Here is a 250,992-nt window from a genome sequence, read left to right on the forward strand (position 1 = left end):
AGAGAGAGATGATAGATAATGATGATAGATAGAGATAAATAGATAATGAGATGATAGATGAATAGATAGATAGATAGATAGATAGATAGATAGATAGATAGATAGATAATTAGATGATAGATAAATGATAGCGAGATAGATAGATAGATGATAGATAATAGATAGATAGATAGATAGATAGATAGATAGATAGATAGATAGATAGATAGATAGATAGATAGATAGATAGATAGAACCATAGATAGATAGATAAATAGATAGATAGATAGAGATAGATAGATAGATGATAGATAGATGATAGATAGATAGATAGATAGATAGATAGATAGATAGATAGATAGATGATAGATAATGATGATAGAGAGATAGATAGATTAGATGATGGTAGGTAGGATAGAGATAAATAGAAAGGTGATAGATAATGATAGATGATAGGTAATGATAGATGATGATAGATAGATAGATAGATAGATAGATAGATAGATAGATAGATAGATAGATAAAATTAGCCAGAAATATACATCCCTAAAGACAAGCAGAAGTGGGCAAGCCTGCATGTGAATATTTTTGTTTGAAAATCTTTCTGGAAATTCTAGTATGACAATAATACAAAATTCCTTCTCTCTGGGGTGACAAAAAGGAATAGAAAATGGGTTATTTGAAGCCAACTTTCATTGCCCTCAATTTATAGCCACTATTGAACCTGAAATTTCTGTTGCTTAGCGAAACATTTATGAAGTGAATTTTGCTCCGTCCTTTCTCCCACAATTGTTAAGGGAATCACCATCATTGTTAAGTGAATCACAGGGTCATTAAGTGAATCTGGCCTCCCCGTTCTGACTTTGCTCATCAGAAGATTGCAGAAGGGGATGGCATGACACCACCACCAACCCCAGGAGACTGAAACCGTCATAAGTATGAGTCAGTTATCAAGCCTCTGAATGTTGACCACATGACTGTGGGGAGGCTGCAGAGGTTGTAAGCGTGGAAAATGGTCAGAATCATGAACTGTTGTAAGTCGAGAGCTACCTGTACTACCCTCCGTTGAGAGCCAGTCGTGGGCTCCTCCCTCAATGACGGGGCAGTGAGAGGCTAAAGAGTAAAGCCATTAAGGAAGGGAAACAAACACACAATTCCCAAGGTGAAGGCTGTGTAGCTCCGGGTGTCCTTTAATGAATTTCTGCCTCGTTTGGAGTAGCTGGTATTTACTCTTAAGCAGGTTCATTTATCAGAATGAAATGTCTTGTTTGCTGGATGTATCACTTCTGTCTTGTGGAAATAGCAGAAGAGGGAAACCATTTTATAGCCCTAGACCCGGAGTTTCCTTTTTCCTTTTCTCCAGCCAAGCAAAGCAGAATGGCTGGAACTGGATGAGGTCTGTTAATTGGGAAGAGGAGGATGGGAAGAAGGTCTTCACATGTCAATAGATTTCTAGCCTCCCTTTCCTCTCCAGGTGATCTACGCAGAGCTTTTTCTCCCTTGTCTCATTGGATCACTGGGGAATTGAAGGAAGAGACACCAATTTGTCCAGAGCTACCTGGGAAATCCATGGTCAAGTAGGATAGGACACCAGATCACCCCCAACTTCTCAGCACTGTCCCACGAGCCAAAAAAAATGAACATTTTGCTTCAAAAGTGAGCCAGTTTGCAAAGGGATTACACAGGAAGTGTTGTTTTTAAGTACAACTCTGAGTATTTCTAGTCAGGTGGGAGACATTCCCTGGTTGGTATATTTAGGATTACAGCCTTAAAGTACTTTATGAATTCTGTCATCATGAGTGCCAGATTTTATCAGGGACTGATGAGGAGAGCAGAGTCTGATTAGTGCATGGCTCCCTTTTCATGTGAACATTCATAGAGTCAATGATGGAGGCACTCTAAACTAAACTAAATGCTCAAGGTTTCCTCTTTGCTTCCACCCACGTTCCAGTGCTCATCTAGAGTTCGCTTCTAGGAAAGGGACAGATAATAATTTGGTAATAAACAAACAAACAAGCAAGCCAATGGTTAAAGAACTACACAGGTTCAGTTCCATTCCAGGGGGAACGAAGGAAGGAAGGAAGGAAAGAAGGAAGGAAGGAAGGAAGGAAGGAAGGAAGGAAGGAAGGAAGGAAGGAAGGAAAGAAAGAAAGAAAGATAAGAGAAGGAGGAAGGAAGGAAATGGAAATGGAAGTGAGAGGAAGAAAAGGGAAGGAACAAGGGAAGGAAAGAAATGGAAATGCAAGGGTGAGAAAGAAAAAAAGAGAATAAAGAACAGGGAGGGGGAGGAAGGAAGGAAGGAAGGAAAGAAGGAAGGAAGGAAGGAAGGAAGGAAGGAAGGAAGGGATCTTTTTTACATGAATCCTTCTGATAACCGGAATGAATGCAAAGTGGACAACAATGCAAACGATCTTATATGCATTTCAAAACCCATCTTACAAAGCCCCACTCTAAAAACAGTGTACCAACATTTTACAATTTGTTGTCACTGTTTTTTTTTTTGCTCAATAGGCTCAATAAATGTTAAGTGTTATGAAGTGTTCATTACCCATAATGCAGTAGGTTATAATATGATCGGGGCAACTATTCCTCTTTGAGATAAGAGGAAAGAGAAAAGAACTGCAGTTGAGGCAGACTATAAGTTTCCTCAAATAAATTTTCTTTTTTTTCTTTTTCTTTTTTCTTTTTGCCTTCAATTTTGTTTGAAGGTTGGGAAGAGAAAATAATTAATTATGGCTTTTCTGGAAAGAAGTGATAGTGGCTTTTTAACATGCATATAATTATGCATTTTCTAAGCACAGACTATGGCTTCCAGATATAAGCGGTCTACTTTATATAAGTGGGGAAAAAACAAGCAAAAAGTTTGTTCCACCGAGACATTTTTTTAAAAATTAAACAGCACCCTCCTGGAAGCTATAGGAGTGTCACACTCACAGACAGCAGAGTGATATTACAAAAAACTTAACAAAGTATGAAGTGAAGACTCACCAGAAGAGATTTTACTTGATGGGATCCTAATCTGAGCAAAGTTTCTAATAATTTCTTCTGGGGGTCCTTAGACCAGAGGCCTCCAAACTTGGCTACTTTAAGACTTATGGACTTCAACTGGGAGTTGAAGTCCACAAGTCTTGAAGTGGCCAAGTTTGGAGACTTCTGCCTTAGACATAAAAAGGAGCAGCCATCTTCTGTTGGATTGAGGGCCTCGACAGGCTTTGCGTGAAATGTTGAGGACAAAAATAGGCAGGGACAGGACTTCTTTGTATGACATTTTCTGGGGATATTAGGGACAAAACTGATGCCCTAAGGTCCTGCAAGACATAAAGCACTGATTCACCTTGACTCCTTCATAAAGAACTGAAAAATTCCAAACACCCTTTAGTGGAGTCGGGAGAGGATATCTCTGGGCCTGAAAAGTAGTGTTGGTAGACCATATAGAAGAAGTTCATGGACCTCTGCTATTGAGGAATTCAGTGAAAGATTTCTTGCTCAGGTAAAAAGAAAAATAAGCTGCACTCACAAGAGAAACGTACAAGGCATTAAATATCTTCAAGTAATTTGTAGATCAAGAAGATTGCCTCCTCAGAACGCAAGGTGTTTTTTAATTATTATTTTACTATGTCATTTGGAGACTGTGAAGCTGCCTTGGAAGCTTAATGAGATGTATTGCTCCAGTCTGCTGCTAAGATGCCACCACCACCAACAAGGGAAAGTTCAGCAGGATTGTTCTTGGTTCAGTGTTCGGTGTTAAGAAAATAGAAAGTTGTGCTTTTGAACTGGAAAATGCTATTTCCTGAAATGAGGAAGAACTAAAGGTAGAACATAGGCCTGCATTCAAAAAGTGCTAGATTTCAACCAGAGTCCCAAAGATGTTTTGGTCAAAAGGCAACTGGACTTTCTTGGTTTTGCTTGAAGACATTTCACTCCTCATCCAAGAAGCTTCTTCAGTTCTGAGTTCAGTTCTGTCAGAATTGAAGACGCTTTTTGGAAGAGAAGCAAAACGTCTTCAAGGAAAACCAAGAAAGTCCAGTTGCCTTTTGACAAAAACACCATTGGGACAACCAAGACCTGGATGGTGGTGAAACTCCATAGACATTTCAACCAGAGCATTTCCAGGTACAAATGGAAAAAGGTGCTCCCCAAAACCATGGCCAATGAAGCAAAGCTTTTAAGGCAACATGTACCAAGAATAGGATTCAGGACAATTTCTGTACCATTTGTACCTGGCATCTAGAAATGTTATACTTCCAGTTTCTCTTCCGTCTTCTTTATTTTTGCATCAGACATTCAAATGCTAATACCCAGTTGGAACCGATACTCCTTCAGGGGAGTCTTCACACTGCTGTGTGCATTCCTTTGACACTTTTTTAGCGAACTGTGTCATCAAGAAGGAAAACACTTTAACAACACCTTATCTTTTGCAGAAGGAAGAAAATGTGTCAATGTAAAGACAGAAGGAGAGAATACAGGAGCTGTTCATAAGTACATAGGTGTTGTTAGTTTACTGTTGTTGATTCCCTGCCTGGAACATCGACAAGGAAAATAGCTCATTCCTTTCCAAGACTGAAGCCTTCCAGTTAAGTAGTTTGAGAACAACCACAGTTGGGTAAATCAGGGGTCTCCAACCTTGGCTACTTTAAGACCTGTGGACGTCAACTTCCAGAATTCCTCAACCAGCTTTGCAGAGTTGAAGTCCACTAGGCTTAAAGTCGCCAAGGTTGGAGACCCCTGGGCTAAATGCTGTCTTCGCTTTCTCCTCATGCAAAAGGACTAAGGCAGGCGTCTCCAACCTTGGCAACTTTAAGACCTGTGGACTTCAACTCTGCAAAGCTGGTTGAGGAATTCTGGAAGTTGAAGTCCACAGGTCCTAAAGTTGCCAAGGTTGGTCTAAGGCAATGTTTCTCAACTGTGGCGACTTTCAGATTTGTAGACTTCAACTCCCAGAATTCCCCAGCCACCATGCTGAACTGACACTCAGGCTACTGAGAATAGCAATTTTCCCAGTTGCTATGGGGTGGTTTCACTCAACTTCTGGGTAGAACTTGAGTTGCAAGTGTTGCGAAAATCAGGCCCAAAGTTTCTCTTGACTCTTCCTGGTTTTGTGAATACATCCAGGTAGATCACGTGAAATGTTAGTGCTGCTTTATAGGGCCTTGGTAAGACCACATTTGGAACACTGCAACCAGTTTTGGTTACCCCGATGTAAAAAAAAAAGGATGTTGAGACTCTAGAAAGAGTGAAGAGAAGAGCAAGAAAGATGATTAGGGGACTGGAGGATTACACTGGTTGCTGGCATTTGGTAGGTCTAGTCTAATGAAAAGAAGGACTAGGGGAGACATGAAAGCCATGCTCCACTATCTCAGGGACTGCCCCAAAGAAGAAGAGGGGCTCAAGCTATTCTCCCAAGTACCTAAAGACAGGAGAAGAAGCCATGGGTGGAAACTAATCAAGGAGAGAAGCAACTTAGAACTAAGGAGACATTTCCTGACAGTTAGAACAATTAATCAGTGGAACAACTTGCCTCCAGAAGTTGTGGCTGCTCCAACACTGGAAGTTTTAAAGAAGAGATTGGACAACCACTTGTCTGAAATGGTATAGGGTTTCCTACCTGAACAGGGGGTTGGACTAGAAGACCTCCAAGGTCCCTTCCAACTCTGTTATTCTGTTATTTCTGCAGAACAATACAGAAAAGGGCTCATAAGGATTTTTTTTTTAACTTCCAATTTAACCTGCAATGCTTGCATTCCCTAGAAATCTTTCGTGGGATTTGCATGAAATACAATGCATGCTATTCTTGCAAAGGATTACACCTTCTTCAAGTATTCAGGCTAATATCTTTATTTTCTATTTATCTTTTGGAATATGGATGCCTGACTGCATGTGTAAAATATGGATGCTGTTAGGACGAGATCGGCCTTTCGTTAATCAAGCAACTGACTGACCATTCATTTTTTTTCCCCCTCTATGTAGATTTCATATTTTTTCCAATTCTGTCTTAGGTTATTATGGATAGAAGTGCAAGAAAATCTCTTTACATATCCATCAGCATAATTCAGTCTGAAATTATTCCTTCTATTCACTTCTAATTGGAGTTAATGTATTCAAATATATTCAAGGGAGGATAGCACCCTCTGGAGAAGCTTAACACACCATTGAAAAAAAAGCACAGAAAATTCAAATATTGCCTACTTGGAATGCTACAAATAGCAACAAGTTTATTGCATTTCCCCCTTCAGAATATGCTACACATATTTTAGAATATAACTGTAAGGTTTTTAATTTGTTTCAGAAAAGAGTATGTTATTAATGAATGTCCAAAATTCAGTGGAATCTGTTACCTTCTCTTTCCATTTAACAAAATAGAATGCATTTTATTGTGGAAGCATTCAAACAAAGCAAAGTTCATTATATTCATTGAAGAAGTGCTATTTACCACGGGAAATATTTCTAACATGTGGCTTTTCCTTACAGGACAAAGAGGAAGAAGGCCCTTAAAAACCTGAACCAAGTCATCCAAAGTATTTCTTGTGTTCTAATGTTTGTGGAACAACCTTTATGATCTGAATTCACAAGGAAGATCCTCCCTAAAACCTCACAATGTTTATCTAGCAGTTATGCCAAATGCGGGCTTTAGTCTGGCAAGATTCCTGCCTGCAGTCAAGCAACAATGAGCATACCCTTCTGAACAGCTCATTGCGTCGCTCACGCTTCCTTTCTCCTGACATCTGGCACATTGGCAGCTGCATAAAACTAGTCATCGCCCTTTCCAAGCAAAGACTCTCAGGTTTTTCTTTAGCAAGGTTTATTGAATTGGAGGAGATGGAGTTACATGCATTCCAGCTGTCGGAAAAACTTCTTGGACGAGAAATGTCTTCAAGGAAAAGAAAAACAAAAAGTCCAGTTGCCTCTTGAAAAAGCAAGAGGGGATAGATAACCTTTGGGATAACCCTGACCTGGATGATTGAGAATCTCCATAGCTATTTTTTTAAATTTAGAATCAATATATTCTTATAAACGTTAGGGCAAAGACTTTCAGAGCAAAATTAGGATTTCAACTTGAAGAGCCAGAGTGATTTCCTCAGTACAAAAAGAAGATATCACTGAACAGAAATCCATCGCCAATCTGAAGGACTGAGGTTCAGGCTGCTGAGGTGCTGGATTTACTTACAACATTACTCTCTGATTGTTCCTCCAAAGTGCTAGTAGATTTTATATGTTCCATGGTTTTATGAAGCTTTGTGAAGCTTCGTCACAGGTTGGGTTCCTCTGACACATGGAGTCTTGACTCTGAACTCTGCTACTTAAAGATCAAATTCAACAGTAAGCAAAGTCAGATAAAGTTTTTGCAAGGTTTGCTATGCTCGTTTTAACTTCTAAAGAAACCAAAGTATCCAAAAAGGAAAAGGATGCATGTGAAAAATGTTGGTCATGCATACTGAAGCTCCAGGAGGAAGAGTAACAAAGCTTCCCTTTGTTGACACTAGATTAGTAAAATCTAAAGAGGATGGAGGGAAAAGCTTTTATGGCAGAGGTCAGAAGTGTTATTCAGCAGGTTCTGACCAGTTCTGGAGAACCGATAGTGGAAATTTTGAGTAGTTCAGAGGCAAATAATACCACCTCTGACTGGAGATTTTACAGTATCCTTCCCCTGCCACACCCACCAGGCCACGCCCACAGAACCTATAGTAAAAAAAATTGAATCCCACTACTAGTAGAGCTGTTACCATAGGTGGTGTGACTAGACCTAGGAAACTAACTTTCTTCTCTTTTTTCTTTTAGTTCTTGGTTGCATCATTCCTCCTCCTCCTCCTCCTCCTCCTCCTCCTCCTCCTCCCCTCCTCCTCCTCCTCCTCCTCCTCCTCCTCCTCCTCCTCCTCCTCCTCCTCCTCCTCCTCCCTCCTCCTCTTCTTCTTCTCTTCTTCTTCTTCTTCTTCTTCTTCTTCTTCTTCTTCTTCTTCTTCTTCTTCTTCTTCTTCTTCTAATGGATAAAATTGCCCCCCCCCCCCCCAGATATCAGGAGGATCCCTCTACTATTGCCATCCCAAAGGTTCGTGACCAGCCCCCAAGCTGTTTCCAACATCACCTATAAAAGCCTTATGTAGAATAAGGCCAGGTCTTTTGAGGGAGATCTTCCCAGTTCCACATACAGGTCATCCTTGACTTACAACAGTTCAAAGTTATAACATCACTGGGAAAAAGTGACTTATGACCGTTTTGCGCATGATCATTGCAGCATCCCCAAGGTCATGTGATCAAAAGCTTGCTAAGTGGCACATATTGTGATGTGTGTGTGTGATGTGTGTGACTTTGCAACTTTCTAAGAAGGAAAGTCAACGGGGAAGCCAGATTTGCTTAACAGTCACGTTGCTAACTTCACAATGGCAGTGGTTCACCTAACAACGGTGGCAAGAAAGGTTGTAAAACAGGTGTCAAGCCTGAAGCTGGCCTGGCCGAAGCCATCTGGGAGCTTCAGTGCTGTCACACTGGAGTTGAGGGAGTGGGGGGCATTAGAGAGAGTTGGGGCTGTGTAGTCAAAGCAAAATACTTTCTCTTGAGAACCAAGGACATTCTCACACCTGGCCGGAGGAAGGAGGAGCGAGGTCACCAGGCAACCAGGCAACACTTTGATTGGACCATGTGGCTGATTGTTGTGGGTTGAGAGGAAAACTTTCACTTTTAATTAGTTGCAAACCACCGGAGTCTTCAGAGTCGGTTTTCACCAGATCCGTGCCAGTATGATCTTTCCAATAAAGCTCCTCTTTGAGGAATCTACTTGCCTCAAAGAGTTGCTTGAAATGGACGTGTTACTTGGAACCCTGACAAAGGGGTGAAACTCACTGAACAAACATCTCACTTAGCCACAGAAATGTTGGGTTCAGTGGTAGGATTCAAAAATTTTTACTACCGGTTCTGTGGGCGTGGCTTGGTGGGCGTGGCATGGCTTGGTGGGCATAGCTTGGTGGGCATGGGAGGGGAAGGGTATACTGCAAAATCCCCCATTCTCTCCCCACCCCACTAACCTGCTTTCCAGCTCCGTTCTCCTGTGCAGGGCAACCAAAGGAGACCCAGCCGATCAGCTGGGACTCGATGGGAGGCAGAGAAGAGATGGGGTTGGCGGGGCCAGTCAGAGGTGGGATTGGCCGGTTCTCCAAACTACTCAAGAGTTCCTCTACCGGTTCTCCAAAATTGGTCAGAACTGGCTGAATGCCACCTCCGATTGGGCTCAACTTGTCGTAAGTACCTGTACTGTATCCTTCTCGTCAAGGACATCCTTCCTTTTGTGACTGAAATTCCCACAACTATCTCTTTCATTTCTGGAAATCTTAAAGGTGATTCTACGAGAACCTCACTGGGAAGCATTACTTTTGTACAAGGCAGCTAAGCTGATGCCAAACGGTGTGTGTGTGTGTGTGTGTGTGTGTGTGTGTGTGTGTGAGAGAGAGAGAGAGAGAGAGAGAGATTGCAGATTGTAGGTGAGAATCCCAACTCCCGTAAGACTCCAGGTATTGTCATGTGAGATCTTAGCTCTTACAAGCATGCATACTTACAGAAAAAGGATGCCCAACACCTGAAAACGTTCCCTAAACTCTTAGGCTACCATTTGATTTCATCCGGGAGCCATATTTTCCCCTTAATTTCTTGCAAAACGTGTGGGTGTGACCCGGCCATTTAAAGTAACTTTGGGCTGAGCATTCCAGCTGGCTGGGTATGCTTTGACGTATATTTGTAGCTCACGGAAACCTTTGAGGAGCGCCTCCCTCTACCCGAGGTTACATTCCCCACCTCCAAATAAACTTAGTTCCATTGACTTGAATGTGTTTTTCATTGTCTTGGTTTGTGTTTTCAAAAAAAAAAAAAAATCCTTTCAGACTCTCAATCCTCTGCTCCACTTTTTCAAGTTTCCGGGGTGCCAACATGTATTACTGACCTCATTTTTATTTTTATTTTTGGGGGCCATTTCTTCCTGTTATTTCATTAGCTGGTGGAGAAAAGAAAAAAGAAAATCATTAGAGTTTTAAGCATCTTCATCCCAGGGTCCCCCCACCCAATACCCCACCCCGCAGAGGCAAGGCAGTGTTACATTAGCCTGGTTACCATAGTAACCGGATTCTTATGCTCAGTCTGTGTTGTACGCATTTTATCCCTCCTGGTTTTTTTTTTTTTTTTTTACCCGTTTGCATCCAGTCGGTTTAGAAAGTAGCTTCATTTTATGGCTCCTGATATATGACTTTTTTTTTTTTTAAATGAATCTCTAAGGAAGTTTGCCCTGAAACATAAAACCTTGCAAGTTCTCCTTTGTAAGCAAAGCATTCTTGGTTCCTAAAATATTTCATTTGCTGGATTCTATCCGGGTCCAAAATTCCTTCAATTTCAACAGGGGTGAATTTAGGAATTCAGACCAAAAGTAAACTGGTTTCGGTCCTTGCCAGCAAAACCACTGCCCTTTCTGTGTCTTAGACAGCCATTAGACATTAAAGGGACATTAAAAATTAAAAGTTAAGGACCAGAGTGCATAGTCTGCATTAGCAAACAATTTTGTGTCCACAAGTTTTTATCAATTTTAGCATAACCCTGTGAGTCACGGTAAATATTATGCTATGTGGACTGTTCAACATGATTAGTTTAAACTTTTGCAACATTTATCCTATTCCCAGCTGACAAAAAATGCCTTTCTGCGGTTTTTCCTCACTGCTCACGTGTCTTTTGAAATATATCGTATTTTTAAATCGGATTTTCCTTTGCAAAATTCTTCAGTTGTTGCTTTCACATTTATATATCGAGGATTGGACTGTTGTGGAAATATTTTCTGAGTAGCAGGAATATGTGCCTGCTTTTTTTCTTTCCTTCATGAGTTGTTAATCTTAATTCTTCTGCAGTCTGCTGTGTTGGGCATGCAAATATACTTTGGAATGCTAGCGAGCAAATTGTTTTTTTAATGCGTCGATAAGGAATTTGAGGCATTAATATTTACCATCCAAGGCAAAGATGCCCATAAAATTAAACGGCATACAGTACCAGAAAAAGTCCTCAGCTTCTGCCATCCGTTTTCCTGCTTATTTCCACTTTAATCTAAACATATAAGTACGTAAAGCTTCATTATCAGCCGCCGCTTTGTACCCCCTGGTGGTTTGCTCTGACGCAGCAGCTCTTCAAGGCAAACATAATTCCTAAAATTACTTTCTAAAGTCATTTAATGGCAGATGCTAGAATTTGAGGCACTCCTGCTTAGGAAGATGGGATGGCTTCTGTCCTCAAGGGAAAGAAAGGGAACCTGGCTCCCAAACAGCGTGAGGTTTTCCTGGACGTGTCACTCCTTTGATTTAAAAAGAAAAAGAAGATATTTTTCAGGACTGATGGTGGGGAACCTTTGCATACAAGTTTGCAAAGGGGGAGACGGGGCAGTTGACAGGCATAAACCTGCATGTAAATAAAACCTGGACACACAAGAATTTCTGGTCGACATTTTCTAGCCTCAGAAGTTAAGCAGAGTTGGGCCTGCCTGGTTCATATATGGGTAGCTGATGTCCATGAAGTTTAAAAAGTCAACCCAAAACAAGACAATGGCAAATTTCTGCTGAACTGCTGTGATGAATCTTTCACATTCATCTCATCTCAGATTCTATACTTTAGAGATGGATGTCTATGGAGATTCTGATCCTATTCTATTCTATTCTATTCTATCCTATCCTATCCTATTTTATTCCATTCCATTCCATTCTGAGCCTATCCTATCCTATCCTATCCTATCCTATCCTATTTTATTCCATTCCGCTCCATTCCGATCCTATTCTATTCTATTCTATTCTATTCTATTCTATTCTATTCTATTCTATTCTATTCTATTCTATTCTATTCTATTCTATTCTATTCCATTCCATTCCATTCCATTCTGATTCTATTCTATTCTATTCTACCCTATCCTATTCTATTTTATTCCATTCCATTCCATTCTGATCCTATTCTATTCTATTCCATTCTATTCTGATCCTATTCTATTCCATTCTATTCCATTCCATTCTGATCCTATTCTATTCTATTCTATTCTATTCTATTCTATTCTATTCTATTCTATTCTATTCTGGCTGAATGGTGGGGAATGGAAGGATTTATATTCCTTGCCGTTCATCTGGTCAATAGGGATCACTTCCTAATGAGGTGAGGCCACCTGGTGGTTTATCTGTGCCCTCAGGGTCACCTGAATGGAGATAGATGTGATCAGGATAGCCCTTGCCAAGTTATTTGATGGGATAACAGGGGAAAAGGGATGCTGATATCTGTTCAATGGAGAATGAACCCCAAAGCCAAAAGGGCATCAGATGCAAGATTAGCTGCCAGCCAAAACATCTTGAAAAGCTAGGCTGGCGGAGCCTTGAAAGAAAAAAAAAAACCAGGATAGCGTAGGAAAGATTTTTAAAAATATAAAAGATCAAGGAGGAATTGAGGACAAACTATCTAGAATTTTTTGACCAAACACTCATGGATCTGCTAACAAAGTCATTAGGAATGATGGTGGCATATAAATGCTCCTGTGGCTTATAAATGTTCGAACAAAGGAGGAAATAAAATATAAGTTTTACTTTACAAACCTGAGAAAGAAATTGAAACTGTCGTTCCATCCTTTTAGAGAGTAATGTCAAGAGAGAAGACATAGTGAGATCTAAAAATGAATACCAATTCCGCCTAGCAACTCTGAATATTTTGACTGCAGTCTTTAATAGAGGAATTTGTGCAAACCATCAAGTGAATCATTCATCATAAATTAAAATATCCTTACCAATTAATCTCTCTCTATTCATTCAAATTTGCCAGTATGCAAAACGGATGGATATTCGTTAGTTTCAATTATTCCAGCCTTTGGGCTTGAAGCAATAAATCTCCCATGTTTCCAGGGAAGATTTTTCTAAAAAAATAGGCCAGCTTATATGCAATTTCTAGACATGCTTCATTTTTTTTCCCTTGACAAAACAGATTTAAAAAATAAGATTAATAGCTCCATGTATTTCTATTTCTTTCTCTTATCATGCACTAATTTATTCCAATGTAATCAAATATCAATCAGTGGGTCATATTTCAACGAGTGTTTGGCAACATTGATAGCATTTGTTGAAGAAAATCAAAGCAGTCAGAAATTAGAAATTCCCCAGAAGATAAATAGTCTCCTGAGCCTTTAGGAACAGAGCGATATCTAAGCATTCTTTTGCTTTAAAAAGTCACATTTGATCTGCCTCCCCCCCTAGGAAAAACAAAATGCACACCTGGCTTGACATAAAAGAAATCTGGGGGACCTTTTTGACCACAAGTCAAAATCCATCAATCATCAATCATGTCTTGTGCCTGAATACAGCTGCTAAAAAGGCAAAAGCTACCTTGGGTATATTAAGAGTCCAGATTACAGGAAGTTTTCTTCCATTCTTGAATTAAGTTACCCTGGTGAAGGATGCAATATTAGAAGACCAGAGAAACCAAGTTAGAGACATATTGCTATAGAGAATATCTATACACATGGTCACAAAGAGTTAACCCTATCTTAGGGCTGCAGCCAACTCATCACGGCCAACTCACCATGGCCAACTTTCCATGGCCAACTCATCACAGCCAACTCGCCATGGCCAACTTTCCAGCCAACTCATCACGGCCAACTCACCATGGCCAACTTTCCATGGCCAACTCATCACAGCCAACTCGCCATGGACAATTTTCCACGGCCAACTCATCACAGCCAACTTGCCACAAGACAATTCATTGCAGAACAAGAGTTACACTAATATCAAAGAAATGGTGGAATGGAATCATTAAAGAAAGGATGCAAAATGAGAGACAGAATAAAATGTGTGTGGCAAACATTAAAATATGTTTTTATTTATTTTAAATAATTAAATAGAATTGTTAAATTGTCTCGTAATGGGTTGTCCCATGGTGAATTGGCTGTAACAAGTTGGCTATGGCAAGTTGTCCCATTCTCCTAACTTGATGGCACATAACCAATTACTCAGTCAAATTAATTGTTCCATACCTATCCCTGTTTTAGTCAGCTCCCACCTGGAGACCTCTGTCAAGATCTGGGCATCACCATTGAAGAAGGACGGGGGCAAACTGGAGCACATTCAGAGAAGGGCCATGAAGATGCTTCAGGTTCTCTCGACTAAACTCTCTGAGCAACAGTTAAAAGAATCTGGATATATTTAGCTTGCCAATATATTTTGACTAGCAGTCTTCAAATATAGCTGAAGCATTGTCATGGAGAAGGAGAAATGGATTTATTCTCTATTGTTCCAGAGGTTAGAAGGAGAATTGGTGAGTTACAATAAAATGGAAGGACATTTGAGCTAGAGATCAGGAAGAATGTCTTGGCTGTATGAGCTGTCAGCCAATGGAACAGGCTGCCACTTGACATGCTGAGTTCTTCTTTGCCAGAGGCCGGATGGTCGTCTATTAGAGGTGGCCCAGCCAACCTCGCATTAAGGCTAGCACTGGATTAGCAACTCTTCCAGCTCTACATTTCTGTCACGCCAGGAGTTTCGTCTGGGCTCCAACTATCACATGCATATAATTGGTAGGCAAAATTACAGAATTGTTTATTGACCTTTTGTGCGAATTGTTATAAATGGCCAACTTTAGTTTCAAAAAGCCCTAGCATTGCAACGGCTTCAAACCATTACATTCCAGAATGATGGATGAGGAATGGGTGGAATAAATATTTGTCTTCCTTAATTTTATAAATGTGATTCCTAAAGCCACCAGGTGGCTTTAGTTGGTCCCTAACGTCTGGAGGTGTCTGCACTTTCCAAAAGCAGAAAACATGTGAGAAACAGATCTCGCACCTAGAAATGTGGTGCCATGGCTTATTGCTCCAAGCAGTTATGGTTGTGCCATTTGTTTCCTGTGTAGATCATAGAATTTTCCCTAAGATGCATAAATGCACCAAAAAATCATGCACACACATATCAAACACACCCAGTTCCATGTAGGAGGGGGACAAAAACGCACAGCTGACATTTCCTGAGGAAAACATTTGTGTCCAGCCTCCTATCATTTTTCCTGCAGTGGATGAAATGGGATTAATTGCTTCTTACTTCATTCCCTCGTCCTTCGGCCTCAGCTGATCGGCTGAAGTGGTGGAGCTCAAGAAATGACGGATGGCAAATGCAGCGTTGAAGGAATTTGGTGGGAAAGCTGAACAAAAGGGCAAGAATTGTGGAATTAGATCATTTAACAAGATTGCAAGACTCATGGGTCTGTGGAGTCAGGTGATCTAGCCCAGCCCAAGAAGAATGCTTTGGGCGTTAATCAAAGCTGTGGCTTTCAAATGGGGATGATATCAACTGTGAAATAGCCTTTTTGTCTTTTAATATAGAGGAAGGAAGGAAGGAAGGAAGGAAGGAAGGAAGGAAGGAAGGAAGGAAGGAAGGAAGGAAGGAAGGAAGGAAGGAAGGAAGGAAGGAAGGAAGGAAGGAAGGGCTAACCCTTTGTTAGCCATATTGTTACAGATCTGTAGCCAATTGTTGCTCTCTAGTGATTCCCAATGGGCATTTTATTCACTATTAAATATGCATCCCCATTCTTCCCAAGGAGCTCTATTGAGGTTTCTCCTTCTTTTCATCCCTAACCACAATCCTGTGATCTAGGTTGGACTGACCAAGAGGGGTTGGCCAAAACCACCCAGGAAAGCTTCTTCAGTTGAAGGACTGAATGACCAAGTTTGAGTCCAACTTCCGATTCGTTACATCCCATCAGTCTCAAAATGCTGCAATTCGTCTACTACTAATTTGAAAGTCCATAAAACATCCACGCAAAATGAACAAATCTTCTCATAAAACATCGAATCTCAGAAAAACATGATAAAACCCAGGTTTCTGAAGGTTTTTTAATAATTTTTTTAACATGGAGAGCTTCTATAAATGGAACAGACGTTTGTTCCTTGTTTATTGAACACATTTCTGTGACCTGACATGTAATCTGAGACGTAATTGTGTGACATGTAATCTGAGCACAACCAACTCATTATTCAGCCCATCAAAATCAGAAAGAACTAAACAGAAATAACTAAACTTCATAGAATAATGAGATGCATTGCATCATGTTAAATAATTGACAGAGTTATAAACAATGTGAAAGTCAAAGTTGGACTCAAAGTCATAACAGAAGATAAAGAATGCCTAGATAAAATATAGAAACTGCCATTGACATGAAATCAAGATAGTTAAGTTAAAAGAGCCCCTTGGAGGGAAAAGCTAAAGTGTTAAATGAGGGGTCCCCAAACTTGGCAACTTTAAGACTTGTGGACTTCAACTCCCAGAATTCTCCAGCCAGCTCTGGCCACAAGTCTTAAAGTTGCCAAGTTTGGGGACCTCTGTGTTAAACACACACACACACACACACACACACACACACACACTTGTTAGAAAGAATTTCATAAACCCTGTCATAGAGGCACTAAGAAAAGAAATGCTGAACTGCAGGAACTGAAAATATATTCCCCACCAAACCAAGAATACAAGTAGAATTTTCCCACTGCAATGAATAATGTAGAAAGAGAATGATTGTCTTCCAATTGTCTAGATGTTAGGACAGGAACACAAATAACAATAAATACATTTTCATAAATATTATCCACAGTTTAGCCTCAGCAGACTGAGCCAGATGTTGCCCACACTGAAAAAGTTCAGCAAGGTTGGATCTGAGTCATCTAGAAGACAACCAGGGGAATTCAGTTTCATAGGCTAGACCCAAAAATGTACAAAATCCCAGAAGACGATAGCAGGAAATCACTTCCATATTCCATTTTTTTTAGCAAGAAATCTCCATGGATGTGTCTAGCAGAAGCCGACCATCTCTTGAGGGAGTCTGGCTTTTTTATGTGTCTCCAAAGTCAACAGAGAGACTACAGATGGCACCTCCTTTCTTGATGGCACCTCCTCCTTGTGGAAACACGGTTGAACTAAATAACAAATTTTTCTTCAGGACCCAGAGAACTTCAGGTTTGTTTGTGATTAATCCTAATTGAACCAAATAAGCCCCTTTGTCCAACTGTCATCAATTGCAATGCCACAATAACAGTTACACATGGAGCACCATTTATCGCTCATTCAGAAGGTGAGGAAGACTGAAGCTTAGCTTCTCTGGTTTTCAGAGTAGACCATTTCAATTTGCTTCTCAAACTCTTCACTTCTTGGATCATTCCTGGACTGTTGGTGAGGAGGATGAAGGAGCTTCCCCAAATATTGGTGGTCACACACCGCAGGTGCCATTTTGCACACACCTACCTGCCAGCCGTGGTGTCCTTCAAATTAGCTGTTCTTCCTTAAGGAAAACACACAGTGGAAGATGTAGAGAAGCAGAGGGGGGAAAGGAGAAATAAATGAATGTGAATTAAACTAATTAATAATGAATCAATTCTAATATTCACTGCCAATAATGAGGCCAGGGAAGAAATCCTGCATTGCTTCAGTGAACTGCACTCCCATTTTTTACTCCGCCCCCCCATAATTAAAAGTTAACAGGGGAGAATAGTTTAGCCCAGATTTATTTTCATGGCAGTATTTCTTGTTTAATCCAAAAAAACATTTACAAATTATTATTTGGGAGCCGGGAGCATAAGCTGACAGGAACAATCTACTGCCTCAAAAGTCTGCTGCAGAAATGTGCGTGTTGACTTTGTTTGATTGTTTTCACCACTGTTGTCTACTGTTCCAGTTTTGGTGCATGGATGGGCAAGGCCACCCAACCTCTTGATAGAAGCCACCATTCTGGGCCGGCCAAGGACACAAATGATCCAAGGGAACCAGAACAAAACATGTCCAAAATGCAACGAGATACAAAAACACATATTATCCTCCCTAGTTGAGCACTGACAAATCTATTCCAACAATAATAACTTCCCCTCCTATAAGCTTCTGCGTGTCTTTGCAACCCAATTGATCTGTCATATGTTACGTAGATGAGAGAGAAAATAGTTAACAGCTTAAACAACAATGAAGTTAAAATCAACCGTCTGTTATTGTAAGTTTACAACTGTTTCTTATTTATCACAAATCACCCCAATCATCATCTCTGATTTGTTCAGGATTAAATAATCTCATTTTGCTCTTAATAATGAAACCTTTCCTGAGGTTTTTAATTGGGAACTTTCTCTACAGTTGCATTTCATTTCCAAAGTTCATAAATCTCTGTTGCAAATAACTGCATCTCTGCAACATCCATTACTGAAAAATTCTTCACAACAAGACCATCTTTTGGAATTTGTATTTTAATCTTCTGAATATTTTTTTTTAAATGATATAAAATGCAACCAGATATGTGGCTGTAGGCAATGCTGTTATTCCAGGCAACATTGTGGAAAGGTTTTTTTTAAAAGAAATATTGTTATTGTAGGGCTACACAAGCATTCACTGGGTTGTTTGTGTGTGTGTTTATAAAATGAATATAGTAATATTGATGGAATTGATGTCTCATCCTTTTTCAATATCTATCTATCTATCTATCTATCTATCTATCTATCTATCTATCTATCTATCTATCTATCTATCTATCCATCCATCCATCTATCTATCTATCTATCTATCTATCTATCTATCTATCTATCTATCTATCTATCTATCTATCTAGATAGCAATCACCCTGAGACTTATACACCACTGGTGCTTTTACAGCCCTCTCTAAGTGGTTTACAGAGTCAGCCTATCGCCCCCCAAAATATGGGTCCTCGTTTTACCGACCACAGGACGGAAGGCTGAGTCAACCTTGAGCTGGTCAGCTGATAGTGGGCAGAATTAGTCTGCAATACTGCCTTCTAACCACTGCACTACCATGGCTTCTTATATACAACACATTATTTATGTTATTTGTATAAGAAAGAGGTTGTTGTCTTGGACTGCACATTAGACCGATGAACTATTGGGACCCTTATATAAAAACAAAATATTTAATGTGCAGTCACAACTCTAAAAGTCACATATAATACAGCCCTTTATTTGAATAAAATAGTTCAGTTGAAATCAACATATGTGGGTCTGATCATAATAAATTGTAGAGATGACACAGAAACAGGATGTCATATTCCTTATTTTATTTATTTCATTTAATCTGTTTCTTGTATTCTACTTTTATGTCTGATTTTATTATGAGATGTTTTATGTTTTATTCTGTATTTTTATATGGCCTATGGGCTAATCAATTCTAAAGCACTCACTTCCAGATTAATTGTGCTGAACAGATTCGTCTGAGGAACTATAAAAAGCCATTGAACCATTAAAAAAAGAGAAGATCTTATACAGCAACTTTCTTTCATTTTATCTGAAAAGGAGTTCATTTTAAAGGGTTTCACTTCAATGTGATGTTTACATTTTAATAAGTCTTAAGTTGTCGATGAAAAAAAGCCAAGGTGCAGTTTTAATTAATATTAAACTTGTGATCCTCCTACGTATGCCTTCTAGCTACAAACAACGTCTCAATTTATTCTTACATTTTCATCTTTTACATATAATTTTGTGTTTTTTAAAAGTTGGTTGAAAACACACACAAACTAATAGGGAGTGAAAAGAAAAAATAAAAAAAATAAAGAGAGTTAAAAGTACAAGAAACAAAAACAGAAAAGAAAAAGAAAGATACAAGGAAGAAGCCTTTGATCTTCTTCACAACAGTCATAAGTACAATTATAAATTTACTCTCTGGTTACAACATAACTATCATCTTTCTGGAACCTCTTCTCTTTAATCAGCAGGACTGTAATTTATTCTTACATGTTCAGATAGGCAAAACTGAAAAAAAATTGTCCTTATCTACTTGCTGTGTTTAATGAGCTTGCATATTTTATTTTATTTTTTTGTGGAAGGTACTTGGAAAAAAACGGCACAGATGAATGGCCAACAAAAATTTTCACAGTGAATGATCACCATGGAATCCGTAGAGCTTAGTTTCGGATGCACCTAATTCAGTGGTGTGTTTCAAAAAGAAATTTCCTACCGTTTCAGAGCTTGCTTCGGAGCTCACATGCACAGTGCTCAAACTCCACCCTCTGAATCAAGGCTGGTGAGCTGTGGAGATGTGCCTATTGCATGTGAGACGGCTCAAGGACGGCCCTTCCCTGGTGAGCTGTGCTGTTTTTTAGCTCAGCTGAGGTGCGTCAATCCACTCTCCGCATGAATCAGCTGAGCTAATAAACAGCAGAATATAGGCGAGGTGAGAGGTAAGAGGTAAGAGCAGGGGCCGGTGGGCGGGGTCAGTCAAAATTTTCCCTGAAGATTACAGTAAAGAATAAACATATTTAATCATACATGTATTAATAGCAGCTAGAATTGTATTTGCTCAGAATTAGAAAAGTGACAGTATACCAATAGAGGGAAAAGTAATTGAGAAAATATTTGAATGTGCAAAAATGAATAGATTGACATTGGAAATTAAAGAAAAAGAAGCATTTAAATATTACATGACATGGGATTTATTTTACCAATAGTTAGAAAATAAAACAAAATGGACTAGATATATATATAAAGCAATACTCATAGGGAAATGTGATTATTGTTATATTGATAAGAAGAGTGTTAATTATAAACTGTAAGCACATGAAGTATGTACCTAATTGGCACATGCTTGAAATGGAATGGATTTATTGTATAATTTTTTTAAAAAAAATCCCTACCAATTCTCTGAACCAGTCAAAATTTTCCCTACCAGTCTGCCAGGACTGGTCAGAACCAGCTGAACACCACCTCTGACCTAATTCCTCTTGAGAGCATCCAAGACCTACCAGGTGCTGCTATTGTTGTGGCATGTATATCTCCCTATAAATGACCAGATTTTAAACAAACAATATGTCAGAACAATGAGCGTGGCCTACATCCCACTTTCCAAAAGAGACTTTCAGTATGGAAACTCTGTGCATTGTTCAGGAAATTGACTTTAGTTGTGTGTTCTTTAAAGAAAAACATCAAAGTCCCACTGGTACTTTTCTGGTTTCAGAACTAATCCATCATTCTTTGCGACAACAGGAGCAAAGCCAATAAATATAACATGGATGAGTAATTTTTGGTTCAAGAGTCACATTCAGACTTGGGTGGAATGCTAAATTCCATGTCTGGATACTGACTTGGAGCGGGGGGGAAAAAAAGTGGTTGTAGCTGAGAAGGATAATAATAAAATAGAGGAGAAAAAACCCAAATCAACATGTATTGCCTCTGGTAAAAAAAAAAAAAATCACCAAAATACTTGAAAGAGGTCTGGAAGTTTGGGAATAAAATTCTTAGGGAACGGGCCAATGAATCCTTGTGTACATTTGTTACCGCCAATACTCAGAAGAAGAAGGAGGAGGAAAAGATGAAGATGTCTCAGATACAATGCCATCAAGGAAGAATCTCAGAAGAGAAAGAATGATCCAATTAAAACCCATTCACCTGTTCTGGAAGGGTTTGGTACATATCATCCTTATGTTGTTGGTTTGAGCTCTGAGCTTGGCAATTGGGTTGCAAACGTTTCGTCCCCATTGGAGTGGACATCTTCAGTGGCTTTGGATTGCGCCAACCAAAAGGGCACTGAAGATGTCTCCTCCAATGGGGATGAAATGTTTGCAACCAAATCACCAAGCTCAGAGCTCAAACCAACAACATAACTACCAGTGGTGGGATTCAAAAAAATTTACTACCGGTTCTGCGGGCGTGGCTTGGTGAGTGTGGCAGGGGAAGGATACTGTAAAATCTCCAACCAGAGGTGATATTTTCTGGTTCTCTGAACTATTCAAAACGTCCACTACCAGTTCCCCAGAACTGGTCAGAACCTTCTGAATACCATCTCTGATAACTACCAACCTGAGCTAGTAATATTCAAAGACATTTTCACATATCATCCTTTTTTTTTTCTTTCCCTTAATTTGTTAGCACCTTCTCCTACAGTCTACTCAACCAGAGACATTTTTTAAGGGGTTTGCAGTTACATCCTACTGGCAAATGACACTGTGGAAAGTCAGCAGCCCAGAAGAACCCTGAAGGCCACAACAAAACTGTCCCAGAGCCAGGAATGTACCTACGGTGGTCTCACCTGGTCAACAGCACTTGATTTGGGGCTTGATAAAACCCCACCAAGCTGAAGCAGGAGAGTAGACATCCACATTGACAATGCTATAAAATCCAAATAGCCTTCCCTCCCAGAATTGTGCCCAGGTACATTTTCAATATTCCATACACACCTACTTATCCTCACCTGGATTGGGGTGTTATCATAGCAGTAACCACAGGTAGATAGATAAGTCTCCCATATGAAGGTAGAAACTGCCTCACATGGGCTGTTAAATGGTACCTCCAACAATGATCAAACTTAATTCTTGCAGTGGTTAACAACTCTAATGGCCGCCACAACCTAGCAATCCTTCTCTTTCTCCTGATGACCATTCTTCAAAATACACTTAAGATAATTGCAAGGTTTTTATCAACAGGTAGTTAGAAGTGGCTCCTCCCTTAGCAATATTGAGGCAGTTATTAGCGGTTAACTGTAATTAGGATTTTCACACAATTTTTAAACTTCCATTTCATAGTTATTGTGTCAAATTGCTTTTGTTGCATCTTATTTTGGGCCATAAATACATTTTTTTACTGATTGATTGATCATTTGATTCCCTACGGTATTTTTCTAAAGCTGCGCAAATTCTTCTTCTTAAGGCACCTCCTTGAGTTGTTTTCTTCTTTATCATCTGGATTTCTTCTTTGGTTTCTGTTGGTGGCTATAAAGGAGCATTCCAGAGACACCCCACAGAGCACAACAGAAGGTGATAAGTGAATAAGTTATTATTCATAACCAAGAATGGGTTATTCTAAAGAAGCTCAGAACACAGGGCTCTTTAAGAAACAAGAAACAGGATTAGAATGGAGAACAATGCAGCTAGTTGCTGTAAGTGAATAACTTTTAACACATACAAAAACTACACAGTGTCACAAAGTTATTAGTCTCAACATAGCTGCCAGGCGAGGAGGCCGTAAACCACTACAAAAACGTTTCCTAAGGAGAAATATTCTGAAATTCTGCTAAGACAGCCAGATTGTGGCCAAGCTTGATTCTAATCTTCCCTACCTGGGTGAATTTGTCTTCCTCAATTTGATTTTGTCGGGGAGGAATAAGGTAATTTCCCACAGCAGACAACATCTAATTGTCTACCAGTGTCAACAGACAGGGAGAAAGGAGGTACTACATCACTGAGACATAGTACAGCTAAAGATCTGAAGAATAACACATTTCAAGATGTCAGTGAATTATGGTACTCGAGGGAAGGAAGGACTGAAGGAAGGAAGGAAGGAAGGAAGGAAGGAAGGAAGGAAGGAAGGAAGGAAGGCCAAATGCTATATTTTGTAAGTGAGCTCTGAGTTACATATAGACGTGACAAATGCAATAGAAAATATCTGACATAGCTGGTTAGATATTAGATGATATAGATAGATAGATAGATAGATAGATAGATAGATAGATAGATAGATAGATAGAAGATAGATAGATAGATAGATAGATAGATAGATAGATAGATAGATAGATAGATAGATAGATGATAGATAGTAGAGGATAGGATCAATATCAATATCAAAGATCCAAAATTCAAGATTTCCAGAGGTTTTTGCTGATGTCCTTGTAAGATAAAAACCTTCTATCCCTGACATATAATAGGCTTATCATTTAGAACCATTTTCAATTAAACATATCCACCCAACCAAGTTATTAATTCTAGCAACTTTTTCATCTATAACCCCCCCACGGATTTCTGATGTGTTTTCTTTGTTTGAAAAACAGAATCAGGGGCCATTGTGAACTTAAAAGTGAAATAAGAACCAGAATGAAGGAGAGACTGAAAGAAAAGGACTTGCTTGAGACTGACTGGGCATTATGTTGGGGTTTTGAAAAACCCACAAGATCGAACTGGAAAGCTGCAGCCTTCTGCACACTCTCCCTGTTTGCCTTCTCACCATTACTGGACTTTGAAAAGGTCTTCGCTGCCTCCTCTTGCTGTCTCTTCCATCCGGCTCCATCCAGATGCATATTGGCAACGCCTTGAGCATTTTCCTATCCCTGCGGTGATCACGTACATTATTGCTTACTCTGACCGACGTTTTGTTCTCCTTGGATTCATCCCCAGAGTTCTTCTTGCATCCATCAGGTCCAGAAAAGTCCCAAGCTGGAGCAGGTGAATTGACACCCAATCTTTTTTTTATAAGAAAAAGAGGATATACAACTTTTTTTAAAAGGAAGATCAACTGCCTTACCATCTGCTGGAATGAAGAATATCCTCTCTGGCCTTCCTCTCAAACATTTTTTTTAAAATTAGATTATTTTACTTCCTATGAAAGGGGCAAAAATAAAGCTGTTTGCGGAAGGAGGAAAAACAACTCCCAAGAAAATAAGACATGGTTCCACTTCCTGTGAGACTATTTGACCCTCATCATACAACGGGAGACGTCTTATATCACGATAACCTTCAAGGATTCAAGTATTTGAGAGCCACCTGCAATTCTCCCTTGATACACTGAACAGGTAATTTCCTTTGAGATGACCTTTGGCTCAGGTTGAAGTCCCGTGACTTGATGGGCCTGTCCATATAATTGTCTTGGCAACGTTACAGATGTGTTTAGAAAAGGGAAAGGGCAGCGTGTAGCAGAGTTTAATGTGTGGCTAAAGGAGTGGTGTCAAAGGGAAGGCTTTGGTTTTTATTAGCCATGATGTCTGCAGCTGGTCCAATGAAAATCTGTACAAAAGAGATGGCTTGCATCCATCAAAGAAAGGGACTGAGTTACTTGGCATTACATTCACAGATTTCCTGGATAAACATTTAAACTGAACAGCGGGGACAGAGAATTAATGGATTCAGAACACCTCTGTCCCCAGCAACCTAAAACTCATAAGGATACCAGTGCATGCAAAATAGATGTTTGTGCAGGTAAGATTATCGACCTTGATGCCAACCAAAACCAAGCATTTAATAGTGAGTGCCATACCATGTGCACTAATCAAACAGGTGGCAAGAAAGTAGGGGCAGGCAGGCACAACAGGTTATGGAGACAGTAAGCACAGTGTCAAACATAAAGATCTCAAGGGCCTATATACAAATGCACAAAGTCTGGGGAATAAACAGGGTGAACTCGAATTACGAATACATGTTATAGTTGGAATAACAGAAACTTGGTGGCATGAAACCCATGACTGGAACATATTGGTAGAAGGATGCAAACTATTAAAAAAAAAACAGACCCCATAAAAGAGGAGGTACAATTGCACTGTATGTAAAGGACCACTTTATTGCTACAGAAATGCATGATACCAAAGATGAAAATCTCCTAGAATGCATATGGGTCAAGATAAAAGAAAAAAAGAATGACATGGCCATAGGCATATATTATAGGCCACCCAATCAAGCGGGAAAAAATAGATGTCCTTTTTACCAGCCAACTAACAAACATATGCAGGAAACATACAACAAAAGTAATGGGAGACTTCAATTATCCTGATATCAATTGGAAAACTAATTCTGCACCAAGTGAGAAATCAAATAAGTTCCTAACCAACCTAGCTGACAACTTTGTTGTCCAAAAAGTAGAGGGTCAAACTAGAGGGACAGCCATACTGGACTTAATTCTTACAAACAGAGAAGAAGTGATCGAGGGAGTTGAAACTGCAGGAACCTTGGGTGAGAGTGACCATGTCATACTAGAATTCAACATAACACAAACACAAGCAACAGAACATAATGACACCAGAGTCTTGGATTTTAAAAGAGCTGATTTCAATAAACTCAGAGAGAACTTGGGGAAAGATTCCCTGGATGAAAATCCTAAAGGGGAAAATAACTCAAGAATCTTGGGAAACTCTAAAAAGTATGATCATAGAAGACCAGACCAGCACAATAACACTGAGAAAGAAAAACAAGAAATGCAAGAAGAAACCAGCATGGCTGCACAAAGATCTCTTTGGCAAAGTGAAAGAAAAAAAGGCCAAAAATGGAAGGAAGGACATACAACTAAAGCAGAATATCAGCAGATAGCCAGAATCTGCAAAGATGAAGTCAGGATAGAAAAGGCTCAGAACGAACAAAGACTTGCAACAAAAGTCAAAGATAATAAAAACAAGTTTTTTCCAACATATAAATAACAAGAAAAAAATCAAGGAAACAGTCAGTTCACTAAAGAGAGAAGATGGCAAGGAAGTAACAGGCAACAGAGAGAAAGCAGAACTGCTTAACGCATTCTTTCATCGGTCTTCACGCAAAGAGAAACTATAGCTCAACCCACCAAAACCATAACTGTAAAAGACAGACCAGAAATAAAAGTTTTAAAGGAGCTGACAGAGGTCATCTCAGAACCACTGCACCATATCTTTCAAAAATCCTGGAGAACCGGGGAACTACCAGAGAACTGGAAAAGAGCTGATGTGGTTCCCATCTTCAAAAAAGGGGAAAAAAAACAGACCCAGGAAACTATAGACCAATCAGCCTAACTTCAATACCCGGGAAGATACTGGAAAAGATAATGAAAAAAACAGATCTGCCAACATCTAGAAACAAATAAACTAATAACTAGCAGTCAGCACGGGTTTGTTAAAAACAGATCATGCCAAACCAATCTTATTTTGTTCTTCAACACAGTGACTAAATTAGTAGACCAGCAAAATACTGTGGACATAATATATTTAGATTTCAGCAAGACATTCAACAAAGTAGACCACAACCTACTTCTTAGTAAGCTAGAAATAAGTGGAATAGATAGCACTACCACTAGATGGACTCGCAACTGGCTGGTAAACCGTACTCAATGAGTAGTTCTTAATGGGTCTAAATCTACATGGAGGGAAGTAAGCAGTGGGGTGCCACAAGGTTCCGTCTTAGGACCAGTAGTCTTGAATATCTTCATTAATGACTTAGATGAGGGAATAGAAGGGAAACTTACCAAATTTGCAGATGATACTAAGTTGGCAGGAATAGCCAACACCCAAGAAGATAGGCTCAAGATCCAGATGGATCTTGACAGACTAGAACACTGGGCTGTATCCAACAAAATGAAATTCAATATAGAGAAAAGTAAAGTCCTACACTTAGGCAAGAAAAATCAAAAGTACGCATATAGACTGGGTGAAACCAGGCTGAATAGCAGCAACTATGAGAGGGATCTTGGAGTCCTAGTGGACAACCAGCTAAATATGAGCCAGCCCTGTGCAGCAGCCGCCAAAAAAAGCCAATGCAATCCTAAGTTGTATTAACAGAGGGATACAATCAAGATCAAGGGAAGTACTAATACCACTCTATAAAGCCTTAGTAAGACCACACCTAGAGTACTGCATCCAATTTTGTTCACCACACTATAAAAAAGAGGTTGAGAGTCTAGAAAAAGTGCAGAGAAGAGCAACCAGGATGATTAGGGGACTGGAGGCTAAAACATACAACAAACGGCTGCAGGAACCGGGCCTGGCTACTCTAGGGAAGAGAAGGACCAGGGGAGACATGATAGCAGCCTTCCAATATTTGAGGGGCTGCCACAGGGAGGAGGAAAGGGTCAAACTATTTTCTAAAGCACCTGAAGGCCAGACAAGGAATAATGGATGGAAACTAAACAAGGAGAGATTCAACCTGGAAATAAGGAGAAACTTTCTGACAGTGAGAACAATCAACCCATGGAACAGAAGTTGCCCTCGGAAGTTGTGGGAGCTTCATCACTTGAGACTTTCAAGACGAGATTGGACTGCCATTTGTCAGAAATGGTGTAGGATCTCCCGCTTAGGCAGGGGGTTGGACTAGATGACTTACAAGGCCCTTCCAACTCTGACTATCTGTTATCTGTTATTGTCATCTTCCCAAGTGATCATAAACCAGTTTAGCTTTTTTCAAGATACACCAAGGTTGGTTCAATACTAGATCGATATGAAAGCACGCTGCTTCATGTTGAAGAATTAATTCACACGGTGAAGATTTTCCAAATCCAGTTCTGGACTGGATTAAGATAGGTTCTCCTGCTTGAGCAGGGGGCTGGATTAGAAGACCTCCAAAGTCCCTTCCAGCTCATTCTATTCTATTCTATTGAAGATTACCCACACCAAGGGTACCAGCAGAAGTGCCCCCTTCCCAAAGTTTAGAGAATCCTTCCACAGAGAGTCAACCCTCAATTGTCTATCAGTGTTGTGGCCTGTCGACCACTGCCCTCTCCAGCAGCTGAATCAGAAGAGGAGGAAGCCAGCATCAAGGCAACCTGGGAGCTCTGAGGGGGACGAGGGAATGGAGCTGGCAGAGAGAGAGAGAGAGAGAGAGAGAGAGAGGCAGGGAGGCAGAGTCTGGGCCATCCATCATCCCTCCAATGGAGAGTCAACGGCCCCCAGGTCTGGAGGTGGCTGATGAGGAAGAGGAGGAACAGCTGGGACTAGTGCCTGATACATGGATGCACAGAAGGCAGAGGAAAGGAGAGCAGCGGAAATCTATGAGCTGGTCCTTGGGACAGAAGAGCTACCACTGCTAGCAAGCCCCACCCTAGCTCTGGGGATAAAAGGCAGGAGGCGGAGATGAATAGATGAACTATTCCTCTTCTAGCCAGAGAGACTTGTTAGCCTGCAGTGAGAGAGAAACTTTTTGCTGGGGCTGCCGGCACTCTTAATAAAGGAATCTTTTGAGTTCACGTCAGAGGGTTTGCCGTGTTTGGGGAGCTGGGTCACGGTCAACTCCCCTGCTTCCCCTAACTTGAGTGAAACATGAGAAGATATTTCTCATTATAAATAAGACAGGGCACAGCTAATTTCACCAAAGCTCCGTGGTTAATTAAGCAGCGGGAACTTGGTAGTCGAGCCTTCTAATATCGGCTTGCAGTTGATTAACCAGACCTCAGGTTGACCTTCGTTTTATTTCCAGATTGAAATATCAGAGTCCAGCTTACCCACTTCCCTCTGGGCAATTGCAGTTTTTCCTCTGGAAACGTGTCATTTGGAAATCAGATTTGCACGGAAAGCTGCAGACTTAAGCACAGATCAAGGCAGCAAGGCAGCCAGCAAGATTTTAGGAGTTTGGTAGATCTAATCTGTTGAGGCTGGTCATGATTCTCTGTTACTCCCAAGCTTATCTTCCCCTTCCAGAGACAATAATCTGTTTTTTAAATAGGCAGTTTATATTTGTGGTTGTGACTAAGTCTGGATGTTCCTGCTGATCCCAGTACTGTGGGATTTTCAGACACAATCCGGCCAAAGGCAGGTACCACAAGCAGCAAGAGGCTTCCAAAAAAAAGAAGAAGAAGAACTAATAAGACATTTACACTTAAAACATGTTTAAAAACCTTGTTGAATGCTCTAGATCTTACCAACAAGTGAGTATATTATGTGGTCAGTTTTTTCTACTAAATCAATGTGGTTGCACCAACAAAAGAAAATATTTGTAGCTCAGGGTTGACATGAAGGGTCCTGGGTGCTCTCTGAGTTCGTTTGTTTTTTTTTCTTGCAGACATTTCATTACCCAACTAGGGAACAGCATCAGTGCTAGAAGGGAATGGGGTTTGCAGAAGGAGGAGGAAGAGGAGGAAGGGTGGACTGTGGGGTCCTTGGTGCTCTCTGAGTTTGATGGTTTCTTGCACATATTTCATAGCCCAAACTAGTTTAGCATTGATGATGTTACCTAGTTTGGATAATGAAACATCTGCAAGAAAACCATCAAATTACTCTCCCTCCTCTTCCTCCTCCTTTCCTAGCACTGATGATGTTCCATAGTTGGGTAATGAAATGTCTGCAAGAAAACTGAAGCTCAGAGAGCACCAAGGACCCCCTCCTCCTCCTCCCTGCAAACACACTCCCTTCTAGCACTGATGGTGTTTCCTAGTTGGGTCATGAAACGTCTGCAAGAAAACCACCAAGCTCAGAGAGCACCAAGGACCCCTCAGTATGATTGTGGCCAGTTATGGGTCTTTATTCTGAATGAGAAATGTGAGGATGGTAATCAAGTACTTTCAGGTTATTCAAATTGAGGCATCTGTGAATGGAGCAACATAATGGTACAATCGTCTATATGGCCTCTGGGTGCAGTGAGCACCATGACTATTCATTCCCTAAGCCAGAAAGTAAAATCACTTTTTTTACGAAAAGCCTGAATTTACAAAAAGTCTGCATTTTTTGAAGAAGTGGTAAATGATGTAAGTGATGTAACCTCACACTCAGACCTCTGTGAAAATGGAACCCAATTTAATAACCTTCTTTAATAAAGAACTTTAGTGGAAAAATAGAGAAAAGGCACACCATGGACTGAGTAATTAAATGGTTTCGATTCTGCTAGTCCTGCCACAATTGCAGGGCAGCGTAGAATATTAAAATGCCGCTTATATTGTTTAAAATGCAATAAAACCTATCAAGCAATAAGAGATTTTTAAAAATGAAGTACATAAAGTCATGTCCATGTCTAGAATAGTACCCACTGTAAAACAACTGTTTTTGAAATATTGTAAGCCACCCAAAGTAACCTATGTGTGAATTGGGCAACTACATAAATTTGTTTAATAAATACATAGAATAAATACATAAACTTGCTAGGCCAGGAAAGATTGGGATTTACATTTAACTAATAACAACTCCCTCTACCAGCAAGATTATGGAAAAGCCTTCAACATTCTGTAGTAACATTTTGGCTTCTCTATCATGTATTTTCAATGGCATCATTTAGGAGGGAGGGAGGGAGGGAGGGAAGGAAGGAAGGAAGGAAGGAAGGAAGGAAGGAAGGAAGGAAGGAAGGAAGAAGGAGATGAGTAAGGGGGAAGGGGGAGGGAAGGAGAGGAGGGAAGAAGCAAGGAGAGAGGGAGGGAGGGAAGGAAGGAAGGAGAGGAGGGAAGAAGGAAGGAGATGAGGGAGGGAGGGAGGGAGGAGTTGATGGGTGAGGAGGGAGGGAGGGTGTCAGGAAGGAAAGAAGGAGAGGAGAGAAGAAGGAAGGAGATGAGGGAGGGAGGGAGGAAGAGGGAGGAAGTGAGGGAGGGTGTCAGGAAGGAAGGAAGGAAGGAAGGAAGGAAGGAAGGAAGAAGGAGATGAGTAAGGGGGAAGGAGGGAGGGAAGGAGAGGAGGAAGAAGCAAGGAGAGAGGGAGGGAGGGAAGGAAGGAAGGAGAGGAGGGAAGAAGGAAGGAGATGAGGGAGGGAGGGAGGGAGGAGTTGATGGGTGAGGAGGGAGGGAGGGTGTCAGGAAGGAAAGAAGGAGAGGAGAGAAGAAGGAAGGAGATGAGGGAGGGAGGGAGGTAAGAGGGAGGAAGGGAGGGAGGGTGTCAGGAAGGAAGGAAGGAAGGAAGGAAGGAAGGAAGGAAGGAAGGAAGGAAGGAAGGAAGGAAGGAAGGAAGGACGATGCACTGCAATGCTGGATTCAGTGGCTGGCTGTTAAAGCAAGGCCAGCTAGCTTTCCCGAAAATTATTAATGTTTATCATCCTTCAGGATAAACTGATAAATGATTTTGCAGTGGTTTCCCATAGAGAGTCGTGGCTCCACTAAGAGCATGGTGACTCTTTGGAATGGATAGATGGATGGATGAATAATAGCCCTCAATTCCAAAACGGATGTGTTCTCCCTCGCCTTATATTTATATTCCTGGAACTGAAACTCTTCTGTAGCTGCTGTCAAAGAAATTTCCTTGCAAATAGAAATAGGGCTTATTTTCTTATTGCATGTCTAATTTTGATGCTTCACTCATAGATTTGAAACTGGATTTGCTCTCTTCTGTCAACCCTGGGTTTGGACTTGACTAAAGGTGATTGCAATCCTACCCACATTTACTTGGAAGGAGGTAGCCTTAACTCAATGAAACTTTTCCTTTCTGTAAATAAAAATAGCAACTGGTGGTTACTAGATTAAATTTGTGCTTCAGATGGATCTCGATTTACTGTAGATGTGAAAAAGAATTGAGAAATTAGATTAACCTTATTATGTGCTTATTTCAAAGTATATCACAGTTCAATCAGATTTACTCCTAAAGAAGAATTCATTAGACTGCAGCCTTATTTCACACAAGGTTTTCTGAATTTAGCACATGGTAAACCAACACTCCACAGCATAAACCACAGCAAAATTAACTGTGAATTAAATTCACACCAAGAGTCTATTGTACCCAATGAGCTAGGATCAAGAATGGTCGATCATTGGATGAGGGACCTCTAAGGACCAGCAGGGTTAAAAGTCATGGAAACAAAGTTATCAAAGTCATCAAAACTAGAGCTTAACTTGAGAAGAGATTTGTGTGTATGAATATTTTGCTCCGAGATGCTAAGACTCAGCTGGATGATCACTGCTCTACAAACACAAAAATCGAGCCTGTTGGTAATACCAGACCTGTGATGCAAGCATCCAGACAATCACTAGATGGCAGCAAAGCAGTAACACAAACTCTTCGTTGCCATCTAGTGGCATCAGCCCGTTTACACAGTAGTACTCCCAAAGCCCACAGATAGACTTTATTAGGCAGGGATAATGTTTCGTTGCCAAGACCATTATTTATTGACAACTGGAGGTGGCTCCAAGCTATTTAACTCAAATAATCTGTTTTATCAGGCATCCACTAGAGAATTCTCCCAGGGACTTGAATGAGGCTATGGAAGTGTTTCTCTGCTGCTTAGGGATAGGATAGAGAGCATCTCTACTCCAAGCAAGGAGCCTGCAAATGGAACTTGAACACTTCTGATAATTACAGACATTGCAACAGGCAACGATGGGATGTGTGTGATTTTCACTTAGCCCATCGTGTGAATCCAACCAATTTATTAAACAAGCTATAGCTTGGTGCCGTGGGTGAACACAGTAATTGAGTTCATCCTAGAGAATCACAATTCTGGGATTTCGTTCAGAGCACAGCCTAGGACTTCCTCCACTGATATCCACGCTCATTGCTTTGGTAAGTGAATTAGATGGTCACAGACTTTCAAATTCACGCAGAGGAACCCAGAGAAGGAAGAATTAGCCAAACAACAATTGAACGTTCCTCTCCTTTATTAGGCTTGCTACTCCATACTAGAGGACGCAATGGCTCAGTGGTTACTCTGCACTTGCCAGCTGGAGAGCTGACAGCCCAGGTTTGAGACCCGAGAGATGCGCAATGGAGTGAGCACCCTGTTCCTTACTGCAGCTCCTGCCCACTTAGCAGTTCAAAAGCATGCAAATGCAAGTAGATAAATAGATACCACTTTGGTAGGAAGGTGACAGAGTTCCATGCACCTTTGATGTATAGCCATTCTGGCCACATGACCCAAAGAAATTGTCTTCAGATGAGGCTGGCTCCCTTGGCCAAGGAACAGAGATGGGCACTGCCCCCTGATTGGACAGGGAAGCCTTCACCTTCTACTCCGTGCTCAGTGGCCATCCTTGATAGGAAGATTGTTTGCATTTCATAAAGAAGGCAGTTCAGTTCCTGCTGGATGTGTTTTACAAGTTGACCTTGTGTAGCCAAGAGTGAGCACCACATTACTATGCATAGATTGCAGTCCTGTCAGATTTTATTAATGATTTTGTTTGGATACCTGTGTTTTATGATGGACAGCTTAACTAGCACGCCCCTTAGCTGGTTGAATTTAAACCTTTGGTATGATTGATCTATCCCGTGCAGCTTCTGAGTGGGAGAGGAAGAGAGGGAAGGAGGGAGGGAGGAAAGAAGGAAGGAAGGAAGACTACCAAAAAATAGATGAAAAATATATGTCCCCTAATTTCGGACTATGGCCATACCAAAAGCTTTGAATTGTCTTTCAACACTTACACTGACATCCCCTCAACTCCTCTTAAAAATTTGGAAACCGACCCACAAGCTCCACCCTCGGAGTTTTTTTTTTTTACCATTCTAGGTTTCTCCAAGTTAGAATCCGCCAGAGATGGAGGCTGTCTATGGAAATGGAAGAGGGGATCAAAAACTGGATCCATCCCTCTGAAAACTTGAGAAAGATGTAAAACCCATGGAATTTAGGGGCCACTTGGACAAATAAATAGTTCCAATTTCATGGACACCTAAAGGGAGAATGGACATGTTTTTGTGAAATGAATAATAAAAGAAACATTGGTCTGTTTGTTCTTATCAGAATTTCCCTTTTTTACTATCTTGTTTGGATCATGTAAATTCCATTTGGATAGCCAGATTTGCTTCTCTTACAATGCATCATAAAACTAATGATGTACTGTAATTTTATGAGCCGCTCCATGGGCAATAAAGCTAATGATATAAAGAAGTGTTTTGAAAGGTCATCTTTTCCACATCAAACTCTGAAGGACAATCGAATCGTAAATCTGCTGCATTACAGCCTTTTTTGTAAAATCATTTCCTCATTTCTAATCTGTTAGCATAGGAAGTGGGGTTGCATAACAATGCCCACATCAGAGAAGATTCCTTTCCAGGGCTGACATGTCACCAGGCAACATCATATTTTTCTGCAAGCTAACACATGCAGGACAAGCCAAGAGTCATGTTGCCATGTCGGTCAGCTGGATTTTACATTCTCCTAAGGAGTAAATCGCTCATCAGCGTTGGCGAGAACTCGTTTACATTTGCAAAATATGAAGCAGTGGATTTTAAAATTGCAACATTTACCAGATCAGATCAGAAGATCAAGTCAGAAGATGGGTGTCTCCAGAAGAGAGTTGAGATGGATGGTCATGATGGTGTGGTAGAAACTCCATTTTTTTTTTCATCTTAACTTTTGGGACTACCTCTAGAGGATTTCATTTTCAATAAAATAAAATAAGGTTTCATTTTTTAAAAAAGGTGTTGAACTGTTTAAAGAATTGCTCAGAGGTCTTGTTTACTCCCTTGAGCTCCTAAAGGCTGGTGTAAACCTCAGGTGGAACAAAATTTCCTCTCACCTTGGGTAACTCAAGGTTAACCACACCAAACTTGACTGCAGAAAATATGACTTCAGCAACAGAGTGGTCAATGTCTGGAATACTCTACCTGACTCTGGGGTTTCTTCCCCAAACCCCCAAAACTTTAACCTTAGACTGTCTACTATTGACCTCACCGCTTTAATAAGAGGTCTGTAGGGGGTGGTGCATAAGCTCACCAATGTGCCTACTGTCCCTGTCCTATTATTTCTTTTATTTTTCTTATAAGTATCTATCTCATGTATTCAAAACTATATTTATTCTTATACCTGTATCTTGTAAGCGATTGACAAATCAAATAAATACTAAATATTAATACTTTCAGATCCCTTCAGATCCCTCAGCAGAAATTGCTTGCAGACTCTGGATGGCGGATGGACCAGGTCATCCTGAAGACACCCAGGCCCAAGCCATGTACAGCTGGAGAGTAATTTGGAAACCAACTACCAATAAATGCAGTTCCTCTAGGTTACATACAGAACTATAACTCTGCCATACCAGTTCACACAAGGTGGGCATTCTGGGTATGTTGGTCACAACAGATAGAGAAGGTGCTTCTGAAGATGTCAACCTGTGATGAGGGATTATCTAGATCAGACTTTCACAAATAAGAGAAGCTTTGTAGCTATGAGAAGGTTCCACATCTCTTTTATTCAGCAGAGAGTAAAAAAAAAACAAGCAGGTTTAGCTCAGAATGATTTTTTTTAGATTTTTCATAATATGGGCAAGAAATCAAAATATCTCAGTGAACGCCTCATAATAACAATGGTCTTCTGCATTACCACTTCAGCATTGCCACCATCCCTGAAAAACATCAAAAATCGGAAGAGAAGGATATTAGGAAACATCTTTAGACCAGAGGTGGGCTGCAGCCGGTTCGCACTGGTTCACACGACCTGGTTGTTAAGATTCTGCACCAGTTCAGCAAATTCCATAAGGTCTACCAGGTGGGTTAAACTGTTTTGCATTTACTCTAAAGAAATTAACAGTCAAGGAAACTACACACAGTGTATTTAGTAACCAAAAATCTTCCACTGTATACATTCCAATGTATTTAATAAACAAAATTATTCTTATACGGGGTTGATCTATCAAAGAATACACAGCAAGAGACCTCAACAACCCTTTCTCAAAATTGTCAGCATTAGAAGGCATTCCACATGATCTGAAGCACCAGAGGAATCCTGAGATTTCACCAAGATCTTAATCGATCTTTTGTCACTTTGTGGTAGAGCTTCCTGATCTGGGTTGTAAAATTCTGGTTTCCTACAGAGCCATAGGAAAGAAGGACTTAAATCTCTAACTCAGTGGATTGAGCTCTGGAGAACAAAGGGAGGCTCAGCCAATCTCATTGTACACATGTTGTACTCTGACAATAAAGGTTGATTTGAGAACTGACAACCAGGAATCAATCTGTCTGGTTAGCCCCTTTGCTTGGGCTTTCTTGCTAAAAAATTTAAGGAAGAAGTTGCCTTGACAACAAAAGACTTTGCATGACTACCAGGTATATAGTTCTCCAGATGTTTCTCTCTTACATTTCAGAGTTGCCTTCCTAATTAGGAAGGAAGAGCCAGAGATGCCTACTCTCTTCTCCTTGGTTCAACATGAACTTGGATATCGGCGTTATTTGAAATTCTTTCCAGAGTGCCATCAATCTGTGAGCTACTATGTTTACGTGTTACAAAATGAGGTCTTGTGTAGCTTATCCTACTTTTCTGTTAAGATCTTTTACTCGTCGTTATGGTGTGTTGATTTTTGTAGCCAATCCAACACAGGAAAAAAATAAACACACCTGGTTTTATATATCCTCCACATTCTACAAGACTGAGGATAACAGCTCAGGAAGGAACAAGGAGAACCATTCCAAAAACTTTTGAAGAGCTGGCTCAAAGGCCTTTTTTTGTCCCATGTTGCCAAAAAAATAAAAATAAAAAAGATTCTCGGCACATCATTGTAAGACTTAAAGTTAAGAGAACAATTGGTAGAGACATTTCTGATGGCAATTGTGCATGAAAACTCAGTTCAATTTAACTGTTGTGCTTTTCTGCAAAACTTTTAAAGGTGGTCTTCTTTGCAGAGGGGGAAGGAAAGAAAGTGGATGGATTAGGGTTCACATGGAAAAAAGAGAAATCCAGATAAAACCATTTTTAAGTACAAACCAAAAGAGCCAAACTGGTGTAAAGATTGCAAACCCAGAGACTGTGAGTTCTAGTCTCACTTTGGGTACAAAGGCAACTGGGTGTCCTTTGGCCAGTCACTTTCTCTCAGACCTGGGAAGAAGAAGGCAATGGCAAATCCTTCTGGAAAACCTTTCCAAGAAAACTGCAGGAAGCCTCCAAAAACGAGACACGACAGAACAGAAGAAGAAAAATGCATCAAAGGTCACTTCGAAATCTGTTCTCTTTTTAAAAAGAAATAGCTAAGAATAAATATTGCCCCAGAAGTGGTACCCAATACGTTCCTTTTTGCAACAGCTCTTTTAAGTATTAGGATTCTACAGCATGATTTAGTCAAAGAAGATTGAAGAAGAACCTCTTTTTATTAAGTTTCCAAGAATCTCTTTTGAAAGAATTGAAGTTGGACTGTTTATGGTTTAAAGATACTGTCTTATCTCCTTGGTCTTTTCAGAAACTACAGTGTGCTTTGCTACCTTTCATTTCGTTTAATCACTTAACTTTCTGCAACGGTTGCTTGCTTGTCTCCAAGTTTGCATTTCCACAGCAGATCTAATTCCAGATCAATGTTGATGTTCTTTGTTCTGCTGCTTGGTTTACAAGTCCCGTCAAGCACAGGTATGAGGAGTGCACTGCCTCCATCAATCTCTTTACTTCCACTGAATCACAAGAAAAGATTGAAGACTATGCCCCGTATTTATTCATCCTGAATATTTAGGAATTGGAGATCAATATATAACCGCTTTCATTTATTTTTTTTGAAAAAGAAAACCTTACTGCAGTTTGCAACAATAACAATTGAAAACATCAAATATTGTAAGATATTTATATTGTTAACTGTTGCAGGTGTGTGTGTGTGCATTCCACCTATATCAGTCTAGGGAGCCATTTTGGTCTAGTTAGTATTTAAGGCATCAGGCTAGGAACCAGCAGACTGTGAGTTAATCCTTAGGCCTGACTGCCAGCTGGGTGTCTTTGGGCCAATCACCAGGAGAAGGTGAGTTCTAGTCCTACCTTAGGCATGAAGCCAGCTGAATGGCCTTGAGTCATCCTTTCTCTTCTCTAGGAAGCTAGCAGTGGAAAACTACTTTTGAAGAACCTTGTCAAGAAAATTGCAGGAAGTAATTCAGGTGGCCATCACAAGACAACTTTGACTTGAAGATATATATATATATAAAAATAAGTCCACTACTGGATGAGCAATCTTCACTCAAGTTTATGGACAGTAATCTACCATACCGGTCCAGCATGGCTTACAGATGGATAGAGGTTTTTTTTTACTTAGTTTAGTACTGAGAGAAAGTTTTAATGCCTAAAAGAGAACTAAAAACTTAATCTTAACACTGTAACACCTTAACACCAGACTGGCTTTCATGTATCCATGCTCATATTTAGAAGGAAAAAAGAAAAAAGCAGCAATAGACTATATCAATGTAAAATGACAGCCTTGGAGTTTTAAGATTATTCAAAGTTTCTTTTCTTTCTTCCTTTCTTTCTTTTTTTCTTTCCTCCCTCCCTCTTTTTTTCTTTCCCCTACTTTCCTCCTTCCTTCAGCAAAGAAGACCTTCCTTCCTTCGTTCCTTCCTTCCTTCCTTCCTTCCTTCCTTCCTTCCTTCTTTTTCTTTCTTTCCCCCTCCCTCCCCCTCCCTCCCTCTTTCTTTCTTTCTTTCTTTCATTAAGTGAGCCCATAGAATGGCTTCTCCTATGCCAAGGTAGGATGCCCTCTCCAAGATGAGGAACTTCTAGGGCAAACTGTTTCTGGAATGTTCATCATACACAATGTAATTGCATTAACCTCATTTGAAAATGATGGGTTTTGCAAGGGCAGGATATTTAAGCGCTTTATTACAAAGGCAGCATAAATTGCTAATGTTGGTTGCATCTATTTCCTTAAAAAAAAATATAATTGTCTTTGGAACATTAATCATCCCAGAACCTCCCACCTGTATGAAGCTTGAGAAGTAGCAATGGTACCTGGAGGCCTGTCAGGCCACGTTTCCCACATTCCATAACATCTCTATCAGATTTCAGATTTCCAGTCCATTTTTTTAATGAAATCAATTCTAAATAGGCTGCTCCCGCTTTTAGTCTCTGAATGAAAGAAACTAAAGAAGAGCATGTTGTGATTTATAACAAATTCCAGGGATCAAAGAGGTATTTATGTTTTCTTCTATGCTGAACAAATTGTCACGTCTCTTTGTGTGTCGCCTTTTAGACTATAAAGCATAAGTCTTTCCGTTTGCATGTCGCGTGGTGAGCCATCTCATGAAGCATTCATAGGAGCTATTTTAAATCATGAAATATATGTTGGTGGCTTATAAGGCATTCTCCAACTAAGCTTAACTGATTCAGATGGCTACATAGACATCTCATTGTTTGGGCGACAGAACAAAAAGGGAAATGATCTGCTACCTCGCTACCTAGGCCAAACTCTGGGATTTTCAGATGGTCTCCATGCAAGCATGAACCGTTCTGCTTAGCTTTTTGAGATCGGTCAGGATCTTCTAGGCATTGTTCAAGACACAGTCATCGTTATCATAAAGGAAGGGCATCTTGTCTATGGAATTGTGCCTTTCTTCTCATATGATTTGAGTCCAGAAAAGCAGAAGTCTATTCTTCTTGGTATCGTTCTTGTTAAGATCACTCTTTCCTTTGCAAGATCCAATCTGGGTCTGTCACCGGCACCAGAGATTTAGTTTTCCAAGTTTTTGGACTCATGCTGGAGCCCATCCCCAGGGAATTTCTCTCTACTGCAATAGGTGCGTTGGGCTATTCTGGGAACCATATTTTTGTGATGCCTTCCCATTGGTCGATAGGTATGTTCGTGGCTATTGTTTTTTTGTGCTGCCAAGTCCTTGGTTCGACAGTAAGTACCTGAGAAGCCGGTGGTAATTCAACACTCCTGTTGACTGAGAAGGGTCCCGCTTCCCAGGCTGCAATCATTTCCTTGGCTATTTTTGTACCTGCTCAGCCAACAATCTTAGTAACTGCAAAATTGAATGTATGTCCTTGTTCATTGCAATGTGTGGGTGCCAATGCATTCGGCTTTCCTCATCTGACTGCTCACTTGTGTTCTTGCAATCTGGTGCTTAACTTCCTCCCCATCCACCCTATGTAGTCCCGGGGCAACCCATGCAGGGGATCCGGTAGATTTCATTTGATTAGATTACTCTTTCCTTTCTCCTTCATTCAACCTTCATCTTCATCTTGCTGACTTCTGAGAACATGTAGAAAATCCAGCAGGGGTTACTTGACAAGTCTGAAGCTCAAGAGTAAATCTCCTAGGAAGCCTAAATAGCCTTCATATTTATGGAGCTATAAATTCTACATTTGGGAAGCCAAGCGGAACCAAAAAGAATATTGAAATGAGTCGGAATTCATGAGGATTAAATGCAAATTATCCCACACAGCTTTATTGGTTAAAAATGTCCTGTGAGTAAGGGATGGGAAAACCACATTAATTTTTTTTTTTTTGATCCAAGTAGAACTTTTCTTTGTAGGATCCAAGCCAAATTTTAAAATGATTTCTGAAATTGAATTATTCATTATTTCATAAAATATCAAATTTGTAAAGCAGCCGTACAACGAAAGGATGGGGGGAAATATATTTCTCTAATATCCTCATTTAACTCCATCTTTTTCCCAACGACTATGCAAGTTTGAATCCCTCCTGAAAATGTTTGGCAGATCCGTGTCTCCATCAAAGCCGCCTGGCACAGAAATGCTCACGGAAGTCAAAAGTGGTGAGTGTTGATCTGAACTGACCTGATTCACATCTCCTGCCTAACGTGCAAACTTATCTCCCTTCTCTCTTGCATTCCTGGAAATTTTCCAGTTCAGTTCTCTCCTCAAAAACAGATTTTTCCAAATACATTTTGACAGAAGAGCGAAGAGCATGTATGTGCGAGGGGAACCTTTACCTTTACCTTTTATAGATGCCTATCTGAGTCACTACCCAGGATTCTACCCAGAATTAAGAGATTACAGGGTCTTAAAGGGGGAATTCTCCCCACTCTGTGCTCCTTCTTGCTGTTATGTGTCCTCTCTTCCCATTCCCAAGGTCTTGGGGGCACAGAGCTTTCACCTTGGTTCACTTTTGACAACATGATGGATGGTGCACTAACAACGGTAAAGACCACAACAACAAAGCAGTTGGAAGAGGGAAGCCCACATGCTCTCATGAAGTTTCAGCACAAAGGCCTTATGCACAGAAGCTTGCTTTAATGTGCTTCTTAGTAAACCATTTAGTTATGGACAAAAACAGAAGGATGGCAGTGTAAAATGTATTCATTGCCCCAAGGCACACTCAGGGAGTTTTGGACTGAAACGGCTCACTGTAGATGCCATTTGTTTTGGAAAATATGACTCTTTACCCTTACTTACCAACTTTCAAATCCTCCAAGTAGTATGGCAGGGATACCGATAAGGCTGAAAAGGACAGGTTTATTTAAAACTTGTGAAAAATGGGGGGAAATCTTCCTGCCTCATTACGGAAGACCGCAATCGAAAAATGCAGGCTCCGAAAATAAAACTCCTCTTTCATCTTTTAAAACACATTTGGAAGCAGGAACAATCAGTTTCTGGCTGATTATAATCTGTTTAACAAGGGGTTATTGCTTCTCTTCTCCACCATCCTAAGTAATTAAAAGTGAATTGCATTGGAGGGGTAACCTCTAGAGTCTGAAGAATATTTTTTTTTCTCCATAAAACTTAAAGAGTGAATGGCGGAAGATTGAAGGGAAACCTTCCTGCATGTGGGCTTTAAATTCTGTTGTTCCCTGGTCTAAATGAAACGTCTCCATCTAATTGGTACTTGTTGAGTGATGATTCAAATGGGATGCAAATCCTGTGGAGCAAGAACCCATCAAGGAATATTTGTGTTAGTAGAGTAAGTCCCAGTTGGGCATCATTCGTGAATGGAGCCTGCCAGATTCATAAGCAGATGGTCTCGGATACAGACCATCTTGCCTGGGCAAAACACAATAAATTTTCTCAATCCAACTCAGCCTGGATTATGGTCCTGACAGAGTTATGATGAAAAGCAGGCACAAAACTTAAGAGGGATACCTGCATTTCCATGCCAACAGGGCAGTAAATGGAAGCGGCTATCTTCATTATTTTGCTGGTTGGAAGATATTTCTTGTATGAAGAGAGCCAGCAATGAAGACAAAGGGGTTATCTTATGCTTCCGATTGGCAAATTCTTTTGGGGAGAAAATGCCAAGATTGTAGGCCTTCTCTGGAGTCCTTTTCATCAACAAAAAGAATCATCTTGCATTGCATCGGGTTTTTAGTGGACTCAAATGCAGGTCCACGTGAATCCCAAAGATGCTTTCCAAAGGCAGCTGGATTTTCTTGGGTTTTTTTTCCTTAAAATTGTTTTGCTTCTCATCCAAGAAACTTCTTCAGTTCTGACTGACCCTTCTTGGATGAGAAGCGAAATGTTTACAAGGCAAGGAAAAAGCCAAGGAAATCCAGTTGCCTTTTGAAAAGCACCTTTGGGACAACCATGACTTGGATGACTGAGAATCTCCATGGACAGTTCCATGTGTAAATGGTCTCGAAGCCAATCCTCCTCCTCCTCCTCCTCTTCCTCTTTTAATGACCCCATAATCCCTTGCAGGGTGCCACTCTGGGCAACTGAGTGTAGCTGGGTGTTTACTGACGGGATGCTCTTCCTGTCACCAGTGCGGAGTTTTGTTCAGCAGATATCTTCTCATTGTGCCTAGAGAGAGCAGTACCTGCCTCTACCGAGGATCGAACTCACAGCCTCCTGACTGTGAGGCAAGAGCTCCACCTCTAGGCCACAGTATCACTCAAAAGTTCTTGAAGCCAATACTACCATTAAGCCTCATAGATATGGTCACCCTGTGAATGCAGGATCCCATCTGGGTTGGTCACCAGGACCAGCGGTTTAGTCTTCTGAGCTTTCGACTTAAGCTGGATCTCATCCTGAGGGAAGGCCTCTCTCTCCAGAATGTGCTTCGATGGTTCAAATCGTAGACACTATGTGAACTGCTCACAGGACACTTCAGTAGACCAAAACAGGTCACGGCAGTCAGTGGGCGTCCTTCAAAGGAGAAAGAGCTTCTCCCTGCTTCACAAAATGCAAACTTTTTGCAAGAAGAGGCGATCTTGCCAACTCAGTTTCCCAACTTTCCTTTACCTATGGAGTAGCAGGTGCGGTTTGGTTGAACTGGTTGCCTAAACTCTTAATTGTGTATTTTTTTAACTTTACAGCCCTGTCTCACATCATTCCTGTAATTAATGTCTTTTATATCAACCCGGAGACTGTGTAATTCAGTCACACGGGTAGGTTTTTGCCATAAACCATGATGACATCCTGGTATCATGGCACAAGTGATGATATCATGTAACAGTTGTTCTTCTGTGACCGGTTGGGCAGAAGAGGGTCATTTCCCACGAGGAGAAAAAAATCTGTAAGAATCTGTAAGCTTAGCAAATCATTTGTTCTTTTGAATGACCAATCTAGAGCACCAACCTTTACGACCGGTAGACTTCAACTCCCAGAAGTCTTCAGGAATGTGAGAAATTCTTGGAGTTAAAGTCCACAAGTCTTAAAGCTGGCAGAGTTGCCCCTGATCTGGAGAGGGAGGCCTTGCACACAGAATCACCTTGCTCTTCTATTTGTGGGTCGAGGATTGATCCGTCCCATCACGTGTTGTGTTGCCTGAAGATTGTTAACGCTGATCAGGATTAACTCTGCCAATTGGAACAAAAACAGGTTGTTCCATTTTCTCCTTCTACACTCTTCTGTAAGAAATATAGAAATTAATCCTTTGCCATCTGGCCCTCGACAATAAATAGAAAGAGAGAAGCCTAATGAAGTTGGATTAGGAAGCCAGGTTTATTTATATACATTTTATTGTTCCCGGGTTATGAAAATAGTCTCCATGTGGTTCTGTTCTAGCACAATCTTCTCCCAACGTTGAAAAATAGCCCCTTAATGGGCAATGCAGGTATCCTTCTGTCACAACTGATGAATTGAAATGGGAAATTGGAATGCAAGCCGAACGTGCCAAAGTTTGCAAATTTATCTTCATTATTGCATGCACAGAAGGCACCCAAAAGTATGGCTTCTGTCACCCGATTTGGAAGACGATTATTAATTTTGCATGCAAAACCTTACACAACACTTTTTTTTTCCGCTCACTGAACTGGTTGTCACACTGGTTGAATCCCACCACTGGGTGTAGCTGATGTCCAAAGGAGCTCTGGGAATATGGCCACAAGCTTCCCCTGCTCACTCTTTACCCTGACACCCCACTAGCTTCTCGGTTGGGATGTATCGACAGAAGCTTCCAGAAGACCAAGAGAGCCACAGTCACTTCTGATGGATAGATCCTCTGACTCTGGCAAATACCTGCATTTGTTTCATGGAGGGTTGATTTCATCGCAATGGCCTAGAGATGATAGACAGACGGGCAGACAAATAGATGACAGGTAGGTAAATAGATTATGTATGTATGTATGCATGTATGTATGCATAGTTAGATAGATAGATAGATAGATAGATAGATAGATAGATAGATAGATAGATAGATGATAGATAGATAGATAGATAGATAGATAGATAGATAGATAGATAGATAGATAGATAGATAGATAGATAGATGTAATAGAATGGATCTGCTTTCCCTGCCAACAGGTGTCCTACCATCACTCTCCTAAAACTGACTTGCATTAACTGTGTAAGGGCACAGCACTACTCGCCCAGCCCCACTGCTGAGTACAATAAAGCTAAACCAAAGGCTGAGCACAATTTATACTGAGGTAACTTTCTGTCAACTCAAGGTTGAGAGGAAGGCATGTTAATGTAGCTTTGAGAAAGTGCCAAAACTGTAAACTCAAGAAAACCAAGGATACCAGTGTTTAATTTCTTGCCAACAAAAGAGCCTCAGGAATCTGGCCAAGTCCTGGATTCATGGGGGTGGGGGATCATGATTTAGCCGTCTAAAACTTGATCAAAACAAGATGTAAGCTTCTGGTAATCCACACAGTTAAGTAACCTGTCATAGTTTGATGATAATTAGGATAACACTTCAATTTTCCGAGTCCAAGAACAACATTTACCTGTCTTCAGCCTTTTGGTTTTCAATTGTTCACCAGAATGTTTCTCAAAATTCTCAAATAATTGCTCTGGAATAATACCCGTCATGTCTTTCAGGTTTCACCTGGTAGATTTCTGTCTAAATTTAGTTCATGTTTCACTGCAGACATGCAGAGTACCAGCAATGCTTGGCAATTTGATGAAAGAATCATACGCACCTCGGGTCCTTTCAAAGGTCAATGCTTCAAAATCAATAGTTATTTTATTGAACGTGCATAGATAAATATTCCAAAATCGAAGCAGCCAAAGGATTTCATTTTGGAACAATTAGAAAATTTAGTCTCAAAGGGAATCAATACATAGAATTCAAGTCAAAAGGAAAATATGCTTAATGAATTGGTTAGTTATACAGGGCTGTGTGCCTCTGCTCTGCCCTGTTGTGAAATTGGACAAATGGCAAAGATTTCTTGTTAATTTCATTGGTTTCTCCATTCCAAAATCTGGAGGAGATCCCCAAATTTAGCCAAGAAAGAAATATATTTGCAGGATCGTGCCCTCTTTCCGGATTAGATTTCAATGACTATTTGAACTGCTAAGCAGTTTCATATGATCATTATTATTTTTTAAATGAGGTTGTTATGGAATTATGCCTAAATTTATTTCTAAGTCAATTTAGAAATGAAAGGTTTGCTTTGGGGGGAGAAAAAGGAAGGAAAAGTTTTCAGGGAAGTTAATGGAAAGGCCATCCTTTGTCTATCTCTTTACTAAGTGAAAGTTGAAGCAAACCAGGATCAAAGAAACGGAAGACATTTTTAAAATCGAAAAGAACCAGCTATTTATTTTGTGAGGTTCTTCATAAAAACATTGTTTAAAAGCTGCCCACTCTCTGATCTCCCAGCAGCTGAGAAACACAGTATTTCCAATTATGTCACCTTTTAAATGTATAAAGCTTCATCCCCTTATTAATGGGCTCTAGATGGAGATATCTCCAGACGCTTCGTTTTAGCAAGATGCCAAATGAAAAAGCTAATTTCCCATCAACGACCAGAAATAGAACATCAAAAGCCTGCCATCAAAACAAAAGCATGTTTTAGTTTTCTTATGCTAAAAAGAAATACTTTGTGTTGCTTATCAAACAGTCTCAAATATCATACATAAACATGACATCAAAGAAGATGCTGAAATTAGGATACTACACAGTAAACTAATGGTTGACTCTTGTTCTAATGAGGCAGCAGTCAATAAATGTTGGACATCAAAGTGCATAAAAGAAATCTGTTGGAAATTTAAGGTTAACCATTATGCAAATTCATCACAGTGATTCTGGTGGGTATCACTAAATATCTGAGGGGCTGCCACAAAGAAGAGTGGATCAACTTATTTTCCAAAGCACCTGAAGGAAGGAGAAGAAGGAACGGATGGAAAATAATCAAGAAGAGAAGCAACTTAGAACTAAGGAACTTCCTGACAGTGAGAACAATTAACCAGTAGAACAGTTTGTCTTGGAAAATTGTGGTTGCTCCATCCCTGGTGGCTTTTAAGAAGAGACTGGACAACCATTTCTCCAAAATGGCATAGGATCTTGGACTCGAGCAGGGGTTGCACTAGAAGACCTCCAAGGTTGTTTCCAACTCTGTTATTCTTGTAAATCTTTCATCAATAGTTATCAGAAACTATTAGTACTCCTCAATTTAGGTTTCTTAGAAACCATTTGAAGTGACAACAGACCTTCCCAGAGCTACTTATATCCCAGGTTTGATATTTTGATGGACAGCCCTCACCCTGTGGTCATGGGGTTGCTTTTGGGCCCTTGACAACTCCTGGCTATGGGCAGAGTCAGCCTGCAATACTGCATTCCAACCACTGCACCACCACGGCTCTTCAACAAACTTATTTAATCATCAAAACCCAAAATTTTGATTCCCCAATCAAACTTCGGAAGTTGATGACAGTAAGACTGGATCAGGCAAAGATTCTCTCAGATCTTAGGAATCCAAGTTACGAATTTTACAGAAGAACCGGATTTCGAAATAAAAGCCTCCCGATGCAATAATTGGTTTTGTGGAACAAACAGTAGCATTGGCATATGCACAGCCTTTGGGTTAAACGTCACACAAACAATGTTAAGTGACTTTTCAAAGGGATGTAGGTATGAGAGTTGGCTGGCTGTCAGGATTCCAGCGATCACTCTAATTAAATCAGGAGCCTCGAGCCAAACTTCAAAAATCTTCAAAGGATTTATTAGGAGCAACGTACTGGCATGACCTGTATGAAGCCAACTCTGGCATATGTAATTTACAGTCACCCGTGACCTGGTTTCCCCCCTGGGTGTGTCATAAATCAGATTCTCCAATTAAGGAATTTCGTGGTCAAAAGCTCCAGTAGCCTAGCTACAATCTTTTTAAGATAAGGTTGGAATGGTTTTCTGAATTCATTTGCTCCTTCAGGTTCCCCTCCCCTTTTTCTCATGGCAACTTGGAAACAAGCGTAGGAATGTTTTACAAGCTGACATTAGGCAGCTCTGGGATGTGCAGTGCAACCGGGGATTCAAATGAATGAGACAGGACCAAGGTTAAGTTCACCTTGAGACCCCCAATAACTTCCATCCAACATCAAAGGCTGATGGTGTGTGGGACATTAACCAAATGTATTTTTTTGCCCAAATGCAACAGACAGACGTTCCAGCTGCAGCTTGCTCAGTCTGATCTGTTGTGTTTCCTTTGATCAACTCACCCTGTTTGAATCCTGGGGTGACGTCTATGAGGGACATCCAAAGAAGAGCTCCTCTCTTTCTCCTCTTCCAGCCTTCAGAGCTGGTAAGCCAATCAGGGCTTTTATCATCGGCCTAAAATGATCTGCTATTGTGCAGACATTCTCCGCATTCAGTCTCTCTACAAATCCGAGCCTCACAGCTCTCAGTAGGGTGCTCTGGTTAAGCATATATGTTTCTGTGATTTGTGGAGAGAACCATCTCTCTATATGAAAGAGTCTATCAGCTTCTTCTTCTTCTTCTTCTTCTTCTTCTTCTTCTTCTTCTTCTTCTTCTTCTTCTTCTTCTTCTTCTTCTTCTTCTTCTTCTTCTTCTTCTTCTTCTTCTTCTTCTTCTTCTTCTTCTTTTAAAGAGAGAAGTTAGCCTTAAAGGCACAACAAAAAAAGCTTCTTTCAGTAAAGCTCTTTTCACCTTGAACAGACCTGTGGAGCAGATAAAGTGAGCCAGAGCCTCATTAGCATAATACTAAGCCAACCCCATTGAATTCTGTCAATTGTGGGAATCATTTCCATTTGTCTACAGATTACTCTGAACAGATTACTCTGAATTGAAAGAATGAAGGCAGACTAAATTAAACAATAGCCCAATGCTGCAAAAGAAAATACAATTGTTGACTTTAAAAAGCAAAATGATCAGTGGGAATCAGTCTGGCAGTGAATTAAAAGGGTGGATTCCTTCCATGTTCAGCAAAGCTCAGGTTCAAAGAGATAAGGAATACACCTCCAAATCATTTTGGGTAAGTAATAATTACAGTGCCATTCTCCAACACACATGTCATTTGTTGGATGTAGTCTGTGAAACTCACTGTCCATAAGGAATTTTAGCAGGGGTTCAAGGAAGTTTTGAAGGCAGAGAACTACCTACAACTGCACTGGAAACAGAGAATATTTGCTACCTAGCCTGTATAGAAGGAAGGGAAATTGTCAATTTATCTGGTATTAATATTTCAAATAGGGCCGAGGTACAGGAAAACTACAGTAGGCTTCAAAAATGAAAGGAAATGAAATGTCAAATCATGGTTATGATGGTCAAAGACTGGCATAAGGAGGATGAGATATGAGAAATTGAAAAACATACTGCAAAATTAAATTACACATTAGAAGCTAAATGTATCTGTAAAGTCTCAAAAAGTTTTAAAAGGCATCTAAAGGAGGGTAGGAGCAATAGATGGACGTAGGTGGCAAACTGAATCTATCATAATACAGAATCAAAAACAGAGTAGAGTAGAGTAGAGTAGAACAGAACAGAACAGAACAGAACAAACAGAGTTGGAAGGGACCTTGGAGGTCTTCTACCCCGCTCAAGCAGGAGGCCTTCTACCATTTCAGACAAATGGTTGTCCAATCTCTTCTTAAACACCTCCAGTGTTGTAGCATCCACAACTTCTGGAGGGAAACTGTTCCACTGATCAATTGTTCTGTCAGGAAATTTCTCCTTCATTCTAGGCTGCTTCTTTCCTTCATTAGTTTCCATCCATGGTTTCTTATCCTGCCTTCTGGTGCTTTGAAGAATAAGGTTGACCCTTCCTCTTCTTTGTGGCAGCCCCTCAAATATTGGAAGGCTGATATCATGTCACCCCTAGTTATTCTTTTCACTAGACTAGACCTACCCAATTTCTGCAACCGATCCATACATAATGCCCTGTTGTTTCTTCATACATAGAGTCACAGGAGCTTCGTCTCTCCAGATAGGGCCTCTTCCTGCATGGCCTTCAAGGAGAGCTGAGGGGAGAGCTTGACATGGTGCTGAAGTAAAGTTTAACATTCCGCAGTCTTAGCTGTAGTTTGGAGGTGAGACAAAGGCAACATCACGAGAAGATAATATTCAAAAATGGATACCAGGACATGTTCATGGTGTGGCTAGAGGAACATGAGAAGAAGCCCAGAACTTGGGAAGGTCTTTCTGCTGGTGTGGTGCTTCAAGAACCAGCTTTCATTTCAAGTATGCAGAGTTGTTTTTTTTTTAAAAAAAGATGGGATTATATATTTAAAGCTTCAGAATAGAGAGTTAAGAATGGCCTTTTGTGCATTCCCCGCAGGGAGAATACGTAGAAGTTTTAATATATCAAAGAGCTTTGATATGTTGAACGTAGAAGAGGGATGGAAAGAAAAATGGGAGGGGGGAAATAGATGGATTTGGAAGAAGAAATAGAGTGAATGATTGATGAGGAGGAAGCATTTGCATGTTGCTGACTAGGGTCAAAAATGGCCAAATAAATCTCTCATTAACTTTTCTCCCTCATAAGATATTCCTGGGAGAACTTACTACTCCAAGCCTTGCTGTCTGTCATGGAAAACTGCCTCACAGAATCTATTAGAATACTTCTTGTCATTACTAAGGACTTCTGAAACTAATAATATTTCCATCTAATATTTCTGCTTTGACCTTGACCTGAATATTCAGCAAGTTTTAAAAAATGGTGCATAAGTTTCATTGCAACCTCCCATCTCGTGGCTTCCTTTTATACCATAGATCTTAAACGTTGCCCCCCAGGTTTTGAAAAGTGGTGGTACCTTCTTACCCCTGAAACCCCAATATTGCACCCTATCAGGTTCATATGATGGAAAAGACTTCCTACGTTGGCAGGTATTGAAGGTTCGATAGGTTAACCTTCCTGAGAAATCCCCCTTCCCTTACTCCATCTTAAACGTGACCTTTTGGTTAGCTTTAATTCTAGGTTAGCCACAGAAATTACTACCAGAAAGGTAAGATGGATTAAAAGTCTAGGACCCTCTGCTGAGATACACCTTTAATGTGTGGGATTTGATTGTTCCTGTCAATCTTTAACTATTTATGGTCTCTGATTCTGAGGCAACAGATTTGAGCAGATTCCAATAAATGAGACATGTTTTTAATGTCATAAGACAAGAACCAGTTGCAATTGTAGGAATGACTTAGAGTGCTTCCCACTCCTTCATATCCACAAAGCATTCTGGGGGATGGGCAACTTGGAGTTCAAAGAATAATGCAGAATAAGGGTTTCCCAACAGCATATCTGGTCATTTTGTCTAGATCTTTTCAACTTTTAATGCAATGGTGCTCCATATTTGTTGGACAATTCACATTTAGCAAAGGTGATGTCTCCAACATTAGCAATTAAAGGAGGAAATGGATATAAAGACATCCTAGAGAAATGGCTGCCTTTCCTCAGGGAACATGAAATCATAGGGCTAGAAGCGACCTTGAAGCAGGACTTCAAGTCCAACCTCCTATTCAAGACCTTACAACATCACGGTCAAATGGTTGTCCAGTCGGTTTTTGAAAGCCTCAAGTGATTTATAAGATCTTGGAGGCAAGCTATTCCATTGATTTACTGTACTTGTCAGGGTTCCGGCAGTTACTCCAATTAAATCATGAGCCTCGAGCCGCACTCCCAAAACTAAAGAGGATTTATTTGAAGGTAACATTCTACATCCAGCACTAACCTGGACATAGCCAACTCTGAGATATGTAATTCACTGTCACCCTTGATCCTGCTTCCCCATCCCACCCCTCTGAGTGTATCATCCAATGAAACACGTCCATAGCCAAGAGTCATCAATCATGCTCTCCAATTAGATTGTTGGGTGGCAGAAGCTTCAGTCTTCTTCAGGCATCTAATCAGTCTTTGAAGAAAATATGAATGGAATGTCCTTTTGATTCCACACTGCTGCCTGCTCTTTGAAACTCCCCCCTTCTTTCTGTTGTCAACTATAAAACGTGTATGCAAAATGTTTTATGAGTTGGCATTTCTCACTGTCATTGATTAATTGTTCTCACTGTCTCCATGTAAACATATCTGAACAATACATTTACGGCTCTCTGGACTAAGGGCTGCATTGTCCAATGGCTATGTAGGAGGAACAGAAGCTGCCTTCAGAAGTTGTGGGAGCTTCATCCCTGGAAGCTTTCAAGAAGAGACCGGACTGCCACCTGTCAGAAACGGTGTAGGGTCTCCTGCTTGGACAGGGAGGGGTTGGATTAGATGCCTTACAAGGTCCCTTCCAACTCCGTTAAATCTGCTAGAGTGTTTCTTCTTCTTCTTCTTCTTCTTCTTCTTCTTCTTCTTCTTCTTCTTCTTCTTCTTCTTCTTCTTCTTCTTCTTCTTCTTCTTCTTCTTCTTCTTCTTCTTCTTCTTCTTCTTCTTCTTCTTCTTCTTCTTCTTCTTCTTCTTCTTCTTCTTCTTCTTCTAAGATTCCTCAGGAATTCCCCTTTTTAATTCCATTATTCTGTGCCCTGAACTGGAATGAAGACAGTAAAGTCTCAACCTTAAACTCTGGGACCTTCCCTTCAGGCATTTAAAGACTCCCAGCATCGTGGTCTTCTCTTAAAGCTAAACCTGTTTGGCAATTTACTTTCTAATTCTCAGGTGATCTTTGTTGCCTTCCTTTGAACCTCTTCCAATTCATCTGAATATTCTTTAAGGGCAGCCGTAGTACTTAAGTACTGTGCATATGACAAAATTAGGATCTTTGGGGCTGGAAAGCGGTGATATGACTTCTATCCAATTTTAATTAAAAGAAAAAAGAAACATGTACCTCTATAGAGAGGTCTAGAGTGACTCAGAAAAACGGTTTGAAGGGGAAATATAAACGCTGTGTATCTTAGAAGAAAGGTAATGAGTTTTGACTTCAAATAATTTAAGGGTTTGATAAGTCTTAAGAAAGAGTCAGGCAGAAAAAGGAAGTGTTCCCACTTGAGTTTTATGCTGGCTGATTTTACACTGAAAGAGGGAGGGAAATGGAAAGAAACCTCTAGTAACTTTGGAAGAAGATATTTCATTAGAGTAATATTGTAAAGAAGTATGAGAATAAGAATATTCCAAAAGGCCTTTAAACAATGTGCTTAAGAAGCTATTTTTTTCTGAAGGTAGGAAGTTACTATAATTATATTTGTTTCTGTCTCTTACATGATATGAAACATTTTGAAAAGCTATGCTTCAACAAGATTGATTCATAAGCTCAAACCTGTTTAAGTAGCTAAAATGTGTAGGCAGATAGTGAGTAGTCCCAGCCACGGAGCTAAATCTGGGTGTAGTAATTTGGGTACCTAAAAAAACACCATCAGTCTAAACATCTTTATGAAAATATGATCAAAATATGCAATAAATCTTGGATTGTGGCTTATTTAACAAAAGGTAATCTTTCAGACTCCTACATATGGCTGGAAATGCTATGAGAACAGCACTTCATTGAATCACATTTTTACAATATGAATTAATATTAATTCATATTCATATTAGACATTAATATGAATTTATAAAGTACATGTACTGATGGGTGTGCATGTGTTTGCACAGGGATATTTTACGTATGCGGGTTGCAATATTAAATCATATTTTCATAAAAAAAATAAATTGTATTTCATGAAAAGGTCATTACACGTATTAATTTAATTTTGAGGGAAAGGTTGATATTTCCGTCCCAATATAATTTGGAATTATATTCCTCTTTAGGCAGAAACTGATGGCTGGACAAACAAGTTCTCCATGCTTGTCTTACCACTAAGAAAGCAGTTGGGGGGATAAAAGGCCCCCATTTAGCAGATGGAAGACATGTTACTTGTGAGCATTGATGGTGGTGATGATGAACAAGAAGAGGAACAAGAAGAGGAGGAGGGGAGGAGGAAGGGGAGGAGGAAGAGGAAGAGGAAGAAAAGGATGATTCTTGGCAATTCCAGGAGCCAGGTCTCTCCACAACTTCCGATCTTGCACTATTTCCTTGAGTTGTTCTGTGCTCTGGTCAGTGTTCAGCGTTCATTGGTGTCCAGCCACAGTGTTCCTTTTACTGCTAGCTCTTCCCAACGCCATGACTTCCTCCAGTGAATTCCCCTGCATGGCGTGGCCAAAGTAAGTGAGGGGCAGTTTTGTGGTTTTTGTTTACCCTCTTGTGACGCGTCTGGTGTTATCCCCACCAGACTTCTTTGGCTTTGTAATGGAGATGAGCATCGAAGCTGAAAACGATTAACATGTACGTGTGAGGGGGAACCTTTACCTTTTATACATAGATACATACATACATAGAGCCAAATCCTCCCCTTCCTCACCGTCTAAGTCTTCGTCCTCTAGCAAAGCAGGCTCAAACCTCAGAGCCAAATCCTCCTCTTCCTCATTGTCCAAGTCCTTGACCTCTGACAAAGCAGGCTCAAACCTCCGAGCCACAACACATACGCCTGCATAAACGCATGTACAGGTTATGACCACAATGAAGCCCAAAATGTATGTTGCTAAAAGAGAAATGTGTTAACTGGGTTTTGCCCTGTTTTACGACCTTTCTTGCCATGGTTGGTAAGTGAATCACTGCAGCAGCTAAGTCAGTACCATGGTTATTAAGTGAATCTGGCTTCCACATGGATTTTGCTTCTCAGAAGGTCTCAAAAGAGGGGTCACGTGACATTTCAGCCTCCTTAAATACAAGTCAGTTGGCAACCTTCCAAATTCTGATGACCCTGGGGAAACAGCAGTGAGGAAGACGGTTGTAAGTCACTTTGTTTGGTGTTGCCATAACTTTGAACAGTCGCTAAATTCACTGTGGGGAGTCAAAGTCTACTGTTTGTTGTCATTTTGCTACGCAAGCCAAAGGCACAAGAGGCTCCAGGCACTCATCCTTCCGACAGCCTTGTTAACAACAGAGATGAAAGGAAGCCTCCAACGGATCGTTTTAATTGCACAATACGTGGTTATTTGTTTCCAGGGAATCAATATCGTCTCCTAGGAGAAGGCTGATATAATAAGTCTCATTCTGACATTACCCAGCCAAAAATAATAATTCAAGAAGCAGATGCCACATTTGTTGAAAATGTGATGTTTCTGTTTCCAGAGGGAGCATCAGCAATCCTAAAATGCCTGGTGGAAAATCCCAACTTTTCGTGCCTTCACTTACCACTCCCTGATATATAAAGAATATTTTAGGAGTAGATTGGTAGATAATCAAGGAGAGAGAATTGGTGTCAGAGGAAAATGAAAACACAGGAAAGGACAAAGCCATTATTAACGCTAACATGAACTACCAAAATGTCTGTCCCCCCAAAATATGTTCTTTGCAGACTTATCCTGACTCTGGAGTACTACAAGATCCTGCCCTCTTCACAATCTTTCCACCGATGCTCGTTCCTGTTCTCACCCTTAGTATCCTTAGCATCACATCTCTGTGGTACCAACAACTGCACTACAGTTGTGCGATGGCTGTGCCCGTACCAATTCTTCAAGGGACCCATTCTGTATTGCTTGGGCCAATGTTTCTCAACTCTGGCACTTTTCAGAGGAGTGGGCTTCCAACTCCTAGGATTCTCTAGCTGGGAGTCCACGTGTTTTAATGTTGCCTAGGTGGAGAAACCCAGATTTGCCCCACATGCCTGGTATGAGCTCAATATTTCGTTCCAAGCCTTGCCTTCAAAATGGTGAGAAAAATTTTTCTTCTTGGGAGAAAAATGGAAGGAAATCGGATAGACAATGCTGGAAGATAATGAAAAAGAAAGAAGTAAGCTAGCACAGCATAGAACAAAATGGGCTGCAAATTATATTCTTGAAGTGGTGGCATTTTTTTCTTCTTTATTGGCTCTTTCTTACATTGGGAAACTTTATGAAAGTTTAGAAATCGGTCCAGGGTCCAAGGTAGTACAAGTTGCTCTAGTACCTCCTGATTTTGAAGCAAGTATCAACTGGGCTCAGGGGCTTCATCCTGCAGAGGATTCCTTGGTGGCCTCTGAGCTCGGTGCTTTCCTTGCAGACCTTTCACTACCCATGCTAGGTAACATCATCAGCACTAGGTAACACTGGTAATGTGATAACTAATAGTACCTGATAACGTTACACGGGTGGATAATATAACATCTACCAAGAAGCTCAGATAATACCCCCAGTTCTTCTTCTTCTTCTCCTCCTCCTCTTCCCCCTCTACTCCACAAACCCTACTCCCTTCTAGCACTGAAGATGTTCCCTAGTTGGGTCATGAAACATCTACAAGAAAACCACCAAACTCAGAGAGCACCAAGGACCCCACAGTCCTCCTCCTCCCCCATACAAGCCCCCTCCTTCCTGTCGCTGAGGATACTCCCTAGTTGGATCATGAAATATCTGCAAAAAAAAAAAACAACCCCAAGCTCAGAGAGCACCAAGGACCCTTTATTTCCTCCCCGAGCTATAAATAGTCTCCTCCATCAGTATTCATCCTGAGGAATACAAATCTGGCATTCTACCAGCTCAGTCTTATCTTGGCTTCTTCTGCCAAGGAGAAGAAATACGAGGAAGTGCAATTTGCAGGTTCAAATCACCATGAAAATGAAATAGGTTCCGAGACAAACCCCAGATCCACTCCTGACTTGGTCACTTCTGCATCCCCAGAGAAATGAAATCAAGGTGGTCCTTCCTCCCACATTTCTTTCCTTATCAGAAAAGACACATTGAAGCTCGCTGGGCTATTTTTACGTTAATCACCTCCCCATATTGCACTCTAAATGCATGGCTGGGGGTGTTTTTACCACTCTTCCCATTCAAAGTCTGCATACCTTGCAGGAGAAGAAGGGCGATAGAGAGGCCACAAATAATCCCGCTTTGCTCCGTATCCGTCTTGTGAGCTCTTGGCCGGAAGATTATTACTGCCGCCATGTTGCTCCTTTGGCAATTGCTCGGCAAGAAAGTGATACTAGAGACTTCTTGTTTTCTCCGGGTATAAAAGGAAAGCCAGCAGAACTGGCTGCTGAAGAAGCTTCCTGGATGAGAAGCGAAATGTCTTCAAGGAAAAACGAAGTCCAGTTGCCTTTTGAAAAAAATACCTCTGGGATGAACTGAAATGATTCCTAGATCTTCAGGATTGTGTTCAGAAAGAATTCCTCAGGCTCTGCTTGGTATCTCTTTGGGAATTTTGCTGTCCTGATTCCAGGAGAGATTAAACGCCAACTGGAAGAAAGTCCAACTCTGTTCAGTGAGTGAGAGAAATCATGGATCCCTCCAATCTCCCCTTATTAAACTTCTTAAAAGTCTGGCGTGCATCACCTTGGAAGAGTAAAAATTTCTTCCCTTCTATTTCTTCCCTTCCCAATTCTTTCCCCCAAATCAAGCAGCTCTAGACATGGAATATAGGAAGATAAATGCATTGTGCAATGATTGTGGAGTTTAAAACATGATAAAGAAATAACCAAGATGCCTTGAAAAAAGGTAAAGTTGAGAAAATAAATACAACTTCCATTTGTCTCCAGCTTTTAAACTGAAAAACCTGGATGTAAATAACAGACTAACAGAGTTGGAAGGGATCTTGGGGACCTTCTAGTCCAACTCCATTTTGTGATTAGTAAACCACAAGATTTCAATGGAAACTATAACCTTTAAAGATGATTGGGGAAGCTTCTCTACGGAAGCTTCTGGGGTGTTACATAGCAACCGGTGCTCCACCTTCATGGTTTGCATCCAAAAAAATGTAAAGATACAAACAACGCCATCAAATCCCTTGTAAATAAGGTGTAGTCTGTTCCACAACTAATTCCTATTGTTGAAATCCTCCTCAAATTTGGAAGATGTTTTAATTTGTTTACTGCTTATTGGCAAGTCAGGAGGGCCTGTCAAGCTTTCTCTGGCAAAGGCAAGGAAATAGTTGAACTGTTCAGCAGGATTCCCCAAGAGCTGAATTTGCAATTAAAGGGGACTATTTTGAAGCAGAAAATATTTAGCCTTGTACGTTCTTTGTCCCTGGGAATATTAATAATGGGACTACGCTGGCAGGGTGAGCCAAGTAAGACCAGTAGCCTATAACATGCAGCAACTGGTTCTTTGTTTAAACCAGTTTCTATGAACACCAAACCCACCAAAACCATTGAAAACATATAAAGAGGGATGTCTATGGAGATTCTCAGCCATCCAGGCCAAGCTTGTCCCAAAGGTGGAATTTTCCAAAAGGCAACTGGACTTTCTTCATTTTTCCTTGAAGATGTTTTGCTTCTCATCCAAGAAGCTTCTTCAGCTCTGGCTGAATGGTGGGATTCTTGGATGACAAGTGAAACATCTTCAAGGAAAAACAAGGAAGTCCAGTTGCGTTTTAGGGGAAAAACACCTTTGGGATAAAGAGCCATGCAAACCTCAGTACTATAAGCAGTTCCATTTGTCCAGCATTTATCTAGATTTTTTTTAAGGGGGGGGAATAGCATTTTTGAGGTTTTTTGGTAATGTTTATTTTAGTGTCCTGTTATTCAGGAATATTTGCAGTTATTCCAAAAGGATTCAGGCTGCACATAGGTGAGAACAGACTTCCAGAGAAAACTCCTATCTTAAGACTAAACTGGATAGGTAAAATATATATTATGCTCTTCTGTTTTTTGTTTATTTTAATGATAAAGTGCCAATGGAGGGTTAAAAAAAAGCCCAAATATGTGGGTGCATGAAGTTTAATCTTTTCAAAGCAAAGAAGCTGGGAGGAGGGATATTTTTTAACAGAATAGAAGGGAAGGGACCTTAGAGATCTTCTAATCCAACCCCCTGTTCTAGATTAAGACTATATATCATTCTGGACAAATGGGTTATTTATTTATTTATTCATATATTTATTTATTTTTGTCAAGCAATTATAAGATAACAGGTATAAGTATAAACATAGTTATGGATACATGCAATGGATACATATAAGAAAAATAAAAGAAATAAGAAACAATAGGACAGGGACGGTAGGCACATTGGTATGCACGCCCCCTACAGACCTCTTAGGAATGGGGTGAGGTCAATAGGAGACAGTCTAAGGTTAAAGCTTTTGGGGTTTGGGGAAGAAACCAGAGTCAGGTAGAGTATTCCAGACATTGATCACCCTGTTGTTGAAGTCGTATTTCCTGCAATCAAGTTTGGTGCAATTAACTTTGAGTTTGTATCTATTGTTTGCTCTTGTATTGTTATGGTTGAAGCTGAAGTATTCGTTGATAGGTAGGACATTGCAACGTATGATTTTATATGCTATAGTTAGATCGGACCAAAGGAAGCGTAGTTCTAGCTTTTCTAGGTCTAGAATTTCGAGTCTGGTGGCATAAGGTATTCTGCAACGAGTAAAGGAGTGGAGAACTCTTCTTGTGAAATATTTCTGGACTCTCTCAACTCTGTTAATATCAGATACGTAATGTGGGTTCCAGAGTGATGAGCTGTATTCAAGTATTGGTCTAGCAAATGTTTTGTATGCTCTAGTTAATAGTGTGATATTACCAGAGAAAAAGCTACGTAGGATTAGGTTAACAACTCTTAATGCCTTTTTGGCTATGTAGTTACAGTGGGCTCTAGCCCAATCTCTTCTTGAAAACCTCCACTTCTGGAGGCAAGTTGCTCCACAGATTGTTTTCACGGCCAGGAAATTTCTCCTTAATATTCCAGACTGCTTCTCTCCTTGATTAATTTCCACCCACTGTTTTTTGTCCTGCCTTCTGGGGCTTTGGAAAATAGCTTGACCCCACCACCCCTTCTTTGCTGATTGATCAAGTTGTCCTTGGGCTTTCAGTTGTCCTGGGTAATGGATGCCCGTAACCACAAAAATATAAACTGCAGTTAAGGATCCCAATGAAACCCCACACGAGAAATCGCAAACTTGTCACAGTTGAAGGCTTCCAAGAAAATAGAGCTGTGTCAGACTTTTTCCCAAGTTTAGGAATGATTGTTTGTGCTGGCAGGATGCATGTAACCCCATCAGCAATAGAAGGCAAACCGGTCCTTTTGGTAAATAGTCAGCAATTCTCTCATTTCTGGGCCTCTTCAAGCTAATGATGAAGTTTATAAAAGCTGGTCTTCAGACCATGGATTACTGGTTACAGTTTGCTTTGTCATCGTCTTCTCAAGAGCAAGCAAACCTACTTTCTGGCCGACAATGAAGCATAGCCGATGTCAGATTCGTGTATCTGTCATTTCTTCAGTGGAAGAAGAAAAGTGGGGGGGAGAGACTGATAAAGAAATCCTTTCTTGATGTAACCTGAATATATTTAATCTTATATCGAATTTGTATAACCCACACATGATACGAGGGAGGGAGAAAAGCCAGATGGCCAGAACTATCATCTCTGAGAGGCACAGCCAGGAGATGAGAAGATCATAAAAATTCCCCAGTGAGATGTGTCCTGGGAATCTCTGGAAAAGTCCATTCTAAAAAGGAGGTGGGGGGAATTAGGTATGCCCTGGGAAACTGGGGAAAAGATCGTTCCTTACAAAAGGGGTGGGGAGGAATTAACATACTGGCTTTTGTTTCACTAAATACCCATCGAGATAAGGGGAGGGGTTCTAAACTCCCTTATCTATCCCTGTATGCCTGAGAGACCTCAGACGCTGCTTTGAACTCCTAGAGGAATGGTCTCATCTCAATAAAGAATTCCTTTGTGATATGTTTGGATATGTTTTCAGAAGTTCATTCTAGTTGAGTGAATGGGAAAAGTTCTGTAGCCTGACAGCCGATCAAAAGAATAATCTGAGAAAGCTTTCATCCAGATTGTGATCCAATCGGGAATTTTGGTTTATACATTTCTCAGGCACAGGAGACCTGAATCCTGCATTATTTCCTGCATTTTCCTCCTGATACTGGTCCAATTTTCTTCTTTATTCTGATACCATCCAAGAATAACTTCGGGTGTGTAAAATGTGTTACCGTTGTCCCCATAGCCATCATTAAGGAATATTGCTCCATCTAGTAAACAAGTTTAGAAGCCATGGCAGACGTCAACACAACCACTTTGTCTAAAACAGTTCTTCTGAAGAATCTGTTCCTCTCTCATTTATTTTACAGTCTTTATTTTTTAATCGCCTCCATCCATTGACTCTGGGTTGATGGGTCAGACAGCATGTCACCATAAGTAACAACTTCCCGGAACCCACAATACAGCAACAAAAGCTACAAAACTAGATAATTACTACTGTGGCTTATTCTGGACCAAGGTCCAGCTGGGGAAAAGGGTCAAGCAGGGAAAAAACCTTTTGTAATTGGAGGTACTACTAGTAGTAGCTTCCTAGCTTGTTGCCTGGAGGCTTTTAAGAAAAGATTGGACAACCATTTGTCTGAAGCGGCATACAGTCTACTGCTTGAGTGGGAGGTTGGACTAGAAGACTTTCAAGGTCCCTTCCAACTCTGCTATTATGTTATTCTTATTCTGGTTTCTAGCTAAATGGTTGTAGATTTCAAATCAATGTAAAGGTAGTGTTTTCTTTCAGATTCTGCTTCTCTGTGGAGGTTGTGGCCAATTGGTTTCCCCACTTGCAAGAATTGTCTTACCGCACCTCCCATTTCTTCCAGTGCCTTGGTGGTTTTGCTACTTCTCCTCATGAGAACCCATAGAAACTGTTGTGGCCCACGGGCGGTTGAGGGAGCTGGCAGCAGACTCAGACAGTGAGGAGGTTGGGGAGGAAACTGGGCTGGGTCTGGAGGCTGGAAAAGGCTCAGGCGAGGGCTCTGCATCGGAGGCCGGGATGGGGCCAGGGCAGGCTGGCAGTCAGCAGGTGCCTTTGGGTTTGGACAGCAGTGATGCAAGGGAGCTTCTGGAGCCAGTTCCCAACCTGGGTATGCGCAGGGCTACCAGAAGACAAGAACCACTGAGAAAACAGGGTCAACTGAGGAGTAAGGCCACACCTCAGAGATGATTGGCCCCTCCCATAAAGACACAAAAGAGTAGCGAAGGGGATGTGAACTTTTGCAGGAAGCAATTAGTTCATCTGGTCGGTTCAAGCTTTGAAAAGTTCTGTTTGGGACTTCCGGTTTGAGCTTCTTCAGCGACAGACCAAAACCTCGTCTCTGCGAGGCTTCAATCCATGCTCACTGCTGGAGCACCCGAGCCGGCTGGTTTCGGGGCTAGCCACCCCATAGAGGTGGTGAAGAGGGGGGAGACTGCCAGCAGGGTTGAGGAGAGCCGCATCTCTCCTCCCCAGCTGGCCATTTCTCCCTTTCCCAAAGGCGGTTGCAGCGGTGGTCAGAAATGGCCACCACAAAGAAGAACTCAATCGGAAAAGAATGTGCAGGAGAAAGATAAGAAGAGAAAGTTTGGGTTGACGGGAAAAACAGCAAAAGCAACAAATAAGGTACCCTGGAATTGAAACTATTAAAAAACAATAACATTGTTCCCTGAGAAGATTTTTAAGCTGCGAAGGAGAGAGAAAAGGGAAAAGATTTGGTTTCCTCCTTTTCCTATACTGACAGCTAAGAGACTTAAGCAAGAAATTGGAAAAAAATCCACTTTGACATCAATAGGCATTTAATGCTGAAAATAAAAAGTCAAAGGGATAATAAAGATTTCTGGATAATTAAAAGCTTTTGGAAACAGGAAAGGAGAGAGGAAGAATAAAAGGACAGGATCTGGAAGGGAGGAGACTGCCTGGAATTAAAAAAGAACTTACAGCAAAATCTCAACAAGACTTCCAAAAGATACTTTCTAACTGAAATATCGCAACAGAAACCCCAGGAAGAGAAAGTCAAAAAAGAAATAACTCAGGACTATCGGGATTACTTGATGCTTTCTGGATTCTTGGTTATTGTTTTGAATGACTAAAATCAATCGGATGGTGGTTTAAAACTTTAAAATGGCTCCACTTTTAGAAGAACTGAAAATGGAACTTAAAAAGTACAAAGAAGATGCACAAGAAGGGAGAGGTTCTTTTGGCTTTGTATTTCAGTTTTTAGAAATGGAGATTTGGAATTATGAGAAACAACAAGAAATGCCTGCAGAACAAGAAGATTGTGACAAAGAAGAAGGCATCTTTAATGAACAAGTAATCTTAGATGGGGTGGGGAAGGAAAGGGAAAGAGAATGGAAAATTTACGATTGGGAAAAACAACTCCTCCCCAAAATAGAGTGAAAAATAAGTATAAAATCAGAAAGCAACAGAAGAGGGAAATGCAGAAGAGAGAATTAGAACTAGAGAGACAAGGGGATAAAAAGGGAAGGGAGAAGATGAGAGGGAAGAAAGAAAGGAAAAGAAGTTATAAAGGACAGAAGCAAAATATAGAGAAACAAGGCCTATTTAGAGATAATGGGTGAAAACTTAATGGAAAAGGGATTCTGCAAAGGTACATAAGATAGTATGGTTATATTAGAAGCAGAAATATTTTAGAAAATATGAAAATGTATGATTAAAATGTCTGATAAAATAGCTATCGTAATTCAGTGGAATGCTTGTCAATAAATAAATGTGACAAAAGGTATATTTAATGATTTATAAAACATATGTGGAACGTCTCTGGAGTTTTTTCCCCCTCCTTTGCTGGTACTTTGCTTATGTGGAGTGACCATTCAAAGTTACAATGGCACTGAAAAAAGTGACTTATGACCATTTTTCACACTTACGACTCTTGCAGCATCCCCACAATCATGAGAGGCCAGGCGAGGAGATACGTGCCTCGATGTGAGTGATATTGAGTTGGCCATGCCCAGCCAGTCACATGACCATCAAACCACGCCCACCAATTAAGCCACACCCACAGAACCGGTTGTTAAAAAAATTGAATCCCACCCCTGGCCGCATCCCAAGCGCGATAAGGTGGGTGTTTATCAACATTCCCCTGAAAGACTGTATGTGAAGCCTTGTGAATGAACATAATTCACAGCCGTGGAATAAAAGAGGTTTTGCCGGGACAGAGATTGTGTTTTATGCTTGCTAAGGAAGCCTTGGTCGGAACCAGGACTTTTGTAAACAACCGGGCCATGCACATGAAGTAAAATAATGGGGTACGGAAGTGAAGGAGCAGCAAACACTACATTCGCTTCTGTATTGTGTGGAAGCAATAAAAATGTACGTTGGTTTTTTGGGGGGTGAGAAATTTGCAACAAACGTCCACCATTTAAAGATTCCACCCATGAATCTAAATGTTATGGATGAACAGAATTATTGCATCTTGTGGCACTTTGTGTGAAAGACTCTTTTCTATCTCCTTTTTACATTTCTCTCTCGCTTCTTTCTTTTGCCCCTTTTTCCTGTCCTATTTCCACTCCTTCATTTTCAGCTCCCCAATTTCATTTTTTTAATTTCACGCAGAAGGAGCTGATGTTATCGTTGCTCATGAAGGGTTCTGTTTTTTCCTCCTCCTCCAGAGCAAAATATCGCAAAGAAAAAGTGGCATTCCATGACACAACTCCAACCCAGATCCCCCAGAATGGCTGTAGCTGTCATTCTACGCTCCATACATCGCAAAGGGTTTGTTGCTGTTGGCTGCAACACACAGGCTGACAGTGAATAGGAAAGCAATTGTTCTTTGATTGCAGAAATGTGCATCTATTGTCTGGCATTCAGTTGCAGCAAACAACTCTAATTCCTTTTGTGGGTTTTGTGTGTGTGTGTGTGTGTGTGTGTGTGTGTGTGTGTGTATTATTTTGACAGGCTGGCCAAAGACCCTTTCAATAATTTTATGTGGACTTTCAGTCATGATGTCTGTTTTATTCCATTTTACTTCCACGGCTAATTTTGATGATGCCACGAAGTGCTGACAAACAAACGGAGAGGCCCATTTTCTCTAGCAATTATGCCTTCACACTCTTAAACCCGGATTCTTTAAACGTCAGCATGTTTGAAAGTAAGATAAGAAATGTTCCGTTTTACAAAATAATGCTAAAGACGCTCTCAAATTCAGCTCAGCTACTGGACTCCATGGACCTGGAATATCCAAGCAATTTTCATAACAGGGAAAGTTGTTTTTCGATGCTTTTTTTTTCTTGGATATTTTTTTTTGTATTTTTTATGAATAATTTTTATTATAAAGATGTTACAACTGCAAAAATGAGAAAGAAGAAACAGGAAGATTATAAAAGAGTAAAAGAAAAATTGTATAACATTTTTTAAATTTCCTTGTCTTACTATCAGCCTTAGAATTCCCACATGGTTCCTCTCTAAATATTAACCTGGGCTGACCCTGCTTAGCTTCCAAGATCAGCCAAGATCAATCTCACTTCAGTTTTTTTTTAAAAAAAACAGATTCACAGAATGAGACCTACCTTTAAAATCAGCTTAAAATAGTACTAACATCTCTTTATAGACCAGTGCATAGTTTAATTAATGTGAAACAATTGCCTTATTATTTCCTTTAAGCAATATAAAACTATGCACCTACATCAGTGCACACCTCAATCCAAATGTGATTCAGTCAGCCATAAATTAATGTAGATGTATTGTTGATAGATGATACCAGAGAAATTATCCAAACATATAAAGGTATTTTAAACTGATACTGGAAATGTGAAAAAACATAAGGGAACATTTTATCATGCATGGTGGGACTTGTATAAGGAAGCTGAGAAATTTTGGAGGCAAATTCATACAAGGAAGCAAAGGGTTTTAAAGGTAAATAGAATATTGTGATGGAACCAGAATTCTTTTTATGGACAATGAACTAGAAAAGATCGATTTTGTGGGTAGAAAAAACAGCAAGACTGTTGGGTGCACAACAATTTAAGAACAACAAAATTCCCATAATAGATGAGTAGGTTGTTGTAAAAATGTCAGGATTTGCTGAGATGGCAAAACTTTTCAAAAAGACTGGGGAATTCTGGGAAATGAAGTACACACAACTTCAAATTATCAAGTTTAAAGAACCATTGATTTTAGACGAAGAAGGGGGTCACCCATTTCTCTCTCAGTGTCTTTCGAACTGAGATTGATTCCTGAGGTCAACACAGATGCATCCATGGTTTGGTTTGTTTTTTTCCACAGCAAAATTGTTCATGGGGTATGTTGTATATAGACATTTGCATACTCGTAATACTACATTCCGATTGGACAACCACTGCCACCTAGCGATTGGTGGTTAACAGGTTATGATTGGCCGCCTAAACGGTGGGAGGTTTAAAATGATGCCATTGGTTGCGAGCCGTGAGCAGCCGCTATAAAAGAGGCTGCCGCGGCTCAAGTTTAGTTGAATTTACTGAGAGTAAATTAAGGGCTGATTTCAACTCCGGTCTCAAGCCTATTTTGTTCTGGCGATAGAAAAGGGCATTGTCAAAACAGATCAAGATGACAAGATCAAGTCATGATCAAAGCATGTGATATACAGAAGTGAAGGGTCCTTGGACCTCTCTGAGCTTGGTGGTTTTCTTGCAGATGGTTCATTACCCAGACTAGGTTATCTCATCACTGCTAGTGTGATTTGGGTAATGAAACGTCTGCAAGAAAACCACCAAGCTCAGAGAGCACCAAGGACCAGAGGTTGGATTCCGCCAGTTCTGACTGGTTCTGGAGAACCGGTAGTGTTATGTACTTGTTTTGCATACTTGTAATACTGCATTCCTATTGGACAGATACTGCCACCTAGCGATTGGTAGATAACAACAAGTTCTGATTGGCCACCTAAGCTGCGGAAGTTTTAAATAAATGCCATTGGTTGCGAGCCGCAAGCAGCCACTATAAAAAGGGCTGCTGCAGCTCGATTTTAGTTGAAGTTACTAACAGTTAATAAAGAGCTGGATTCAGCTCCGGTCTCGAGTCTGCTTTGTTCTGCCGATAGAACAGGTAGCGTAAGTTTTGAGTAGTTCAGAGAATCGGCCAACCCCATCTATGCTCTGCCTCCCATTGAGTCCCAGCTGATCGGCTGGGTCTTCTTTAGTTGCCCTGCACAGGAGAACAGAGCTGGAAAGCAGGTTAGCGGGGTGGGAAGGGAAGAAGGATTTTGCAGTATATCCTTCCCCTGTCACACTCCCCAAGCCATGTCCACAGAACAGGCAGTAAAATAAATTGAATCCCACCACTGCCAAAGACACCCCATTTCAACCCTGAGCTACAAAATTATCTCTTTTTTTGGTACGCAGATGTGATTTGCCACTGCTACCTTTCAGAATTTTCCCTCCCCCACGTCTCTTAGTTTAGCCTACAGGTTTGGTGGTCTCCCTTGCAAGTACTAACCAGGTTTGACACTACTTAGCTTTTTAAAGATTTGCCAAGGTCAGCAGGATTACTTCTTGTGGCCTTGTTGTCTGAGAGTACAGTATTTTTAGCAGGCAAACCATTATTCTGTGCTGCAGAAACCAATTTTATATCCCTCAATGCCAATCAGAATCTTATTGCTGGAGTTGCCTGGCCATAAATGTTCCTTCTGTATGATGATGACGATGATAATGATGATGATGATCATCATAATAATATGTCCTTAAATATAAGAGCTCTCTCTATTTCAAAGAATACATTTCTCTGGCTGGCAATTGGATTTTACTGAGAGTAATCAAAGAAAGTGTGTTTTCTAAATTGGATAAAGGCTCTCTTTGTATATGATGTTTACTGGTGGGTTTGTTAACCACAGCTGATTGAATAAACTGCAATTTCCCTGATTTACTCATTGCATTAAGTCCAGAACCATGCTCCCTAAATTAAAATAACTGGCTTCACACAACATGGTCAGCTATAACCAAGCGATATTACAGCTTATTGTAATGGATAAACACAATCAGTGATAGATGGGATTGCCCTGGCTCACAATCTGGGGGGAAAGGAAGAGAAATAAAGAGAAAAGGTGAAACTTTTGATCTGTAAATGTGGCCCTCCAAGGGCCACATGACAAGTCTGCTGAATAATTGAAAGATGTTCCAGGGAAGAAACAACAACTCACCCGTATTGCACAATAATAAAATAAACTTAGAAACAACGGCAAAAGAAAAAAATGCATGGACAATAAAGTGGCAGTAGAGAATACAGAGACCTTTGCCAAGCAAAATAATACCGTTCAAGTTTAATTATGATTTGTCACACAGCCAGCCTGACGTTCAGATTAGATTTGGCCTTTTTAGCCACCTATCAAGTCCTTCCCAAGGATCTGGGCTGGGCAGAAATGATTGCTTGATGGTATTAAAAAATATTGTTGCCGGATGTAAGCCATTCTGAGTAAAACTGCCTTTTTACTTGACTGAAAGTGAATTTGTCAATTCTGATGGTGTTCAAGTTTTGCTGCAGATGTTTTGGGATTACAATCGGTGGTGGGATTCAAAAAATTTTTACTACTGGTTCTGTGGGCGTGGCCTGGTGGGCGTGGCAGGGGAAGGTTACTACAAAATCCCCCTTCCCTCCCCACTCCACTAACCTGCTTTCCTGCTCCGTTCTCCTGTGCAGGGCAACCAAAGGAGGCCCAGATGATCAGCTGGGACTCAACGGGAGGCAGAGAATAGATGGGGTTGGCGGGGCCAGTCAGAGGTGGGATTGGCCGGTTCTTCGAACGACTCAAAATTTCCGCTACTGGTTCTCCAGAACTGGTCAGAACTGGCTGAATCCCACCTCTGATTGCAACCAAGGTGCCTATGACTCTTGGTGCCATTTTTGCTTTCTTCTGCCACAGTCGTTCTATTTCCATTTTTATTTTGCGATTTTCTTTCATTCTTTCTCTTCTTTTCTGCTGTCTCCAGGTACTGCCACATCTATTAACCAGACTTTTTTTGCCCTTCTTATTGACAGCTGTTACATCTGACGAGACAGTATTATTATTATCTTTATTATTATTATTCCAAATACATATCACAGTCTAATCAGTTAAATGCTGATCCTAGTGATTCATCCTGGCCTAAGAATCATGGAAGCCTCATCGTAAAATCTTTGCTGCCCCAGAAAAATCAGTGCTGTAGTATCAAGTCTAGTCAATCTAACATGTCTTAATATTTGTGAATTATATCCCCAAGAGAGCCAATTATAATTGATACAACAATTGATTTTTTTCCCTTTCCATAATCTTTCAACCTCTGTTTGTAAATCATAATATTGTGGTGTTTTGTTCAGCTATTTTTGATGAATTCAACTGTCTCCAGGTATTGCCTCATCAATAAACATCACCTGCTTTTTCATAACAGCGACAGTTGGGTGCATTTTCTAAATTCGAATTTTGAAAACCCTTTCATTTTGCAAAGCTATTTCAAGCAAACAATAAAGCTTGAAGCCCCTCCTCCTCCTCTTCCTCTTCCACCTCTTCTTCTACCTCTTCTTCCTTCTTTTACTCTCTTCCTCCTCCTCCTCCTCTTCTTCCACCTCTTCCTCTTCCTCCTCCTCCTCCCTCTTGATGCATGTTATGGTAAGCCAACTTGCATTTTTTTAAAAAAACTCAGAATGCTTGCTCACATGGTTGTTTCATAGAAACTCTGAAGTCCTATAAATTCAAGTCCCTTCCTACAATACAGGTGAGATGCCTGATCATCTTTTGGGAAGAGCCAGAAAATTCAAATCACCACAACTGTTCAAACTGCCTGAATTAAGTCTTAACTCCTTGGCCATCATGTTTTTTTAAAAAATATTTTTATTGACGGTTTTTACATGAGTGAGTTATAAACCTGAAAACATGAAGGAAAATTAAGAAAAAGATCAAAGTAGGAGAATTAAAAGAAAATCAAAGAAGTGACTCCTGATCTTCTTCACAGCCGTTATAAACAAGCTTATAATACCTCTTTAGTTCCACTAAGATTACACCATGTCCTTCCCCTCTGTCTTGCATTCAACCCCTTTGAATCAGCCTATCCAGAAAGTGTCATTTCCTTTTGTTTTTCTTGTTGTCAGCAAAAAGTCCATAAAAGCTTCGTCCTTGTCCATTATTTGGCAGCCTCTATTTCTTGGGCCAAGGACAGCCAGAGAGATGATGCCCTTGAACAAGACCTCTGTCCTTCCCGTACGAGCGTCATCGCCCTGTTGCCCCCAGAAAGCTACCCTGTCTCTCTGCTTCCAAGATGGAAGAAGACAAGGTCACCCTGGGGGTTGCTGTAGATGCTGGATGTGATGTGCCTCCCCTTCCTCTTTTTGAGCCAGAGGAAAATAATTTGAGTACATTGGTAACATTTGCTAGAGGGAGGGAGGGAGGGAGGGAGGGAGGAAGGAAGGAAGGAAGGAAGGAAGGAAGGAAGGAAGGAAGGAAGGAAGGAAGGAAGGAAGGAAGGAAGGAAGGAAGGAAGGAGTATGGGGGAAGATGGAAGGAAGGAAGAAGAAGTAATGGAGAAGGAGGGAAGGAAGGACAAGGAATGAGGTCAAGGAAGGAGAAAGGAGTGTTGAGGAAGGGGAAAGAAGGAAGGAAGGAAGAATGGAAGGAAGAAAGTAGGATGGGGGAAGATGGAAGGAGTAGGAAGATGGAAGGAAGGAGAAAAAACGGGAAGGAGGGAAGAAAGGACAAGGAAGGAGAGGTCAAGGAAGGAGAAAGGAGTAGGAGAAAAAGGGAAGGAAGGAAGGATGGAAGGAACGAAGGAAGGGAGGGAGGGAGGGAAAAGTATTGGGGAAGGGAGAAGGGAAGGAAGGAGTATGGGGATGGAGGGAAGGAAGGAAAAAGAAGGAAGGTCAAAGAAGGAGGTCAAGAAATGAAGGAAGGAAAATGAAGGAAAGGAGGGAGGGAGGGAGGGAGGGAGGGAGGGAGGGAGGGAGGGAAAGGGAAAGGTTTAGGAAGGAAGGGATGATGGGAAGGGTCATCCTTTGGTTTCCATAATGATACCCGATAGTCACTTTCTTAAAAATGAACTATAATACCTCTGAAGGTTGAAGGCACTTGTTTGTTCCCCCCACCCCATCTTATTCCAGCTGATTATGGGATGGCAACAACACGCCCCCCTCTTGCCTTATGCACCAGCATAACGATCAGTAGAGAGTTCCTGTAACAATGAACATCTCGCCTCTGGTTCTACAGCTGATCCGTGGGAGCAGCTGTTCATTGTTTGGCGTCTTGCAAGGCAACGGAGTTGATCACTTAAATAGACAATAAAACTGATGGGGGGATTATGGCAATGTTGAAAAGCAGCCTTGTTCCCTCTCTTAAAAAGGAAAAAAAAAAAGAACATGGGTATTTTTCTGGGGAAATCAGCTACTTTCTAATTCAAAGTTGTCACAAAAGTAACAGCATCCCATTCTTTCTTTCTTTCTTTCCTTCTTCCCTCCTTTCCCTCTTTCCAATTCCTTCCTTCCAACTTTCTTTCTCTTACCTTCTTTCTCTTTCCTTCCTTCCATCTTTCTTCATTCCCCACTTTCCTTCCAACTTTCTCTCATCTCCCTTCCTTCCTTCCTTCCTTCCTTCCTATTCTAGCAAGGGGCAAGAACTATGAACCTTCTAGGCCTGGCATGCAGCTAATTTTGGGTGATAAAAAAGAGATGTGGATTCTTTTCCATGTTGCCACAAAACATATGACTAAATTGTGTCCATAGTTGACAGATATTATGCTCCTCAACCATTTAAGGAGAGGTAGCATGAGTTCTCTGAGGATGGATTCAGAAATAGAAGGTGCCACTCAATATTTTTATAAAGTTGAGTGTTGTGCTTGCAATGAATAGTAATATATACTTGAGCTGGTGCCCTACTATAGCTGGTTGAGCTAATAAAGGAGCCTATTGGAGATGGAGGCTCAGAATTTGATTAAATCTCTCTGAGACACCATCAGTCCTGCCGGGAAATTATTATTTTAGCCAAGGGAGAAGTCAGGCTCAATCAAATCCTGAGGCTCACCTCATGCATAAGAAGCTGGACTTGTCTGGCTTTTGTGCCCCTCCTAACCTTTGGTCCTGCAGGAGCTAAATCAATGGAGCACATGAAACCAAATGCAAACAAACTGCATGGTGGGTTGGAGAGGGAGAAAGTGGGGTTTTCTTTTGAACTTCTAGGCATGTGGTGGCACCACGGAAGAGATGAAAGACGGTTTTTTGTTTGGGGGCGATAAAAGCTTGACAGGCAACAGAAAGTCTTGGGATATATCGTCCCCAATTCCATATTCCCGCTTTCCTCAGAAATGGGTGCAATTGCCATGCCAGATGAATCCTGATGGTGATTCTGTGGCCACAACCCCTCTTTGAGCAAAACCTGGAGGATTCTTTAAGTCTAGATCAGCTCTGTCTGGGAGAGGGCAGCCATATCTAGAACTTAATTAAGAAAATTCCCACACTAGAAGAACCAGGAACATTCTACGTTATTCTGAGCCTGCATCTCTCCATCCAAACCACAGCAGCCTCTAAGCAGTGAGAGAAGACAATTGGTTGACCAGAGCTGAGGGGCAGAGTTGTAGGGTAGGGTAGAGAGAGAGAGAGAATAAGAACAAATGAATTTTGGGTGATGTATCTGCCTGTCCATGAAAATGGTGGTTGTGTGACAATGTTCTTTCAATGAAATTCTGTCCAGTCAATACATAATTCAAGACCCAATGAGCAACAGGACATAAATAAATATAGCTGCACAAGGGATCAGCTCATAGCATTTGTGTCCACTTCATATTTCTGGAACTGCTAGTTGTAAAACATTAAAAATTCACACTGTGGTTGAGCAACCTTCCTTACCTTCATTTTTAAAAGTCAGCATCCATTTCTGGGTTAATATTATAAAGATGCTGCTTTTACTCATGAGAGGATGGTCAATGAAAATTATAAATTCTCCAGGAAGGGTTATTTTTTAAAAAAAAATGGTGGGCTTTTTTTTCTTAAGCTGATAATATGTCCTTGAATAGATTTTCACACTGCAGTTCTTTCCTGAGCCATTTCATTAACATTTCTGCTACAGGATGAATTTTCCCCATGCCATAAGACTAGCACTGCAAAAAGTGGAACTAATTGCATATACGAGTCTGAGGTGCAGTGAATGAAAAAAGCATTTGTTTATTTCCCCTGTCTGAGCCTGAGAATTGCACTTTCATTTGGAGTAAATGCTTGCTACGTATGAGAAATATTTTCTGAATACAGGAAACAAAACTGAGTTAACAAACCAACAAATCACTAACAGAAATAACCCAGTTAGAACAGACCCAACTGTACTTCTACTCTGCAATTCCTTAAAGGTAGCTTGAAGACAGTTCATGTCCGTCTTCACTTCTACCAAACCTTGAAATGCTGAGAACACCAAAAACTAATCAATGTTCCTTCCAAATCATCAGAGGGAGAATGTAAAAACTGACATTCCATCCCTGGTCCCTTCAACCTTGTTTTGATTTTCTGTTCTCAATATCATTTCCCCCAAGGGGTTGTTACAAAGTTGAGTGTCAAACTGCCACCGTGCTTTCTGCTTTGTTGAACACCTGGGAAATAATAAGTAGAGGAGTGCTTGGAGGGAGGAAAAAGCTGTGTTGAGCCCAAAAATTCATAGGGACAAGGAGCCAAACCGGACCACCTTCTGAACTTCTGTGTTTCAAAACGAAGGTAATTTAAAGTGCAACTTGAGATCCCTCTCAGCCAGCCAACTGCAAGCTTCCCATTATGAGAAGAGACCTGCATCTGAACCAGATCATAAGGAGGTTACACAGTTTCCACCCCTGAAGTACATGAAATAATTGGGTTTGTTGACTGGAAGACATACAACCTGGCTTGTTGCAGAGAAGAGCAACAATTATGATGAGGAAGCCTGGAGGTTAAAGCTTGTGAAGAACAATTGCAAGAATTGGGGGTATGCCTAGTTTAATGAAGTACTAAGGGAGACTTGATAGAAGTCTTCCAATATTTGAGGGGGTCAAGTTATTCTCCAAAGCCCCTGAAGAGGCAGGATATGAAGAAATGGATGGAAACTCATCAAGGAGACAACCAACTTACCTTATTTCCACCTCTGTTATTTCTGTCATTGACTCCTGGCAACCACCAAAACAAGTTCCTGCAACTCTATCACATCCATTCCCTTCCCGTCTTGATGTTCAGTGATGGAGTGGTTACCTTCCACCTTTCTGTGTACGAGAATCTCCTTGCATCGACAAACATGCAAAGTCTGTCCTTCCCCTGACAGTTGACTTGGTCTTCTTCTAGCTTCTTTGGTGCATGATTGTATTGGGCCCTAGGAGAACAGGGAATAGCTTCCCTTAGGTGCCTTCAAGAATTCCACTTGAGGGAAAAGCACCATGTGTTCTTTCTGTGCATTGTTGTGGCCTTCCACAACCTATCCATCATGTATACTATTGCCAAGTATCACAGATATACTTGGACCAGAGATTTATATAATCTTCTGGCTTAGAGTGCTTGTAAAGCACTCTAAGTAAAGTCAGAGCAGATCCTTTAAGAAATACTTCTATATCACGAAATAAGTGAAGTATTGCACATTTCCAGAAGATCCCTTTGGCAAGAATCTAAAATTACCTTCCTTCCACTGCTGAGCTAAAATCTGGAGTTTTGAAGGAATGAAGCCAAAAGGACAGCTCCACTGAAGAAAAAGATGCTGTCCGATATTTCCAGGTTGAAGAAGAAGAGATGTTCTAAAGCTTGAAAATATTTATATGCTAATACTTATAATATGCTTCAGATTGAATTTAGATTATAAATGCTTAACTGGTTTAATTCAGTTAATCGAGCTGATACATTTACACAGATTTGCCTCTGAATGAGTATGATATGTTTGCAGCCATCATTTTTGTGCGTTACATTTAAATGGCACATACACTCTATAACCCACGGATCCTGTAGAAAAAAGTCATTCCCACCAAATGAAAGAGCAAAATGAAAGAATTCTTCTTTTAGGATTCTGCTGGATTCCCTCAATTAAATAGTTAATAGGATTATTCAGCGAGTCATCTCTCAGAAGGACATTCCACCAAATCTGGGCAGTTTTCTTGCCCGCTTACCTGGCCAACTGGTTCTAAACTTGGAAGATAAACAAGGTTAAGTCTAGTTGGTGCATGGATAAGCAAGAGGCAGTGCCCTCCAAGGTGGGTGACCAGATCATGAACCCATAAAACAACCCAACAGAAAGAAGTGTCAAATCATTTCTGTATTGTTGTCATGAGAACTGCCTAGAGATGTCCATGTTGTCACCAGGAGTTAAGCTCAACTGAAGGAAGGGCATCCATACATTTTTAAGAAGACAATCAGATCTTAGCCTCTCTCAGTGTCTCTCTCTCTCTCCATCCCTCTCCCTCTCCCCCTCCCCCTTTCTCTCTCCCTCTCCCTCTCTCCATCTATCCATGCATCCCTTTATATTTATCTATCATTTATTTGTTGTATACACCTCTCATCTTGCCTATGTGACTCTGGATGATTTACAAATAACACCATGAAATAGTACAAAAATGGGACTAAAAAGTACAATTAAAAGCAGTTAAAAACAAGTTTAACTAAATAAATCAGTGTTAAGGGAGTGGGGTTTGGGGGCCTTGAAGATTCTAATGTGATGATGTTCCCTACTTGGGTCATCCAGAAGAAAACCGCCATGCTCAGAGAACACCAGAGGGTATTATCTGCTTGGTTCTGAGCATCGCTACCCAGGAAGGATTCAGAGAAACTATAACAGATTCAGAGAAGAGAAACAAGGATCATCAAGGAAAATGGAAATAGATTGTTAAGCAGGGGAAACTCAGAAGTTCAGGCAGTTCAAATGAATATTTTTGGAAGCTTAACCTTCTTATGGGAATCTCAACTACTAACAGTCAAAGCAAATTGGTGGTAGATAAGAGTTAGTGGAATTCAAGGTGAGCTGAACGTAGATCTCTTGTGGGAGTGAAGGGACTTGAGATGCTGATGGGTTTGACTCCTCCCTCAGGCTCAGCCTGGTCATCTCCCACATAAATCCTATGAAGAGAGATGGAACAACCAGGGAACAGCATGTGGGAGGATAGAATAGCTCCAAATCCAGGGAAGGATGCCCAACAGAAGATCAAGATCTGTCCTCTGTCATTCTCAAGAGCAAAACCTGGAAAGATGGAGTTAAATTAGGGAAAAGCAAATTCCAATTGGACACTAGAAGGAAGTTTCTGACTGTAAGAACAAGTACAATAGACTCAATTACTGTAGAAATGTTGGCTTCCTTGACCAAGCTGGAGAGTTCATCTGCCAGAGATGCCAGCATTCTGGATTCCTGCAGGGAGTCAGAACTGATGGCCTAGAACGTTCCTTCCAATTCTTTGATCCTACGGATAGGCGATTCTATAAATCCACCCAAACCCCCACATTGGATTGAAATGGCCCTAAACGTAATGTAAGGAGGAGACGGAAGGATGACATTATCAAATGTAACTCTTGGTGCAGCTCTCACTAAACAGCCAATGACACTATAGCACTTAACTTTCCTAGATCCCTATCCAATGTCTAGGATGCCGTCTACCGGTGTGCGTTGACCAAGGGCAATAACAGAATAACAAAATAACACAGCTGGAAAAGACCTTGGAGGTCTTGGAGATTGGACTGCCATCTGTCAGAAATGGTGTAGGGTCTCCCGCTTGGGTGGGGGGCTTGGACTAGATGACCTACTAGGTCCTTTCCAACTCTGATTATCTGTTAAATCTGTTAAAACCGCCCCCTGCTCAAGCAGGAACCCGATATCTTTTCAGACAAATGTCTGTCCAGTCTCTTCCTAAAAAACTCCAGTGTTGGAGCACCCACAACTTCTGGAGTTGAGTCATTCTATTGAATAATTGTCCTCCCTGTTAGGAAATTTCTCCTGAGTTCTAGGTCACTTCTCTCCTTGATGAGTTTCCATCCGTTGCTTCTTGTCCTGCCTTCAGGTGCGTTGGGGAATAGCTTGACCCCCCTCTTCATGATATTTGATGATGACTTGGTCATGTGAACAGCTTGGGAATAGGTTTCTGTGGGGAGTGATTGGCAGGCTATTTCCTTCAAGGCTTCAGAAAAAGGTAGGAGATACCACAAAGTGCATCTTTCTTCCTGGCAGGACCTGGAACTCTTTGGTCCCCTTCGGTTTACTTCAGCACCAGAATATCTTAGCAACTGCAACTGGGCCTCTTGGGAGGGAGTGGTCTCCTCCTGCTCACCTCTGGAGCCAGGCTTCCACTGCCTCACAGAAATATTTCAGGTTTCAGGAAAAAATAATAATAAGTTTCCTACCACAGGGCACACATTTTGTCATCCACCCAGCACAGGAGCCAAAATCACCGCAGTCGATTGCTTTTACAGCATGTTGTTCTAGCAATGAAGCGAGAACCGATTTACATGAGCCGTGCTGATGGGAAAAGGGCACCTGTATCCTCTGCACAGAAAAAATAGCAACCCAGAAAACAATGTCTGGACTTCAGAGCTGAAGAAGCTTCTTGGATGAGAAGCGAAACATCTTCAAAGAAAAAAAACAGAAAGTCCAGTTTCCTCTTGAAAAAAAAAAAACAACAACTTTGGGACTATGTTTGGACTCAATAAAACTAAGACTTGTAAGAATAAGAATAAGCCGCTGAGCTTGTTGATTGAAAGGTCGGCAGTTTGGTGGTTCGAATCCCTAGCGCCATGTCACGGAGGGAGCTCCCATTCCTTGTCCCAGCAGCTTCTGCCAACCTAGCAGTTCGAAAGCAGGTAAAAAACGCAAGTAGAAAAATAGGGAGCCCTTTGGTGGGAAGGGAAGAGCGTTCCTCTGTGCGCCTTTGAAGGAGTTTAGTCCTGCCATCCGCAGGACCACAGAGCATCTTCGGACAGTGCTGGCTCTTTGGCTTTGTAACGGGGGATGAGTACACGGCCCCCTAGAGCCGGAAACGAGTAGCACGGATGTGCAAGAGGAACGTTTACTTGGACTCAATAAATATCTGAAGCTGCTTTCTTGTGTGGCATCAAGTACTTCTGCCAAAGTTTTGTTTGTCTCTTTGTTAAAAAAAAAAAAAAGTTTGAGGGACGCAGCCTAAATTCTTCCTGCGTTCTCCATTCAAAAGCAGCCAGGCCTGAACAAGCACTGAGACCCTTAGATCCACCTCCCGCCCACCCCATATGCAGAGAGGCTGGTGCCAGAGGGTGTCACATGCTAATATAGGTGCTTCTGTAGAACAAGATTGCGCTCTTCGTGAAGTGCATTCATTAGATATTGGCTGTCAGGCACTCCACTCAGGAACTCGGCTGCTGAATTTGATCAGCCAGTCAAGGCACAGCCAGGGCGAAGCTTTTTGCAAGCAGATTAGTGGCCAATTAAAGGGAATTGAACAGTGCTGACTAACGGAGAAGAGAAGAGAGGAGAGAAAAAAACCAAACAGATTCAAACTAATTTCCTATCCCTTTTCTCGGGTTTCCTCCATCCAGTCTGATACAGGTTATCTGTTTCTCTCCCTTCTGGCTTTGCAAACGTTTATTTATTTAAACTTTATTAAAGTGCAAGACTCTCCTTTTACCCTTTAAATTTGCTTTGGAGAGGTGTGTCCTATAAATTCAATATATAAATAACAGATATAACAGAATAACAGAGTTAAAAGGAACTTTGGAATCCAATTCCCTGCTAAGGCAGGAAACCCGTTACTGTTTCAGACAAATGGCTGTCCAATCTCTTCTTAAAAATCTCCAGGGTTGGAGCACTTACAACATCTGGTGGCGAGCTGTTCCACTGATTAATTGTTCTCACTGTCAGGAAATGTCACCTTAATTCCAGGTTGTTTCTCTCCTTTTTCTTTTTGTAAATTTTTTATTGATTTTTAAAGACAAACATAAACAAACAAAACATAAAAACATTAACCTTTCTTCCATGAGTATACAAACAGTGTGCTGGTTGGTTTACTATTTTTGTGTGCATCCATTTCATAATCATCAATTACAGTTACATTGCATAATAACTCATATTCTCAATCAGAAATTAAGTACCCTAGTATCATTATTAATCAATCACTTGACAATAATTTTATTCATTCATATTTTGCAAGATAACTATAATTTACTTAGTATCATTTTGTAGCAATTCATATAATCTTTCCGAATCTATCCTAAAAGTTTTTTATAGATATAATAAAAAAGAAAAAAATACATCTTTATATATTTATTATTTTCTAAGATTCTACATATTTCATTATTGTATTTGATTATCTAACCATTGATAGAAAAGGTCCCAAATTTTATAAAATTGTTTATCCTCTTGCTCTCTAATTTCAAATGTCAATCTACTCATTTCAGCACATTCCAATATTTTCTTAATGATTTCCTCCTGCGATGGTATTTTCTCATTTTTCCAGTTTTTAGCAAATACAATCCTAGCCGCTGTTAATACATTTAACAATCAGATATTTCAAATCTTTGCTATATGTATCAAGTAAAATTGCCAATAAAAATATCTCTGGTTTCAAATCTATATTTTTTTTGTCATTTTTTCCAACCACATGTGGATTCTGGTCCAGTATTTTCTAGCATCCGCACAAGTCCACCACATATGGTAATATGAGCCAGGTATCTGATGGCATTTCCAACATTTTTCAGATTTGTTCTTGAACGTTCTTGCTATTCTTGTCGGGGGGAAATGCCACCTGTAAAACATCTTATACAAATTTTCTTTATATGCTGTTGACATTGTCATTTTATAATTTTGAGACCACAATTTTTGCCATTTCTCTAAATCAATCCCATATCCAAAATTCTTCCCCCAAGCAATCATAGTTTCTTTAACGTGTTCCTCCTCTAATTTAATTTCTAGCAAATAACTATATAATTTTTTAATCACTTTTTCATCAGTACCTGTCAAAATCTTATCTAAGTCAGTCAATTTGTCATAGAATCCTTCTGTTTTGAGATCTTTATCATACCTTGAATGTATTTGCGCATATGAAAACCAATTCATCTTTATACCTTGTTCCTCTAGTTTTTGTATAGATTTAAGTTCACCCTTTTCATTCAATATTTCCCCATATCTAACTGTTTGTTCCTTCTTATATATTATAGGATAAGAAAATGCTTCTATAGTCAATAACCAGACTGGAATTTTCAAATAACATTGTCTTTTAGTCTTCTCCCAATTTAATCACAAAGACTCCCATATATGGTGTCTTCTAAAATATCCCTGTATTTTAGTTCCCTTGTACCATAAAAAAGCGTGCCACCCCAACAACAAGTCATGTGCTTTTAATGTCAACAATCTAGTATTTCTTAATGTTATCCATTCCTTAATCCACATCAAATTTGTAGCTTGGTAATACAACTCCCAATTAGGCAATCCAAATCCTCCTCTAATTCTAGCGTCTTGCAAAAGTTTTAATTTTATTCTCGCTTTCTTACCTTGCCATATATATTTCAAGACAATTTTATTTAAATCTTCAAAATAGTCTTTTCCAAGCCTAATTGGAATTGTTTGAAACAAATATAGAATTCTGGGTAATATATTCATCTTGATTGTTGAAATTCTCCCTATTAATGACAGTTGTAGATTTTCCCATTTCGCCAAGTCAAGAGCTATCTGCTGCTTAAGTTTAATGTAATTGTTCTCTTTTAATGTACTACATCTTGCTGTGAGATGTATCCCCAAATACTTAATCTTATTCGTGACTTGAATTTTCAATAGATCTGCCAATTCTTCCTTTTGTCTTGACAACATATTCTTTGTCAAAATCTTTGTCTTATCTTTGTTAATTTTCAAACCAGCCACCTTGCCATATGCCTCTATCTTTTCCAGTAATTTTGGTGCTGTTTCTAAAGGGTCTTCTAAGATAAAAACCAAGTCATCCACAAAGACTTGCAATTTAAATTCTTCCTTTTAAAGTTTCATTCCTTTTATACTCTTTTTGTCTCTAATATTTCTATTTAGCACTTCCAAAGTTAACACAAATAGCAAAGGTGATAGTGGGCACCCTTGTCTTGTTCCTTTTCTTATTTTAATAGAGTCTGTCAATTCTCCCTCTATCATTACCTTTGCCGTTTGCTTGTAGTATATGGCTTCTATTGCTTGAATAAATTTTTTGGCAAACCCCATCTGTTCCAACAATAACAACATGAATCGCCAATTCACATTATCAAATGCTTTTTGTGCATCCAGAAATATCAAAGCCATTTGCTTTTCAGGGTGTGCCTCATAGTATTCCAAAGTATCCAAAATTACTCTCATATTATCTTTGATTTGTCTCTTTGGCAAAAATCCATTTTGATCAGAATGAATAAAGTTATTTAAATATTTTTTAAGTCTTTCTGCCAATATTGAAGCAAAAATTTTATAATCTGCATTTAGTAGGGAAATAGGTCTATAGTTCTTAATCTGCAATGGATCAGTCTCTTCTTTTGGGATAAGTGTGATATAGGCTTCTGACCATGATTGGGGTATCTTCTTCTTTAACATAACTTCATTCATAACTTCTAGCAATGGAAGATTCAATGCTTCTTGTAATGTTTTATAAAATTCTGCCGGAAGTCCATCTGGGCCTGGTGCTTTACCATTATTTTGCTTCTTAAGTGCTTCAGTTAACTCCATCATTGTTATATTGCTTCGTAGCATTTTTTCAGTCTCTTTAGGTATCTTGGGTAAATTAGCATTCTGTAAATACTGCTTAACTTTTTCCTCATCAATATCCTCTTGCTTATATAATTTTCCATAAAAGTCTCAGATAATTTCCTTCTTTTCTTTGTTGCCATGGCAAACTTGACCTTGGTCATCTATTAACTGCAATATTTTCCTTGATTCTTTCTCTTTTCTCAACTTATATGCTAACCATCTACCTGGTTTATTTGCATCCTCAAAGTAGTTCTGTTTAGCATCTCTAATTTTCTGTGCTAATTCTTCTTTCTCTATTTGACCCATTTTGTGTTTAATTATATCCATTTTTAGCTTAATGTCCTTTTTCTGTGGCGTTTTCTGTAACTCTTTTTCAAGCATTTTATGCTCATCTTCTAAAACCTTAGTGGCTTGCTTTTTCCTAATATTCCTTTTCCTTGTATAATCTATTATCAAGCCTCTAGCATATGCCTTCATTGTATCCCATATATTCTGAATTGATGTATCTTCCCTTTTGTTTTCTCTAAAGAAAAAGGCCAGTTCTTTCTCCATCCTCTGTGTAAAGTCTTTTTCCTTTAAAATAGTATTATTTAGCGTCCATCTCGATCTTCTTTTTTGTCCTTTCCATTTGATTGTCATTGGATTGTCGTCTGCCCAGGTACTTGTTTCAATATTTACATCTTGAATATTAGATAGTAATTCTGTTGACATCCATATCATATCTATTCTGGACCATGATAAATGTCTATTTGAATAAAAAGTGTATTGTTTAGTTTTGGCATTTCTTTCTCTCCATGTGTCTTTTAGGTTTAATTCAACAGCCATTTTGAAAAAGGATTTTGGGAGAGTTTTTCTGTTTTGCTTTATTGTGGCTGTGTAGTCCAGTTTATTGTCTATAATTCCATTAAAATCTCCCATCATAACTATATTAGCATAGTCCAGTTCAATTATTTTCATATGTAGTTTTTTATAACATTCTTCTTGCTTATCATTCGGGGCATAAATTGCAATCAGGCGTGTTTTCATATTATTGTCCATTATTTCCACCATTAATACTCCTCCATCTCACCATTATAAATCAGTTTTGCTGGAATGGTCTCTTTAATATATAAGACCACTCCTCTTTTCTTACATTGGGTCAGAGAAGTAAATATTTTCCCTAATTTTGGCTCTACCAACAGTTGTTCATGTTGTTTTTTAATATGTACTTCTTGTAGACAAATTATATCAAATTTTGATTTCTCTAATTTATGAAAAGTTTTCCTTCTTTTAACAGCTGAATTAAGTTCATTTATATTAATTGTGATCAATTTTTTTTCTTCCATGATTATATTTTATAGTTGGGTTTGGCAGCTCTTGTAGATCTTGGTTCACGCTGTTCTTTGGTTTCCACCTGTCCACCTACTGCACCTTCTTCTTTTTCAGTCCCCATTTGGTCATCTTGGAATTCAATTAGTGAAATCTCTTTTTCTTCCTCTTCCTCTTTCCTTCCAAAAAATTCTGAGTAAAATAATTCTGCTTTCTCAAGTGAATCAATTCTGTGTCTCTGTTCTTGCCATGTGAACATTAACCCTTCTGGGATCAGCCATCTATAATTCACCTCTTTTTTCAGTAACATTTTAGTCAGGAATCGATATTCTCTTCTCATCTCTCTCACCCCAGGTTGCTTCTCTCCTTGACAAGTTTCCATTCATTGCTTCCAGGTGCTTTGGAGAACAGATACTGGAAGGTGCTATCGTGTCACCCCATGTCCTTCTTTTCTTCAAACTAGACAAACCCAATTCCTGAAATTCTGTTCTCACCTCCAGTCCCCTAATCATCTTTCTTGTTCTTCTCTGCCCTCTTTCCAGAGTTTCAACCTCTTCTTCTTTTTTTTTTACATTTTGGCGACCAAAACTAGATGCAATATTCCAAGTGTGGAATTAAAATAATAAATACATAAAACTGCTGTATCACCATCACCCATGGATCTACCTGAGGTGATATGGCCTCTCCACTCCCCTCAGAAAGCATGGTGTGCCCCCACATAGCCAATGCCTAAGATTTTGTGTACAGTTGTCAAACGTGTACAGTATTGTGTAGCCTTCTGGTGGAGGATCTCCATAGATCCATAAATGCTTTGTCTTAAAAGTGATAGGTTTGAAGTTTTGGGATCCAAGCAGACAAAATCACTTGGATCTGCAAAGTCAGCCCTGCATCATGAATGGTATCCAGTCAATATCCCCTGTCTTGATGTCTGACTCAGAATCAATCAGGTCTGTTGAGTTGGAATGATGGTTGAGGATCTGCACCTGAGAGGCATGTCGAGAGCCCAGTCTGGCAGGGTGAGAGAGAGCCTTGAAATGCTGGTTCACATTGGGCTCTTGTTTCTCTCTTGTCATGGCTGTCTCCCTCCAGCAGGAAGCAGGACTCACTTTGGGTGGTTTCTGCATGTAACGAAGTTTCCTCTCCTCCTTTGATGGAAGTTGGGTACTGATTATTCTCCACCATATTTAGAGAACGGTCTACCTAGGGTCTCCTGCTTGAGCAGGGGGTTGGACTAGAAGACCTCCAAGGTCTCTTCCGACTCTATGTGGATTGAGATCGGTTGACAATTGCAGTTGAGACACACAATTTCAGTTGTGACAGCTGATGAAAGGAAATTGAAACACTAAAAATATTTCGTTTAGTTTATTGTCCTTGCACCTCGTACAACAAAATCAAACACCACCTTCAGTACACATCATGACCATGAAAATAAACACAAACACTCATTAATCTATTGAAAACATGGTTTAAACCCTCAGAAACACCACTATCTCTAGTATAGGTGTAAACAAACCTGATATATCTGCCATCTATTCATTTCTGCCAGAGTATGTTTCATTAAACCGAACAGGGATTACTTCCCCTCTTTTTTCCTTTGTGGTTTACATGAAATAGAAAATATAATTGATTATACAAAGTATATGAGAAAATAGAAAATATAATGAACTAGAAGGGATTACGTGGGAATGTAAAATATTTATAATGAATGAATTATATTATAATCAAAAGCAGGGGAATGAAAATTTATTAAAATTATATAGGTAAATTTTGGAAACAAAGAAAAAATATGAAATTATTATATGAATATCTCTGGAATAGATATAAGATATATTGTAGATGGGGGGCGGGATATATCATGTGGATCCTAAATGTATTAATCTTACTTTACTTGTACTCGTTCTTTCTTTCATTGACTGCCTAATTATATATCGGTCTTGAGAAAGTTATAGATGATAACAATACATAAGGTATATAAAATAGGTATTAAGCTGAAAATGGAAATAATAGGGGATAAAGAATTGAAAATATATGTGAGGATGAAATGATTTTGATATTGAATTAATGAATTGAAATATGAAAGGGAAAATTATCTAAAGATTAGTCGAATGGATAATAATTTGAAGTGATATTAATTAAGAAAGTTGAAAATGTAACTATGACTATGTATAAATATTGTAATCTGGAATCAGGTTGCTCACATGAAGAGATGTGTAAAAAATAAAAATAAAAATAAAAATACTTTGAATTTTTTAAAAAAGGGAATTGCATCCTCTTTGTAGATAGGTTTACCGTTGTACTGTAGGGCTGAATTTACATGTCTTCCAGAAACCCTTTCAACAAAACTTCCTTCAGTGTATCCCAGGCTGCTCACCTCAAGCTCAGATTGTAAGCCTGCTTAAAATATAGTTTCTTCTAAGAGGGAATATTGAGGGACCTAACTGAATTTGAAAACGTTACTGGTGAAATTTGGATTGTTTGCTGGGTCTCTCCTATAAATTGTTGATGAGGTATGACTCAGAATCCAAACACTGCATTATTAAAAAGGTACAAAATCTGAATGTAGTAACGGAAATGCAGCAGGGGGAATTTCGGTGGAAGGAAAACATTTGATCCCATTTACAACGGTACAGTTTTACAATACCAGAAAACGGTTGTGTTTTATTGTTGATAGATGACTGCAATTCTGGCTGCCAAAGTTGACTCTTCGCTTTCTAAAACTTGCTGAAACGTAATGAGCAGTGGCAAGCTACAAAGCTCAATACTTATGGAAAATTGTCGCTATTAGAATGAAATCGAATAATGAAAGTTGAATTCCCATTTCAACCTGCAATATTCATATTAAAACTTCTAAATCACATATCCCTTCAAAATATACTGAATATTTTTTTCCTTTATGCTAACTGCTGCTTTTCACTGAAAATGTTTCAATGCCCTCCATGGTGGCATGGATAACTTAAGTTGTGGGAGCATGCTTAGAATAACTACGTACTTTAAAAATAAATCTGACACAGAATTAAGTTCAAATCATTCCAAGACTCCAATTGAAAACTTGGATTTGTACCAAAATAAATAAATAACCTTCTATTTCTTGAGCAGCCATACAACTCTAGATTATATTTTATTTCAGTAGTCAATAGCAAATGGTGACACATTGGATAACAGCATACAAAATATTTCACTGTAGTCTTTGACAGATGACATTCAAAGGAGTTGCGTATTTAAATATTTTCAGACAATACTAATTAGCTGATATTAGTTTGCTACCCTCCCTCATAACACTCGCAAAAACTGCTTTAAGTATTTTTTAAAAAAATGAATTGTTATGCTTGGCTGCCTAATCAGCCAGGTGTTTAGACCAAATTTGTCATTTTTATCCACCTATCCAATCCCTCTAATTTTCATGGTTCGCGAAAGCAATTAAAAATGTTAATTTTCTATTGTAGTCAACAAAACAGGGAACAAAATTAATACATGTGACACAAAGACAACACAGTCAGATAATCAGTAGGAGTCCCTTTATTAGCTCCAACTTTGCCCCCAATGTCCTGGTTGCCTTCTGGCTGGATTAAAAACTCTCCCAGGAACAGCCTTGGGCTGCAGGGAATCAAGTCCAAAACGTGGTCAACAAAAGCTGTAACTAAAAGTCCAATCAAAGCAAGAGGAGGTCATTAATTAGTCCAGCAGGGCAGGAGAAGGAATTCCAGACATGGAGGAACAGCAGTAATTCAACCTGGTTGGGAGGATGCCAGGAATGAAGATAACCACAGTCAACCCAAGGTAAGCTCATGTTTGTTCCCAGCAGATGCAGCACTTAGCTTGCATCTCTTTTAAACTCTCTTTCCAGGTGTGGCTAATGAAGGAAATCAGGGCCCTTTCCTCTCCCGTAAGGCATGCAACCCATGTTGCTCCCTTCTCTGTTCCTCCCTGCGTGCCCTAGGATGAAGAGGGGGTGGGCCTGGGTCTTCCTCTGAACTCCCTCTGCCTTGTTCTACCTCTCTCCTGCTCTGCCCAGCCATACTTTGCCCTTCCCCAGTTTCCTCCACAGCCAACGGAGCCACACTCCCACTCCCTGTCAGCTGTTTGTCTTCCTCCTCGGATTCAGACTCCGACAGGGGCATGACGCATACTTGGGTGACATGTTTGTTGGGAAATTCCCATCCAGAGGATTCAGGTAGGGCATTAGCCTTGAATCCTTGTGCAGCCACAAGAGATCCAGGACTGACCATCCTCCCTGAAGCTCCATGGGACTTTATCTACCTGTCCCCAAGGGAAGGAAAGCCGTCTGGGGAAGAATCCTGTAGTATAGGCAAATACAATAAAACAGTCAGTTTGAATTCTACATATCTGGATCTAGTTTATTCAGCCTGACAATCTTGGTTTGACTCAGATGCTGGATGCAGAGTATGCTACCCATCATGGCAAGTGCAAGAAATTTTGAACAGGTACCCTTCCTTGTTTATTTCATGGTTTGAGTTGGTTCAGGTGCAAAGATGAAGGAGTATGAGCTAATTCCTGCCTACCGACTGAGCATTGTTGACTGACACTTTTCTGTGCTTGGCTATTGGCCTAAAAGAAACAAATGCTAATTGACCAGGTTGGGGTCCCCAGCTTCTACTTTCATAATTTCCCATGTCTTAAATAATTTGGAATGATGGGAGCGATGCAAAACAGCCTTATGTGGATTAGGAGGGGAAGGATTGAGGGGCAGGAGGACTGAAAATCTATCGCACCAAAAGATCCTGAGCTGTAACCAGACTGATAGATGGTGCGTAATGTTAATATTGGACAACAGTTGGCTGCTTATGAAATGTCATATTTGGTGGAGGCCAAAACAATCAAGGGAAGCAATAAATGCGACATGGCATTCAAAATCCAATTTTGAATTTGAAAAACCTTAAACGTTTATAGCTGCTTGGCAGGAGCAAAAATTTGTTATAAATGGGCTGCTCGTGAATATTCATTTCAGCTTCAGCTTAGGAGGATATTTACCTTGTAGATCAACAGCAGCATCTCCACAGACGTGCAAATGTGGATTAAGACACAGAGCAGGGTAATTTTAATCCATGCACCTAACGCTTCATAATGTGACGAGGAAGAACAGCGTGAGTTCTGGTGGGAAAGTTGTTTTTATTTATCTACAAGAACCCTGAGATCCAATGAATAAAATGTGAGCCATCAGAAATACTCTTAAAAGATTTACAGGGTTTTTCAGTCCAGGAATTGCTTTGACTCCTAAACCCTCAAAGTCTCTCCACTCCATCTTTCCAAAAGTCCTCCAACTCTCTTCTCGAACATCCAATCTGGGACACCTTTTAGTGCTCTCATAGCTAAGAAAGCTAGAGCAAGCGATCCTTACCGATCTTGTTCCAAATCATGGAAAGATCCACAAGTAATTTTGCCTGATTCTGTATGTCATCCAGTGGTGGGATTCATTTTTTTTACCACCGGTTCTGTGGGCGAGGCTTGGGGGCCTGGCAGGGGAAGGACACTGTAAAATCTCCAGTCGGAGGTGGGATTTGCCGGGTCTCTGAACTACTCAAAATTTCCGCTACCGGTTCTCCAGAACTGGTCAGAACCTGCTGAACGCCACCTCTGGAATTCAGTCTGGTATGTTGTGGGGCTTAACTTTTATAATGGCTTCCATCAAATCAAAGAGAGATGATCAAGAGAAACACACAACAGAAATTAAACCTACAACTTCATCAGAAGCTCAAGAACACTTTTGAAGTCAGAATCGCGGGGATCTATAATATCATACATGAACCAAGAGTCTATTCATGGCTGCATGTTCTTTCAAGCATTAAATTTAGGTTGATCAATTTGAATTTAAAGTTGATTAATCAAAATGGTTGTATCCGAAAGGCAGATGAAAGGGCAGGCAACAAATTTCCTGGGCTGGAGATACAAAAACATTGAAGATGTACTGACCTATTTGATATGGTCTTGTGAATTTTCGAAACTTTTCTAGAATAGTATTTCGGTGCATATTTGTGGATTTAGGTATATATACATATTTAGACGTTCAAGACATTAACATGATGTTATTGCTGTAATCAGGGCTATTGTTTATCCTTGGATGCCCAGAATTATTTATTGAGGGTTTTTCTGTATTTTAAGCCTTGTAAACCACCCAAAGTCTCTTGTATGAGTTGAGCAGCTATATAAATCAACAAATGAGTAAATGTTGAATTACGTAACTAAGTTTGTCAATCTGCGAAGAATTATGGTGGCACTTTCCTTCCAGGTGGCAAACAAACCTGAGAAATTAGAAAAATGGCATTATATCAGAATTTACAGAGCAGCTTTTGAAACCATGTATTTTTATCTGTCCTAAAAAAGGCAACATTTTCTACTAATCAAAGAATGACCCAATATGCTCTTCTTTGGCCTGGCTTTATAAGGTTTCGCACCTGATTCGAATATGGCATTGTATGGTACATTTTTGTAAACCAGCCGTTACCTATAAATTTAAAACAAAAAGTAAAGTTTTTCCCTTTCTTTTATTATCGCTTTTCATTTAGGGGACTGTTTCATATAATTTTGTTCTTGTTGCATGTCTTGGTATTCTGTTTATGTTTGCCATCTTTTAAAATTGGCAAAAATTGGCAAAAAAAAACCCAGAACATAAAATACAAGCTGGACAGACATGACCTTGCAGATGACCCTCACTCTGTCAAGGACCTTGGAGTTCTCATCTCTGATGATCTAAGTGCCAGAGCCCACTGTAACAACGTAGACAAAAAGGCATTAGGAGTTGTTAACCTAATCCTTCTTCTCCAGTAATATTGTACTACTAACTAGAGCATACAAAACGTTTGCTAGCTAGACCAATTCTCGAATCCAGCTCATCTGTCTGGAATCCGCACTGCATATCAGACATTAATACAGTCGAGAGAGTCCGGAGGTGTTTCACGAGAGGAGTCCTCCACTCCTCTATTCCTCCAGTCTCTTCTTAAAAGCCTCCAGTGATGGATCACCCATCACCCACAACTTCTGGTGGCAAGTAGTTCCATTGCCTGATTGTCCTCACCATTAGGAAGTTTCTCCTAATTTCCAGGTTGCTTCTCTCCTTGGTTAGCTTCCAACCGTTCCATTTCCTCCTCCAATTTACCACATGGGGACTTCTGTCCTAGATAAATAAATAAATGAAATAACCCAAAACCTCCCATGGAAAATAAAATAAAAGGTTCTGATATTGACGTGAACCTCTCTCAAATAAGATGAGCAGTAGTAGACAACCGGGGTTTCCCCTCTCCTTTCTTGGAAGCTGGGTTGCTCATAGTTCTCACGCTCATTCCAGAGTGGAACTGATTTGATAATCCCGGATGAAACCTACTTTCTACTCGCTTCACGTGTTATATAAAGCATTACAGCTGTAAAGAACCGAATCCTATTTTCCTCCAAGTCCATCAACATGTGATGGAAAGTTTGCAAGGATCTTTCCCTTTTTTAACATGCTGTAGAGAACATCCAATGAGCCTCATCGTGTTAAAACCTGAGCCTTTTTCTGTAAATTTCCTCTGCCTGTTGTTGTTTATTCTCGGCACACATTTTAATTGCAAACACCCCACCATTATTAAGACGGCCATTATGAAAAAACACACACTTTTAACTTCAAATGGCCTATGAATTATTAAGACCAGGGTTCCCAGCCGAAATACGTCATCGCATATAAAAGTCTGGGCGACTTTGATTGTATCTTAAAATAGAAACAGAAAGAACATCTAAGATTATTATGATTTTGATGATGATTATCATCATGATATACTTATAAACTTAAACATGAAAATCAGTCAACTGAACATTTAAAAATGTATCAAAATAATATATTATTAGTATTAGTATTCCTCCCTGGGACAGAAGGAGAAAGTGGGCATTTTTCTTAAGTACAGCCCAGGTGGCAGGGCTGTGTTTTTGCTGCCTACCATATCTCCTGTCTGACCTGCCTCTCCATCTCCTCGGGAGGATGCCAACCGCGGGCAGGCTTCTTTGGGAAAGAACGGGCGTGGCTCCCCTCTCGGCCCGGGCCAATCAGGCGGCACCCCGAGAAGATTGATGAGGGGTTGCTAGGAGACAAGCATCCTCTCCCTTTCCGAGGGACCAGAGAGGGAATTGGCTCTCTGGCCGGACAGCAAGTTCAACAGCTGGAGCGCCCAGCTCGCCAGGGTGGTGCAGCGCGTGCGGACTGGGGGTGTGTGTGTGTCTCTCTGGGGGCGTGTGTGTGTGTGTGTGTATGCACGCGCGGGCGTGCAAGGCACGCGTGGGGAGGAGCTCCGCACCCCCCCTCCCCCGCCAAATCCTCGGGGGGCTTCCAAGTCCGCCCCCACCCCCACCCCGCTTCCCTTTCCCCAAATGGCCCCGGAGACCGGGAGGACGAGGAGGCGGAGGCGCCGAGGACTGAGCGCGAAGGCGCCGCAGCCGAGCGCATCCCCGGCGGAGAGAAGCTGAACTTCTCCCGCCGGCCGAGCCCGGGACGGAGGGCGAGCCAGCCGCTGCCCGCTGCCCCTCTTGCCCGCCGGGCAGCCCGGCCCCCGGCCCCGGGGCCCTGGAGGAGCTGGGCCCGGGCCCGGCCAGGAGGAGGCCAAGAAGAAGAAGAAGAAGAAGAAGAGGCCGAGGAGGAGCGGGGGGTCCCTCCCCGCCGCCCCCTGCCCACCGCCTGCCCGTCCGAGGAGGAGAGGAGGCAGCGAGAGGCGGACGGGAGGATGACGGGGGTGGGGACGCCCGCCGGGAGCCCAGCAGTAGCAGCGGCGGCGGCGGCGGCAGCAGCTCCGGCCAGGCACGGTAAGCAGACCCCCCACACCCCCACCGCCCCTTCTCCCCTCCTCCTCCTCTGCCCCCCGCCCGCCAGGCTTTGCACCGTCTCCCTCGGACCGGGCTGGGCGAGGCTGTGCGCCCTGGGGCGCCGCCGAAGCCTTGGGGAGCCCGCTGGGTCTCTCCTTGGGGCGCTTTTGCTTTCGCTTCTCCTCCTCCTCCCGCCTGCTTTCCTCCGCTCCTCCTTGGGAGGGAAGAAGCCCCGGCGGGAACTCTCCTTCGGAGGCAGCCGGCGTTGGGTGGGTTTGGCCCCGCGTTTCCTCGCGGAGTTCAGGAGCGGCGGGTGCTCTGGAGCGGAGAGATGAACCCGCGCCGGCTGTGGTTAAAGGCGACCTGGTGGGCTGGTCCTCGGCTCTTGGTCCCCTTGCCCAGGCTTCTTCGGGAGAGGTCCTGGGTCAAAGACGTGGGGTCTTTTTTTTAAAATTTATTTATTCTTTTCCGGCGAGATCCCTTCAAATACGGTCGTGGGTTGAATAACCGTATTGTTTGGTAAGCTCCTATCAATCCCAGGACTTGAGTGGCGCAGATTAGCCTCCTGTAATGAATCCTCTTTGTTATCTTTATAACTAATTTGCAGGCTATTTGGAAGAAATATAGGGTGAGTCGAGCGAGCGTGAAATAATATTTCAAGTCTTAGTGTGGCTCGAGTAAGAGGTTCTCGTTTTGGTTAAACTCAGGTGTGAATGAAGTCCCATTTTGGTGGCTGTGCTCAAGGCTCTCTCTGCTAGGAAGCACCCAAAGTTTTTGGCTGGCAGTTGGCAAGCAGATTTGCAGTAGATTTAGCACAAAGCATCTCTCTAGAGAACAGGTCTTCTGCAGTGGAGGTGGGAGAGAGGAAGAAGAGGGAAGAGAGAGAGAGAAGCGGGGGGCTGGAAAATGGCAGGTATATAAAACAGGGTTTTCAGAGAAAATGCATGCCAGGGATGGTGGAAATAACGGGAGACTTGAATATCAGAATGATTTGGCTTTTTCGGGGAGAGAGGGGAGAAAAGGAGGGAGGGAGGGAGGGAGAACGAGACAGAGAGAGAAGGAAGGAGAGAGAATACAATTAGGAGATGCTATTAGTGTGGAGTTGTTTTTTTGTGCATAAAAAACGTTCAGCCTCACGGTTTGGGTAGGGTAGCATTACAGCATAATATCAAACCCTGATATTATGCTTAAATAGAGAGATTCAACCTGATTGTTTCTTGAAGGCTCCTTTGTTATAGGATAGAGGCGCATCTTCCAGATCCAATGGATGGGGGAAGGAATTTTGGGAAGAAGGCCTCTGGTAGGTCTCTCTTCGGGTCAGGAGTTCATGGGCCGGAGAACCTCCTCATGGATCCTACCCTTAAGACCCCTTATCTACCGTCCTTCAACGGGGGACTGAACCGGAGAGATCCACTTGATCTCTGCTGCCCAGGATGATTTCAGATCAACAGATATTCTGGTACAACCCCCGCCACGTGTTCTCCTCCCAGCAGACTTCGAATTATTTATGCACTATCTGGTGTCCACAAAGCCGGTGAGCCTTTGAACCTGACTCGGAGGAGACGTCCTCTCTTTTGAATCCTACAACAGCTTGTATGACTGTTGAGTGAGCATCCCTGGTCTGTTTGATGTTCACGACTGGGTAGAAAAGGAGGTTTGCCTTGAAAGGAGAAAATGCCATCCCCGTGGGCTTATTTAGGACTCTGGGAATAGGACATTGTGTGTGTGTGCGTGCAATTTTTTTTTCCCCTCTAGAAGGTGACATGCATTATGGCGATTTGATTTGATTTGATTTTTTTTTTTTTACAAAATCATCCATGAAGATCGATACCGTTGCTTGCCAAAAGCGTTCTTAGCTTCATCATGTATCTCGGGAAAGCAGGTGTACTTTCCAGTGCCTTCATTTCTAGCAGGTGTGATCAGCCGAACTGGGGTGGGCGTGGGTGCCCAAGGTTTATTTTTAAAGTCTCTTTCTTCTCTGAAAGGAAATTCAACCAGCCTGAATGGGACAGCAGCACCTTAGCATGAATTTACACACCTATAAATATATATTTTCCCCTCCTGGTTATAAGTCCCTGATAGCTGTTGACCGAATGCAGGAGTCACCTAACCAAATAGCCAGACACAGAACAATGGCCAAACACGCTGGGTCCATTCCTCTCCCTTGCAAGGGATGGAAGGTGCTACCTGCAGATTTCAGTCACTCTAAGCCATTTAAAATAAAACAATGCTATTTTAGGGAAACTGGGAGGTTTAAAACAGTGTCCGCCATATGTGTGTGTGTGTGTGTGTGTGTGTGTGTGTGTGAGAGAGAGAGAGAGAGAGAGAGATAAGTGAAACTTGTCTTTCACATTCAGAGCAGAGCAGAAAATATGCATTTTAAACATTTTTGTTTCACTGATCGCTGAACAGAACCACGAAGCTGCCAAATGCATATGAAGGGGTGCTTCAACTGTTTGTAGTCCTTTAATTAAAACACCTTCTAGCATCCAGGGATTATCCGTGGCTTTAAGGTCAACTGTTATAGAGGAAAGCAACGTTTTGTTCCCTTCAAATCCAGTTAAATGGAGACCGATATGGATAGAAATAAGTATGACCAAGAAATTCTAAAGTTATAGTGTGATGTGTATGGCCTGGGTTGATCTGTAAAATCGTTTTGGTTCTTGAATGGAAGAGCCCCCTGGATACTTCAGGCTATATTGGGAGATAATACCAGAAGGGACCTTGGAGGTCTTCTAGTCCAACCCCTTATTCAAGCAAGAGAGCCTGGATCTTCCCAGACAAGTGACTGTCCAGTCTCTTCTTAAAAACCTCCAGTGCTGGAGCACCAACAACTTCTTGTGGCAAGCTGTTCCACCGGTTGATTGTTCTCACTGTCAGGAAATTCCTCCTTAGTTCTAGGTTGCTTCTCTCCTTGATGAGTTTCCACCCGTTGCTTCTTGTCCTGCCTTCGGGGGCTTTGGGGAATGGCTTGACCCCCCTCTTCTTTGGAGCAGCCAAAAAAATGGGGTCAATTAGATATTGGAACGCTTCTGTCACGCCTCCCCTAGACCTTCTTTTCAATAAGCTGAATATATCCAATTCCAGTGATCTTTGTTGCTCTTCTCTGCAGTCCTTCCAAAGTCTCCACATCTAAAAGGCAGAAGAGAGCAAAGACAGACTTCTTCTTCTAAGGAAACTAGATGCATGTATAGTTTTAAGATTTGCTTTTTAAAGACCTTTAAGAGTTTTTCTGCTTAGTAGAAATTCATGCGACGAATTGCATTTGAAGTGTGTGTGTGTGTGTGTGTGTGTGTGTGTGTGTGTGTGTGTTTGTGTGTGTGTGGAGGGGAATCAGATGTTTTATGTGTGGTGCCTCTTGACAAGCGTATGCTGAAAACTGGCACTGGACATGAAGTGAACGCTCTCCCTGGAGGGTGTTAAACCTGCCACATTCACAGACTAAACGTTACCGTCAACGCTAAGCGACCGTGTGAACTAGCCTTCACCCAAAGGTTTGGATGGGTTTCATTTCTGGGTGGCTTTTCATAGATCTCGTCCGCTTCTGAGTATGAGCACGTGTACTGGGAAGGATATCCATTTACTATTTTTCTTTTAGCCGTAGCAACAAAGTGTTAAGTCTAAAAACTCAAGGAAGTAGTCAATTAACAAGTTAATTAATGGCAACATAAGCTTTCTCCCCCTCCCCCCCCCCCCGCCCCCGGCATCCTCAAAGCTCTTTAGCCAACAGAGAGAACCGCTTATGTCTGTGAATCTCAAACCTCGGGTCCTAATTCAGCATTTCTCAAGCTGGAGCACAGCCGGCTGGGGGGTTCTGAGCGTTGAAATCCACTCGTCTTAAAGTGGCCGAGGTTGAGAAACGCAGCCTAGGCTGAAGGTTATATTGAGTGGGGTTAAAGTCTTTCTAGAACTGCAGGCAGGGTGAAGTATAGAGAAGTGTGTGTGTGTGTGTGTGTTTGTTTGTCTGTGTGATGTGATGTGAAAGCAAAAAAGTCGAGCTGAGATGGATGATTTTAACATGGGCAATTTTAATTCATTTGTATTTAAATCTAATAGCTCCTTTCCCCCCCCCCTCTAATGAGCAGCCCCGCTAGGAGGGCGGGGTTCCTTTCAGTCAAAGAAAAAAAAATTAGGCATTTATCATTCAGGGAAGGTCATCCTTGGCAAATAAAGACCGGGAGGGTCGGGACTGACAGAAGCAATTGTGCATCACAAATTGTTTCCCAACCTGGGTGACCATGGCTGCTAAGCTGGAAGAAGAAGGATAAGTTCACTGGAGGTAAGATAAGAAGATAAGATGAGATGATAAGAAGAGGGAGGAGAAGAGAGGAGAGGAAACAGAAGGGAGGACAGGAGGGGAGAGGAGGAGGGAGAGGGAGGGAGGGAGGGGAGAGAGAGAGGAAATGGGGAGGGAGACAGAGGGAGAGGGGAGGGAGAGGAGAGGGGAGAGAGAGGGAGGGGGAGGAGGAGAGGAGAGGAAACAGGAAGGAGGGGAGGGGAAAGGGAGGGAGGGAGGAAGAGAGAGGGAGAGGGAAGAGGAAGAGAGGAGAGGAAATGGGGGAGGGGAAGACAGGAGGGGAGAGGGGAGGGAGAGGAGAGGGGGGAGAGAGAGGGAGAGGGGAGGAAGAGAGGAAATGGGAGGGGAGGAAGAGAGGAAACGGGAAGGGAGGACAAGAGGGGAGAGGGAGAGAGGGAGGGAGAGAAGAGGGAGAGGGAAGAGAGGAGAGGAAATGGGGGAGGGGAGAACAGGAGAGGAGAGGAAGCGGGAGGAGAGGACCTGAGGAGAGAGGGAGAGTATAAACTCTTCATGTATAAACCCATCCCTAGTCCTCGTGGTTACACCCTTTCTCAGCTTCTGTAAATTGTTTCTCTGGAGCCATGCGGTGAGTGGTTCTTACAACCAGGAGATCTTTGCTATGTCTGTATTTTACACCTTCCATTTTTCCTGTTCCCGTAGATAATGCAGTTTCTTTATTGCACCAATCTTCGTTTTGCAATCAGTGAGAAAATTACGGCAGGCTCATCTTTAGTTCTACCAAGAGTAATCCTCAGGACCCCTACGTTATAGCGTAAATAGCTCTCCACACTTAGGTATTTTGCTAGCCTAAAGCCTCTGTCAGTCCCGTCTTTATTAGGGTCACAGACACCTCCGTCTTTTGGCTAAGATCAAGTGTAGTAAAGTATCCGTTGCAGCCGTGACATTTATCATCGCAATCAGAATGAGATGTAATGAAAGCCAAAATCCATATTAAGGCCAAATCTTTATTAAAGCCCTCTAAGATTTCACAGTGATGTGCAAGATTTCCAGTGGCCCAGAGATTCTTCATCCAGTGAATCAGAAGAAAAACTGAAATGAAGGTTAAAGAAAGAGAAAGAGGGAAAGAAAGTGGTTTCCTCTCCACCCAGTTGCAACTTGGACGGTTCCCGGTGCACGTGTCAACTGGGCCTTTCAGCTGAATTTAAATTTGCTTTGCAAAGATCAAAACACAATGTGGATCCCCATTTGGGGGAATAAGCAGCTGACAATATCTAATAAGTGGCTTAGCTGGAGATTATTCACACTTTCCATTAAGATGGTAACTGAGATTAAACATGACTTGAATAACATCCGCCTTCCCCCTCTTCTATCACACCCATCTTGTGCCTTCGTGTGTATGTTGTGCCTTCTAGCCATCTCTCCTGATGAAAACATTTGGAAAAACTTGCTTAATATTTTGTAACTGAGTTGTCCTCCTACACATGTTGATCTGATAAGAGTTTTTGGACCAATGTTTTGTCATGCAGAGACGCAGAGAACTATCTCTCTTGGGCCTCTCCTAGGGTAAGGTGTGTGAAATGTTGTTAGCTGCGAAGTCATGTCCGACTCATTGCGACCCCGTGGACAACATTCCTCCAGGCCTTCCTGTCCTCTACCATCCTCCCCAAGGTTGGGAAATATTGGGTGAGATAGCTACAAAAATGTGTTTCCTAAGTAAGTAAATAAATAACCCAGCACATTGAAATCTGGGAGCCAAGCATGAATAGAGAAGAAAGAAAGAAAGAGAGAGAGAGAGAGAGAGAGAGAGAGAGAGAGAGAGAGAGAGAGAGAGAGAGAGAGAGAGAGAGAGAGAGAGAGAGAGAGAGAGAGAGAAAGAAAGAAAGAAAGAAAGAAAGAAAGAAAGAAAGAAAGAAAGAAAGTCATCCCAATGATTTAAAACGCTCAATTTGTTTTGCCCAAATTCCAACGCTCACCCTTTGTACTTAAAAAAAATGGAGGAAATGGCTCCCCCAAAGATTGGCGGGTGCTCTCCATCCATAGCAGGACCTTTAGGGGCCTCTGCACAGGACGCAGCTCAGCCCTAAGCCCCGCTTTGGCCAGCCTTGTTTTCAAGGGGGATCGGGGGACGTGGGAATCACAGGATCTCCCCCAGGCGGCCCAGCCGCGAAGAGCCCAGGGAAAGGCTGGAGGTGAGAGGACGGGTGAACTGACTCCCCCTTCCCAACCCTTGTCCTTCTGCTAGATTCACAAACGGGTGGGGGGGACATCCGCACTGTCCCAGTGGCTGCCAGTCTTAGCTTCCCCAGGCTGGTTCTTCAGGCTTCCCAGCAGCAAAAACAAGGATGGGAATCGTAAAACCCTGGACCGTTTGGTCAGCAGCCCTTGCCAAAAACCTCTTCCCAGCTCTACTCGGCGGCAGGCAAGGACAATCTAAAATGAAGAACTCAATCCACCTTGCCAGTGGATTTATTTAGATCCGTTTCCGAAGGGAGCCTTCTCTGATCAGTGTGTGCTTCCAGAATACTAATCGGGAGAGGTACCTTTTATGGAATAATACATTAAGTAGCCCTCTGCTGAGTTAAAATCCTCACGAAGAGGGCGGCGTGGCTTTCCTTAACCTTTTCACTACCCCCCCTCCCTTCTGAAAGGATCTCAAATTAATCACACGATTTAACTCAACTCTGCACTCCCTGAGAGTCAAGGGGAAGAAGGGAAGGGGTTTTTTAAACCCCAAGAGGAAGACATTACTGGGATGGGATGGGATGGGATGGGATAGAAACTATGGAGTGGAGTGGAGTAGAGTAGAGTAGAACAGAACAGAACAGAATAGAATAAGGAATGAGAAGAGAGAAAAGAATATAAAATAGAAGAGAAAATAATAGAAGGGAAAATAATTAATAGAATAGAATAGAATAGAATAGAATAGAATAGAATAGAATAGAATAGAATAGAATAGAATAGAATAGAATAGAATAGAGGAAATAAGAATACAAAGAATATAAAATAGAATAAGGAATAGAATAGAATTAGAATTGAATAGAATTCTTTATTGGCCAAATGTGATTGGACACATAAGGAAACTGTGCATAAGATCTCAGTGTACATACAAACAGCAAAATGTCATAGATCACACATCATAAGATACTCCATTAATCATAAGATACAGACAACAAGTGATAAATCATAAGATACGAATCAGTAGTAGAAGGTAGTAGGAATGATGAGAGGTTGAAAAAGATAATAGCAATACAGGTGTGCTGTCTTCTTCCACACATTGTGTGGGGAGAGAGAAACATCAGCCCACAGTAGCATCTTTTTGACTCATGACCATGATTAAAAGGAGACGCTGCAGCTCCCTTCAATAGATTCAGAGAGTAGCTAAACTGGTGGAGGATTTACATTAAGAGCGAAAGGCAAGTTACGAATGCAAATGAGATCAAGAAAAACTTTACAAAACCTACCAAGAATCTGACACAGATATAAACAAATCCTCACTCCATGTTATTTGTCATCAGGCTGTAGCTTAATGCATTGATCTAAACCAGTTACTTTTCACCCCAATCCCTCCTCTGTTCCCCATAAACACTCTCTGTCTACAGTCAGCAACGATTGTGATGTACGACCAATATAACCATCGTCTTCAGCATGTCTGGCTGGGGAATTCTGGGAGTTGAAGTCCACAAGTCTTCAAGTTACTAAGTTTTAAAGTTTATTTATTCATTTATTTGTATTTATTTATTTTATTGGTGTGTCAAACATGTACAAGGTAACAAGTATGAACCTAAACAAGAACAAAGGGAGTAAGTACAGGTAAATGGGGACGGTAGGCACGCTGGTGCGCTTATGCACGCCCCCTTTGAGGACCTCTTAGGAATGGGGTGAGGTCCACGGTAGACAGTTTGAGGTTGAAGCTGCGAGGGGTTGAGGCTGTAACCACGGAGTCAGGTCGGGCATTCCAGATGTTGACCACTTTGTGGCTGAAGTTGTATTTTCTGCCATCAAGTTTGGAGCAGTTTACCTTGAGTTTGCATCGGTTGTTTGTCCGTGTGCTGTTGTGGTTAAGGCTGAAGAAGTCATTGGTAGGCAAGACATTGTACCAGACAATTTTGTGAACGATGCTTAGATTGGACCGCAGGCGGTGCATTTCCAGATTGTCCAGCCCCCAAATTTTGAGCCTGGAGGCATAAGGGAATTTTATGGTGAGTGGAGGAGTGGAGAACTCTTCTCCAGAAATACCTTTGTATTGGCAGACCCATGCATTAGATCCAGGGCCTTCCAACTTGGCCAGCTTTAAGACTTGTGGACTTCAACTCCCAGAATTCCTGACCTAACATGACCGGAGGAGGAATTCTAGGAGTTGAGGTCCACAAGTCTTAAAGTTGCCAAGTTTTAAAGTTGGCAGACCCTTGCTTTAGATGTTGGCTTCACAGAGTAAGTTTGGGGGCAGCTACATGACACTCTTCTCTATTCCTGCCTTCCTGGTCCATCTTCCCATCTATAATGCACGTCATTGCTGTCTTTGAATTCTTTCTTCTTTTTAAAAGCAAAATAGCTTCAGGGCATTTGAAAATTAACAACCCACTAGAATCCACCAGGTTCATCTCCTGAGAATCAGCCCTGGGAAGAAGCATGGATAAAGGAAGATTATACAGCATGCTAATCATTCACTAGGCCAGCCTAAGTCAGCTCAATGTGCTAATTACTGGCTGTCATCATAGCCACCTTTGGACTTTTCCTATACTGCACTTCAACAGGCTATGTTGGTTAATTAAGGCCCATACCTGTATTCCCAGAGTTAATTCCATAATATTTACTGACGGAACAAAATGGTGAGAGAGCAAACAATTGATCCATTCTCCAATTCTTAGAACTAAGGAGAAATTTCCTGACAGTTGGAAACAATTAATCGGTGGAACAACTTGTCTCCAGAAGTTGTGAATGCTTCAACACTGGAAGTTTTTAAGAAGAAATTGGATAACTATTTGTCTGAAGTGGTGTAGGGTTTCCTACCTAAGCAGGGGGTTGGACTAGAAGACCTCCAAGGTCCCTTCCAACTCTGTTATTCTAAATTCCTAAAAGCCTTCCATTAGATGTGACCAAAATGGGACCAAGGCGAAAGGTCTTTGTGTAGTTACTGGATAATATGATCCTTGACCTGTCTGGATGTAGTTCTCTTGGAGATTTCTTCTCCTGAATTCTGGGTCCTGCATGGATGTCAAGGAAGGACAAAGTGGTCGGTGATGAATTTTCAACCCATTTTCAGGGTGACCGGGACCCCCACTTTGGAGCAACAAAAGCCTCTGTATTTGGGCTTCAGCCCACGATGGAAGTTCATTCGTGTTGCCTTGTAGAATCCCTTTCTGACCTCTTGAGCTGGAGTTCCCCAATTATTAGTGCTTCAATTTCCATGTCTTGGGGGTGGAATCTGACATTTTCAGATTGACATGACTTCCATGGTCATCCAGGGCCTGTCCCAGGTGTTCCCTGATGTGACTCAGGTGAAGGTCACAGACTGGGCTTGTTTATATTGAGCCATAGTGGCCCAGTGGGTTGGAATGTAGCATTGCAGGCTGACTCTCCTCACTGTCAGGAGTTCGATTGTAACCAGCACAAGGTTGACTCAGCCTTTCACGCTTTCCATCCTTTGGTCAAATGAGGAACCAGATTGTTGAGGGCAATAGGCTGACTCTGTAAACCACTTAGAGGGGTCTGTAAAGCAGTTGTATGAAGTATGTTGTATGAAGTATGTATGAAGTATGTTGTATGCAGTTGTATGCAGTATGAAGAAGTGGAACATAAGTCTAAGTGCTATTGATCATGCTATTACATCACAGAATATGTTGTTGGTTTGAGCTCTGAGCTTGGCGATTTGGTTGCAAACATTTCGTCCCCATTCAAGGGGACATCTTCAGTGTGCTTTGGATGGAAGCAAGACACTGAAGATGTCTCCTCCAATGGGGATGCAACGTTTGCAACCAAATCGCCAAGCTCGGAGCCCAAACCAGCAACATAACTACCAGCCCGAGCTACTACTATTCAAAGACATTTCAACATCACAGAATGCTTGACGAATGGCCTGCAGACAGAAAACCCAGCAGCGGGTTTGTTCTTTGGTCAGATCACTTCCTGGTCCAAGTTAGACAAGCTGCCTCCCCCCCGGATGCTCATGGGGTAGGAGGACCAATTAGTGGGTATCCAGGGTGGATCCAGAAGGATTCCAGCAGATGGTTGGGATTTATCCAATACCCGGATGGGCAATTTTGTAGATAAGAGGCAACCAAAATCCGTAAAACATTTTCCTAAGTGGACTACTTCTATCAGATCATGGGTGATGAAGTAAGAAAAAAGATACCTGGAGCACAGCTGCCAAAAAAATCCCAAGAGTGAATTGCAGTTCACATCTAAACAGAGGTGGTCTTCAGCTGGTTCTGACCAGTTCTGGAGAACCAGTAGTGGAAATTTGGAGAACCAGCCAATCCCACCTCTGACTGGCCCTGCCTCCCATTGAGTCCCAGCTGATCGGCTGGGTCTTCTTTGGTTGCCCTGCACAGGAGAACAGAGCTGGAAAGCAGGTTAGTGGGGTGGGGAGGGAATGGGGATTTTGCAGTATATCCTTCCCTTGCCATGCCCCTCAAGCCACGCCCACAGAACAGGTAGTAAAAAAATTTGAATCCCACCACTGATCTAGAAGTCCATGACTGAGCCTAAACTCCAGCCATAAGGGATGAAACCATCCCGATTTTTCCTGATTAAAAATGATCTGTGAGTACCATTCAGCGGCCTGGCTTAAGATCAGTCATTCCCTGGAAGGGAGGGACAAACACAGAGTGTTTATGGTGCCTTTATTGTCTTTATTAAATTTGGACATCAACATAATTTTCAAGAACTCCAGGTGGCTACCACAATAAAAAAAAAAATAGTCACGCATAATAATAGTTAAAAGAGCCAAGAGCAAATGATCAACACTGAATTAAACTAAGCAAGGCAAAAACAGTCTCACCCATCCAACCCAGGTGGTGCCACCCAATTAATGTCTCAACGTTTTTGACAGAAGGACTTTCACTGTGACCCTCTTCCCAGAAAGGCAGCCAAGGGGGGAGTCAGGGGAAAACCAGGGTGTGGAACTGGTGTCCTTCACGAATAACAGACCCAAAAGTGTTTTTTTTTTCAGGAAGAATTTAATGGGTGGGTCAGTTCTGGTTGGAGAAGGCAATCCTTGGACCTAGGCCCAAAGCTTTAGAGTGCCCTAAAGGGCAAAAAATGGTGCTTTGAATTGTGCCTAGAAATGTTTGTGGAGAGTTTCAATCACGCAGGTCCTGGTTGTCCCCAAAATGTTTTTCCCAAAAGACAACAGAATTTTCTTGTTTTGTTTTTTTCCCCCCTTGGAGACATTTAAGACGTTTCTTCAGAACTGAAGAAGCATCTTGGATGAGAAGCAAAACATTTTCAAGGGAAAAAAAAACCCCAGGAAAGTCCGTTTGCCTGTCTCAAAAGCAGCCGCTCTGAGAGGGACCTTGGAGTCCTAGTGGACGGTCCATGAAACACGAGCCAGCCATGTGCGGCGGCAGCCCAAAGAGCTCATACAATCCTTGGTTGTGTAAACAGAGGCCCAGAACCAGAATCACGCAAAGTGTTCGGAGCACTTTATAAAAACTTAGTAAGGCCACACCTGGGACATTCCGCATTCAGTTTTGGTCACCCCATTACAAAAAGGATGTTGAGATTTTGGAAAAAGTGCAGAGGAAAGCAACTAAGATGTTTAAAGGCCTGGAGATTAAAACATACAAAGAACGGTTGCAGGATTGGGGCTTGGCCAGTCTCGAGAAAAGGAGGACCAGGGGGGACAGGATAGCCGTCTCCCAGTATTTGAGGGGCTGCCCCAAAGAAGAGGGAGTCAAGCTATTCTCCAAAGCACCAGAGGGCAGGACAAAGAAGAGCTGGATCGACTGGTTTTCCAAAGCCTCTGAAGGCAAGAAGCAACGGGTGGAAACTTTTAAAGAAAAGACTGGACAGCCACTTGGCTGAAATGGTCTAGGGTCTCCTGCTTCAGCAGGGAGGGTTGGACTAGAAGACCTCCAGGGCCCCTTCCGGCTGTATTTTGATGGATTTGCCCCTTGGGGAAAAAACCACCTTTGAGATATGCCTAGAAACCTGCTAGGCAGCAGTGCAGAACCTGTGATAGAGCCCTGGTGACATGTCTCATCCCAATAAAGAGATGGTACACTCTGACCCAACTGCAGTTTGTGAGTGGCCTTCAGAGGGTTTCCTGCTTCCTGACCCCACCCCGCCAGCGATGCCTTTAACCTCCTTTTGTTGACGGAGACTTTTATCACAAAAACAGTTGCAAAATGGACTCAGGTCATGTGGTGACCCCACTTAACAACTGCAATAACTTACAACCAAAATGTCAGGCTCAGCTGTGGACATTAAGTAAGGACTATTTACTGTATGATATCCCGTGTTCTCATTTGCCTTAGACGGGTGTTTTTCAATCCTGGCCGACTTTTAGATAGGTGGAGTTCGACTCCCAGAATCCATGCAGGCGGGGGCATATTCTGAGCCTTGGAGCCCACCCATCCCAAAGCTGCCAGGTTTGAAAAACGCCGCCGGAGGCCACCAGCATCCATTCCTCCTGGGAAGTTCCACTGGGCCTGGGGTGCTTGTTTGCTTCCTAAAAGCAGTTCATTCTCTCCATCTCTTTAAATTAGGAGCCTCCAGGTTTTCCTAGTGAGTTTTCAATGCCTGTAAATCAAGCCCTGCTCCCCGTCTTGGAACCAGGCCCCGTTTTCCTCCACGGCTCTTTGTGAAATCCCTCCTTTGTCCAAAAAGCCTTTTTCAAAAGATGAATGGGGCTCGTTCTGGAGGCCCATATCCTGTTGGAGTCCAATCCCACGTTCATTCAGGAGATGCCCTGGGGGTGGTCCCTGCAACAACCAAGAGGAAGGTCTCTTCCCAGGCTCCTGGATAAACCGAGATGCTAATTTCGGATGAATGGTGTGTGGTTAATAAGAAGCAGGCGGTTTCCAATGGCTGACTCTTCAAAGGGCGCCTGGAGATCAGGACGAGCTACAGAGACGGCAATGCCAACCTTCTTGAGATAGGCGATGCTGGGATCACGAGGGCTTCATCTGCTAGCTTTCCTGACTCGCTCCACACACAGCACTCCCAGGAACCCACAGCCTGTGAGGAAACTCTGTGTGTACCACAGGATCCCATTAAATGCACAACACAAACGCTTCAACATCTTGGCTTCTCCAGGGAGCGGTTCCAACAGGCACTCGGCACGTTTACACAACATTATCACAGGCAGGAAGCCCATCAGGGCCACTCTGCCCTACTTAAGGACATTTTCCTGAGCAGTCAAGCTGTCCAGCAATTCTGGTTGGTAGCCATAATAAAATTCATTCATTCATTCATTCATTCATTCATTCATTCATTCATTCATTCATTCCTCTATTTCAAACTATTTACTATTTAGTCAAACTATTTACTAAGTCTGCATCACTATTACTATTAACCCTCCAATCCTTCCTTTCACCCATCCCTTCCCACTTGTGACTGTATGACTATAACTTTGTCACTTGTATCCTTACAATTTTTATTGACTGTTTCCTATAGTACGATTCGATTGCTTATTGTACCCTGTGACTATCGTTAAGTGTTGCACCTGATGATTCTTGACCCTTGATGAATGTATCTTTTCTTTTATGTGCAATAAGATCATTTGCACCAAGACAAATTCCTTGGGTGTCCAATCACACTCGGCCAATACGGAATTCTATGCTATTCATTCATTCACACATATCTCTTGCTGGGCATCTGAACAGGCATTTATTTCTTTTAGGATGTATAAAGATTGTTGGGATATGCATTTTGCTATGGTTGGATATGGCTCACTATTTCATCAATCAGTGTTTTATATCACACCTGTCTCAATGCCCCTTTACAATATCTTGATCTGCAGAAATTCACAAGTGTGCCCTGTGATTTCATTCATTCATTCATTCATTCATTCATTCATTCATTCATTCATTCATTCATACAGCTGCCCATCTAACCCAAGTGGACAGCTCACAACAGCTAAAAATAATGTCCAATAGTGAAACTCAAGTTGAATCATTCTGTAACGCCGTTCGCTCTTTCAAGGCAGAGCAATGACCTTGCTCTTCATTCCAGGATGAAAGTGTGTGTGAGTGTGTGTTTGTATGCACAAATATGCCTGTGCACATTACTAGTAATTTAACTAGTAATTATAGACATCAAAAATCAGTACAAATGGTGTTACGTATAACATTAATTACTGAAGATTCCTCCCTCCCTCCCTTCCTTTCTTCCTTCCCTCTTTCCTCCCTCACTCCTTCTTCTCTCCCTCCCAACCCTTCCCTTCCTTTCCTCCCCTCTCCTTCCTTCCTTCCTTTCTTCCCCCCTCCCTCCTTTCTCTCCCTCCCTCCTTTCTTCCTCCCTCCATTTCTTCTTTCCTTTTCTCCTTCCTCCCTCTTTCCCTCCCTCTGAGCTTTCTTTCCTTGAGATTTTTCTGCAGTTCAGACATTTTTTTCCTGGATTTTAAAAAGTCACGTAGCATGCAAAGCTATTCAGTAACAGGTCTGAGTGAGTGAAGGATATTCTTTTAAAAGGGGGGTATTATGTGGCACCAGAGGAAGTGTTTTATTCATATGAATGAGAAATAAACCAAATAACATGCATTGTCACTCTTCAATCCTGGCCTTCTCCAGTTTTCATAATTCATTGTTACACAATGGGAACTTTAGCAGAAAATATGAATATTGAATGGAGGAGAACCATCTTACAAAGCATTTGCCAGTCCAGTCCAGCTAAAAGACCTAAAACTGGTTTGCCATCCTGATGTCTGCTTGGAGCATCCCCCCCTCCCAAAAAACCATGAACTTTGGTTGGTCATATGTTGATCTCCACAAAATGACCATGAATGATAAGCTTCTTCTCTCCATTCCAAGGAATAACACAAAATATTCACGGAGGAGAAGTGCTACTCCACAAACTGCAAAAATAATTCTAATTCTGAACCTTCCGCTACCTTATCAAAGGCTTGAGTTTTATTGCTGTTCTGCTCTGCTGTTTTCTTTTAAGTTAAGTCACACCAAGAGGGTTTGTCCATTGTGGAGGAACATGGAACAAGACAAAGAGGAGCCCTGAAGATGGTACAAAAGACCATCGGGGCCATTTTGAGAACAAATGATCCTTCTCTCGCAACCATCTTTTTATTGATAAGAGACACTTATTTGTAGCTCAGGATTGACATGAGGGGTCCTTGGCGCTCTCTGGGCTTGATGGTTTTCTTGCAGATGTTTCATGACCCAACTAGGCAACATCATCAGTGCTAGAAGGGAGTGAGTTTGCCGGGGGGGGGAGGAAGAGGAGGGGAGGAGGAAGGGGAGTAGTAGAGGAGGATGGGGAAGAGGAGGAGGATGGGGTAAGGGGGAGAGGAGGAGGAGGAGGAGGAGAACAATTGTGGGGTCCTTGGTGCTTTTTGAGCTTGAAGGTTTTCTTGCAGACATTTCATGACTCAACTAGGGAACAACTTCAGTGCTGATGATGTTCCCCAGTTGAGAGAGTGCCAAGGATCCCTCCATTTTTTTATTATTTGTCCCCTCCTTTGCAAACTTTAGGGAACCTGTGCTGCAAACGTAAAGGCTTGCCTGCAGGTGCACCGGGCACCATTTTGTCCTCCCAGGTGAGCTGCTGACTCAGCTTTCCTCCCCTAATGAACCTGTTTTGGATGCAGAGCAGGAAGATGAAAGCACAAAGCGTTTTTTTCGGTCTTTCACACCTTCTCCCAGTCCCTGCGGAGCGTCAGCTGAGCGCTTCGTTAGTCATCACTGAAACGGTAAAGCTGGGAAGTTTGGGTGCCTGGGGGGGGGGTGTATTTACAGACAGAAACACCTCAAAACGCTCTCCAGAGTTACAAGCCCTGGACCTGCCCAGAACTCCCCCTGGTTTCAGTCCGGAGCGCAGCTGAAAAGCGTCCTTCTGTATCTGGAGTGATGGGACAAGGCAAAGCAACCTGAGCAGGGCTGGGCTTCAAATATTTTAGCAATGGATTGTCTGCATGGTTGCTGGGTGGGTGTGGCCTAGTTGGCCTCTTGCACCGTGGTTATGTGTGTGTGGGATGCGTTTTTGCCCTCCCTGGCCTCCTGAGGCTTTCCTCGAGCCTCCAGGAGGGCGAAAACAGCCTCCCCGGACTCCGGAGGCTCTCTGGGTGGCGGAAACAGGCCCATTTCTGACCTTCTTGAACTTCCGGGAGGCCCATTTTTCACCCTCCCCGAGTCTTGGCATGGTCCCTGCACTGACCTGCATCCAAAATGGGCTGCATGGGGACCCCTGGGAGGGGATGGGAGGGGCCAGCCAGGAGTGGGATTTGGGGGTTCTCCAAACGGCACGGAATCTTAGCTAGGGGCTCCCCCGAATCCCTGCGAACCCCCAGCAGCCCAGCCCCTAAACCTGAGAGGAGGAGAGTGGCTTTATTTTATGTTGTTTTCCAAATACTCTGGCGAGTGCCTTTCCTCACCTTCCGGGCATTGAGCAGGAAAGGCGTTGATGTCGGTGTCGGCCACGAGATTTGCGGTTCTGCTGAGGTGTTAAAGGGAAGAGTTGATTCCTGTTCGCCTCTGTCTGAGTCGATGAACCTCTGGTGATCGCTCTGCACGGCTAGGCTTTCCCCAGCCAGGAGCAGCAAGCAGCCCTCGCGGATTCGCCTACAATGTGAGCAGGCTGAGGGGTTGAGCGGCCCAAGAGCTGCCTGGGGCAACCTCGGTTCCTGACGGGAGTCAGTAGAGACTGGGGCTAGCCACTTTTAACAGAATAACAGAGCTGGAAGGAACCTTGGAGGTCTTCTAAGAACAGATCCCACCTCCACAGACCAGGTCAAAGACACCTAACTGTATTTTGCCCTGTGCAGACAGCCAGAATCAGAATAGAGCTGGAAGGGGCCTTGGAGGTCTTCTAGTCCAGCCCTCCCTGCTCAAGCAGGAGACCCTATACCACTTCAGACAAGAGACTGTCCAGTCTCTTCTTAAAAGCCTTCAGTGATGGAGCAGCCATGATTTCTGGTGGCAAGCAGTTCCACTGGTTTAATTGTCCTCACTGTTAGGAAATTCCTCCTCAATTCCAGGTTGCTTCTCTCCATGATTGGTTTCCATCCGTTGCTTCTTCTCCTGACTTCTGGTGCTTTGGAGAAGAGGATGACCCCTAACTCTTCTTTGGGGCAGCCCCTCAAAATACTGGAAGGCTTCTATCATGTCACCTCTACCCTTTCTTTTCTCTAGACTAGCCAAACGCAAAGCCTGCAACCTTCATATGTTTTAGTCTTCAAGCCTTTAATCCTCTTTGTTGCTCTTCTCTGCCCTTTTTCCAAAGTCTCAGCATCTTTTTTGTAATATGGTGACCAAAACTGGATGCTGCATTCCTGGTGTGGCCTTACGAAGGCTTTATAAAGCGGTACTAATACTTCACCTAATGTTGATTCTGTGCCCCTGTTGATACCACCAAGGATTGTCAACTTGTCCAAACTGAGTTGGGGAAAATGAAAGTTTATTTCTTAGCTCCATTTGCGTCTTATCGTTTCTCTCATAATCTATCTGTGCATATATACTTATTAAGGTCACAGAATTCAGGGAACAAAATTGTTTTACATCAACCAACATCTGAGCAAAAGTGACTTCGGGACTGCAGCTAATTCCCTTTAATAAGTCCAGCTTTAAATATGGTTTTAATTATCTAAGTGTGTACATATCAGCAATATTAAAAAGGATGGGTAGAATTAGAGTAAACAAGAGAAAAACCATTTCTCTGAACACTGACCCTTTCCCATTGTCTCTGTTTATGTCTTTAATTCTCTGAGTAAAGCAACTAAGCCCAGTTTTCTTACCATCAAGGAGTGCGGAAGAGTTCTCTCTCTCCACCCTAAATTCCAACAACACAGTATTTTTCAAGAGGTTCGGTTTAACTTTAGTTACATGCTATTATTTGATGAGCCTCGGTGGTGCAGTGGTCAGAGTGCAGGACTGCAGGGCTACTTCTGCTGTCTGCTGGCTGCCTGAAATTTGACAGTTTAAATCCCAACCGGCTCAAGGTTGACTCGGCCTTCCGTCCTTCCGAGGTGGGTCAAATGAGGACCCAGATGGTTGGGGGCAAGAGGCTGACTCTGAAAACTTCTTAGAGAGGGCTCCTCCCTCCCCCTCCCTCCCTCCCTCTTCCATCCCTCCCCCCCTTCCTTCTAAAGGTTGACTCGGCCTTCCGTCCTTCCGAGGTGGGTCAAATGAGGACCCAGATGGTTGGGGGCAAGAGGCTGGCTCTGTAAACCGCTCAGAGAGGGCTGGAAAGCACCGTGAAGCTGTATATAAGTCTAAGGGCTATTGCTGTTTCTGTTATTTAGAGCAGATTCCCGAATTTGGAATATCAAGATGAGAAAGGTCTATCCACTTTGAAATGTCATCATTTTATGCTGTTACAAAATTTGAAAACCCTGGTGTGACTGGAACTGTTGTGACTCACTTTATGGAAACAATACGGCTTTTTAAAAAGACTCTTTGGTCTATCCTGATGCTTAATTACATTGCCGGTTGTCACTTTGAAGAGTTAGTACAATGCGTTATTATTAGAGGCAGGTGTCCTCTAACTTAGACATCCTGTCTGCAACAGACGTTTACCTCCATCTCGTGACGGTCTCTGGTTGGGACAAGTTGTTGGACAAAGATGAGTCTCAGCCTGATCAAGCAAAGCTGGTCTTATAGAAGACAATATTTGTAGCTCAGGGTTGCACTGTGGGGTCCTTGCTGATGATATCTGAGATCGATGGTTCCCTTGAAGATGTTTCATTACCAAACTAGGTAACGTGATCAGTGCATTGATGGTTACTGAATGCATCCCTTTTCTATTATTGAGTTGGAAGGGACCTTGGAGGTCTTCTAGTCCAGCCCTCCCTGCTCAAGCAGGAGACCCTATTCCATTCTGGATAAATGGTTGTCCAGTCTCTTTTTTTAAAACCTCCAATGTTGGAGCAGCCACAACTTCTGGAGGCAAACTGTTCCACTGGTTAATTGCTCTCACTGTCTGGAAATTTCTCCTTAATTCCAAGTTGGGTATTTCTTTGATAAAGCTTCCATCCTTTGCTCCTTGTCCTCCCTTCAGGCGTTTTGGACACCAGCTCAAGGGGACGTAACTGTTCCACGCTTCCTATTTTTCTTTATCCCGTTGGAAAATATTCTTTCCCAGTAGGAAAATCATGGCTTTATTAGGCCGTTCTATTTTACAAATCTCTGCTCCGTGCTGCGTGGGCTGGCTTTAATTGCCAGATTAGTTGTGTCCTATGAAGGCAGTCTTTAAAAAAAATCCTCTGTTTTGGGAAATATTCTTTAGCATTCTTACGGTAGCATTATACGGAAACTGAGCGAAATCCTTTCATTAAAAGCAGGTATAAAATAGCTCTCCGTGGGGATCGTCTGCTTTAAACCCCGCAGAAACAATATTGGGATTAAGAGACAAAACAGTCCCTTGTCAGGGATCTCTCCTTTATGCCAAGGCATCGTTCTTTCACGGCTATTCCTGGTGGAAGTGACTGTTTATGGCATTATGTTTGGGCTTCTTGACTACCCCCTGTGTAGAATTGTCACCTGACCTTTTTTTTTTTTCCCAAGGTTTGGCAAGGTGTGCAACACAGGCAAAACAAATCAGGCGATAAAACTGTTGTTGCATCTAAGGAGACGGAGATGGTTTAATAATAGAATCCTGGACCAACCAATGGGTTGGACTTGGTGACTCTCAATTCATGGATTTTGTGACTGCATAATTAAGCATTAGACCCACATCCGCCAATGAGTTCAATGCCACTTAATTAATTAAAAAGACCCTTTTAGCTTCCAGGCCTCTGGGATCATCCACAATCAAGCTGTACGGTTATTTGAAAATGTTCTGGAGTGGGGGGGTGAAAAGCACATTAAATTAGCATTCTTATACAGTAGGATAGTTATACAGGGGCATCTAAGGAGAGGAAGGGGCTAAAAAATGTCAGGCCCCCATTAGAGACCTGATATTGTATCAACACAGTCACAATTTAAGCAGATGGTGCTTTAAAAACAAGATTGTTCTTGTCACACAAAAACAGACACAATTATGTGGGCCACAATCACACAACTGCCTACAACAAGGAAGTTTGCAGGTGTTCCATCTTCCAGGCAGTGAAATATCTGGAACTGTTATTCATGGAAACATTATGATTGGATTATTTAATATCTCGCTGGTGCTTAAATTTCAGTCGGATTTCTTTCCCCCAGAAGCTCTTCTTGTTAAAAAAAATAATAATAACAATAGAAGTTGATAATCATTCTGAAAATGTAATTCTGTGCCAAGTGGAACAGTGTGAGAGATGAAATGTACTGTATCTTCAAAGGCAATTCAAAATTGCAAATTGATAATTTCACAGTATTATCTTTGACATGCAGTCAGTCTAGAACACAACGCATTTGATTAGCAGAGTCAAATTAAGGCAAACTGGTGGGTTGACATAAGATTTCATGGCCAGTGCTGAGAACGTAGAAGCCCATTTTAACATGGAAGGAGGGACAAATTCTCTGTTGTTTAAACCAAGAATTTGAAAAGGGTGGCCAAACAGCGGCTCCATGCCCACATGTCTATTTGGATCAGGGGGAAGGGCAATTGATAAGGCCAACTAATCTTCAAAGAGATTGATTTAGCCCTAAGAAAGCCTGTCAGGCCTAAGATTAAACTACCTTAGTCCTTATCACGGCATTAACTAACCATCACAGGAGAATATTTGCAGCTCAGGGTTGAAATAGCAATAGCCCTTAGACTTATATACTGCTTCCTAGTGCTTTCCAGCCCTCTCTAAGCGGTTTACAGAGTCAGCCTCTCACCCCCCCTCCCCAACAATTTGGCTCCTCATTTTACCAACCTTGGAAGGATGAGTCAGTCTTGAGCTGGCCAGGATTGAACAAGGCAGAGTTACCTTGCAATACTGCATTCTAACCACTGTGCCATCGGGAAGGCAATTAAGAAAGGGAATAAGAGAGGGAGGGAGGGAGAGAGGGAGGGAATAGCACCTATATACTGCTTCACAGTGCTCTCTAAGCGTTTTATAGAGTCATCCGCTTTCCCCCAACAATCTGGGTCCTCATTTTACTGACGTTGGAAGGATGGAAGCCTGAGTCAACTTTGAGCCTGGTGAGATTCGAACTGCCAAATTGCTGGCAGCCGGCAGTCAACAGAAGCAGCCTGCAGTATTGCCCTCTAACCACTGCACCACTGCAGCCCCCCACGAAATGCTCTCTGAGCTTGGTTGTTTTCTTGCAGGCGTTTCTTCACCCAAGCTAGGTAACATCATCAGTGCTAGTGATGACCAGCACAGACATCATAGCAGTGGTGGGATTCAATTTTTTTTACTGCTGGTTCTGTGGGCGTGGCTTGGTGGGTGTGGCTTGGTGGGCGTGACAGGGGAAGGAGATACTACTGCAAAATCCCTCTTCCCTCCCCACCCCACTAGCCTGCTTTCCAGCTCCGTTCTCCTAGGCAGGGCAACCAAAGTAGACCCAGCCGATCAGCTGGGACTCAATGGGAGGCGGAGAAGAGATGGGGTTGGCGGGGCCAGTCAGAGGCGGGATCGGCCGGTTCTCCGAATGACTCAAAATTTCCACTACCGGTTCTGCAAAATATACCAGGGGATGCTAGAGGGTGGTGGAACAGGTAGAATTCTTTGATATATATTAAAGTTCTGTCTATCACTTCATAATGATAGGAATTCTACATTATTTTGGAAGCTAACTGATTGGTGCTTTTAGAAAACTTAAGTTTGAAGAGCCCAAATGGTAGAACAATAGAGAAATAAAGTTATCCCAAGCCCCACATTCCTTTACTCTTCAATTCTTCTGGACTAAACATCATGACGGAAAGCATCTGTCTGTCTAGCCTAACCCTTTGTTCCTGTAAGATATTTTTGGTGGGGCATTCATGAAACCCAGCAGGAGAGAAGATGAAAGCGAGGAGTACAAAGGAGCCAGTGAGATTCCATTTCCATACCAAATAACTTCCCACAAGCTGTGTCAACTATCTCTAATCAAACAAACGCTCCCCAAAAATCAACATGGTTAACTTGGAAGGAATTAAAGCACGTCCCATCACCTATGGCTCTGCCGTCTTGGGAACTTCAGCAACGAGCCAGAAATAATTAGCTTTTGATTGTACTGATTGCATCCACCAAAAATGTTCTCAAAAGGGGAAACAACCCCACTCATACCTGGACAGATATCCTGATATGAATTTCAAATAGCTCAGCCTTCTGCATCCTAGCCATGGGTTGCAATCATAATCCCCAGGATGTAGGCTTACTAACCTCAGGAATTGTGGGACAGCCCTACCCCCAATCTAGACTCATCCAGGAAGGGCCAAGCTGAAGAAGGACAAGCTACGGCTGGTTCAAAGATGACCATGGTTGTGTGCCTCTTTGCAACTAACCTATAAAATGCAGGAGGCGCTCAAAATCATGATCTACGTTCTGAATAACAGAGTTGGAAAGGACCTTAGAGGTCTTCTAGTCCAATCCCCTATTCCAGCAGGGGACCCTTAGCCGTTCTGGACAAGCGGCTGTCCAATCTCTTCTCGAAAACCTCCAGTGTTGGAGCACCCGTAACTTCGGGAGGGCGCAAGCCGTTCCTCTGATTGTTTGCTCTCATTCTGAGGAAATTTCTCCTTAGGCCCAGGTCGGATTTCTCCTTGATTGGTTTCCATCCGTTGCTTCTTGTCCTCTTCAGCTGAACCCAGAGCCTTCTGAATGACAGGGTCAACTCATAAAATATCTCTGTGGCCTTTTAGAGCTGCCAACAGAAAGGGAGGGGGAAGCAGTGGGCGGGGTCAAGGGGGATGGCGTGGTGGCCTCGCGGTGAAGCGAATCGCCTTGGTTGAGAGGTCAATCCTAGGCCGCCACGGATGTTTCTCTCTCCCTTGGGTGCAAATAAAAACATGTCTGCTGCCCACTGCTTCCCCCTCTCTTTCCGTTGGCAGCTCTAAAAGGCCACAGAAATATTTTATGAGTTGACAGACGGGATATTGCCAACAAGGACTCTTGGGGTTGGTAACATTAAGGAGCGGTGGTGGGATCCTATAGAAGGCTTAACCGTGAAGGGGGGAAAGGCTGCCTAGGGAAATAGGGCCTGGCCTTGTCCTTCTCTCTACCAATCTTCTCAGCCTAAAAAATTTTCTGATTTATGATCCCAAGATGCAACTCTGCTGAGCATGTCAGTTAGGGTACGTAGGGTAGATTTATGGAGGCCTTTCTGACAAGTGTCTAATTACGCGGGCTCCTCCTTCATTTTACTGTGTCTCATTGACCTACAAACATGAGAGATGGAGAGACAGAGACCATCTGCAGAGCTGTGGAAGCCTGTCTCCCTCCGGGCTCCAGCTAAGCACTCCGGAGTGAGGCAGCAGAACGTCTAATCCAATGAGCAGGAGATCAAAGCCGGCCTGAACATTTCTCTCCATGGCTCTGCTTTGGTTGGGCTCCTTCGTTTCAAAGTCTACCGGCTACTTAGGACAGGCTGATCGCAAAGCGCAAAGCGCTTTTTTCCCTGAGGGATTGGCTTTGACAGGGCCAGTCGCCCACAATCAGACACAATGAAATCAGAGCCGGTTTACACAATGAGCTGAGTTGGTGTGGCTGTTCTGGGCGCACGAAGCTTCCAATGAAACCTGCTCCTTGCACATGTGAGTACCTTGACACATTGGTGTCGCCTTCCTTTTTTCACACAACGAGCTGTTCTTCGCGGGTTCAAGATTTCCTTCTTCCACCCCTCAAGGGTGTGTTGGAAGCCCTACGCAAATTCTCTATTCCAACGTCAGTCCAGGAGGTGCTCAGGCTGACATTACAATACAGACAACTTACGGCCCCAATTCAGCCCAACATTCCTGCTGCTAAGTGAGACATTTGTTAACTGAGTTTTGTCCTGTTTTATGACCTTCCTTGCCACTGTTGTGAAGTGAATCGCTGCAGGGGTTAAGTTAGTAACTCGGTTGTTTAGTGAATCTGGTTTCCCCAATGACTTTGCTTGCCAGAAGTTTGCAAAGAGGGATCACATAACCCCAGGACACTGCAACTGTCATAAGTATGAGTCAGTTGCCCAGCATCTGAATTTTGATCACATGATCATGGGGATGCTGCAATGGTTGTAAGTGTGAAAAACATAACTCACTTTTTTCAGTGCTGTCATAATTTTGAACGATCACCAAATGAACTGTTGTAAATAAAGGACTACCTGTATTAGCCACATCCAGGGTCTTCTGGACAGGTAGTATGTGGTGCCAAAGGAGGTACAGTGATCGTTTATTTCACCAGATATTCTGCTGGCATTGCCAGGTGATATTCAGAAAAAAACATATGCAATTTGCACAATTTTCATGCGGCGAAGAACACTGGCTTACCCCAATCTTTCCTCTTAAGAGGTTTCAATTTGTCAGTTAACCCTGGATTGCCCAAGTTTGTATATGCATATAGATCAAAAAGCAAGGAAATACTATTTCTTATTTGATATATTCAAGATACACAGGATTTTAAATCTGAAGGGTTGAGATGCTCAAATATTTGGGGGGGGGGGGTAGCAGAGGTGGGATTCAGCCGGTTCTGACCAGTTCTGGAGAACTGATAGCGGAAATTTTGACTAGTTCGGAGAACCGGCCAATCCCACCTCTGACTGGCCCCGCCAACCCCATATCTCTTCTCTGCCTCCCATTGAGTCCCAGCTGATCGGCTGGGTCTCCTTTGGTTGCCCTACACAGGAGAATGGAGCGGGAAAGCAGGTTAGTGGGGTGGGAGGGAAGGGGGATTTTGCGGTATCTCCTTCCCCTGCCACGCCCACCAAGCCACACCCACAGAACCAGTAGTAAAAACATTTGAATCCCACTGCTGCGTGGTACTCCATTTATTAGTTGCGCTAATTGATATGAAGTGTGATTTCTTTGGACTGCTGGGTGTGGGTTTTTGGTTTTGTACTTGTGTATGTCTTTAAGCTACTTTTAACGTCCAGATTCATGTATTTGAGATGAGCAGTCCCATGAATTTAATCAATAACTAAACACTGTGCAAAAGCTTAAGTTTGTGGAAGGGTGCTGTGCGGTCTCAGTCACACCAAAGGGAATTGGGTTATTTTATATTATTTTTTTGAAATTTTAATGAGTTCAGTACAGCTTCGTGAGTATTACACTTAAGGATTGTGATTGCTGTACCAGTTACCTGTGAATAAAAAAATATGTTCCTGGCAAGTGGTAGTTTATTCCAAAACCTCAGAAATCTTTGTGCTTCAGTGACCCCTGAGCATATTTGTATGAAGATGAGATGAAGTTTCTCTTCTCCCAGTTCCTTTTGAAGTCTCCACCAAGATTTTGCAGGTCGGTTGCAGCTTAGACTGCATGTGGCTATTGGCAGGGCTCTGCAGGTGAGCTCACCTGGCAACCCTTCGCTGGGCTCAGAAGGCACCTGGGTTTGGCTAGTGCTTGAATGGAAGAACCACAGTGGTGAATTCTCCTTTTGCTTTAGATTACAAGCATTTCTAGGTCCTTCTTATGTTTTGATTTTCAAAATGCCACCTGAATTACTTCAGTAAGTAACTCAAGGTGATGAACATGCACCATATTCCTTCCTTCTCCTGTTTTCCCCACAACGGCAACCCTGTGAGGTGAGTTGGGCTGAGAGGTGGCCCAAAGTCACCTAGCCGGTTTTCATGGTTAAGGTGGGACTTGAACTCACTGATTCCTGGTGATTGGTCCAAAGGCACCCAGCTGGCTTTCGTGGCTGAAAGGGGACTAGAACTCATCGTCTCCTAGTAATAGGCCCAAAGTCACCCAGCCAGCTCTTGTGCCTAATGCAAGACTGGAACTCACAGTCTCCTGGTGATTGGCACAGAGGCACCCAACCAGTTTTCATGCCTGAGGTGGGACCACCAACTCCTGGTGATTGGTTCGTGCCTAAGGTGCAACTAGAACTCACTAAAGCAAGACTAGATGTTTTACTTTATATAGTAAAACCTATAGAAGTGTTTTGCAAGTACCTCCTATATTCCATTGCTACCTCTTGCAACCTCCTTTGAAATGTATTGTCCCTTTTCTAACCCCAAGAGGTGCTGACACTTAGCTGAGAAGACTCCTGTGCAGAGGCATAAGTAGCAATAAATCAATTTGTCAGACCTTTGGGTGTGACTTGGTCTTTTACGCCTGACAATCCCATTGTGTATTAATTCTATTGCTTCGTGTAATTTTAACTGTAGAAGAGACTATCTGTAGATCTGGACTGAACTGCAGGCTCCTTGGTGCTGTCTGAGCTTGGTGGCTCTCTTGCAGACATTTCATGACCCAACAAAGTAACATCATCAGTGCTAGAAGGGAGTGGGATTTGCAAATCCCACCCCCTTCTAGAAAGCAAGCTCAGAGAGCACCAAGGACCCCACAATTGTAACTGTGGCTTCATTTTTAATAGTGGTTCTGCTTGAACCATGTGCAGTGATGGTATTCAGCCGGTTTGCACCGGTTTGCGACAACCGGTTGTTAAATTTCTGAGCAGTTTGCTGAACTGGTTGTTGGAAGAAATCATTAGGGCAGAGAACCAGTTGTTAAATTACTTGAATCCCACCACTGACCATGTGGTATAAGTATATAAGTAAATCAACTCGTGGTATATGTGTTTAAATAAATCAATGTGTGGGTTGGGTTGCTTGATACAAGGTGGTATTTCTGGGAATTTGATCCACTGAATTTGCAGGACAAAGAGATTCCACACAGACCAAGTCAAAGAGAGAACTGATATGTGGAAGTTGGGTCCCTGTGGTAATTCGGGTGTCACAAATGCAAACCAACCGTGCAGATCCTCACTTGTGAATCCCCAGGAATCACGGGAGCGGCTGCCTCATCTTTCTAAGTCTCTTTTCTTTGCAAAAGCCATCATCGTTCTTGGAGTTCCTCCCAGAGAGCTGGCTGGTCCTGAGCCACTGGGAGGTTCATGTGGGTGGCAGAACATGGGTGTGTTTCTTTTGTACACAACAACAAAACAATCCCCAAATAAGAAAAGGTGTTGGTTTGGGGCACAACGCCCTTGATTAAGTGGGAATGGGCCCCTGCTGTCTCAGCAGCCAGAAGAAATGCAGCCAGTTTGCCAGCTCCCTCCTTGGCACTTGGCTGGCACTTAAAGAGGTTGGCGCTCTCCACAGGACTTAATCAGCGCCCTGTCCCCATTCATCTGTTTAAACACATTTCCATTAGTCACTCCAAGTAGGGAGGGTTGAATTGGCTTAAAGGGAATGAATGAATGAGAGGCAGAAATTGCAATGAGAGCTGGCCAAGATGGGGCCTCCAGAGCGATGGGTGGAAGGAGTTTTTGTTGTTGTTGTTGTTGTTTTGGGGTGTTAAGAAAACGAATGTGTTAAGAACAGGCGACAAAAGAACCTGTGAGAAAGAGCTGTGCTAGTTGTTCCACGTCAAGGGTGCAGAATTGGCTTTCTCTTCCTACCAGAAACCAATCTGCAAAAGACAAATGGACACTTTATGAACACAAATCACAAAAAAAGTTCTTCCTGAAACACGACATACACCGTGAATATTAGCAGAGCCCCTGGAATTCTTACTTTTCAGACTCACAATGTTGCGTCTCCGGGATCTGTAAAGCTGGTCTACTCAAATACACACCAACCTCACAAAGCCCCAATCCTACTCCGTGTGTTCAGCTCAAGCCAAAGAAATGTCACCCTATTCCTCACAGGGAAATGCGTTTTCCTAAATACCCATGAATGAGAGAAATGCAGGGGAAACTTCCCTACTTTTTATTTTTCTGCCCAAAAAAGAAAGAACGTGAATGTCACTTCCATTCCAATGGAACATGTGGGAAAAGGCATTTTAGAGGAGCCAAAAATTCAGACCGGACCAGAAATATCTTGGGATGTTTCCACCCCGATTTATTTCCTATTTTCTTGGTTACTTTCAGACCTTTTTATCTTTTGTGTAAATGTGCTTAGCGTAATAGAAGGCAGACAAAAAGAAGAAAGGAAACCCCAAAGTTACAAGGAAAGGATAAAAATATAACGAAAGAAAAGGTTTTGTCCTGATTAGCTTGATCGGATCTGTTCATATCAGCTTCTGCCCATGTGGCTTGAAATCAGCAGTACTTGGCAGCTTTAAGACTTGTGGACTTCAACTCCCAAAATTCCTCAGCCAACATAGTCTTAAAGTTGCCAAGTTTGGGGACCTCTGCTCTAAATCAAAATCCCAGTTTGTACCTAGAATATCTCCAAGCAGGGAAAAAAAATAACACACCTTCCTCAGTCTGACCTACAAGGCCAAGAATTGAGGAAAGTGAGTGAGTGAAGACTGTGTGACTCTACCACCTCTATGGCCTTTGCAGTTCAGGAACTTGATCCTGGTCAACTAATCATACCCTCTAACCACCTTTGATTCTATTTTCTAAGCTTCATGGGGTGGGCTGCCCTTCATATATTTGTTGTATATGACAGCTTCCTCTTTGATCCGTAACATCTGGATAATTTGGCCTACACTCAGAGCATTTTTCTTGATTGGTTTAATTCAGTTAATCTGCTTTAATTTGGAAAATTCATTTACATGATTTAATTTGTCTTCATACAGATGCAGGTAACAGCAACCCTAACCATGAAGCAAAAAAATCAGACCCTCCTCCACCTCCTCCTCCTCCTCTCCTCTCTGCAAATCCCACTCCCTTCTAGCATGGATGACGTTCCACAGTTGGGTCGTAAAATGTCTGCAAGAAAGTCATCAAGCTCAGAGCACCAAAACCCCACAGTCTTCTTCCTCCCCCACCCTCCTCCTCCTCTTCTTCCTCCTCCTCCTTCCCATTCATGTAAATGGCATGTATAATGTTGTTGTAGAATGCAACTAAACCAAGAGAGTCAAAGGAGTTCTTCCACAGACAAAGCCAGTATGGGTATTCACTCAAAAAAAGATATTAAATATATATATATATGTGGTGGGGGTGGGTGGGTGGGAAAACCCATCTTCCTGCTCCAAAGCAGCCTGCCATTATCACAGCAGGTAGCAGAGACAGCAGAATTGGACACAGTGAGTGCTTGGATGAGAGACCTCCAAAGATAACTCAGAAAAACATCCAAGGAGAAACTGCTTGTCCATATTGCCAAGAAAACTACACAGTTACGCCCACAAAGTCACACACACCCCACAATAATAAATGAGCAGGCAAGGTGCATGTATGTGTATTTGGGAGCATTTGTGCATCTTTGTGGTTGTACCTATAAAAAAAACCTGTAAATACATCTTTGCTCAGACAAAGGACGGAGCCAGTTTGGGTTATAGGTTAAGGTGTTGACCGAGAAACCAGGAGATAGTGAGCTCTAGTCCTGCCTTACTGGGGGACTGGCCCAACTTTGGACCAGTCACTTTCTCTCAGCACAACCAACCTCACAAGGCTGTTGTTGTGGGGAAAATAGGAGGAAGGAATATTGTGTGTTCAGCCCCTTGAGTTATTTATCAAAATAATAAAGGCAAGATATAAGTAAGTAAATAAGTAAGTAAGTAGAGAGAGGAGGAAGGGAGGGAGGGAGGGAGAAAGAAAGAAAGAAAGTCTTCATCATTGTCTTGTAGATTGGAGACTATCTGGAGAGGAACAGTCTTAATTACACCAAAATGGGGTGATAACTGAATAATCACCATGTGTCATTTAGTGTTTCGGAGACTTTATTGACGTCTAAGAGGTTCTGAACTTTCCTCAAGAAAATGCACCAGAGCAACTGACTTCCTCTCCATTTTCCGCGTTCGTTCTCCAGCGCCTTGGAGAGAATCAATATACACAGTAGCAGTGTCCCAATCAGCCACGTGATCAGTTTAATCTCTCTGGTTGTGGCGCACCTGTGAGGAGCCTTACCCATAAATACACAATGATGCACACATTTCCCAGGCTTTCTGATTTCAGCCCAGGTGAGATAGGTATCCTGTCATATCCAGGAGTCTGGAAGCTGCCTGAACTCTGAGTCTCATTTTATGACAATGGTGAGACACCTCCATCCAGTCTGGGATTCAATTCTTTTTACTACCAGTTTTGCGGGTGTGGTTCGGTGGGTGTGGCATGGCTTGGAGGGTGTGGCTTGGTGGGCGTGGCAGGGGAAGGTTCCTGCAGAATCCCCCTTCCCTCCCCCACCCCACTAGCCTGCTTTCCAGCTCTGTTCTCCTGTGCAGGGCAACCAAAGGAGACCCACCCGATCAGCTGGGACTCGATGGGAGGCAGGGAAGAGATGTGGGGGCCGGTCAGAGGTGGGAATTGGTCGGTTCTCCAAACTACTCAAAATTTTTGCTACTGGTTCCCCAGAACCGGCTGAATTCCGCCTCTGCCTCTGTCTCAGCTTCCCTTACAACAACTCGGTCGCTGCACTGATTCCCTGGGTGCAAACGGTTCGATAAACTCTGAAAAATGGGAAAAGCCACATTTCCCCCCTGAGCCAAAAGTGTTGTAAAATGGCTTCCGTGACATCCTGAGATTGAGATCATTAAACAGCCTGGCCCATTTGGCTATTAGCTGTTATCAGTGGCTCCCTGAATGTCCTTATTTTAATCCAGCTATATATTTAGGATCAGCTGCCATGAAGCCCCAATTTTCCCAGTTCTGTGTTGCTTAATTGCCCCCTCCCACTTTTTTTTTCTTTTTGCTGCTGCTGCTGCTGACAGAGGTGGCATTATAGACTACAAACTCATCTTCTGAATCCATAATTCAGGGTGGTGGAAGAGTGGCTACCTGCAAGCCACTTCTTTACAACTCTTTGCAAGTGCCAGCTCCGACTCTGATTGATCCCAGGCTGTTTACTGCTTTCAGGCACTGAGTAAATTATTTCTGGGTTTGCTCTGATATAGCTGAAATTGCAGCAAAGTGGCATTTTCTTGTAAATCACCGCAACTTGGGAGCTCGATAACAGTCTTAGTGGGAAAAGATGCTTTAATTGTGTGTTTCTGTCTGTCTGTCTCTCTCTCTCTCTCTGCCTCTGTCTCTCTTAAAGATGCTTTGATTGTGTGTATGTGTGTATGTGAGAGAGACAGAGAGAGAAAGAAAGCATACGATTGCCCAATTATAGTAAATCCAAATGCCTGGGAAGTTAAGTGGTTGGATGGACAGATAGATGGATGGACATATATACAGACACAAATTAGACAGAGACAGGGAGAGGTAAAAAGAAAGTGGTGGAGAATGAAGTGGAGAGAGAGAGAGGGGGGGGAGAGGGAGAGGGAGAGAGGATAGATAAATGTAGATAGAAATTAAATTAAATTAAAATGGATATGAAATTTGTAAATTAAATCAAGGTGGGTCTTTGACCATGGATGTCCCAAAGGTCCTTTTTCAGGAGGCAACTCAGCTTTCTGGTTTTTCCTTGAAGACATTTCACTTCTCATGCAAGAAGCTTCTTCAGCTCTGACTGGACAGTGGGGAATGGAAAGATTTAGATTCCTTGCAGACGGCTGGTCATCCGTATCCTTTTAGAGGGTCGTTGAGGCCACTAGGAGGTTTATCTGTGTCTGAGAATCTCCACAGAAGATGACTATGGAGGCCATCTAAGTTTTTGTGACATACGCACACTCCTGCAGAGTGCCCTGTATAACAATAATTGTCATTTGAAATCGGGATAGAACATGGGGGCCAATTCTTTTTCAAATTATATTCACCAGAAACAGATGTCCCTTCAGCAAGCAAGTATAAAATCCTTGGTATTCCTGTTTCTTGAACTGATTATGTTCATTCATGTTCTTAATATCAGAGAGCAACGATTTTGCCATGAGAGATGAAGAATCTAGCAATTGCACAGTCTGAATTCACTGAATGGCGTTTTGAGTTCTAAATACCGCACGAGTTTTAATTAAAAAGCATGCAAATCCTATTTTTGAATTAAAACAAATCACACTTTTGACTAGGTTAGATGGCTTGCCTGATCAAATGGTTTTTTTAATAACTTGTGCAGAAATAAATAATTCGCTGCCATGTGCCAAGTCAAGTTAAAAATAAGGGAAATAGAAATGTCTGAGGCTTTTATATATAAAGATAAGTCATTTTAATTGCTGAAATTCTTCCAAATTATAATTAAGACAGATGACTGCATTTAGTTTTAATTATTAATCTTTTGCAAGAGAACACCATAATTACATTATTTTAAAACTAGTTGCGATTCTACTTGAAGTAAAAACATCCCAATGGTTTAAAATCTATCTGGGCAAATATGGCATCCAGTAGATTCTTGTAGACATTTTCTCAGCTTTTTATCACTGTTGATAAAGTGATCTCTGATAATTGATCGAATTTGACTTTGAGTATTATTCACACGGCCTTACTTACATGCATTAGCCAAGTTTTTAGAAGGAAAGTGTGTAAGCAGGCAGTTGCCCAGAGGTGGTATTGAGCTGGTTCTGACCAGTTCTGGAGAACCGGTAGTAGAAATTTTGAGTCGTTCGGAGAACCAGCCAATCCCACCTCTGACTGGCCCCGCCAACCCCATCTCTTCTCTGCCTCCCATCGAGTCCCAGCTGATCAGCTGGGTCTTCTCTGGTTGCCCTGCCCAGGAGAAGGGAGCTGGAAAGCAGGCTAGTGGGGTGGGGAAGGAAGGGGGATTCTGCAGTATCTCTTTCCCCTGCCACGCCCACCAAGCCACACCTACCAAGCCACGCCCACAGAACCGGTAGTAAAAAAAATGAACCCCACCACTGCAGTCACCTAGCAGCTGAGTTGTGAATCTGCCTCAGTCACAAAACCGGTGGCCCATTACTGTCCTTACAGTTTCTTTGTGAGACAATTGTGAGATGACAACTGGTTGCTTCTTGTCCTGTCCTCGGGCACTTTGGAGAATAGATCTGCCCCTCTTCTCTCTGATAGCCCCTCAAATAAAGTTCACCAAACCTGGGTTGAAAAAGACAGGTCCACCATTCTCCCAGAGAAGGGTTAAACCCGTGTATTCTGGTGCGTTAACGTTGATATATTGCTCAAACAGTGTTTTCCAATATGTTCATAAAGCATTACATGAGCAGGCACTTCTGAAAACTGCTTGCCAAGAAAACTGCGGGGACAGAATCAAGAGCATATGAAGTATTAGTCCTGCTTTATAAGGTCTTGGTAAGACCATGCTTGTAATATCACATCCAGTTTTGGTCACTATAATATATACAATATAAAGAATATGTTGAGACTCTGGAAAGAGTGCAAAGAACAGCAACAAAGATGATCAAGGGATTGGAAGCCAAAACATGCAAAGAACGGTTGCAGGAACTGGTTCTGGCTAGTCTAATAAAAAGAAGGACTAGGAGGGACAGGATAGCAGCCTTCCAATATCTCAGGGGCTGCCCCAAAGAAGAGGGAGTCAAGCGATGCTCCAAAGCACCAGAGGGCAGGACAAGAAAGAAGAGATGGAAACCAACCAAGGAGGGATCCAACCTAGAACAAAGGAGAAATTTCCTGACTGTTACAACAATTAATCAGTGGAATGGGTTGCCTTCAGAAGTTGTCATTTGTCTGGGATGGTATAGGTTCTCCTGCTTGAGCAGGGGGGTTGGACTAGATGACCTCTAAAGCCCCCTTAAGCTCTGTTATTCTGTTTTCCCCTGTCTGACTTGTCTCGGTGGTCTCTAAGAATTGGACACAATTGAACAGAAGGAAAAAATGGTTATGGCATTTATGTATTTAGCCTTCTATCCCTGTTGAAGAATCTCTACATTTATTCATTAATTTGATGCAATTGCAGTTTGCTAAGTAATTAGTGATCTCACTTGCTTCAGAGTTTTTAGATAAATAAAGAATAATGTTCTCTGATAGATTTAGGTGTCACTTTTTGCTTAGTTAACGGGATCTGATTTATCAAGTTTGCTATTAGTACTAACCTTATTTCTTGTTTTCTAAATGCAGAAGCTATAACTTGAAGGAATTCATATTGTCTGTATTCCACGAAGACATTAAACTGATATTAATGTCTTCACCATCCAGTGCTAATAACTTTATACATTATCTTTAGAACTGCATAATTTTCAGCACTTCCAAAACACTTGTCTCTTGTCTCCAGTTAAACTTTTTTCCCCCTATTTTATCTTTTAATCTTTGCTTTAGGTAGATAATTGCTTCATAGGTATCACCGATCATTTGTAAATTCGCTAAGCCGTTCCAGAAATGAGTAAAGTTACAAAACATGACTCCAAAAAGATTAACCCTAGACTCCTTGCTGGTTTTGCTCAGTTACATCCAAAACCTATTTACATAGTGAAATTATTTCATTCATGATTACAGCTGCAAGGTTAAGAGATGCTAAATTATTCAAGCGTGGCAAAACAAAGTAAATACGATAGATTAAAAGAAAGATAACAGATCCTTTGTTCTGAAATTAGAAAATATGTATTGAATGTTTCTAGAATAAATCCTAATCTTCAGAAAAGGAATGCCTTTTGGGACAATCTGTGGTAGATTTTGGTCATCCGATGCACCAAATATGGATTCAATAATATCGTTAATTTTCCACTGATTCATTGTTGAAAGAGTGGTTGCCTCCAGTTGGGAAAGTTATGCATTTCAGCTATTTTTTATTTTATTTTTTATATTTGGTATGTCTCTGTCATCAGCAAAACTTGATGAATTATTCATGCTACACCATAAATCATAGGATGGGAGCACATGCAATGATCATTTATACATCCTCATGCTAATATCACCCAAAGTCCTTAAATGAAGCTATGTAAGTCACTGCAAAATGCCATGTCATTGGTCCTCAAGTAAGGGGGATTATTTCACCAGATCTAAATAAAGCCTCGGGGCATCTACAGGGGTGGACAGAAAAATCAAGGTGACAGCCACATCCAGAGTCCTGGTTCACACCCGTTCAAAAATTAGCCTCTATGCTGCTAAAAGAAACCTCAACATATTCTGTATGTGTGTGTGTCAGATCACCTCACGTTGCATTAGCAGCAACATCTGTACAAAAAACAAACACTGTATAAAGATGGCTCAGAAGTGCTGTCCTCACACTTTACAATGCCTTACGTAAGAACAAGTCACACTTGAATTGTTGTGTCATCATGCATGTGGTTTTTTTTCTCACACCTTCCGCACATGCCCCCAGAGGTTACAGGATTTTGTTGTGGGGGTACATTTAATTGGTTTTAAAAAATCAATCTTCTCTTTTTAATGATGTCACTCTCCCTCAGGATCATGGACATCCTTTAGTACTATGGATATGGGATTATGTAGATAAAAACAGTTTTAAATTTACAAAAATATTCCTCCTATCTGTATTCTGTAATTTGCAGAAATCAAGCACCATTCTTCTTTCTTTCCTTTCTTCCTTCTTTCTTTCCTCCCCTTCTCCTCCTCCTCCTCCTTCTATTTGTATTGTGTAATTTGCAGGAATCGAGCATCTTTCTTTCTTTCTTTCTTTCTTTCTTTCTTTCTTCCTTCCTTCCTTCCTTCCTTCCTTCCTTCCTTCCTTCCTTCCTTCCTTCCTTTCTTTGTCGCCTCCTTCTTGTTTTGCTCTTATTCTGGAATTTGCTGAAATCAAGCATCATCCTTCTTTCTTTTTTCTTTCTTTTCTTCCTTCCTTTTCTTTCTTTCTTTCCTCCCCTTCTTCTTCTCCCCCTCCTCCTCCCTCTTCTATCTGTTTTCTGTAATTTGCAGAAATCAAGCATCTATCTTCCTTCCTTCCTTCCTTCCTTCCTTCCTTCCTTCTTTTCTTTCTTTCCTCCTCCTTCTCGTTGCTGAGGCCAACCTCCAGTGCCTGGATTTTACCCAGGTGGCCTTCTGTGTAATTAATTGGGGTTTTAGGTCCCACAAAATCAGCATTGCCCCATGGTCCATCTGACTTCGATTTCATGAAAAAATTACATTAGGAGCACGAATTGACAAGAGAATTCTCTTGCAATGAAATCTGTTCCAAGTCCCTTTAGAAAAACAGCTTCCAGTGACCAAGTCAAAATCTCATCAGAAATGCCTCTATTTTGGGGCTAACCTGTCTAACTTTGGATTAATCCATTATAGCGTTTAGTAAACTTGAATGGTATCAGCTAATATTTAGAAGTTGGTCTGAGAATTGAAACCATTCTGGCATTAATTGCAAGAATTAGATTAAAAAAATTTAACATGTGGTAGCTATATTTAATTCAGCTATATTACACTTCTATTAATATCTTCAACATAGTGCCTATGTTGAAATGTTGAAGTTTTTTTTTTAAAGTTATTTGTCTTCTGGCTGATGTTTGATCTAAGGAAAGCTTTCAAAGTTTTCTTTAAATTTCACTTTATGCAAAACTTTAATGATAACAGATGTTCAGTCCAGGATTTCCATGTTTGCTTGACTCTGGAAGGAGTGGTGCAAGGAAGAGCAACGAAGGGGACAATTGGGGGACTGGAGGCTAAAACATATGAAGAACGGTTGCAGGAACTGGGTAGGTCTAGTTTCATGAGACGGGCTAGGGGTGACTTGATAGCCCTGTTCCAATATTTGAGGGGCTGACTCAAAAAAGGAGGGGCTCAAGCTATTCTCCAAAGCACCTGAAGGCAGGACAAGAAGCACCGGATGGAAACTCATCAAGGAGAGAAGCAACCTGGAATTAAGGAGAAACTTCATAACAGGGAGGACAATTCACCAGTGGAACAGCTTGCCACCAGAAGTTGTGGCTGCTCCATCACTGGAGGCGTTTGAGAAGAGACTGGACAGCCATTTGTCTGGAATGGCATAGGATCTTGGCCTTGAGCAGGGGGTGGACTAGAAGACCTCCAAGGTTGTTTCCAACTCTGTTATTCTGTTATCTCCAGTTGAAACCGAGGCACAGCTGTTCTGTAGCAGAAAGTGATGCCTATCAGCTGGCTGTCCTTTTGGGTACTTTCATTAACAGAGCCCTGATCCAGCTAAATCCTTGATTGTTTGTTCTGTGCCTCTGCTTATAACCAATGCCTTCTCTTGTGTCCTTTTTCAACATTGGAGCTTAGCAATACGGGACTCCAAGAGGCATCGATACATGTTCCAAAATAAAATATAATAATATTTTTTAAAAAAAAAATCACAATAAGTGAAGCCTCATAAGATCTCATATTAGAATTCCAACAACACTGATGTCGTTCTTACATCAGCTTTAAAGAGATTTGAGATCTGGGACATTTCATGAGATTCAGCCACTTATTTACTTCTCCGAACCAAAATCGAAGGAATTGAGATAAAGGAAAGGCAGACTTTGAAGGGTTCTCACAAAGAAAAGAGTTGGTTTCCAGCATCCAAGGCTGTAGAACAAGGGATCATGTCTAAAATGACAGAAAGACAGACCAGAAAACGTAAGGAGTGGTGCCGTGCCTAGAGGTGGAACTCTCACCTCACAATCAGGAGGCCGTGAGTTCAATTCTAGGTAGAGGCAGGTATTTTCCTCTCTTGGGGCAGACTGAGAATATTTCTGCTGAACAAAACTCTGCATTGGTGACAGGAAGGGCATCTGGCCAGTAAACCTTCTGCTAGCTCCGTTCAGTTGCCCAGACTCCACCTTGCAAAAGATTATGGAGTCATTAAAAGGAAGGGAGAAAAACGTAAAGTACAGAAAGGGCAACTCACTAGTATAACCAAGGAAGGCGATCAATTTATCTTCCATTGAGCTGTCCAAGAAAAGATGTTTAAGTTTAGATTTGTTAGATTAGACATCCAGGACTATAATCCTATGATTCTATGACATAATACATGCTAGAACAGGGGTGTCAAAATCTCATCCTCACAGCAGTGTCACGTGATGCGTTGGGACTTCCCCTCCCTTCACTAAGTTGCACGTGGGCATGACCAGCGCATGACACACCCCGCCCACAGCCTGGGAGTAGGAGGAATAACTGACTTGGTGAGGTCGAGGCAAAGAGAGGAAGGAGAAGAGCACAGATGGGCAGAATCAAGGATATCATGTAAGCATCCTTGGAAGAAGACCTGTGAACCATAACCAGACAGGTGGAGGTGGGGAATATTGTACCACACCATCTGCAGGAGTCATGCCTGACTTGATGGCACAAATTACTTTTGAAAAGATCGTGTCGTAGCCTCCTGAACTAGAAGTTGTCGTCGAACCCAACCTCTAACTCGGCTCCTATAAATTACGGACAGTCAAACATCGCCCAAAGAAAGGAAACCTACAGTAGCCTCTAACCTTACGAAGTTGGTGCCTGGGCTTGGTTTCCCTCCAAATTTTTAATAGACCTTTCCTTGATTACTAACTTGAACAAAACAGCACAGTGTTTTATCTACATCGCTTTCATGGTTGGCTTCTCGCCCAGGCGAAGAGTACATGTGAGTGTGCAGACGTGGGAAAAATCAATACGGCGCTTGGAGAAAAAAGAGGTTCCAGTGATTTATTACCAGGACCAGCACTTGTGGCCTATGTGCTCTTGTGACATCCACAATTAAAACATACAAGCAAGCGGGTAAAATCCGCCATCCATCATGCTGTATTAATTCTTTCTTTCTTTTTTAACGCCTGCCACGGTTCCAGCGATCGTCGGGCCGCGCTCGGTGGAGCTGTTAAAATAATCAGGCTGATCACGGGAAGTAATTTGCTGTGGCTTCTCGCTCACTCACAAAACATTTGTTTTATTAACCGCAACATCATGCACCCATGAGAATGAAGACGGAGAATGAAGACATTTGTGTGATGCAATCATTACTATCCTTCAGTGTTTTGTGGGTGTGGTGCATGAGCGTATGAGGGTGTGAAATTTTAGGCTAATTTGCGGAAGTTACTTTTCTAATGTTGAGCGGATTCTCTATAGATTGCAGATTAACAGAGTTGGAAGGGACCTTGTAGGTCATCTAGCCCAACCCCTGCCCAAGCAGGAGACCTTATATTGTTTCTGACAGATGGCAATCCTGTCTCTTATTAAAAGCCTCCAGGGATGAAGCTCCCATAACTTCCAAAGGCAGCTTCTGTTCCATGGGTTGATTAGTCTCCCTGTCAGAAAGTTTCTCCTTATTTCCAGGTTGAATCTCTCCTTGATCAGTTTCCATCCATTATTCCTTGTCTGGCCTTTGGGTGCTTTGGAAAATAGCTTGACCTCTTCCTCCTCCTCTCTGTGGCAGCCCCTCAACTATTGGAAGGCTGCTCTCCTGTCTCCCCTGGTCCTTCTCTTCCCTAGACTAGCCAGGCCCAGTTCCTGCAACCATTCTTCACATATTTTAGCCTGCAGTCCCCTAATCCTCTTGATCACTCTTCTCTATAATCAGATAAGAGCTTTGATTTTTCTCAAATTTAGGTACCCACTAAACTCCACTGGGTTCAACACAGTGTACATTTACGTAGATTTATGCAGGAATACGTGTATCAGAAAGTTTTTTTCCCCTGATTCTTCAGCCTCAGTGATGCACCGAAGTGATGTTTATCATGATCTCATTGTGTCAGTGATGGAATCTTATGAGTCTCACCTGTGCAATGACATCACATCATCAGGGATGTAATCATGGCTTGTACGGGATGCCTATAATTGACTGAACACTCTTGATCTTCTCATTTACTCTCAAGGCAATTCTGAAGTAGACGAGATAACATAATTTTTGGCCACAGACTATCATCTAAGCTAATATTAGGATTAGTGAGTGGGACATAGAACCTGTCCGTGTGCAGTTACACAAGTTGGTAGAAAATTCATGGAGTTATCATCCCAATTTGAGGGTACCAGTCTTGAAAAATCTGACTGAATTTACATTTGAATCACAAACCTACAGTCATCTTTCATATATCTTATTTCCATAAAGTTATATATTCTAAATTCAGCACCATTCACTGCTGGAGCAGACTTTCTGATTCTTGGCATAAGAGTTATGATATTTCTGTGCATCTCCTTTGTATAACTTATTTGTATTTTTATTGCTTTTTGTAGAATTTATTGTTCTTTGACTAAATCCTATGAATTTGGAAATCATTTTACATTCTCTTAATATTCAGACCAACATGTTCAAAGGACACCGCGTGTATAAATCACAGCCTTGGCTGACGAAGTAGTTGAAGTATGGATCTTGACCTATCACAGCCACAGTTCTGATGCTCTTTGAAGGAAACTGAGATCAGGTATGAGCTTCTGCTTCTACCTAGCAAAAGCTACACTGACCTGAGAAAAGCTCAGCTTTAGAGCTGAGAGATGCTCCAGACAAGAGCCCATCCTCCAGGAGAGAGAAGGAAATAAACCTGTCTTAAGTATAAATCCTGTTCCGGGTCCACCCTCTATTTATTATTATTATTATTTATTTCCTTCAGGATGCAATCTTATTTTTCATAGGGAGCATTCAGGGTAGTGTTCACGCCATCCAGGAATATGACCATGGGACAAGCGCATCATTTTTGCAAAACTGCAGGTCCAAGACCTAGGAGTAGCTAGCAATCTGCCCTATCTTGATACCTTACAGGTACTCTTTTTAGCAACTTGCTTAATAACCGCTCACAGTTATGATGGGGATGAAACAAGTAACTCAGAATTGAAAGCTTTTTCAGTTTTGAATATTTCAGAATATGCAGATAGCTGCTGATTTATCACGTGGGTCACCTCTGAGATGGGCCCAGTTGGAAAGATAAATAAGAAAGAGCTGTGCGATCAAGACAAGGCGGTATCCCTAATGAAGTCCCACTCTCTCCAACCTGTTGCCTTAAAATGTTTTGGAAGTGCAATTCTCGAATTCTCAGCCCCAAACAACTTAGGAAATGTGCAGTCCCAACCCACACATCCACACACCAGGTGTCGTAAGTGCTAGCTCTGTTAGGCAGCGTGCCAGGGGTCATGTACTGCAGAAGTCTCCTTCGAGATGGAGAAAATTGGCTTCTCCTTCTGAATTGCGTCATGGTATAAAAGGAAGCCCCTTTCAAACATGACAGTGGAAATTCTCTGTCATCCAGGTCATGGTTGTCCCAAAAGGGCTTTTTCAAAAAGCAACTGGACTTTCTTTGTTTTTACTTGAAGAGGTGTCGCTTCTCATCCAAGAAGCTTCTTCAGTTCTGAAGAAGAACTGAAGAAGCTTGGATGCCTTTTGGGGGGAAAAAACCACCTTGGGGATCTTTCATAAAGTTCAGAAATATACTGTGTTTGTATGAACAATAGATGTCAGCGTTCCAAGCAGTGGTGGGAGTTAAAAAATTTTATTACCTGTTCTGTGGGTGTGGCTTGGTGGATGTGGCTTGGTGGGCATGGCATGGGAAGGATACTGTAAAATCCCATTCCCTCCCCACCCCACTAGCCTGCTTTCCAGTTCCGTTCTCCTGGGCAGGGCAACCAAAGGAGACCCAGCCGATCAGCAGGGACTCAATGGGAGGCGGAGAATAGATGGGCTTGGCAGGGCCAGTCAGAGGTGGGATCGGCCGGTTCTCCGAACGACTCAAAAATTCTGCTACCGGTTCTCCAGAACTGGTCTGAACTGCCTGAATACCCACCTCTGGTTCCAAGTAATGCACCCATAGAAAACAAACTCCAAGGCACCCGAGTTCATCACAGAACAGTTTATTGGATACATCATTTTGGCACAAACTGGTAAAAGCCGACAGAGGTTTCCCGCGGCTTTCACCTAATTAAAAACAAAAGTTTTCCCCTTCCCGACAAGTCACTGGTCACGCTGTCCAATCGAAGTGCTTGCTGGCTGCTGGGTCACTGGCTCCTCCTCCGGCCAGCCACCTGTGAGAAAGTCCTTGGTTTCCACAGGAAAACTTCATTGTTTTGGCGACAAAACCCCATCTAACGATTTCCGCCCTCCCACTGCTGTGTGGCTACTCTGAAGCCTCCAGGCTCACTTCAGAGGTGACAATAACCTGGCCTGTTTTCAGAGTAGCAAATGGCCTCACATTTTCAGGAGGACGTCAGATTGATGGGAATAGTCATCCTGTCACTCTTGTGTCACCGTTAGAGAACTTGATCCAAGCTTCCCGTGAAGATTTACCCTAAAGATATTTGCGGTGAACAATTTTATGATCCGTTCTGCATTTCACCTTCTTCCTAATTACTTTTCCATCTCTGTAGGCACCTGACAGAAGGTCCAGTTGGTTTGTTCCTTCCTTCTCGATGGGATGGCTCTTCATCCCGTGCAGCTACGTGCTGGAGAGAATGAAGACCTCTGATGTTTGTTTTTACCAAGGTTTCTTAGAGCTGCCGGAAGAGGACCAGTGAAGATGTTGGCACGGCTTCCGATGCTTGCGCTGGCTTTGTTCTCCAGAAGTGTCTTCCTTTCTTTAGGTGACCACAACTTTTTAAGGAAAGAAATTAAAATAGAAGGAGACCTGGTGCTGGGAGGTCTCTTCCCAATCAAGGAGAAGGGGACTGGCACCGAAGAATGCGGAAGAATCAACGAAGACCGAGGCATCCAGAGGTTGGAGGCTATGCTCTTCGCCATCGATGAGATCAACAGGGACAGCCACCTGCTCCCGGGGATTAAGCTTGGAGTCCACATTTTGGATACCTGCTCACGAGACACCTATGCCTTGGAACAGTCCCTGGAGTTTGTCAGGGCTTCTTTGACGAAAGTGGACGAAGCGGAGTACATGTGCCCTGATGGCTCCTATGCAGTTCAGGAAAACACCCCGTTGCTCATCGCAGGAGTCATTGGAGGATCTTATAGCAGTGTTTCCATACAGGTGAGCCACTCCATCCATAAAGATAATACAGCGTGTCCGTGATCATTCACCTGTTTCAGGGAATCTACAGATCTCCCGATCAGGAAATTGGGACTGGTGGGGTTGGGTTGTGCAGTCACAGTTCAAGGCAAAGGAATTGGAAGGGATGGTAACCACTAAATGTTTCTCATGATAATCTCAGTATCATCTACAAGAAAGTATGACATTTCTAAATGTTGGGTCAGGATAATGCTTCCTTCAGGGCAGCCATTTCAAAATCTGAAGGCGTTCTCCAAGACCTCAAGATCTTTCCAAGCATGATTGATATTATTGAATGGAAGGTTTTGCAGATCAAACCTGGGGCTTCTCAAAATTTAAACATTAAAGAGATGACCTCCAGAACTTTGATTTCTGCCGTTGGCATTCTTGAGGCCAAGAATGTTTGAAGGAAACAGGCTGTAAGGCTTAGGTGGAGACTTATCAAAAAATTTTACCCAGTTTAAGTAGTTCTTCTTTTTGGCTTGTTGGCCATCTGACCACACATCCTTCAGTCAAAGAGTCTGAAGAAGCAGCTGGATGATAACAACTCCACAGCTGGAATTGCCGATAAAATCAGAATAAGGGTTATGGGCCTCTCGTCTCATTGCCCTATTTGCTGATGACATCACAAAGTTCTCCAAGCTTTTATCTTTCCTGGAGGGTTTTAATAATAGGTCATGAATATTCAGACCATCTTTGCAGTGTGATTTTCAAGATGGATATGGCAAGAGGTAACTTTAAACAGCCATTGCTTCCGAGTTTTTTTTTCCCCAGGATATTTTTGTCTCAATTGTTTCCCTGCAGGCACAAATGTGAGAATTCGTTACACGAGGATAAAATCTTATTATATCCTAGTGATGCAATTAAAAGATTTAACTCTCACATTTGTAGAAATGCAGATATAGTCATTTAAATATTCAACATCTGAGTCCAAACAAATTATAATCTAATAGTTCATTGAGCAATCATTGATTCAATGTAATCAATAATTTGCATTGTAGCAAAGGAATATCTAATTCTCAAAGTTCAATGGTTGGATTTGTACAAAATGGTAAACTAATTTATGGTTTCTGAATACCATACAGGTACATTTAATTCTACCCACTCTCCCCTTTGCTGCTGCTGAGAAAAAAAATACAATAAATAGAAATTTTATAAGAAGAAAGGACAGGGTTATGAATTATGTTTAATGATAAAACCAAGAATTCTGCTTTTTTCTCTAACAAGCCAGAATCTAAAACCTGTGTTTGATTTCTGATTCCTAGCCATTCATGTATTCTTATCAAATGAGTATATCATCTTGTTTTTCTTCAATTCTAAATCGGAAATTTTGTTGGGAGGAAAGGTGGGGGAGAAGAAGGAAAGAAAGAAGGAGGAAGGAAGAAAGAGAGAGAGAAGAGAAAAAGAAGGAAGGACAAAAGAAAGAAATAAGAAAGAAAGAAAGAAAGAAAGAAAGAAAGAAAGAAAGAAAGAAAGAAAGAAAGAAAAAAGAAAGAGAGGGAGGGAGGGAGAAAGAAGGAAAGAAAGAAGGAAAGAAAGAAGAGAAGAGAGAGAGAAAGAAAGAGAGAAGGACAAAAGAAAGAAAGAGAAAGAAAGAAAGAAAGAAAGAAAGAAAGAAAGAAAGAAAGAAAGAAAGAAAGAAAGAAAGAGGAGGGTGGGAGGGAGGGAGGAGAAAGAAAGAAGGAAAGAAAGAAGGAGGAAAGAAAGAAAGAGAGAGAGAAGGAAGGACAAAAAGAAAGAAAGAAAGAAAGAGAGAGAGAAGGGAGGGAGGGAAGGAGGGAAGGAGGGAGAAAGAACGAAGGAAGGAAGGAATCTGAAGACCTTCATATTAGATGCTCCCAGAGTCATCTAGAAGAGCTCCGATCATTCACCAAATTCTGGACCCACTCCTGGAAAGAGACTGGACCTTCTCTGCATCCTAATGCTGTTTTTCTCTTTTTTAGGTTGCCAATTTGCTCCGGCTCTTCCAGATTCCTCAGATCAGCTATGCCTCCACCAGTGCCAAGCTCAGTGATAAGTCCCGGTATGACTATTTTGCCAGGACGGTGCCCCCTGACTTCTACCAAGCCAAAGCCATGGCTGAGATCCTGCGCTTCTTCAACTGGACGTACGTGTCCACGGTGGCCTCGGAAGGAGACTATGGAGAAACTGGGATCGAAGCCTTCGAACAAGAAGCCCGCCTGAGGAACATCTGCATCGCCACCTCTGAGAAAGTCGGCCGGTCCAACATCCGAAAATCCTATGACAGCGTCATCAGAGAACTTCTCCAGAAACCCAACGCCAGAGTGGTGGTCTTGTTCATGCGTAGCGATGATTCTCGGGAACTCATCGCCGCGGCCAACCGGTTCAACGTCTCCTTTACCTGGGTGGCCAGTGATGGCTGGGGGGCCCAGGAGAGCGTGGTCAAGGGCAACGAACATGTTGCCAATGGGGCCATCACTCTAGAGCTTGCTTCCCATCCGGTCAAAGAGTTTGACCGATACTTCCAGAGCCTCACCCCTTACACCAACCATCGCAATCCCTGGTTTAAGGACTTCTGGGAGCAGAAATTCCAGTGCAGCCTTCAGAACAGGAAAACCCACAGAAAGGTGTGTGACAAGCATTTGTCTATCAACAGCTCCAACTACGAACAGGAGTCCAAGATCATGTTTGTCGTCAACGCAGTGTATGCCATGGCCCACGCCTTGCACAAAATGCAAAGGACAATGTGTCCAAATACAACCAAGCTCTGCGACAGCATGAAGCACCTGGACGGCAGGAAGATGTACAAAGACTATTTACTCAAAGTCAACTTTACAGGTAAACCGTCAGCGACTTCTGATGCTTTCCCTAGGAAATAGTTAGGGTTTATTCTAAATTTATTTAGCCTCTTCTTCGTCTTGGGCTCTCTTGTTCAGGCAGGGTTTGAGGTGACTATATGTATGTGTGTGTGTGTGTGTGTGTGTGTGTGTGTATATGTTTTCTTAGGTTTTCGCGGGTACTTACATGTATGGCATTCAGCTTTGTTCGGGTATTTTCCCACGTCATGGTAGTTGTGCTTTTAAAGTTGTAGCAATATTTCGGCAGAATCTCATCTGCCATCATCAGGGTTCTGTATATATATATATATATATATATATATATATATATATATATATATATATATATATATATATATATATATATATATATATATATATATAAAATCTCGAAGCAAGGGAGGACTTAACAGAACTAGATAAAGCCAACAGCTTCTGTTGACTGAATTATCAAGACAAACAACTGCAAATGCCTTTTCGTTCTATTTCAAGGACTGGCAGGATAAATCAAGAGGTAGCCAGCAGTTCCACCGAAATCCAAGGAAATGTCAGGAAAACAAACACAGATGTCGCTTCGGAGGGAAACAGGCAGGATTAGAAGAGACAGGTAGATTGGTGAGCCATTTAAGAGGTGGTGCCAGATGGACTCTTCTGTCTGTGTAGGAAGAGTTTGTTTTCTGGAGAAATTAGCCAAGGGAGAGAAAGTTAAGCAGTCAAAGACAGTCAGATCCAGAATAACAGACTAACAGAGCCAGAAGGGACAGGAAGTCCTCTAGTCCAGCCCCCTGCTCAAGCAGGAGACAAATGGTTCTCCAATCTCTTCTTAAAAATTTCCAGTGATGGAGCAGCCACAACTTCTGGAGGCAAGTTGTTCCCCTGAATAATTGTCCTTCCTATTGGGAAGTTCCTCCTTAATTCCAGGTTGCTTCTCTCCCTGACTGGTTTCCATCCGTTGCTTCTTGTCCTGCCCTCGGGGGCTTTGGAGAATAGCTTGACCCCTCCTTTTTTAGGGCAGACCTTCTTTTCAATAAACTAAGCATATCCCATTCCAGCAACGGTCCAGTTCCCTAATTATCTTCCTTGCTCTTCTCTGCAGTCCTTACAAAGTCTCCACATCTAAAAGGCAGATGGTCTAGCAACCTCCTTAGTTCTAGGTTCCTTCTCTCCTTGCTTCATTCCAGATCGCCTCTGGAAGGGTTCACTCCACATTCAACTACTTCTGCCCGCTTTCCAGAGACGTTCTTTTTCAAAAAAGCTTGATTCTAGCTCCAAGATTATTTCTTTATATGAGTGCTGATTTTCTCTACCCTGAACCATTTGGGGTGATCCCGATTTTCAAGAAGCATTATTTTCTAGCCATGCGAACATTTAAAATACAGCAAAGAGCACTAAATAGCTAAAATAACAAATATCACCACAAAGCCTCAGTAGTCCTAAAAAACACTACTAAAAATAAAGGTTATGAGTTAATAAATGCAATTTGCACGTAGAAAAAGCCACATGTGAGCCAATGCAGCTTGTATTTTTAGCTACCCTCCCAAAGGTTTTGGTGAAAAGTTTAGTAACCACAAAACAGGGACTTGCCTTCCTACATAGTTGGAACAAAAAACATCTTTTATTTTAACAGCTGCTTGCCTTCTCATCCTAGAAATGAAATAAGGGATTTATGAAGGCACCAGTTTCTCCAAGCTATTTATTGTTTCCAGTGTACCATTCCAGGAGAGGGGACATTTTGTCTCAAAAGCAAGCAGCCTTTGCTCAGAGAGTCAGGAAAAAATGGGCATAGATGGGCTTCCTTTAAAATGGCAGGATTTTGGGGCACCAGGATGCCAGTCAAGATTGTTTCACCCTTTCCAAGACCTTCCGGAGGGCTGTTTTGCAAAATACAGTGGCTATGCTTCCTCGGGCAAAAATGAACAGCAAACCTGAAAAACGGCACGTCTATAAAAAATGTTCATAAGGGCTAAAAATATTTATGTTTTTATTTTATTTAGAACGTTTGATTTTATTGATAACTTTGCTTGACAAAGGAATATACAAGAATGAAGCCCCCGCAAAAAATATGTTAAATGAAATAAATTTAAAAGGGCAGCTTTCTAATATAAAGGCCCATTCTTTATAATAAAGGATCTGTGGTGATTATATGTTAAAGTGGAAGCTAACTGTGAAAATGATCATTTTTGTCTGGCTGAAAATGTTTCTTGAAAGAAAGTCCTTTAGTAAGGGCATAGTTTAATATTTGGAGCAGGGCTGTGTTATATTAGACTATAGGGTTCCATAACTCTAATGATTGGTCATACGAGCTGGGACTTATGGAAGATGTAGTCCCTAACATCGAAATGCCTGGCCTACTTCTGAATTACAAGGTTATCTATCAGCCACTGAAGTCATTGGGTGAGTTTGGGCCCATTCTCAACTTGACCAACTTCACAAGGTTTCATAAATTATTATTTTTTTAAAAAAAAACACTTATCCCGCCTTAATTCCATGCAGGAAAGGCAAAATAGAAATTTTGCCAACAAAAAAATCACCTTCTGCATCTCACAGAAATGTATAACCTACATTTGAAGACTTGTTAGACTGATTTCTTTCTTGAATCGCAACATTTGAGAGTTTAAAGGAGTGGGGGGGGAAATGGTTTTCTCATCCCCGTCTCACAACCTGACAGAACACGTATTGTTTACTCTTCCCCAAGAATTGCTCCATAAATCAGGTTAAGCAAAGAAGATCTTGTGGAAATTAATTTACACAACGGTAGTGAATGGCTGAGTTCCACCGTCACGTGAACTGGGGTTTTGTACTGGGAACTATTTTTGTTTCCTTGAAATAACTTAAGTCACTTTACTTCAAAAAAGAAAAAGTTGGCTGGGGCCTATTTTCCATCTTGATTTCTATCCAATTTCCTCTTTTCAAGAAGAAAGGAAAAAGAGATTTGCTGAACTTCCAGCAAAATCGCGGTGAGGGGAGGGGGAAAACCCACATCTTGAGAGTCCATTTCCATGGTAACCACTCCATTCAGGTAAGAAAGTAAATAGGGTCGTTGGCCTGCAGCACACATTTTCCCCAGACAAACTCACATCAACCCCCTTAAGTCCCCACCTTCTGTGCCATATAGACTAGCTGAGAACTGCAGCTGAATAAAATCTTATTTTTTTCGGTTGTTGTTGTAGACCCTTAAAGTATTATTCTATGCCAAAGGGAGCCTGGGCTTCAAAATATATGCTGGAGTTGTCTTATTGCAACTCAGTGTACATCCTGCCTTTATTGTGTGCAAATCGAGGTGTGTACATAATGCTCTTGCCTTCTAGGTTCTTCACTATGACAACCCTACCTGGTCTGTGGTTAAAGTTGGGTGGGAAAACAATGATGGATCCAAAATCATCCAACTGACTTTCATGCCTAAGAAAGAACTAGAAGTGAGGGCGCCCTGGGTTCTAGATCGATGTCTTCTACATTAAATTGGCACTTGTTATAATGACACACCTTCGGTCTAATGTAGAAAGTCAAGACCCCAGATCAGAGGTCTCCAAACTTGGCAATTTTAAGACTTGCAGATTTCAATTCCCTGCCCCAGATAAAGTATTTTATCCTTTTGAGCCTCCTTCAGCCTCAGATGAGTGTGAAAAATTACTTGCTATGTCAGAGTGTTTTCACACAACACGCTGAACCCTAAACCTGGGTTAAACAAAACACAATTTCAGCATTCATAGAACAGGACATTATCTTAATAAGCTGGACATTTCTGGTCTTTGCATTCCATGGTTCTTTGGCATAATCTGGTATTGCCCTGCCTTCACAAGACATGATTAAACAATGGCTGGTTTCTTGCAATACTCTGAACCATAAATTAGCCAACCCCACTTTAACTTAGCCTAGCCACCATATTAAGACTAATGCTTGATATGGTTTTGTGAATCTCATAAGGGGAAAAATGTGCTTAGCTTAGAGGAGAAAGGGGGAGAATAGTCATTATTCATTCATTCGGCTGTCCTGTAGGAGATTGAGTTGTTCCAGAAAGCAGGACTAGAAACATTGGGTGGGAATTGCAGAGAAGCACAGTTTGACCAAATATGGTGAGAAACTACTGAATGGTTTCAGCAGATTGACCATGGACACTCTTCCTTTAACAAGTGGTATTAAATGGACGCCAGAAGATAGTAGAGAACAGGAAGACCTGGAAGAACCTTGTTCGTGGGGTTGCAATGGGTCAGACACAACTTTGCAACTAACAACAACAAAAACTGTTGGAGATACTTGAACAGAAGTTGGATCGCTATCAACCAAGAATGTTGGGAAGGACTCTTGTACAGATTGTTTCCAGAGGACCTTCGGCGAATAGAATAGAATAGAATAGAATAGAATAGAATAGAATAGAATAGAATAGAATAGAATAGAATAGAATAGAATAGAATAGAATAGAATAGAATAGAAACAGAATTTTTTATTGGCCAAGTATGATTGGTCACATAAGGAATTTGTGTTTGGTGCATAAGCTCTTGGTGTACATAAAGAAAAAATAAAATATGTTCAACAAGAATCCTAAGATACAACCCTTAGTGATAGTTGTAGGCTACTAATAAGCAATCGAATCATACTAGGAAACCAATAAAACAACATAAATTGTAAAGATGCAAGCAACACAGTTATAATCATAAGTGGGAAGAGATAGGTAATAGGAAGGATGAGAAGAAGAATAGTAAGACAGTCTTACTAAATAATTTGACAGTGTTGTGGGAATGAGTTGTTTAGCTGAGTGATGGCATATGGGGGAAAAACTATGCATAACAAATCCTCTTCTTCTTCTGTTACTCATTTGAGGTCTTCTACAGGAAAATCATCTACAATAATATTAAAATTTTTGCCTAGTCATTACAGGCGGTCCCTAAATTAAGTTCCTCCAACTTCAGGGCAAATTGTTCTTAAGAAAAGGCTACCTATTACTAAAGGTGGCAGGTGGCATTGTCCTTCCTCTGTCCAATAAACTGCTGAAGCTACACCACGTTTTTATGAGCCCCTGAAGCTGTGCATTTTTAACCCACAGCCTGTTTTCAGAAGTTTATGAAAACTCATTGCATGCTTTCATAGTTTGTCAACTCAAGGAAGGACAACTCCATCCACCATTTTTAGTAGTAGTTTGTTTGTAAGTACAAGTTCTGAGCTGCCTACAAATTCAAGTTACAAAGAGATTTAGGCATGGAACTTATTCTTAATCCAGGGACTAGTTTACATAACTTTTTTTTTAAAGTGTTTAGCGGAAGCTGTTCATTCTTTTGTTAGCATACGGTAGCATTATTTTCCGTCTGATTTATTTCTTGGCACAATACCTGGCTTGTATGAAGCTCTGCCTTCAGTTAATTCTTCAGATTAGGAACTTGTGCAAATGTGACTCTGTGAGTTAATTCAAGGCTCAAACACAACTCTGTGTTTTTTTTTAAAATATCCTTGGGATTTTCCTGCAGATCGCTCTGGAGATTATGGGGTAACAAACTAAGAAAGCATCTTGCATATTCTGTGTTTATCTCCTTGGCAAAATAACTTTCTTTTCTTCAAGATGCATCATGATGTTGTTGAAAACAGCAAACTTTAAAGATTCTCAACTGAACAGAAATATTTAAATATGGTAGAAACCATCTGAAATCAGGCCAGATTTCTCCAAAAGTAGCTTGCAGAACCATACAAACAATGAAAGCCAGACTATGAAAGCCAGCAAGGAGCTCTTAGGAATAAGACAAAAATGCCATGTAAGAAGGATGACAAATGGATGGAATGGTAGTCATGCCAAGGATTCCTTATGAATAGTGATGGGGCTGTTGAAAAACATGCTTATTGCATTAGGAATCAGTGCTTGCTGGATCTTGGGTCACTTCAAAAAGCATAGAAGAGATGAACCTTCTTAAAACTTAGACTGGAAACCACAAAGAAATCCCAGGATAACAGAATAACTGAGTTGGAAAGGACCTTGGAGGTCTTCTAGTCCAACCCCCTGCTCAAGCAGGATAATCTATACTATTTCAGATAAGTGACTTTCTAGTCTCTTCTTGAAAACCTCCAGTGATGGAGCAGCCAGAACTTCTGGAGGCAAAGCTGTTCCACTGGTTAATTGTCCTCACTGTTAGAAAGTTTCTCCTTAATTCCAGGTTGCTTCTCTCCTTGGTTAGTTTCCAACCATTGTTTCTTGTCCTGCCCTCAGGGGCTCTGGAGAATAATTTCACACACACACACACACACACACACACGCTTCTTTGTGGCAGCCCCTGAGATATTGGAAGACTGCTATCATGTCTCCCCTCATCCTTCTTTTCACTAGACTAGACATACCCAATTCCCGCATCCTTTCTTCATACGCTTTGTCTCTCTCCAGGCCTTTAATCGTCTTAGTTGCTCTTCTCTGCACTCTTTCCAGAGCCTCAGCATCTTTTTTAGTCTATGCTGACCAAAGCTGGCTGCAGTATTCTAAGAGGTACAAATGCTTCACGTGGTCTTGATTCTATCCCTCTTCTGGATTAGACTGGGAAACTGTAAAATAAAAGCTTTCGGGACTAAGACTGCAGCACGCAGTTCTTTATCCTTGACTAGAGAACTTACCAGGATGAAGTTTCGTGGCTTGATCCATCCACTTTGGCCAATCTACAAGAGGCGAAGGCAGTTCCACTTCCTCTATCTCATATAATTGGGATGTAATTTTATTTAGTGGGAAAAGAAATGGAGGAAAAGTATCTGCCTTTCATGCACATAGTTTTTCCCAGTTTTCAACTCTCCCCCGAAATGTAAAGACATCATTCAAGCCACAGAGTGTTAAAGTGCATTAAAAAGATTTAAAGTGGTATATAATCTACCTGAACTGAAAAAAATCAATGCATTTAGGAGCCTTGGTGGAATCTGTGGTTGACTTTTCTTTGAAAAATATGGTAATTTACTTTGAAGTAAAGTTTATACACAAATGGTTTTTGAAAAGAATATGTTTAACTTTTTTATTATAATAGAGGGGGGGAAAGAAGATAAGAAAACATTTTTCTTCTTTTTCTCTACACAGACACATATCTCTGTAGACATCAGATATCAGGCAGACTTAGTGCACAAACCAAATATATATTGTGTATGTTTAATTCTACATTAAAATCTGAAAACTAAAATGCATTCAACAATAGAAAACTCTGGAAATTAAAAAGTTAAGATCAAGATTTTTAAATGGTTTCCTCCGAACAGAAATTCTAGAAATAAAATACAGGGCAGCTCTGTGTGTGTGTGTGTGTGTGTGTGTGTGTGTGTGTGTGCGTGTGTGTGCAGGGTTTTCTTCCTATCCTTATATAACTGACAGCCATTATTTTTCTCCCAATCATATCAATGTGCAGAATTCATTTACGACGTTCCCCCACTTCATTTCCAGACCATGGATGCATAGTTCAACAGAATTGACTTATTTATTTTTTTAAAAGCCAGTGAACGGTGCTGCATCATTCTTAAACAAGCCCAGGGATGAGTTTTTTTTAGCCCTATATTATGCAGGTGCATAATTTGAATCTGCAAGGAAAGAAATATGAAGGGAAGGAATCTTGAACCAAGTAATGTTATTTTTAACTCTCTCATCCTATCAACTGAATAGGCTTCAGGAAAGGGCTTTTAGGTCTACAGTATTTGTTCTTAGATAATGTCCTTTCAATGGAAAAGAAAAATAATTGAAATCTATCCAGTGGTGGGATTCAAAAAATTTTACTACCGATTCTCTGGGCATGGCTTGGTGGGCATGGCAGGGGAAGGAGACTGTAAAATCTCCAGTCAAAGGTGGTATTTGCCGTTCTCTGAACGACTCAAAATTTCTGTTACCAGTTCTCCAGAACTGGTCAGAACCTGCTGAATACCACCTCTGAATCTATCTCTCTGTCTATATCTATATCTACCTATCTGAATCTGTCTATATATATCCTTCATCTCTGTGTCTGTCCATCCATCGACCTATCTATCTCTATCTATCATCTATCTCTAACTATCTATCTAGCCATCAATCATCTTTCATTTATCTATACATCTATTAAAGATGCTACTTTTGCTAGCACCCTTGGTGAAATGTTCTCTATTAGTTCTGATGTTTTCTGTTCTATTCCAATAAAGTATTCTATTCTATTCTATTCTATTCTATTCTATTCTATTCTCTATGTATAATCTACCTACCTACCTACCTACCTACATACATACATACATACAGGCCTGCCTACACACACACACACACACACACACACATGTTGTATATATGTATGTGTGTGTGTGTGTGTGTGTGTGTGTGTGTGTGTATATATATATATATATATATATATATATATATATATATATATATATATATATATATATATATATATATAGCATTCAGCTTTTTAAGTATTTTCCCGTCATTGTAGTTGTGCTTTTAAGTTGTAGCAACGTTTCAGCAGAATCTCATCTGCCATCATCAGGCTTCTGTATTGTGTTTGTCTGTGAGTCAGACTGTCACAGCCCTTTCAGTTTTTGAAACAGCTGTGAAAGTCTGACTCACAGATGAACACAACACAGAAGCCTGATGATGGCAGTGAGATTCTGCAACGCTACAACTTTAAAAAGCACAACTATATGACGTGGGAAAATCCGAACAAAGCTGAATCCATACATGTAAGTACCAGCGAAACTTAAAAACAGAATATATATATATATATATATATATATATATATATATATATATATATATATATATATATATATATATATATATAATCAATCATCTATCTGGCCATCCATCCACCTGCCTATTTAGCTCCTAGATATTTGGCTAATTAGCTATCATCCCTTGATCTGACACCTTGAGTTTCATCACTGGGTGTTTGGCTTCCAGTCTAGAAGCTGAAGCAACTAGACGTCACAGGGTGGGACTAACCATTGCTGATGCCTGCGGCTGTCCACCCAGGGTCATCATCGAAAATGGGCTTCCATCACAACGTTAGGGCAGCCCTCTTGGTTGTTTCGACCACCTCCTGGGCATTCCTCTGTTGTGGCATCAGCACTTTCTCCTTCACCTTCTTGCCAGAAACATCAACAGCACCATGGACAGATCCCTTTGCATTGAGATTGCTAGGAATTGGGGCAGAGAGAGAGAGAAAGAGAGTCATAGGGTGTAGTGGAAGTAAAACCCTTGAAGGCCTTAGTAGGTTCTTAGTAGGTTCTTTTTTAAAAATAAATGTTATTAAATGCATTGTTTAAAAACATTGAACATGGTGAAATAATTTTTGACATATCTTTTTGTCTTACATCTTATAATATACATCTTATATACATTTCTTAGTGGGTTCTTATCTTGTCTCCTCACCCTCTTGTTTGGTCAAAGTCTGCTCTCTGTTGGGGGAGGATCCACCCCAGGGCAGGAGTATCACCTTCCTCCTCTCTTCCTCTGGCCCACCTCGATTGCCTTTGCCTGAGCCACACAAGCATCTCAGCAAGCGTCCAAAAAGTTTTGCACCCAACTTGTGCCACAAATAGCCCAGCTGCTCTCCACCGCAGTGTCTCATCCCAGGAGGGAGTTAAACTGCAAACCATATTAGTGAAGAATATGCAAATGTAGTCCCAGTGAAGCGGAACAGAATTGTAGCTGTATTTTGATTTATCTCGATGACCATGAACGTTTGCTTGAAAATCCTTTCTCCCAAATCTGCAGTCAAGTAGGGGGAAAGAATCCAATTTTAAAATACTGTTAATGATTTTGGTTCAATTGTCTAAATTGATTTGGGGGGGGGAGAGAAAAGGTGTGTGTGTGTGTGTGTGTGTGTGAATCGTCCGATTGATTTGAAGGCACTTGGTTCAACTTGATCATTTGATTGGAAATTTGATTCCATTGGGGGATAATCAGACCTCTTCACACAGTTGCCTGAATACGTAATAAAAATACACTGGAGGTGAACTTTTAAGGATGAAAATGTATAGTCAATTTCCTTAGAGTAAAACTTATTTTCAAAAGATCTTTTGGGGTTTTTTTTGTTTTTGTTTTTTTTGCTCATCCTGATCCTTTCCCTTTTATTTGCTGAAGGTTTTATAGAATTGGTAGTTAGAAGATTAGAAGATTCCTTGAAGGCTTTCCAGGCAGTTTTCCAAAGCAGCGCTCAGATGTTAAATATATTTAAATTATCTCAACCTAATCCTGAATAGGAATCCGTTTCAGAGAAGAGCGATGATCTTGTTAGCAATCTTTTATTGCTAACAATTTTATTTATTTTATAAATTTTATTTATTTGACCTGAAAAACCACACACATATTTTTATCTTGACTCAAGCCATACATGCACAGAGAGAGACAGGGGGAGAAAGAGAGAGAGAGAAAGAGAAAGATACTACCATATCTCAGAGGTGACCATAAAATGAACATAGATGAGAAAACATTAGCACATGTATTTGAGCAATGACATCATCACCATGAGTGTGATGTCATTATCACTGCTGTTGTGAAGGTGGGACAAGAAGCAACAGATGGAAACTCATCAAGGCGGGAAGCAACCTGGAACTAAGGAGAAATTTCCTGACATTTATATCAATTAATCAATGGAGCAGCTTCCCTCCAGAAGCCGTAGGTGCTCCAACGCTGGAGGTTTTCAAGAAGAGACTGGACAGCCATTTGTCTGGAATGGTGTAGGGTCTCCTGATTGAGCCGGGGGTTGGACTAGATGACCTCCAAGGTCCTTTACAACTCCGATATTTTTGCTTTAAATATTTACAATCCCTGCAAGTTTGAGGGGAACTGTACAGATTTTTTTTTAAAAAAAAACCTCTCCTTTATCAAGTCTTATTTCATGTCATGTTGAAAACCAGTAATGGAGTTATGTGGTTGACCCTTTCTTCTCCCTCAGTGCCCCTGCAGTATTGAGGTCTTACAATAGAGATAGTCAAATGAGGTGCAGGGCCCTTTTACTTAACCTCTCTATTTCCTGGACTTAACAGGAATAACTTCAGCGGCCGAATGCTTCTTTCAGCTTTCATTTCATCCGGTTTGCCCACCTAAGAACATTAGGAAGTGATATCATGTTAAGCAGCAGCCATCCATAACCTAATCATCATTCTGCTGTATTTAAACCATCCCCCCCTTCTATAACTCTCCAACAAATATTGACTGTATTTGTTGCTAAAAATCAAAAGAGTCCATTAGGCTCTGGACTTCAGGATGCTTCTCCAAGATTGGGGCTCTCGTCTAATTTTTGACAGATCCGTGAATTGCAAGAAAGACAGGAAATCCTGCATTCCTGTGAATGTTAAAAGCATCATTAACGCCCCTTTCAGGAAAAAAAATGCTCACTTCAGCCTTCTGTCACCTTCAGATTCTCCTTGGCTCGACCCTTCCATTATTTTAGCAATGAAAGAATCCACCGGCAGCCTTTCCCTATCATTTTCCCCCTGAAGGTTTCATGATTGCTCTCAAAATGATTCAGTGGAGCAAAGTATTGAGACGCGAAATAGTGGGATGCGATGGCCTTTGGTTTCTGCTGGATTGAGGGGTGGCCACGTGGAAGAATCTGAACCGACTACAGAATACAAAGCAGGCCTGAAGAACTTACACGGAGATCGTGTCTTGTGTGTTGCGGTGGATTTGCTGGAATGCTGGCTTGCACCAACGGTGGCCAGGTTGAGAATTGTAGCTTAAGCATCAAGGCCTAAGTGACCTTGACATATCCCAGATGCTAAGCAAGGTCATCAGGGTTTAGTACTTGGGTTAACCCACAAAAATCCAGGAATGTTGACTGCTTATATTGGAAAGCAGAGGAGGAAAATGTCAGAAGTCATGGGAAACCATATAAAAGGCACAGAAACAAACACCAGGAATTGCTCTTGATTTGATGGGCGATCTATCTTTCTCTTCTGATACAAGAGGGAAACTAAATGTCCGTGGAGATTCTCCATCATCCTGGTCATGGTTGTCCCAAAAGTGCTTTTCCAAGAGGCAACTGGACTTTCCGGTTTTTTTCTTTGAAGACATTTCGCTTCTTATCTGAGAAGCTTCTTCAGTTCTGGAGAAGTTTTTCAGTTTTCCAGAAGCTTCTTGCATGAGAAGCGAAATGTCTTCAAAGAAAAAAACCAGAAAGTCCAATTGGCTCTTGAAAAAAAGCACAAAGTAGTTTTGTTTTGTTTTTAAAAAAAGAGTAGCTTCCACAAGACTGAAGTCTGTCCATCCGAGGTCAAAGTTCAGTGTTTTTATGTAAGGTGAATCATAAGAGAGAGTCAGATTTCCCCCTTCATCCTATACCGGATGCCACATTTTGAATTCTTCACAGAAGCATCTCAAGAAGATGCCAGTTACAATAGCGGCTGCTTACCCTGGTTGGACATGTTTTACATAGGTACCTAAACTGTTGGAAGTATCATGTATGAATGAACGTAGACAAAAAGATGAATTAGTCAGGAAATCGTGTTTGGTGACAGATATAGTCCAGATTTATCTGAATGTGCAGCTTAAAAAGAGCTTCATGGAGTAGAAAATCTCTTCGGAAAGTCCAAGCAAGAGAGAGAAACTACCAAGTATTTTGAGGGCTGCCCTGTTCATGTCCCACTCTTTAGTTGGAATATGGGGAAGGATATAAAAATGGTGTTTGGAGGTTTTAAAGAAAGTGCTGGTATTGGGATATCCATGAAGTTCCAAAGGCTTGCAACTCAGGATCTTGCAATAAAATCCACATCAAGGTGCTTTGCAGTTCCTACCCATTCTTGGCAGTTAAATGGTAACATACTGTGTGTTTTTTTTATAATTAATATTGTTTCGTTTCCTTCGGACAGCATTGAGTAGGCTCCACGTTCTCTGCTGCCCTCTTGCTGCAATGAATAAGTAGGATTAGCACTTCTGGAATTGTTTCGTTTGTTCGTTCGTAGCAGGTCAGGGAAGACATCACACATCACTCATTTCTCTCACACACTGGTATCCTAATTTAATTGAATAACTTAATTTTTTTTTTTTTACTAATAAGAGCCCTGTTGGACAATACGTCGTGTCTGCTTCTCTGTTGCCTTTGGGAAAGTGACAAGTTGAGCACGGAGGTTATTATTTGCTTCCAATGATGTGGTTTTAGGTTACCAGCTCAACATTTGCTATAGAGAAATAAAAAAATAAAGAAATGGTGTACCGTGTTTCCCCCAAAATAAGACCCTGTCTTATATATATATATATTTTGCCACCAAAAAAGGCGCCAGGTCTTATTTTCAGGGGATGTCCTCCACTGACTAACCTCACATGCATGCCTCACCCCTAGCCTTGTTTTCTCTTCCTCTTCTGCAGCCGGCAAGGCTTCCCTGAAGGCCTCTGCAGCCGGATCGATCCAGAGCTTTGTTCTCAGCTCCAGAGACCTTCAGGAAAAGCCTGGCCAGCCTTGCTGACTGCAGAAGAAATGGGCTGGCAAGGCAGGTGTTGGGGTGTGTGAGGCCTGGCTACACCTGTCCAAAGGTAAGTAGTAGGGAAGCTCCATCCCACCATCCCCACCCTGGCTTAATTTTTACCCCTCTACTCTGCAGTCGGCAGGATCTTAGGGCATATTTTGGGGGTAGGGCTTATATTGGGCACACATGTAAAAAAATCAAGCTAGGACTTAGTTTCAGGGTAGGTTGTATTTTGGGGGAAACAGGGTAGTTCAAGGCCCAACATGGAGCACAGGTCGACACCTGGGAATGGTGATTCTGCTTCTCTTTCTGGCAAATTGTGAATACAGGTAGTCCTTGATTTACAATGGTTCATTTAGTGACTGTTCAAAGTTACTACAGCCCTGGATAAAGTGACTTAGGACTGCTTTCAGTCTTATGACCATTGCAGCATCCTCAAGGTCACATGATCAAAATTCATACACTTGGCGGCTGGTTCATACTTATGAAGGTCGTAGTGTTCCAGGGTCACGTGATCCCCTTTTGCGACCATCTGAAGTCAACGGGGGAAGCCAGATTCATTTAACAGCTGGATTGCTGATTTAACAACTGCAGTGATTCACTTAACAATGGTGGCGAGAATGGTCGTAAAATGGGACAAATTCATTTAACAAATGCCTCACTTAGCAACAGAAATGCTGCACTCACTGGTGGTCATAGGTTGAAGTAGGGAGTATTAGGTCAGAGCACCAAGCTGACCCACATTTAAAATAGGGCCAAGTATACTCGCCAACAGCATTGGGCGAGCTCCCTGCCAGACGTAGCCCCTAAGCCATGAATCGTGGTTTCCCTTTGAGTTCCAGAGGAGAAGCCCAGTGAAAGGTCCCTCAGCCTTCTTAAATATCGGGCGTCTTTGGGCCCCACAGCAACTTTGACAAGGCCATCAATTCCAGGGGAAACCAGCGCTTTTCTCCCTGGCGCTGGCCTGCTCACCCCGCTGCCCTTTTAGGGTCCCGTTCCCTTCAGTGGGCTGCGTGAGAAGCCGCTGCTAAGAATCACCTTTCAAAGGCCCGGTGGGGGAGCGGAGTGGCTGGGAAACGTTGGGCTTTTCATTTCCTTTGTAATTAGAATGTGATTGCTTGTATAAATTAGCCTGCAATGCCCGTTTCCCAGCACAAATAACTTTAAATTAAATGACTCTTATCAACCCCCAAGGCATCGGTGCTTAGAACCTCAGAGGGGAACTTGGGAATTAGGAATCCAACAGGATGAATTTCTTTCTCAGAACACGGTTGGATAATGATTCTTCTCTCCCCTTCTTTAACCATCATGGTCTCCCCCTCCTCACTATCACAGCAAAAAAAAAATTACTTGAGGAAATCGACTTGAGTGCAGTGTTCGATATGGAATACATTCTCCCACACAAACAGATTAACAGGGTTGGAAGGGACCTTGCAGGGTCATCCAGTCCGACCCCTCCTGCCCGAGCAGGAGACCCTACACCATTTCTGACATAGGGCAGTCCAATCTCTTATTGAAAGCTCCCACAACTTCGGAAGGCAACTTCTATTCCGTTGGTTGATTGTTCTCACTATGAGAAAATTTCTCCTTATTTCCAGGTTGAATCTCTCCTTGTTCAGTTTCCATCCATTCTTCCTTGTCTGGCCTTCGGGTGCCTTGGAGAATAGCTTGACCCTTTCCTCCTCTTCTCTGTGGCAGCCCCTCAGATATTGGAAGGCTGCTCTCCTGTCTCCCCTGGTCCTTCTCTTCCCTACTAACATATTTATATAAAATGCATGATGTATGTTGCAATTTGCATACATGTAACAAATACATGCTATGTATAAATAACGACATGCCCAATAGAATCAATGGCTTAAAATATGAGTCAGTGTCATAAATCCTTCAAAAGTTGGACGTGACCTAATTTACGGACAGCACACATAAATTCCCGGCTAATGGGCAGATCTGCGCTGATTGGGGGAGGGGCCTTTGCAGAGCAAGGACAGTTTTACACTCACCAGGACGGCTTTGACTGCCCAGTTGAAGCTCTGCCCCTGTGAACTACTTCCATTGTATATTGGCGGCTGACCTCTCGGCTTTTTTGGAGCCCCCGTGGGATGTCCTTGGGAGCCCCATCCACGTTTATGCAAAAGCGGGCGTGTAAATTCACAAGCCAGGCTCTGAGTCTGTCTCTCATTTGAATAGATGGGGGAGGAGGAGGCTTCGAACGGAGTAGGAGAAATCTGAGTGGCGTTGCTGGACACTTTTTCTTTCCGTGCCTTTCCCCAAAAGGATCCCAAACAAAGACTTCTATGTGGAGAAATTATCAGGGAAACATGGCCGTAGCCCTTAGAGTTATATACCACTTCACGGAGCTTTTACAGCCCTCACTAAGCACTTTGCCGAGTCAGCCTGTTGCCCTGAATAATCTGGCTCCTCATTTGACCCGCCTCGGAAAGACAGGAGGCTGAGTCAACCTTGAGCCAGTCAGGATCAAACTCCTGGCTGTGGGCAGAGTCGGCCTGTAATCCTGAATTCTAACTACTGTGCCACCATGGACGGACAGAGGGAAGGAAGGAAGGAAGGAAGGAAGGAAGGAAGGAAGGAAGGAAGGAAGGAAGGACTGACTGACTTAGACTTATCTAATCCCTCTCTAAGTGGATTACAGTGTCAGCCTCTCGCCCCCAACAATCTGGGTCCTCATTTTACCCACCTCGGAAGGACAGAAAGCTGAGTCAACCTTGAGCCTGGTGAGATTCGAACTGCCGAATTGCAGGCAGCCGGCAGTCAGTAAAAGCAGCCTGCAGTACCACACTCTAACCACTGCGCCACTGTGGCTCCAAAGTCCAAAAGACTTTGAAGCTGATTTGAAAGAAATCTTTGGGCACCAGTGAGCATCATTCTGCTCTATTAAAGCTGCCCGTCTTTTCCACCAAACTCCTGCAAAGATGCTGCTTCGAGGGAACCTGATCCTTAAGAATTGGTTTCCTTAAGGCAGGGGGCCCTTTTCATTTCATGCTTACAAGTGTGGGCCCGAACTCTGCGGAGTCATTAGCCAGGCCACTGGACCTTGAGGATTAACAATTAGCTCAATTAATGTCTGGAGCGTTGTTGTTTCCTGCTTTTAAATCTTCTGTCGACAAAAGGAGAGACCCTGCTGGGTTGAAAGTCAAACAATTCCTGGGCTTCAAGCATATATGGTCACCTTGACCACACCATCTTGGTTCTCCCCTTCCAGTTGTGATATTGTTGTCCTCACTTGCTTTCCTTTATGCTTGGAGGACATATTTCTAAAGCAGGAAGTTGGCCACAGGTTGATCTCCACTCCTCAAAGCAGACTTTGCTTTGTGTACAACATCTGCAGCCCTGTGGGAAGCACAGCCCTTGACCTGCCCAGAGACATCCAGGAGGTCAAGGGCTGGGCTTCCCACAAGGATGGGTCAAGAGCCATTGAGGGTGGAGAACCTCAACAATGAAATGACGTCCTTAACCATTGTAGGTCCTTAGACACCCATATTGCTCCTTAACTTCACTACAGGATGTCTTTCGCTTATGACCATAATGGGATCTGCTGATTGGGGTAATAAATCATGATGATTGTAAAGCAGATCATCACACAACCTACCCCACATAAAAAACTGGCAGCGCTTTGACTACACCATCGTGGCCACCACACTGAACCATGTGGGCTGTCAGGGTTCCGGCGATTGCCCTAATTAAATCATGAACCTCAAGCCAAGCTGCAAAAGAATCCAAAAGATTTATTAGGAGAAACATACCAGCATAAACCTACATGAAGCCAACTCTGGCATACGTGACCCTGTTTCCCCCTCCCCCGCTCTCCCCTGGGTGTATCATAAATCAGATTCTCCAATAAAGCACCTTCACGGGCTGGGTGTCATCCATATCACGTTCTCCAATGAAGGATTTTCGTGGGCAGAAGATCCGGTAGCCTAGCTACAATCTTTGTAAGATAAGCATGGAATGTACTTCTGGTTTTAAACTGCCACACTGCTCCTTCAGATATCTCTCTCCCTTGTTCATGGCAACTCAAAAACAGGCAGAGGAATGTTTTATGAGTTGACATGGATACCCTGCACACAGATATTTACCCAGAGGAGAAGAAGCTCCAGGTTTGGTTCCATCTGGGCATGATTGAGAAGACGGAGAAGATGAGTAGTCTTCCTTTCTAGTGGGAGGAGGAAAGGGGTCAGCCTTAAAGTCAGGCTCATCATCATCATCCTGATGCTGTGGACCGAATCCTGTAGGCGCTTCCCTCGAAGCAACCTTCTTCCGCTCTAATCGTCATTTAAGACCGTGTTCCTTTCTGAAGGCTTTGTGGTGATGATGTCTCTATTTACATAATGGCTGCTCTGTGAAATAAAACCAGGTGGCGAGGGTAATGAAGTAGCTCCTCTAATGATGAGCCACTACAAATTGCTACCGCGCACAGAACCAGAGGCAGGGAGTTAATGAGGAGACGAAGGGATGATAGATTGTGACAGGAACAACCTTAGAAAGTCACAGCCTCCCCTGAAACTCCAAATAGCATCCACCGTCAACCCTGCGGTTGGCAGCTTGTTCAATTGTCACTCTGGGATCTTGCGTTATTGTCGTCATTATCACACTCCGATGGGAAAGGGCCAAAATCCTTTTCTTCAGGTGAAACTCAAAACAACACCTCTCCTTAACTGTGTAGGTGTCGCTGAGATTGACACGACGTTGTCATGTTTGTTTTGGCCTTGGGAGGGGAGGCTTGCCAAATTTTGGTGGGTGCCAGATCCCAGACTCTTCCTATAACTATGGAAATGGAAGCTACCAGGAATACAGAAAATGTTTTTTTTAAGAATTCCCTGTCAGGATTATCCAGCGGGCCTTTTGAAGGGATTGGAGAGGCTGGATTACATTTCTGGAAAGGGTACAAATGAATTTCAGAAAGCATGTCAGCTGCTGTGCACTTTCTTGGGAATTCATTTTGTGTTCAGTTCTAGGGAAAGGAGGTTCTTTGTCTCCCGCTTATATGCGCACACGTACACACAAACACAAGGGGGAGAGAAAATGAGAGAGAACAAGAGAGAGAAAGAGAATGAGAGAACACTAGAGAGGGGGGAACAAGAGAGAAAGAGAGAGAGAGACAGAGAGAGAGAGAGAAGAAAGAAAGAATGAGAGAGAGGGAACAAAAGAGAGAGAGAGAGAGAATAGCAGAGCTTGCAATTCTGCACAGATCAAGGGAGAAGGAACTTTTAGATCCGTTGAGATTTCTGACCTAGAAGCCACAATCTTGGTTACAAAAGAATTTATTTAAAGACAAGCATGTCAATCGTTAAGTATATCAATGCAAGTAGAAGGGATTATTCCTTTTCAACTGTTTAAACCATAAAAAAAGAAAACCATCATTTCAGGGCGGGGGACCTGAAAGAATGATCTTAAATTAGGTTTTGGTTGAACATCAGAAAAACTGTCCTTTGTTAAGAGCAATAAGTTCCCCTCTTTCAGGTCTACTCAGGGAGCAGCTCAACAGCTACAACAGGGGAGTAGAGGGGTAAAACTTGGCAACTTTAAGACTTGTGGACTTCAACTCCCAGTATTCTCCAGCCAGCATAGCCTTAAAGTCTTAAAGTCGCCAAGTTCGGAGACCTCTGAGCTACAACATCTGTCAATTATCCTTCAAATTGAAGTCCTGCATGGGAGTTGAAGGCAGTGGCCTCGGTGTTCCTTGCAGCCTGAAGATGCAATGAGTTGATGAGCTCATCATCTAGTTTGAATTCTCCAAAACATGGTGACTCCCTGATCTGTTTACTAAAAGTCATCTCACTTTCTTTAGGTGGACCCACAATTCCCAAAGCTTGATTCTTCTCAGATGGGCTTTATGGTGCCCACACAGATTATCCTACTTGCTTGCTTCTTAGGGGATTAATTCTAATGAACCCATTATGTCTATTATTGTTAATCTAGCAAAATCTTTGGCCAAAAGAGTCAGGCTTTGGACCAGGTTTTGGATCTTGGGGAGATTGTGGCTAAACAGAATCATTGAGATGAATGAAGACCAGGCCTGGAAGCCAGAAATAAACCAAAACGATGCTAGAAATGTTTAATATTTCTCTCTAGTTTCATGAATCATATTGGGTCTCCTAAATCTCATAACCAGTTTTACTTACTGGGTGCGAGGGAAGCCATTCGTATTTAGGAATTGCACATTTGTAATTGTAATTCGTAATCATAATTAAAAGGGACGCAGTGGCTCAGTGGCTAAGACACTGAGCTTGTCGATCAGAAAGGTCAGCAGTTCAATGGTTCGAATCCCCAGCACTGCGTAACGGACTGAGCTCCCATTTCTTGTCCCAGCAGCTTCTGCCAACCTAGCAGTTCGAAAGCATGTACAAAATGCAAGTAGAAAAATAGGGACCCCTTTGGTGGGAAGGGAACAGCATTCCTCCATGCGCCTTCGAAGGCGTTTAGTCTTGCCGGCCACATGACCACGGAGACGTCTTCGGACAGCGTTGACTCTTCAGCTTTGTGACAGAGATGAGCGCCACCCCCTAGAGACAGAAACGACCAGCACGGATGTGCAAGGAGGGGAACCTTTAACCTTTTACCTTTGATTGTCCTCTGTGTTTCTGGATTTGAGGGAACAACTTTAGTAGGAAAGTAAGACGCAGAAGAACAATGAATTCCAAGGTTTAATCATCACGGTGGGCTCCCAGTAGTGAAATAAGATGCGATTTAGGTCCCCCTCCAACCCTTCCAAGCCTCTCAGCTCCCCTATTGATAACAGCCTCTCGGTATTCAATGTATTTGATAATTGATTGAGCACCAATAACTTGGAAGGTCTGTTTTGAAGGCCGGTTGATGAGGCTGGGAATTCTGAAGCAGCAGCTTCCAAGGAAAGAGACCGATGGTTTTTCCACGACTGCAGAATCCTGGGGTTGGAGGCAAAACTCTTTGAGATTTCAAGTCACGTGTGATACCCTCACATTTTATAACTTTATAGGTTTGGAGGTGCCAGGAGTCTTCAGGCAGATCATTTCTGTAACGGGAATGCTTAGAAAATTTAAAAAAGAAATTTCAGTGAGATAAATTGACTAAAGCCTACCCTAATTATAAATTATAAATGAGTCTTTTTGATCCATTGAATCGCTTTCATGTCCATCAAGATTAGTTCGTTGAGTTTTGATTCATCCGGAACAAAAGCTGTTATGCTGTTTTATATGTGATTACCAAGAATGGATTCATCTTACATTCTCCCAGAAAGTTGTTAGCTAGATCAGAGCCTTTTTCCTTCTAACGTATTTTGTTTGTCACTCTATCCAAAAGGCACAACAATACAAGAACATATGAACCTAATATGAAAACCCGATTTCCTTCCTATTTCCACAGCTCCCTTCCATTCTTCCAAGTCTGCGGACAATCTTGTTAAATTTGATACCTACGGTGATGGGATCGGCCGCTATAATGTTTTCAACTTCCAGCAAGCTGGAGGCCGATACTCCTACCTGAAAGTGGGACAGTGGGCTGAAACTTTGACCCTGGAGGTCAATGCCATTCACTGGTCCAGAGGACTGGTCCCCGTGGCCCAGTGCAGCGACCCCTGCGCACCCAACGAGATGAAGAATATGCAACCCGGAGATGTCTGTTGCTGGATCTGCATTCCCTGTGAATCTTTTGAGTACCTGGCTGACGAATTCACCTGCAGGGACTGTGGCCCCGGACGGTGGCCCAGTCTGGATCTGACCAGCTGCTACGACCTACCTGAAGATTACATCAAGTGGGAAGATGCCTGGTCCATCGGGCCGGTCACTATCGCGTGCTTGGGCTTCATTTGTACTTTCTTAGTGGTGGGAGTTTTTGTCAAGCACAACAACACCCCTTTGGTGAAGGCCTCCAGCCGGGAGTTGTGCTACATCCTTCTTTTTGGAGTCTTCCTCTCCTACAGCATGACCTTCTTCTTCATCGCCAAGCCTTCTCCAGCCATATGCACCTTGCGTCGTTTGGGTCTGGGCACTTCCTTCGCCGTTTGCTACTCGGCCCTCCTGACCAAAACGAACTGCATCGCCAGGATATTTAATGGGGTGAAGAATGGGGCGCAGAGGCCAAAATTCATCAGTCCCCGCTCTCAAGTCCTCATCTGCCTGAGTCTCATCATGGTGCAGATCGTGTTGGTGTCCGTGTGGCTGATTTTAGAAGCTCCGGGCACTCGCCGACACACCCTTCCGGAGAAGAGGCAGACGGTCATCTTGAAATGCAATGTGAAAGATGCCAGCATGCTCATCTCTTTGACGTACGATGTGATCCTCGTCCTCTTATGCACTGTGTATGCCTTCAAAACAAGGAAGTGCCCGGAGAATTTTAATGAAGCCAAATTTATCGGATTCACCATGTATACAACCTGTATTATCTGGCTGGCATTCCTGCCGATCTTTTATGTGACATCGAGTGACTACAGGGTAAGGCATCCGCTGTCATTTCAGCCAAATCCTAACCCATTGTTAGAAGCACATTCCTTCTTTCCCTTTCTTCCTTCCTTCCTTCCTTCCTTCCTTCCCTCCCTCCCTCCCTCCCTCCCTCCCTCCCTCCCTTATTGTGAAAGCTTTCAAAAGTCAGCCCGGGGCTAAATGAATAACTGAAGTGAATATAGTCGATGGCAGATAGAGATTTTCAGCAATGTTAGGGCAGCGAACACAGACATGTGGAATAGAAATGCCGCCATTCAGCAAAAATTATTAGAGGTTGTGTCCTTGAGGTGGGTAGAGTCAGGCCAGGGGGAGAAACTGAACTGAAGCATGAGTAGCAAAGTCTTTCCCCTTCTATTTTAGACTTTCATTTCAATCATTCACCCATCGTTTCATTCACTAGATTCATATCCCACCTTTTCCTCAGGAGCTCAAGGTCATGTCTGCAGACTCCCTCTTTCCAAAGTCCTATGAAGACAAAGACTGATCAAAGTCACCCAGTGCACAGCAATAGCACTTATATACCGCTTTACAGTGCTTTTACAGCCCTCTCTGAGTGGTTTACAGAGTCAGCCTCTTGCCACCCAACAATCTGGATCCTCATTTTAGTCACCTCGGAAGGATGGAAGGCTGAGTCAACCTTGAGCTGGTCAGGATTGAACTCCTGGCAGTCAGCAGAGTTTAACCTGCAATGCTGCCTTCTAAGCACTACACAACCAGGGCTCCCTTCATCTGTAGATGAAGATAGACTTAACCTGGCTGTGCTGGAAGTGTGTGGATCCATTCCAATTCTATTAACATGGATTCAATACTACAGATCGATTTGTTTAACTCTTTGGTTCATTGTTTTTCAGTTCGGAAAATTAGTTCTCTGCATATCCACTCTAAACACTGAAAATGAATCTGGAATTTAGTTCACTTCATTGAGTTGAAGTGATTTGATGAACTGTTTCACTGAATTGATTGAAGGGTTTCCACTAATCAAAGTTTCACTGCATAGATTTGATATGGGAAAGCCTTGCAGAACCCCAATATCTACCCATTGACCCAAACACATGAAGTCAAGAATGCACATCATTCATCCACATTCCGAGTCCCATTCACACCAATAAGAAGATGCCTCCACTCACCAAGATCCCGGTTTCTCTGAAATTCTGTTGGTCCTCTACTTAGACCTCACCCTTAATATCAGTCTACCATAATCTGAAAGAAGGGCCAACAAGAAAGTAATGGGCCATAACTCAACCCTATGATAGACTTCAGAAGTGAGACCACAACTGCTCTATTGCTCTAGATTATTGGTGCAATCTGGGGCTAGTCATGGGCAACCAGGACATCCAACCATGATTTATGTAGGCACCGAAGACTATCAATGGTTACAGCTTTATTGGGCAGCAACTGTCAGACTTACAATCCCCCTTGGTTTTTGGCACAAACCTCTGGATATTAAGGTCCCAAAAGAAGAGAGACAGGTAGGACTATCAAATCCTCACCCAGAATTGGACAACTCACCATGGCCAACTTGCCATAGTCAACTCATTGTTGCCAATTCATCCTGGCCAACTCTCCAAGGAACAACTCACTGTGGCCAATTCGCTGCAGAACAATTCAATTCCATTTTATTTAGTGATTTAAAATATTTTTAAAAATAATTTTATTTTTTGTCATTCACATTTCATTTTGTCCTTCCTTTTGCACCCTTTCTTTAATGATTCTATTCCACCAATTTCTTCGATCTTCATGTCACTTTTGTCCTGCAGCAAGTTGTCCTGTTGGCGAGTTGGCCAAGGCAAATTGACCCCTCCCACCTCATAGGCTGCAGTTGAGAGGATTTGTCACCTAAACACACGTAGGCAGCTACCTTGCATGCAGAGTGTCCATCTTTCATTCTTTTATTGGCAACATCTGGCATTAGAATCCATGCCTCTCCCTTGCTGACATCTCTAATTCTGCCATATTGTTATTTTCTTTCCCCTCCGTGTAGGTGCAGACCACAACCATGTGCATTTCCGTCAGCCTGAGTGGCTTCGTTGTCCTGGGCTGCTTGTTTGCCCCCAAAGTGCACATCGTTCTTTTCCAACCGCAGAAGAATGTGGTCACTCACAGGCTGCACCTCAACAGGTTCAGCGTCAGTGGGACAGGAACCAGTTATTCCCAAGGTAATTCAATAAAGTTGCTCCAGCCTTCTCTTCTTTGACAAAAAAGACTTTGTTCTCTTCATTTGAGCACTGATGCTCTCTGTCACTGTCCCAGAAAGTCATAGAAGCTAGTAGCCAGAGCAAAATATCACAAATATGTATTTATTTGTATCTCAACTTTACTATTTTTACAAATAACTCAAGTCAGTGAACAAATGCACCTTCCTCCTTCTATTTGCCCACACTAACCTCCTGTGAGGTGAGTTGGGCTGAGAATGAGCAACCGGCCCAAAGTCACCCAGCCAGCTTCAATGCCTAAGGCGGGACTAGAACTCACCGTCTACTGGTGTTTGGGCCAAAGTCATCCAACCATCTTCCATCCTTAAGGTGGGACTAGAATTCACAATCTCCTGGTGATTGGCCCAAAGTCACCCAGCCGGCTTTCATGCCCAAGGTGGGACTAGAACTCACCGTCTCCTGGTGATTGGCCTAAAATCACCCAGCCGGCTTTCATGCCCAAGGTGGGACTAGAACTCACCGTCTCCTGGTGATTGGCCTAAAATCACCCAGCCGGCTTTCATGCCCAAGGTGGGACTAGAACTCACCGTCTACTGGTGTTTGGGCCAAAGTCATCCAACCATCTTCCATCCTTAAGGTGGGACTAGAACTCACAACCTCCTGGTGATTGGCCCAAAGTCACCCAGCTGGCTTTCATGCCTAAGGCGGGACTAGAATTCGCCAACTCCTGGTTTCTATTCTTAGTTATCATTTCAGCACTGACACCCAGATTTCCAAGGAGCAGGACGTGAAGTCAACCAAATCAAAATCCTATCGCTAACCATGTGATCAAAATGCCTTTTAAAATATTTATGCGTGGAGGATTCCTTCGGTTTAAAAACATTCCACTGTGATCCTGAAAAAAATTTGAAGCTTGTTGGTGGTCATCTCTAGCATCTAAAGTCCTGTTTTCCCCCACCCTCCTCTCTCTTCCAGCCTCTGCAAATCTCTACGTTCCCACGGTATGCAATGGAAGAGAAGTTGTGGACTCCACCACGTCCTCCTTATAGTCCTTCAGCCGGCTTTTGTATTCTTAGATGGTTAGAGAGAAAAGCACATTTCTTGTGCACCCTGGGATAAAAAAGTGAACCTTTTAAAAGGACTAGCATTTCTTTTCTAGAAACCGTGTTAATAAATTATTTTGAGGACTGTACAGTCTTACCGTGTTGTTCTGTTCGGAGCAACATTAGGAGCCTTCTGAGAATAACTGTTCTAAGGGGTGTAGAAGTAGCTACGACTCATATAGCACCAGTCTGTTGACCTCAGAGGGGGGAGGGAGGAAAGGATGATAAAACTGCCATGTTGGGTGGCTTTCTTTCTAACAAGAGACCTTTTTTTGGTAAATTCCTTGTTGTAATTTAGACTGCATTTCTATGTTGTATATTATAGTCACATTCTGTGCGACAGACGGTTTTCATGGCAGTATTAAAGACGTCCATAATAAAATCAGAAAAGTTTTTCCAGCATGTCTGTTTTCTTTCCAGAAAAGCAAAAAAAAAAAAAAAGAATTCCTCAGGTTTATTCAATCACCTTGCACACAGAGAAGACAAGTCGCGTGATTTCCAGCTCAGCTACGACGTAGTAGAAAACTGCAGCAAAGACAAATTTTGTCTAGTTTGTTACACTTCTGTCCTTGGGGAAATCTGTTGCGAGAAAAGGATGGTCTTGAAACTGGGCTATGACAATGACGGTGTTGCATCAAATTAGCTGGTCAGTTAACTACATCCCATTCTCTGAGCTGTGCTGCTAAATCTCCAGGGAAAAGGAAAAGCTTTCCCCCGACCAGTCATGTCCAACTCTAGGAGGTAGCTGTGGCCTGTTGGCCGTTGGCCCCTCCAACAGCTGAGGAGGAGGAGGAGGAGGAGGAGGAGGAGGAGGAGGAGGAGGAGGAGGAGGAGGAGGAGGAGGAGGAGGAGGAGGCGTGGGAGTCAGGGCCAGCATCAGGGCAACCCGGGAGCTCTGAGGCAGAAGAGGGAATGGAGCTGGCAGAGAGAAACAGAGGTGGAGTCTGGGCTGTCCATCAGCCCTCAGATGGAGAGTCAACAGCCCCCAGGTCTGGAGGTGGCTGATGAGGAAGAGGGGGAACATCTGGGTCCAGGGCCTGACGCATGGATCTGCAGAAGGCAGAGGAGAGGAGAGCAGTGGGAATCTATGAGCCGGACCTTGGGACAGAAGAGCCACTGCTGCTAGCAAGGCCCCACCCTAGCTCTGGGGATAAAAGGCAGGGGGTGGAGATGGATAGGTGTGGCAGACAACTATTTATCTCCCGACCAGCTGGCCTTGTTAGTTTGCATTGAAACTTCTTTGCCGGAGCTCCTAATAAAGGAACCTTTTGAGTTCACCTCAGAGGGTCTGTCGTATTTGGGGAGCTAGGTCAGAAGAGTAGTGTTCACCTCTGTTTCTTGGCCCAGCGTTGTCTGAAAACGTTTTCTGTGGTCAGGTAGCCAGCATGCCTATAAGTCAAGGTGCATGGAATGCTTTTACCTTCCCACCGAAGTGGTGCCTATTTATCTACTCGCATCTGCGTGCTTTTGAACTGCTCCATGGGCCGGAGGTGGAGCAAGGAATGGGAGTTCGGGTCTTGAACCTGGGCTGTCAGCTGTCCCCAAAAGATAAGGCTTTAGTAAATCAGTGACATGTGCAGTGTTTTCGTCTGTAGCCTTCGGCAGGAGCATAATTCAAGCAAATTACTTTAAGTTGGTATTAAGTTGGTATTTCTTCCCTGTCCATGCTCTGATCTGCTTCAGAAAACTCGTCCCCCTGAGGTTTAAATACAATAATAGAATAAATAAAGGAAGCTGCGATGATTCTCAATGTCCACAAGCCTTGAGCTATTCTGGAAAATTAATCCTTTAGGCCTGTACTTGACCGATGGGCATTAAGAAGACAGATACAATTTCAGGCCAATTAGATCAATAAAGGTTGACATTTATTAGTGGAAATCCAAAGGTTAGACTTTCCGCATCGCTCGAACTCGTAGCAGCAATTTTATAACCAATATGGCTACACACGGGATACAACAGAAACTCCAACCACAGAATCGGCATTCAAGCCAATTTGGAAGTCTTTAAATTAAAACTTTCTGGAGAAATATTGAAGAAGAAGGGAAAAAAACCTCTTTCTTAATCACATAAATAATTGCATTAAAATCAAGTTTCCGTCATTCACCCTTGAACACCCATAATTTCCCGGCCCACCCAAAATTATTATGATCCTTGAGGGTGAACTCCTTTTCCAGTTAGGTGAGTTATATGTATACAGATACTCCTCGACTTACAAGAGATCGTTTAGAGACCATTCCAAGTTATGACGGCACTGAAAAAAGTGAGTTGTGATCATTTTTCACACTTATGACTGTTGCAGCATTCCACAAGGTCACCTGATCAAAATTCAGCTGCTTGGCAGCTGGTTCCTATTTATGACGGTCGCAGTTTCCCAGGGTCACGTTTTGCGACCAAGCAAAGTCAACCGGAAAGCCAGATTCATTTAACAACCATGTCCCCAACTCAACAACTGCAGTGATTCCCTTAACAACTTAACAGATAACAGATAATCAGAGCTGGAAGGGACCTTGCAGGTCATATAGTCCAACCCCCTGCCCAACTATGGCAAGAAAACTCGAAACATGGGGCAAAACTCACTCAGCCTGTGTCTCTCACTCAGCGACTGACATTTTGGGCTCCATTGTGGTCGTAAGCTGAGGACTACCTATATTCTGAATTTTGCTAACAAAATCTTTTCATTGGCTCATCAGGGACCGCCTTGAAGTTCAACCAAGCCCCTTCCCTGTCTTCACATAATTCCCAAACTGGCTCCTGGTCTTCTCAAGGAAACATCTGTTAATACCTCTTTACAGACAGAGGCACCAAGAGAGATTTTGATACTCTTACTAACACTTCAAATCCCCATTGAAAATTGAAGAGGGTGAACTGTAGCCAGGATGATACCCTATGTAGTTCCACCTCGCTCTAAGACAAGGGTCCCCAAACTTGGCAACTTTAAGACTTGTGGACTTCAACTCCCAGAATTCCTCAGCCAGCTGCTGGATGAGGAATTCTGGGAGTTGAAGTCCACAAGTCTTAAAGTTGCCAAATTTGGAGAGCTCTGTTCTGTCCGTGGCTTCCTGAGACACCAACAAACACTCATAAAATCCAAAACTCTTTTATTCTAGTTCAATGGCTGTGAATGATCATCATTCACAGCCCAGAATGAGCCTCAACCAGTTATTATTAGTCCCAGGGTTCAAAGTTCTTCCAGAGACGTCTGATAAGAACACACCTTATCTGACTTGAAGTACTGTCCATGACTAAAGTCCCAATTAGTCTTTCCAAAACCAAACAAGAGAACAAATTCACCACAAAGCTTTCAGAGTCTAAACTGATCAGAACAAACGATGTTGCTTCCTGCAAAAGTTTTCCTACCTTTGCACTTCCTTTATACCTTATGGGAGGGGCAATCACCTCCCAGCCTTACTCCCGAGTCGCCCCTTTTGTCTTAGCTGCTCTCGACTTCTAGCAGCTCTGCGCATACGCGCACTGGGGACAGGCTCCCCTTGTTCCTCTGCCTCATTGCTGTCAGATTCTGGAGGCTCCGGAGTCAGCACACCACTCCCTGATGGTCCTGGCCCCATCTCTGCATCAGATTCAGGACCCTCGTCCGAGTCCTTCCCAGATTCCCGGACTCGTCCCTGTTCTTCCCCACTGTCCGAATCCACTGCTGTCTGCACAGGTTGCCAGCGAACCGCAGCAAACGCTGCTCTAAGAGCTGATTTGAAACCCATTCAAGACGCTGCCAAGCTAAACTCTGTTACCAACTCAATTAAAAGTAAACCAAGTGGAACCACCTACTAAACTTGAGTGGGCTGAACTTTTGAAGCTTTTGACCGAAGTTTGGCTGTTGTCTTCATTGAAGCCGTTGGATGCTTCAGATACAGTTGGGAGACTAAACTTTTCTGCCTGGCAGGCTCTCCTACAACACGGAGAACCTATATTTTTGGTAGACCTTCTGTCCCGGGGATATTATTATAAAGTAAGAAAGGGAAGCATCTCTTCCTTCCCAAAAATGGCCAGACATAGTCAGCCTATTGAGGAGAGGACGCCGTACACGCCACACCTCAATGCACAACGACGCAAACAACATACTTGGCGGAATTGGTGTGACGTTGTGTTGTGCATGGCATCAAGGCGGGTTCTATTAGGCCCCTGCTTTGCTAAACTTCCCCTGCTCTCCAACAGCCCTGTTAAGGTTGCAAGACATGCTCAGCCTCGCCCAGAGGCCGCAGGTTCTGACCCTCCGCCCAGGAAGCATGTAAAAGAGAGGCCCTTGCCTTGAGGAAAAAGAGAAAGAATCCATGGTTTGGTCTTCACAGAAAGGAAGAAAACAAGTAGAGACCAATTTTCACACTTAATCACAGTTGCAGCATCTCCGTGGACAAAATTCAGATGCTCGGCTGACTCATATTTATGACAGTTGTAGTGTCCCATGTGTGTGTGTGTGTATGTGTGTGTGACCTGATCCCCTTTTGTGACCATCTGACGAGCAGTCACTGTGCAGGGGGACCAGATTCACATCACAACCGTGCTACTAACTTAACAATTGTAGTGATTCACTTAACAACTTTGGCCAGAAAGGTCGTAAAATAGGACAAAAGTCACTGAACTGCCTCTCTCTTTTAGCAATGGAAACTTTGGGCTCCGTTGTGGTCGTTAAGTCAGGAATCCCAAACAGTTACAGCAAATAAATAAAGAAAACGTTATAGATAAAAGCTCACCAAATATACAAAAAAAAGGGGGCCTTTATAATTATTTATCCAATGCATAGTGACTATGGAGTAAATCTCACGGAAACCCCCTGCAAGCGACTTCTGAGTAAAAATGCACGAGATTGTTTTGTTCAAGCATTCAAAGGTAAAGAAAATGTGCTGGGGTTTTGTTTTGTTTTTTTTACACCTTTTGTGTGCCTGTGTTTGTCGGGGTGAGGCACAGCGCAGTTTTAACCATGAGGAATTGCTCCGCCTCTCTGAATTTCTGTGACTTCCCCGCACACAGAAAGGAGGAGAAATCTTATATTCTGCCACTGTGTGTAGCAGATTTGGTAAACGTAAATTATCTTTCTCCTATGAACGATTAATAAATCTTCAGAGTCTGATATTGGGAATCTGGGATAATTATTCAGAATGCATCCAGTTTCAGATTGAGGTTTCATTCAGAGCAGGATGATTAATCGAGCGTCCACCACAAACCACAGCACATGAATGGCTTTCTTTTCTTTTTTTTTTTCTTTTAAAAAGAAACCTCACTACAGGACTCTCACTTCATTTTTTTCTTCAGTGCTTTGTATTACACACACACACACACACACACACACACACACACACACACACACACACACACACACACACATATATATATATGGCATTCAGCTTGTTTAGTATTTTCCACGTCATTGTAGTTGTGCTTTTAAAGTTGTAGCGACGTTTCAGCAGAATCTCATCTGCCATCATCAGGCTTCTGTGGCAGGTGAGATTCTGCCGAAACGTCGCTACAACTTTAAAGCACAACTACAATGACGTGGGAAAATACCCAAACAAAGCTGAATGCCATACTGTACCATGAAAACTTAAGAATATATATATATATATATATATATATATATGCACACACACACACACACACACACACACACACACACACACACACATATACATACACACACACACACACACACATACTGCATATATATTTAGAACTCATTAGAACCATTTTAGAACCTATTAGAACTCATTTAAAATCCCCCGTCCATGGTTCACCCATAATTTAACTATACATTTATAAAACATACTGTATCTTTCATAGAATTTATCTCCCTGGTTTTATGCTGATGGATATTTTTGCATTGATAGACTTTATGTTGGAAATTCTGGGGGGGGAAAATGTGATAGATTATAGGAAATCCCTATGGCTGATTTTTGACATGGGGGGCGGTTGGTAGAAGAACGGAGAGCCATAAGGAAGACGGAAATGGCCCTGTGGTTTTTTCCAGCCCTGGGCTACCGTTCAGGTGCTTCTCACCTGTTGGAAATGATACTGTGACAACAAAAAAGCTCTTAGGATCCAGGATTTAAATTCTTTTCCCCCCCACACAGCTCTTATACCCAATTGCTGCCTCTGTTCACCTGGAACATTTCTTCCGTTGCAACAAGGAGTGTACGCCCAGAAGAAGTGTGCAAGGCAGGAGCGGGATCCTACCTGTTCCACTACTGGTTCGGGGATCACGCACGCAGCTTTCCTCACACCAGCTGAGAGGATCAAGAAGAGAAAAGCGCAGGGGCCGGTGGGAGAGGGACGATCTTGCCTTTTTCTCTTCTTTCTCCTCCCAGATGATTGTCGGAGGCCGTTTTTTTTACTACCAGTTTGGCCCAACAGATAGCAATTTTTGCTCTCGGTTTGGCTGAACCGGGCTGAACCAGTAGCATACCACTACTGGTGCAAGGGAAGTAAGATTATGTCACTTTTTTTCGAAGCCCAATTTGCACGATTTATTTCCCTCTAGTTCTAGACACGTGTGCATAGACCAAAAATGGTCCTTGAGCATTCAAAACGTTTCAGGTGAGTGTGGACATTCGGCAGCCGTGGGCCATTGGTGCTTTAAAAGGCATGTCAATTCCTCATTAACAAACCCGGGTCCTTAACCGTCCAGTCTTTCACCCTTCCAAATAGCGTGCGCAGGGTTGATGAAGGTGTAAGCAAAGCAACAAAATCACGGGGAAAGGAGCCCCCATAAGGAAGGGGTTGTGTAAAGCCAGTGGGTTTGGGTGTGAGCTGCACCAGGTCTCCGATCCTTCTTGTTATGGAACACGTCCCATCCAAGGCAGAGGGGTAGCGGGGCCCTTCTGGATAACCCCATAGAGAATGACACTGTCGTCCATCCCCCGGACGTATCTGCAGGTAGATTTAGCTGCGTCTGCTGGAGAGGAACTAGATTCCCAGCCTTCACAAGACCCCGCCTTGGCTTTCTGCATCAAGCATCTTCCTTGCCAAAGTTGAGGAGTGGGGGAAACCCTTTCCAAAGATGAGACTGGAACCTTTCCTCTCTTTCAAGCATTGAGGGATGTTTCAATTTCAAGACAAAAACTCAACGCGGCCCCTCCCAGCTCATCCGGCGGAGCCTGGTCATGTTCTAAGAACTCAAGCAGTTTGACGTGAGTGACAGCAGGGAACTTGAGGGATACTGAGAAGCAGCATCGGCCATGCCAGAGCAATGCACAGGTAGGCCTCTACCTGGCTTCAGGTAGGACCTTCTCTCCCAGGACAGAGTGAAGCAACGTTTGGAACGGAGGATGGCAACCGAGGGAGCAGGGAGGGCAGAAAACTGTCGGTTTCTCAATTTCTTGCTACTGTATATTTTAAGGAAACGCCATGCAGATTTTCTGCCTCTGAGCCAACCCAACGGGCTACGCCGTCATAGTTCCTCATTCCCTGAGTTGAGCCACAGCTGTAGGATGCTAAGGGCTGGCTTTGCTTTTGGCAACTGAGTCTCACAATAAGGCAGTGTCTCCTCTTTCCCTCTCTCTCTTTTCTTCTCTTTCTCTGTTGCTTCCTTTGCCCATCGCTCAACGTTTCTCACCCAGGAAGCCAATCCTCCGATGGGGTCTCAGCACGAGTTTGAAAAATTGGTCCCCTGGAAACAGAAATTGGGCACAACGGGCAAAACCGAGCCTTCATATATTTTGAGATCTGGAGGATTTCAGCTGGACAGATTCGAAGCGGTCTTCTTTTTCCTAGGTCAGAAAAGAAAGAAGTTTGAAGGGGGTCACTGATCCATCACTGGATCCTCCAATTGAGCAATCAAGCAAAAGGGCCCCTCCCTCGTGTAGCGTACCGCAAAGAAGTGTAGTTCCAGCAAGACTACAAAAATGACAATCGCACTTCGACTTATGTAACCCTTCACAGTGCTTTACAGCCCTCTCTGATCAGTTTACAGAGTCAGCAAGTTGCCCCTAACAACCTGGGTCCTCATTTTACCAACCTTGGATGGACAGAAGGCTGAGTCAACCTTGAGCCAGTGAGAATCGAACCGCTGGCAGTGGGCAGAATTATCCTGCAATGCTGCATTCTAACCACTGTGCTACCACGGCTCTTCATAATAGGGGAAAGCACTACAAAAATATTGACTCTCGCATAGAGCCGTGTGTGTCTATCTGTGTGCAAGGACTGCGTTTCTAAATGTTACATTTAGTATCTAGTTTGTATACTTATCACACATCGGGGGGCAATTATTTTTCAAGTACAACTTTGTATCCCGCTCACTCATTTCCTGTGAAAACATTCCATTTGGAATACGCTTCCTTGTCTAAATGTTAAATAGATTTCCAAAGATTTTCTGGAAGCTGCTTTGAAGTTTAGAGGGATATGGGGACACCATCGTTTTACAGGAAGGAAAAGTTCCAGCTCCCTCAAGTTAAAAAGGGGAAAATAACCAATGAGAAAGAGGGGGGAACAATCACAAAAAGTAGAGACAAGATTTGTACCTTAAGAAATAATAAAAGGCGAGCACAGAGGATGTTTTCCTACAAAGCTGCACTGCGCAATAACCCGTTTTATTGAGGAAATATTCTGTACAGGTGGCCCGAACTGAGACTGGAATTCCCATTGCTAAGTGAGATGCTTGCTAAGTCAGTCACAACAGATTTTATTATCTTTTTGGCACACGGCTGGTAAGTGAATCAATACCGTTGTTAGGTTTATTGTGGTCATTAAGCAAATCCTACTTTCCCTATTGACTTTGCTTGTGTTGTGGCCTGCCAGCAGCTGACGGAGCTGGCAGCAGAGTCAACACAGTAGTGAGGAGGTTGGGGAGGAACCTGGGCCGGTCTTGGAGGCTGAGGAAGGCTCGGATGAGGGCTCTGCATCGGAGGCAGGGATGGGGCCAGGGCAGGCTGGCAGTCAGCAGCTGCCTTTGGGTTCAGACAGAAGTGAGGTGGAGGAGCTTCTGGAGCCAGTTTCCAGCCTGTGCATGCGCAGGGCTACCAGAAGACAAGAACAGTTGAGAAAGCAGAGTCAGTCAGGAGTAAAGCCACACCTCAGAGATGATTGGCCCCTCCCACAGGACACAAAAGAGGAGCAAAGGGGATGTGAGCTTTTGCAGGAAGCAATTGTTTCATCTGGTCGGTTCAAGCTCTGAAAGTTCTGTTTGACTCTGTGCCAAGTTTGCCCTTGCCCTGTGTCAGGCAGTTAGTTCTCTGGCCACACTCCAAGTGCCATAAGGTGGGTGTTTATCAACATTCCCCTGAAAGACTCTATGTGAAGCCTTGTGAATGAATGTAATTCACAGCCGTGGAATAAAAGAGGTTTTGCCGGGACAGAGATTGCGTGTTATGCTTGCTAAGGAAACCTAGGTCAGAAGAGCTTGTTGGAAGCCAACAGAGAAGGTCCCATCGGAAGACTCCAACTGTGAGGATGCTGCAATTTTAGCAACAGTCGTCGGGCACATTTTTTCGCTGCTGTGGCCACTTCCAACAGTCACTAAAGAAGTGGTTTGTAAGAGGAGGGCTACTACCTATTTTGGCAATCCACCCGCCTTTTCCCCTCGCTTATTCTACGGTGTCGATTCTGCAGTCAGAATTCTCTCTCCCGTGCTTACCTTGGTGGCCAGGGACTTGAGTTTTCCTAACAAGGACTGTTTATTCGAATACACAATTTCCTCTTCGTTGTCTTCTCCTTCCATGATAGCACAGCTATCGGCAGCCGGAAGCTCACACTCCTTGGAATTGGCCGTCATCACCAGTTTTGAATATTTATACTCCAATCTGCAGGAACCAATACAGACAGAAGCAACGTTGTGGCTAAACTGACTGCTTTGATTAAATAAATAAAACCACAATCACTTTTGTTTCTGCTTGGAAACCATTTCTGGACTTTGTGCTCAAGGTGGGGAAAAAAACTGAATCCTGGATTTGGGGTTTGACCAATTAGATGGATTTGTCATTGTAGAAATGGCTAGTTTTTCTTTCATTTTCTTAAATTTTTTTTTACTAAATAATAAAAGATCTTTATTACCTCTTTGTAAAGTTAAGACAGAACTTATATATGTCAGAAGATCCTGATGAAGTCCACAAGTCTTAAAGTTGCCATAGTTTGGATACCTTTGCTACAGAGCCTATTTGGTGGCTTCAATGAACTGCTAAGTGTGTGTGTGTGTGTGTGTGTGTGTGTGTGTATCCTAAAAATACGAGTTCCGGGTGTAGTTATAAAAGAAGAGAATATAAAGAAAAATGATGTTAGCAGAGGCTAACAAAAGTTAAGTGGATAATATATTTTAAGTTCCGGAGACGTATGCTATTTGTACTTTACTTTATCAAAGTTCAGCTTCAGAAATTATGCTTCTTATTAAAGAAAAAAACACACAATTATTTTGTTTCTTCTTGGAAACCGCTTCTGGACTTTGTGCTTGAGGTGGAAAAAGTGAAATGTTGATTTGGGGTTTTACCAATTTGTTAGGTTTGTTACTGTGGAAATGGCTAGTTTACACTGTTCTGTAAAAGTAAAAGGTTGAGCTTTGATGCTACCATCTTTTTCTACTGCCCCAAAGGAAGTCAGAATCCAACGCTTTTTCTTTCTTTTCCCCCTTTTCCTTCTCCCCTTTTCTCTTCCCTTCTCCCTCCCCTATCTTCCTACTAATTTTTATTTTATGTTATAGTATAAACTAATAATAAAAAAGGAAGCAATCTTGTCAACTCGCACAGACTATACCTGGAGGTATTATCCAGTGAGATAAGAAAAGATTCTTCAGGTTGATCTTTAATACAACTGAGCAGAACTTCGTACCGGATTCAGAAACAAAATAATACAAATATATGTTGTAGATCAAAGGCACAGAAGACTTTGGGGGTGTCTTCATGGGCCATTCCTCCCCCTCCTGTATAATTTATGTTGCAAGATGGCAAAAATCCTGCAGGTTGGCTCCTTTAGCAAGGCAATATGCCAAACTAGTGGTGGGAGATCAGGAATGGGGAGGTGGGCCAATGCAACTCTCCACCAACGGGAGGACAAGCTGCCTCTCAGACAGGCAGGAAGCAAAGCAATTATAAGTACATCGATGACGTTACCCAGTTTGGTAATGAAGCATCTGCAAGAAAATCACAAAGCTCGGAGACCCCAAAGTAATTGTAAATTTATGCCTTGGTGAGGCTGCAGCAAGGGGTGAGATCTAATTAAACGTGGCTTTGTTGATTTGGCTAGGATTTCTTCTTAATGACAAAAATTGGGGGGAAGGGCAGAAGAAGATGAGATTATTAATTTGGGGGGAAAGGATAAAAAGAGGCACCCCAGAAACTCTTGTCAGCTGAGAACAAGAGATCTAGAAAGCCAGAAAAACCCAGAACTCTGAACTGATGGATTTAACTCTGCAAAATCAGCGGATCAACTCGGTATCTCCTTTAAAAAGGACGTATAGGACTCACTTCTGATTTTTCTTCCAGAAATAGCAAGTTAAGGCAATGAGCAGGACTCCTGTGAAGGCACCAACCCCTGCACCGACTTTCAGCCAGAAATCCACCGTTTCACAGATTATAATCTTTTTCTCAGGCAAGGAAACCCCTTTTATACAGAACTTGGGTTCATTCCAGACGTATAAGGTTTCCTAAGACGGAGAGAGAACGACCAAAGGAATGAATCAATCAATCAATCAACCAATCAATAATCCATCAATTTTATACATTTGGTTTTTTCATTCAAGTCCTACAGAGCTCATGTTTAAGCAATGACACAGTCAGTCCGTTCCATGAAAGCTAAGGAGAAATCATGCGTGTATATATACGCAAATGCATCATTTAAATAGTTTAATATCAGAGTGAAAGCCTTGGGATCTATAATCAACCATCACCTAGGATTTCCACTGAGACAAATAATCCCACTGTAAGTAAATAGTCAGGATAGGAACACAACTAGTAATGTTTTTCCCCTTACTCTCTCCCTTGTTGTTCAGCACATTTAACTGGCTCCTCTTCTAAGCGAGACTTCCCATTCAAGATATTTCTTCTAGAACCTGAACTAATCTTCATGTCGCTGAAAGTATCTTTTTGCTGAAGAAGTACTTTCCCGTCTGGGCCAGGGAATTCTTAGCATTTTCTGTAAGAATCTTTGCCAAAAGCAAGGATTGCGCCTTCCACCTAGGGAGATTTTCAGTCATCCAGGTCACGGTTGTCAAAAACGTAGTCACCAAACCGGAAGTAACCCCGGCTGAATCCCACCCCTGCCTGGGATGAACGAGAATCTCCATAGAAGGAAGACCTGGCCCTCTTCACTGGGGACTAAATCTTCCCTTCAAACAGTATTTTTCGCCATCTATGTCTTACTTTATACCCTGCGGATATCATCATTATATGGCCACATTTAGGAGGGCTGGCAAGTTTCCCACCCTTCCTTTTAAGTCCAAGAGATTCAAGAGCGTTCATCCACACCCGTTTTTTTTTTTTTAAGAACAAGTTTTATTGATTTTTGAAGACAAACAAAACATAACACATAAAAGTATAAAACCTCCTTTCTAAGAATTACTTATAAATTTTAACAAGGCAAATAAAGCATTATTTTTTAAAAACATAGTTCCACATTATCACATTTCCATTTACACATATATATCTTTTCCAAATTTCTCATTATTTCTCCCTTCACTTTTGTTCAATTATATTTCTTTCTATCAAAGTTTTAGTAATTCTCAATCAGTCATAAGCATCCACACCCGTTTTTATCCCCAGATCCAGCAGTTCACCTAAAACCAGTGATCAAAGGGATGGTTTGCATATAACTGTCTTCAACAAACGGCATAGGATTCCCTTCTTCGTGTTTCTCACCGAAAAGTTTGTACTCGTTTTAAGACTTAGTATATTCTCAGTCTAGCTCTGTACCCGTGCTTCGCTACAAAACTACGTGGATGGGCTTAGTTTTGGAGGAGGAAAATAAGGGGGGGGGGAATTCTGCCTCTGCCTACCAGCATCCATCGGTATTCACCTGGCTAGTGTCCTGTCAGTATGTGAGAGAGTTGAGGGTTGTTTGGAAACTGAAAGGGTATTTGCTGTGTGAGCAAGAAGGAGACAGCAAGGAGCCTGGGTGTGGCTTAGCTCAACTGTTCTGCACTAAAGTTGCTTGGTGCTGCTGTGAAAGTGAAAGTGAAACTCCTCTGCTTGTGTTTTGCATTTGGAACAGATTTCTTTTTTTCAGGTGGGGAGGGGGAGTAGAACTCCTTAGCATCAGAGCGTGTTAATAATAATAATAATAATAATAATAATAATAATAATAATAATAATAATAATAATAATAATATAGGAAAGACTCTAAATGCTCTGAGGGTCATTTGGAAAAATCCTTCCTTAATGAGCATCTAGAAGCCAAGAGGAACCTATGGGCCAAATTTCAAGTACTTTGTAGGCTTTACGGTTTGGTAGCTTTTGTGATGATGCGTGAGTGCTTTTTTGCTCTTATACATAGAGATTTTGAAGTTGTGTTTCAGCTTTTCTCATGGGAGGAAAAAAATGAAGGCCCAAGATCCCTGGTGATACGTTTGGGTTTCCTCAGGCCTTCCTTACCCAAATTTGTAACCGACTTACAATTTTTAATAAGACAGAAAGCATAATGTGCAACTACACAACCTGTGTTGAGCTGCCACCGAAGATGCAACCAGTTAATTACCTGGTGTCCTTTTTTACAAGCACCCTCGATCTCGTGGTAGTCCTGCTCGGTGCACATGGGACAAGCTTCCGCACTTTCCCACAAGAAGTAGAATCCACACCCATCACAGGTACCTGCAGGACAAGAACTGGAGGAGAAATGCTGGCTGGGTTAGAGGGATGCATTCGGAAGGGAGAAAATGGTTAACTTAATTGGGTCTCAAAGAGACTTCCTCCCTGTCACACACCCCAGTCCATGAACTGCAAAAAAAAAATCACACACACACGTTGCCAAGTTGGCCATTAACAACGCTCTGAAAAATGCAAAACTGTGGTCGTTTGTCTCCTGGGTCCAGGATAAATATATTATGAGCACTCGCCTTCTTTAATGGACCATCTTCCACTTCATTGCTCGGCGTGCTTTCAGGACCTTTTCCAACAAGGGTTCAACATCTCCAACACACCGTCTCCTCCTCTTTTGACTCTGAGTTAGCAGCCTGCACCTCTGGAGTCATCCAGGGGCTGCTCTTTGGTGAGCATCAATCCATACATGGTTTATCATTTAGTTTGCACGTGGCCAAGAGCTCAGGTTGGTGGAACTATCGTAAAGGGGAGGGCATCTCATTGGGTCTAACCTAAACCACAAGGTCAAATTCAGAAGATCCTCTGCAGGTGAACAGGCAGAGGAAGAAAAAAATCCTACAGAAAAATGGGATCGTGACATTCCAAAAAAGAGGGGTTTTTTTAAAAGATGGTGTTTAGGGACCACATCTGTGGATAGATTTCAAGGCACTGGTGAGCCTGGATGGGGAAAAGGTTAAGCCTTTTGTTTTTCATTCAATCCTCACTAAAATTTAGACCCAAAAGGGAAGTGGACTTCCTTGGTTTTTTTGTTTTTTCCCCTTGAAAACGTTTCCCTTCTCATCCCAGAAGCGTCTTCGGTTCTTGAATGAGAAGCAAAGTGTTTTCAAGGGAGGAGAAAACCCAGAAAGTCCAGCCGCCTCTTGAAAAAGCACTTTTGGGATAAACCATGACCTGGACGCCTGACAATCTCTGTAGGCACTAAAGACGCCAGCTTTCTTTCATTACAAGGACCCACACACACACACTCCCCTGGGCGAAGCAGTAACACAGTGGGGGGGATCCCGGCACAGCTGATCGTCGGAACAGCTGATCGTCGGGAGAGGGGGGGGGGAGAAATACCTAAGGAGGGACTGGGCGGAGGAGAACGCCGTCAGCGATGTCGGACATGCATGCCATGTTGACCATGCACGATAAGGACTGACTGGGAGGGCAACGGAGGGGCAAGCGGAGAGGGGCGGAACCAGCCAGGGACACAATTTGCCGGTTCTCCGAACTGCACAGAATCATAACAACCGGATCCTACAGAACTGGTCCGAACCGGAAGAATCCCACCCGCTGCGTCCGCTCGCGTTTCCTGTCTTAACACATACCTGGGAACTGAAATTTCTCCCTGGCCGAGTTTCGTGGGGTTGCACCTCATTGTCACCACAGACGTGCGGCCATTTTCACAGGTGGCTGAAGCCCCCGAAGACCTGGGCAGAGAGGAGAAAAGGGGGTTCCAGGTGTTACCCAGAGAGACGCAGGGTCCCTCTCAGCTTCCTGCAGTGAAAAACAACCAGGTGTTCTTCATTTTGGAGGGGGGGGGGTCTTCTTGGCTAGAGGCCTTATCTAAAGGGATTGCCAGTTTTTACCCTATTTATTAGCAACTCTGGATGTGGCAATACGATATAGGATACTCTTGAGTCCAGCTCCACCCCTGGAGACTTTGTGAATTCATGCAAGCTATTTTACTGACATTTTCTGCCATTGCATCCTTTCAGATTTATTGTTTTATTGTTGTTATTATTATTATTATTATTAATAATAATAATAATAATAATAATAATAATAATAATAATAATAATAATATTCACAGTCTGGGACTGATAAAAACTTAACAGTTCAAGTGAAAAACCTGAGCTGTTAAGGTAAATATAATACTAATACTAATACTAATACTACTACTACTACTACTACTACTACTAATAATAATAATAATAATAATAATAAGTAGTAGTAGTAGTAGTAACAATAATTTTCCAGTAGCCTACATCTTTATTTCCTATTACGGGACTCACTAGACAAATCTAACCCTGCTTAACTTCCAAGTTATTTGAGACTTGGCAGTGCACATTTAATAAATAAATATGGTCCTGGGTTGTCTCACAATAGCAGTCAAGCTGCAAATGCTTTGACAAAACGCACCAAGCTTAGAGAACACCAGGGACTCCTCATTTCAATCCTGAGCTACAAATCTTCTCCTTTATTAAGACCCAGAATACTGAGTTAGACCGCCAGTCCGGGTAAAGAGAAGAATGTCTTTTAATTGTGCTATCAGGGGCTTTATTTCTCCAATCATTTTGCAGAAATTAAGAAGGCAGCCGTGTGAAGAGCAAGAATAAAATTGGTTGACCAAGAAGAACAACCGAATCCTATGGAAAAAGGACACGAACCATGTTTCTAATATTACATATGATGCTAAACAGAACGTAGCCGGGGGGGAGGATAATATTACAGGAGGATTATTAACACCCACAGTCAAAACAAATTATGGTGCCTCTTGACTATTTAATTTCGCTATTTTGGTGACAATGGAAGCTTCTCCTGAATTTTCACATCCCCTCTGCAGATTGCAAAGGAAAATGAAGAATCGAATGATTCGTTCTTCTACTTACTTGTAATAGAAATGAACATCGGGCAGCTTTGTTTCAGATGGCACAAACATTTCTGGCTTAATATTAACATTTCCCAGCGTCGTTTCAACAGTTGCTCCTGCAAAGAAGAAAAGGAAACTATTTCTGAAAAGATTTCTAGGTGGTTGGGAGGGAGACTATATATTCCACAAAATGTTATCAGGCAGATGTTGGGCTCCAAGTTCACTGAGGAGCCCGTCAGCTCTGAACACGCCTCACAGCAAGTCAGATTTGAAGGTTTGATTGGTTACAATGCAAGTTGGTCTAAGGCCAAACCGAGATGTTTCAACGTTTGATATATTTTCTGGTTTTCTTATAAAAATCCCCAAGACTGTGTGGAAGAATTAAATGTACATGTCAAGTTCGAAGCATGCTTATGCTTTGCAACCATTGTCACTTCTCAGCTTGCCAATGACCCAAAGGTGAGGGAAGGGAGAGATGGATTGGAGGCTGCAGATGCCAAGACGAGCTGTGAGAACCAAGGACACTTTGGCAGGTATTCTCCAGAGCCAGAGACTTTTTCTCATAACATTACAATGACACGCCATGTGGACAATGGGACCTGCACTAAGAGGGGAAGGGAGAATCCTATACTTTAATTATGTGGGTTTGCACAGGGCTAGATCTGGTTTTGCCCCCATCAGTGCTGAACTGATGTACTCAATAGAATGGATTGTCTCCACCGTGCTTGCTTTGGTTGGGTTCGTCAGTTGGAACATTGATGCTACGTGCACATTTAGACTAGCCAGGAAATTGAAAAACACCACAGAAAAAACCAGTGGTGACAAACTATTTGCCTGTCCTTGCCAAGAAAAGAACATGAATATAATCACCAGGAAGGAAATTCAACTCAATCAACGCTCTGAGCAATGTTTTTGTGAGCAAGTAGTAGATTTTTTTTTTTTACTCAAAGAAAGGAAGACGAATGTTACTCAGTTAAACTAATTAAGCTCTGAACCTTCCCTGCACGAATCTGTAATAATACCCCTTGAGCAATGGAGGCCTGTGGATAAAGGAAGCTTTCTTTTAAAAGTAACTTGGAGTCTAATTTGCTAGCAATTAAGTAGAGAAAACTACCCAAAAAAATCACTCCAATATCTTAAAAGAAGGTTATTCTTCTATCAACAAGCACAGTATTTTTATATATAATAAAATTGCAAGGCTTTAGACTTCTTTCAAGTCATTAGAGCCCCTGAACTGAGAATGGATGATGTGACCATTTTAAGTACTAATACAGTAATCTATTAAAATCAGTTGGCCAGTCAAACAGAGATATTTATTAGTAGATACTCCTATATAAAAAGCTAGGAGCACTCATGATGTTACCTAATTGGGTAATGAAACATCTGCAACCAAGCTTAGGGAGCACCAAGGACAATATTATTTTTCTTCTTCTTCTTCTTCTTCTTCTTCTTCTTCTTCTTCTTCTTCTTCTTCTTCTTCTTCTTCTTCTTCTTCTTCTTCTTCTTCTTCCTCTTCTTCTTCTTCTTCTCCTCCTCCTCCTCCTCCTCCTCCTCCTCCCCCTCCTCCCCCTTCTCCTCCCCTCCCCCCTTCTAGCACTGATGTTGTTTCCTAGTTGGGTAATGAAACATCTGCAAGGAAGCTCCCAAGCCCAGAGAGCACCAAGGACCCCAGAATTAAACCCTGAACAATAAATATTCCCCTCTGTCCTTGACAGATGATAGAGACATCCCTGATCCAAATTGCCCGTTGCAAAGCATCCCTATTTCTACAAATCACAGTTCTGCTGGGCTGTGTCCACAGGGCATCCTATTCTGCTCTGCCTGGGCTTGAGGGCTGTTCATTCTTGCCTCCCAACAAGGAGAAGGTTACCAAGGAACACGTCGGCTAGGCTGTTCGACTGAAGGGCCAAAGCGGTGCGGAAGCCCTTGCTGTCTGGAGGGATGATGGTCGACTGGCAGACAAAGGCCCTCACTACGTTGGAATAATCTTCTGACTCGGCCACCATATCCTTCAGCGTGATATCCGTTATGTTGTCTGCACAGAGGGCTCTCTTTTCTCCCTGTGGATGTTAAAAGGGGGAAAGGCCATGGGTTTGTTTGTGAGTGGCCTCCATGGCAAATCTCTTCTCAACGTATGTCAAACCAGACCCAGATCCCTCTACAATTTCATGCTAATGGGCTGACAAATTCAGGAAGCCACCTGCCCAAATGGAGCTGCAGTGACCATGAAAGGAACAAGGTGATTCCTTTGAAGATAATCAAACAGCCACGGGGTGGGGGAGGACGATGGAGGAAGGAAGGAAGGAAGGAAGGAAGGAAGGAAGGAAGGAAGGAAGGAAGGAAGGAAGGAAGGAAGGAAGGAAGGAAGGAAAAAGGAAGGGACAATAAGGGAAGGGACAATAAGAAAAGGATAGAAGGAAGGGAGGGAGGAAGGGAGGGAGGGAGGAGGGAGGGAGGGAGGAAGGAAGGAAGGAAGGAAGGAAGGAAGGAAGGAAGGAAGGAAGGAAGGAAGGAAGGAAGGAAAAGGGAAGGGACAATAAGGGAAGGGACAATAAGGAAGGGACAATAAGAAAAGGATAGAAGGGAGGAAGGGAGGAGGGAGGGAGGGAGGAAGGAAGGAAGGAAGGAAGGAAGGAAGGAAGGAAGGAAGGAAGGAAGGAAGGAAGGAAGGAAGGAAGGAAGGAAGGAAAAGGGAAGGGACAATAAGGGAAGGGACAATAAGGGAAGGGACAATAAGAAAAGGATAGAAGGGAGGAAGGGAGGGAGGGAGGGAGGGAGGAAGGAAGGAAGGAAGGAAGGAAGGAAGGAAGGAAGGAAGGAAGGAAGGAAGGAAGGAAGGAAGGAAGGAAGGAAGGAAGGAAAAAGGGAAGGGACAATAAGGGAAGGGACAATAAGAAAAGGATAGAAGGGAGGAAGGGAGGGAGGGAGGGAGGGAGGAAGGAAGGAAGGAAGGAAGGAAGGAAGGAAGGAAGGAAGGAAGGAAGGAAGGAAGGAAGGAAAAAAGGAAGGGACAATAAGGGAAGGGACAATAAGAAAAGGATAGAAGGGAGGAAGGGAGGGAGGGAGGGAGGGAGGAAGGAAGGGAGGGAGGGAGGGAGGGAGGGAGGGAGGGAGGGAGGGAAGGAAGGAAGGAAGGAAGGAAGGAAGGAAGGAAGGAAGGAAGGAAGGAAGGAAGGAAAAGGAAGGGACAATAAGGGAAGGGACAATAAGAAAAGGATAGAAGGGGAGGAAGGGAGGGAGGGAGGGAGGGAGGAAGGAAGGAAGGAAGGAAGGAAGGAAGGAAGGAAGGAAGGAAGGAAGGAAGGAAGGAAAAGGGAAGGGACAATAAGGGAAGGGACAATAAGAAAAGGATAGAAGGAGGAAGGGAGGGAGGGAGGGAGGGAGGGAGGGAGGAAGGAAGGAAGGAAGGAAGGAAGGAAGGAAGGAAGGAAGGAAGGAAGGAAGGAAGGAAGGAAGGAAAAGGGAAGGGACAATAAGGGAAGGGACAATAAGAAAAGGATAGAAGGGAGGAAGGGAGGGAGGGAGGGAGGGAGGAAGGAAGGGAGGGAGGGAGGGAGGGAGGGAGGAGGGAGGGAGGAAGGAAGGAAGGAAGGAAGGAAGGAAGGAAGGAAGGAAGGAAGGAAGGAAAAAGGGAAGGGACAATAAGGGAAGGGACAATAAGAAAAGGATAGAAGGGAGGAAGGGAGGGAGGGGAGGGAGGGAGGGAGGAAGGAAGGAAGGAAGGAAGGAAGGAAGGAAGGAAGGAAGGAAGGAAGGAAGGAAGGAAGGAAGGGAAAAGGGAAGGGACAATAAGGGAAGGGACAATAAGAAAAGGATAGAAGGGAGGAAGGGAGGGAGGGAGGGAGGGAGGGAGGAAGGAAGGAAGGAAGGAAGGAAGGAAGGAAGGAAGGAAGGAAGGAAGGAAGGAAGGAAGGAAGGAAGGAAGGAAAAAGGAAGGGACAATAAGGGAAGGGACAATAAGAAAGGATAGAAGGGAGGAAGGGAGGGAGGGAGGGAGGGAGGAAGGAAGGAAGGAAGGAAGGAAGGAAGGAAGGAAGGAAGGAAGGAAGGAAGGAAGGAAGGAAGGAAAGGGAAGGGACAATAAGGGAAGGGACAATAAGGAAGGGACAATAAGAAAAGGATAGAAGGGAGGAAGGGAGGGAGGAGGGAGGAAGGAAGGGAGGGAGGGAGGGAGGGAGGGAGGGAGGGAGGGAGGAAGGAAGGAAGGAAGGAAGGAAGGAAGGAAGGAAGGAAGGAAGGAAGGAAGGAAGGAAGGAAAAAGGGAAGGGACAATAAGGGAAGGGACAATAAGAAAAGGATAGAAGGGAGGAAGGGAGGAGGGAGGGAGGGAGGGAGGAAGGAAGGAAGGAAGGAAGGAAGGAAGGAAGGAAGGAAGGAAGGAAGGAAGGAAGGAAAAAGGGAAGGGACAATAAGGGAAGGGACAATAAGAAAAGGATAGAAGGGAGGAAGGGAGGGAGGGAGGGAGGGAGGGAGGAAGGAAGGAAGGAAGGAAGGAAGGAAGGAAGGAAGGAAGGAAGGAAGGAAGGAAGGAAGGAAGGAAGGAAAGGAAGGGACAATAAGGGAAGGGACAATAAGAAAAGGATAGAAGGGAGGAAGGGAGGGAGGGAGGAGGGAGGGAGGAAGGAAGGAAGGAAGGAAGGAAGGAAGGAAGGAAGGAAGGAAGGAAGGAAGGAAGGAAGGAAAAAGGAAGGGACAATAAGGGAAGGGACAATAAGAAAAGGATAGAAGGGAGGAAGGGAGGGAGGGAGGGAGGGAGGGAGGAAGGAAGGAAGGAAGGAAGGAAGGAAGGAAGGAAGGAAGGAAGGAAGGAAGGAAAAAGGGAAGGGACAATAAGGGAAGGGACAATAAGAAAAGGATAGAAGGGAGGAAGGGAGGGAGGGAGGGAGGGAGGAAGGAAGGAAGGAAGGAAGGAAGGAAGGAAGGAAGGAAGGAAGGAAAAGGAAAGGGACAATAAGGGAAGGGACAATAAGGGAAGGGACAATAAGAAAAGGAAAGAAGGAAGGGAGGGAGGGAGGGAGGGAGGGAGGAAGGAAGGGAGGGAGGGAGGGAGGGAGGGAGGGGGAGGGAGGAAGGAAGGAAGGAAGGAAGGAAGGAAGGAAGGAAGGAAGGAAGGAAGGAAAAAGGAAGGGACAATAAGGGAAGGGACAATAAGAAAAGGATAGAAGGGAGGAAGGGAGGGAGGGAGGGAGGGAGGGAGGAAGGAAGGAAGGAAGGAAGGAAGGAAGGAAGGAAGGAAGGAAGGAAGGAAGGAAGGAAAAAGGGAAGGGACAATAAGGGAAGGGACAATAAGAAAAGGATAGAAGGGAGGAAGGGAGGGGTGGGAGGGAGGGAGGGAGGAAGGAAGGAAGGAAGGAAGGAAGGAAGGAAGGAAGGAAGGAAGGAAGGAAGGAAAAAGGAAGGGACAATAAGGAAGGGACAATAAGAAAAGGATAGAAGGGAGGAAGGGAGGGAGGGAGGGAGGGAGGGAGGAAGGAAGGAAGGAAGGAAGGAAGGAAGGAAGGAAGGAAGGAAGGAAGGAAGGAAGGAAAAGGGAAGGGACAATAAGGGAAGGGACAATAAGAAAAGGATAGAAGGAGGAAGGAGGGAGGGAGGGAGGGAGGGAGGAAGGAAGGAAGGAAGGAAGGAAGGAAGGAAGGAAGGAAGGAAGGAAGGAAGGAAGGAAGGAAGGAAAAGGAAAGGGACAATAAGGGAAGGGACAATAAGGGAAGGGACAATAAGAAAAGGAAAGAAGGAAGGGAGGGAGGGAGGGAGGGAGGGAGGAAGGAAGGGAGGGAGGGAGGGAGGGAGGGAGGGAGGGAGGAAGGAAGGAAGGAAGGAAGGAAGGAAGGAAGGAAGGAAGGAAGGAAGGAAGACCAGAAACACAGATGGTAGAGAATTAAATGTTTCTGTGATTATCTGGTGTTTTGGTATGATCAGACTAACCACAAACCTCCTTCCTGATGATCGGATAGCCTACGTCTTCCTAACAGGGTCACGAATCCACAAGTCACTGTTTCATTTCCATTCTCCGATCGGCTGGAGATCCCAATAAGGTGACAAATTTTATTTAGCTGTCTGTTTCTTTGGATTTATATGCCCTACCCCAAATTGTGTGACCATGACTGCAGGCATTGGACATTGAACGAACAGTGTGGCAGGAGTGCTGAAACCAAAATCAATATCACCGTGGCCTCCGGGTGGCATCCTTCAAACCCGCCTCCCACCTTCCCAAACGCGCCTTCTCCGTTATCCGGGTTCATCTCCTGTGGGGGGAGAACCGGGTTTTTGGAACCTCCCTAAAGGCTAAAGACACCCCTTCCAGCTCTGACCAGATCAAATTGCCTCGCATCCCAGACAACCGTCGTTTTTAATCTTGGAAAGGCAGGCGCTTACTTGGGACCCACACAGGCTGATGTTGAAGAAATGGAAGAATTTGGTGCCCCTCGCGGTGAAGCTCGGTCCATTCATTAAGGAGCCCACCCTGCTCAGGCGGCTGAAATCGTAAGCCAGGCTCCGGTTGTTCCTGACGTAGGAGAAGAGGCAGTCATTGTAGCAGGCCGAGCGGTCCTGAGGAGAGGAGAGGAGGACAAATTAGAAGTGAGCGGCTGCAGGGAAAACTAATCAAGTTAGAAACTAGGCTCAGGAGGAAAACCAGCCACCCAAATCATCCTCACAACGGGGTGGGTCAGAAAAGGGAGATCGACAGCTTCCCGACACTCATCAGCTGTAACTCCCAGCATCCCTTCCCTCCTGTTCCTTATGTTGGGGCTGGGTGTCGGGGGAATTGTAGCTCAGTAAGGTCTGAAAGTTCCAAATCCTGATGTTGACCAAAGAAGGGACTATTATCACCTCCATGTCTCCAGTAAGAGAATCAATCAATCAGAATAGAGCTGGAAGGGACCTTCTAGTCCAGCCCCTGCTCAAGCAGGAGCTCCTATACCATTTCAGACCAGTGGCTGTCCAGTCTCTTCCTGAAAACCTCCATTGAGCAAGCCGTTCTACTGGGTGATTGTTCTGTTAGGAAGTTTCTCCTTATTTCTAGGTTGGTACTTTCCTCGATTAATTTTCATCCATTGCTTCTTGTCCTGCCTTCAGGTGCTTTGGAAAATAATTTGAACCCCCTCTTCTTCTTTGTGGCAGTCCCTTGAATACTGGAAGACCACTATCCTGTCTCATCTAGTCCTCCTGTTCTCCAACTGGCCAAACCCAATTCCTGCAGCCATTCTTCATATGTTTTAGTCTCCGGGCCTTCGATCATTGAAGAGAGATGAATGAGTTCTTGAAAGCTCCTGGCATGAGCAGGTAAACATTCTTTGACAAGAAAAGAGAAAGGAAGCTGCCCTCTTCTAATCTCTGGAAAGGTGTTTTGGTTTACAACTGCTTGTCAGTTGTGTCCCCAAACTGGGCCAAACCAGTAGAACACCACCACTGGAACTAGCATGTTTGGCCAACGAAGAGAAAGCTCAGGGAGACCAGATGATGGACCAGGATTGGAACACATCCTGGTCTATCTAGACAAGCCACTGACCGAATCCTCCATAGTCAGGCTTCTTTCAAAGCCCAAGGTTTTTGAGGGGCCCACTTTACCTGGGTGCTTTGGCTGCCAGGCCCACAAGGGACGCAGGCTCCTTCCCCGTAGGCTTGGTGGATAGAGAGGTACGTGTTGGGAGGGCACGCTTGACACTGGTTGGTCTCCTTCTCTATGTAGTGCCCAACAGGGCACGGGATGCAGGAGGAGCCAGACTGCTCTAAACCGACGGCACAGGCCCGGCAGGACGAGGCCACTCCGTCCGCTACATTGCTGACAGTGATCGAGTAGATCTTGGCCACGTCGTTGATCAGCTTCCTGCTCTGAAAGAAACAGTCCCCCCCCAAAATAGACCACTAAGACCCATTAAATGCATCAGTTTTCTATCCTGTCTATCATCACCATCTAAGAAATGCTACACTCAGGTATATAAAGAGCCATTTGCAACACCTCCACTTTAGTAATTGCAAAGAGAAGAGAATATTTGTAGCTGGAGGTTGAAGTCTGGGGTCCTTGGGGGTCTCTGGGCTTGGTGGTTTTCTTGCAAACGGTTCATTCTCTCACTCGGGAACATAATCTGTGCTAGAAGGGAGTGGGGTTTGCATAAAAGAGGAGGAGGAGAAGGAGGAGGAGGAAGAGCAGAAGGAAAAAAAGGGGGGGGAGATGAAGGGGAGGGGGAGAAGGAGAATGAAAAGAAGGAGAAGGAGGAAGAGAAGGAAGAGGAAGAGGAAGAAGAGGAGGATTGTGGGGTCTTTGATGGTCTCTCTTCAAAGTTACAACAGCCCTGAAAAAAGGGACTTATGACCGTGTTTCACACTTACGACCTTTGTAGCATCCCCAGGATCAGGTGATCAAAATCCAGGCACTTGGCAACTGACTCACATTTAGGATGGTTGCAGGGTCCCAAAGTCACGTGATCCCCTTTTGGGACTTTCTGACAATCAAAATGGGGGGGAGCCAGATTCACTTAAGAACAGTGGCAGGAAAGGTCGCAAAATGGGGCAAACCTCACTTAAGCAATGTCTCACTTGACAGCAGAAATGTTGGGTTCCGTTGTGGTCGGAAGCCCAGGGCCACCTGGAATCGTAATGGTGCTGCTCCAGCTGTTTAGGGATTAGAATTTGCCGGCTCTTTGAAAGCTGGAAACTGAAGTTTGTCTCATAGCTTTACAAAAAAAACCCCTTCATTTTCAGTGAAAGGATTGTGAGACTTACATCTTGGCCTTGATTGGTCCTTTGGAAAGCCCAGGTGAATGTAAAGGAGGCATTCTTGGAGATGAGGTGGGTGTACGACTGCTTGCCCTTGGCCCCACTCCACGACTCCACCACATTGGTGCTCTTCTTGTTGATGTCCTGAAAACCAATCAAAACAGACAAAAAACCCACGAAGAAAGCACACGTTAGGGAGCGGGACAGTTGTGATATGCTACCGGTTTGCACTGGTTTGGCCGAACCGGTAGTAAAAAAAAGCCAACCAGCAGCTGAGAGGAGGAAAAAATCCTCCCCTCCTGCTTTTCTCTCCTTTATCCTCTCAGCTGATTGGTGCTGTAGGTCTCGGCCTGTGTGGGAATAGCTGCACACCGGCATTAGGCAAAGCACATCCACCAAGCCACACCCACCAAACCGGTGGTAAAACCATTTGAATCCCACCACTGGAGCAGGACTGAGGTTGTTAGATAAAGTTGGCAGGATGGGGCCAGCTGTAGAATCTCTACAGACTTTCCTCCATGGATCCTCCTCACTTACCACCATGAAATAGAGTACGCAGTCTGCAGAGCAGATGGTCTCAAAGACGAAAGTGATGCGCCCAAGTTCTGAGCCCATCGCTCCTGTTACTGACGTGGGAGGCCTGTTCAACAGAGCAGAAAGGGTGAGTTGCCAGGGGCTCCAAGTCGGCCTTCTTTCAAAATAGCTAGCTATTTAAGGTCAGAGAGACGAAAAGACCATCTTGCTGTTCATTACCTGTCTCTTCTCAAACTCAGGAATGGATTTCTTCTCACAAATTAAAAAAAGTTGAGCATCTTTTGCCTTGTGCAGGCTATTTTTGTTCTATTTTACTAATTTTTTAAAAAAATTAAATGATAAAGGATCTTTATTACCTCTTCCTAAAGTTAAGATAGAACTCGTGTGTGTCAAAAGACCTTGACGAAGTCCACATGTTAAAAGTTGCTAAGGTTGGACCCCTTTACTATAGAGACTGTTTATTGCCTTCAATGAACTGCCAATTTTAGTGTGTGTGTGTGTGTGTGTTGTCACATACAGCATGTATGCTATTTGTACTTTATCTTATTAAAACTCAGCTTCAGAAATTATGCTTCTTATTAAAAGAAAAAAGCCATAATTATTTTGTTTCTTCTTGGAAACCACTTCTGACCTTTGTGCTTGAGGTGGAAAAAATAAAACTTTGATTTGGGGTTTTACCGATTAGATGGGTTTGTTGTTATGGAAGTGGCTAGTTTATATTATTATGTAAAAGTAAAAAGTTGAGGTTTGATGCTACCATCTTATCCTACTGCACCAAAGGGAGTCAGAATTTCAATGCCTTTTCTTTCTTTTTTTCCCCTTTTTCCTACACTTATCCCTTCCCTTCTCCCTCCCCTATTTTCCTACTGTTTGTATAATAAAATGACAACATATTTAAAAAGAAATTATGCTTCTTAACACGCAAACAAAGCAGATTGTGAGAAGGACGCCCACTGCATCTCCTCCAGGTTTGCCCTCCAAGCTCCATTTGAGAGCTTGCTAAAGGACCGGAGCATAACCCCCTCGCCAGACCCATCAGAAATTACTCTGCTCCTTACTTAAATCCTGGTACGTGGAGGTTCACAATGAGATAGTCGTTATCTGTGCCTCCTGCCCCGCTCCGGATGTGGTCACCGGCAACTTCCCAGCCTGAAAAAGGAAAGCCCCATCTATAGATAGACCATCTGTAATTTCGAAAATGTTAACCCATCTTCCCTAAATCCAATCACTTTGGTTTACACAAACACACACACACACACACACACACCCCTTGCCCATGGGTACAGAAACTACGGCTTGCTATGGTAGCCTTCAAGGAACATGGACCAATGGTTATGAAGAGGTATCACTGATCATGCAAAGGTTCCCATTTGCCAGAGGTCCAAGCGGAGGCCATCTCCAAGTTTCTGGCCACCCAAAGGGCCACAGGAGACAACTCAAAGATGCCGTGAGCCCCCAGGGTAGATGTAGTGAATTTATGGGAATTGTTGTGGGCTTTTTAAGAGAAGAAATGCGACCTTGAAGTCTCCGAGAGGCACAGCAGGCCCATTTCTCACCTTAAAAGCAATGGCTGCATCTTGGACCTAACATTCTCCTCTGCCAGGGACGGCTGAGATCCTTAGAAGGACATTCTTCCTTTGCTCTGGGTTGGAGGTGCTTTTCCTCAGCACGCAGCTGACCCCTGGGCGAAGGTTAAAGCTTAGGAGAAAATGCTCTCCAATCTATGAGAACAGCTAAATCCTGATCGCCCATTCAGATAAAAGCACAGCGTAAGTTATTGATGTTGTAGGAAACACTGTGCTTGGTTTAATCCTTGCTCATCTAACATCTCTTTCCGGGTCTGAAGCAACACGCAGGTAGAGATGGGAAATGTAATATAAAGACCAGCTCACCATTCATCCCATCGCATTTGGAGTTCCCAACGTTGAAGCAGGAAGTCTTCATGTTGAGAGGCAACGTATTCCACCACTTATATTCCAGTCCAAGCACTGGCTCGGTGCCAGCAGGACAGGCCTGGCACTCTAAAGGAGGAGGAGACGAGAATTAAGTTACTCCTGTTATGGTCGGTCAGCTGCCATCCCTCCAGCAGCTGAATCAGAGGAGGGGAAGGAGGCAGGGGAGGCAGGGTCAGCATCAGGGCAACCTGAGAGCTCCAAGGGAGAAGAGGGAATGGAGGTGTGTGTGTGGTGAGAGAGAGGGGGGGGCAGGGGGGCAGGGGCTGGGCCGCCCATCAGCCCTCAGATGGAGAGTCAGCAGCCCCCAGGTCTGGAGGTGGCTGATGAGGAAGAGGAGGAACAGCCGTGTCCAGTTCCTGATACACGGATGCACAGAAGGCAGAGGAGAGGAGAGCAGTGGAGATCTATGGGCCGGACCTTGGGACGGAAGAGCCACCGCTGCTAGCGAACCCCACCCAGGCTCTGGGGATAAAAAGCAGGAGGCGGAGATGAATAGACGAACTATTCCTCTTCCGGCCAGAGAGACTTGTTAGCCTGCAGTGAGAGTTCACTTTAGAGTTCACGTCAGAGGGTTTCTCATGTTTGAGGAGCTGGGTCAGAACAATTTCACCCCCCAAAACCCTTGATTTTTTTAAAAAAAACTGTTTTATTAAGCACTGTAAGAACAAAAACAGACCCACCCCAGTCTAAATGCCTTGGATGTATAGATTCCCATAGAGAGAGAATCCAAAATTTGGTGATCTCAAACATGGAGTCCAAGCTCTGTCCTTTTTTTTACACAAGCCCTACAGATCACGTGGTTGTGGGTGGCATCTTGACACAGACCTTCGTGGAAGAACCTGCTTGGGTTATTCAGGCCAGCCACCTTTCAGTTAACACAGCATTCTTCATCTCGGAAAGCGTGATGTTTCCCTTGCATGAGGGCCTTGTAATACTCAGTAGACACATTGGATCAGAAAGTACCCTACGTTATTCTGCCTTAGATGATTGAAAGGAAGTCGACACTAAAGAGAGCCTCCTGTGCTTAAAGGCCAGAGAAAGATACTTAAGGATAGAATAGAATAGAATGGAATGGAATGGAATGGAATGGAATGGAATGGAACGGAACGGAACGGAACGGAAGAGAAGAGAAGAGAAGAGAAGAGAAGAGAAGAGAGAGAAGAAGAGAAGAGAAGAGAAGAGAAGAGAAGAGAAGATGGAATGGAATAGAGAATAGAATAGAATAGAATAGAATAGAATAGAATAGAATAGAATAGAATAGAATAGAAGAGAAGAGAAGAGAAGAAGAGAAGAAGAAGAGAAGAGAAGAGAAGAAGAAGAGAAGAGAAGAGAATATGGAATGGAATAGAGAATAGAATAGAATAGAATAGAATCTGGAAGGGACCTTGGAGGTCTTCTAGTCCAACTCTCTGCCTAGGCAGGAAACCCTACATCACTTCAGAAGGACCCACCCTAATGAATCAATCACTTAAAAATGGAAGCAAGAAGTTTGTGTCTTCAGACATGCGGGGTTCTGTCAGTGCATCCTTACAATAAAGTCGAATTAATTCATCCCGTCTGATTTCCTGTCTGTTTTGCCCCTGATTCAATGAGCTTTCCCGTTTTTGAGAGGCACAAGATCCTTCAAGATCCGTGTTGTGTATCACAGTCTGAGTTCCCAGAGGACGCATGGCTGCCACCAACACAACCTCAAGTGAAAGCGAGGGTTTCTATTGCTAATCCAGAGTTCCCATCCCGGTCAGTTTCTCATACCCTGGTTTCCATTCGAAAACATCCCCGATGGGCACGGAGCGCAGAAAGACGAGCCGTTGTTGTAGAAACCAGGGTTGCAAGGCGGGCATTCTTTCTTCTCTCCAGAAGGAGGGAGCTTCACCGCTTCGGAGACATCCTCTTGGCAGATCTTGGGCTCCACCCATTTGTACATGATCTGGGTCTGAAAACGAGAAGACACAGAAAGAAAGAGGTTTGAGAAAGAGGGACAGTTGGGAAGAGAAAAGAAAGCAAGGGAAGGAAGCCACTGACACGGTTCCAGGTCACGTACCCGTAGCAAACAAAACTCTGAGGCAGGTGTATTCCTCAAAGAATAAATATGTCATATTGGCACAGGCTGGTGAAAACCAACTCTGAATATTCCCACGGTTTTCACCTAATTAAAAGTAAACATTTTGTCACTTTCTCAAAACAACCAGTCACACAGTCCAGTCAAGACGCCGTCCAGTTGCTTCCGAGCAAGTGCAGGGATATCCTTGGCTCCCAAGAGAAGAAAGTATTTTGTTTTGCCTACAACACCCCAACTATCTCTATTCCCCCCCTCCCTGCCCTTCGCCTCCAACGTGCCAGCATGGGAGCCTCAAAATGGCCTCAGTCAGGCCAGCTTCAGGGTTGAGAGCAACCCAACAGGAGCGGGAAGTCAAGCGTAGGCCTGGAGAAGATCCGATGAAGTGAGCGACTGAGGCAAATACAACATGAATTCAATATCACTATCAAGATATCCAAGATATGTCAACTGCTGCTAAAGAAGTGTCTGGATGTTGGAACATTCATGCAAGATATTTACCCGGTTTCTGTTGGATAAATTCATGTTGTTCAATGTTTATAGTCAACATTTGATGGGAGAGTGGGAACTTTTCTTCTGCACAGCCACCACAACCAGAGCAGGAAGGGGAAATGGAGTGAGTAAGGATTAGCTCACAGCATGCTTGAAAAGATATCACCATGGCAGGGGCTGAACATCTTTGGAAGCCTGACTCTGGACTATTGGTGCATTACTTGAAAAATCAAGAATTGTGGGCTCCTCGGGGCTCTCTGAGCTTGGTGGTTTTCTTGCAGACATTTCATGACCCAACTAAGTAACAACTTCAGTGCTAGAAGGGAGGGGGGTTTGCAGGGAGAAAAAGAAGGGAGGAGAAGGAGGAAGAGGAGGAGGGAGGAGGAGGAGAACTCTGGGGTCCTTGGTGGTCTCTGAGCTCCATTGTTTTCTTGGAGACATTTCATATCCCAACTAGGTAACATAATCAGTGCTAGAAGGGAGTGGAGTTTGGTCCTATCTAACACTTAAAAGGTTACATAGTTGGGTCATGAAACGTCTGAAAAAGAACAGCCAAGCTCAGAGACCAGAGCTCCAACGCTGAGCTACAAATGTTCCCTTCTAAAGGAAGCCTCAAGAATGAGCAGTCAGGTCAGGCATGGATCGGTTTCCCGCCTTGACTTTCGAAACTGGACCCGTGTACCCACAAGGCGTTTGAGAGCATCTCACTCTTGTGCAGGACGCGTGCAGAGTTCAGCCCAGCTTTTACACGCAGGAGCCGGTCCCTGGTGAAAGGAGGACCAGCCTTCGGAGGCTCCTGAGTGAAGGCTTCTTACGTGCGACTCGCTGCAGTGCCCCCATTTTAAATAGTCGGGGGGAAGATTTGAGGATCGGGAGCAGGGGAAGGGATGCCACTCACTTTTCCTTCCCAATCACACGGCGTGTGGATTTGGAAAAAGTCCTTGCTGGAGCAAGGCAGGCGTTCCAGACACCGGCCTGATCCTTCATCTGAAAGTAAAAGACGGGAAGCGTAAGAAACACCCTGCCTGGCCAATAACGAGGCCCGAAATACTGCAGGTGGGGCTTTCTCATCCGTTGGGGGAGAAGCAAGAGACAGAACGATGGAGCTGGGAGGGACCTCAGAGGTCTTCTAGACCAACCCCCTGCTCAAACAGGAGATCCTATTCCATTCTAGACAAGTGGCTGCCCAATTTCTTCTTGAAAACCTCTAGTGGTGGAGCAACCTCAACTTCTAGAGGGAAGCTGTTTCACTGGTTAATTGTTCGCACTGTTGAGAAGTTTCTCTTTATTTGTGGGCTGCTTCTCTTTATCTGCTAGTTTAGTTACAATAAATCTGGAAAGCAGATTCTCTTTAACAACCTCTCAATGCAACTTTATTTATGAAGAGAAGGGTGATGGGGGGCGCATGTAGCAGTCTTCTGGTACTTTTGGGCCCGTCGTAAAGAAATGGGGTTGAGTCGTTCTCTGTGACACCAGAGAGAAGGACAGGAAGCACTCGCAGGTGGAAACTTGATCAGGAGAGATCCGACTTAGAAATAACGGGGGGCGGGAATTCTGACGGTGAGAATAATTCACAGAATAATCTCTTTGATCTTCCATTAGGCCCAGTTTCTCTCCCAGTTGGTGTCAAGCTACTTAAAGTCCCCCACTGCCGTTGTGGGGAGCTTCCCACATTAACTTAGTTAACTGACCAGCAAAAGGTTCATCTATTCTGTATGGTCAGGGTGACCTGTAGTATACACCTATGGCAACGTTATTCTTTTTTTAATCTTTTATATTAACCCAAAGGCATTCAAGATGGTTTTAATAGTTGTTCTGCTATATTTCTGTAGAGATGCAGTTATTTCTTATATAGAGTGCAACTCCACCTCCTCTTTTATTAGGTCTGCTTCTTTTAAACGATTGAAACCCCTCCAGGCGTGTATTCCATTCTTGGGTTTCGTCCCACCAAGTAATGGCACTCATATCATATTTGCCTGACTGATCCATGGAGTAGCTAGCCTCCCAGAGTGGTGGGTGCCCCATGACTGGAGGTTTTCCAAAATAGACTGGGCCACCGTTTGGCTGAGATACTAATAAGGCTCCTGCTGTCAGGGTTCTGCCAGCTGCCCTAATTAAATCATGAACCTTGAGCCAAGCTTCAAAAGAATTCAACAGATTTATTCGGAGCAACATGTCAGCATTATCCCAGTTAAAGCCAACTCGGATACATGTGATTTATTGTCACCTGTGACCCTGTTTCCCCCCTCCCCCCAGGTGTATCAGATTCTCCAATGAAGCACCTTCACAGGCTGGGTGTCATCCATCACATTCTCCAATGAAGGGTTTTCAGGGGCAGAAGATCCGGTAGCCTAGCTACAATCTTTGTAAGATATGTGTGGAATGTACTTCTGGTTTTAAATTGCCCTACTGCTCCTTTAGATTTCCCCCTCCCTTGTTCATGGCAACTCAAAAACAGGCATAGGAATGTTTTACGAGTTGCCACCTGCCTTGAGCTGGGAGTTGGACTACAAGATCTCTGGGGTCCCTTCCAACTCTTACCTTTCTATGTTCTATGATGCCACTTCATTCATGCACATTTCTGAACATGCAACATTAATGTCCTTTCTTATTTAATATCACATCGTAAGGGCCTCCATGCTTAGAAAAAGCGTCTCTGGCTGGCTATGAGTTCTCAGTGCCGCCTTCATAAAAAATGGATCTCTAATCTTCAAATCCCCCTGAGATCTTTTTTAGCTGTGAGGGGAACCTCCAGTTCTCCTCGGAGAAGGGAAGAGTACCTGAATAATGTGTGGCTTCTGGACACTTGGTGCATTCCTTGGCCCCTTTTTCTGAGTAGGTGTTTCTTGGACAGATTTCACAGAAGGAGGAACCTGATTTGTTGCTAAAAGTGCCCGGCTTGCAGGGGAAACATTCAGATGTGTAGGCCACCCCTGCAAAACAAGAAGGGTGGAAAAAGAAAGTACACATCCACCCAGAAGTAGGCTTCAGTGGCAATAATGGAGGGGTGTGTGTGTGTGTGTGTGTGTGTGTGTGTGTATGAGGTTATTTTGGAGTGCATAATGCTGGATTGGAGCAAGATTATCTGGGTTTCAATCCCTGTTTAGCTATAAAATTCATACAAAATTCAAAATTCTATTTACCTAGAACAGGGGTCTCCAAACTTGGCAACTTTAAGACTTGTGGACTTCAACTCCTAGAATTCTCCAGCCAGCATAGTTTGTGGCCTTCAACTCCCAGAATTCTGGGAGTTGAAGTCCACAAGTCTTTAAGTTGCCAAGTTTGGAGTCCTCTGACCTAGAACTTTCTTGGATTAGCTAGAGGCCTCTTTATATTCTAAAAAGCGGAGGATGTATTTAAAAACTTAACCCAAATAGCAGATCTGCTTTATTTTAAAAGCTTCAAGCATGATATTAAACGAAAGTGCTCCCTTTTCTTAAAATGACAGCCAAAGAATAAAATTCTATGAATTCCTTTGACACCTAGGGATGCATGTCTTCTACACTCAATGTCAACTTTCATTCAAAAGTTTGGTGAGAGATTTTAAAAAGGGATTGAGGTGGGAAGAAGGGAAATTCCTGGGAGATAGGCATGTAGAAAGGGCCACTAATCTCTTCGATGGGAGAAAAACGTGTGCATCTCCCAAAACATCTTGGGGGGAAAAATCCTTGGTGTAATCCATTTCCTAGGCTGCAATCAACACATTTGCAGATTACTCCCATCATACTAATAATAAAATATACAAACTTACAAATTTTGCATTATTTAAAAACTATAACTTTTCTTCCACCCAATGTATTTTTTCTTGTTGTTGTTCTACAAAAAGAGCAACCATTTTGCTTAATGATATTATTCTATCTATTGTTCTATAAATCATGAGTTGACCTCCTATGAATTTTTGTTTTTCACTCGCCTGAATTCTTAATCAAACTACTATTTTCCCTGTGGATTCGCTCCTATCCAGCAGGTGTCACTGTTTTCCAAGTAACTAACTCACCCGCCAAACTGCTATACCACTTTTTAAAAAACGCCACAGCAAAAATTTCTTTATATTCCCTATTTCTTAGCCTCCCATCTCCCTCAGAGAGATGTAAGAATGGGAAAGTAAGAATAAGAAATCAAAAATCAGAAACTTCGCATTTTCATGTTAAGTCTTCTCCTATACATCCCCCATTCCAGCTGCAAAAATAAAGGTTACCAGAAGCTGATCTTAATTCCTGGAGTCTGCATGAACCTATCAATATTGTTTGCCTGGCCACAGGACAGAAATAGCCAGTTCCTTTTTCCAGGATTATTTTTTAAAATTATTACTATTTTTACTTTTTTTAAAGAATTCATTTTCAACTTGCGGATTTCCTCTTGGTGTCCCATCCATCAGCCATACAGCTGACCAGATAAGCTGAGCCTGGTGAAAACTGATGCCTTTGGATAAAAAGAATTACGCTGAAAAAGTGCCACTCAATTCCTCCTGAATTTTTTTTTAAATCTCCCCTTTTTTTGCATTTTGATTTAATCGTCTCTCCCTGGTTATTTTATTTTATTTTTTCCTGTCATTGGCTTTTCTTGAAGATATGCTTTTTTTAGAATCAAGGTGTTTTTATGACCAGTTTTGCATGATTAGTCTCTTGATTATTATTTGATTTTTTTTTAAAGAAAAGCAGAATGGAACTCATTTAAGTACCTAAAAGTACAAGAGCTGTTACTATAAGACAAGGATCTTCAAACTTGGCAAGTTTAAGACGTGTAGACTTCCAACTCTCAGAATTCCTGAGCTAACCTGACTGGAGGAGGAATTCTGGCAGTTGAAGTCGACAAGTCTCAATGCTGCCAAGTTTGAAGGCCCTTGCTATAAGACAAGAGTATTCCTTGCAATGAAAACAAAATTGTCTTATGGATGCACTGAAAATGGTCACACCTTCAATTGTGATGTTTTTCACAAGAATGGGCTTTACCACCTGCGACCCCATCAATATCCCCGTTGTTCTCCAGTACAAGATATTTGTTCCTGATTTCAGGGTTACCTGGGAAGAAAGGAATAACAGCATTAGTACTCCAGACTCACTTTAAAGACACTTTATAACAATATACCAGATTCACTTTAACACAAACTAAGCATAGCACAAGAGAAAGAAGAGTGGAAAACGGTGGTGGAATTCAGCTGGATCGCACTGGTTTGGGAGAACCGGTTGTTAACTTTCTGAGCAGTTTGTTGAACTGGTTGTTGGAAGAAATCAGTAGCGCAGAAAAACAGTGGTTAAATTATTTCAATCCCACCACTGGCTGGATGGGACCTTGGAGGTCTTCTATCCAACCCCCTGCTCAAGCAGGAGACCCTACACCAGAGGTCTCCAAACTTTAAGATTTGTGGACTTCAACTCCCAGAAGTTGGCTGGAGAATTCTGGGAGTTGAAGTCCACAAGTCTTAAAGTTGCCAACATTTTTATATATATATATAAAATCTCATTGTCTGTGGATGAACACAATACAGAAGCCTGATGATGGCAGATGAGATTCTGCCGAAACATTGTTGCAACTTTAAAAGCACAACTATAATGACGTGGGAAAATACCCGAACAAAGCTGAATACCATACATGTAAGTACCCACAAAAACTAAGAAAATATATGTGTGTGTGTGTGTGTGTGTTTTCTGAGGTTTTCGCGGTATTTGTATGTGGATCTTTGGTTATTGGGGTTTTCTCCCGCATAGAATTGGAAGTATCTAGGCGACGTTTCAATGAAGTCTCATTCATCATCTTCAGGCTTTTACTCTAAGAAGCACAAGGCTGAAGACACAAGCCTGAAGATGATGAATAAGACTTCATCGAAACGTCGCCTAGATACTTCCAATTCTATGTGGGAGAAAACCCCAATAACCAAAGATCCACACACACATATGTGTGTGTGTGTGTGTGTGTGTGTGTGTATGTGTATGTGTATGTGTATGTGTATATGTATATGTATATGTATATGTATATGTATATGTATATGTATATATATATATGTTCTGTCTCACCTTTCTTTCCCAAAAGATGAAAGAATACAAACTCACACAAACACAGGCAGGCAAGCTGGCTCGGACTTCACAGAGTTAATTCTTTGGAACTGATAATGTCCTTGGCATTCCAACACGCTCTGCCTGCCAAGTCTGAACTGATAACAAGTAAAAAGCTACTCCCAGAAAATTACAAAGCAGACCACAAAAATCATTCACAAAGAAAACCTGAAGTAAGATTAAACTTTGTCCCGTACAAAGTTCCAGCTGACAACACACCCACTTTTATCCCCTGTGGGCTGTGGCTCAATGACTCAGCTCACTCTCTGACCCTCCCACACCTCCTACATTGCTGCTCACATTTCTCCCTACGACGCTGCTTAGGATCAAGCCAACATTCTTCCTCTTGACTCCCTGTCAGGGGCTGCTCTGATATGCCTTCCTCCTGATTAATCTCAGGCTGTTCCTCTCGGTTGTCTGCTGAAACCTGAGGCATTATCAGGGAGGAAGGCATTGCCAGAGAGGAAGGTCCTGGGGAGGAAGGCATTCCCAGTTCCTCCTCCTCATCTTCCGAGTCCTCTTCCTCTGACAGCACAGGCTCGGGAATTGGAGCCACAACATATATATATGTGTGTGTGTGTTTTCTTAAGTTTTCGCGGGTACTTACATGTATGGTATTCAGCTTTGTTCAGGTTTTTTCCCACATCATGATAATTGTGCTTTTAAAGTTGTAGCAATGCTTCGGCAGAATCTCATCTGCCATCATCAGGCTTCTGTATTGTGTTCGTCTGTGAATCAGGCTTTCACAACCGTTTCTGTTTTAAATTTGGGGCAAACCTACTTCTGTGCCAGAATGGTTTTGGCCCCAAATTTAAAACAGAAATGGCTGTAAAAGTCTGACTCACAGACGAACACAATACAGAAGCCTGATGATGGCAAATGAGATTCTGCCGAGACGTTGCTACAACTTTAAAAGCACAACTATAATGACGTGGGAAAATACCCGAACAAAGCTGAAAATAAATAATTATAAATATAAATATAAATATAAATACACACACACACACACACACACACACACACACACACACACACAGAATAACGAAGCACAGAGATTGATGTGATTTTGAGACACCATGCCTTGTTTGGCTGAAGCACCTTGAAGAAATGCACTAACTAAGGGTAGAGCCAAACAGTGACAACCCAATTTACAAGTACACACACAAGTACACACACACAAGTGCGCACTATTTCCACACCCCACCTCAACTCCAAGCCGAGAGGAAAGGAGTTCCTTTCTAAAAGGAAAACCTTGCCCTGTTTGTTCAGCTCATGAGTTTGCTCAGAAATGTTTACATGTGTGATAAGGATACACCGGTGTGTAACTAAAATGGGCTGCCTCACACCTTCGAGCACTTTATGCGACGTTTCTCCCCACCATTTTGGAGACACCAGGCACAAAATCTCAAAATAGAAGCGCTTTCTCTTTATTGGGAAGGTGGAAATCTGGAGTTCTCTAGGAGACTGCTTAAGAAAAAAGACTTAAAGCGGCCTCACTTAAATGCTTAAATGCTGCTTTAACCGATCAATTACATCATTCAAAGCCATGGATTTGTTATTTTATTTTTTAAACCTAAGCCACAGCGGTTCGGCCTCATTACAGCACAAATGTCCGTGACCAAACATCATAGTTTGTAGCACTAAGTCTCAAATGAATTGGCCATCTAGTGGCTCAGTGTAACACATAAGCCTCGTCAATTAGTGACTGCCTCACTTCTTCAGTCCGGGTGAAGCAGCAGAGGTGAGTCCCTTCACAGAATTACAAAATAATGGATCTGGGAGGGACCTTGAGGTCTTCTAGTCCAACCCCCTGCTCAAGCTGGAGGTCCTATACCAGTTCAGACAAGTGACTTCCCAGTCTCTTCTTGAAAACCTCCAGTGATGAAGCTCCCACAACTTAATCCGCATCCCATTGATTAATGGTCAGGAAAGTTCTCCTTAGTTCCAGGTCAGAACTTTCTTTAATGATCTTCCACCTTTACTTCCTTTCCTGCCCTCAAAGGCTTTGGAGAAAACGTTGTCCCACTCACTATTGACTAAGATTAGCCGGGTTGTGACTGATAAGATTTTCATGAATTTGCAGGCAACTTCAGAGAACCAAGGAAAGGGGGAAAAAAGGAAGATGAATGATTTGTATCCTGCACGAGTCAAAAGAGGGCTGTGAAAATATCTACAGATCCCTCACATCCTGGACAAAAACTGTTTCAACTCCCACCCTCAGAACGATGCTGTAGAGCCCTGCGCACCAGAACAACTAGACACAAGGAGAGTTTTTCCCCCAAAAGCCATCACTCTGCTAAACAAGTAATTCACTCAACACTGTTCAACTATTTCCAAAGTCTCCATTACTCTTACTATTAATCTTCTCATCACTCATTATTACCTCTCCCCTCCCACTTGTGACTGTATGAGTGTAACTTTGTCGCTTGTATCAACACAATTTATATTGACTGTTTCCTAGTATGATTCGATTGCTTATCATATCCTATGACTATCTTTAAGTGTTGCACCTGATGATTCTTGACTCTTGATGAATGTATCTTTTCTTTTATGGACACTGAGAGCATTTGCACCAAGACAAATTCCTTGGGCGTCCAATCACACTTGGCCAATAAAGAATCTATTCTAGTCTAGTCTAGTCTATTCCATATTCTATTCTATTTCATATTCTATTCTGTTCTATTAAAAAAAAACCATAATGCTTTTGGGTTGTTAGCACTTCATTATTCGGACATTAAGCAATAGAGACCCACAAAAGGGTTTTGAGATCAAAATAGTTTGAGGGCAGAGCATCTTACCATGAAATTTGTCACTGTTAAAATTCTGAAATATCTTCCAGCCAGGGCAGAAATAATCAAGTCCAGAGATAAATCATTTTGACCTTGAAATATGGTTTGGAGCACTGTGGGATGTTCTGAGCTCAACATAATCCGTCTAAAAAACCGCCTCAACTTTCAAGAAAAGCCACACAAAGTCGCACTTACAGAATAAGATCCCCATTCTCCGTTATCTGTTAATTTCACCCATTTATCACTGGTGGAGTCCATCTCTTGGCACTGGTCGTTTTGAATCTGAAAATAATAATAATAAAAAAATAATGATAAATAATAAGAGGAGTTACCAGACTGTCGATCAAGGCAAACAAACAATTAGAATTTATGCAACCTTTACTTGTAATCCCATAATCCTTGCCCTGTCATAAAGTGAGCCACGGCTGCCCTCCCCCTATTAACAGAATTAGAGGAATGTAACAGAACCAAGGTTTGCATGAAACGTTGCGTTGTCCTTCTTCCCGATAAAAAAAAAAGATTGCACGCGCATTCCAAGCAATGCTTCGCTAACATACAGTAAAATTTCTTTTTACTGTAATTTCTTTGATGAGTAACAACAGCCTTTGTGCTTTTTAGATTGGTGTGAGGTTTCAACCCAGGTCACCCTGCAGGAGCCTGAAATTCACTTTACAACAATCACACAAAGATCCCTGGCCGATATTATTCAGTAGACAAGCCAGTAACTAGTTCAGCTGGCTTGGGAGAGAAAACACACCAAGTTGTGGCGTCCATGTGTAACCCTTTTGTACGTGTCATTTAACAAGAACAAATGTGTGTTGAAAGACGGGGGGGTTCTGATTGTCAGGTGTCCAAATATAACAGAAAACACAATGCTAGGCAGCAATGTGAATTTGGCAGGTAACCCACAAGGCTAAACCTGGTACAGCTTCAGTTGAACCACTGCAGCCGTCTTAAGTTTCCATGATGAAACCCTTCAGGTCTTTCTAGAGGAATTTTTCGAAGTTTCAAGCTGATATTGTCAGTGGCTTTGTCGATTTAAGAAGAGCAAACCCTGAAAGGTTCTTGATTAAAAACACTCCAAACACTAAAAGATTCCTGATTAAAAGTGATGGGCAGGTCCCCTTCTAGGTATCTCAGCTAGGTTAATTGCAGAATAAGGACAATAATCCCTGCCTTGACAAGTTGAATGCCCTCTTGTATTTAATTCAGTTTCACAGTCCCTATTTTTTTGGTAGTGCAGGATTAGAGAATATTATTTTTCTAGCCAGGAAAGGAAATTGCTGTTGAGATGAACCTGCTGGTTACACGGATCAACAGAACAGGCTCTTTTGAATATAACCCCACCACCAGAACTAAAAAGGGATTTCTCCAAATATAAATGCAAATAAAATGATTTTTAACTGTCCGTTACAGATACGAAGGTCTCCAAATCAGGAACGTCACACACTTCCACTCAATTTAGGAACCCCGACTTTCACTGCCCAAGTTCAGACTTCATTCTGTGCCAATGTCTGTTTTGGTCCCGATCCTCTGATTGAGCCAAAAGGTCTGGATTCCCACAAGCCCCTTAGCCAACCCAGCGTGGGGCATGAACCCTATCCTGGCTGTTCTTTTTGACCAGGGCCTGAAACTGGCTGCTGCCAACGAAGCGTAGAGCAGAATGGCTGGAAAACTACCAAGAATGCCTTGATCAAAAAACCGGCCTGAGCTGGGAGTGACTTTAGGGCTCCAACAATGACATGGCGCTCCTGTTTTTCTGCAGGGGAGAAGGGAAATCAGTCGGTACCAGGCCGGCTGCACACCTGGAAGACTGCATCCAGTTTTGGTCACCAGGATGTAAAAAAAAAAAAAAAAGAGGTTGAGACTCTAGAAAGAGGGCAGAGAAGAGCAACCAGGATGATGAGGGGGCTGGAGGCTAAAACATACGAAGGACGGTTGCAGGAACTGGGCCTGGCTAGTCTAGGGAAGGGAAGGACCAGGGGAGACAGGAGAGCAGTGGTCCAGTATCTCAGGAGCTACCCCAAAGAAGAGGGAGTCAAGCTATTCTCCAAAGGACCTGAAGGCAGCACAACAAGCAACGGGTGGAAACTCCTCAAGAAAAGAAGAAACTTAGAACTAAGGAGAAATTTCCAGACAGTGAGAACAATTAACAATTGTGGTTGCTTCATCACTGGAGGTCTTCAAGAAGAGATTGGACAGCCATTTGTCTGAAGTGGTGTAGGGTTTCCTGCCTAAGCAGGGGGTTGGACTAGAAGACCTCCAAGGTCCCTTCCAAATCTGCTATTCTATTCTATTCTAGCTTATTCTATTCTATTCCAATTTCTATCCTATCCCATCCCACTCCACTCCACTCCATTCATTCTGATTCTATTCTATTCTATTTTCTATCCCTGTTCCATTCTGTATCCTCTTCTCTTATTTCTATTCTACTCTGTTCAATTCCTTGTTGCGTCTGGGAGTCAATGTGGGTTTTGCAGCAGAGTCACTGCTGGCGTCTTTCTTTACAAGAGGAGAAACTCCCTGGCAGAAGAGAAAGGAAAGCCGTGTCCTGCAGGGGGGCGGGGCACTGTCTGATCAGAGGGAAGGAGATTTTGGCCGGCAGGATCCTTTGGCCAGGCTCATCAGAACCTCCTTGCCAGGGTCCCTTGAGGGTCCCTCCAACCCTTCTGCAAATGTCCGTGAAGGCTGAATGCCCACTGCGACAGCCACTCTCTGGGGACCTGAGTTGGCCATGGCAGTGATTCATGCCTTGCCCAAAAGGAAGGAGCGGGCAGGCCGGGACTGCTGCTTCGGCTGAGCTGTCTAGCAAGGTCCATGTGTCTGCCCATTCAGCCGTCACAATGTTGCTCGAGGCCCAGGAGAGAACGGAGAATTTCAGCCCCTGGAGGCTTTGATGATGCATGGAAACGTCAACCTGGATTCTACATGGCTGAGTAAGATCAGGAACACGGATCGTCCAGGGAGAAGCCTTAGAAAGGAGGAAGGAAGCCTCCATCTCTTCTGGACATTGACTTGAGATTGAGATGGTCCTTCTATATAACCCTGTAGAGCAGGGGTCCCCAAACTTCTGATACAGAAGGAGGAGGAGAGGAGAGGGGAGGGAGGGAGGAGGAAGGAGGAGGAGGGGAAGAGGGGGGGAGGAGGAGGAGGAGGAGGAGGAGGAGGAGGAGGAGGAGGAAGAGGGGGGAGGGAGGAGGAGAGGAGGAGGAGGAGGAGGAGGAGAAGGAGGAGGAGAAGAGGAGGAGAAGAGGAGGAGAGAAGAAGGAAGAAGAGGAGAAGGAAGAAGAAGAAAGCAATGGGAAGTCACTTCCATATTGTTGCCAAGAAAATGACCTAGGGACTTTGATCAGAACTTGTCATCCATGAAGCACAAGAGGAGCCAAGCCATAGACTACAACTAGAACCCCCCAAATCATGTGAACTTACTCTTAAAGAGCTGATATCTAGAATGTTCACTTTACAAGGTTATAGTTTACATTAGTCACTGGGTGGCCCACTTTTCCTATCTGGTGGACATCAAAGCTCCAGAGATCTTGGAGAATTGCGGCCCAATCCGATCCAATCAGGCAGCTCTGGATCAAGTAATCAAGTCTTATTGTAGGGGGAGAATCGCGTTTTCATAAGGCCTTAAAAAGGGGTCCCTGGGAATGCCAACAGACTGCCTTAAAATTATCCTCCCTGGACTCTGTTTTGGGATATCCCACATCAACTTAAGATGGATTTTTAAGGTGCACAAATTCCCCCTTACAAAGAACTCGAAGAAGATGTTGTTGTCAATGTACTGGTACTCGAAGAAGACGGAGCCCGGCTTCTTCAGGTGGACGGTGTAGATTAGAGAGACGGTGCAGTCGTCCCTGTTGGACTCAATGTAATTCCCACGGGGGGCCCACGAAGATCTAAACAGAAGAGATAAAGGGAAACAAGGCCTTGGGTTACTCCTGCCAGGCACCTCAAGGTTATATTGATGAGGAACAGTTAACTTACAGCCGGAGTGTCAAGCTCTCATTGAGGGCCACATCAAGACTCTGGTTGACCTCAGGGGTCCAGTGGGGCGTGGCCGACTGGGTAGTTTGGCCAACAAGGTAGGCGTGGCCAGCTTGACACCACTCAATGGGCATGGCCAACGCAGTGGGAATGACCAATGGTGGGCACGGTCAGGTTGATGCCACTCCCCAAACTTCTGGCATGTTTCCTCTTCGCATTGGGTAGACCAAGCCAAAGCCACGTGGGAGGGCCCCTTACATTTACCAGGACAGCCCCAGGGGCCGGACGGATCCAACCCCATCGTGGGCCTTGTGTTTTGACATCCCTGAATTATAGGCTCTTTATTTAATTATTTATTTGGCGTAGGTCAATGCGCTGTTTAATAGGCTACTGCAATTGGGGGAGGGAGTTCATTTTTTTTAAAGAGGCCAACCTTCAGAGATCTTTTCTTTAATGGACCTATTTTCTTTTCCACACTTTTCATCCATGGGGTTTTCCTGGCAGGGAGACCAGAATGGGTAGCTGTTCCCTGCTCCAGTCAAAGCCATGGGGTTTCCGTGCGGCTGTGAGAGTTGGACCACAAGGAAAGGCTGAGTACCGAAGAATGGAAGCTTTCCAACTGAGGGTTCTTGGAGGAGGAGGATCCAATCGGTCAATCCTCAAGGAAATCACCCCTGAGTGCCCTTTGGAAGGACAGGCCCTGAAGCTGGAACTCAACTACTTCGGCCACTTAATGAGAAGAGAGGATCCTCGGAGAAGACTTTTGGGAAAGGCGGAAGGCCAAAGGGGAAGAGGACAGCGGAGGAGGAGATGGCTAGATGGCGTCCCTGATGCAATGAACGTGGATTTGGGCAAACTCTGGGAGAGAGTGGAGGAACAGGTTTCTCCTCCTGTCCTCTATTGTCTCCTGGAGTTCACCCAAATTCGTGTCCACTGTGTCAATGATGCTATCTGGTCTTTGGTAGAGATGCTTAAATAAAGACAGGATGGGTGACCATCAGTCAGGAACGTTGCAACGAAGCTTTCTACATTGGACAGACATTGGACCAGCTGCTTTCCAAGGTTTTTCCCGACTCCTGCATTCAATGATTGCGTAATACATCCAACACTGGTCTGCAGGAGGATGCTGGGCCTTCTGACTGCTCAACCTAGACTAGATTACTGCCAGGTGAGTGCCTGTTTACATCCTCTGGCTGGCATCTTCTGGCTACTATTGGAGTCCTGACATCCATAAGGAAAGGAAGGGACTGGTTCTCCATGAAGTCCTGGAGACCAGAAGATCCGTGAGGTCCTTACTTGGCACAGCTGTCTGCTTTACTCTCAGCTGAGCCAAGAGCGGAGTCCATGTAGGTGGCTACGTTAGAGAATCCTGCCGGCAGCTCATCCCACTCATCGAATTTGATCCCGCTTCCCAGCGAGTAAGTCCCTTCGGCGCATTTGCTGCAAACCTGGTTCTTCATCTCCAGATATTCACCAGAAGCGCAAGAGAAAGCTGAGAAGGGAAACGTTTACAAAGGATTAGTAGAGAAAGGCAGTCGATCCAAGAACATTTTTTTAAAAGCATTGATTATTGCACACTTCGCTTACAACAATGGTAGCAGCAATTTGGGGAATTGCACTGCCTTCCCCATTTTTTGCATCCAGGGACCTTCCTGTTTTAACTACGGTAGGGAGGGGTTAGGGTGAGGAGGGGCTGGCCCAGACCTCCTCCTCTATTCTCACTTCAAGACTCACTGAAAGTGAAAGACTAATGCAATTCGTTACAAGGCACGAATTTTTTTTTCCTGCTGAGGTTTTGTTTTGTTTTGAGCCGTTTGGGCAACTTATTGTTACCTGTTGTGGTTGTGAGGCTGAAGTTGTGAACTTTGCCACCAAAACCTCTCAAGTCAACCAGAGAGGGGTCATGGCATCTGGTTATCCTGTAACTGGTTTATACAAAAGGTAGATTGTTTTTTGAAGCTTAAAATAGATATATATTTTGGTATGATTAACTAGAATTTATTCCTTGTGTTCTAACACTACAGCAGGGAGGGAGGGAAGGAGAATGAGAAAGGAAGGGGAAGAGGAAAGGACAGGAGAGGGAGGGAGGGAGGGAAGGAAGGAAGGAAGGAAGGAAGGAAGGAAGGAAGGAAGGAAGGAAGGAAGGAAGGAAGGAAGGAAGGAAGGCAGGCACAGGGAGGGAGGGAGGAAGGGAGGGAGGGAGGAAGGAAGGAAGGAAGGAAGGAAGGAAGGAAGGAAGGAAGGAAGGAAGGGAGGGGGGGGGGAGGGAGGGAGGGAGGAAGGAGGGAGGGAAGGAAGGAAGGAAGGAAGGCAGGGAAGGGAGGGTGGGAAGGGAAGGAAGGAAGGAAGGAAGGAAAGGAAGGGAAGGGTGGAAGGAAGGAAGGAAGGGGAAGGGGAAGGAAGGAAGGAAGGAAGGAAGGAAGGAAGGAAGGAGGGAGGGAGGGAGGGAGAGAGGGAGGGAGGAAGGATGGAAGGAAGGAAGGGAAGGAAGGAAGGAAGGGAAGGGAGGGAGGAAGGAAGGAAGGAAGGAAGGAAGGATCCAACCAATACGCTTTAGGTCATCTTCTGATCTTCTACTCATAATTCATCTACAAGAGAACATGCAATTTCTGTAATGCTCTTTTTTTTGTGCAATGTTGATCTGTGGTGAACTCGTGGGCCTCATAGCAAGAGGAACCACCTAGGAATAGAGAATATAATTTACATGTATTCCTTCTGACCAGACTTGACTTTGGGGTTTGACCACAATCCACACATTCTTCTAAGTAGGTTTTCATTCCTGACCAACAGCAGAGGAACGTAAGTTTATATATATATTTTTTCAGCTGAACATGCAGTGAGTTAGAACTACGCTAGTTTTAGGACATTGAAAAAGTTCTCTGTTGCTTCACTAACGTCCCTTAGCCTCTTCTTTCCATTTTCCAGGGCTGTGTTTTTGTTCCTTGATAGCACACATCTCCAGAGGGAGGAATTGCTCTGAGGATGCCGGCTGTTGCCTGGTTTAATCAGCAGCCGATTGCCACTAATAGCGCATTAATACCTGGGGCCCCTGGACGACTTGATTTTCAACTCGATGTGTTCTTCTCTCAGACCATGAACAAGACTTCACGCGCCCTGCAATCAGCTGGGCCCCCACACTGGGTGAGCACACTGAACACACCTTCTGGGCTTCTGATGGCTCTCTGGGGAGACCAGGAACACACACCTGGTTCCCAGGTGAGTTTGTGGTTGCTAAGCTGCCTTTCGTGAAAACTTCAATGTCTCGTGTTATTATTTCTCTTCGCCCTGAAAAGCAAACGCTCACCATTTCCCCAAAGCTTCACCTTTGCCCAGAAGGATGTGGCTGGTAATTTGTGAGATCCTAGTCCACATTAGATCGGCTCAAGAAGGAGACCCTGCGCCATTCCAGACAAGTGACCCTCCAGTCTCTTCTTGGAAACACCTCCAGGGATGGAGCACCCACCACTTCTAGTGGCAAGCTGTTCCAATGGTTCATTCTTCTCAATGTTAAGAAATTTCTCCTTATTTCTAGGTTGCTTCTCTCCTTAGTCAGTTTTCATCCATTGCTTCTTGTCCTGCCATCAGGTGCTTTGGAAAATAGCTTGACTCCCTCTCTTCTTTGTAGGAGCTCTTCAAATTTTGGAATATTGCTATCCTGCCCCTCCCCACAGTCCTTCCTTTCTCTAGACTCAATGGAGATTATTCCAGAAAGAATCTTAAAAACCTCATTAGGCTCCTTACTGTTTATGGAATCGTAGCAGAGAACTTTAAATGAAACATTAATACTAGTCAGCTCGGATATTTTATTTTATTTTTAATTCCCAAAGATGAAAAAAAAATCCAACGCCATTGGCCAGCTCCCTGAAAAACAACAAGCATTTTAACTTGGGAACAACGCTGAGACTTTTCTCCTAAATTATGACCAGGCTGGGCAAGGAAAATCCCCAGCAAAATTGTGAAGCCTCATTAGCCACAATCGCTTTTTGCTCCGCTAAAATATTAGCAATACGTAACTACATAAAAAGAAATTACATTTCTGCGCTGGTAGAAAAACCACACTGGGCAACTAATTGTAAATTTATATTCTTTTACTTAAAATATCAAGGTGGTTATGAGTAAAATGAAACCACAGAACAGCAGGAAGCAAACACTCCTCTAACGGGCAGCCCCATAAAAACAATAAAATTTATAACCGAGAAACAATTAATAAAAGAAGAAATGGGTCAAAATCCTGAAGAGAAGTCTGAGAAACAGGACCTATAAGGAAGAAAAGTTGTATGGCTCCAGACGCTCATAAATAGGTCAGCAATAGAAATAACAATTAGACGCTGCTTCACAGTGCTTCACAGCCCCCTCTAAGCAGTTTACAGAGTCAGCTTCTTGCTGCAATCTGGGGCCTCATTTTACGGACTTCGGAAGGATGGAAGGCTGAGTCAAGCTTGACCTGGTCAGGATCGAACTGCTGGCAGTCAGCAGAATTAGCCTGCAATACTGCATCCTGACCACTGAGCCACCAGGGCTCTTTAGGTTAAGAGTTACCAGTGGTGGGATTCTACCAGTTTCCCTATTGGTTCGGTGATTGTGCACTTCACGCGTGTGCGCGCACAACTTTCCAGACACCAGGTGAGGCTCTGCTGCGCCAAACAGCTGAGAGAGGAGGAAGAAGAGAAAAGTGCAGGGGCAGAGCTGAGAGGGCCAATCCTGCCCTTTTATCTTCCTTCTCCTCTCAGCTGATTGTCAGGGGATTTTTTTTTAACTACTCCTTGGGCCCAACCAGTAGCGATTTTTGCTACCGGTTCAGGTGAACCAGGCTGAACCGGTAGCATTTCACCCCTGAGAGTTACCATGCTTAGGGGGCCACCCCTGAGAAGATCCACCCTCTGCCAACCTGTGCTATTAAATAAATAGTTCATGTGAGGATTAAGCAAGTTTTCAGCTAGGGGTCCGAAGGGCTCCTTTTGAGGCCGGGCCTTGTCAGCTTCAGGGCATCAGCCAGATAGGAATCACAACCAGGTGAGCTAATGCGACTTCCTTGTGGAGCCACCTTGACACGACCCTCACAAGTCTATAAGTGTATTTGTACAAGTACAACCCTCCCGCTGTCTCTTTTATAGCCTGAGAAACTACACGAAGGTGGCCCATAAGGGGAAGCATTCAGGGTGGGTGAGCTCTGGAAGAGATTTGCCACCACGTTATGATCATTTAAAAAGTTTTTAATTTAAAAAGCTCCGTTCTTTTTTTCTGATGGATTAGGAACCTTCATGTTTGAATCAGAGAAAGACCTACTGCATTCTTTTCCTTTGACCGGGTCAGGCAAGCCAGAACATTCGGCGCCCGGATTCGGGATGGCCACCCTCCATCTGGACTCGCTGCTGTCACACTCGGTGTACTCGAAGTGGTAGTCGGTCTGCAGGACATTTAGGGAACAAAAGAACGATGTTTGCCCATTTGTCTGAAATCGGGTTTCCTGCCTGAGCAGAGGGTTGGACTAGAAGACCTCCAAGGTCCCTTCTGGCTCTATATTCTAACTCTTTTTTCCCCTTAGATAAACATTTTGTTTGGGTCAGATTAAAGTTGTGAGATTCAGCCACGACATGACCTGGTTAAGAGGTTCCCGAGGGATGGCCAAGGATTGGGCCCACCTGTTCAACTGCTGTGGTTTCTGCCACAACACAATCGAACGTGCTTTTGACAAGTCAACACTAACTAACCCTTGTTGTTCTAGAGACAGCAGCTCCGGTTTAGGTCTTGGTCAGGGGATGGAGAAAAGAAGAAGAGGGTTCAAAGAGGAGGAGGCAGAAGAAACGTAGTTGACTTGCCATTCTTTTCACAGGTATCTCAAAGACACAACGCAAGCCTGGGTTGCAACTGACTTTATCTACAGCCGGCAGTAAGATTGAGGTTTTAGGTCAGAGTCAGAAGGTGACTATCGCTATTAAAAATCCACCTACTGCTTAGCCCTTTTTATATCATCACCTCTGTGTGTGTGTGAGAGAGAGAGAGAGAGAGAGAGACAGAGACAGAGACAGAGAGAGAGAGAGAGAATGGGAGGGAGGGAGAGAAGCAGACAGACAAACAGAGAGAGGGAGGGAGGGAAAGAAAGAATAAATGTGTGTTCTATCTAACTGTCTGCCTGTCTATCTATCTGTTTATCATCTCTCTTTCATCTCTATTTCCCTCTCTCTCTATTATCTGCCTACATCTGTCTGTCTGTCTGTCTGTCTGTCTGTCTATCTTCAATATCTATATTTATCATCTCCATCCATCCATTCATCCATCCATCTGATATTTTCCAAGTATTCCAGAGAGCCTGCTGTAATCAATTTTGCAAGGGTCAGCTCCAAAGGTTAATACCATAATAACATAGCAAAGAAAGCAGTGTGTGTGTGTGTGTGTGTGTGTGTGTGTGTGTGTGTGTGTGTGTAATTGTTTCCCCCTGCACTTTCCTTTGACCTTTCCCTCCATCTTCCCTGAGAGAGAAAAGCCAGCTGTTTTCCAACAAACAGACCCTGTTAAAAATGGCTTTTTGTTTTTTTTTAAAGACTCCTCCAGCCAGAAGGGACAGAAACATGGAGCAGGGTTGATATGCTCATTGCATTTTCCAAACTGGCCGGGGTGCTGGGAACCATTTTAGAACCAGCTTTGGACCTGTTTCTGTCTCTTTAATGTTGACGCTGCCCAACCGATGCACAGCTGGCTTATCTATCGTTGGTCTGAGCCCAGTCCAAAGGGGGTCTGTTTATCAAAAGGGAGACTAGGCTGCCGAGTTTGTGAGGGATGCGTTTCCTCACTAGCAGGAATTGTAGCTTCCCACCCAAACATACGAGACCCCCTCCATCTTTCCTGCCTTCCCCAAGGAGGCCTAGACACAGTCACCCTTTTTTTAGACTTTCAGGACACCAGGAAGATGCTCTCAAGTCAGGCTGATGGTCCTGAGCAAGGCTGCGGGATGGAAACAGTGGCAGGTGCGGAATTATTCAGGGAAGGAGAATGCCCGCTACTTGTTGGCTTGGAATAATTGCCTAGGTGAGTTATATTCAACATAATCCTTGCGCATGACGCTCGGGGGGTGGTGGTGGCTGATTCATTTAGTCTTCATCCATCAACTGCTCAGTGCCAGCGGCTTCAATGCAAATCACTCTCTAATTGCCTTGATTCAGTTTGCGCCCTGTGGTTCCCATCTGTTTTGTCTGCCAGATGCAATGGGGACTTTACTCACCCTCCTTCCCTCGTCTCTATTTCACCTCGTTTACTGGTGGAAAGCAGAGTTGTCCACAGTGGGGAGGGGAGGCCTTTAAAAGGCCATCAAGAGGGCAGCCATAACAATGCAATCAGAGCTGCCATCTTGATTTGCCTGACCTCTTTGCCCCTTGATGGAAAACCCTCTTTCAAAGGCAGGGGGTCACTTCATGGACCCATTCATATAACGTATCTCTCTTGTGGAAGACACAGTTTATCTTTAGGAAAAGAAGAGGCAGAGCCTGGAGGCGGCGTCAAGAGGGGACTCAGCCTAGAATAGTTGCATGGTCACAAATGGTCTAAGTCCAAATGGCTGGCCCGGGAATTCTGGGAGTTGAAGTCCCACGCATCTTAAAGTTGCCAAGGTTTGCAAACCCTGCAATAAATTGCATTATACTGTTATTGTTATTCTTATTAGATCCCACTTTTTACATTATAGAGCCCAGAATATCACACAGAAATTGATGTACACTCAGCTAGGCTTCTGAATGCATCTCCCCTTGAAAGCCATGCAGTGCAGAGCACTGATTTCTAAAATCGGGAAGGTGTTCACGAGCAGCCAAGGAGGAGAGACAGAACCTGACAAAACTGAAGGCAGAAGTGCCTCTCGCTCTCCTTTAACCCCGACACAATTTTCACACCCAAACCTAAGTCAAGTGGGCCTTCATGACAGCCCTAATAATCCCCTCCAGCAGCCGAAGGACAGGATTCATTAGCACAGTACAATAACGCTACATTTTAAGAAGCACCCATTAGTCGTGTGTCCATCCTTCTAGGTGTGATGCCAAGGCTGTGGTTCTCCTTGACTGTCAAAAGGGAATGTTGTGTGCTTCTCATTAAAGTCTGAAGGTTTTTTACACCACAAGTAATATGAATAACCAGTAGGAGTAATTCTTGAAGGCTGGATCTATCACCAATGTACACTTGTATGAAAGATCCGAGGTCTTCAGAAGGATCGAACTGCCCATGTCAACCCATACTACTAAGTGCTCCATTACCCAAGTTAACAACGCAACCTACACATAAGAGAAGCTATGTAAGAACGTTCTTTAGAGGAGCACAAACCCACTAGACAGCAACCCTGAATACCAGAAAAAAGAATGAGAATGGCTACGCAACATTTTCCAACAAAGTGGATACACACACACACACAACTTTACCAAAGCGTGCCTGGACACTCAACCCACTGCAGCGCACTCAACACAAGTTATGAAAAGGATCACACTGCCCGACATCAAAGCCATCTCCAAAATAGCCCACAGACAACCACACGGCATCACTGTAGCACATAAACCAACTAAAGCCTGCCAAAACACCCTAAGTAAACCAAAAGACTTAGTAACCCAAGAAGAAAAATACAGAGTCATTTACAACACAGAGAATAAAGGTACAGATAGCGCAAGGATTATGTAAATATTATTTTATCACCAGCTTCTGTCTGCACCTCTTTCACCAAACTGATTCAAGGTGGGGCTGTTTACAGTGGTGGGGTGGCAGGGTAGCTCAGTGGTTAAGACGCTGAGCTCATCATCTGGAAAGCTGGCAGCTCAGGTTCAAGACCTGAACACTACAGGATGGGGTGAGCTCCCCTTCTCCCCACTGCAGCTGCCCACCTAGCCATTCAAAAGCATGCAAATGTGAGTGGATAAATAGGTACCACTGGCGGGAAGGCAAGGGTGCTCTGTGACCATGGGAATACCTTCGGACAAAACTGACGCAAAGGCCTTGAAACGGAGATGAGCAGCGTCCCGTAGAGTCAGCAACAGCTAGCAGAGTAAAATCTTCCTTTACCTTTTACTCCTATTTAGAAGGGCATTTTTCTCACACCTTTAAGGCTAAACTGTATCTTGGTTTGCTTTCATGGTTCCTATCCGGCTTCCTCAAGGTCTCCTGCATTCCTCTAGACCATCAAACTGGGTTCCTCGGGCTATGTTACACCCTGTTTCCTACCTAGATGAATATATTTTTTAAAAGTTGCTTTGTGAAATTCCATTCTGGAATAAAAGAATAGCACTGAATCTATTTTCAGGTTGCTTTGTTCTGTTGTTTTGATGAATGAATGAATGAATGAATGAATGAATGAATGAATGAATGTACAACAGGCACATCTACCTGTAGGAAAACAAGATTACAGCATAGAGAAAGATCCATAGTTGGCTGCACCTCCCATGTGTCTGGAATTATGAGGTGAGGAGGTGTGATGACCCAGGTATGACACAAAGGCAACCCAATCAGATAATCAGTAGGAGTCCCTTTATTAGCTCCGACTTTGCCCCCAATGTCCTGGTTACCTTCTGGCTGGATTAAAAACTCTCCCAGGAACAGCCTTGGGCTGCAGAGAATCAAGTCCAAAACGTGGTCAACAAAAACTGCAACTATAAGTCCAATCAAGGCAAAATGAAGCCTTTAGTCTGGCAGGGCAGGAGCAGGAATTCCAGACGTGAAGGAACAGCAGTAATTCAACACAGTTGGGAAGATGCCAGGAACACAGATAACCACAGTCAACACAAGATAAATTCACATTTGTTCCCAGCAGACGCAGCACTCAGCTTGCAACTCTTTTAAACTCTCTTTCCAGCTGCAGCTAATGAAGGGAATCAGGGCCCTTTCCTCCCCCATAAGCCATGCAACCCACATTGCTCCCTTCTCTGTTCTTCCCTGCGTGCCCTAGGATGAAGAGGGAGGTGGGCCTGGGTCTTCCTCCGAATTCCCTCTCCCTTGCTCTACCTCTCCCCTGCTTTGCCCAGCTGGACTTTGCCCTTCCCCAGTTTCCTCCACAGCCAACGGAGCCACACTCCCCCTCCCTGTCAGCTGTTCCTCTTCCTCCTCGGATTTAGACTCTGACAGGGCATTACAGGAGCCATGCAAAAGAAGCGTTGTTCTTTCACATGACTCACTAATGATGATTCTGTGTTTACAGAGACGCGATGCAGCCTCCGGGCCATCTGTGCAGAGGGCTAGACGCCTGAATCCTGGCTTAGACGTTTCTTCTTCTACACTCTGAACAATTGGTGGATCTCTCCCACAAACATGTCACCAACCTCCACAAAGTGAACAGAAGGTCTTGCAGACAGAAAACGACCAGAATTTGACTGCATATGCGGCAAACCTCAATCCAGGTTTCACGGTGATAGTAGATGACAAGCTTGGGTAACCAAAACCAACCCCAAATGGGTAGTAATTTCAATACTACCATAGTTCAACAGCAAAACGCTCTCTAGCTGTCAAAGAGTTTCTCATTCTGGGAGTTGAAATCTTCGTAATTTTAAGACAGAGGTCTCCAAACTTGGCAACTTTAAGACTTGTGGACTTCAACTCCCAGAATTCTCCAGTCCAGAATATCACATGGAAATTGATATACATTCAGCTGGGCTTCTGAATGCATCTCCCCTTGAAAGTGCAGAGGACTGACTTCTGTCTCCAATTCCACTCAGCCTTAGACAATAAAATTTTGTGCCCCCAAATAGTTTTAGAAGCCTGAGGTTCAAAAAGGAAGGAAAACTTACAAAGCATGGCTAGCTCAACAAGGGCCACAGTTGAGCAAGACAGCTGGTAGACATACAATTTTTCCTTCAGTCCCTGATCAAAAATTGCTCGCAAACAGAGGAAGCCACCCTTGGTCTTGTGTTGACTATACAACACCAACACAGTACTTGCTCATTTATTTTTATTTTATTTTTATTTGTCAATTGCTTACAAGATAATAGGTATAAGTAAAAACATAGTTATGAATACATGGATACATATAAGAAGATAGATAGATGATAGATAGATAGATAGATAGATAGATAGATAGATAGACAGACAGACAGACACGATTGGTGGGCTAATGCACGCCCCCTACAGGCCTCTTAGGAAAGGGGTGAGGTCAATAGTAGACAGTCTAAGGTTAAAGTTTTTGGGGTTTGGGGAAGAGTCAAGTAGAGTATTCCAGACATTGACCACTCTGTTGCTGAAGTCGTATTTCCTGCAATCAAGTTTGGTGCGGTTAACCTTGAGTTTGTATCTATTGTGTGCTCTTGTGTTGTTATGGTTGAAGCTGAAATATTCATTTGCAGGTAGGACATTGCAATGTATGATTTTATGTACTATACTTAGATCGGATCAAAGACATCATAATTCAAGGTTTTCTAGGTCTAGAATTTCGAGTCTGACGGCATAGTCTTCTGCAACGAGTAGAGGAGCGGCGAACTCTTCTTGTGAAATATTTCTGGACTTTCTCGAATGTGTTTCAATGACCTCAACAGTGTAGCAATGAGGGGGCTCTTTCAGGTAGGACAACAATGCTAAAATCCAGCTCTACTTCCAGCTCTGCTCTGACTGATGGACTCCTGCCCTATCTTACATGCAGCAAGACAGTATGTGACCCAACAGCAGCTGCTTTTTTCTAGCCCCCCCCCCCCAAAAAAAGAAGTACACCCTTCCTTTCCTCTTCTCAGGTGCTTTCTCTGCTTGCTGCTATCATTCGATTCGGCTGTATCTGCTTCACAGCTTCGAGGGCATTTGAGGTGGGCCAAGAGTGAAGACAGACACACTGCCAAACTGAGCAAGTTCTCCTTGATATAACTCTGAGGGCGGGGGGGCGCTGGCTTGTGCAGCAAGGGGCAGATTGTGACACCAGGCCCAGAAAAATCCCCGTTGCCATCCATCTTCTCCTAGGCAGCACCGGGGAACCCGTCCAAGGTTAATGTAGTCTAGACAGCGAGAGAGTGAAACCGCAAGACCGAAGCGAATGCAGTGACCAAACAGCGGATTGTCAAATCCTGCTAATTCAGCACCTTAATGCACAAATTACAAGGCAGCCTCATTTCTCCCTTCAAGAGGTAAATGATTGCGGCTGAAAAAAATACTAGCGCTTTGGCTGCAGCTGCACCAACCCTCCCCTATAATTCTGGTACATCTCTTCTATTCCACCCCAGAAGCTGTGAGAAGTCTCCAAGATCAATTATAGGCCATCCTCAACGTATGACCATAAATGAGCGCCAAATTTCGCATGGGTTTAGAGAATTTTGCCCTGTTGAACTGTTCTGACCAAGGCTTACATAGTCTTATTTTGAAAACAAGTCTTGTTTTATTGCAACGCTGGGAATTGTTTTCCTTCCCAGCTGGTAATGAATCTCAAACAGTCCCTCGAGATAAGCACCCACCTTTCTTTTCTGTGAAGCCCTACCAATAACAGAAGTGTCTAATGAACTAGAAAAGAAACCAACTGAAGTACAAAGAGCTTCAAGAATGAATCTGAACCGAACAAACGACTTTGCTTCCAGCAAAGGTTTCATTACCTTTGCCTGTCCTTTAAACCTTATGGGAGGGGCCATCACCTCCCAGCCTTACTCCCGAGTCACCTCTTTTGTTTTAGCTGCTCTCGCCGTCTAGCAGCTCTGCACATAGGCGCACTGGGAACAGGCTCCCGCTGTTCCTCTGCCTTGCTGCTGCCAGACTCCGAAGGCTCCAAAGGCAGCACCCCACTCCCAGATGATCCTGGCCCCATCTCTACATTGGACGCAGAACCCTCATCCGAGTCCTCTCCAGACTCCTGAACTGGTCCCCTTTCTTCCCCACTGTCCAATTCTGCTGCCGTCTGCACCAGCTGCCAGTGAACCACAATATGAACCAACTTTCTTGCCATAGTTGTTAAGTGAATCTCTATAGTTGTTAAATGAGTAGCAACAGCCCTTGGACTTATATACCGCTTCATAGAGCTTTTACAGCCCTCTCTAAGCGGTTTACAGAGTCAGCCTCTTGCTCTCCCAACCATCTGGGTCCTCATTTGACCCACCTTGGAAGGACAGAAGGCTGAGTCAACCTTGAGCTGGTCAGGATCGAACTGCTGGCTGTGGGCAGAATTCGCCTGCAATGCTGCATCCTAACCACTGTGGGAATTTGCAAATGGTTAGAGTACCTACAAATTACTGCAAGAATAAAAAAGAGGTCTCGAGGAAACTTTGAGAAATATGGCAAAATTCTGAAGCACGCCCAACTCAATATAATCAACCAAGACGCACCTATAAATTGCACTTGAAATAAGCCATGGAAACAGAACAGAACACATTAAAAATAGGGCGACAAAATGAATGGAAAAGTCTAAAGAGGTAATTGACTGGTGGGGAAAAAAAAATCAGTTTTAAAAAGTCACCCCAAGCGACAATATGAGAGGAAATTAGTACAAAATCCCTGTTGGTGGTTAACCAGAAGAAGAAATCCTAAAATAAGTGCAATATTAAAAAAAAGACTACCGCAAGTGGTACTTATTTGAAAACAACCAAGGCTAGTGGAAGGGAATATACCAAAACATTAATATATTTTTTAAAAAATAACATCTGACTGAAAAGCATAAATATATATTTTTTTTTACTGGGATTAGTTCCAGAGAGGAGAAACGAAAAGTTATCACAATCTACTAAGAAACATTAACATCAGCAAGAACAAATTTGGCTCAAGATTAGAAAAGCGAAACCCTGCCAAGAACACAAGAACGGGAGGCCAAAAGGTGCAGAATGTGTAGGGATGGCAAGACTGACTTTATTTATTCATGGTTTATCTAAATTCAAGCTAGAATGGCTCCCATACCCATAAATTACAAAGCAAGGTGCATTTAGATATCTCAGTGCAGATTATAACAAAAAGATTAAAAAATTAGATGAAAATATTTTTAAAACATAAGCAACCATTGTCCATATTTCAAGAAAAGTACAAATGTTGAAAATGTGATTCATGTCTACGGACAATGGAAGAAAAAGGAGAAATAAGTTGTCTAAGTCTTTTTTTTCTTTTCTTTATGACGTTCTGCGGGTTTTTTAATTTTGTTTTGGTGTGTCTTTTTGCTGTATCTTTTATTCTTCAATATCACTGAGAAGAATGCAGCGACATTAAAGTAGAAAACCCAGAGAACTCCCTGCTATCCTCACCTGCATTGCCATCCGGCCCAAACGTGGATTTAGTTTCGTTCTGGATTCCACCCCCGCCTGCTCAGAAATCTTATCAGCTCCCTTGAGCTGCAGTGATTTCCTGCCTTGATTTCCTGCAAGCCGATTTTTAAATCCCAAATACTTTCCACCCCAAACAACCATGGCAGGCAGTGTATAATCTCTTTTTTTTTTCCAATTCCCTGAAGAGACTCAAACATGCGTTCAATCTATTCGCCCTAATCAAGAAGGAAAATCCTTGATAAGGTTCATTAAACCGCGCATTTGATTTCAATACTTGAATGCAAAGATTTGAGCGGGAAGCATCTCCATGTTGGATACAGCCACATTCCTTTCCCAAGGAGAGGACAGCTAAAGGCCAAATGTTCCGTCCATCGGAAGAGAGCTGGAAAGGATCTTGAAGGTCTTCTAGTCTAACTCCCTGCTAAAGGAGAAAACCCTGGCCTATACCATTTCAGACAAGGGATTGTCCAATCTCTTCCTAAAAGCCTCCAGTGATGGAGAACCAACAACGTCTGAAGGCTAGCTGTTCTACTGAATGATTGTCCTCACTGCTTGGACGTTTCTCCTTCATTCCAGGTTGCTTCTCTCCTTGATGAGTTTCCATCCGTCGTTTCTTGTCCTGCCTTCAGGGGCTTTGGAGAATAAGTTGACCCCTCCTCTTCTTTGGGGCAGCCCCTCAAGTGCTAGAAGGCGGCTCTCATGTCCTTCTTTTCTCTAGACTAGTCAAACCCAGATCTTGCAACCGTTCTTCATATATTTTAGTCTCTAGGCCTTTCATCCTCTCAGTTGCTCTTCTTTATACATTTGCCCAAGTCTCAACATCTTTTTTCTAATGGGGTGATCAAAACTCGATGCAGCATTGCAGGGGTGGCCTTACTAAGGATTTATAAGGATTTATTTATGTGATCCTTGGATACACTGTAGATATACAAATTGGGATAATATAACTTTCTACCAGGAAATCTGCAATCTTTCCCATCAGAAAACATGTTGTATTTCTCCTGTGGGGTTGTTGTTGTCGTTGTTTCAACAGATGGCTAACTGTATTTTGGCATCTCCCACTTGTGACGATGTTCTCTAAAGTCTCTCCCATGCGCATTCAATTCCAGGCTTGTTCCATAAAACACAGGGTGGTAATTTGGAGGGAAAGGCTTGAAAAATCTCTGGCTTAATACAAAGATCGCTTTCCAGAAGACGATCCCAACTGCAATGGCAGAAGCAGCCGTTCGGAGACTAAAAATTTTTTTCTTTTGACTCCAGCTTCAAAGCTTCATGCCTGTTGCTTCAGTTGAGTGAACGGATTCAAAAGCAGAAGTTGAGCTTGTAAAAAGGGAGAGAAGGAAGGAAGGAAGGGAAGGAGGGAGGGAAGGAAGGAAAACAGAGTGACAGAATAACAAAGTTGGAAGGGCCCCTGGAGGTCTTCTAGTCCAGCCACCTGCTCAAGCAGAAGACTACGCCATTCCAGACAAATGGCTGCCCAGTCTCCTCTTAAAAACCTCCGGTGAGGGAGCACCCATAATTTCGGCAGAGAAGCCATTCCACTGGTTGATTGTCCTCCCCATTAGGAAGTTGCTCCTTAATTCCAGGTTGCTTCTCTCCTGGATGAGTTTCCATCCGTTGCTACTTGTCTCTTCCTTACCAACACTTCTAGCCATTACTAAATTATTTGAAATAATTTGCAAAAAAGAAAAAAAAACCTCCTAAGTCCCACTCTGCATTATCGTCTGAGCATCCAAGAAAGGCCACCTCAGATGGGAGGTAGGTTTTTTTAGTGTGTGTGTGTGTGTGTGTGTGTGTGTCTGTCTGTCTGTCTGTCTGTGTGTCCTTGGGGTGTGTCCCTTGCTGTGCCAGTAGAAATGGAAGCCAGCAAATGATGGCGCTTGGGCTGAAGGGAAGGAAGAATCCCAGCTCCTTCACAGAATAACCTAAAATGTTCTTCTGTTTTGAAATAAAAGACAAACTCTTTGCTGATAACTAGGATTGGCAATTTCGCTTTTTTTAAAAAATAGCAGTGTCTCGAATTCCAAACCAGAAAAATTGGCCTTGTAAAAGATGCAGCCTTTTATGATAATGTATGTAAAAACATTGGCAATTCTGTAATGTTACAAACTAGCATATAACATTCTCAGGGGGTTTGTGAGTAGCCTTTCTTGAAAGTAACTTTCGGGGAATAAACACAATACCTTTTTAAAAAGAAAACATTTCTGACTGTTGCCGTTATCTTTAAGGCAAAAAGAGGAAGAAAAAAAGATATAAAAATTATTTGAGTTTCATACAAAGAAAAGCTTTCTTGGGGAAAAAAATTGCAATGTTTTTATTTGTCAGAAATAAAATTTATTTATCTGCCATTCTGTCAGAAATGGTGTAGGATCTCCCGCTTGGGCGGTGGGTTGGACTAGATGACCTACAAGGTCCCTTCCAACTCTGATTATCTGTTATCTGTTATTTATGCCCTTGAAATTCACTAGCACTATAGCAATCCCGGAAAATATTGGAATTCAGATCTCAACTATTTCCTAGTTCTCTTCATCTGGTGCCATCATCCAACGTTTACTTTGGGCTAAATGGAATTTATGTTCTAATCTATATCAAACCAGAATGGGGCCCTTCACTCATCGCCCAGCTGAACCATAGTCAATTTATAAACCTTGTTTACCGTTATGTGATACAGGCACCCAATGGCTTAGATAAAAATGATACGAAACCCTCTTGTGGATTCCGTGTCTGCTTTTGCAACGGAGGTCCTGAAAATGCCAATAGGCTGGAAAAAGGGTTAGCTCCGTTCCAAAGATTGTCCTACTTCCAAAACCAAGGCCAACAGATCAATTGCAATTAGGCAAACTACAAAGCAAATCAGATACAATTGGGTTTGCAAATTGCCTGTCTTCGGGGGAAATTTTCCTAACTGGACATCTCCACTGAAGAACCGGAGTGAGCTGGACAGAGTTTGGGCCGTGGCAAGAATTGTTCCTGTGGCCAGATAAAGGACAGTCTGTCTCTAAAAAGAGTGCAGAGAAGAGCAACCAGGATGATTGGGGGACTGGAGGCTAAAACATATGAAGGATGGTTACAGGAACCGGGCCTGGCTAGTCTAGGGAAGAGAAAGACCAGGGGAGACATGACAGCAGTCTTCCAGTATTTGGGGGGCTGCCCCAGAGAGGAGGAAGGGGTCAAACTATTTTCTAAAACACCCGAAGGCCAGACAAGGGATAACGGATAGAAACTGATCCAGGAGAGATTCAACCTAGAAATAAGGAGAAACTTTCTGACAATGAGAACAATCAATCCATGGAAAAAGAAGTCACCCACAGAAGTTTTGGGTGCTTCATCACTTGAGACTTTCAAGAAGAGACTGGACTGCCATTTGTCAGAAATGGTGTAGGGTCTCCTGCTTGGGCAGGGGGTTGGACTAGATGACCTACAAGGTCCCTTCCAGCTCTAGGATTCAAAGTTCTAAGAATAAGCCAGAAAGGATTGGGGTTATAATCTCATTCTCAAAACTGCAGTTAGAAAGGAACGTCATGAAGGATCTAGGATTAAGAACAAGGGATATGCCTTTTTGTTCTTAAAACAGAAGCATCCATGGGAGGAGCCATGAAGCCAAGGTGTGACTACACAATCAAGATTTTTTGAGTTCCCAGGGATGCCCATTCCTCCCTAGCAATAGATCCACCCAACCACAGGGTCCTTTTCTCCGTAGTAATATTGAGTTTACTGTTCCTGCCAATGCAATTCATGTCTCCCCGGTTATTAATATTGCATGGTGCTGATGTCAGCATACCAAGCATTATAGATGAGTGCTATAAAAAGGTAGTAAAAATAAACTAAAATAAAAAAGTAAAAATAAACGAATACCAATATGTGCCTGATGGAATATATCTACTTGGCACACAAGTTAAGCCTTTTAAGGTAAGCAGTGAACGAAAATAGATTGGATATAAAGACCCAAAATGTTTGGAAATCTACAGGTATTCTCAGAAAGTTACTACATCTGGACTGGGCTTTCTGAACCGAAGCAATTCAGGGAGAGAAATGGAACACGAGGCAAGAGAAGAACTTGGATGAAAAATGGGATTGTTTTGGGAAAAGACAGAGGACAGCTATCTTCACACAGAGGAGTGGATCTAGTTCAGGGGTCCCCAAACTTGGCAACTTTAAGACTTGTGGACTTCAACTTCAAGTCTTAACATTGCCAATTTGGGAGACCTCTGACCTTTCATAGAATAACAGAGTTGACCTAGTTAGATGTTCCTCTGGTTATAGATCCATCTTTCTGTAGCTACAGGACACAACCTCTGGGTTCTGAAAAAGCATGAAATCCCTTAAATCTGGATTGCAGTGTTCCTATCTCACCACTTCTCCCATGACCAGGTTCCTGACAAAAGCAATCGTGTTTGCTCTGGTGCAGTGTCCCTACAGAGCACGGTCCTGGCAAAAGATGTGCTGTGTTGAAGTCTCTGTAGACAGAGGCTACAAAGCCATCGGCTTAGAAGCATCCTTTCCCCTCCTAACCCAAAATACGGCCATCTTCAAGCCTGACCCCTTGGTGTGACCACTGACGATTCAACCGCTGATGCAGAAGAGCTGGGTGATGTTTATGATCAGGTTCACAAGGTGGGCTGCTGGAATGCCCAACAGTGAGGAAATATTATGGAGGGGGAAAATGCAATGAGGAAGAGAAGCAAAGAGGAGAAGGATTTTACAGGTTTGCCATGCAATTATTGCCAACACTTTAGAGGACTGGAGGCTAAAACATAGGAAGAATGGTTGCAGGAATTGGGGGTGCTTGGTTTAATGAAAAGAAGGACTGGGATGCGGGGGGACACGATAGCATCTTCCAATATTTGAGGGGCCGCCCCAAAGAGGAAGGGCTCAACCTATTCCCCAAAGCCCCTGAAGGCAGGACAAGAATCAACGGATGGAAACTCATCAAGGAAAGAAGCAGCCTGGAACTAAGGAGGAATTTCCTGACAGGGAGGACAATTAACCAGTGGAACTCCTTGCCTCCAGAAGTTGTGGGTGCAAGGAGAGCCTGGGCAGTCACTTGTCTGAAATGGTCGACAGTCTCCTGCTTGAGCAAGGGGCTAGACTAGAAGACCTCCAAGGTCCCTCCCGACTCTGTAATGCTGTTCTTCAACTGATGCACGTATTCATGGACGTCACCAGGCACAGTCCATAGAAATATAATCGATTATATTATTGGTATCAGAAGTTGGAAGAGCTCAGCGACAAGAGCAGAGAGATAGCCAGGAGCCAACTACAGAACACAGCATGAACGGCTCGTGCGCAGCTCCCAGGTCACAGCGGGACAAAGCCAACCAGGGGTCATTCTAGGATCTTGAAGAGATACCCATCATTTTAATCTTAGGAACCGTCTAGGTCTGCCTTAGAATCCAGAGAATGAGTAAGAAAGGATAGCATCTGTAATTTTGGAACAAAGCTGAATAACTTGAGGAAAAAGGAAGAGCAAAGCAATTTGTATTAAATCAAGGAGAAGTTATGGAAACAGAAGATTGTTGAGGGTGATTAGAAATAAGTTCTGGATGTAGCTGGCTTGTTACAAGCCATTATAGCACATTATTCTTAGAACAAATGAAGCAACTCACAAGTTTGATTAGAGACTGTGACTTTCCCAATGCAACAGCCATTGATCACCTGTATCTTTATTCCCAATAATTCAAGCGCCAGTTGAATCATTACCTCTTCCCCGACCTTTGCCAAGCCAGCCTACAATGCAGACAGATGGTAATCCTTGCCACGCCTCTGAGGATTTTACCAGCTCCAGCCAGCAAAGGACAAAACGTTTCCTGTAGTGTGTTCGAGCACTAAGTAAACACTCTCTGGTTCTGTGCAAACACTTGCTAGATTTGGACCAGAAATACTTGGTATCAAATTCATTAAATGCCTGCCTGTCTGCCTATCATCTATCTATAGTTATCTATCTGTCTGTCTGTCTGTCTGTCTGTCTGTCTGTCATCTATTTATTTATCTATCTTCTATCTAACTATCATCTGTCTACTGGATCTCTATATCTATCTATCTTTCCATCCATCTATTTATCATTTATCTATTTAACTATTCATCTATTTATCATCTATCTATATCTATCTACAATCTATCTATCTATCATCCTTATTTATCTATCATCTACTGTGTGTCTCTCTCTTTCTATCCTATATCTATCATCCATATATATCTATCAACTATCTACTGTGCCTGCCTACCTACCTACCTACCTACCTATCATCTATTTATTTATCTGTCTATCATCTACCTAGCTATCATCTGTCTACTGGATCTCTCTTTTTGTCTGTCTGTCTGTCTGTCTGTCTGTCTGTCTGTCTGTCTGTCTGTCTATCTATCTATCTATCTATCTATCTATCTATCTACATCTATCATCTATCTATCTATCTACAATCTATCTATCTATCATCCTTATTTATCTATCATCTACTGTGTGTCTCTCTCTTTCTATCCTATATCTATCATCCATATATATATCTGCCTGCCTGCCTGCCTGCCTGCCTGCCTGCCTGCCTGCCTGCCTGCCTGCCTTCCTGTCTGTCTGTCTGTCTGTCTGTCTGTCTGTCTATCTATCTATCTATCTATCTATCTATCTATCTATCTATCTATCTATCTATCTCTATCTATCTATCTATCTATCTATCTATCTATCCCCTGCATGCCAAAACAATTCAGCAACTACTTCCTAACTTCTAGGCAAAAACAGACACCATTTCAAGGAGTAAGATTGTTAAATGTCTCATTTACTTATGGCGGCATGGATAATTAACTCCCTCCCTGTTCCCAGGGATATCCTTCCTTCCCCCCCCCCCCACTTTCCCTTACAGCCGAAAATGGGTTGGGGGAAATTGGGGGGGGGGGCTTCTAACAGCAAAAGGCACCCGATTAAGATACATGGGCTCGTCTCCTGCAGGGGAGGTCAAGGGCTCCTGTGAGGTTTAAAAGACTCACCCACGCCCCATATACCCCTGGAGGTCTTTGTGCCCCCAGGGCCTTCCAAAGGTATCTCCCAATTCTCGGGCTTGGCCCTTGGAGCCCCTGGAAGAGCAGCACTTCAGCCCTTCCTTGGACCCACAAAACCAGCCGGGGGATCCTGAAACAGCCCTGCGACCGAGCGGCTCCTTTTCTGGCGAGGCAAAGCAAAGCAAAGCCCCCCGAGAGGCCCAAAGGAGGAGGCAGCTGTTCCCCATCATTTGGCAAGCGGCATCCGTTGATGCTTTGGAGACCAACCGAGGCTGAGCCGGGCTCTCTCTCTGTAGTTAGTTTGTCATTGTTTGGCTGCCATGGGCTGATGCACCTCCCTGAGTTACTCCTCCCAATTGGCCTTTTCTCTTTGCCCTTCAGGAAAGAAGGGCCACTCTCTCAGATAACGGCCTTTTCAATGGCCTCCAGGCTCAAAATTCTGGGCTTGGACCATCTGGAAGTGTGGCGCCTGCGCTCCAATCTAAGCATCGTTCACACAATTGTCTGCTACAACGTCTCACCTGCCAATGACTTCTTAAGCCTTAACCACAACAACACACGGGCAAAACAACCGATGCAAACTCCAGGCAAACCGCTCCAAACTCGACGAGAGAAAATACGACTGCAGCCGCAGGGTGGTCAACGCCTGGAATGCCCTACAAGACTCTGTGGTGGTTACAACCTCGACAAACCCTCACAGCTTCAACCTCAAACTGTCTGCCCTGGATCTCCTCCCACCATTCCTAAGAGCAGTAACTCTATTGAATTCAACCGTCTAGTGCAATATTCGTGCAATATCAGGGGTTTCCAACTCAATGCATAGAATGTGAAGGAGGTGTGTTTGTGTTTATTTTCATAGTCATAAATTGTACACTGAAGACGGTATTTAATTTCGTTGTATGAGGGGCAATGACAACAAAGTAAACTAAACTAAAAGGTCCTTAAAGGGGGCCTGCATAAGGGCACCAGAGTGCCCACTGTCCCTCTCTTATTGACCCCATTTACCTGTATTTACTCCCTTTGTCCTTGTTTATGTCCACGCCTATACTTGTTATCTTGTACATGTTTGACAAACAAACAAACAAACAAACAAACAAATAAAATAAGTCTTGCAAGCCTCCCTTCAACGTTTCCAAGCTCACCCCTTTACCAAATTATGGGGTGGAACTTTCTACACCCATCCAGATTGTTTTGTCCTTATTTCTGTTTTTCTACTCCACTTTTGAAGGAGCGGGGAGATCCTCCATCACCCAGGTCATGATTGTCCCAAAAAGGTGACTGGACTTTCTTGGGGTTTTTTTCCCCTTTGAAAACCTTTCGCTTCTCCCCCAAGGAGCTTCTTCAGTTTTTCTTCAGAAAGAATCCAGGAGATGAGAAAGGAAACATTTTTAAAGGAAAAAAAAAAACTATGGACTATTCTGGAAGTCCCACACATCTTAAAATGGCCACGGTTGGAAAACAAACACCCTACAATATATACCTCTCTATAGCTTGATCCCAGATGTTCCTACCAGGGGAATAAATACAAGATTGCAAACTATGCTAAAATGTATGGAGGCAGGTCAGAGAGATGAAAACTTCAGGGTTTCCCCAAAAATTTTCTTTAGGGTTTTTTTTTTTAATGTGTTGCTTTTCTGCTGTCATTCGGTTCACCCTTCTGATCCCATTATCTACAGAATAATGAGCTGGCTCCTATATGAATCCCCTTTGTTGCAAAAAGGCATTTTATAATTCACTAGGAGTTACAATAACAGACAATCAGAGTTGGAAGGGACCTTGTAGGTCATCTAGCCCAACCCCCTCCCACCCAAGCGGGAGACCCTACACCATTTCTGACACATGTCAGTCCAGTCTCTTCTTGAAAGCTTCCAGGGACGAAGCTCCCACAACTTCTGAAAATTCTTCTTCTTCTTGTACCATATCCGTCATTGGATGTTGGCCGAATATCTAAATGTTAGGGGTCTGTATCAAGCAATTAAGTGATTGCACAAAACGGAAAGAAAGAAAGAAAGAAAGAAAGAAAGAAAGAAAGAAAGAAAGAAAGAAAGAAAGAAAGAAAGAAAGAAAGAAAGAAAGAAAGAAAGAAAGAAAGAAAGATTGGATATTAAAATTAGGAAATGTTGTTGCAATGTCCTGAGGGGAGGGTCATGTGACAATCAAAGTCAATGGGGAAGCCAGGTTCACTCAACAAATGTGTGACTCACTTAACAGCTGCAGTGATTCACTTAACGGCTGTGGCAAGAAAAGTCGTAAAACAGGACAAAAACCCCATTGAACATGCATGTCACTTGGTGACAGAAATTTCAGGCTCCATTGTGGTCTACTTGCATGATAATATCCTAGGTCAGGGGTCCCCAAACTTGGCCACTTTAAGACTTGTGGACTTATGCTGGCTGGAGAATTCTGGGAGTTGAAGTCCACAAGTCTTAAAAGGGGCCAAGGCCGGAGACCCCTTTCCTGGGTTCTCGTGACAGAGTCGATGCCCAGGCAGACGAACCCTGGATAAATAACTGATTCGTTAGGGCGGATAATATCATGGAGATGCAGGCTGACTCCGGAGTTTCCCCAGGGTCCCCGGGAGAGAAATCCCAGCAGATCTGATGCCGCTCGGTGGGGAAACAGAGGGCTAGCGGGGAAATGTCACTTCAACCCCACCGCAGCCCTGACTCAGGGGCTGGAGCCCGCATGATGCTCAGGGAGGCAGCAGGAGTGGGGGTTGGGGAAGCCTGTCAGAGCACATTTATGCCCCCGTTGAGCTGAAAAGGGAAGCGAGGAAATAATCTGGGGGGAAAAAAGCATGCAAAAGGCAGAACCGGGCTTGGAATCCTGACTCGGGCCCACCACAAAGCTCAAGGAAATATTGTTTTGCATGCATCCAAGAGGAAATGCTCACAGAGAGAGAGAGAGAGAGAGAGAAAGAAAGAGAAAGAGAGAGGGGGAGGGAGGGAGGGAGGAAGGGATATATATATATAGAGAGAGAGAGAGAGAGAGACAGAGAGAGAGAGAGAGAGAGAAAGAGAGAGGGAGGGAGGGAGGGAAGGAGATATATATATATATATATACAGAGAGAGAGATACAGAGAGAGAAACGTACAGAGGAATAAAAAAAAACTGACCAAACAAAACAGGAAATATAAGCCAGAAAGCAAACAGCCTCACACCAACATAGACTAACTGCCATGAAACCCATCCTCCTCCTCCTCCTCCTCCTCATCATCATCATCCTCCTCCTCCTCCTCATCCTCTTATCAGCCCAACTCGAAGTCTCCAGTCCAACCGCCAGCAACCTTGGCTGTCTTTCTTAATCTATTCTTGCTGGGGGGTTTCCTCCGGGTGGGGACAATTGTGGCTGAGCCACCTCCATTTTTAGCTTTTGTGCACGTTCCCGGTGCCTTCGCAGAGGCCAGAGACGCATCTTTGGAAATAAAAAGGAATACGGTTCAGGTTTTGTGGCTTGGTGGCATGCCAGCCCCTTCAAAATAAATAAGTAAATAGCATTCTCCAAAAAAAAACAAAAACAAACCCCAAACCCGCCACCCAGTGAAAGAGTCTGTAGGAGCAGAAAGAGGGGTCCAGCGCCCAGATTTTTAAAATTTCAGTCTTCAAAGCAAAATAAGTGGCGTTACGGCAGAAGCAAAGCAGCCACGGAATAATTCAGCGTGTCAACATTGATTACAAAGACCGCGGCTTCTCCATCCTCCCTTTAAGGAAGAGGTGGGTTTGTTTGTGAAGGAGGAATGTCCTGTTTTCTCTCCGGAACGTAAGAGAAAGAAAACCAGGCCAGCCTCCCTAAAGGTGGAATTCCAAAGATTAGGAACCACGAAAGACAAAACATCCAACAACCAGGCACTTAATAACTTCCTGAATGCGAACAAGAGTCTTCCTTCGTTCAAACCCTCCAGATGGAAGGAAGTTTTCAGGCCACCAGTCCAGATTAAGCATCCTTCACAATTGGGGTGGGGTGGGGGGTGTCTGTCTTCTCTTGGGCAGGACAAGAGGGAGACCACCAACTCACTGCACCCTCCTATCACAAGAGGACGGTGAGTTCTAGTCCTGCCTTAGGATGAAAGCCAGCTGGGTGACTTTGGGCCAATCACTGGGAGATGGCGAGTTCTAGTTCTGCCATAGTCATGAAACCAACTTGGGCGATGTTGGCCCAATCACCAGGAGGTTGTGAGTTCTACTTCCACCTCAGGCATGAAAGCCGCCTGGGTGACTTTGGGCCAATCACCAGGCAGCTGTGAGTTCTAGACCTGACTTAGGCATGAAAGCTGCCTGGGTGACTTTGGGCCCATCACCGGGAGACCATGAGTTCTAGTTCCAGCTCAGGGATGGAACCCAGCTGGGTGGCTTTGAGCCAGTCCCTTTCTCCCAGCCCACCTCACAGGGTTGTTGTTGTGAGGAAAAAGAAGAGAAGGGGGAGTTAGGTATGTCTGCTGCCTTGAGTTACTTATAAAGTACTAAAAGTGGGCCCCCAAATTTAAAGAAATAAATAAATGAAGCCTACAGCTGAGTGCCGTCACTTGTTAAGACCAAAAAATAACGAACTCCTTCAAGTCAAGCTTGAGGCCAGTTGCCTTCCTGGCCAGGGCACATTGCTTCCTAGACGGTGGACACCAAAGAGACCCCCCTCCCAGTGCGTAAGCTCTCGGTGTGCACACCTACGACAACAAAGGGACAGGCCGCAGATCACAAATCACAGTTACAATCCTTAACGGTCTCTCCTCCGTCGAGTTCTAGATCAGTTGAGAGCAACGTCAACGCATCGTAATCCAAGGAGCAAGAATCCAAATCCTGGTTGGTTCTGGCATGACGAACTAAGCAGGACGGGATCCTCAGCCACAGAGTGGTCAGTGCCTGGGACGCCCTGCCTGACTCTGTGGTTTCTTCCACTAACCCCAAACCCTTCAACCTCAGATGGTCTACTGTTGACCTCATTCCTAAGAGGTCTGTAGGGGCCGTGCATAAGCGCACCAATTTGCCTACTGTTCCTGTCTTAAATGTTCCCCTCTTATTTGTATCCATTTCATGTATTAATAATCATGTTTATACATACATATGTGCATGCCTGCATAATCAAATGCATGCTTGACAAAATAAATAAAGTAAATAAACCCAGGTGGGAGAAGAAAATAAACAGACTTCCTAGAAGGTACTTAGGGCAAATCCCCTCCCTCACTGCAGAGACACGAGAGGTCGAGACAAATCCAAATTCCCTAAACCAGGTTCTTATTGCATCCTAGGAGTGAAGGATTTCTTGGAGACTTCCAGTATTTCCTTGCTCTCTCCAGGTAACCAAGCCAACTCTCACCCCCACCCCCACCCCCCCAGGCTGATATTTTGTCCTGAGGGCCCATCTACAAGTGGGGAAACCCTCTTCGATTCTCGGATGCAGTCCCAACCTCCCTTTCCAAGGAATCCGTGTCGGGAAAGTCCATTTCTTTCCCAGCAGGACGGCACCTTCATCACTCGCACTTCTGAGTCACAAAAGCCACATTTCCACAATGAAGAAAGAGGGGAAGGAATAAAACTTGCAAAGAAAAAAAAAAAGACTGCTAAGGCTGGTTAGGATGAACCTGGTTTGTTTAGAAAGGGGGCTTTTAAGAACCTTGTGGGCATCCAGTCCATTATTATTATTTTTTCCCCTGTTTTCGGATTCAAACAAACTGCAGGTTGACTCAGTCACCTGAGGCTGAGCAACCCCGTTGCTGTGCAAAGAAAGGAATCCCATTTCAAAAGAAGAAGAGTTTGAGTGTCCTGTGAACAGGCAAAGCGGGCTTAGTCCAGAACCGAGTTTGGATCGCAGAGGGAATGTAGGAGCCGATCTTGTTTCTTGACAAATTTAAGAGGTGCATCACATTTATTCTTCCCTAAGCCCAGAAGCCAAGGTTGGAGACCCCCCATCCCGGGAGGGGAATTCTGGGAGTTGAAGTCCTCCAGGCTTCAAGCGGCCAAGGTTGGGACCCCTGCCCTAACCTCCTTCCTGGCCCTTTGACGGTGGTGGTTGGTTGTGGCGCGCGCTCTCTCTCTCTCTCTCTCTCTCTCTGTCTTTCCCTCTGCTTTTGCCTTTCCCTCCCTCCCTCCCCCCCTCTCTCTCTCTTACACACACACACACACACCACCCTTCGGGAAATCTCTCCTCCTCTTGGAGCTCCAAGCGACCCGTCGTCCCAGGAACTGTCCAAATCCCCACAGCCCAAAGAAACCGGGGCCATCCGAGCGCCCTTTCCCAGCGCCCCGCCTAAGTGACCCTCCGGGGCTTTCCTGGTGGTCTCCTCTCCCGGGCCAGCCCCCAAAGAAAGAAAGAAAGGAAGGAAGAAAGGAAGAAAGAAAGCGGCGGGCGGCGGCAGAGGCGAGGAAAGCCCCTCCCCGCGCAAGGCTGGGGAAGCGGTGCCCACCCCCCGCACCCCCCATCCACGGCAGGCGCCGCGGTCGCGCGCGGGCTCTCACCTCCCGGCAGGGCGGCAGCTGCGGGCTGGCGGAGGCGGCCCCGACCTCGGCCGGCCAGCCCAGCAGGAGCGCCGCTGCCCAGCCGCCCAGCCAGCACAGCGCGCCCGGCAGCCGGAGCATCGCCCAGGGGCAGGCAGGGCTCGCCGACGCTGCGCCCGGGAAGCCTCGGCTCCCTTCGCTGCCCTCCCGGCCGGGCACCGGCGCTGCCTGCCTGCCTGCCAGCTGTTGGGCGGCCGAGGAGCCGGAGGGAGGAGAGGAGGGACGCAGGGGAGGAGGAGGAGGAGGAGGAAGAGGGGGACCTGCCAGTGCGCAGGCGCCAGGGGAGGGGAGCTCGGGGCTCCCAGCACCTGGGCCCCTTCTGACAGCTCGGGTGGGAGGAGGGGGTGCACAGGACGGGGAGGGGTGTGTGTGTGTGTGTGTGATGGGGGAGGATGGGGTGGTCCCTGGCTCCCCAGGCGGTGGGAGATGCAGGCTGGGACCAAGCCAGGAGGGCCTCCCTCCTCTTAAGCACAAGCAAGCTTATTTTTTACAAAAAATGGATGGAGTGAAATGTGAGAAGAATTAGGGGGGCCAGGAGAGCAGCCTTCCAGTATTTGAGGGGCTGCCCCAAAGAAGAGAGGGAGTCAAGCTATTCTCCAACAAGAAGCCACAGATGGAAACCCATCCAGGAGAGAAGCAACCTAGAACTAAGGAGGAATTTCTGGAAAGTGAGGACAATTAACCAGTGGAACTGCTGGCCACCAGAAGTTCTGGTGGCTCCATCCCTGGAGGCTTTTAAGGAGAGACTAGAGACAATCGCTTAACTGAGATGGGATAGGTTCTCCTGCTTCAGCAAGGAGGTGGGCTAGGAGACCTCTAAGGTCCCTGCCAGCTCTATTCTATTCTAAATTCTATTCCTATCTTGTGGTTGTAAGCCAAGGGCTACCTGGACTGGGGAAACCCACCCCGCAATAATAATAATAATAATAATAATAATAATAATAATAATAATAATAATAATAATAATAATAATAATAATAATAATAATAATAATACCTCCCCCCCTAAAATAGGACAGTTGGATTTCTTGATTAATAGGCTTAGGCCTCCCCTTACGGCCACAGCTCAACCCCAAAGGCATCCATGACGGAGTGAAACATGCTTGTCGAGGGAGTTTTGCCCCAGCCTTCTGGCCGTTGTTAAGTGAATCACCACAGTGGGTTAAGCTAGGAACATGGTTGTTAAGGGAAACCAGCTTCCCCTTTGACTTTGCTGGTCAGAAGGGGGCCAGGGCGGGGGGGGCGCATGACACACACACACACACACACACACACACACACACACACACACACACGGGACACTACAACTGTCATAAATATGAGTCAGTTTGCCAAGCGTCCGAATTTGGGGCATGGGACCATGAGGAGGCTGGAAAGCTCGTAAGGATGGGAAACGGCCGCCAGTCCCTTTTTTGCAGTGCCGACGTAACTCCAAGCGGCTGCTTAAAGGAACTGTTGTAAATCGAGGGTTGCTGTATTTGTCGCTCGGGGCGGACACGAGGAGGGGGTCCTTGCTGCTGCCTGGCCTTGGTGGGGGTTTGGGGTTGTTGTTGTTTTTTTTGCAGACGTTGCATTACCCAACTAGCTAACATCATCAGCTCTAGAGGAGGGCTGGGCTGGGAATGGCTCAGCGCGCCCAGGGGTGGGATTCAAATGTTTTAACAACCGGGTCTGTGGGCGTGGCTAGGCGGGCGTGTGACTGGGTGGGTGTGGCTTCTCCTTTCTTTTGTTCTCTTTTTTGCAGCCCCCCCCCTTTCCCCCGGCTCCATTTTCTTTTCCTCCTGGGCCTCGGGGAAGCCTCCTGCAGGGGCCCTTTTGCTCCCAGGAAGCTTCCCTGTGGCCCAGGAAGGCAAAAAAAAGAAAAATGGAGCCCGGGCAGGGGGCGCAGAACCCATCCCCCCCCCCCACCCCGCACATCCACCTTCTTGCCACCTGGGCCTCAGGGGAGCCTCCCGGGCCGCGAAGCAGTAAGGCAGCCGGGGAGGGGGGGCCGGCTCAGCTGATCGTCGGGAGGGAGGGAGGGAGGGGGAAAGAAACACCTGAAGTGAGGGAGAACTGGGTGGGGCAGAAAAGAGTCGGCGATGCCACGCATGCACAATAAGGACTGATTGGCCTGGGGGGGTGGGGGTGTCAGCCAGGGCCACAATTTGCCGGTTCTCCAAACTGCACAGAATCATAGAATCCCACCGGAAGAACCGGTAAAATCCCACCCCAGATTCTCCGGTTCACAAGACACCCCCGAATCCTAAGCGAATGAGCAGAGTGGATCATGCAAGACTTGAATATCCAGAATATCAGCCTTGGCTGGATTATTCACGAACCCTGGTTTTCGGAGCCCAAGGCGTCCCCTATAAAGTGATCGAATAAGCTAGGTTTGCTCCACGTCCCTCCTGCCGCCAAGACCAAGAACCGAGGTTAAGACTAACCAGGTTCCGCCTGCTGGCGGGGGCCTTGTCTGCAGAACCCGAACCCAACTCTGGTTATTCTAATTCAGCTGTTAATTTGTGATTCAGGCTGTTGAGCAGACTTGTAAAATTGGATTAACAGAGGGAACCAAGATTTACTTCTCCATGGTTACCGGTTTCATGTGATTCTCCTTCCTTAAAATCTTCCACAGAATGTATTCAGATGTTGCCATAAAGTAGAATGTGGTATTTTCAGTGCACATACAGCCAAAGTCAAATAGTAGATGAATGCTCTTTAAAGGCTTAGAAAAATACGGCTGTAAAGTTAATATTTGCAAAAGCAACGGAAATCTGTCATAAAAGAAATTCCAAATAAACATACCTTTTTTTTCCCCTCTGTGGTGCAATACTCAGAAAAAAAAAATAGAAAATGGAATTTGATTTTGATCACCTTCATAATCATCCCTCTTAACCATTTCTCCTTTGACGTCCTTGAAAGATCGTGCAAGGTAATAATTTTCACTATTTATGCAAAACCAGAGAAACTTAACTAATATTTCTTAACCTTTATGGGACTACAATCCACGTTATGTGTGGCACGTTATTCTTATATATTTGAGTGGGTGTGTAATGTAGGAGCAACAGTATACAGAAATCTGTGGCTTGTAACCATTGAACTCATGTTTCCAACAATTGCTGTCAGCAGCTGCTAACACTCAGCTCTGCTGAATTTCTTTTTATTTGTTTACTTATTTTGTTTCTTTCTTTGTTAGTTTTGTATGCTGCCCATCTCGCTTCAGGCAAATTTCCTTTGTTGTTTCAGCAGAACAAATTTTATTTTATTGTCCTTTGTTCTTTTAGGAGTCTATTTTAGGGCATGCTTTCATTTCTAGCTGACCCCTACATCAAAAAGTCAGGATGTTATACCACTGGTGGGGGTTTTTTTCATGCTGCCAAATTTGGAGAGACAGTTGTGGGGAAGAAAAAGAAAGAGAAGAGAGGAGAAGAAAAGGGAAGGGAAAGGAAGGGAAGGGAAGGGAGGAGAGGAGAGGAGAAGAGAAGAGAAGAGAAGAGAAGAGAAGAGAAGAGAAGAGAAGAGAAGAGAAGAGAAAATATAGAAGGGAAGGGAAGAGAAGATATAAAATGGAAGAGAAGAGAGAAGAGAAGAGAAGAGAAGAGAGAGAGAGAAGAGAAGAGAGAAGGGAAGAGAAGAGAAGAGAAGAGAAGAGAAGAGAAGAGAAGAGAAGAGAAGAGAAGAGAAGAGAAAATATAGAAGGGAAGGGAAGAGAAGATATAAAATGGAAGAGAAGAGAGAAGAGAAGAGAGAGAAGAGAAGAGAGAAGAGAAGAGAAGAGAAGAGAAGAGAAGAGAGAAGGAAGGGAAGGAAGGAAGAAAGAGAGAGAAGAGAAGAGAAGAGAAGAGAAGAGAAGAGAAGAGAAGAGAAGAAAATATAGAAGGGAAGGGAAGAGAAGATATAAAATGGAAGAGAGAGAGAGAGAAGAGAAGAGAGAAGAGAAGAGAGAGAAGAGAAGAGGGAAAGGAAGGGAAGGGAAGGGAAGGGAAGAGAAGGGAAGAGAAGAGAAGAGAAGAGAAGAGAAGAGAAGGGAAGAGAAGAGAAGAGAAGAGAAGAGTGAAGGGAAGGGAAGAGAAGAGAAGAGAAGAGAAAAGGGAACTCTGAGTCTTAATAAAGGACTTTTAAAAAAAAGAAAGAAAGAAAAAGAAAAAAGGCAATGTGGTGTAACTCTGGGATGAAAGCTGGACCGATCTGTCAACAACCAGTGATGGCCACCACCTTGGATGAGCCATGGAGGTTCCCAGGGCAGAAAAGCAGCTTTGGAGTTTTATTTTTATTTTATTTGGTTTGTCAATTGCTTACAAGATAACAGGTATAAGTAAAAACATAGTTATGGATACATATAAGAAAAATAAAAGAAACAATAGGACAGGGACGGTAACGATGGGACACCTGTAATTCTTTGCATCCTGCTGACTTCCACTCCGTGTCAGTTCAATCCAGCGAAGGCTGACGGCTGCATCTACCTCTCATCAAGGGGAGAAGCAACCTAGAACGAAAGAGGAAGCTCCAGACAGCGAGAGCAATTAACCTCCAGAAGTTGTGGCTGCTCCAACATTGGAGGGTTTGAAGAAGAAGACTGAAATGGTATAGGACTTCCTGCCTGAGCAAGGGGATGGACTAGAAGACCTCCAAGGTCCCCTTCCAACTCTGTTCTTTGGGTTATGTTTACAGCTGTAGGTGACGATCAGATAAAACAGGTTGGTGACATTGTTGTCAAGACCAAGAGGATCCTATAAGTAACCCAGTTTCCTCTTTCAAGGTAAAGCGGATCTAGGACAGCGTGTTGGGACGGCTTGACGATGGTCCAAGAAACGTCATTCCGTCCCCTGCAGCATGAAGGGCTCCCGGAAGGCTGGCATTTTAGTCTGCCCGCTTTCAATCCAGAGAGGGAAAGAAATGTATTTCATTGACATGTTAATGTGACTTCTGTTCCCTCTCGAAGGAACACAAAACACGGTTATATAAAATACAGGTTGTAGAGGTTTGTATCATGTGCAAAAATGCTTCAGAAAAACAATGCTTGCAAATGGTCATAGACTAGGAAAAATGGATTGAAGATGTATATGTTTGAGAAAAAATATTATCCTAAAATGCACCCTAGGAGAATAAGCCTAGGTAAATATTTATTGAATACTTGAATGGATGCATCCTGGAACACCAATCGATCTTATCTTTTGTTTCATTCAGAAAACTTAAAAGAGCATCTATTTGGAGCAAACGTCCAAAGATAAGCATATATATGAAGAGATCTTACACTGCTTTGCAAATAAATCCACTCCAATTACTCACCTCCCACCCCGGTGAATTTATTTATTAGGTTTACAATCCACCGCAATCTCCAAGACTCTTCATAGACGTCAACAGCAACGCAATAAAGCATCTCGGCAAAAGAACATAACGGCAATGAATCAAAAGCAACGCAACCATCAGTCACTTCCATGGCATCAGCTTCTTCTGCCAGAGGCTTCCTGAAACAATTCCACTTTTCAACAGCTTGCAGAAAGATAATATGAAAGTGGGGTCTCCTGAGCAGGTTATCCCAGGATGTCCAGGTCAGACAGGTGAAAATTGCTGGAGAAAAGGTCTTCTTGCAATACGCTGGTGGCAAACCATGTAGGGACTTAGAAAGGTTAAAAACAGCACTTGGAGTTGCACATAAAGATAGTGTCCAGAATATCAGAGTTGAAGGGATCTTGGAGGTCTTCTAGTCCAGCCCCCTGCTCAAGCAGGAGACCCTACACCGCTTCAGACAAGAGATTGTCCAGTCTCTTCTTAAAAACCTCCAGTGATGGAGCTCCCACAACTTCCGGTGGCAAGCAGTTCCACTGGTTGATTGTCCTCACTGTCAAGAAGTTTCTCCTTAATTCCAGGTTGCTTCTCTCCTTGATTGCTTTCCATCTGGTTGCTTACATGAGATGGGTGACCACACATATCACATGCATGATACATAAGACTCGTTTGTATACATTTACACAGGTTGAGTAAAATTACATTTTATGCAAATGAGGCAATTGCATGCAAGTAGAAACAGAACGGGCGTGGCAAAAGGAAGCGAAGGGAGTCCCAAGAGTTACAGGTGCCTTGGAGGCAATCCCAAACATCTGGAGCACCACTGGAACACCCTGGGCATTGACAAAATCCCTGTCAAGTCAATTGCAAAAGGCAGCTTTACTCCGAGTGGCTGATATCCTCCTACCAGGCTTCTAACACCCTCCAAACCTTCACGTCTGCCTATTCCGGGTCCTTGGGAAGAACTTGACAGGTGGAGAAAAGGGTCAAGTCTGGTCTAAACATCTGGCTAACTATCATTCTTTCTCCTTCTACCTTTATTACACCAATTTTTGCCTAAATGTGGCCCGTCTTTTCAGTAAAACTAGTTTTCCATACTCAAGCTGCTTAATTTTTACCATTTCTTGGCTGTTACTAAGACACGAAGGTTAATTTGGGCCGGTGGAAAAAACGCAGCTTCCAAAAACGCTTTTCCAAATGGTTGCCCCTACTTTCCAGTTATTTTTGCCTTTAAGGAATCAGCTGACGGAGAAAACAGATGTTGCCTATTGCTTTTACAGAGGAATGCGTCCTGTGTTTGCAGAACAGGAACAAGCTTTTAATAAGTTAGTTATTGGCTCAAGGAGACAGTGTAAATATTAGGATTTCCAGATTATATGGGCCGATCTGCATTTCCTGTTTGTCCCAGCGAGGCAATGGGCCACCTGTCAATTTTGGAAGGGAGGAGTGAATGGTGTCATTCTCAGATGGCCCCTTAACCTGCAAAGAAGGTGAACCTTACCTGAGGTCCCTTTAATTGATAAGAAAATTAATCTTCCCCCCTTCTCTGCTGGCTCAAATGGGATTAGTCCATTAAATGTGTTGCACTTCCTTCAAATCTTGCACAAATGGGGATTCTTTTAGTACGGCACCCAGTGGGCTGATAATATTTTTATTAGTTATGATTATGGTTGATCCCACAGGATTTGGCCTTTGTCCCACTCAAGGCGTCCTTCCCAAGGACCTGGGATAGGCAGCTGCAGTTGTTTGACGACGCAAAAGGGCCTCGTTGGAGGATGTAAGTTGTTCCCACTAAAGCTGCCTCTTGCTATTGACCGATGGGGATTTGGTCAATGCCCGTGGTTTGCGAGAGGCGCTATCTGGAATCTCAAATCACTCGGTCCCATGGTCGGGAGTAGCATTTCTCAGCCACATTAATATTACCTGGTCCCTACTAATGGTTTTTCCGAGGGAAATGGGGATCAAAGGTGGAACACACAATTCCCGCCTTTGTTATCGTTCAGGAACTCCACCTTCAGGTTTACATTTCAGAAGGCAAACAGGCAGCTGATAAAAGCTCTTGAAAATAAATGTGCTTGCCCTAAAGGCAGGACCGAACCACCGAGCAGCCAGTGAGTCGAGCCACCTCTGATATTTGCTTGGATTACAGCAGGCGCTGTTTAAATAGTCCCCGGAGATTAATGCAGCACCCAGGCGCCCTTCAATAGGTCCATTGTGCAGTTGTGAAATTTGGAGGCTTCTAAAATGCCTCTTTATTGTGACCCTTTTTAATTCTCTGGTGCTGAAATTGTGGCCCCTCTGGGATGGCACGATCCTATTCTAGGAGAAAGTCTCATTCAATACAATAAGAACGTACTCCTCGGGGAAATAACCCCATGGCTATAAAAGCCATGATAATCTTTTTTTTTTAAAAAAACAACCCTCTAATGCAGGGGTCTCCAACCTTGGCCATGTTAAGCCTGGCAGATTTCAACTCCCAGAATTCCCCAGCCTCCGCAGAAGGTTTTTGGGATACCTTTCAAAGCCACCTTCGTTGCGTATTTTGCATCCCCGCTGAAAACGGCCCGTCCAGATATTAAATGTGACCTGTTGTGACCCAGTTGTGGCTGGTCCGCATCCTCTTAACAAGCTCATTAGCCAGCAAGCAGGAAGAGCCCTCCGAGGGGCCATTATCTGGACAGGCAGTTTCTGCAGAGGTGTGAAAAGGAGCAGGCAGGAGCGGGATCTGCTACACTTCAGGGTTCACAGACAGGAAGGCCGAGGGAAGGTCCCCCGAAACACATCCGATGCCATCCTCGTACTGAGCTGGAGGGGGAAACCCTTTCGCCCTTTATATGTATTTCCTGCCTCTCCAATCCAAAGGGTGCCCGGGGCAATTTCTCATCACAAGTCAAGATACTTAAGCCGTAAAAACACATCATCCGTTTAAAAAATGTCCAGATCTGTGATAGGATGGTATTCTGCTCCCGGTGTTTTGCCAAATGTTCCTCGGTTAAGATGGCAACGTGTCATGAATGATGATGAGAAATAAAGTTTCCTGAATTATTAGAGGGATTTGGTATCTCCACTCGGGTGGAAAGAAGGACTAGGAGTGACATATTATTGCAGGAATTGGGTAGGGCCATCCTAGAGAAAAGAAGGACCGGTGTGGGGGGACGGGATAGCCGTCTTCCAGTATTTGAGGGGCTGCCCCAAAGAAGAGAGGGAGTCAAGCTATTCTCCAAAGCATCTAAAAGCAGGACAAGAAGCAACGGATGGAGAGAAACAATCTAGAACTAAAGAGAAACTTCCTGACAGGGCGAACAATTATTTTTTATTTTATTTTATTTTTTCAGATTTTGTTCTATTGTACTTTAATAATTTATTTGATTCTTTTCGTTAGTTTTTATTGTTTTTTTATTTTAAATATGGCTTTACATTCCGGCCGCCTCGAGGTTGCCATGGGCAAATAGGCGGCAATATAAGTTCAACAAATAAATAAATAAATTAACCCGTGGAATGGAAGTTGTGGGGGCTCCATCCCTGGAGGGTTTTAAGAAGAGACTAGAGACAATCACTTGTCTGAAATGGTAGAGGGTCTCCTGGTTGAGCAGGGGGCTGGACTGGAGGACCTCTGAGGTCCCTTCCAGCTCTGTTATTCTGTTATTCCTGTCGAACCTGAGGTCGTAGCTCTTCAAGAGACTACGAGAAGTACCTGCCTGAGTACCTCAGAATGTTTTCTCGTTTTGCACTTAAAAAATATTATTCATCTCCCTCGGCAGTTTCTGGATATCTCTGTTAGGGGCATAAACCCTATTTTCCATGTTCTCCTTGAACATGAACATGAACACACACACACACACACACACACACACACACCCATGGCGATGACGTCTGCCCTTTGCTTTGCAATGCTGGAACCCGACGAACCCTTCTGTTCCTTCCTTGTGGCTTGCAAACTGCAGACTGGAAGTCAAGTGGTGGATCTCTGACCTCATTGGTTTGGTGAGAAAACCCAGGTTGCTTGTTTGTGAAAACGATCCTTTACCGCAGCAGAAGAACTCGGGGAGAGAGGACGGCCCAGTGAAGATCGTTCCTGTCTGCTCTTTCCAAGGATAAAAGTGGGCAGGTGTGAAGGATCCACAGGGGCTGGGAACCCTTATCGGAGACTGGCTTGATTTCTGTTATAAATGAGCTAGCCAAATTCACCTTCCAGCTGCAGGCTGGAGAAAGCTGGGTGATGGGCAGATAATGGCGGCTGTGTTGAACTCTCTCTTGTTTTCCTGAGTTGTCGGGGTGGTGGTGGTGGAAATAAAGCAAAATGGAAGCGAATAAGAAGAGGATTTAGTGCATTTTTTCTGGAGGGCTTTTTTTTTTTTTTAGCCTCTGTGTGCTCAGCTATTATGTCTTCATTCCAGGGCATCGCTGAAAGCAGCTGCCCTCAAAGGCTTTCATGGAAGGGTGGATCGCAGACAAAACAAAGCTGCATTCACAAACCCTGTGCAAGCTGGACAATGGAGCCCCATACATAGAGAGAGAGAGAGAGATGTCAAAGGAAGGAAGGTCTGGAGGCCAGAACATCTGGGCCATCTAGAACAAGGCCAAGTTGAGTTTGTTCCACCAGGAATGAATAATCATGATTAGGAGGTGGAAGAGTAAAAAACATACGATGAATGGTTGTAGGAACTGGGTATGTCCAGTTTAATGAAAAGAAGGACTAGGGGGGACAGGATAGCCGTCTTCCAGTATTTGTGGGGCTGCCAGAAAGAGGAGGGAGGTCAACCTATTTTCCAAAACACCAGAAAGCAAGACAAGAAACAACGGGTGGAAATTCATCACGGAGTGAAGCAACCTGGAACTAAGGAGAAATTTCCTGACCATGAGAAGAATTAACCAGTAGAACTGATCTGCCTTCAGAAATTTTGAATTCCCCAGCACTGGAAGAGATTGAACAACCATTTGTCCGGAATGATTTAGGGTTTCCTGCCTAAGCAGGGGGTTAGACTAGAAGACCTCCAAGGTCCCTTTCAACTGTTATCCTATCCTAAAATTCTGCAGAGCTTGGACAGCCCTGGCTTAAGGTTTGAAGGGCTGAGACTGTGATAGTCAAAGGCAGCAGATCTTCTGACCTGTCAGACTATTCCTCACCCCCAAAGTGGGGAATACTTTCGGACTATTCCTCACCCCTGTGCCTCTTATTTCCTCCGTCGTGATGGGAGAGGGTGACTCACGAACGGTAATGCACTAGCATGTGATTTCCTCTCCAATCAATTTTCTGAATGGGGAAAGCGCTGCGTACCCACATCCTGCATTATTGGAAAGTGGCCTCTATCAGCGTGTAAGAAGAACTCTCGAAAGGGCTGGGGCTTTTTGCATCGATTATCCATGATACGGTTTCCTAATTACGCGCCAGAGACAGGATTCCACTCCCTGAACCACCCAAAGGCTAATTGCCCTCTTCCCTTCTGATAGGGAACGCAACTGTATGAGACAGAGACAGAGAGAGAGACTAATTCCACCAAATAGGAGGCAGGCGGTACCCGATACCGTGCTAGGAATATATGAGCTTTAGTGAAATTGGTAGCAATCTCCTTTGTAAATCCATCCTGGCAGCTTAGCAGGAAAAGCTTTTAAAGAGATTGTCTTTCATTTGGAAGAGATGTTTGGTTTGATTTCCGCTTCTGTTTGTTATCCTTGACACTTGGAATCAGCTCTGTCCCCCGGTGGATTCCCATTTCAATTTAATCCCATTTTAAGAAGTCCTCCTCTCTCAGGTCTTTGACAGCCAGGCCTATCAAGGAAGATGAAAAAGGAATTCCCTTCACTAGCGGGAGCTTGGAAGCAGCGGAAGAGTCGAACTGAATGCACTGGCCTTATGGATAGTCAGGATCGGTGGGTGCTATCAGGCTCAGGCTACTGACTGGCTTATTATACTCTAAACTGTTTTATTATGCAAAGATTTCCAGGCACTGCCAAGCTATTACAGAGGAGGTAATATTCGAAGGGAAATAATTCATAGCATGCCACCAGTCTGTTCTGAGTTTTGTTTTTTTCCCCTCTGCTGCAAAGGCACAAGCAGAAATACTACAATCTGTGGCTTTTCTTAAAAAAAGAAGAAGGCATCAATAAACCAGGTCGTTGGTGCAGAATTTCAGAAATAGAGTTCAGCCTTTAGCCCCAGCCGTTCAGCACCTATTGAGCGTTGCTCTGATGCCTGTCAGGAGTGACAAACCCAGTGAATCTCCTATCTGACACCGAGATCGACAGCCAGCTATGCTCTATGGGGTGTGGACTTCAACTCCCAGAATTCCCCAGCCAGTCAATACATCGTCACATTGACAAGGTTGAGAAGGACTCCAGGACCTGAAAGCACCTGAAGGCAGGACGAGAATCCACGGACGGAAACCAATCAAGGAGAGAAGCAACCCAGAACTAAGGAGGAATTTCCTGACAGGGAGGACAATTCACCAGTGGAACAACTGGCCTCCAGAAGTTGTGGCTGGTGCTACACTGGAGGTTTCTAAGAAGAGACTGGGCAGCGGTCGGACTAGAAGACCTCCAAGGTCCCTTCCCTTCTATTCTGATTAAAGGTTAATGCCACCTTCAGGTCGTCCAGAAGCTGGAAGGAAGCTACCTCCTCCTGTATTAGCCAGATCTTATTTCTCTTCAGTCCCCTGAAAGAGTTTGAGATGGAATAAGATGGAATCAGAGAGAATCAAACACAATAAGATACAAGGCCGGCCTTGATTTTTTTTCACCTTCAACCAAAACAAAAATTAGAATGCAGGAAACGGAACGTCTTCACCGCCCCCTCTGTGTCGTGCACCTACAGGCAGTAGGATCCCTAAAGAAATAAAGGCCTGGCTTTTGAAACAAAAACCCTGCGGCGGCCGGCGCATTATGATCGTCCTGAAGGGAGGAAGGGCTCCTGAAGAGCTCATTTCGAGTGGCATTCCCATGTATTTACAGGACAAAAAGCGCCAACCCAGTGCAAGTCGATTCCCTTTTATTCTTCGGCAAATAAACCGTCCTTCCGAATGAAAAGCCTGGGAGGAGGGTAGACTATTTAATCGATTGATAAACCACCCCATCTGTCCTCTGATAGCTAGCGGTAATCACAGCCTCTTTCATCTCGGGTGGGGGTGGAGGGGGAAAGTGTCGCCAATTGCAGGAAGGGTCGTGTGGACAGGCGTCCTCTTGGTTTGTCCTCACACGGATGGCCACCAACATCTTCCGCAGGAGAGAGGAAGAGCTCGCCCTGCTTGGCAGGTGGGACTTGCAGGTATGAAATGTGACCGTAACCTAAGAGTCATTCCAGGGAATCCCTCTCCGCTTTTCCGGGAGAGCCGGATGCCGCCAGAATCTGTGACCTCTTGCAATGCTGCTCCCTTCCTCCTTACAGTGAGGTGACACATCCAGCTTTCCCCCCTTTTCCCCGCAGTTTTGCAACCTGGGGAACATCGTGCAAAGGAAGGATAAATGTAGAATACAGAAGCCCTTTTTTGTGCGGCTCTTGGTCAAAATAAGATGGCCAACGTGATTGCTGGATATAGCACAAGGAGGAGGAGGAGGAGGAGGAGGAGGAGGAGGAGGAGAAGGAGAAGAAGAAGAAGAAGAAGAAGAAGAAGGAGAAGGAGAAGGAGAAGGAGAAAGAAGGAGAAGAAGAAGAAGAAGAAGAAGAAGAAGAAGAAGAAGAAGAAGAAGAAGAAGAAGAAGAAGAAGAAGAAGAAGAAGAAGAAGAAGAAGAAGAAGAAGAAGAAGAAGAAGAAGAAGAAGAAGAAGAAGAAGAAGAAGAAGAAGAAACAACCACCACCCATCCTGGTGCCTTCTGAAAAAAGCACCTTTGAGATGCAAAGTTTAACGGGACTCTTAAAAATCCAGGACCCCCTTCAAGTCTGTGACAATGTCACTTCTAGAAATTTGGAGAATATTTTCTAACGTATTTGCAGGACGTTAAATCAGAAATGCCTGGCCTGGAGGAAAAAACTGACAACCCTGCAATGTTGGCCTTGCATGGCTTCCCTCCCTGAGGAACAACGCTGCACCCCTTTACCAAGGCATCCCCTCTAACGGGTGCTAGCACCGTTTCTCCCACCTTCCACGTCTTCCCCCCTTCGCCATGACGGAGTTTCTCCATCCCAGCCATAGTAAATTCGGATGGAGGCCTCCTCCGTGTCGTTTTGCCCAAGAGGAGCCTGCGGTTCTTCTTTGGGAGACGCAGCAAGGAGAAAGTCCTGTCATCCATCTCTCTCTTCTGAAGGGGGAGGGGGTGGAGGAGGAGGGGAAACTTTCTGCAAACACGTTCTGAGCTCTCTGTGGCATTTGGGGCCCCGACGTTCATTTGCCCAGCAGGGCAGAAGGGAAGAAATGAGGTTGAAACTGACAGGAAGGAAAATGCCGACTGTCAGTCTTCAGATTTTGCTGGCTAACCTCCTTGGTCCTTTTCCGTCACTGCTGACAGTCGCCCCGCCACAAAACCCACAAGCTAAGCTTCCCCGGGACCTTTTCTCTTTTGTACTTGAGACCTGCTGCCAATCCGCCTCTTCCACCTTTCACCTGTTACATGTCCGTTTTCCTGCAAAGTCCATTTGGAACTTGCTTGCTTTTCCAGCCTCTGTCTTGACCGGCGTTTCATTTCCTGCGTGCTCCTTGGACCGGCTAACAAATCTGTTTCCAGAGGTCATCGTAGCTTCCTTTTGAGACTTTTCAATGGCTCTACTGACCATCAGAGGGGTCCTTTGTGGTTGTGGTTGTGGTTACAGTGAAAACAACAATGCGTGGCTGAGATTAGCTTCTGGTTGCTGAACCCGCCACCGCTGGCTGCATTTTCGCCAAACACCGTTCCGGAGCTGCCGATCTTTGGGAGGGAAGAATTATTTAGAGTTGAGAATAATAGAATAAACAGAGTTGGAAGGGACCTTGGAGATCTTCTAGCCCAACCCCTTGCTCAGGCAGGAGACCCTGTAACAGTGCTGGGTACCTTTGGGGGCTCCTGTGCTGAAAATCGTGTGTGCACTTATGCTCTCTCCCTCGCACTCGCTCGCGTGCCAGCACCCAGAAGGCAATGCACGCGGGGTCCCCCCATGCCCTCTGCGCATGCATGCGTGATCCCTGCCTCCGCTCTTACCCGCACTGCGCATGCGCACACCTCCCAGCTGATTTTCGGGCCTTTTTAACCCTCCCAGAGGCTTGAAAGAAGCCTCTGCAGCTTTTGGAGGCCGAAAAACAGAGCCGTTTCATCACTTCCGGTATTTCCGGTATTTGCCTGGGGTTCGCCATCACGGCCCTATACCATTTCAGACAGGTGGCTGTCTTCTTAAAAAGGTGGATCTCTTCTTAAAAGCCTCCAGTGTTGGAGCACCACAACTCCTGGAGGCAAACTGTTCCACTGATTAATTATTCTCACTGTCTATTAATCAATCGGAATTGTCAGCCTTCAAGATCTTCCTCTTTTCCTTTGCTTCTTTCTGGCTGCCATGAGTAACGGGGGTGTGGGGGGTGGAAGGGGGAAATGTATGGGATCTAAGCTGCAAAAGTTGCTAACTAATACTGTATAAACTGGGGAGGGCTTCTCATTCCTGCTTAGCTTCCTCTGCGCCACTGCAACCCTTTGTCTGAGTAAGCCAAGGTCAACTAATCATCCCCACCTGGAGATGTCCCCATGATGTAGTTCACAACTTTTAATTGGAAGAACCATTTGAACTGTTGGGGGTGGGGACATTTCACTCCCTTGATATATGTGATGTGCGTGCCTAATTACCCAGATGCAGAATTTCTTGTTGCTGCCACTGACTTCCAGTAAAAGATATCTTTTCTCTAATTACAAGAGTCTAAGTATTTCTTTCCTGGATTTTGAACGGAGCACCAGCTGACATTATTCTGAATCTCACCCAATAATTAATCAGAATAGAGTTGGAAGGGGCCTTGGAGATTTTCTAATCCAACCCCCTGGTCAAGCAGGAGGCCTTATGCCATTCCAAACAAATGGCTGTCCAGTCTCTTCTTAAAAACTTCCAGTGTTGGAGCACCACAACTTCTGGTGGCAAGCTGTTCCACTGGTGAATTGTCCTCACTGTCAGAAAGTTTCTCCTTAGTTCCAGGTTGCTTCTCTCCTTGATTAGTTTCCATCTGTTGCTTCTCATCCTGCCTTCAGGGGCTTTGGAGGATAGATTGACTCCCTCTTCTTCTCTGGGGCAGCCCCACTTGTTTTAAAAAACTTCTCTAACTTCTTTCTTCAAAGATTTTTGAACTATTGGAGGTGGAATTAATCAAAGGTGAAATGAGCCCAAATGCAGGAAGGGGCTACCTATTTCATCTGCAGTCCCTGAGAACATTGTCCGTTTCTGGAGAAGCCAACCTCCTGAGTCGTTTCCCAAAATAGCAAGCACATTCTGCAGGGGGAAAAATCCAGATCGGGATACAACCTCCCACGGCTGTTTTGTATGTGGGCATCTGTGGGCGGCAACGCTAAACTGACAGATGCTATGCAGGTCCAGCTTTGGAAACGGAAAAAAAAAAAAGGTGCCGAAGGATATTCAAATCATTGCTGGGAGTGAGAAAAGCGTGAAGGACAGTTTCCCATGCATGATGGACTTGTGGGGGGGAAAAAATATCGGAGACAAAGGCCTACGACGAGGCAGAGAATTTTAAAAATCAACATCCAGACCAAACCAGGAATTTTCCTTCCCCTATGATATGGCACAATATCTGTAGAACACGTTCTGAATTGCTTCAAAAGGTACGTAGCCCTGCTGGATGAATGGATGAGAGACCACCAGGAGATGACAGGCTGATGGGCTGGTCCGTGAAGTTTAAAAAAACAAACACAATAAAATAGTACCATAATAGTAAGCATGTTTGTGCTACTGGATATTTTCCTGGGTTGGATGGAGGTCAAACTGAATACAAGGGAACCTTAGCCTTTTGTTATTGGTTTCCCACATTTGATAACCTAGAAGCATGCCTCAAAGGCTGGTGCAGTACAACAAGCATAAGAGTCCCACAGTGGTGCAATGGGTGCCATATCAATTTAATAAATAAATAAATAAACAACACGCCAGCAGAAAACTGAGTGGTCTTTTCAGCAAGTCAAGAAATGTCAGGTGCAAACCAGACCCAGATGTGCAGAGTTCAGGCTTTATAAACTACTTTATTATGTTCTGCCTATAATGCAGGAATCTTTCCCAGTCTGAAAACCTACTCATTGTGGTGCAGTGGTTAGCTTGCAGTATTGCAGGCTGACTCTGCCCACTGATGATTGATAGATAAATAGATAGGTAGATAGATAGATGATAGATAGATAGAGCCATGGTGGAGCAGTGGTTAGCATGCAACATTGCAAGCCAACTCTGCGGACTACCAGCAGTTCAATCCTGACCTATTCAAGGATGACTCCGCCTTCCGTCCTTCCCAGGTCAGTAAAAACGTGGACCCAGGTTGTTGGGGGCAATATTCTGACTCTGTGAACAGCTTAGAGTGGGGGCTGTAAAAGCACTATGAAGCGGTATATAAGTCTAAGGGCTATTGCTATTGCTACTCCTGGGAGCGATTAGATAGGGCTCCAAAGAGCTTAGGTGGGTCATCCATACCTCTAACTTTGTGCTGGATCTCTCCTCCATGCCAGGCTGGGTGCTTGGTACCAAGTATTTTAGATAGCGCAGTTCTATGGACAATGGGCGTGATACATTTATTCTCAATAATGGAACCTTAATAAAACAAGAATCCAAAAGGACTCTTCGGAAATTACAGGCTGGAAAGCCGAAATGTGGCGATGAGAGCCATCTAGTGGTTACCAGACTGTAGGAAAGTAATCATCGTAAAAACGTCAAGTAGTCACAGAGAATCAATCAGGAATTGCTCACAGAAAATAATATATGGCACGTCTGGACGCTTCCTGGCTTTCTCAGGCTAGCAAGACCTCTTTTGCAAGGAGAATCAACCCTGGATGTTGAACTGAGAGAAGCAAAGTAAGGGGTATTTTTTTTTTGAAGGGGTTAAAGAATAATTTTTTTAAAAAAATCAGGCAGCGTTTATAACCAGTGGGAAAACTTGTCTCCAGAAATGGTGGGTGCTTCATCACTGGAGGCTTTCACAAAAACACTTGATAGTCACTTGTCTGAAATAGTATATTTCCTGCTTGAGTTGGACTAGAAGACCTCCAGAGTTCCTTTCAGTTCTATCCTGATTGATTGATATGAGGTTGGCTTTTTCATCAGGGTTAAAAGAAAGAGTCACATCTGGTTGCCCTCAGTCAAGATCTGCTGACAAAGATTGATTGATGTACCATTTGTCTCTTGTTTTCCTTATCTAAAAGATGAGCTATGGGAGAAGTTATGTTTTATTTAAAGAGGGAAATAATGTATTAAAATTGTTTTTGTCTGCTGGGATGAAAGGAAAAGGGTTTTTTTTTCTCCTTCCCCCTTTTTTAATTTCTCACTCACACTTTTTTCTTTTCTTCTCTTTTTTGTATTTTCCTGTTTTGTATTCTTGGACATGGTGCCAAGTGCTACGATGACAATGGGTATCACTGTGACATGTTTCATCCATAACTGCATAGTTTCAATGGGCAGGTCGCGATATTTCATGATTTTTTTCCCCCGTTTCGGTTTTTGACAACTGTGATATCTGGTGTGTTGTGCTCCACATGATGATCTGTCTGTATTCGAAAGTCCCACCCATCTCACTTTCAACAACTTTTTCTACTTTGTGCTCCCATGACTTTTCAGATACAGGTAAGGCATATTTTTATATAAAGACCAGTGGATTAATTTAGCAACTCAAGTCAATTATTATTGTTGTTGTTGTTGTTGTTGTTATACAAAAATAACCATGCTGGATTTCGTATCACAAATCACTTCCAAAGCGTTTAGGACTGCGTGATGTATCGGCGGATTATGTGAGCAGATCCCAGTAAGGGGGCCTTCTGCAGCTGACCAAGGGTGATCTTGTCAGCACCAATTGTTTTTAAGTGCTTGCCTAGGTCTTTAGGCACAGCACCCAGTATGCCAAGTACCACTGGAACCACCTGCACCGGTTTATGCCAGAGTCTCTGCAGTTCGATTCTCAAGACCTGATATCTGGTGACTTTTTCAAGTTGTTTCTCGTCAATTCTGCTGTCAACAGGTATGGCAATGTTGACGATCCACACGTTTGTCTTCTCCACAATCGTGATATCCGGGGTGTTGTGTTCCAAAACTTTGTCAGTCTGTATTCGGAAGTCCCACAGTAGTTTTGCATGCTCATTTTCGACCACTTTTTCAGGCTTATGATCCCACCGGTTCTTTGCTACAGGCAGATGGCAGTTGTGACACAAGTTCCAGTGGACCATCTGAGCGACTGTGTTGTGACATTGTTTGTATTATGATTATGATTATTATTTAATCTTTAGTGAGATACACATCCTTTGGGGCTGGTTGATAGCTCAACAGATCAAGTCCTAACCAAGGACATAGGAACTGTTCAGATAGCGTCAGAGGATTTTATTTTATTTTATTATTATTATCTCTTTTATTCATTCAACATGAAACTCAGACAACTGAACATTTAAAAATGTATCACAAATATCATTGACTGGTGCTGATAGTTGATACGGGGTTTTGCC

The 250,992-nt window shown here is 43.2% G+C and overlaps 2 protein-coding genes across 5 annotated transcripts; one reads left to right on the forward strand and one right to left on the reverse strand.

Moving 5' to 3' along the window:
- Positions 1-90,681: 90,681 nt before the first annotated feature.
- GRM3 (glutamate metabotropic receptor 3) lies at positions 90,682-161,944 on the forward strand. Of its 3 annotated transcripts, XM_087933915.1 has the most exons (7): positions 90,682-90,832; positions 131,064-131,186; positions 133,117-133,727; positions 135,689-136,544; positions 157,271-158,337; positions 160,328-160,502; positions 161,475-161,944. In XM_087933915.1, the coding sequence occupies exons 3-7, from the start codon at positions 133,266-133,268 to the stop codon at positions 161,546-161,548; spliced, it is 2,634 nt and encodes an 877-aa protein (XP_087790041.1). In that variant the 5' UTR covers positions 90,682-90,832; positions 131,064-131,186; positions 133,117-133,265; the 3' UTR covers positions 161,549-161,944. The 3 variants fall into 3 exon arrangements, with proteins under 3 accessions (XP_087790041.1, XP_087790042.1, XP_026568935.2); XM_087933916.1 differs by lacking the exon at positions 131,064-131,186; XM_026713150.2 differs by lacking the exons at positions 90,682-90,832; positions 131,064-131,186 and having other exon boundaries at positions 132,653-133,727.
- ELAPOR2 (endosome-lysosome associated apoptosis and autophagy regulator family member 2) lies at positions 145,438-232,344 on the reverse strand. 2 transcript variants are annotated; one of them, XM_087933914.1, is made up of 22 exons: positions 232,105-232,344; positions 209,787-209,907; positions 205,797-205,992; positions 204,265-204,412; positions 200,709-200,795; positions 196,587-196,692; positions 194,452-194,604; positions 192,570-192,658; positions 190,876-191,056; positions 189,061-189,189; positions 188,227-188,317; positions 187,172-187,274; positions 186,641-186,778; positions 185,486-185,749; positions 184,292-184,465; positions 179,790-179,979; positions 177,939-178,035; positions 176,655-176,756; positions 175,223-175,349; positions 172,999-173,177; positions 171,180-171,345; positions 145,438-145,639 (listed from the first exon to the last, which is right to left on the reverse strand). In XM_087933914.1, the coding sequence occupies exons 1-22, from the start codon at positions 232,222-232,224 to the stop codon at positions 145,601-145,603; spliced, it is 3,000 nt and encodes a 999-aa protein (XP_087790040.1). In that variant the 5' UTR covers positions 232,225-232,344; the 3' UTR covers positions 145,438-145,600. The 2 variants fall into 2 exon arrangements, with proteins under 2 accessions (XP_087790040.1, XP_087790039.1); XM_087933913.1 differs by lacking the exon at positions 145,438-145,639 and adding an exon at positions 167,233-169,317.
- Between the last annotated feature and the right edge of the window lie 18,648 nt (positions 232,345-250,992).

The sequence above is a fragment of the Pseudonaja textilis genome, chromosome 5 (assembly GCF_049901715.1).
Source record: "Pseudonaja textilis isolate UNSWEBS1 chromosome 5, rPseTex1.2, whole genome shotgun sequence".
NCBI lineage: Eukaryota > Metazoa > Chordata > Lepidosauria > Squamata > Elapidae > Pseudonaja > Pseudonaja textilis.

What these genes read in the sequence shown, in the direction of transcription:
- GRM3 (XM_087933915.1), top strand. Translation starts at nt 133,266, where the DNA reads ATGTTGGCACGGCTTCCGATGCTTGCGCTGGCTTTGTTCTCCAGAAGT. An exon ending in ATAGCAGTGTTTCCATACAG is followed by an intron (nt 133,728 to 135,688) that starts GTGAGCCACTCC and finishes TCTCTTTTTTAG; the next exon opens with GTTGCCAATTTGCTCCGGCT. An exon ending in TGACATCGAGTGACTACAGG is followed by an intron (nt 158,338 to 160,327) that starts GTAAGGCATCCG and finishes CCCTCCGTGTAG; the next exon opens with GTGCAGACCACAACCATGTG.
- ELAPOR2 (XM_087933913.1), bottom strand. Translation starts at nt 232,224, where the DNA reads ATGCTCCGGCTGCCGGGCGCGCTGTGCTGGCTGGGCGGCTGGGCAGCG. An exon ending in AGAAGCCACACATTATTCAG is followed by an intron (nt 192,659 to 194,451) that starts GTACTCTTCCCT and finishes TTTTACTTTCAG; the next exon opens with ATGAAGGATCAGGCCGGTGT. An exon ending in GATGTTCATTTCTATTACAA is followed by an intron (nt 176,757 to 177,938) that starts GTAAGTAGAAGA and finishes CTCTCTGCCCAG; the next exon opens with GTCTTCGGGGGCTTCAGCCA.